The sequence below is a fragment of the Oncorhynchus masou genome, chromosome 32 (genome assembly GCF_036934945.1).
Source record: "Oncorhynchus masou masou isolate Uvic2021 chromosome 32, UVic_Omas_1.1, whole genome shotgun sequence".
NCBI lineage: Eukaryota > Metazoa > Chordata > Actinopteri > Salmoniformes > Salmonidae > Oncorhynchus > Oncorhynchus masou.
In genome coordinates, this window is record NC_088243.1 from 93705206 (window position 1) to 93993563 (window position 288358).

A 288358-nucleotide genomic window follows, 5' to 3' on the forward strand; every position below is an offset into this window, starting at 1 on the left:
AGAGAGAGAAAGAGTCAAAGACAGAGAGAGACAGAGAGAGAAAGAGTCAGAGACAGAAAGAGACAGAGAGAGAAAGAGTCAGAGACAGAGAGAGACAGAGAGAGAAAGAGTCAGAGACAGAGAGAGACAGAGTGAGAAAGAGACAGAGAGAAAGAGACAGAGAGAGAGAGAGAAAGAGACAGAGAGAGAAAGAGACCGAGAGAAAGAGTCAGAGACAGAGAGAAAGAGTCAGAGACAGAGAGAGAAAATAGACAGAAAGAGAAAAAGAGAAGGGAGAGAGAGAGATCATAAGCTCATGGGCTCCTGAGTTCTTCTGAAAAAATAGATTTATAGTTTGATAAATGGACTTATACGGGATACTACCCTCTACCCTCAACATCAAAACCTTCAAACCAAATCAACATTCCATACTTCAAAGTTCAGTCTGAAGCCAAAACGGAAAAGATAATCATCTCCAGGTAATTTTGTTAAATCTTTATTTATTTCACCTTTATTTAACCAGGTAAGCTAGTTGAGAACAAGTTCTCATTTACATCTGCGACCTGGCCAAGATAAAGCAAAACAGAGCGACACAAACAACAACACAGAGTTACACATGGAATAAACAAGCGTACAGTCAATAGCACAATAGAAAAAAAGAAAGTCTATATATAGTGTGTGCAAATGGCATGGGAGGTAAGGTAAAATAAGGGAGGTAAGGAAATGAATAGGCCATAGTAGCAAAGTAATTACAATTTAGCAAATTAACACTGGAGTGACAGATGAGCAGATGATGGATGATGTGCAAGTAGAAACACTGGTGTGCAAAAGAGCAGCAAAGTAAATAAAAACAATATGGGGATGAGGTAGGTAGATAGGGTGGGCTATTTACAGATGGACTATGTACAGCTGCAGGGATCGGTTAGCTGCTCAGATAGCTGATGTTTAAAGTTAGTGAGGGAAACTTAGGTCTCCATCTTCAGCAATTTTTAAATCAAATCAAATCAAATTTATTTATATAGCCCTTCGTACATCAGCTGATATCTCAAAGTGCTGTACAGAAACCCAGCCTAAAACCCCAAACAGCAATCAATGCAGGTGTAGATGCACGGTGGTTAGGAAAAACTCCCTAGAAAGGCCAAACCCTAGGAAGAAACCTAGAGAGGAACCAGGCTATGTGGGGTGGCCAGTCCTCTTCTGGCTGTGCCGGGTAGAGATTATAACAGAACATGGCCAAGATGTTCAAATGTTCATAAATGACCAGCATGGTCGAATAATAATAAGGCAGAACAGTTGAAACTGAAGCAGCAGCACGGCCAGGTGGACTGGGGCAGCAAGGAGTCATCATGTCAGGTAGTCCTGGGGCATGGTCCTAGGGCTCAGGTCCTCCGAGAGAGAGAAAGAAAGAGAATTAGAGAGAGCATATGTGGGGTGGCCAGTCCTCTTCTGGCTGTGCCGGGTGGAGATTATAACAGAACATGGCCAAGATGTTCAAATGTTCATAAATGACCAGCATGGTCGAATAATAATAAGGTAGAACAGTTGAAACTGGAGCAGCAGCCCGGCCAGGTGGACTGGGGACAGCAAGGAGTCATCATGTCAGGTAGTCCTGGGGCATGGTCCTAGGGCTCAGGTCCTCCGAGAGAGAGAAGGAGAGAATTAGAGAACGCACACTTAGATTCACACAGGACACCGAATTGGACAGGAGAAGTACTCCAGATATAACAAACTGACCCCAGCCCCCCGACACATAAACTACTGCAGCATAAATACTGGAGGCTGAGACAGGAGGGGTCAGGAGACACTGTGGCCCTACCCGAGGACACCCCCGGACAGGGCCAAACAGGAAGGATATAACCCCACCCACTTTGCCAAAGCACAGCCCCCACACCACTAGAGGGATATCTTCAACCACCAACTTACCATCCTGAGACAAAGCTGAGTATAGCCCGCAAAGATCTCCGCCATGGCACAACCCAAGGGGGGGGGGGGTGCCAACCCAGACAGGAATGAATCAACCCACTCAGGTGATGCACCCCCTCCAGGGACGGCATGAGAGAGCCCCAGTAAGCCAGTAATAGGGTTAGAGGCAGAGAATCCCAGTGGAAAGAGGGGAACCGGCCAGGCAGAGACAGCAAGGGTGGTTCGTTGCTCCAGAGCCTTTCCGTTCACCTTCCCACTCCTGGGCCAGACTACACTCAATCATATGACCCACTGAAGAGATGAGTCTTCAGTAAAGACTTAAAGGTTGAGACCGAGTTTGTGTCTCTGACATGGATAGGCAGACCGTTCCATAAAAATGGAGCTCTATAGGAGAAAGCCCTGCCTCCAGCTGTTTGCTTAGAAATTCTAGGGAATTTGTGACCGTAGCGTACGTGTAGGTATGTACGGCAGGACCAAATCAGAGAGATAGGTAGGAGCAAGCCCATGTAATGCTTTGTAGGTTAGCAGTAAAACCTTGAAATCAGCCCTTGCTTTGACAGGAAGCCAGTGTAGGGAGGCTAGCACTGGAGTAATATGATCAAATTTTTTGGTTCTAGTCAGAATTCTAGCAGCCGTATTTAGCACTAACTGAAGTTTATTTAGTGCTTTATCCGGGTAGCCGGAAAGTAGAGCATTGCAGTAGTCTAAGCTAGAAGTGACAAAAGCATGGATTCATTTTTCTGCATCATTTTTGGACAGACAGTTTCTGATTTTTGCAATGTTACGTAGATGGAAAAAAGCTGTCCTTGAAATGGTCTTGATATGTTCTTCAAAAGAGAGATCAGGGTCCAGAGTAACGCCGAGGTCCTTCACAGTTTTATTTGAGATGACTGTACAACCATTAAGATTAATTGTCAGATTCAACAGAAGATCTCTTTGTTTCTTGGGACCTAGAACAAGCATCTCTGTTTTGTCCGAGTTTAAAAGTAGAAAGTTTGCAGCCATCCACTTCCTTATGTCTGAAACACATGCTTCTAGCGAGGGCAATTTTGGGGCTTCACCATGTTTCATTGAAATGTACAGCTGTGTGTCATCCGCATAGCAGTGAAAGTTAACATTATGTTTTCGAATAACATCCCCAAGAGGTAAAATATATAGTGAAAACAACAGTGGTCCTAAAACGGAACCTTGAAGAACACCGAAATTTACAGTTGATTTGTCAGAGGACAAACCATTCACAGAGACAAACTGATATCTTTCCGACAGATAAGATCTAAACCAGGCCAGAACTTGTCCGTGTAGACCAATTTGGGTTTCCAATCTCTCCAAAAGAATGTGGTGATCGATGGTATCAAAAGCAGCACTAATGTCTAGGAGCACGAGGACAGATGCAGAGCCTCGGTCCGATGCCATTAAAATGTCATTTTCCACCTTCACAAGTGCCGTCTCAGTGCTATGATGGGGTCTAAAACCAGACTGAAGCATTTCGTATACATTGTTTGTCTTCAGGAAGGCAGTGAGTTGCTGAGCAACAGCCTTTTCTAAGATTTTTGAGAGGAATGGAAGATTCGATATAGGCCGATAGTTTTTTATATTTTCTGGGTCAAGGTTTGGCTTTTTCAAGAGAGGCTTTATTACTGCCACTTTTAGTGAGTTTGGTACACATCCGGTGGATAGAGAGATGTTTATTATGTTCAACATAGGAGGGCCAAGCACAGGAAGCAGCTCTTTCAGTAGTTTAGTTGGAATAGGGTCCAGTAAGCAGCTTGAAGGTTTAGAGGCCATGATTATTTTCATCATTGTGTAAAGAGATATAGTACTAAAACACTTGAGCGTCTCTCTTGATCCTAGGTCCACGCAGAGTTGTGCAGACTCAGGACAACTGAGCTTTGAAGGAATACGCAGATTTAAAGAGGAGTCTGTAATTTGCTTTCTAATAATCATAATTTTTTCCTCAAAGAAGTTCATGAATTTATCACTGCTAAAGTGAAAGTCATCCTCTCTTGGGGAATGCTGCTTTTTAGTTAGCTTTGCGACAGTATCAAAAAGGAATTTTGGATTGTTCTTATTTTCCTCAATTAAGTTAGAAAAATAGGATGATCGAGCAGCAGTAAGGGCTCTTCGGTACTGCATGGTACTGTCTTTCCAAGCTAGACGGAAGACTTCCAGTTTGGTGTGGCGCCATTTCCGTTCCAATTTTCTGGAAGCTTGCTTCAGAGCTCGGGTATTTTCTGTGTACCAGGGAGCTAGTTTCTTATGAGAAATGTTTTTAGTTTTTAGGGGTGCAACTGCATCTAGGGTATTGCGCAAGGTTAAATTGAGTTCCTCAGTTAGGTGGTTAACTGATTTTTGTCCTCTGGTGTCATTGGGTAGACAGAGGGAATCTGGAAGGACATCAAGGAATCTTTGTGTTGTCTGTGAATTTATAGCACGACTTTTGATGTTCCTTGGTTGGGGTCTGAGCAGATTATTTGTTGCAATTGCAAACGTAATAAAATGGTGGTCCGATAGTCCTGGATTATGAGGAAAAACATTAAGATCCACAACATTTATTCCATGGGACAAAACTAGGTCCAGCGTATGACTGTGACAGTGAGTGGGTCCAGAGACATGTTGGACAAAACCCACTGAGTCGATGATGGCTCCGAAAGCCTTTTGGAGTGGGTCTGTGGACTTTTCCATGTGAATATTAAAGTCACCAAAGATTATAATATTATCTGCTATGACTACAAGGTCCGATAGGAATTCAGGGAACTCAGTGAGGAACGCTGTATATGGCCCAGGAGGCCTGTAAACAGTAGCTATAAAAAGTGATTGAGTAGGCTGCATAGATTTCATGACTAGAAGCTCAAAAGACGAAAACGTCATTTTTTTTTTTGTAAATTGAAATTTGCTATCATAAATGTTAGCAACACCTCCGCCTTTGCGGGATGCACGGGGGATATGGTCACTAGTGTAGCCAGGAGGTGAGGCCTCATTTAACACAGTAAATTCATCAGGCTTAAGCCATGTTTCAGTCAGGCCAATCACATCAAGATTATGATCAGTGATTAGTTCATTGACTATAATTGCCTTTGAAGTAAGGGATCTAACATTAAGTAGTCCTATTTTGAGATGTGAGGTATCATGATCTCTTTCAATAATGACAGGAATGGAGGTGGTCTTTATCCTAGTGAGATTGCTAAGGCGAACACCGCCATGTTTAGTTTTGCGCAACCTAGGTCGAGGCACAGACACGGTCTCAATGGTGATAGCTGAGCTGACTACACTGACTGTGCTAGTGGCAGACTCCACTATGCTGGCAGGCTGGCTAACAGCCTATAGGAGCCTATAGAGCTATAGGAGTTAGAGCCCTGTCTATGTTGGTAGATAAGATGAGAGCACCCCTTTTACAATTCATTCCAGTTATTGGCAGCAGAAAACGGGAAGGAAAGGCGGCCTAATGAGGTGTTGGCTTTGGGGATGACCAGTGAGATATACCTGCTGGAGCACGTGCTACGAGTGGGTGTTGTTATCGTGACCAGTGAGCTGAGGTAATGCGGAGCTTTACCTAGCATAGACTTATAGATTACCTGGAGCCAGTGGGTTTGGCTAAAAATATGTAGCGAGGGCCAGCCGACGAGAGCATACAGGTCTCAGTGGTGGGTGGTATAAGGTGACAAAACGGATGGCACTGTAATAGACTGCATCCAGTTTGCTGAGTAGAGTATTGAAAGCTATTTTGTAGATGACATCGCCGAAGTCGAGGATCGGTAAGGATAGTCAGTTTTACTAGGGTAAGTTTGGCGGCATGAGTGAAGGATCCTTTGTTGCGAAATAGGAAACTAGATTTAATTTTGGATTGGAGATGTTTGATATGAGTCTGGAAGGAGAGTTAACAGTCTAGCCAGACACCTAGGTATTTGTAGTTGTCCACATATTCTAAGTCAGAACTGTCCAGAGTAGTGATGTTGAAAAGCATGCATTTGGTTTTACTAGAGTTTTAGGGTAGTTGGAGGCCACGGAAGGAGTATGGCAATGAAGCTCATTTGGAGGTTTGTTAACCTGTCCAGGACTGGCGGAACCCCGTTCCGCTAGCCAATGAAATTGCAGGGTGCCAAATACAAATCAACAGAAATCTCATAAACCAAATTTCTCAAACATACAAGTATTTTACACAATTTTAAAGATAAAATTCTCATTAATCCAGCCACATTGTCTGATTTAAAAAATGCTTTACAGCGAAAGCTCCACAAACGATTATGTTAGGTCACCACCAAGCCAAAGAAAAACCCAGCCATTTTTCCAGCCAAAGTGAGGATTCACAAAAAGCATAAATATAGATAAAATGAATCACTAACCTTTGATGATCTTCATCAGATGACACTCATAGGACTTTATGTTACACAATACATGTATGTTTTGTTCGATAAAGTACATGTTTATATACAAAAATCTCACTTTACATTGGCGTGTTAGGTTCAGTAGTTCCAAAACATGCGGTGATTTTGCAGAGAGCCACATCAATTTACAGAAATACTCATAATAAACATTGACATGAAACTGTAGATACACCTCTCCTTAATGCAACCGCTGTGTCAGATTTAAAAAAAACTTTACGGAAAAAGCACACCATGCAATATTCTGAGTACTGTGCTCAGAGACCATAACAGCGAAAGAGATATCCGCCATGTTGTGGAGTCAACAGAAGTCAGAAATAGCATTATAAATATTCACTTACCTTTGATGATCTTCATCAGAATGCACCCCCCAGGAATTCCAGTTCCACAATAAATGTTTTATTTGTTCCATAAAGTACATAATTTATATCAAAATACCTCCTTTTGTTAGGGAGTTTGGTAAACAAATCCAAATGCGCATGCAAGTCCAGCCGAAAGGTGTGGAGTGTGACGAAGGGGAGTGTGCTTACCGGAGAGAGAGAGGGACCGGGCAGGCACCGTGTTATGCGGTGTCCCCGGTGCGTGTGCATAGCCCGGTACGCTACTTCCCAGCTCCTCGTATCGGCCGGGCTAGAGTGGGCATCGAGCCAGGTCCCATGAAGCCGTCTCTGCGCATCTGGTCTCCAGTGCATCTTCTTGGGCCGGCGTACATGGCACCAGCCTTATGCATGGTGTCCCCGGTTCGCCAGCTCAGCCCAGTGCGGGCTATTCCACCTCGCCACACTGGCCTGGCTACGGGGAGCATTCAACCAGGTAAGGTTGGGCAGGCTCGGTGCTCAAGAGCTCCAGTGCGCCTTCATGGTCCGGGCTATCCAGTGCCACCTCCACGCACCAGCGCACCAGGTTGTCTCTCCGTCTTCTCGCACCAGGTTGTCTCTCCGTCTTCTTATATTATTATATTTATTATATTCTCCCTACAGGTGCTCCCTTCTCCCTTCTCCTCCTCAGAAGAGGAGGACGAGATCCTTTAAAGACACCTGGCTCAATCCCCTCTCATTCGGCCCCCCTTCACAGTAGAAGCATCAAACAAGGTTCTAAAGACTGTTGACATCTAGTGGAAGCATTAGGAAGTGATGACCCCACAGACACTGTATATTGGATGACCTCACAGACACTGTATATTGGAATGGCAATGAGTTGAAAAACTACAAACCTCAGATTTCCCACTTCCTGGTTGGATTTTTCTCAGGTTTTTGCGTGCCATATGAGTTCTGTTATACTCACAGACATCATTCAAACAGTTTTAGAAACTTAAGAGTTTTCTATCCAAATCTACTAATTATGCATATTCTAGCTTTTATGGCTGAGTAGCAGGCAGTTTACTCTGGGCACCTTATTCATCCAAGCTACTCAATACTGCCCCCCAGTCACCAAGAAGTTAAGCATATCCCAGTTTTGGTCACCTAACAGTACAATCTCTGAAGATAGATCGGGGGCGATCAATTCACATATGGTGTCCAGGGCACAGCTCGGGGCTGAGGGGGGTCTATAACAAGCGGCAACAGTGAGAGACTTGTTTCTGGAAAGGTAGATTTTTAAAAGTAGAAGCTCGAACTGTTTGCACACAGACCTGGATAGTAAGACAGAACTCTGCAGCCTATCTCTGCAGTACATTGCAACTCCGCCCCCTTTGTCAGTTCTATCTTGTCGGAAAATTTTATAGTTAGGGATGGAAATTTCAGAATTTTTGGTGGCCTTACTAAGCCAGGATTCAGACACGACTAGGACATCAGGGTTGGCAGAGTGTGCTAAAGCAGTGAATAAAACAAACTTAGGGAGGAGGCTTCTGATGTTAACATGCATGAAACCAAGGCTTTTACGGTTACATAAGTCAACAAATAAGAGCGCCTGAGGAATGGGAGTGGAGCTGGGGAATGGGAGTGGAGCTGGGGATTGGGAGTGGAGCTGGGGAATGGGAGTGGAGCTGAGGAATGGGAGTGGAGCTGGGGAATGGGAGTGGAGCTGGGGAATGGGAGTGGAGCTGGGGATTGGGAGTGGAGCTGAGGAATGGGAGTGGAGCTGAGGAATGGGAGTGGAGCTGGGGAATAGGAGTGGAGCTAGGGAATGGGAGTGGAGCTAGGGAATGGGAGTGGAGCTAGGGAATGGGAGTGGAGCTAGGGGATGGGAGTGGAGCTAGGGGATGGGAGTGGAGCTAGGGGATGGGAGTGGAGCTGGGGAATGGGAGTGGAGCTGGGGATTGGGAGTGGAGCTGAGGAATGGGAGTGGAGCTGAGGAATGGGAGTGGAGCTGGGGAATAGGAGTGGAGCTAGGGAATGGGAGTGGAGCTGGGGAATGGGAGTGGAGCTGGGGAATGGGAGTGGAGCTGGGGATTGGGAGTGGAGCTGAGGAATGGGAGTGGAGCTGAGGAATGGGAGTGGAGCTGAGGAATGGGAGTGGAGCTGGGGAATAGGAGTGGAGCTAGGGAATGGGAGTGGAGCTGGGGATTGGGAGTGGAGCTGGGGAATAGGAGTGGAGCTGGGGAATGGGAGTGGAGCTGGGGAATGGGAGTGGAGCTGGGGAATAGGAGTGGAGCTAGGGAATGGGAGTGGAGCTGGGGAATGGGAGTGGAGCTGAGGAATGGGAGTGGAGCTGGGGAATAGGAGTGGAGCTAGGGAATGGGAGTGGAGCTGGGGAATGGGAGTGGAGCTGGGGAATGGGAGTGGAGCTGGGGATTGGGAGTGGAGCTGAGGAATGGGAGTGGAGCTGAGGAATGGGAGTGGAGCTGGGGAATAGGAGTGGAGCTAGGGAATGGGAGTGGAGCTGGGGATTGGGAGTGGAGCTGGGGAATGGGAGTGGAGCTGAGGAATGGGAGTGGAGCTGGGGAATGGGAGTGGAGCTGGGGAATAGGAGTGGAGCTAGGGATGGGAGTGGAGCTGGGGATTGGGAGTGGAGCTGGGGAATGGGAGTGGAGCTGGGGAATGGGAGTGGAGCTAGGGAATAGGAGTGGAGCTGGAGAATGGGAGTGGAGCTGGGGAATGGGAGTGGAGCTGGGGAATGGGAGTGGAGCTAGGGAATGGGAGTGGAGATGTGGAATAGGAGTGGAGCTGGGGAATGGGAGTGGAGCTGGGGAATGGGAGTGGAGCTAGGGAATGGGAGTGGAGATGTGGAATAGGAGTGGAGCTGGGGAATGGGAGTGGAGCTGGGGAATGGGAGTGGAGCTGGGGAATGGGAGTGGAGCTAGGGAATGGGAGTGGAGATGTGGAATAGGAGTGGAGCTGGGGAATGGGAGTGGAGCTAGGGGATGGGAGTGGAGCTAGGGGATGGGAGTGGAGCTAGGGATTGGGAGTGGAGCTGGGGAATGGGAGTGGAGCTCGGGATTGGGAGTGGAGCTAGGGGATGGGAGTGGAGCTAGGGGATGGGAGTGAAGCTAGGGATTGGGAGTGGAGCTAGGGCATGGGAGTGGAGCTAGGGGATGGGAGTGAAGCTAGGGATTGGGAGTGGAGCTAGGGCATGGGAGTGGAGCTAGGGATTGGGAGTGGAGCTAGGGCATGGGAGTGGAGCTAGGGAATGGGAGTGGAGCTCGGGATTGGGAGTGGAGCTGGGGAATGGGAGTGGAGCTAGGGAATGGGAGTGGAGCTGGGGAATGGGAGTGGAGCTAGGGAATGCAGGGTCTGGATTAACCTCTACATCGAGAGGCTTCTGATGTTAACATGCATAAATCCAAGTGAACCAGTGAAATAAAACAATAGTAACTAACCAAAACAGCAGTAGACAAGGCATATTGACATTAGGGAGAGGCATAACCATAGGGTCCAATGAGCAGCAATAGGTGAGTCAGGGAGCCATTCGGTTGTCGCTACTACGCTAGGCTAGCTGGAGACACGGCGATTCAGAAAGCTAGCGGGCCGTGGCCAGCAGATTGATCTTCGGCGATGTCGCCTGTTGAAATCACCTCGGACGATTACATCGGCAGACCAGTCGTGTTTGATCGGCGGGGCTCTTTGTCGGCAATTAAGGGTCCTGTCCAATTGGCAAAATAGTTAGAAAGGCCTGGTGATGAAGTGCAACATCAGTTACAGCTATGAAGACATTAATATGGGACATGATATTCAGAAGGAGACAGCTATGAAGACATTAATATGGGACATGATATTCAGTAGGGGACATTAATATGGGACATGATATTCAGTAGGAGACAGCTATGAAGACATTAATAAGGGACATGATATTCAGTAGGGGACAGCTATGAAGACATTAATATGGGACATGATATTCAGGAGGAGACAGCTATGAAGACATTAATATGGGACATGATATTCAGTAGGGGACAGCTATGAAGACATTAATAAGGGACATGATATTCAGTAGGGGACAGCTATGAAGACATTAATATGGGACATGATATTCAGGAGGGGACATTAATATGGGACATGATATTCAGTAGGAGACATTAATATGGGACATGATATTCAGTAGGAGACATTAATATGGGACATGATATTCAGGAGGAGACATTAATAAGGGACATGATATTCAGTAGGAGACATTAATATGGGACATGATATTCAGTAGGGGACAGCTATGAAGACATTAATAAGGGACATGATATTCAGTAGGAGACATTAATATGGGACATGATATTCAGTAGGAGACAGCTATGAAGACATTAATAAGGGACATGATATTCAGTAGGAGACATTAATATGGGACATGATATTCAGTAGGAGACATTAATAAGGGACATGATATTCAGTAGGAGACATTAATATGGGACATGATATTCAGTAGGGGACATTAATAAGGGACATGATATTCAGTAGGAGACATTAATATGGGACATGATATTCAGTAGGAGACATTAATAAGGGACATGATATTCAGTAGGAGACATTAATAAGGGACATGATATTCAGTAGGAGACATTAATATGGGACATGATATTCAGTAGGAGACATTAATATGGGACATGATATTCAGTAGGGGACATTAATAAGGGACATGATATTCAGTAGGAGACATTAATATGGGACATGATATTCAGTAGGAGACATTAATATGGGACATGATATTCAGGAGGAGACATTAATATGGGACATGATATTCAGTAGGGGACATTAATATGGGACATGATATTCAGGAGGAGACATTAATATGGGACATGATATTCAGTAGGAGACAGCTATGAAGACATTAATAAGGGACATGATATTCAGTAGGGGACATTAATATGGGACATGATATTCAGTAGGAGACATTAATATGGGACATGATATTCAGTAGGAGACATTAATAAGGGACATGATATTCAGTAGGGGACATTAATATGGGACATGATATTCAGTAGGAGACATTAATATGGGACATGATATTCAGTAGGGGACATTAATATGGGACATGATATTCAGTAGGAGACATTAATATGGGACATGATATTCAGTAGGAGACATTAATATGGGACATGATATTCAGTAGGAGAACAAGATGACGTCCTGCTCTTAATGGGTTTATTCACCAGCTCAACTGTGTGTGTGTGTGTGTGTGTGTGTGTGTGTGTGTGTGTGTGTGTGTGTGTGTGTGTGTGTGTGTGTGTGTGTGTGTGTGTGTGTGTGTGTGTGTGTGTGTGTCATGGAAACAGTGTGTTAACACAGGTAAGGAGCCTGGGATCAAGAGAGCAGTACAAAGCAAAGCGCCGGTAAACCTGCAGGGATGATAATGATACACCAGCCAGCTGCTTTCTCTCTCTCTACCCAGCTCAACACACCCTGTACTCTACCTGACTCCCTTTCTCTCTCTCTAGCCAGCTCAACACACCCTGTACTCTACCTGACTCCCTTTCTCTCTCTCTAGCCAGCTCAACACACCCTGTACTCTACCTGACTCCCTTTCTCTCTCTCTACCCAGCTCAACACACCCTGTACTCTACCTGTCTCCATTTCTCTCTCTCTACCCAGCTCAACACACCCTGTACTCTACCTGACTCCCTTTCTCTCTCTCTAGCCAGCTCAACACACCCTGTACTCTACCTGACTCCCTTTCTCTCTCTCTACCCAGCTCAACACACCCCGTACTCTACCTGACTCCCTTTCTCTCTCTCTACCCAGCTCAACACACCCTGTACTCTACCTGACTCCCTTTCTCTCTCTCTACCCAGCTCAACACACCCTGTACTCTACCTGTCTCCATTTCTCTCTCTCTAGCCAGCTCAACACACCCCGTACTCTACCTGACTCCCTTTCTCTCTCTCTACCCAGCTCAACACACCCTGTACTCTACCTGACTCCCTTTCTCTCTCTCTAGCCAGCTCAACACACCCTGTACTCTACCTGTCTCCATTTCTCTCTCTCTACCCAGCTCAACACACCCCGTACTCTACCTGACTCCCTTTCTCTCTCTCTAGCCAGCTCAACACACCCTGTACTCTACCTGACTTCCTTTCTCTCTCTCTAGCCAGCTCAACACACCCCGTACTCTACCTGACTCCCTTTCTCTCTCTCTAGCCAGCTCAACACACCCTGTACTCTACCTGACTTCCTTTCTCTCTCTCTAGCCAGCTCAACACACCCTGTACTCTACCTGACTCCCACCTCCCTCCCTCTCCTCACCCCTCTCCACCACCCACCTGCCTCCCACCACCCTCCCACTCCTCACCCCTCTCCACCACCACCCCCTCCCTCCCTCTTCTCACCCCTCTCCACCACCCACCTGCCTCCCACCTCCCTCCCTCTCCTCACCCCTCTCCACCACCCACCTGCCTCCCACCACCCTCCCACTCCTCACCCCTCTCCACCACCACCCCCTCCCTCCCCCTCCTCACCCCTCTCCACCACCCCCTCCCTGCAACTCCTCACCCCTCTCCACCACCACCCCCTCCCTCCCTCTCCTCCCCTCTCCACCACCACCACCTCCCTCCCTCTCCTCACCCCTCTCCACCACCCCTCCTTCCCACTCCTCACCCCTCTCCACCACCCCCTCCCTCCCACTCCTCACCCCTCTTCACCACCACCCCCTCCCTCCCTCTCCTCACCCCTCTTCCACCACCCCCTCCCTCCCACTCCTCACTCCTCTCCACCACCACCCCTCCCTCCCTCTCCTCCCCTTTCCACCACCACCCCCTCCCTCCCTCTCCTCCCCTCTCTCCACCACCCCACTGCCTCTGGTATTTATTCATGGCTCATCGTTTCCAGTTGTTATATACGGTTGTATTGACATGGTTAAGCTTAGACAATTAATTAAAGTTTCCATTTTGTAACGAGAGAAAGAGGAGGGCCTGGAAACTGAACAATGCTGCTAACAAGAGAGAGCTTTAGATGTCTCTCTCAGTTATAACCTGTTGATTACAGACATGATTATGTCTCTCTGTTATAACCTGTTGATTACAGACATGATGATGTCTCTCTCTGTTATAACCTGTTGATTACAGACATGATGATGTCTCTCTCTGTTATAACCTGTTGATTACAGACATGATTATGTCTCTCTGTTATAACCTGTTGATTACAGACATGATGATGTCTCTCTCAGTTATAACCTGTTGATTACAGACATGATGATGTCTCTCTCAGTTATAACCTGTTGATTACAGACATGATGATGTCTCTCTGTTATAACCTGTTGATTACAGACATGATGATGTCTCTCTCTCTGTTATAACCTGTTGATTACAGACATGATGATGTCTCTCTCTGTTATAACCTGTTGATTACAGACATGATGATGTCTCTCTCTGTTATAACCTGTTGATTACAGACATGATGATGTCTCTCTCTGTTATAACCTGTTGATTACAGACATGATGATGTCTCTCTCTGTTATAACCTGTTGATTACAGACATGATGATGTCTCTCTCTGTTATAACCTGTTGATTACAGACATGATGATGTCCCTCTCTCTGTTATAACCTGTTGATTACAGACATGATGATGTCTCTCTCTGTTATAACCTGTTGATTACAGACATGATGATGTCTCTCTCTGTTATAACCTGTTGATTACAGACATGATGATGTCTCTCTCTGTTATAACCTGTTGATTACAGACATGATGATGTCCCTCTCTGTTATAACCTGTTGATTACAGACATGATGATGTCCCTCTCTGTTATAACCTGTTGATCACAGACATGATGATGTCTCTCTCTGTTATAACTTGTTGATTACAGATATGATGATCTCTCTCTCTGTGTTATAACCTGTTGATTACAGACATGATGATGTCTCTCTGTTATAACCTGTTGATTACAGACATGATGATGTCTCTCTCTCTGTTATAACCTGTTGATTACATAGGGAGGATGGTCTCGGGGTTCAACGGTGTAGCAGAGGGTCTATAGAGTCCTGAGAGTGCATCAGGCTTCACGTTCTTGGACCCCGGGCGATAGGAGATGGTAAAGTTGAACCGAGTGAATAGCAGGGGCTGTCGAGCTTGTCTAAAGTTCAGGTGCAGAGATATTCCAGGTTCTTGTGGTTCAGTCCACGCTATGAATGGATGTGCCGCCCCCTCTAACCAGTGCATCCACTCCTCCAACGCCATCTTCACCGCAAGCGGTTCTCGATTTCCCACGTCCTAGTTCCTGACAGTGGTGTTAAGACGATGGAAAAGGAATGTTCATGGATGCAGCTTCTGGTACGGGGCAGAATGCTGGGACAGGACGGCCCCCAGTCCGACGTCCATGGCATCGACCTCCACCACGAACTAATGGGATGGATCCGGATGGATTAAGGAGCTGTAGTGAACCGATGCTTGAGGTCGGAGAACGCCTGGTCTCAGCACGTGAACAGGACCTTCGGAGAGGTGAGTGTTGAAAGGGTGTAAGCCAGGGTGCTGTAACCACAGATGAAATGTTAGTAGAAACTAGCAAACCCCAGGAAGCGTTGCAGCTGCACTCTGGATGTGGGTAGAGGCCAATCCACCACCGCTCTCACCTCACCAGGATCCATCTGTATATTTCCTGCAGCGATGAAGTATCCTAGGAAGGAGATGGTGGTTGCGATGAAATTCGCATTTCTCCACTTGAACAAAAGGCTGGTTCTCCAGGAGACGCTGAAGGACTGTGGAGGAAGTGGAGGACGTAGAGCCAGGAGCCACCAGAGTCACCAGTCAGCCAGGAGCCACCAGAGTCACCAGTCAGCCAGGAGCCACCAGAGCCACCAGTCAGCCAGGAGCCACCAGAGTCACCAGTCGGCCAGGAGCCACCAGAGTCACCAGTCAGCCAGGAGCCACCAGAGTCACCAGTCAGCCAGGAGCCACCAGAGTCACCAGTCAGCCAGGAGCTGCCCCTCAGTCCTGAGCTTCCCCTCAGTCCGGAGCTTCCCCTCAGTCCGGAGCTGCCCCTCAGTCCGGAGCTGCCATTCAGTCCTGAGCTTCCCCTCAGTCCTGAGCTGCCCCTCAGTCCTGAGCTTCCCCTCAGTCCTGAGCTTCCCCTCAGTCCGGAGCTGCCCCTCAGTCCGGAGCTGCCATTCAGTCCTGAGCTGCCCCTCAGTCCTGAGCTGCCCCTCAGTCCTGAGCTGCCCCTCAGTCCCGAGCTTCCCCTCAGTCCTGAGCTGCCCCTCAGTCCTGAGCTTCCCCTCAGTCCGGAGCTGCCTCTCAGTCCTGAGCTACCATTCAGTCCTGAGCTGCCCCTCAGTCCTGAGCTGCCCCTCAGTCCTGAGCTTCCCCTCAGTCCTGAGCTGCCCCTCAGTCCTGAGCTTCCCCTCAGTCCGGCGCTGCCATTCAGTCCGGAGCTGCCATTCAGTCCAGAGCTGCCATTCAGTCCGGAGCTGCCATTCAGTCCGGAGCTGCCCCTCAGTCCTGAGCTTCCCCTCAGTCCTGAGCTGCCCCTCAGTCCTGAGCTTCCCCTCAGTCCTGAGCTGCCCCTCATTCCTGAGCTTCCCCTCAGTCCTGAGCTGCCTCTCAGTCCTGAGCTTCCCCTCAGTCCGGAGCTGCCCCTCAGTCCGGAGCTGCTATTCAGTCTTGAGCTTCCCCTCATTCCTGAGCTGCCCCTCAGTCCTGAGCTTCCCCTCAGTCCTGAGCTTCCCCTCAGTCCTGAGCTTCCCCTCAGTCCTGAGCTGCCCCTCAGTCCTGAGCTTCCCCCATGTCCTGAGCTTCCCCTCAGTCCTGAGCTTCCCCTCAGTCCTGAGCTTCCCCTCAGTCCGGAGCTGCCCCTCAGTCCGGAGATGCCATTCAGTCCTGAGCTGCCCCTCAGTCCTGAGCTGCCCCTCAGTCCTGAGCTTCCCCTCAGTCCTGAGCTGCCCCTCAGTCCTGAGCTTCCCCTCAGTCCTGAGCTGCCCCTCAGTCCTGAGCTGCCATTCAGTCCGGAGCTTCCCCTTAGTCCTGAGCTGTCCCTCAGTCCTGAGCTGCCATTCAGTCCGGAGCTTCCCCTCAGTCCTGAGCTTCCCCTCAGTCCTGAGCTGCCCCTCAGTCCTGAGCTTCACCTCAGTCCTGAGCTGCCACTCAGTCCTGAGCTGCCCCTCAGTCCGGAGCTTCCCCTCAGTCCTGAGCTGCCCCTCAGTCCTGAGCTTCCCCTCAGTCCTGAGCTTCCCCTCAGTCCGGAGCTGCCCCTCAGTCCGGAGCTGCCATTCAGTCCTGAGCTGCCCCTCAGTCCTGAGCTGCCCCTCAGACCTGAGCTTCCCCTCAGTCCTGAGCTGCCCCTCAGTCCGGAGCTTCCCCTCAGTCCATAGCTTCCCCTCAGTCCGGAGCTGCCCCTCAGTCCGGAGCTGCCATTCAGTCCTGAGCTTCCCCTCAGTCCTGAGCTGCCCCTCAGTCCTGAGCTTCCCCTCAGTCCTGAGCTTCCCCACAGTCCTGAGCTGCCCCTCAGTCCTGAGCTTCCCCTCAGTCCTGAGCTTCCCCTCAGTCCTGAGCTGCCCCTCAGTCCTGAGCTTCCCCTCAGTCCTGAGCTGCCACTCAGTCCTGAGCTGCCCCTCAGTCCGGAGCTTCCCCTCAGTCCTGAGCTGCCCCTCAGTCCTGAGCTTCCCCTCAGTCCGGAGCTGCCATTCAGTCCGGAGCTGCCATTCAGTCCGGAGCTGCCATTCAGTCCAAAGCTGCCCCTCAGTCCTGAGCTTCCCCTCAGTCCTGAGCTGCCCCTCAGTCCCGAGCTTCCCCTCAGTCCTGAGCTGCCCCTCAGTCCTGAGCTTCCCCTCAGTCCGGAGCTGCCCCTCAGTCCTGAGCTACCATTCAGTCCTGAGCTTCCCCTCAGTCCTGAGCTGCCCTTCAGTCCTGAGCTTCCCCTCAGTCCTGAGCTTCCCTTCAGTAGGGTCGCCGTTCCTAGGAGGCCACAGAAGCGGACTAAGACTATGGTGAAGTGGGGTCCACGTCCAGCGCCAGAGCCCACCCAGACCCCTATAGGTTCAGGTTTTGCCTTGAGGGGGGGGGGGGGGACTGTCACGCCCTGACCATAGTTTGCTTTGTATGTTTATATGGTTTGTTTGGTCAGGGTGTGATCTGAGTGGACATTCTATGTTGTGTGTTATGTTAGCACAGTTTTTATACACGTTCATCTTATTCGTTTTGTTGTTTATTGTTTAAGTGTTCTTCATGTTCTTCATTAATAAAGAAGAATGTATTCTAACCACGCTGCGCTTTGGTCCGCTTCTTACCACCATTGTGACAGTAGAAGCACGGTGCCTAGGAAAAACTCCCTAGAAAGGCCAGAACCTAGGAAGAAACCTAGAGAGGAACCAGGCTATGAGGGGTGGCCAGTCCTCTTCTGGCTGTGCCGGGTGGAGATTATAACAGAACATGGCCAAGATGTTCAAATGTTCATAGATGACCAGCAGGGTCAGATAATAATAATCACAGTAGTTGTAGAGGGTGCAACAAGTCAGCACCTCAGGAGTAAATGTCAGTTGGCTTTTCATAGCCGATCATTCAGAGTATCTCTATTCTAACCTACAGGTAGTAGAGTTATGGAAAGTGGTTCAGTTGGCAGAGTGCTATAAGCCTATTCATAGATGACTGATGTCACTGCGGTGTTGATCCTACAGACACAGGAAACAGGAAGTGTTTTCCAGGCATGTAGAACCAGGCGGTCACAGTGATGTGACTACAACACAACCTCTGACACCCAGCCTGCCACGGGATAATTGACTGTTTTTATAACAGCACGGTGTGTGTGTGTGTGGCCTTTCTAATGGCCATTGAAATTTCCATGATTGTTGAAGACACACACACTTTGCCCTAGAGAGCATTTATTTTCATACATGCTTGAGGAGGAAAGGCCCTGTGTGTGTTTACTAGCCCTGTCAAGGTTCGCTCTGCTTTCAGAGAGAGACTGGAGTGAGAGAAAGGGGGGAGAGAGAAAGCGAGAGATGGAAAGAAAGAATGAATGAAAGAAAGAGGGAGAGAGAGCACCTGGGCTGGAGGCTGGAACACGACCCTGGTTTTGGGACCTCACCCTGCTCCCCAATTCCCTCTCTCCCTCTACCGCTCTCTCTCTTCCTCTCTCCCTCCCCTTGCCCCCTCCCTTCCTCTTTCTTCTTCCCTCTCTCTCTCCCACCCTCCCCCGCTCCCTCTCTCTTCCTCTCTCCCTCCCCTTGCCCCCTCCCTTCCTCTTTCTTCTTCCCTCTCTCTCTCCCACCCTCCCCCGTTCCCTCTCTCCCTCCCCCGCTCCCTCTCTCTTCCTTCCTCTGTCTGTTGCCCCCCCGCCATTCTCTATCGCTCCATAGAGTCTGTCTGTCATGTTATCAGCTCCACAGCTTTCCAAACTCTAGATCAGCACATCTCCCCCAGAGGACAACGCTGGTTGAACAGACGTCAGACCCATGTCCGCTGCAACGTCATAGTCAGGTTGTGTTGGAAAAGGACACTTTCAAACTTACATTTGATATTTTAGTCATTTAGCGGATCTCTTATCCAACTTACAGTTAGTCATTCAGCAGATCTCTTATCCAGAATGACTTACAGTTAGTGCATTCATCTCTAGATAGCTAGGTGGGACAAGCACATATCACAGTCATAGTCAATACATTCATCTTCAGATAGCTAGGTGGGACAAGCACATATCACAGTCATAGTCAGTACATTCATCTCCAGATAGCTAGGTGGACCAGTCATAGTCAGTACATTCATCTCCAGATAGCTAGGTGGACCAGTCATAGTCAGTACATTCATCTCCAGATAGCTAGGTGGACCAGTCATAGTCAGTACATTCATCTCCAGATAGCTAGGTGGACCAGTCATAGTCAGTACATTCATCTCCAGATAGCTAGGTGGACCAGTCATAGTCAGTACATTCATCTCCAGATAGCTAGGTGGACCAGTCATAGTCAGTACATTCATCTCCAGATAGCTAGGTGGGACAATCACATATCACAGTCATAGTCAGTACATTCATCTCCAGATAGCTAGGTGGACCGGTCATAGTCAGTACATTCATCTCCAGATAGCTAGGTGGGACAATCACATATCACAGTCATAGAAAGTACATTTTTCCTCAATAACGTAGCTGTCAGTCGAGTTAGAGCTAGAAGGGGGGTGGGGGGGTCAAGTGCTGGTTAACTTCCCAGGGATATGTGGGACGGTAGCGACCCACCTCACCAACAGCCAGTGAAAGTGCATGGCGCCAAATTCAAAACAACAGAAATTTCATAATTAAAATTCCTCGAACATACAAGTATTTTAAACCATTTTAAAGATAGACTTGTTGAAATCCAGCCGCAGTGTCCGATTTCAAGAAGGCTTTACTGCAAAAGCACACCAAACAATTATGTTAGGTCAGCACCGAGTCACAGTACCTAGTCTCTCCAAAGAGAGTCACAAAAAGAGAGTCACAAAAAGCAGAAATAGAGATAAAATGAATTACTAACCTTTGATGATCTTCATCAGATGACACTCATAGGACTTTATGTTACACAATACATGTATGTTTTGTTCGATAAAGTTCATATTTATACCCAAAAATCTCAGTTTACATTGGTGCGTTATGTTTAGTAGTTCCAAAACATCCGGTGATTTTGCAGAGAGCCACATCAATGTACAGAAATACTCATACTAAACATTGATAAAAGATACAACTATTATGCATGGAATTATACATACACTTCTCCTTAATGCAACCGCTGGGCCAAAAAAATTTTTAAACGTTACGCAAAAAGTCCATAGAAACATCTCAAACAATGTACAGTGCCTTGCGAAAGTATTCGGCCCCCTTGAACTTTGCGACCTTTTGCCACATTTCAGGCTTCAAACATAAAGATATAAAACTGTATTTTTTGTGAAGAATCAACAACAAGTGGGACACAATCATGAAGTGGAACGACATTTATTGGATATTTCAAACTTTTTTAACAAATCAAAAACTGAAAAATTGGGCGTGCAAAATTATTCAGCCCCTTTACTTTCAGTGCAGCAAACTCTCTCCAGAAGTTCAGTGGGGATCTCTGAATGATCCAATATTGACCTAAATGACTAATGATGATAAATACAATCCACCTGTGTGTAATCAAGTCTCCGTATAAATGCACCTGCACTGTGATAGTCTCAGAGGTCCGTTAAAAGCGCAGAGAGCATCATGAAGAACAAGGAACACACCAGGCAGGTCCGAGATAATGTTGTGAAGAAGTTTAAAGCCGGATTTGGATACAAAAAGATTTCCCAAGCTTTAAAGATCCCAAGGAGCACTGTGCAAGCGATAATATTGAAATGGAAGGAGTATCAGACCACTGCAAATCTACCAAGACCTGGCCGTCCCTCTAAATTTTCAGCTCATACAAGGAGAAGACTGATCAGAGATGCAGCCAAGAGGCCCATGATCACTCTGGATGAACTGCAGAGATCTACAGCTGAGATGGGAGACTCTGTCCATAGGACAACAATCAGTCGTATTTTGCACAAATTTGGCCTTTATGGAAGAGTGGCAAGAAGAAAGCTGTTTCTTAAAGATATCCATAAAAAGTGTCGTTTAAAGTTTGCCACAAGCCACCTGTGAGACACACCAAACATGTGGAAGAAGGTGCTCTGGTCAGATGAAACCAAAATTGAACTTTTTGGCAACAATGCAAAACGTCATGTTTGGCGTAAAAGCAACACAGCTCATCAGGCTGAACACACCATCCCCACTGTCAAACATGGTGGTGGCAGCATCATGGTTTGGACCTGCTTTTCTTCAGCAGGGACAGGGCAGATGGTTAAAATTGATGGGAAGATGGATGGAGCCAAATACAGGACCATTCGGGAAGAAAACCTGATGGAGTCTGCAAAAGACCTGAGACTGGGACGGAGATTTGTCTTCCAACAAGACAATGATCCAAAACATAAATCAAAATCTACAATGGAATGGTTCAAAAATAAACATATCCAGGTGTTAGAATGGCCAAGTCAAAGTCCAGACCTGAATCCAATCGAGAATCTGTGGAAAGAACTGAAAACTGCTGTTCACAAATGCTCTCCATCCAACCTCACTGAGCTCGAGCTGTTTTGCAAGGAGGAATGGGGAAAAATGTCAGTCTCTCGATGTGCAAAACTGATAGAGACATACCCCAAGCAACTTACAGCTGTAATCGCAGCAAAAGGTGGCGCTACAAAGTATTAACTTAAGGGGGCTGAATAATTTTGCACGCCCAATTTTTCAGTTTTTGATATGTTAAAAAAGTTTGAAATATCCAATAAATGTTGTTCCACTTCATGATTGTGTCCCACTTGTTGTTGATTCTTCACAAAAAAATACAGTTTTATATCTTTATGTTTGAAGCCTGAAATGTGGCAAAAGGTCGCAAAGTTCAAGGGGGCCGAATACTTTCGCAAGGCACTGTATAGAATCAATCTTTAGGATGTTTTTAACATAAATCTTCAATAATGCTCCAACCGGAGAATTCCTTTGTCTTCAGAAATGCAATGGAACTGAAGCTAACTCTCACGTGAGCGCGCGTGATCAGCTCATGCCACTCTGGCAGAGCCCTTACTCAATCAGCTTTCATTCCCCCCTCCCTCACAGTAGAAGCCTCAATCAAGGTTCTAAAGACTGTTGACATCTAGTGGAAGCCTTAGGAAGTGCAATATGACCAAATAGACACTGTATATTCGATAGGCAATGATTTGAAAAACTACAAACCTTAGATTTCCCACTTCCTGGTTGGATTTTTTCTCAGGTTTTTGACTGCTATATGAGTTCTGTTTTACCCACAGATATCTATCCAAATCTACTAATTATAGAGCAACTCTACAGAACACCTCCACAGAACACCTTCACAGAATAACTCTGTAGAACAACTCTGTAGAACAACTTCACAGAACAACTCTATAGAACAACTTCACAGAACAACTCTGTAGAACAACTTCACAGAATAACTCTGTAGAACAACTTCACAGAATAACTCCACAGAACAACTCTGCAGAACAACTTCACAGGTCAACTTCACAGAACAATTCCACAGAACAACTCTGCAGAACACCTTCACAGAATAACTCTGTAGAACAACTCTGTAGAACAACTTCACAGGTCAACTTCACAGAACAATTCCACAGAACAACTCTGCAGAACACCTTCACAGGTCAACTTCACAGAACAATTCCACAGAACAACTCTGCAGAACACCTTCACAGAACAACTCTGTAGAACAACTCTGCAGAACAACTATGTAGAACAACTCTGTAGAACAGCTTCACAGAACAACTCTACAGAACAACTTGACAGAACAACTCTGTAGAACAACTCTGCAGAACAGCTCTGTAGAACACCTTTGTAGAACAGCTCTGTAGAACAACTTTGTAGAACAACTCTGTAGAACAACTTCACAGAACAACTCTACAGACAACTTCACAGAACAACTCTGTAGAACAACTTCACAGAACAACTCTACAGAACAACTCTACAGAACAACTCTACAGAACAACTCTGCAGAACACCTTCACAGATCAACTCTGTAGAACAACTCCATAGAACAACTTCACAGAACAACTCTGTAGAACAGCTCTGTAGAACAACATCACAGAACAACTCTGTAGAACAACTTCACAGAACAACATTGCAGAACAACTCTGTAGAACAACTCTGCAGAACAACTCTGTAGAACAACTCTGTAGAACAACATCACAGAACAACTCTGTAGAACAACTCTGTAGAACAACTCTGTAGAACACCTTCACAGAACAACTCTGTAGAACAACTCTGTAGAACAACTCTGTAGAACAACTTCACAGAACAACTCCGTAGAACAACTCTGTAGAACAACTTCACAGAACAACTTTGCAGAACAAGTCTGTAGAACAACTCTGTAGAACAACTTCACAGAACAACTCCGTAGAACAACTCTGTAGAACAACTTCACAGAACAACTCTATAGAACAACTTCACAGAACAACTCTGTAGAACAACTCTGCAGAACAACTCTGTAGAACAACTCTGTAGAATGTCTCCGCAGAACGGTCTTCATTTTGGCGACGGTCTTAGTTCAGCGATTAAACCACCACTGACATGACCGCCACTTACAACTGGCTCTTAGAAACCAGGGGATACTGAAGAACTAACAATCTAATTGACTAGCAGAGGTGGAGAGCACACATCCCTGTACCAATTGCTGATCCCCACCAATACAGCCACTGATTACCAAAACAAGTCCCAAATTGCTTTGCCCGATGTGTCAACAGTCATCTGCACGTTATGAGCATTCAGCAGTTCACACACCAAGTAGCCCACTGGGAAGACAGGCAGCACTAGATGGCCCTAGCTAGCAAAAAGACAGTACTAGAACACAGCAGATAAAGACAAGTCTCACTCCTGGAGATTCCAGGACCCTTTAGCTATGGAGTGAAGCATGTGTACGGAAAGATGATGTTTTTCATTATTATTATGATGAGATTCTGAATAGTGGACAAAACGACCCAGATACAATTCAATTCAAGGGGCTTTATTGGCATGGGAAACATGTGTTAACATTGCCAAAGCAAGTGAGGTAGATAATATATAAAGTGAATATATAAAGTGAAAAACAATCAAAATTAACAGTAAACATTACACATACAGAAGTTTCAAAACAATAAAGACATTACAAATGTCATATTATATATATACAGCGTTTTAACAATGTACAAATGGTTAAAGGACACAAGATAAAATAAATAAGCATAAATATGCATCTAATAGACACAGTAGTTGTTCTCTTAAACAGAATGGTCATGGCTTTAACCATTCTGTTGAACAATAGATTGTTGTTAGTAGGTTCAAACTTCTTCAGGCTAGAGTCCCTTTTTCTCCACTTCCTGTCTGACTGACGTACCCAAAGTAAACTGTCTGTTACTCAGGCCCTAAAGCCAGGATATGCATATAATTGGTACTATTGGAAAGAAGACACTGACATTTGTAGAAATCTTGGGAGAATATAACAAAATATATATGGTAGGAGAAAATCCAAAGAAGAACCAACCTGGAAATAAAAACATTTGAGAGACCGTGTTCTCAAAAAAATCTAGCTCCCAATATGCAATTCATATGGCTTCCACTGGGTGTCAGCACTCAATGTTCAAGGTTTCAGGCTTGTTTCTTCCAAAACGAGGAAGAATAATGAGTTTTACTACAGGGACACAGTCTTGAAAATGTATGTGTGAAGACAACACGCACCTGCTAATATGGGTTTCCTATTGAACATATTTCTTCCCATGTGAAATATTATAGTTTGATTACATTTTAGGGTATCTGAGGATTAAATAGAAACGTATTTTGACTTGTTGAAACAAAGTTTAGGGGTAGATTTTCGGATTCCTATTTTCTATTTTGGCAAGTTGAACGAGTAGATTACTCAAATCGATGGTGCCAGCTAAACAGACTTTTTGGGATATAAAGAAGGATTTTATCTAACAAAACGACACCACATGTTATAGCTGGGACCCTTTGGATGACAAGTCAGAGGAAGATTTTCAAAAAGTAAATGAATATTTAATCGCTATTTGTGAATTTATGAAACCTGTGCTGGTGGAAAAATAGCTGGACCCCTGTAGCCATGTAAAGGAACATTGATGGTGACTCCGCCAGCAAGCACCTTGCCTAAGAAATCGGTGTGTGCGTTTCCTTTGCCTCTAGATGTTTGGAACATGTCTTTCTCCAAGGGTTTGTACAGTGATTACAATGAGATGAGAGATCATACTGTTGTTTTCTATTGGGATCCTAATTTTGATTCTAACATCTAGGTGAAGTGATGCAGTGTCTGGAATCAAACCAGGCTTGTATCACCTGCAAGCACCAATGGCCATGTGTTAATTGATGAATACAGACAATATGTGTTCCATCTCCTCCACTTCAAATGTGACAAATTCCTTGTCCAGACACTGAATCAGGTAATGAAATGGGGGAAACAATGAGAATTAAATGGGAATGCAATGGGAATGCTATGGGAATGCTATGGGAATGCTATGGGAATGCAATGGGAATGCTATGGGAATGCAATGGGAATGCAATGGGAATGCTATGGGAATGCAATGGGAATGCAATGGGAATGCAATGAGAATGCTATGAGAATGCAATGGGAATGCAATGAGAATGCAATGGGAATGCTATGGGAATGCAATGGGAATCCTATGGGAATCCTATGGGAATGCTATGGGAATGCTATGGGAATGCAATGGGAATCCTATGGGAATCCTATGGGAATGCTATGGGAATGCAATGGGAATCCTATGGGAATGCTATGGGAATGCAATGGGAATCACGCTTTAGCCTATGTCACAAATGGCACCCTGTTCCCTAAATAGTGCACAACTGTTGACCTGGGTTCATAGGGCTCTGGGTCCTTAGGGCTCTGGGTCCATAGGGCTCTGGGTCCATAGGGCTCTGGGTTCATAGGGCTCTGGGTCCATAGGGCTCTGGGTCCATAGGGCTCTGGGTCCATAGGGCTCTGGGTCCATAGGGCTCTGGGTTCATAGGGCTCTGGGTTCATAGGGCTCTGGGTTCATAGGGCTCTGGGTCCATAGGGCTCTGGGTCCATAGGGCTCTGGGTCCATAGGGCTCTGGGTTTATAGGGCTCTGGGTTCATAGGGCTCTGGGTCCATAGGGCTCTGGGTCCATGGGGCTCTGGGTTCATGGGGCTCTGGGTTCATAGGGCTCTGGGTTCATAGGGCTCTGGGTTCATAGGGCTCTGGGTCCATAGGGCTCTGGGTTCATAGGGCTCTGGGTCCATAGGGCTCTGGGTCCATAGGGCTCTGGGTTCATAGGGCTCTGGGTCCATAGGGCTCTGGGTCCATAGGGCTCTGGGTTCATAGGGCTCTGGGTCCATAGGGCTCTGGGTCCATAGGGCTCTGGGTTCATAGGGCTCTGGGTCCATAGGGCTCTGGGTCCATAGGGCTCTGGGTCCATGGGGCTCTGGGTTCATGGGGCTCTGGGTTCATAGGGCTCTGGGTTCATAGGGCTCTGGGTTCATAGGGCTCTGGGTCCATAGGGCTCTGGGTCCATAGGGCTCTGGGTCCATAGGGCTCTGGGTCCATAGGGCTCTATTTAGGGAATAGGATGCCATTTGTGACACTGCCTTATTCTCCAGCTACCAGCCTGTATTCTCCATCTCAGGGTAATGCAGAAAACACCGGGCCCGTATCCTGCTCCAAGGAGAGAGGAGAGGAGAGAGGAGAGAGCCTGTTTATCGTTTATCTAGCAGATTGAACGGAGAGAGAGGAGAGAGTAGAGAAAGAGGAGAGAGAGAGAGGAGAGAGAAGAGAGAGAAGAGAGAGAGGACAGAGTAGAGACAGAAGAGAGAGAGGAGAGAGTAGAGAAAGAGGAGAGAGAGAGGAAAGAGGAGAGAGTAGAGAAAGAGGAGAGAGGAGAGAGGAGAGAGAGGAGAGAGTAGAGAGAGAGGAGAGAGAGGAGAGGAGAGAGGAGAGAGAGGAGAGAGGAGAGAGGAGAGAGAGAGGAGAGAGAGGAGAGAGAGAGGAGAGAGAGGAGAGAGCCTGTTTATCGTTTATCTAGCAGATTGAACGGAGAGAGAGGAGAGAGTAGAGAAAGAGGAGAGAGAGCGAGGAGAGAGAAGAGAGAGAAGAGAGAGAGGACAGAGTAGAGACAGAAGAGAGAGAGGAGAGAGTAGAGAAAGAGGAGAGAGGAGAGAGGAGAGAGAGGAGAGAGTAGAGAGAGAGGAGAGAGAGGAGAGGAGAGAGGAGAGAGAGGAGAGAGGAGAGAGGAGAGAGAGAGGAGAGAGAGGAGAGTGCAGAGAAAGAGGAGAGAGAGAGGAGAGAGCCTGTTAATCTACCAGACAACCCACAGTAGTCCAACCCACAGCTCTAAGAGCATGTTAATCTACCAGACAACCCACAGTAGTCCAACCCACAGCTCTAAGAGCATGTTAATCTACCAGACAACCCACAGTAGTCCAACCCACAGCTCTAAGAGCATGTTAATCTACCAGACAACCCACAGTAGTCCAACCCACAGCTCTAAGAGCATGTTAATCTACCAGACAACCCACAGTAGTCCAACCCACAGCTCTAAGAGCATGTTAATCTACCAGACAACCCACAGTAGTCCAACCCACAGCTCTAAGAGCATGTTAATCTACCAGACAACCCACAGTAGTCCAACCCACAGCTCTAAGAGCATGTTAATCTACCAGACAACCCACAGTAGTCCAACCCACAGCTCTAAGAGCATGTTAATCTACCAGACAACCCACAGTAGTCCAACCCACAGCTCTAAGAGCATGTTAATCTACCAGACAACCCACAGTAGTCCAACCCACAGCTCTAAGAGCCTGTTAATCTACCAGACCGAACGGAGAGAGACCAGGCTGAAAGGTCTGTGTGCCTCTCAGCAGACTGTTAGTCTTGTCTCTGCTGTGGTGGAGTAATTTGTTATCATGTCTATCTCCCTCTTCCTCTTCACATGACCCTGCTGTCTGCTTACCCACACTGCACTGCTGCTGCCATCAGGACTGACTGGAATGCGACACGCAACACACACACACACACACACACACACACACAGACACACAGTCACACGCACGCACAACACACACGCAACACACACACACTCAAGGGAGGGAGCAGCCTCAACCTGCACTCTCTCCAGATGAGGGGTTTGTCTGTCTAAATGTTTTGATTAAAAGGCTGTTACTATTTTGCTAGTCACAATGTCTTTGTAATGGTGTGGGTTGGCTGCTGTGCTGACGGATGGCAAGGTGGCCGCTCCCTGTTTGTAGTGAACAGAGGAGAGAGAGAAGCTGTCATCACCCCGCTACAGTCGGCACCACCGCCTCAGAGGGAGAGAAGGAGGGAGAGAAGGGGGAGAGAAGGGGGAGGGAAGGGGGAGAGAAGGGGTGAGGGAAGGGGGAGGGAAGGGGTGAGGGAAGGGGGAGGGAAGGGGGAGAGAATGGGCGAGGGAAGGGGGAGGAGGAAAAACAACATGTGAGAGAATAAAGAAAGTGAATAACAAGGAACATGAGCATCAGAGGTCAGTGTAGCAACTCACCTCACCCTTCATATCTCCCGCTGTATCCCCCTTCCGTATCCCCCCTCTGTATACCCCTCCATATCTCACCTCACCCCTCCATCTCACCTCACCCCTCCATCTCACCTCACCCCTCCATCTCACCTCACCCCTCCATATCCCCCCTCCATATCATACCTCCATATCCCCCCTCCATATCCCCCCTCACCCCTCCATATCCCCCCTCACCACTCCATATCCCCCCTCACCCCTCCACATCCCACCTCACTCCACCTCACCCCTCCATATCCCCCCTCACCCCTCCATCTCACCTCACCCCTCCATTTCCTCCCTCCATATCCCCCTCCATATCATACCTCCATATCCCCCCCCCTCCATATCCCCCTCACCCCTCCACATCCCACCTCACCCCACCTCACCCCTTCATATCCCCCCTCACCCCACCTCACCCCTTCATATCCCCCCTCCCCCCCCTCACCCCTCCATATCCCCCCTCACCCCTCCACATCCCCCTCACCCCACCTCACCCCTTCATATCCCCCCTCACCCCCCTCACCCCTCCATATCCCCCCTCACCCTTCCACATCCCACCTCACCCCTCCATGTCCCCCTCACCCCTCCATATCCCCCTCACCCCTCCATATCCCCCCTCACCCCTCCATATCCCCCCTCACCCTTCCACATCCCACCTCACCCCACCTCACCCCTTCATATCCCCCTCACCCCCCTCATCCCCCCCCTCCATATCCCCCTCACCCCTCCACATCCCACCTCACCCCACCTCACCCCTTCATATCCCCCTCACCCCCCTCACCCCTCCATATCCCCCCTCACCCTTCCACATCCCACCTCACCCCTCCATATCCCCCTCACCCCTCCATATCCCCCCTCACCCCTCCATATCCCCCTCACCCCTCCATATCCCCCTCACCCCTCCATATCCCCCTCACCCCTCCATATCCCCCTCACCCCTCCATATCCCCCTCCATATCCCCCCTCACCCCTCCATATCCCCCCTCCATATCCCCCTCCATATCCCCCTCACCCCTCCATATCCCCCTCACCCCTCCATATCATACCTCATCCCTCCATATCCCCCTCACCCCTCCATATCCCCCCTCATCCCCTTCATATCCCCCTCACCCCTCCATATCCCCCCTCACCCCTCCATATCATACCTCATCCCTCCATATCCCCCCTCACCCCTCCATATCCCCCCTCATCCCCTTCATATCCCCCTCACCCCTCCATATCCCCCCTCACCCCTCCATATCATACCTCATCCCTCCATATCCCCCTCACCCCTCCATATCCCCCTCACCCCTCCATATCCCCCTCACCCCTCCATATCCCCCTCACCCCTCCATATCCCCCTCACCCCTCCATATCCCCCTCACCCCTCCATATCCCCCCTCATCCCCTTCATATCCCCCTCACCCCTCCATATCCCCTCTCACCCCTCCACACCCCCAGTCTTCACCAACTCCAACGGCCCGTGGCTCCTCCCCTCTGATCACCAGGCCTGGGATAGGGCCGTCATGCTGGGATAGGGCCATCATCCTGGGATAGGGCCATCATGCTGGGATAGGGCCATCACGCTGGGATAGGGCCATCATCCTGGGATAGGGCCGTCATCCTGGGATAGGGCCGTCATGCTGGGATAGGGCCGTCATGCTGGGATCGGGCCATCATGCTGGGATAGGGCCATCATGCTGGGATAGGGCCGTCATGCTGGGATAGGGCCATCATGCTGGGATAGGGCCATCATGCTGGGATAGGGCCATCATGCTGGGATAGGGCCGTCATGCTGGGATAGGGCCGTCATGCTGGGATAGGGTCATCATGCTGGGATAGGGCCGTCATGCTGGGATAAGGCCATCATGCTGTGATAGGGCCATCATGCTGGGATAGGGCCATCATGCTGGGATAGGGCCATCATGCTGGGATAGGGCCTTCATGCTGGGATCGGGCCGTCATGCTGGGATAGGGCCATCATGCTGGGATAGGGCCATCATGCTGGGATAGGGCCGTCATGCTGGGATAGGGCCATCATGCTGGGATAGGGCCATCATGCTGGGATAGGGCCATCATGCTGGGATAGGGCCATCATGCTGGGATGGGGCCATCATGCTGGGATAGTGCCTTCATGCTGGGATAGGGCCATCATGCTGGGATAGGGCCATCATGCTGGGATAGGGCCATCATGCTGTGATAGGGCCATCATGCTGTGATAGGGCCGTCATGCTGGGATAGGGCCATCATGCTGGGATAGGGCCATCATGCTGGGATAGGGCCGTCATGCTGGGATAGGGCCGTCATGCTGGGATAGGGCCGTCATGCTGGGATAGGGCCGTCATGCTGGGATAGGGCCATCATGCTGGGATAGGGCCATCATGCTGGGATAGGGCCGTCATGCTGGGATAGGGCCGTCATGCTGGGATAGGGCCATCATGCTGGGATAGGGCCATCATGCTGGGATAGGGCCATCATGCTGGGATAGGGCCATCATGCTGGGATAGGGCCATCATGCTGGGATAGGGCCGTCACGCTGGGATAGGGCCGTCATGCTGGGATAGGGCCGTCATGCTGGGATAGGGCCATCATGCTGGGATAGGGCCATCATCCTGGGATAGGGCCATCACATCCCCTTTGTTTAACCCTCACAGTTTGTAGATCCATAGTTAAATGCTCCAGGACCGTCAAGCTTGGGGTGGGGTAGAGCCTGGATTGGGTCTGGGGTAGAGACTGGATTGGGTCTAGGTTAGGGGTTGGGGCTGGGGTAGAGGCTGGGTTAGGATTGGGTCTGGGGTAGAGACTGGGTTAGGATTGGGTCTGGGGTAGAGGCTGGGTTAGGATTGGGTTGGGGTAGAGTCTGGGTTGGTGTAGAGGCTGGGTTGTGGTTGGGGCTGGGGTAGAGTCTGGGTTGGGGTAGGGTCTGGTTTGGTGTAGAGGCTGGGTTGTGGTTGGGGCTGGGGTAGAGTCTGGGTTGGGGTAGAGTCTGGTTTGGTGTAGAGGCTGGGTTGTGGTTGGGGCTGGGGTAGAGTCTGGGTCGGGGTAGAGTCTGGTTTGGTGTAGAGGCTGGGTTGTGGTTGGGGCTGGGGTAGAGTCTGGGTTGAGGCTGGGGTATAAGATTGGATTGGGATTGGGTCTGGGGTAGAGACTGGTGTATAGGGCTGGGGTAGAGACTGGTGAATAGGGCTGGGGTAGAGTCTAGATTGGGGTAGAGAGTGGGTTGGGATTGGGTCTAGGGTAGAGGCTGGGTTGGGTCTGGGGTAGACGCTTGGTTGGGTCTGGGGTAGAGGGCTGGGTTGGGATTGGGTCTGGGGTAGAGGCTGGGTTGGGTCTGGGGTAGAGGGCTGGGTTGGGTCTGGGGTAGAGGGCTGGGTTGGGATTGGTTCTGGCTAGTAGCTAGGGTTGTGGCTAGGGTTGTGGTTGGGGTAGAGGCTAGGTTAGGGTTGGGATAGAGGCTGGGCTGGGTTGTGGTAGAGGCTGGGTTGGGGTAGATGCTAGGGTTGTGGCTGGGTTAGAGACTGGGTTGGGGTAGAGACTGGGTTGGGGTAGAGGCTGGGTTGGGTTGGGTTGGGGTTGGGGTTGAGGCTGGGTTGGGTTGGGGTTGGGATTGAGGCTGGGTTGGGTTGGGGTAGAGGCTGGGTTGGGGTAGATGCTAGGGTTGTGGCTGGGTTAGAGACTGGGTTGGGGTTGGGGTAGAGGCTTGTTTGGGGTTGGGGTAGAGGCTGGGTTGGGTTGGGGTTGGGACTGGGTAGGGGTTGGGGTAGAGGCTGGGTTGGGGTAGATGCTGGGTTGGGGTTGGGGTAGAGGCTGGGTTGGGGTAGAGACTGGGTTGGGGTTGGGGTAGAGACTGGGTTGGGGTTGGGGTAGAGGCTGGGTTGGGTTGGGGTTGGGGTTGAGGCTGGGTTGGGGTTGGGGCTGGGTTGGGCTAGATGCTAGGGTTGTGGCTGGGTTAGAGGCTGGGTTGTGGCTGGGGTAGAGGCTAGGGTTGTGGTTGGGGTAGAGGCTGGGTTGGTTAGGGTAGTGGCTAGGGTTGTGGTTGGGGTAGAGGCTAGGTTAGGGTTGGGATAGAGGCTGGGCTGGGTTGTGGTAGAGGCTGGGTTGGGGTAGATGCTAGGGTTGTGGCTGGGTTAGAGACAGAGTTGGGGTTGGGGTAGAGGCTGGGTTGGGGTAGATGCTGGGTTGGGGTTGAGGTAGAGGCTGGGTTGGGGTAGAGACTGGGTTGGCGTTGGGGTAGAGGGTTGTGGTTGGGGTAGAGTCTGGGTTGTCGTTGGGGTAGAGGGTTATGGATGGGGTAGAGGCTGGGTTGGGTTGGGGTTGGGGTTGGGGTAGAGGATGGGCTGGGTTGTGGTAGAGTCTGGGTTGAGATAGAGGTTGGGGTACAGGACTGGCTCTCAGCTATAGCTCCATGGTTAAATGCTCCAGACCGTCAGGCTGGGATAGAGGGCTGGGCCTCAGCTATAGCTCCATGGTTAAATGCTCCAGACCATCAGGCTGTGATAGAGGGCTGGGCCTCAGCTTTAGCTCCATGGTTAAATGCTCCAGACCGTCAGGCTGGGATAGAGGGCTGGGCCTCAGATTTAGCTCCATGGTTAAATGCTCCAGACCGTCAGGCTGGGATAGAGGGCTGGGCCTCAGCTATAGCTCCATGGTTAAATGCTCCAGTGACTCTGGCGTCCCTAGACATGATGAACACTTTCACAGCCCTCTGTAATAGGATGGTTGTTACTGCGGTTGCTATGCATCGTGTTGGACGGCAACGACGGAAGATGACGGAAGATCATAAATCTACAACAACAAAAGGAATAAAAGAAACATCACTCTGGAGAGAGGGAGAGATGGAGGGAGAAAGAGTGAGAGAGAGAGGGAGAGATGGAGGTATAGAGAGAGAGAAAGAGAGCGAGAGAGAGATATTGATGGATGGAGAGAGAGAGAATGAGGGATAAAGGAGGAAGAGAGAGAGAGGGGGGGCTAGAGAGAGGGAGAAAGGAGGAAGAGAGAGAGAGAGAGGGGGGTTGGGTGTGGGGGAGGGAGGGAGAGGGAGTTGGATAGAGGGATGAGAGATTAACACAGTAAAGATGAGAATGGCAGGCCTGAACAGAACACTCAGCCTTTCCACTGATTTTCCAATGACTGGAACAGCAGAGGTCATTTATTAGGGATTCCTTTGTTGGGCTTGTTTTGTTCCAGGTTCCCAAAGTCACATCAGAACCTTTTAGCTGGTCTGATCTGGTCTCCATAATGGCCAGTGATACCTACCAACATCTATTTCACATAGCACAATCATTTTAGGCTGAGGTTACACAAAGCAACAGTCATTTGAGGCTGAGGTTACACAAAGCAACAATCATTTGAGGGTGAGAGTAACACAAAGTAACAATCATTTTAGGGTGAGGTTACACAAAGTAACAATCATTTTAGGGTGAGGTTACACAAAGCAACAATCATTTTAGGGTGAGGTTACACAAAGTAACAATCATTTTAGGGTGAGTTACACAAAGTAACAATCATTTTAGGGTGAGGTTACACAAAGTAACAATCATTTTAGGGTGAGTAACACAAAGCAACAATCATTTTAGGGTGAGGTTACACAAAGTAACAATCATTTTAGGGTGAGTTACACAAAGTAACAATCATTTTAGGGTGAGGTTACACAAAGTAACAATCGTGTTAGGGTGAGGTTACACAAAGCAACAATCATTTTAGGGTGAGGTTACACAAAGTAACAATCATTTTAGTGTCAGGTTACACAAAGCAACAATCATTTTAGGGTGAGGTTACACAAGGTAACAATCATTTTAGGGTGAGGTTACACAAAGCAACAATCATTTTAGGATGAGAGTAACACAAAGCAACAATCATTTTAGGGTGAGGTAACACAAAGCAACAATCATTTTAGGATGAGAGTAACACAAAGCAACAATCATTTTAGGGTGAGGTTACACAAGGTAACAATCATTTTAGGATGAGAGTAACACAAAGCAACAATCATTTTAGGGTGAGAGTAACACAAAGCAACAATCATTTTAGGGTGAGGTTACACAAAGCAACAATCATTTTAGGATGAGTTACACAAAGTAACAATCATTTTAGGGTGAGGTTACACAAAGCAACAATCATTTTAGGGTGAGGTTACACAAAGTAACAATCATTTTAGTGTCAGGTTACACAAAGCAACAATCATTTTAGGGTGAGGTTACACAAGGTAACAATCATTTTAGGGTGAGGTTACACAAAGCAACAATCATTTTAGGGTGAGGTTACACAAAGCAACAATCATTTTAGTGTCAGGTTACACAAAGCAACAATCATTTTAGGGTGAGGTTACAAAAAGCAACAATCATTTTAGGCTGAGGTTACAAAAAGCAACAATCATTTTAGGGTGAGGTTACACAAAGCAACAATCATTTTATGGTGAGGTTACACAAAGCAACAATCATTTTAGGGTGAGGTTACAAAAAGCAACAATCATTTTAGGGTGAGGTTACAAAAAGCAACAATCATTTTAGGCTGAGGTTACAAAAAGCAACAATCATTTTAGGCTGAGGTTACACAAAGCAACAATCATTTTATGGTGAGGTTACACAAAGCAACAATCATTTTAGGGTGAGGTTACAAAAAGCAACAATCATTTTAGGGTGAGGTTACAAAAAGCAACAATCATTTGAGGCTGAGGTTACAAAAAGCAACAATCATTTTATGGTGAGGTTACACAAAGCAACAATCATTTTAGGGTGAGGTTACAAAAAGCAACAATCATTTTAGGGTGAGGTTACACAAAGCAACAATCATTTTAGGGTGAGGTTACACAAAGCAACAATCATTTTATGGTGAGGTTACACAAAGCAACAATCATTTTAGGGTGAGGTTACAAAAAGCAACAATCATTTTAGGGTGAGGTTACACAAAGCAACAATCATTTGAGGCTGAGGTTACAAAAAGCAACAATCATTTTAGGCTGAGGTTGCACAAAGCAACAATCATTTTAGGCTGAGGTTACACAAAGCAACAATCATTTTATTTTGAGAGTAACACAAAGTAACAATTTGAGTTGCAGTTGTAGGTGTGACATCACTTCAAGCAACTTTGCTGATACCTGAAGTAACTTAATGAAATTGCATACAAAAGCTAGACATGAGGGATAGAATGATTGTTCTTTCACAACGGTATAGGATCAGAAACACACCTGAATACATGAATGACCAGAACCCAGTCCATCTTTGATGGAGGACGAGACAGGAGATGGTTGGGAAGCAGTTTCTCTCAAAGGTCCCAAAGGTCGTGGACTTTATAGGGAACAGTGAACCTTTTGGGAGTCAGCTTGAATGAGTAGCAGTGACCAGGTTTACATGCCCACAGTACTCCACATAAAAACTCATACGCCCCTTAAGGTCTTAATTCAGAATAAGCTGTTTACATTTACCTTTCATATCCTGCTCATGAGTATCCATGTATCCATGTATAAACTAAATAGTCGTAATTTGATCAGGGACGCCCAAAATAATTTTGTGACATGGGGGTGCAGGACAAAAAGTTTTCAACCTCATTTCGATATATTTTGTGACATTTTGAAGGCTATTTGAAGGTCAACTTATCTGTTATTAGCTACACTTCTCTTCTGTGAGTACTTCATGCTCTAGAATACTAAATTAAGACTTGCTCACCAGAATATTTTCATGAATTGATAGAATAAATCAACAATCTACTTTTGTTGTTTCTGCTTCTCTCGCAGAGGCAGACGTTTAGGGATCAGGGAGATTCTCAGAGCAAAACATCCAAATGACAACAGTTTGCTTATCAGTTGTCAGGAAATGGAAACCTGCGAAAACAGTCCAACATGTTTCTAAAAGTATTACAGTTCGTCATGGAAACATATTGTATGTGGTTGAAAGTGAAATACTGTCAGCTTTTACATCGCTGACGTTTAGGCGACACAACACGGTCCTTCAGCGCACATTCACATTTTCTCATGCTTAAATAAATCATATTTCCCCACTCCTGTTTAATGCAAGAAACAATTAATTATACGGCTGTTAATAGTACAACAATTGACATGAGGCCTACAGTCAGTGTCCAGACTGGAGTTAATACTTCAACTATAACTTCTCCCATCTGAACAACAAAGGTCACACTTTGGTAATACTATATAATATGGTGATACTATGAGGAAATTATATACTATGGTGATACTATATACTATGGTGATACTATATACTATGGTGATACTATACACTAAGGTGAAACTATACACTAAGGTGTTACTAATTACCATGGTGATACTATGGTGATACTATATACCATGGAGATACTATGGTGATACTATATAATATGGTGATACTATGGTGATACTATATAATATGGTGATACTATATAATATGGTGATACTATATACTTTGGTGATACTATATAATATGGTGATACTATGGTGATACTATATAATATGGTGATACTATATAATATGGTGATACTATATAATATGGTGATACTATATACTATGGTGATACTATATAATATGGTGATACTATATAATATGGTGATACTATGGTGATACTATATAATATGGTAATACTATATAATATGGTGATACTATATAATATGGTGATACTATATACTATGGTGATACTATATAATATGGTGATACTATGGTGATACTATATAATATGGTGATACTATATAATATGGTGATACTATGGTGATACTATATAATATGGTGATACTATGGTGATACTATATAATATGGTGATACTATATACTATGGTGATACTATATAATATGGTGATACTATATAATATGGTGATACTATATAATATGGTGATACTATATACTATGGTGATACTATATAATATGGTGATACTATATACTATGGTGATACTATATAATATGGTGATACTATATAATATGGTGATACTATAGAATATGGTGATACTATATACTATGGTGATACTATAGAATATGGTGATACTATATAATATGGTGATACTATGGTGATACTATATAATATGGTGATACTATGGTGATACTATATAATATGGTGATACTATATAATATGGTGATACTATATACTATGGTGATACTATATAATATGGTGATACTATATAATATGGTGATACTATATACTATGGTGATACTATATAATATGGTGATACTATGGTGATACTATATAATATGGTGATACTATGGTGATACTATGGTGATACTATATAATATGGTGATACTATATAATATGGTGATACTATATACTATGGTGATACTATATAATATGGTGATACTATATAATATGGTGATACTATATAATATGGTGATACTATATACTATGGTGATACTATATAATATGGTGATACTATATAATATGGTGATACTATAGAATATGGTGATACTATATACTATGGTGATACTATATAATATGGTGATACTATATAATATGGTGATACTATAGAATATGGTGATACTATATACTATGGTGATACTATATAATATGGTGATACTATGGTGATAATATATAATATGGTGATACTATGGTGATACTATATAATATGGTGATACTATATACTATGGTGATACTATATAATATAGTGATACTATATAATATGGTGATACTATAGAATATGGTGATACTATATACTATGGTGATACTATATAATATGGTGATACTATGGTGATAATATATAATATGGTGATACTATGGTGATACTATATAATATGGTGATACTATATACTATGGTGATACTATATAATATGGTGATACTATATAATATGGTGATACTATATACTATGGTGATACTATGTAATATGGTGATACTATATAATATGGTGATACTATGGTGATACTATATAATATGGTGATACTATATAATATGGTGATACTATATACTATGGTGATACTATATAATATGGTGATACTCTGTTGAAACTATATAATATGGTGATACTATATACTATGGTGATACTATATACTATGGTGAAACTATATACTATGGTGATGCTATGATGATACTATATAATATGGTGATACTATATACTATGGTGATACTATATACTATGGTGATACTATATACTATGGTGATACTATATACTATGGTGATACTATGGTGGTACTATGGTGATACTCTATACTATGGTGATACTATGGTGATACTATGGTGATACTCTATACTATGGTGATACTATGGTGATACTCTATACTATGGTGATACTATGGTGATACTCTATACTATGGAGATACTATGGTGATACTCTATAATATTGTAATACTATGGTGGTACTATGGTGATACTATATAATATTGTAATACTATGGTGATACTCTATACTATGGTGGTACTATGGTGATACTATATAATATTGTAATACTATGGTGATATTATGGTGATACTATATAATATTGTAATACTATGGTGGTACTATGGTTATACTATATAATATTGTAATACTATGGTGGTACTATGGTGATACTATATAATATTGTAATACTATGGTGGTACTATGGTGATACTATATAATATTGTAATACTATGGTAGTACTATGGTGATACTATATAATATTGTAATACTATGGTGGCACTATGGTGATACTATATAATATGGTGATACTCTGTTGAAACTATATAATATGGTGATACTATATACTATGGTGATACTATATACTATGGTGATACTATATACTATGCTGATACTATGGTGATACTATGGTGGTACTATGGTGATACTATATAATATTGTAATACTATGGTGGTACTATGGTGATACTATATAATATTGTAATACTGTGGTGGTACTATGGTGATACTATATAATATGGTGATACTCTGTTGAAACTATATAATATGGTGATACTATATACTATGGTGATACTATATACTATGGTGGTACTATGGTGATACTCTATACTATGGTGATACTAAGGTGATACTCTATACTATGGTGATACTAAGGTGATACTCTATACTATGGTGATACTATGGTGATACTATGTAATATTGTAATACTATGGTGATACTATGTACTATCGTTATTTTATCCTTAACAAAAAACTAAAAGCAAAATGTAACAATTTCAATGATTTTACTGATTTACTTTTTATATAATTAAATCAGTCAATTTAAATACATTTATTAGGCCCTAATCTATGGATTTCACAATGCTGGACATGGGCACAGCCATGGGTGGGCCTGGAGGGTATAGTCCCACTCACTGCGGAGCCAGGCCCACCCACTGGGGAGACAGGCCCAGCCACTGGGGAGCCAGGCCCAGCCACTGGGGAGCCAGACCCACCCACTGGGGAGCCAGGCCCACCCACTGGGGAGCCAGGCCCACCCACTGGGGAGCCAGGCCCAGCCACTGGGGAGCCAGGCCCACCCACTGGGGAGCCAGGCCCAGCCACTGGGGAGCCAGGCCCACCCACTGGGGAGCCAGGCCCAGCCACTGGGGAGCCAGGCCCACCCACTGGGGAGCCAGGCCCAGCCACTGGGGAGCCAGGCCCACCCACTGGGGAGCCAGGCCCAGCCAATCAGAATGAGTTTTCCCCACAAAAGGACTTTGTTACAGACAGAAATACTCCTCAGTTTCATCAGCTGTCTGGTGTCTGGTGACCGACGACCCCGCAGGTGAAGAAGCCGGATGTGGAGGTTCTGGGCTGGTGTGGTTACACGTGGTCTGCGGTTTTGAGACTGGTTGGACGTACTGCCAAATCTCTAAAACAACTTTGGAGGCAGCTTATGGTAGAGAAATTAACATTAAATTCTCCAGCAACAGCTCTGGTGGACATTCCTGTAGTCAGCATGCCAATTGCACGCTCCTTCAAAACTTGAGACATCTGTGGCATTGTGTTGTGTGATACAACTGCACATTTTAGAGTGGATTATTGTCCCCAGCATAAGGTGCACCTGTGTAATGATCGTGCTGTTTTATCAGCTTCTTGATATGCCACACCTGTCAGGTGGATGGATTATCTTGGAAAATAAGAAATGCTCACTAACAGGGATGTAAACACATTTGTGCACAAAATTTGAGAGAAATAAGCTTTATGTGCGTATAGAACATTTCTGTGATCTTTTGTTTCAGCTCACGAAACATGGGACCAACACTTTACATGTTGCGTTTATATTTTTGTTCAGTGTACACAGTACCAGTCAAAAGTTTGGACACAACCACTCATTCAAGAGCTTTTTCTTTATTTTTCTATTTTCTACATTGTAGAATAATAGTGACGACATCAACACTATTAAATAACACACATGGAATTATGTAGTAACCCAAAACAGTGTTAAACAAATCAAAATACAGTATATGTTATATTTAACATTCTTCAAACACCTATGTGTTATTTAATAGTTTTTATGTCTTCACTATTACTCTACAATGTAGAAAAACAGTCAAATAAAGAAAAACCCTTGAAAAAAGTAGGTGTGTCCAAACTTTTGACTGGTACTGTATATTATGGTGATACTGTCGTGATACTATGGTGATAATATGCTAAACTGAACCCGGCAGAACACGGTAAACGACTGTAAAGACATTTACATGCCACAGTATCCAGTCTAATATCAGCATATCCTAAACATCTTATTCGGGTTTCTTAAAACTCTGAAAGGAGCTTATTTGGGTTATTGTAAACGGGATATGATGTTTTATAAGCGTCAACTCAAAAACAGAACACTTGAGCATCGCAAGTAATAACGGGATATATTGGTGTGCATGTGAACGTGGTCAGTGATAAGGGGAGTTCAGCTGCTCGGGTATTTGGGTTTAGTTTGGTCCTGCAGCGCCCACTGCTGGTGACCAGGTGCAAAATCTACACATGGTGGATACGATAGGCTCGTGTTGTTGTTTTTTTTTTACTGTGGTTCAACAAATGTGGGCTCAGCTCAGCTTGGTTAAGTGATCACAGAGCTATGGTGACATAACCATGCCCCAGCCCAGGCCAGTAAAGCATGGGCACCTCCTAAATAGCATCCTATTCCCTTTACAGTGCACTACTTTTGACCACTATGGGCCCTATGAGCTCTGGTCAAACGTTGTGCACTACATAGGGAGTAGGGTGCCATTCTGGTCAAAGGTTGTGCACTACATAGGGAATAGTGCCATTATGGTCAAAGGTTGTGCACTACATAGGGAATAGGGTGCCATTTGGGACTGGCCCATGAATTCTGGAGGAGAGCCATCACTGTTTCCATGAGTAATCACGTAACATATGAACAGAACAGAACAGAGCCCTAGCTGTCCAACAGTAACATATGAACAGAACAGAGCCCTAGCTGTCGAACAGTAACACGTAACATATGAACAGAACAGAGCAGAGCCCTAGCTGTCCAACAGTAACATAAGAACAGAGCAGAACAGAGCAGAACAGAGCCCTAGCTGTCCAACAGTAACATATGAACAGAACAGAACAGAGCCCTAGCTGTCCAACAGTAACATATGAACAGAACAGAACAGAGCCCTAGCTGTCCAACAGTAACATATGAACAGAACAGAGCCCTAGCTGTCCAACAGTAACATATGAACAGAACAGAGCCCTAGCTGTCCAACAGTAACATATGAACAGAACAGAACAGAGCCCTAGCTGTCCAACAGTAACACGTAACATATGAACAGAACAGAGCAGAGCAGAGTGCAAGCTGTCAAACATAGTAACACTTAACATATGAACAGATCAGAGAGCTTGATGTCAAACACATTTTTTAAAAGTTTTTAAATATTGAACCTTTATTAACTACTTAAGTCATTTAAGAACAAATTCTTATTTACAATGACGCCCTAACAAAAGGTAAAAGGGCCCCTGACAAACCACACATCACGATATGAAAGACAACGCAACAATACATGAAGAGGGACCTAAGACAACAACATAACATGACAGCAACACACGACAACACAGTATGGTAGCAACACAACATGACAACTACATAGTAGCAACACAACATGACAGAAACACAACTTGCTAGCAGCACAAAACAGGGTACAAAAATTACTGGGCACAGACGACAGCACAAAGGACAAGAAGGTAGAGACAACAATACATCACACAAAGCAGCCACAACTGTCAGTAAGAGTGTCCGTGATTGAGTCTCTGAATGAAGGGATTGAGATAAAACTGTCCAGTTTGAGTGTTGGTTGCAGCTCGTTCCAGTCGCTAGCTGCAGCGAGCTGAAAAGACAAGCGACACAGGGAGGTGTGTGCTTTAGGGACCTTTAAAACCTCTCTGGGATAGGGGGCAGTATTTTCACATCCAGATGAAAAGCATGCCCAAAGTAAACTGCCTGCTACTCAGGCCCAAAGGATATGCATATAATTAGTAGTAATTAGTAATTTGGATAGAAAACACTCTGAAGATTCTAAAACTGTTAGAATAATGTCTGTGATTATAACAGAACTGATTTGGTAGGTGAAACCCCGAGCACAAACCATCCAGGGAAAATCAATTTTGAGGTCACTGTGTTTTCCAATGGTGTTCTTTGGGAGACCTGATTTATTAGGGCCCAGATTGCAGTTCCTATGGCTTCCACTAGATGTCAACAGTCTTTAGGAATTGTTCGATGTTTTTCTTTTGAGAAATTAAGAAGTAGGGCTGTTCTTTATAGGTGTCACTCCAGCTGGACTCTACTGTTTTGATGCGCATGAACTGGAGCGCGCTTCATGTTGTTTTTATCCGGTATTAGAAACAGTTTATTCCATCATAAATGTTATCGATTTATTTACGTTTCAGGGTACCTGAGGTTGGATTAGGAACGTTGTTTGATATGTTTGGACCCAGTTTACAGGTAACTTATTAGATACTTTGTAGGCATGTTGGAACCGGTGTATATCTGAATCAAACACGCCAAATAAATGGACATTTTGGGGATATAAAGAAGGAATTTTTCGAACAAAACGACCATTCATTGTGTCACTGAGACATTTGAGATTGCAAAAAGAAGATCTTCAAAGGTAAGGCATTTATTTTATGGCTATTTTTAACTTTTGTGTCACACCTGCCTGGTTGAAAAATCATTTTCATGTGTTTGTATGTGGGGCGGCTGTCCTCAGATAATCGAATGGTCTGCTTTCGCCGTAAAGCCTTTTTGAAATCTGACACAGCGGCTGGATTAACAGGAAGATGTATTACACTTATATTGTCGTGAAGGTTGAATATTGATATTCCTGTAGTTGGAATTTAGCACGCTACAATTTCATTGGATGTTGTCAAATCAATCCCGCTAACGAGATTCAAGCGGGATTCACGCTTAAGGGATCCATAAGAGGTTTTAACAGAATGTGACTGGCAGAATGGGCGATCTATGTGGAGGATGAGGGCTGCAGTAGATATCGCAGATAGGGGGAGTGAGGCCTAAGAGGGTTTTATAAATAAGCATCAACCAGTGGGTCTTGTGACAGGTGTACAGAGACATTACATTTACATTTATATTTAAGTCTAAATGACTTAAATGTAAATGTAAATGTAAATGTAATGTCTCTGTACACCTGTCACAAGACCCACTGGTTGATGCTTATTTATAAAACCGACCAGTTTACAGAGGAATATAGAGTGCAGTGATGTATCCTATAAGTTGCATTGGTGGCAAAACTGATGGCTGAATGGTGAAGCGATATCTAGCCACTCGAGAGCACCCTTACGTACCGATCTATAAATTATGTCTCCGTAATCTAGCATAGGTAGGATGGTCATCAGAATCAGGGTTAATTTGGTAGCTGGGGTGAAAGAGAAGCAATTACGATAGAGGAAACCAAGTCTAGATTTAACCTTAGCCTGCAGCTTTGATATGTGCTGAGAGTAGGACAGTGTATCATCTAGTCATACTCCCAAGTACTGGTATGAGGTAACTACCTCAAGCTCTAAACCCTCAGAGGTAGTAATCAGACCTGTGGGGAGAGGGCCATTCTTCTTACCAAACCACATGTTTTGGAGGTGTTCTGAACAACGTTAAGGCAGAGAAAGCTTGTTGGACACTAAGAAAGCTTTGTTGTAGAGCGTTTAACACAAAATCCAGGGAGTGGCCAGCTGAGTATAAGACTGTATTATCTGCATATAAATGGATGAGAGAGCTTGCCTGAGCTATGTTGTTGATGTAAATTGAGAAGAGCGTGTGGCCTAGGATTGAGCCTTGGGGTACACCCTTGGTGACAGGCAGTTGATAAGACAGCAGATGTTCTGACTTTATACACTGCACTCTTTGAGGGAAGTAGTTAGCAAACCAGGCCAAAGACCCCTCAGAGACACCAATGCTCCTCAGCCAGTCCACAATAATGGAATGGTCTACCGTATCAAAAGATTTGGCCATATCAATAAAAATAGAAGCACAACATTGCTTAGAATCAAGGGCAATGGTGACATCATTCAGGACCTGTAAGGTTGCAGTGACACATGCATAACCTGAGCGGAAACCAGATTGCATACCAGAGAGAATACTATAGACATCAAGAAAGCCAGTCAGTTGATTATTGACAAGTTTTTCCAACACTTTTGGTAAACAAGGCAAAATAGAAATAGGCCTATAACGGTTAGGATCAGCTTGATCTCTCCCTTCAAATAAAGGACGAACCGTGGCTGCCTTCCAAGCAATGGGAACCTCCGCAGAGAGGAGAGACAGGTTAAAAAGGTCAGAGACAGGCTTGGTGATGATAGGGGCAGGAACCTTAAAGTAACTAACTTTGGCCTTCCGGATAGCCTGAGTGCACTTATTTCTTATTTGCCTGAACAAGAGCCAGTCGGGCCTGAGTATGTGTGTGCCGAGCCTTTCGCCAAATGCAATTCTTGAGGTGGAGTAACTCTGCAAGATCACGGTCAAACCAGTGGCTGAACATGTTTTTAATTCTCATTTTCTTTATGGGGCGTGTTTGTTAACAATACCATTGAAAATATCAAAAAAGAAGGTCCAAGCGTCTTCAACAGAGAGGATCAAGCTGATTCTACACCATTTTACAGAGGCCAGTTCATGAAGGAAGGCTTGCTCATTAAAGTTGTTTAGCAAGCATCTATGACAAATCAGGACAGGTCATTACTAACACAGGCTGTAAACCAGTGATCATTAAGGTCATTACAGAAAACACCAGATTGACACCTATCAGGATTATTTGTGAAGATAACATCAAGGAGAGTAGCCTTTTCTGGGTGTTTGGAGTCATACCTTGTGGGATTGGTTATAATCTGCTATGCGGATGACACACAGCTGTACATTTCAATGAAACTTGGTGACGCCCCAAAATTGCCCTCGCTAGAAGCATGTGTTTCAGACATAAGGAAGTGGATGGCTGCAAACTTTCTACTTTTAAACTCGGACAAAACAGAGATGCTTGTTCTAGGTCCCAAGAAACAAAGAGATCTTCTGTTGAATCTGACAATTAATCGTAATGGTTGTACAGTCGTCTCAAATAAAACTGTGAAGGACCTCGGCGTTACTCTGGACCCTGATCTCTCTTTTGAAGAACATATCAAGAATGTTTCAAGGACAGCTTTTTTCAGTCTACGTAACATTGCAAAAATCAGAAACGTTCTCTCCAAAAATGATGCAGAAAAATGAATCCTTGCTTTTGTCACTTCTAGGTTAGACTACTGCAATGCTCTACTTTCCTGCTACCCGGATAAAGCACTACATAAACTTCAGTTAGTGCTAAATACGGCTGCTAGAATCCTGACTAGAACCAAAAAAATTGATAATATTACTCCAGTGCTAGCCTCACTACACTGGCTTCCTGTCAAGGCAAGGGCTGATTTCAAGGTTTTACTGCTAACCTACAAAGCATTACATGGGCTTGTTCCTACCTATCTCTCTGATCTGGTCCTGCCGTACGTACCTACATGTCACAAGACGCAGGCCTCCTAATTTTCCCTCGAATTTCTAAGCAAACAGCTGGAGGAAGGGCTTTCTCCTATAGAGCTCCATTTTTATGGAACGGTCTGCCTACCCATGTAAGAGACGCAAACTCGGTCTCAACCTTTAAGTCTTTAATGAAGACTCATCTCTTCAGTGGGTCATATGATTGAGTGTAGTCTGGCCCAGGAGTGGGAAGGTGAACGGAAAGGCTCTGGAGCAACGAACCACCCTTGCTGTCTCTGCCTGGCCGGTTCCCCTCTTTCCACTGGGATTCTCTGCCTCTAACCCTATTACAGGGGCTGAGTCACTGGCTTACTGGTGCTCTCTCATGGGAGGGATGCCTCACCTGAGTGGGTTGAGTCACTGATGTGATCTTCCTGTCTGGGTTGGCGCTCCTCCCCCTTGGGTTAACCCGTGGCGGAGATCTTTGTGGGCTATACTCGGCCTTGTCTCAGGATGGTAAGTTGGTGGTTGAAGATATCCCTCTAGTGGTGTGGGGGCTGTGCTTTGGCAAGTGGGTGGGGTTATATCCTTCCTGTTTGGCCCTGTCCGGGGGTGTCCTCAGATGGGGCCACAGTGTCTCCTGACCCCTCCTGTCTCAGCCTCCAGTATTTATGCTGCAGTAGTTTATGTGTCGGGGGCTTGGGTCAGTTTGTTATATCTGGAGTACTTTTCCTGTCCTATTCGGTGTCCTGTGTGAATTTAAGTGTGCTCTCTCTAATTCTCTCTTTCTCTCTTTCTTTCTCTCTCTCGGAGGACCTGAGCCCTAGGACCATGCCTCAGGCCTACCTGACATGATGACTCCTTGCTGTCCCCAGTCCACCTGGCCGTGCTGCTGCTCCAGTTTCAACTGTTCTGCCTTATTATTAGTGGACCATGCTGGTCATTTATGAACATTTGAACATCTTGGCCATGTTCTGTTATAATCTCCACCCGACACAGCCAGAAGAGGACAGAAGAGGACTGGCCACCCCTCATAGCCTGGTTTCTCTCTGGACTTTCTAGGGAGTTTTTCCTAGCCACCGTGCTTCTACACCTGCATTGCTTGCTGTTTGGGGTTTTAGGCTGGGTTTCTGTACAGCACTTTGAGATATCAGCTGATGTACGAAGGGCTATATAAATACATTTGATTTGATTTGAATCTGAAAAAGATTTTGGGAGTCCCATTGCTTTAGGACTTGGTCCGGTGGTTTAAGCATGTCCCAGTTTCGGTCACCTAGCAGAATAAATTCAGAATCAGTGTAAGGGGCCAGGAGATAGCTTAGGGCAGGGAGGGTACAGGAGAGTGTTAGGGCAGGGAGGGTACAGGAGAGAGTTAGGGCAGGGAGGGTACAGGGGAGAGTTAGGGCAGGGAGGGGCCATGAGAGAGTTTAGGGCAGGGAGGGTACAGGAGAGAGTTAGGGCAGGTAGGGGCCAGGAGAGAGTTAGGGCAAGGAGGGGCCAGGAGATAGTTTAGGGCAGGGAGGGGCCAGGAGAGAGTTAGGGCAGGGAGGGGCCAGGAGAGAGCTTAGGGCAGGTAGGGGCCAGGAGAGAGTTTAGGGCAGGTAGGGTACAGGAGAGAGCTTAGGGCAGGTAGGGTCCAGGAGAAAGCATAGGGCAGGTAGGGTACAGGCCAGTTCTGATGGAGGACGATAGCACCCAGCAACAGTCAACAAAGAGCTATTTGAAAGTTTAATGCTTAAAACAAGGAAATCAAATTGTTTGGGGACAGACTTAGTGGAGACCACCGAGCACTGAAGGGGATCCTTGGTAAGGATTGCCACTCCACCACCTTTGGAAGATCTGTCTTTTTGAAAAAGGTTATAACCAGAAAGGTTAACATCAGTATTCAAAACACTCTTCCTTAATAACCAGTCTCAGTAATGACCAACACATCTGGATTGGAGCTGTGAACCCACACTTTCAATTTATCCATTTTAGGTAATACGCTTCTAATGTTAACGTGCAGAAAACCCAGGCTTTTACGAGAGCAGAAATCAGTGAAGTCAGAATTGGGGCCAGGGTGTACATGAACATTTCCAGATATCATCAACAGTAACACAATCAAGGCACAGAAGAGGACAGGGAGAGCTCTGCGGTGTTGATTTATGACATTTGAATGTGCATTAAATAGCAACAAGATCAGTAATTTTATCAGGTAACATGAATACAAAGAGGTGGTTAGAATAGGATGGGAGGCCAAAAGTCTGTGTAACCAATAGAGAGTCAGAGTCCCGAGTGTGGGAACAAACATAGCCTGTCCCATGGTTGGGAAAACAAGGACATTCATAGTCAACAAAGCAGGAGTCATGAGGCAAATACCAAAATAAGAAAATAAAAACAGAAAAAATCATATTTAACAACTTGGGGCTAGCCATTATAAGTTCAGAGTCACTTGCCCCAGGGGGAGAACAGTGTAGTGTACCAGACAGGGGGAGACAGGCCAGGTGTTAGTGGAGGCAAGCAAAAGCTTGTGAGACCTGTACCAGACAGGGGGAGTGCCAGGTGTAGTGTTGGGTACCTGTACCAGACAGGGGGACCAGACAGAGGGGGAGACAGGCCAGGTGTAGTGTAGGTGTAGGAGGTACCTGTACCAGACAGGGGGAGACAGGCCAGTACCTGTACCAGACAGGGGGAGACAGGCCAGGTGTAGTGTAGTGGAGGTACCTGTACCAGACAGGGGGAGACAGGCCAGGTGTAGTGTAGTGGGGGTACCTGTACCAGACAGGGGGAGACAGGCCAGGTGTAGTGTAGTGGAGGTACCTGTACCAGACAGGGGGAGACCTAGTACCAGACAGGGGGAGACAGGCCAGGTGTAGGTGTAGTGGAGGTACCTGTACCAGACAGACACCTGTACCAGGGGAGACAGGCCAGGTGTAGTGTAGTGGAGGTACCTGTACCAGACAGGGGGAGACAGGCCAGTACCTGTACCAGACAGGGAGACAGGCCAGGTGTAGTGTAGTGGAGGTACCTGTACCAGACAGGGGAGACAGGCCAGGTGTAGTGTAGTGGAGGTACCTGTACCAGACAGGGGGAGACAGGCCAGGTGTAGTGTAGTGGAGGTACCTGTACCAGACAGGGGGAGACAGGCCAGGTGTAGTGTAGTGGAGGTACCTGTACCAGACAGGGGGAGACAGGCCAGGTGTAGTGTAGTGTAGTGTACCTGTACCAGACAGGGGGAGACAGGCCAGGTGTAGTGTAGTGGAGGTACCTGTACCAGACAGGGGGAGACAGGCCAGGTGTAGTGTAGTGGAGGTACCTGTACCAGACAGGGGGAGACAGGCCAGGTGTAGTGTAGTGGAGGTACCTGTACCAGACAGGGGGAGACAGGCCAGGTGCCAGTGTAGTGTAGTGTAGTGAGGTACCTGTACCAGACAGGGGGAGACAGGCCAGGTGTAGTGGTGTAGGTACCTGTAGTAGTGTAGGTACCTGTACCAGACAGGGGAGACAGGCCAGGTGTAGTGTAGTGTAGGTACCTGTACCAGACAGGGGGAGACAGGCCAGGTGTAGTGTAGTGTGTAGGTGTAGTGGAGGTACCTGTACCAGACAGGGGGAGACAGGCCAGGTGAGTGTAGTGGAGGTACCTGTACCAGACAGGGGGAGACAGGCCAGGTGTAGTGTAGTACCTGTACCAGACAGGGGGAGACAGGCCAGGTGTAGTGTAGTGTAGGTACCTGTACCAGACAGGGGGAGACAGGCCAGGTACCTGTACCAGACAGGCCAGGTGTAGTGTAGTGTAGGTACCTGTACCAGACAGGGGGAGACATGCCAGGTGTAGTGTAGTGGAGGTACCTGTACCAGACAGGGAGACAGACCAGGAAGAGAGGGGTGAGTGTAGTGGGGGTACCTGTACCAGACAGGGGGAGACAGACCAGGGGTGAGTGTAGTGGGGGTACCTGTACCAGACAGGGGAGACAGACCAGGGAGAGGGTGAGTGTAGTGTAGTGTAGTGTAGTGGAGGTACCTGTACCAGACAGGGGGAGACAGGCCAGGTGTAGTGTAGTGTAGGTACCTGTACCAGACAGGGGGAGACAGGCCAGGTGTAGTGTAGTGTACCTGTACCAGACAGGGGAGACAGGCCAGGTGTGTGTAGTAGGTACCTGTACCAGACAGGGGGAGACAGGCCAGGTGTAGTGTAGTGGAGGTACCTGTACCAGACAGGAGGAGACAGGCCAGGTGTAGTGTAGTGTAGGTACCTTACCAGACAGGGGGAGACAGGCCAGGTGTAGTGTAGTGGAGGTACCTGTGTAGTGTACCTGTGTAGTGTGTAGTACCTGTACCAGACAGGGGGAGACAGGCCAGGTGTAGTGTGTAGGTACCTGTACCAGACAGGGGGAGACAGGCCAGGTGTAGTTAGTAGGTACCTGTACCAGACAGGGGGAGACAGGCCAGGTGTAGTGTAGTGTAGGTACCTGTAGGTGTGGAGGTACCTGTGTAGTGTAGTGTAGTGGGGGTACCTGTACCAGACAGGGGGAGACAGGCCAGGTGTAGTGTAGTGGAGGTACCTGTACCAGACAGGGGGAGACAGGCCAGGTGTAGTGTAGTGTAGGTACCTGTACCAGACAGGGGGAGACAGGCCAGGTGTAGTGTAGTGGAGGTACCTGTACCAGACAGGGGGAGACAGGCCAGGTATTGTAGTGTAGGTACCTGCATTGCCAGGTAGACAGTGCCAGGTGTAGTGTAGTGTATTGTAGTGTAGTGTATTGTAGACAGGGGGAGTGTATTGTAGTGTAGTGTAGTGTGTTGTAGTCGTGTGTAGTGTATTGTAGTGTAGACAGTGTATTGTTGTGTATTGTAGTGTAGTGTATTGTATTGTAGTGTATTTTAGTGTAGTGTAGTGTAGTTTGTAGTGTAGTGTGTAGTGTAGTGTAGTGTAGTGTAGTGTATTGTAGTGTAGTGTAGTGTACTGTAGTGTGTAGTGTATTGTAGTGTGTAGTGTAGTAGTGTATTGTATTGTTGTGACAGTGTAGTGTATTGTAGTGTAGTGTATTGTTGTGTAGTGTAGTTGTATTGTAGTGTAGTTGTGTATTGTAGTGTGTGTAGTGTAGTGTATTGTTGTGTATTGTGAGTATTGTAGTGTAGGGTATTGTTGTGTATTGTAGTGTAGTGTATTGTACTGTAGTGTGGTGTAGTGTATTGTAGTGTAGTGTATTGCAGTGTAGTGTATTGTAGTGTAGTGTATTGCAGTGTAGTGTAGTGTAGTGTACTGTAGTGTATTTTAGTGTAGTGTATTGTATTGTTGTGTATTGTGATGTAGTGATTTGAAGTGTAGTGTATTGTTGTCTAGTGTAGTGTAGTGTAGTGTGTAGTGTATTGTAGTGTATTGTTATGTAGTGTAGTGTAGTGTACTGTAGTATAGTGTAGTGTATTAGGTGTAGTGGAGTGTAGTGTAATGTAGTCTATTGTAGTGTATTGTAGTGTAGTGTATTGTAGTGTAGTGTATTGTAGTGTAGTTTATTGTGTAGTGTAGTGTATTGTTGTGTATTGTAGTGTAGTGTATTGTAGTGTAGTGTATTGTTGTGTATTGTAGTGTAGTGTATTGTAGTGTAGTGTAGTGTAGTGTATTGTTGTGTATTGTAGTGTAGTGTATTGTAGTGTAGTGTGTATTGTAGTGTAGTGTATTGTAGTGTAGTGTATTGTAGTGTAGTGTATTGTAGTGTGTGTGTAGTGTATTGTAGTGTAGTGTAGTGTAGTGTCTTGTTGTGTATTGTAGTGTAGTGTTTATTGTAGTGTGTGTATTGTAGTGTAGTGTAGTGTCGTATAGTGTAGTGTATTGTTGTGTATTGTAGTGTAGTCTATTGCAGTGTAGTGTAGTGTATTGTTGTCTATTGTAGTGTAGTGTATTGTAGTGTATTGCAGTGTAGTGTAGTGTATTGTTGTCTATTGTAGTGTAGTGTATTGTAGTGTGGTGTATTGTAGTGTGGTGTATTGTAGTGTATTGTTGTGTATTAGGCTGGGTTTCTGTACAGCACTTTGAGATATCAGCTGATGTACGAAGGGCTATATAAATAAATTTGATTTGATTTGAAATTTGATTTGATATTAAAGTGTACTGCAGTGTACTGTAGTGTAGTGTATTGTTGTGTATTGTAGTGTAGTGTATTGTGGTGTAGTGTATTGTTGTGTAGTGTATTGTGGTGTAGTGTATTGTTGTCTATTGTAGTGTATTGTATTGTAGTGTTGGTTATTGTAGTGTAGTGTCAGGTAGTGTAGTGTAGGGGAGTGTATTGTAGTGTATTGTTGTGTATTGTCGTGTAGTGCATTGCTGTGTAGTGTAGTGTATTGCTGTCTATTGTAGTGTGGTGTATTGTAGTGTATTGTAGTGTGGTGTATTGTAGTGTATTAAAGTGTATTAAATTGTACTGTAGTGTACTGTAGTGTAGTGTATTGTTGTCTAGTGTAGCGTAGTGTATTGTAGTGTATTGTAGTGTGGTGTATTGTAGTGTATTAAAGTGTATTAAAGTGTACTGTAGTGTACTGTAGTGTACTGTATTCTAGTGTGGTGTATTGTAGTGTATTAAAGTGTATTAAAGTGTACTGTAGTTTAGTGTACTGTAGTGTAGTGTATTGTTGTGTATTGTAGTGTAGTGTATTGTATTGTAGTGCAGTGTAGGTTATTGTAGTGTATTGTAGTGTAGTGTATTATAGTGTATTGTTGTGTACTGTAGTGTACTGTAGTGTAGTGTACTGTGGTGTAGTGTAGTGTAGTGTACTGTAGTCGTGTGTAGTGTAGTGTCGTATAGTGTAGTGTACTGTAGTCGTGTGTAGTGTAGTGTCGTATAGTGTAGTGTACTGTAGTCATGTGTTGTGACGTGAAGAAAACAAGTCATGTCACAGGAGCTTCGGCTAAGCTGAGGGGGGTCATTTCTTGGGTTCCACTATCTATGTCCATAGGTGATATACAATTAAATGTGGAGGGGGGCATAATGGTTGAAGCCAAGAGGCCAGAGAGGCCCAAATAAAATCACTCATATTGTCTCTTATGCAGAGGCTGCAAGGCAGATTGGTGGAACTACGAGGCAGAATGGAGGAATTATTAGGCAGAACGGTGGAACTATTAGGCAGAATGGAGGAATTATTAGGCAGAATGGAGGAACAATTGGGCAGAATGGAAGAACTATTAGGAATGGTCCAAAACCTCTCATCGTCACTCAATGCCTAGGTTTACCTCCACTGTACCCACATCCTACCATAACCTTGTCTGTACATTATGCCTTGAATCTAATCTTCCCGCGGCCAGAAACCTGCTCCATTTACACTCTTTCTCCAACGCACTAGACAACCAGTTCTTTTAGCCTTTAGCCGTACTCTTATCCTACTCCTCCTCTGTTCCTCTGGTGATGTAGAGGTTAACCCCTTCAGCCCCAAGCATCACTCCCATTCCCCAGGCGCTCTCATTTGTTGACTTCTGTAACTGTAAAAGCCTTGGATTCGTGCATGTTAACATTAGAAGCCTCCTCCCTAAGTTTGTTTTATTCGCTGCTTTACCACACTCTGCCAAAAGGTCTGTCCTAGTCGTGTCTGAATTCTGGCTTTGGAAGGACACCAAAAATCCTGACATTTCACTCCCTAACTATAACATGTTCCAACAAGATAGAACTGCCAAAGGGGGTGGAGTTGAAATATACTGCAGAGATAGCCTGCAGAGTTCTGTCATGATATCCAGGTCTGTGCCCAAACAATTTGAGCTTCTTCTTTTAAAAATCCACCCTTCCAGAAACAAGTTTCTCACCGTTGCCGCTTGTTATAGACCCCCCTCAGCCCCGAGCTGTGCCCTGGACACCATATGTGAATTGATTGCTCCCCATCTCTCTTCAGAGTTCATACTGTTAAGTGACCTAAACCGGGATATGCTTAACACCCTGGCCGTCCAACAATCTAAGATAGGTACCCTCAATCTCACACAAATTATCAAGGAACCTACCAGGTACAACCCTAAATCTGTAACCGTGGGCACCCTCTTAGATATCATCCTGACCAACTTGCCCTCTAAATACACCTCTGCTGTCTTCAACCAGGATCTCAGCAATCACTGCCTCATTGCCTGCGTGCGTACTGGGTCCGCGGTCAAATGACCACCCCTCATCGCTGTGAAACGCTCCCTAAAACACTTCAGCGAGCAGGCCTTTCAAATCGACCTGGCCCGGGTATCCTGGATGGATATTGACCTCATTACATCAGTAGAGGATGCCTGGTTGCTCTTTAAAAGTGGTTTCCTCACCATCTTAAATAAGCATGCCCCATTCAAAACATTTAGAACGAGGAACAGATATAGCCCTTGGTTCACTCCAGACTTGACTGCCCTTGACCAGCATAAAAACATCCTGTGGCATTCTAGATTAGCATCGAATTGCAACTTTTCAGGGAAGTCAGGAACCAATATACTCAGTCAGTTAGGAAAGCTAAGGCTAGCTATTTCAAACAGAAATTTCTGAGATCCCCAAAGATTGGAAAGCTGCCGCGGTCATGCCCCTCTTCAAAGGGGGTGACACTCTAGACCCAAACTGTTATAGATCTATATCTATCCTAACCTGCATTTCTAAAATCTTTGAAAGTCAAGTTAACAAACAGTTCACCAGCCATTTCGAATCCCACTGTACCTTCTCCACTACGCAATCTGGTTTCCGAGCTGGTCATGGGTGCACCTCAGCCACGCTCAAGATCCTAAACAATAAAACAACCGCCATCGATAAAAGACAGTACTGTGCAGCCATCTTCATTGACCTGGCCAAGGCTTTCAACTCTGTCAATCACCACATTCTTATCCGCAGACGCAATAGCCTTGGCTTCTCAATTGATTGCCTCGCCTGGTTCACCAACTACTTCTCAGACAGAGTTCAGTGTGTCAAATCGGAGGGCCTGTTGTCCAGACCTCAGGCAGTCTCTATGGGGGTTCCACACGGTTCAATTCTCGGGACGACTCTTTTCTCTGTATATATCAATGATGTCGCTCTTGCTGCTGGTGATTCTCTGATCCACCTCTACGCAGACAAGACCATTCTGTATACATCTGGCCCTTCATTGGACACTGCTAACAAACCTCCAAACGAGCTTCAATGCCATACAACACTCCTTCCGTGGCCTCCAACTGCTTTTAAATACAAGTAAAACTAAATGCATGCTCTTCAACCGATCGCTACCCGCATCTACCCGCCTGTCCAACATCACTACTCTGGACGGCTCTGACTTAGAATACGTGGACAACTACAAATACCTAGGTGTCTGGTTAAACTGTAAACTCTCCTTCCAGACTCACATTAAGCATCTCCAATCCAAAATTAAATCTGGAATCGGCTTCCTTTTTCGCAACAAAGCCTCCTTCACTCATGCTGCCAAACATACCCTCATAAAACTGACGATCCTACTGATCCTTGACTTCGGCAATTTTATTTACAAAATAGCCTCCAACACTACTCAGCAAATTGGATGTAATCTATCACATTGCCATCCGTTTTGTCACCAAAGCCCCATATACTACCCACCACTGGGACCTGTATGCTCTCGTTGGCTGGCCCTCGCTTGATATTTGTCACCAAATCCACTGGCTCCAGGTCATCTATAAGTCTTTGCTAGGTAAAGCCCCGCCTTATCTCAGCTCACTGGTCACCATAGCAACACCCACCCGTAGCACGCGCTCCAGCAGGTATATTTCACTGGTCACCCCCAAAGCCAATTCCTCCTTCGGCCGCCTTTCCGTCCAGTTCTCTGCTGCCAATGACTGGAACGAATTGCAAAAATCTCTGAAGCTGGAGTCTTATATCTCCCTCTCTATCTTTAAGCATCAGCTGTCAGAGCAGCTTACCGATCACTGTACCTGTACACAGCCCATTTGTAAATAGCCCACCCAACTACCTCATCCCCATATTATTACTTACCCTCTTGCTCTTTTGCACCCCAGTGTCTCTACTTGCACATCATCATCTGCACATCTATCACTCCAGTGTTAATGCTAAATTGTAATAATTTCACCTCTATGGCTTATTTATTGCCTTACCTCCCTACTCTTCTACATTTGCACTGTACATAGATTTTTCTATTGTGTTATTGACTGTACGTTTGTAAATGTGTAAATCTGTGTTTTTGTCGCACTGCTTTGCTTTATCTTGGCTTTATCTTGGCCAGGTCGCTTTATCCTGGCCTACCTGGTTAAATATATATATGTATATATTATACAGTTGTTTCTGTATGGACAGCCTATGGGGAGGGTTTCTAAGTATAAATATTTGGGTCTATGGTTCAATGAGTGATATACATGGAAAGATAATGTCATAAATGTTGAAACAAAATGTAAGAAGGTGGTGAATCTTATGCGCTCGGTCTCTGGTTATGAATGGGGTGCTGACAAACAATCGTTGATGGATATTTATAGAGTTCTGATCAGTGTACTTCAGAAGCAGAATCCAGCATATAGATTTTTTTGTATTGGTGCATTTCAATTAACATCTCTATGTGGAGACAGGTGAGATGCCTTTGTAAAAACGTCATTAGCTTATTGGGTTGAAAAGCTGTGTCCGGTTGAGCAACCCACTGCTACTGTTCTAGATGACTGATGACTAGTAGACAAGGTAATGGTTTTGGTTGGACAGTTGTAAAGCTTGCTGATGAGAGTGGTTTGAGGGATTTGGAGGCTGGCTCTTCTGTGGTGATAGGGGATGCTCCTCCATGGTTACTCCCAGATCCTGTTGTTGATCTAACCTTGGTAGAGAAAAGGAAAGATTGGTTAGAAGTCAGTGAGAAAGGGAAACTGGTTGACAATTACATTGGTAGAAGTTTATATGTTTTTTTTACCGCTTTTCACAGATGAATCCAATGACCCAAATAGTGGGCTCACAGGAGCAGGCATTTACGTTCCTGAATTTGATGTGCAGATATGTAAACTCAGCGAAAAAAGAAACGTCCTTTCACTGTCAACTGCATTTATTTTCAGAAAACTTAACATGTGTAAATATTTGTATGAACACAGCAAGATTCAACAACTGAGACATAAACTGAACAAGTTCCACAGACATGTGACTAACAAAAATGTAATAATGTGTCCCTGAACAAAGGGGGGGTAGGAATCAAAAGAACAGTCAGTATCTGGTGTGGCCACCAGCTGCATTAAGTACTGCAGTGCATCTCCTCCACATGGACTGCACCAGATTTGCCCGTTCTTGCTGTGAGATGTTACCCCACTCTTCCACCAAGTCAACTGGAAGTTCACAGACATTTCTGGGGGGAATGGCTCTAGACCTCACCCTCCGATCCAACAGGTCCCAGATGTGCTCAATGGGATTGAGATCCGGGCTCTTTGCTGGCCATGGCAGAACACTGACATTCCTGTCTTGCAGGAAATCACAGAACGAGCAGTATGGCTGGTGGCATTGTCATGCTGGAGGGTCATGTCAGGATGAGCCTGCAGGAAGGGTACCACATGAGGGAGGAGGATGTCTTCCCTGTAACGCACAGTGTTGAGATTGCCTGCAATGACAACAAACTCATTCTGATAATGCTGTGACACACCGCCTCAGACCACGACGGACCCTTCACCCCCAAATCGATCCCGCTCCAGAGTACAGGCCTCGGTGTAACGCTCATTCCTTCGACGATAACACGAATCCGACCATCACCCCTGGTGAGACATTACCGCGACTCGTCAGTGAAGAGCACTTTTTGCCAGTCCAGTCAGGTCCAGCGATGGTGGGTTTGTAGCGACGTTGTTGCCGGTGATGTCTGGTGAGGGGGATGGGGGAGGGTCTATTAGAAGTTAGCAGGGCTCTTTTTAATTTTGTCAAAACTAGTGAGTTAGGTAAGTATAGAATAACTATCTTCAAAGTAACGACTCGGGACGTCGGGTTTGAAATGATAGGTTATTTTAGTAATACTACTTGTTCCCGTTACATTTAACAGCTTTAGATTCTACAAAACATGAAAAGAAAGTTGCACATAGAAATGTGTCTTCCGCATTTAACCCCTCTAAGAAGAAGAGGCTGTGGCTGCTGGGCAGATGGAAGGGCAAGACTTGTCCCGTGGGAGGTCGAGTTGTGGATGTTGTTTTCATGAGGTTCCTTGATTGGTGTAGCGTGTAGAGTTGACCCATAGTTCGGGGAATGGGAAATGAAGGCGAGTAGTGTGGACGATATGAACGAAATGGAGAAAAGGTTGGTGAAGAAACAGCTGTACTGGAATGTGAACAATATGGGTGTCAGTCCTGATGGTATGGAGTGGGAGGAGTCAAGGGGTCAAGGGGTCAAGGGCCGGGATGGTGGGTAGTGGAAAGACGTAGGAAGAAGAGAGATCATGATATAGAAAACAGTGGAGCGTCTAGTAAAGAAAGCATAAAGAGGACCAAGGTAGGAAGCAGGAGTAGTGATGTGTTGGAGTGGAAAGTGGTGAGAGTGTGTTTGATGAGACCACAGGGCCTCATTTACACTCTACCCAACAAACTAACGCAGTAGATAAAGAAGTAGGTGACGTGAAATTAGCTTGGTTAATTGGAAATGGTAGATTGTTAATATTGTGTCGTAGCCAGGCTCAGCAAGAGAAGATTCTGAAAATGGAAAAGCTTAATGGGAAGAAGATGAAAAGTCATGTCCCTAGGGATTATGCTAGGTGAAGAGGAGTCATCACTGGTGTCCCAATATCTATGTCCACAGATGACATTAAAGACAATGTGAAGGCAGGCAGAGGGATTGAGGCCAAAAGGTTGATCAGTTGAAAAGAGGGTCGAAGAAGTGAAAGCTTTTCAGTGATGATGAGGTTGGAGAAAGTCTTGCTGGGAAAGTACACATAAGAATCCTTAGATTCACTGTTTGAGAATTTGTCCCATGTACACTGCTGTGTTTTAAATACAAAAGAATGAGATATGTAGCTGCTCAGCGTAAAGGAAAGAAAAGATGAGCCAAGTGTGGAGGGGAACATGATTATGGTGAACGATGACTCCTCTCCTCTCTTGAGTGTTGTAATTGTAGGGAACACAGAGCAGCATTTGGTGGATGCCAGGTTCAGAGAGAGGCAAAAGAGGCTCAGAGATACAGGATCCGTCATGATGTATCATACGCAGAGCCTGTAAAACAGATTGGTAGAACTACTGTCACACTGATGGATCTTAGATGGCTGCTCCTGTAGTAAGTGGACCTACTGTCAGGGCTGGTGTTTCTGCTGGTCCTGGCATGGTTTCAAGGCCTGTTCAGAAATCTGGTGCTCATGAATGTGTGGCGTCAAAGGACCCTTTGATAATGAATAAAGTTGACTTCATAGCTGTTATTGGTAAGGTTATCAATACGACTCGGGTCGTGGAAACCAGAAATGCCTGGTTGAAGGTTATTGTGGAGACGGCAGAAGAGATATTGGGGGTAACAGATGTTACTGTTGACATGCTGAACAATCCTAAGGGACTGTTTAGGAATGGTATAGATACAGTTGAATGGGTTTTGGGGGAGGTAGAAGTTAGGGATTTATTTGGTTAAGAATGTTATTTTCATGGTAGTACAGAATTGGGCAGCTAATGATTGATCATACATTCAAGCATAGTGGGTGGGGAATGCATTTAAACGATTTTTTGCGGACCACCACGTTTCCATAGAAGAAGAAGAAGGAGGAGGAGGAGGAGGAGGAGGAAGGAAGGAAGAAAGAAGCAGTGGAGTGGAGTAGAGCAGAGTGGAATGGAGTGCAGTTCATTGGGGTGGAGCGGACTTGAATGGAGCGGAGTGCTGAGAATATGATTGTGGAGCCAGTTTGGTCGGAGATGGACAATGGCTCTTTCCCGAGGTCTGAGATGCTGTGCCCGGGTGTTTTCCTGGATACCTGTCCTCATAATCACCTCCGTGGTGCTGTGGTCCTACTACGCCTATGTGTTTGAACTATGTATATGTAAGTATAGGGATTATGACTGTTGTCTGTTTTGTTTTTGTCGGCGATGCTAGCTAGCTAACACGAACAGCTCTTTAAACCTGCTAGCCAAACCTAGCATCATGCTAACCAGGAAGCGTTTTTTTTCGTGATAATTGTCTTTATTAATCTAACTAGTGACCATATTGTACTGTTTTTTTTGTTGTTGTTTCTAATTCCATTTGTGAACGAATTATACTGTTCTTACATTGACCTACCATATCTAGGAAATAAATAGCTAGCTATATATTTAAAGGCCATTAACGTTACGGAATGTAGCTAACTAAGTTGTGATAAGACACAGTAGGTCAGTGAGCTACTGTAAGTACAGGTGTGAAGTAATCACCGTCAGACTGTAACATGTTGTTTTGCTGTCTTCACAACCCGAGTGTTAGCAGCTTCAGCTACCAAATATCTGTTGGAGTACTGCTGTACAGCTGTTTGCATGTCAATAATTCAGAATTGTCCAATGTGTGCTCTTCACAGTCACTATCAGCAACACATTGGAGAAGGGTGAGTTTTTTTTTAACACATAGGCCTAATCAATGGTCAGAATAGTCATCTGACACCTTGTAGACACTTGGATATCAGCTTGATGGTTTCCTAAGTGTTGTATCTGTCTGTGTTTCCAGTGGCCTACCTACTGGTGTTCCATGTGTGTTTTGTGATGTTCTCCTGGACCTATTGGAAGGCCATCTTCACTCCTCCTGCCACACCCTGCAAGAAGGTAGGAGTTCATTGTTGGTGGTTTGTCCCGTCTGGAGTCGGTCTACATGGCCAAGCAAGACATCATCAAGACTTGTCTTGTTCACACTGCAGGCCTTAATGCTTCAATTAGTTTTTTTTTCTCCCATATCTGTTTTGGAATACTGACTGTTCAGACAGAAAGTTACAAAGTGACCAAATCAGATTTATGTGTTCAGAAAACAGTCATTTGCTGACTGGGCTATGCTAAGTAACGACTGGCGTGTGTGCAGTGGTGCTCGTGGGCCTGCATCCTATCACTCAGAAGTTATGTAACGAGCTAAGGTTACAACAATTTATTTTTTTTACCTTTATTTTACTAGGCAAGTCAGTTAAGAACATGCATGATCCCTATTTTCAATGACGACCTAGGAACAGTGTGTTAACTGCCTGTTCAGGGGCAGAACGACAGATTTTGTACCTTGTCAGCTCGGGGATTTGAACTTGCAACCTTTCGGTCACTAGTCCAATGCTCTAACCCACTAGGCTACACTGCCGCCCCATGGAAATTTCCCAGTTGCTTTGAATGTTCAAAATCATAGTGTGGGATCACTTTTAATGCCTCAAAGGATAAGATGATCCAACTTTCAAAACAAGTCCTTTTTTGGCTCGACACAATAGTCAACTCGCTAGCTAGCTAATTTCCCCCCAACATTGGACACCCCCTAATTTAGGACACTAGCGGTTGGAGGATTAAATCACCTCGAGCTCAACATTTTAAATGGACTGGAAAATAACGGTACATTTTGCCACTAAAGGACAGCCTTCTAGCTAGCTGACCACCGATTTTCATTGCAGTTTATGTAAGTTAGGTTTTGAGAGTTTTCAAAAATGTTATATATATTTACGCATTTTGTGGGACACGCTGTAAATTGTCAAATTCAAATGCGCGACAGACCACACATTTAATATGCAATTTACCTAAATTATTCATACTCATTTATATGTTAGTATTAAACTGATCTACTTTCTCAAAACATAAGATTAAATCTGTAAAATAAATAATGAGACATTATTTGGTTACAACTCTGAAGAAGATGTTGGTGAAGAACCATTTTTAACAGTCAACAGGAGGGGGCACATTCAATGGAAAACAAGTCCTTCTTTATTCTTTACTGGAAGGCTAGTCAACTAACTAGTAAACACTTCAGATATGAGGTTGGTGTCTCTTTGTTGAACAAAATTAAACAAATATATCTTGTAATTAAACAAAATGGTAAGGTGGCCAAAAATACGGGAGCTAAACCTCTTATCAAAAAGCAGAGTAGCAAGCAATAAGATATGCCCAAAAAGTCTAAAAACCACCTTGAGGGCAACATCAGATTTGACGCATGGCCAGGAATCAGATTTGTATCTGATTTCAAACCACCTACAAAGGTGGTTTGAAATTAGGCTTTAAATCTTCGATTCCATGTGCTTTTTGGCTGTTCAGACTGCAGGAAAAGGTATAGATTTTAATCGGATATGCAAAACAAAGTGGATCTGGGTTACCTCAAACTGCCTGTGTGCAGAAGGCTGTATACATGTGTAGCCTATGACAAGTAGCCTCATACAGCATGATCCCTGTTGACTCGTCACTTTTTATGTTGCCGGAAGCTTCTGAATATAATGTTGTCTATAACAGCCATAGAATGTTGCTGTTATAATCAGAAGATGATTCAAAGCCTGTGTATTTATTTGGGTTTATTATGGATCCCCATTAGTTCCTGCCAAGGCAGCAGCTACTCTTCCTGGGGTTTATTATGGATCCCCAGTAGTTCCTATCAAGTCAGCAGCTACTCTTCCTGGGGTTTATTATGGATCCCCATTAGTTCCTGCCAAGGCAGCAGCTACTCTTCCTGGGGTCCCCATTATTATGGGTCCCCATTAGTTCCTGCCAAGGCAGCAGCTACTCTTCCTGGGGTTTATTATGGATCCCCATTAGTGTTGGATCCCCAAGGCAGAAGCTACTCTTCCTGGGGTTTATTAGGGATCCCCATTAGTTTCTGTTCCTGCCAAGGCAGCAGCTACTCTTCCTGGGGTTTATTATGGATCCCCATTAGTTCCTGCCAAGTCAGCAGCTACTCTTCCTGGGGTTTATTATGGATCCCCATTAGTTCCTGCCAAGGCAGCAGCTACTCTTCCTGGGGATTTATTATGGATCCCCATTAGTGTTGCCAAGGCAGCAGCTACTCTTCCTGGGGTTTATTATGGATCCCCATTAGTTCCTGCCAAGGCAGCAGCTACTCTTCCTGGGGTTTATTATGGATCCCCATTAGTTTGCCAAGGCAGAAGCTACTCTTCCTGGGGTTTATTGTGGATCCCCATTAGTTCCTGCCAAGGCAGCAGCTACTGTTCCTGGGATCCATCAAAATTAACGCAGTTTTATAAAATGTTTAAAACATTACAATACATTCACAGATTTGACAACACATGCTTCATCAAGGCTCATATTAGTAGAGCATTATAACGTGGTTGTTGGTTCCAGTTCCAGCTGTCGTACTCCGATAAGGACCGTTATGAGAGGGAGGAGAGGCCTGATGCTCAGAAACAGATTCTGGTGGACATCGCTAAGAGTCTCCCCATCTTCACTAGAGCTACGTCTGGAGGTGACCCACTCATATCTAAAGCAGCAACCCAAATGGCTCCCTCTTCCCTTTGTAGTTCACTATACAGAGAACATGGTTCCATTTGGGACGCAGACAAGCCTGTTAGTAAACCTCCTATCAAACATTTACAACATGCAGCTGACTGTACCGATCAGTTAGTGTCTGGAGGATAAGGAAGGATCATATGACCTCTGTCTCTCTCTGTCTGTGTGTGTCTCTCTCTGTATCTCTCTCTCTGTATCTCATTCTCTCTGTATCTCATTCTCTCTCTCTCAATTCAATTCAATTCAAGGGGCTTTATTGGCATGGGTAACATGTGTTAACATTGCCAAAGCAAGTAAGGTAGATAATAATAATCTCTCTCTCTGTATCTCTGTATTCATTCTCTCTCTCTCTCTCTCTCTGTATCTCATCTCATTCTCTCTCTGTATTTCATCTCATTCTCTCTGTATCTCATTCTCTCTGTATTTCATTCTCTCTGTATTTCATTCTCTCTCTCTCTCTCTCTTTATTTCTGTCTCTCTCTCTGTATTTCATTCTCTCTGTATCTCATTCTCTCTCTCTCTCTCTGTATTTAATCTCTCTCTCTCTCTGTATTTCATTCTCTCTGTATCTCATTCTCTCTGTATCTCATTCTCTCTCTCTCTCTCTCTGTATCTCTCTCTCATTCTCTCTGTATTTCTCTCTGTATCTCATTCTCTCTGTATCTCTCTCTGTATCTCTCTCTCTCATTTCTCTCATTCTCTCTCTCTCTCTCTCTCTCTCTGTCTCTCATTCTCTCTCTGTCTCTGACTCCCCTCAGCTATCAGGTTCTGTGACCGGTGCCAGGTGCTGAAGCCTGACCGTAGTCACCATTGCTCTGTATGTGAAACGTAAGTCTCCCTGCTGTCATTATACACACAGACCCATACCCGTCTCCCTGCTGTCATTATACACACAGACCCATACCCGTCTCCCTGCTGTCATTATACACACAGACCCATACCCGTCTCCCTGCTGTCATTATACACACAGACCCATACCCGTCTCCCTGCTGTCATTATACACACAGACCCATACCCGTCTCCCTGCTGTCATTATACACACAGACCCATACCCGTCTCCCTGCTGTCATTATACACACAGACCCATACCCGTCTCCCTGTCTGTGTACAGATAACAATGATCTGATTGGACAGCATTAGTGTCTCTTGTACACCTGGAGAACAATACCTGTCCTGTTAATGATGATGACTAAACACTTTGTCCAGCTACTAGAATCCTCTTTCCCCTGGGGCCTGATTGATAAATGGGCTGTGTATACACTGAAATCTGACCTGTTAATGATGATGACTAAACACTTTGGCCAGCTACTAGAATCTTCTTTCCCCTGGGGCCTGATTGATAAATGGGCTGTGTATACACTGAAATCTGACCTGTTAATGATGATGACTTGACCTGCTTTTGTTGTCCAGCTACAAAATAGAATTTTCTTTCCCCTGGGGCCTGATTGATAAATGGGCTGTGTATACACTGAAATCTGACCTGTTAATGATGATGACTAAACACTTTGGCCAGCTACTGGGTGGAATCTTCTTTCCTTGTTTAATATGGGCCTGATTGATAAATGGGCTGTGTATACACGTGGTGGGTGAAATCTGACCTGTTTTACTGCTGTTGTTTATATGGTCTGTCAGACATGTGAATGGTCTGTCCCAAAATTAATCTCTTGACAGTTTCGTGGTGGGTGGTAAAGAAAAAAATGGTCTGTTGTTTAATACACCGTGGTGGGTGGTTTTATGTTGCTTGAATGTCCTGTTTAATATTTCGTGGTGGGTGGTTTACATTTTCTAATGGTAGTTGTTTGGTTTAATGGTCTGTCCAGTAACATGTGTTGTCTGTTGCAGGTTTAATATGGTTCTGAAGATGGATATGGTCTGTCCGTGGTGGGTGGTTTAATATGGTCTGTCCGTGGTGGGTGGTTTAATATGGTCTGTCCGTGGTGGGTGGTTTAATATGGTCTGTCCGTGGTGGGTGGTTTAATATGGTCTGTCCGTGGTGGGTGGTTTAATATGGTCTGTCCGTGGTGGGTGGTTTAATATGGTCTGTCCGTGGTGGGTGGTTTAATATGGTCTGTCCGTGGTGGGTGGTTTAATATGGTCTGTCCGTGGTGGGTGGTTTAATATGGTCTGTCCGTGGTTTAATATGGGGTGGTTTAATATGGTCTGTCCGTGGTGGGTGGTTTAATATGGTCTGTCCGTGGTGGGTGGTTTAATATGGTCTGTCCGTGGTGGGTGGTTTAATATGGTCTGTCCGTGGTGGGTGGTTTAATATGGTCTGTCCGTGGTGGGTGGTTTAATATGGTCTGTCCGTGGTGGGTGGTTTAATATGGTCTGTCCGTGGTGGGTGGTTTAATATGGTCTGTCCGTGGTGGGTGGTTTAATATGGTCTGTCCGTGGTGGGTGGTTTAATATGGTCTGTCCGTGGTGGGTGGTTTAATATGGTCTGTCCGTGGTGGGTGGTTTAATATGGTCTGTCCGTGGTGGGTGGTTTAATATGGTCTGTCCGTGGTGGGTGGTTTAATATGGTCTGTCCGTATGGTGGTTTAATATGGTCTGTCCGTGGTGGGTGGTTTAATATGGTCTGTCCGTGGTGGGTGGTTTAATATGGTCTCGTGGTGGGTGGTTTAATATGGTCTGTCCAGGGTGAATAATGGTCTGTCCTCTTCTGTCGTGGTGGGTGGTTTAATATCTCTGTCTCTCTCTCTCTCCAGGGTGAATAACTGTCTCTCTCTCTCTCTCCAGGGTGAATAACTGTCTCTCTCTCTCTCCAGGGTGAATAACTGTCTCTCTCTCTCCAGGGTGAATAGCTGTCTCTCTCTCTCCAGGGTGAATAGCTGTCTCTCTTTCTCTCTCTCCAGGGTGAATAACTGTCTCTCTCCAGGGTTCTCTCTCTCCAGGGTGAATAACTGTCTCTCTCTCTCTCTCCAGGGTGTATAACTGTCTCTCTCTCTCTCCAGGGTGTATAACTGTCTCTCTCTCTCTCCAGGGTGAATAACTGTCTCTCTCTCTCTCTCCAGGGTGAATAACTGTCTCTCTCTCTCTCTCCAGGGTGAATAACTGTCTCTCTCTCTCTCCAGGGTGAATAACTGTCTCTCTCTCTCTCTCCAGGGTGAATAACTGTCTCTCTCTCTCTCTCAGGGTGAATAACTGTCTCTCTCTCTCTCCAGGGTGAATAACTGTCTCTCTCTCTCTCCAGGGTGAATAGCTGTCTCTCTCTCTCTCCAGGGTGAATAGCTGTCTCTCTCTCTCTCTCCAGGGTGAATAGCTGTCTCTCTCTCTCTCTCCAGGGTGAATAGCTGTCTCTCTCTCTCTCTCTCTCCAGGGTGAATAGCTGTCTCTCTCTCTCTCTCCAGGGTGAATAACTGTCTCTCTCTCTCTCTCTCTCCAGGGTGAATAACTGTCTCTCTCTCTCTCCAGGGTGAATCTCTCTCTCTCCAGGGTGAATAACTGTCTCTCTCTCTCTCCAGGGTGAATAACTGTCTCTCTCTCTCTCCAGGGTGAATAACTGTCTCTCTCTCTCTCTCCAGGGTGAATAACTGTCTCTCTCTCTCTCTCTCCAGGGTGAATAACTGTGTGGGGTTCTCCAACTACAAGTTCTTCCTCCTCTTCCTGTCCTACTCCATGGTCTACTGTGTGTTCATCTCTGCCTCAGTCTTCAGATTCTTCATCAACTTCTGGGTGGTGAGTGGTGATGGATGTTTTACAATCCCAGCTTAGTCTGCATCTCAAATGCTCCCCTATTCCCTATAGAGTACCTGCCTCTGTCCAGGGCCCACAGTGAAGCACAGAGAACAGGGCGCCATTTCCCACCGCCTTAGTCATTTATCATACACTCCTGTCCACTGCATTCCAGAGCTTGTCAGATCACATGACCTACTGCTGGTGTAACCATAGTAACATATTGACGTAAGCTGTGGCAACAGTCAGATCACATGACCTACTGCTGGTGTAACCATAGTAACATTGACGTAAGCTGTGGCAACAGTCAGATCACATGACCTACTGCTGGTGTAACCATGGTAACATATTGATGTAAGCTGTGGCAACAGTCAGATCACATGACCTACTGCTGGTGTAACCATGGTAACATATTGATGTAAGCTGTGGCAACAGTCAGATCACATGACCTACTGCTGGTGTAACCATGGTAACATATTGATGTAAGCTGTGTCAACAGTCAGATCACATGACCTACTGCTGGTGTAACCATGGTAACATATTGACGTAAGCTGTGTCAACAGTCAGATCACATGACCTACTGCTGGTGTAACCATGGTAACATATTCATGTAAGCTGACTCAGCACAAGGCACATTGTTTGTTGTGGAACGGCAGAGGTTCTCCTACACAGTTGTCGTTCTCCGTGTTGTGTGTGTTCTCCTACAGGGGGACCTGCCAAATGGACCTGCTAAGTTCCACGTTCTCTTCCTGATGTTTGTGGCTTTGATGTTCTTGGTCAGTCTCATGTTCCTGTTGGGTTACCACTGCTGGCTGGTCGTCCAGAACCGGTCCACACTAGGTAATACACACAGCTGCCATTTTGAGGCAATAAGAGCTGCTCCGCTGCATTAGCAATGTAGGTCTTCAATTTCATGGAGAAACACAGCCACTAAAATCTATTCCTCTTTCCTTCTCTGACTCCCCCCCCTCCTCCGACTCCCTCTCCTCCCCCTCCCTCTCCTCCCCTCCCTCTCCTCCCCCTCCCTCTACCCCCCCTCCCTCCCCCCCCCCCCCCCTCCCCTCCCTCCCCCCCTCCCTCTCCTCCCTCCCTCCTCCCCCCCCCTCCCCCTCCCCTCCCCTCCCCTCCCTCCCCCTCCCCTCCCCCTCCCTCCCTCCCCCCCCCTCCTCCCCTCCCTCTCCTCCCCCTCCCTCTCCCTCCCCTCCCCCCCTCCCCTCCCCCTCCCTCCCCTCCCCCTCCCTCTCCCCCCCCCCCTCCCTCCCCCCCTCCTCCTCTCCCTCCCCCCCTCCCCTCTCCCCCCCCTCCCCCTCCCCCTCTCTCCCTCCCCCTCCCTCCCTCCCCCCCTCTCCTCCCCCCCCTCTCCTCCCTCCCCCTCCCTCCCCCTCTCCCTCCTCCCCCCCTCCCCCCCTCCCCTCCCCCCTCCCCTCCCCTCCCTCCCCCTCCCCCTCCCCTCCCCCTCCCTCCCCCCTCCCTCCCTCCCCTCCTCCCCTCCCCCTCCCTCCCTCCCTCCCTCCCCTCCTCCCCTCCCCCTCCTCCCCTCCCTCCCTCCCCCTCCCTCCCCCTCCCCCCCTCCCCCTCCCCCCCTCCTCCCTCCCCTCCCTCCCCTCCCCCCCCCCCCCTCCCCTCCCCCCTCCCTCCCTCCCCTCCCCCTCCCTCCCCCCTCTCTCCTCTCCTCCAGAGGCGTTCTCTGCTCCAGTCTTCACCACAGGACCAGACCGTAACGGTTTCAATGTGGGGGTCAGGAGGAACCTGCAGCAGGTGTTTGGAGACAATAAGAGACTCTGGTTCCTGCCTCTCTGCACCAGGTGAGACCCTAACCTCTACCTCATCTAACCCCTTTCCCTAGGCCTTAACCCCTAGACCCTCAACCCTACATCCTATCCTCTAGACAAGGGTAATTCAACACTGACCCCGAGGTCCAGAGTACTGCTTGTTTTCTGTTCTACCTGATCATTAATGTCCCAGGTCTAAATCAGTCCCTGATTAGAGGGGGAGTCGCCCACCTGGTGTCCCAGGTCTAAATCAGTCCCTCGCCCACCTCCCCCAGTCCCTGATTAGAGGGGAGTCCCCACCTGGTGTCCCAGGTCTAAATCAGTCCCCCCCTGGTGTCCCAGGTCTAAATCAGTCCCTGATTGGGGGAGTCACCCACCTGGTGTCCCAGGTCTAAATCAGTCCCTGATTAGAGGGGAGTCACCCACCTGGTGTCCCAGGTCTAATTCAGTCCCTGATTAGAGGGGAACAATTAAAACACGCTGTGGAACTGGTTTCAAAGTCCAGAGATGAGTTTGAGGGCTCCTACCCCAGGGCTCTCCAACCCTGTTCCTGGAGAGATACCATCCTTTAGGTTTACACTCCAACCCTGTTCCTGGAGAGATACCCTCCCTCCAACCCTGTTCCTGGAGAGAGAGACCCTCCTTTAGGTTTACCTCCAACCCTGTTCCTGGAGAGATACCCTCCTGTAGGTTTTATACTCTCCCCCTGTTCCTGGAGAGAGAGACCCTCCTTTAGGTTTATACTCCAACCCTGTTCCTCCCCCTCCTCCTGTTAGGTTTATACTCCAACCCTGTTCCCCTCCTTTAGGTTTATACTCCCCCTGTTCCTCCTCCCCTCTCCTCCAGAGGCGTTCTCTGCTCCAGTCTTCACCACAGGACCAGACCGTAACGGTTTTTCAATGTGGGGGTCAGAAGGAACCCTGCAGCAGGTGTTTGGAGACAACCCTGTTCCTAAGAGACTCTGGTTCCTGCCTCCTTTAGGTTTATCTGCACCCTGTTCCTGGAGGTGAGACCCTCCCTAACCCTGTTCCTGGAGAGAGAGACCTTTCATCTAACTCTGACCTGTTAACCTCCTAGGCCTTAACCCCTAGACCCTCAACCCTTACATCCTATCCTGTTCCTAGACAAGACCCTCCTTTAGGTTTAATTCAACACTGTTCCTACGAGGTCCAGAGTACTGCTTGTTTTCTGTTGTACTCCCTGTTCACCCATGACTGCGTGTCACCTCCAACTCAATGATCAGTTTTAGATGTCCCAGGTCTAAATCAGTCCCTGATTAGAGGAGGAGTCACCCACCTGGTGTCCCAGGTCTAAATCAGTGAGGGCCCCTGATTCCCAGGAGGAGGAGTGAGGGCCCCCTGGTGTCCCAGGTCTAAATCAGTGAGGGCCCCTGAGGTTAAATCAGGGGAGTCACCCCCTGGTGTCCCAGGTCTAAATCAGTCCCTGATTCAGGAGGGGGAGTCACCTAAATCACCTGGTGTCCCAGGTCTAAATCAGTCCCTGATTCAGGAGGGGGAACAATTAAAACACGCTGTGGAACTGGTTTCAAAGTGAGGGCCCCAGAGATGAGGTTTCAGGAGGGCCCTGTGTGAGGTGAGGGCTAAATCCTCGGAGTGTCCCCAGGAGGAGGTGAGGGCCCTCGGGGTCCCAGGTCTAAATCCAACCCTGTTCCTGGAGAGGGTGAGGATACCATCCAGGTTAAATAGGTGAGGGCCCTTACACTAAATCCAACCCTGTTCCTGGAGAGGTAGGGCCCTCCTGTAGGTTTTATATCCAACCCTGTTCCTGGAGAGGTGAGAGACCCTCGAGTGTTAGGTTTAGGACTCCAACCCTGTTCCTGGAGAGATGAGGGCCCTCCTGTCCCAGGTTTTATACAGGTCCAACCCTGTTCCTCAGGAGAGAGAGACCCTCGGAGTTTAGGTTTATAATCCAACCCTGTTCAGGTCTGGAGAGAGAGTCCCAGGTCCTAAATTAGGTTTATATCTCCAACCCTGTTCAGGTCTGGAGAGAGAGGGCCCTCGGAGTGTTAGGTTTATACTCCCCTAAACCCTGTTCCTGGAGAGAGAGACCCTCGGAGTGTTTAGGTTTATAATCCAACCCTGTTCCTGGGAGAGAGACCCTCCCAGGTCTAAATCAGGGAGGTGAGGGCCCTTTAGGTCTCCAACCCTGTTCCTGGAGGAGAGAGGGCCCTCGGAGTGTTAGGTTTATACTCCAACCCTGTTCCAGGAGAGAGAGGCCCTCGGAGTGTTAGGTTAAATATACCCCAAGTGTCCCTGTTAAATCTGGAGAGAGAGACCCTCCTTTAGGTTTATAAATCCAACCCTGTTCCTGGAGAGAGAGACCCGGAGTGTCAGGTCTAAATTAGGTTTATAGGTCTAAATCAGGAACCCGGAGTGTCCCAGGTCTAAATCAGGAGGAGAGAGACCCTCGGAGTGTTAGGTTTAAATCCAACCCTGTTCCTAAATCAGGAGGAGGTGAGGGCCCCGGAGTGTCCCAGGTCTAAATTAGGCCCTTTAGGTCTAAATCCAACCCTGTTCCTAAATCAGGAGGAGAGGGCCCTCGGAGTGTCCCAGGTCTGTGGAGAGTGATGGGCCCTCGGAGTGTCCCCCCCTGTAGGTCTAAATCCCTGTTCCCAGGTCTAAATCAGGAGGAGGTGAGGGCCTCGGAGTGTCCCAGGTCCAAATCAATCATCAAGTTTGTAGATGACAGGTCTAAATCAGTAGGTAGACTTGATTAGGTCTAAATCAACGACGAAACGGCCCCTCCAGGGGAGGAGGTGAGGGCCCTCGGAGTGTCCCAGGTCTAAATCAGGAGGAGGTGAGGGCCCTCGGAGTGTCCCAGGTCTAAATCAGGAGGAGGTGAGGGCCCTCGGAGTGTCCCAGGTCTAAATCAGGAGGAGGTGAGGGCCCTCGGAGTGTCCCAGGAGGAGGTGAGGGCCCTGTCCCAGGTCTAAATCAGGAGGAGGTGAGGGTCTAAATCAGGAGGAGTGTCCCAGGTCTAAATCAGGAGGAGGTGAGGGCCCTCGGAGTGTCCCAGGTCTAAATCAGGAGGAGGTGAGGGCCCTCGGAGTGTCCCAGGTCTAAATCAGGAGGAGGTGAGGTGAGGGCCCTCGGAGTGTCCCAGGTCTAAATCAGGAGGAGGTGAGGGCCCTCGGAGTGTCCCAGGTCTAAATCAGGAGGAGGTGAGGGCCCTCGGAGGTCTAAATGTCCCAGGTCTAAATCAGGAGGAGGTGAGGGCCCTCGGAGTGTCCCAGGTCTAAATCAGGAGGAGGTGAGGGCCCTCGGGGGTGTCCCAGGTCTAAATCAGGAGGAGGTGAGGGCCCTCGGAGTGTCCCAGGTCTAAATCAGGAGGAGGTGAGGGCCCTCGGAGTGTCCCAGGTCTAAATCAGGAGGAGGTGAGGGCCCTCGGAGTGTCCCAGGTCTAAATCAGGAGGAGGTGAGGGCCCTCGGAGTGTCCCAGGTCTGAATCAGGAGGAGGTGAGGGCCCTCGGAGTGTCCCAGGTCTAAATCAGGAGGAGGTGAGGGCCCTCGGAGTGAGTGTCCCAGGTCTGAATCAGGAGGAGGTGAGGGCCCTGGTGGAGTGTCCCAGGTCTAAATCAGGAGGAGGTGAGGGCCCTGGTGGAGTGTCCCAGGTCTGAATCAGGAGGAGGTGAGGGCCCTGGTGGAGTGCTGCCAGGGAAATATCCTCAACAACAGGAAGGAGCTGAGGGAGCCTCTATCCACATCGACAGAACCGCAGTGGAGAAGGTGGAAAGCTTGAAGTTCCTCGACATACACATCACTAACAACCTGTAATGGTCCACCCACACAGAAAGTGTGGTGATGAAGGCTCGACAGCGCCTCTTCAACCTCAAGAGGCTGAAGAAATTTGGCTTGTCTCCTAAGATCCTCACAAACTTTTACAGATGCACAATTACATCCTGGTACGGCAACTGCACTGCCAGCAACCGCAGGGCTCTCCAGAGGTACGGTCTGGTGATGGGAAAACTGCCTGTCCTCCTTCAGCACCGATGACACAGGAAGGCCTGTATTCTGTGTTTTAGTCAATGCCACTCCAACATTGCTCGTCCTCAAATTCATGTTTTTCTTCATTCTATTCTTTTACTTTTAGATTTGTGTGTATTGTTGTGAATTGTTAGATATTACTGCACTGTTAGAGCTAGAAACACAATAATTTCACTACACCTCAATAACATCTGCTAAATATGAGTATAGACCAATAACATATGTTAAATATGTGACCAATAACATCTTGTTAAATATGTGTATGGACCAATAACATCTGTTAAATATGGACCAATAACATCTGTTAAATATGTGTATGGACCAATAACATGTGTTAAATATGGACCAATAACATCTGTTAAATATGGACCAGTAACATCTGTTATATATGGACCAATAACATCTGTTAAATATGGACCAATAACATCTGTTAAATATGGACCAATAACATCTGTTAAATATGGACCAGTAACATCTGTTATATATGGACCAATAACATCTGTTAAATATGGACCAATAACATCTGTTAAATATGGAACAATAACATCTGTTAAATATGTGTATGGACCAATAACATCTGTTAAATATGGACCAATAACATCTGTTAAATATGGACCAATAACATCTGTTAAATATGTGTATGGACCAATAACATCTGTTAAATATAGACCAATAACATCTGTTAAATATGGACTAATAACATCTGCTAAATATGGACCAATAGCATCTGTTAAATATGTGTATGGACCAATAACATCTGTTAAATATGGACCAATAACATCTGTTAAATATGTGTATGGACCAATAACATCTGTTAAATATAGACCAATAACATCTGTTAAATATGGACCAATAACATCTGTTATGGATATTTAACCCCATCCTGTCTGTTTCTGTGTTTCTCAGCCAAGGAGATGGCCACTACTTCCCCGACTATGGATATTTAACCCCATCCTGTCTGTTTCTGTGTTTCCCAGCCAAGGAGATGGCCACTACTTCCCCGACTATGGATATTTAACCCCATCCTGTCTGTTTCTGTGTTGCCCAGCCAAGGAGATGGCCTCTCCTTCCCCGACTATGGATATTTAACCCCATCCTGTCTGTTTCTGTGTTTCCCAGCCAAGGAGATGGCCTCTACTTCCCCGACTATGGATATTTAACCCCATCCTGTCTGTTTCTGTGTTTCCCAGCCAAGGAGATGGCCACTACTTCCCAGACTATGGATATTTAACCCCATCCTGTCTGTTTCTGTGTTTCTCAGCCAAGGAGATGGCCACTACTTCCCCGACTATGGATATTTAACCCCATCCTGTCTGTTTCTGTGTTTCCCAGCCAAGGAGATGGCCTCTACTTCCCAGACTATGGATATTTAACCCCATCCTGTCTGTTTCTGTGTTTCCCAGCCAAGGAGATGGCCACTACTTCCCCGACTATGGATATTTAACCCCATCCTGTCTGTTTCTGTGTTTCCCAGCCAAGGAGATGGCCACTACTTCCCAGACTATGGATATTTAACCCCATCCTGTCTGTTTCTGTGTTTCCCAGCCAAGGAGATGGCCACTACTTCCCTGACTATGGATATTTAACCCCATCCTGTCTGTTTCTGTGTTTCCCAGCCAAGGAGATGGCCACTACTTCCCTGACTATGGATATTTAACCCCATCCTGTCTGTTTCTGTGTTTCTCAGCCAAGGAGATGGCCACTACTTCCCTGACTATGGATATTTAACCCCATCCTGTCTGTTTCTGTGTTTCTCAGCCAAGGAGATGGCCTCTACTTCCCAGACTATGGATATTTAACCCCATCCTGTCTGTTTCTGTGTTTCCCAGCCAAGGAGATGGCCACTACTTCCCCGACTATGGATATTTAACCCCATCCTGTCTGTTTCTGTGTTTCCCAGCCAAGGAGATGGCCTCTACTTCCCGACTATGGATATTTAACCCCATCCTGTCTGTTTCTGTGTTTCCCAGCCAAGGAGATGGCCACTACTTCCCCGACTATGGATATTTAACCCCATCCTGTCTGTTTCTGTGTTTCCCAGCCAAGGAGATGGCCTCTACTTCCCAGACTATGGATATTTAACCCCATCCTGTCTGTTTCTGTGTTTCCCAGCCAAGGAGATGGCCACTACTTCCCCGACTATGGATATTTAACCCCATCCTGTCTGTTTCTGTGTTTCCCAGCCAAGGAGATGGCCTCTACTTCCCGACTATGGATATTTAACCCCATCCTGTCTGTTTCTGTGTTTCCCAGCCAAGGAGATGGCCTCTACTTCCCCAACTATGGATATTTAACCCCATCCTGTCTGTTTCTGTGTTTCCCAGCCAAGGAGATGGCCTCTACTTCCCCGACTATGGATATTTAACCCCATCCTGTCTGTTTCTGTGTTTCCCAGCCAAGGAGATGGCCTCTACTTCCCCGACTATGGATATTTAACCCCATCCTGTCTGTTTCTGTGTTTCCCAGCCAAGGAGATGGCCTCTACTTCCCCGACTATGGATATTTAACCTCATCCTGTCTGTTTCTGTGTTTCCCAGCCAAGGAGATGGCCTCTCCTTCCCCGACTATGGATATTTAACCCCATCCTGTCTGTTTCTGTGTTTCCCAGCCAAGGAGATGGCCACTACTTCCCTGACTATGGATATTTAACCCCATCCTGTCTGTTTCTGTGTTTCCCAGCCAAGGAGATGGCCTCTACTTCCCCGACTATGGATATTTAACCCCATCCTGTCTGTTTCTGTGTTTCCCAGCCAAGGAGATGGCCACTACTTCCCCGACTATGGATATTTAACCCCATCCTGTCTGTTTCTGTGTTTCCCAGCCAAGGAGATGGCCACTACTTCCCCGACTATGGATATTTAACCCCATCCTGTCTGTTTCTGTGTTTCCCAGCCAAGGAGATGGCCACTACTTCCCCGACTATGGATATTTAACCCCATCCTGTCTGTTTCTGTGTTTCCCAGCCAAGGAGATGGCCACTACTTCCCCGACTATGGATATTTAACCCCATCCTGTCTGTTTCTGTGTTTCCCAGCCAAGGAGATGGCCACTACTTCCCCGACTATGGATATTTAACCCCATCCTGTCTGTTTCTGTGTTTCCCAGCCAAGGAGATGGCCACTACTTCCCAGACTATGGATATTTAACCCCATCCTGTCTGTTTCTGTGTTTCCCAGCCAAGGAGATGGCCTCTCCTTCCCCGACTATGGATATTTAACCCCATCCTGTCTGTTTCTGTGTTTCCCAGCCAAGGAGATGGCCTCTACTTCCCCGACTATGGATATTTAACCCCATCCTGTCTGTTTCTGTGTTTCCCAGCCAAGGAGATGGCCTCTACTTCCCCAACTATGGATATTTAACCCCATCCTGTCTGTTTCTGTGTTTCCCAGCCAAGGAGATGGCCTCTCCTTCCCCGACTATGGATATTTAACCCCATCCTGTCTGTTTCTGTGTTGCCCAGCCAAGGAGATGGCCTCTCCTTCCCCGACTATGGATATTTAACCCCATCCTGTCTGTTTCTGTGTTTCCCAGCCAAGGAGATGGCCTCTACTTCCCCGACTATGGATATTTAACCCCATCCTGTCTGTTTCTGTGTTTCCCAGCCAAGGAGATGGCCACTACTTCCCCGACTATGGATATTTAACCCCATCCTGTCTGTTTCTGTGTTTCCCAGCCAAGGAGATGGCCACTACTTCCCCGACTATGGATATTTAACCCCATCCTGTCTGTTTCTGTGTTTCCCAGCCAAGGAGATGGCCACTACTTCCCCGACTATGGATATTTAACCCCATCCTGTCTGTTTCTGTGTTTCCCAGCCAAGGAGATGGCCACTACTTCCCCGACTATGGATATTTAACCCCATCCTGTCTGTTTCTGTGTTTCCCAGCCAAGGAGATGGCCACTACTTCCCAGACTATGGATATTTAACCCCATCCTGTCTGTTTCTGTGTTTCCCAGCCAAGGAGATGGCCACTACTTCCCTGACTATGGATATTTAACCCCATCCTGTCTGTTTCTGTGTTTCCCAGCCAAGGAGATGGCCTCTACTTCCCCGACTATGGATATTTAACCCCATCCTGTCTGTTTCTGTGTTTCCCAGCCAAGGAGATGGCCACTACTTCCCAGACTATGGATATTTAACCCCATCCTGTCTGTTTCTGTGTTTCCCAGCCAAGGAGATGGCCTCTACTTCCCCGACTATGGATATTTAACCCCATCCTGTCTGTTTCTGTGTTTCCCAGCCAAGGAGATGGCCTCTACTTCCCCGACTATGGATATTTAACCCCATCCTGTCTGTTTCTGTGTTTCCCAGCCAAGGAGATGGCCTCTCCTTCCCCGACTATGGATATTTAACCCCATCCTGTCTGTTTCTGTGTTTCCCAGCCAAGGAGATGGCCTCTACTTCCCCGACTATGGATATTTAACCCCATCCTGTCTGTTTCTGTGTTTCCCAGCCAAGGAGATGGCCACTACTTCTGACTATGGATATTTAACCCCATCCTGTCTGTTTCTGTGTTTCCCAGCCAAGGAGATGGCCTCTCCTTCCCCGACTATGGATATTTAACCCCATCCTGTCTGTTTCTGTGTTGCCCAGCCAAGGAGATGGCCTCTCCTTCCCCGACTATGGATATTTAACCCCATCCTGTCTGTTTCTGTGTTTCCCAGCCAAGGAGATGGCCTCTACTTCCCCGACTATGGATATTTAACCCCATCCTGTCTGTTTCTGTGTTTCCCAGCCAAGGAGATGGCCACTACTTCCCCGACTATGGATATTTAACCCCATCCTGTCTGTTTCTGTGTTTCCCAGCCAAGGAGATGGCCACTACTTCCCCGACTATGGATATTTAACCCCATCCTGCCTGTTTCTGTGTTTCCCAGCCAAGGAGATGGCCACTACTTCCCCGACTATGGATATTTAACCCCATCCTGCCTGTTTCTGTGTTTCCCAGCCAAGGAGATGGCCACTACTTCCCCGACTATGGATATTTAACCCCATCCTGTCTGTTTCTGTGTTTCCCAGCCAAGGAGATGGCCACTACTTCCCCGACTATGGATATTTAACCCTATCCTGTCTGTTTCTGTGTTTCCCAGCCAAGGAGATGGCCTCTCCTTCCCCGACTATGGATATTTAACCCCATCCTGTCTGTGTCTGTGTTTCCCAGCCAAGGAGATGGCCTCTCCTTCCCCGACTATGGATATTTAACCCCATCCTGTCTGTGTCTGTGTTTCCCAGCCAAGGAGATGGCCACTACTTCCCCGACTATGGATATTTAACCCCATCCTGTCTGTTTCTGTGTTTCCCAGCCAAGGAGATGGCCACTACTTCCCCGACTATGGATATTTAACCCCATCCTGTCTGTTTCTGTGTTTCCCAGCCAAGGAGATGGCCACTACTTCCCTCTGAAGAGCCTTAGTGAATCCTCAACCTCTCTATTAGCCAATGAGGAGAAATGGGAAGAGGAAGAGGAGTCAGAGGACGACAACATAAGTAAGGAGACCAATAGGACCGATGCTTAGATGAACATCTATCAGGGAAGAATATATGATGTGGTGGTGGTGTCCCTAATTTACTGCTGTTGTTGCATGGTGGTTCAACCTTGTGCTGTGGACAATAAAAGGTCACTCAAATGTGCAATTTTGTCAGAACACAATGACACAGATGTCTCAAGTTTTGAAAGAGCGTGTTCAATTGGCATGCTGACTGCAGGAATGTCCACCAGAGCTGTTGCCGGAGAATTTAATGTTAATTTCTCTACCATAAGCTGCCTCCAAAGTTGTTTTAGAGATTTGGCAGTACGTCCAACCGGCCTCACAACAGCAGACCACGTGTAACCACACCAGCCCAGAACCTCCACATCCGGCTTCTTCACCTGCGGTGAAACTGATGAAACTCCCCAGTGGCTGGGCCTGGCTCCCCAGTGGCTGGGCCTGGCTCCCCAGTGGGCGGGCCTGGCTCCCCAGTGGGCGGGCCTGGCTCCCCAGTGGCTGGGCCTGGCTCCCCAGTGGGTGGGCCTGGCTCCCCAGTGGCTGGGCCTGGCTCCCCAGTGGCTGGGCCTGGCTCCCCAGTGGCTGGGCCTGGCTCCCCAGTGGGCGGGCCTGGCTCCCCAGTGGCTGGGCCTGGCTCCCCAGTGGCTGGGCCTGGCTCCCCAGTGGCTGGGCCTGGCTCCCCAGTGGCTGGGCCTGGCTCCCCAGTGGCTGGGCCTGGCTCCCCAGTAGGTCTGGCTCCCCAATGGCTGGGTCTGGCTCCCCAGTAGGTCTGGCTCCCCAATGGCTGGGCCTGGCTCCCCAGTAGGTCTGGCTCCCCAATGGCTGGGCCTGGCTCCCCAGTAGGTCTGGCTCCCCAATGGCTGGGCCTGGCTCCCCAGTAGGTCTGGCTCCCCAATGGCTGGGCCTGGCTCCCCAGTAGGTCTGGCTCCCCAATGGCTGGGTCTGGCTCCCCAGTAGGTCTGGCTCCCCAATGGCTGGGTCTGGCTCCCCAGTGGCTGGGCCTGGCTCCCCATTGGGTGTGCCTGGCTCCCCAGTGGCTGGGCCTGGCTCTCCAGTGGCTGGGTCTGGCTCCCCAGTAGGTCTGGCTCCCCAGTGGGTGGGCCTGGCTCCCCAGTGGCTGGGCCTGGCTCCCCAGTAGGTCTGGCTCCCCAGTGGCTGGGCCTGGCTCCCCATTGGGTGGGCCTGGCTCCCCAGTGGCTGGGCCTGGCTCCCCAGTGGCTGGGCCTGGCTCCCCAGTAGGTCTGGCTCCCCAATGGCTGGGTCTGGCTCCCCAGTAGGTCTGGCTCCCCAATGGCTGGGCCTGGCTCCCCAGTGGCTGGGCCTGGCTCCCCATTGGGTGTGCCTGGCTCCCCAGTGGCTGGGCCTGGCTCTCCAGTGGCTGGGTCTGGCTCCCCAGTGGCTGGGCCTGGCTCCCCAGTAGGTCTGGCTCCCCAGTGGGTGGGCCTGGCTCCCCAGTGGCTGGGCCTGGCTCCCCAGTAGGTCTGGCTCCCCAGTGGCTGGGCCTGGCTCCCCATTGGGTGGGCCTGGCTCCCCAGTGGCTGGGCCTGGCTCCCCAGTGGCTGGGCCTGGCTCCCCAGTGGGCGGGCCTGGCTCTCCAGTGGGCGGGCCTGGCTCTCCAGTGGGCGGGCCTATGTCCTCCCAGGCCATGGCTGCACCCCTGCCCAGTCATGTAAAATCCATAGATTAGGGCCTAATGAGTTTTTCAATTGACTGATTTCCTAGTATGAACTGTACCTCAGTAAAGTTGTTGAGATTGTTGCATGTGGGCATTTTATATTGATGTTCTGTGTACTAAATGAAATTGTCAACCCTCAATCTGTGATAGACAGTATTATATCGTTCAGAAATCTGTCAGTCAGGGGAAGCCACACTGAACAGGAATATAAAGGCAACATGTGAAGTGTTAGTCCCATGTTTCGGGAGCTGAAATCAAATAGATGTTCCATACACACCAAGCTTATTTCTCAAAAATTCTGCGCATAAATTTGTTTACAACCCTGTTAGTGAGCATTTCTCCATGTCGCAAGGATCCGTACACAATTTCTGGAAGCTGAAATTCATGGCCTACGTACTTACCAGCCCCGTCACCCGTTGAGCATGTTTGGGATGCTCGTGTTCCAGTTCCTTCTCACAGCCATTAGAGTGGGATCCTGATCAACACTGTGAAGGAGATGTGGCACTGCATGAGGTGGTCACCAGATGGTTTTCTGAGCCACGCCCATACCTGCATTCTCTTTTTAAAGGTTTCTGTGACCAACAGATCCATACCTGTATTCTCTTTTTAAAGGTTTCTGTGACCAACAGATGCATACCCGTATTCTCTTTTTAAAGGTTTCTGTGACCAACAGATCCATACCCGTATTCTCTTTTTAAAGGTATCTGTGACCAACAGATCCATACCTGTATTCTCTTTTTAAAGGTATCTGTGACCAACAGATCCATACCTGTATTCTCTTTTTAAAGGTCTCTGTGACCAACAGATGCATACCTGTATTCTCTTTTTAAAGGTTTCTGTGACCAACAGATCCATACCTGTATTCTCTTTTTAAAGGTTTCTGTGACCAACAGATGCATACCTGTATTCTCTTTTTAAAGGTTTCTGTGACCAACAGATGCATACCTGTATTCTCTTTTTAAAGGTATCTGTGACCAACAGATCCATACCTGTATTCTCTTTTTAAAGGTATCTGTGACCAACAGATGCATACCTGTATTCTCTTTTTAAAGGTATCTGTGACCAACAGATCCATACCTGTATTCTCTTTTTAAAGGTATCTGTGACCAACAGATCCATACCTGTATTCTCTTTTTAAAGGTATCTGTGACCAACAGATCCATACCTGTATTCTCTTTTTAAAGGTTTCTGTGACCAACAGATCCATACCTGTATTCTCTTTTTAAAGGTTTCTGTGACCAACAGATCCATACCTGTATTCTCTTTTTAAAGGTTTCTGTGACCAACAGATCCATACCTGTATTCTCTTTTTAAAGGTTTCTGTGACCAACAGATCCATACCTGTATTCTCTTTTTAAAGGTTTCTGTGACCAACAGATGCATACCTGTATTCCCAGCCATGTGAAATCCATAGATTAGGGCCTGATACATTTATTTCAATTGACTGATTTCCTCATATGGACTGTAACTCAGTCAAATCTTAGAAATTGTTGCATGTGTGTGTGTGTGTGTGTGTGTGTGGGGGGGGGGGGGGGTTGAACTTTGTTTATTTCAATGTTCCTGTGTGAATCTGTATTTTCCAGGTGGTGACAGGGATCCCTCTGTTACCGTAGAGATGGACGAAGAGGAGTAGGATCACTTCATGGACTTTATAAACTGTGCAGTGGGTGTTGTACCCTGTGGAGGCAGACAGACCCTGTGGAGGCAGACAGACCCTGTGGAGGCAGACAGACCCTGTGGAGGCAGACAGACCCTGTGGAGGCAGACAGACCCTGTGGAGGCAGACAGACCCTGTGGAGGCAGACAGACCCTGTGGAGGCAGACAGACCCTGTGGGACCATCGGACACAGGAAGACCTCAACGTGCAGCCAAAGCTGTCACCTTCTCAATATCAGGAAGAGTTTTCAGTTCACCATGGAGACAATGTTAGGGGAACAGTTCACCATGGAGACAATGTTAGGGGAACAGTTCACCATGGAGACAATGTTAGGGGAACAGTTCACCATGGAGACAATGTTAGGGGAACAGTAGTCCATTAATATTATGTCACAGTACACAATTGTTTTAAGAGAAAGACCATGTCTAGCACTGTCTCCCTACTTCTGTTGTCTCCCTACTTCTGTCTCCCTACTTCTGTTGTCTCCCTACTTCTGTTGTCTCTGTCTCTCTACTTCTGTTGTCTCTCTGTCTCTCTACTTCTGTTGTCTCTCTACTTCTGTTGTCTCTCTGTCTCCTTCTGTTGTCTCCCTACCTGTCCTGTATTATTGTGTATCTTATATAGTACTAGGCTGCTAGCTAGCTTTTCATTTCTTGCCTGTATTTTGTTAATGTAAATAGCTTTGTGATTTACATCTTTAAATGAAAAGAGTTCTATAAATGTAATGTATTATCATTATTCCATATGCAGGGCCCTTAAGGCCCAGAATGGAGAAAGCCCATTAAAACCACATGTATTTGTTGTCATCTTAGGGCCATGCACCTGTCGTTCCTTTGTATTGTAAAGATGCTGCACTGCCCAAATCAAATGTTATCTGTAACGTGCGCCGAATACAACAGGTGTAGACCTGACAGTGAAATGATTCCTTAACCAACAGTGCAGTTAATGAAAATAAGTGTTAAAGTATTTACTAAAATAAACAAAATATTTAAAATAAATAAATGAGCAGCAATAACAAAGCTATATACAGGGGGTACCAGTACAGAGTCAATGTGGAGGCTATATACAGGGGGATACCGGTACAGAGTCAATGTGGAGGCTATATACAGGGGGTACAGAGTCAATGTGGAGACTATATACAGGGGGTACAGAGTCAATGTGGAGGCTATATACAGGAGGTACCGGTACAGAGTCAATGTGGAGGATATATACATGGGGTACCGGTACAGAGTCAATGTGGAGGCTATATACAGGGGGTACCAGTACAGAGTCAATGTGGAGGCTATATACAGGGTGTTACGGTACAGAGTCAATGTGGAGGCTATATACAGGGGGTACCAGTACAGAGTCAATGTGGAGGCTATATACAGGGGGTACCAGTACAGAGTCAATGTGGAGGCTATATACAGGGGGTACCGGTACAGAGTCAATATGCGGGGCACTTGTTAATCAAGGTAATATATACATGGAGGTAGAATTATTAAAGTGACTATGCATAGACTGGGTAGCCATTTGATTAGCTGTTCAGGAGTCTTATGGCTTGGTGGTAGAAGCTGTTTAGAAGCCTCTTGGACCTGGACTTGGCACTCCGGTACCGCTTGCCATGCGGTAGCAGAGAGAACAGTCTATGACTAGGGTGGCGGAGTCTTTGGACATATTTCGGCCTCCCTCTGACACCGCCTGGTATAGAGGTCCTGGATGGCAGGAAGCTTGGCCCCAATGATGTACTGGGCCGTAGGCACAACCCTCTGAAGTGCCTTGTGGTCAGAGGCCGAGCAGTTTCCATACCAGGCAGTGATGCAACCGGTCAGGATGCTCCGGATGGTGCAGCTGTAGAACCTTTTGAGGATCTGAGGATCCATGCCAAATCTTTTCAGTCTCCTGAGGGAGATTAGGTTTTGTTGTGCCCTCATCACAACTGTCTTGGTGTGCTTGGACCATGTTAGTTTGTTGGTGATGTGGACACCAAGGACCATGATCGTTTGTTGGTGATGTGGACACCAAGGACCATGATCGTTTGTTGGTGATGTGGACACCAAGGACCATGATCGTTTGTTGGTGATGTGGACACCAAGGACCATGATCGTTTGTTGGTGATGTGGACACCAAGGACCATGATCGTTTGTTGGTGATGTGGACACCAAGGACCATGATCGTTTGGTGATGTGGACACCAAGGACCATGATCGTTTGTTGGTGATGTGGACACCAAGGACCATGATCGTTTGTTGGTGATGTGGACACCAAGGACCATGATCGTTTGTTGGTGATGTGGACACCAAGGACCATGATCGTTTGTTGGTGATGTGGACACCAAGGACCATGATCGTTTGTTGGTGATGTGGACACCAAGGACCATGATCGTTTGTTGGTGATGTGGACACCAAGGAACCTGAAGCTCTCAACCTGCTCCACTACAGAAGCAGACCCTAGTTCCTACTCTTAGCTTAGGTAGTCAGTCCTTGGTTTGCATCCTATTACCCATAAGGCTCTGGTCAAAACTAGTGCACTGTATAGGGTGCCATTTGGGATGCAGCCTTGGGGAGGGGCCAAGGGCCTTGTCTGGACCGGGCCAAAGCTGTTATCAAGGTAGGTCTAGTGCTGTCTGTCTCAAGCGGTTCAGAGTGCTGATCTCAGATCAGGCTCATGTGCATGTAATGTGTTGTGGAAGGTAGAACTGACTGATCTAGGATCAGGCTCATGTGCATGTAATGTGTTGTGGAAGGTAGAACTGACTGATCTAGGATCAGGCTCATGTGCATGTAATGTGTTGTGGAAGGTAGAACTGACTGATCTAGGATCAGGCTCATGTAATGTGTTGTAGAAGGTGACTGATCTAGGATCATGTAATGTGTTGTAGAAGGTAGAACTGACTGATCTAGGATCAGGCTCATGTGCATGTAATGTGTTGTAGAAGGTAGAACTGACTGATCTAGGATCAGGCTCATGTGCATGTAATGTGTTGTAGAAGGCAGAACTGACCCTAGGTCAGCACTCCTACTCAGATATATTATTTACATTGGTTTAACATGTATTTCAATACGGCTGTTGTTACAACTGAGACATAAGTTATTATTTCCTCTCTTCTATTCAGCAAAATGTTCCTTATGCTGTCAATGTTAATTTACAATCATATCTGCGTATGTGACTGTGGGAGAGAGTGAAGAGAGGATGGACCTTCATGGATGTTGAGTATGTCTTCCCATCACTGAGAGGTGGTGGTGTTTGGGTCAGCAGTTTACTGGTCTTCCCATCACTGAGAGGAGGTCAGCAGTTTACTGGTCTTCCCATCACTGAGAGGGTGTTTGGGTCACTGGTCTCCCCATCACTGAGAGGAGGTGGTGTTTGGGTCAGCAGTTTACTGGTCTTCCCATCACTGAGAGGAGGTGGTGTTTGGGTCAGCAGTTTACTGGTCTTCCCATCACTGAGAGGAGGTGGTGTTTGGGTCAGCAGTTTACTGGTCTTCCCATCACTGGAGGAGGTGGTGTTTGGGTCAGCAGTTTACTGGTCTTCCCATCACTGAGAGGAGGTGGTGTTTGGGTCAGCAGTTTACTGGTCTTCCCATCACTGAGAGGAGGTGGTGTTTGGGTCAGCAGTTTACTGGTCTTCCCATCACTGAGAGGAGGTGGTGTTTGGGTCAGCAGTTTACTGGTCTTCCCATCACTGAGAGGAGGTGGTGTTTGGTTTACTGGTCTTCCCATTGGGTTTGGGTCAGCAGTTTACTGGTCTTCCCATCACTGAGAGGAGGTGGTGTTTGGGTCAGCAGTTTACTGGTCTTCCCATCACTGAGAGGAGGTGGTGTTTGGGTCAGCAGTTTACTGGTCTTCCCATCACTCAGCAGAGAGGAGGTGGTGTTTGGGTCAGCAGTTTACTGGTCTTCCCATCACTGAGAGGAGGTCCCAGTTTCTGGTCTTCCCATCACTGAGAGGAGGTCCCATGTTTGGGTCAGCAGTTTACTGGTCTTCCCATCACTGAGAGGAGGTGGTGTTTGGGTCAGCAGTTTACTGGTCTTCCCATCACTGAGAGGAGGTGGTGTTTGGGTCAGTCTTCCCAGTTTACTGGTCTTCCCATCACTGAGAGGAGGTGGTGTTTGGGTCAGCAGTTTACTGGTGCTCTAACTCCATGTACTATGTTGCTGATCATCATACTGACTGACACTGAAATTAACTTTTACTCCTGATCACTTCTGGTTCCTGTTTTATTCATCATTCCAACAGGAGATCAACACAATCACTCCGTTTACCTGAGTCTTACACACATGACTGGATAAATCTGTTCAATACGTATCGCAGAAGGTCAGCACTGATGCCCAATCGAAATTTAAAAACGATGTTCCCACGTTGGCGGAGACTGCACCCGTCGGCCCAATGGGAAATGACCTTTACATTTCTATTGTTCAGGACCCAGGCTGAATAGAGCCCCGAATCCTTCCCTGTAAGTAGTGGGTCAATACATTCAGTTTGAGGTCAAGTTTGTTCTGCAGAAACATTAAGGCGATATGGTGGGCAGTATTTGGACATTCTGTCAGAATAGTTCTTGACCACGTGAAGGACATTTTGTAGAGTGGGGCATTAGGGACAGTGGCAGAGAGAGGGAGGGTAGGAACCATGGTAGGAGGAGGGGAGGAACAGTGGTAGGAGGGGGAATAGGAACCACGGTAGGAGGGGGAGGAGGGTAGGAACCACGGTAGGAGGGGGAGGAGGGTAGGAACCACGGTAGGAGGGGGGGAGGAGGGTAGGAACCACGGTAGGAGGGCGGAGGAGGGTAGAAACCACGGTGGGGCGGAGGAGGGTAGGAACCACGGTAGGGGGGAGGAGGGTAGGAACCACGGTAGGAGGGGGAGGAGGGTAGGAACCACGGTAGGAGGGGGGGAGGAGGGAGGAACCACAGTAGGAGGGGGAGGAGGGTAGGAACCAGGAGGGGGGGAGGAGGGTAGGAACCACGGTAGGAGGGGGGAGGGAGGGTAGGAACCACGGTAGGAGGAGGAGGGTAGGAACCACGGTAGGAGGGGGAGGAGGGTAGGAACCACGGAGGAGGGAACCACGGTAGGAGGGGGAGGAGGGTAGGAACCACGGTAGGAGGGCGGAGGAGGGTAGGAACCACGGTAGGGGAGGGGAGGAGGGTAGGAACCACGGTAGGAGGGGCGGAGGAGGGTAGGAACCACGGTAGGAGGGGGAGGAGGAGGGTAGGAACCACGGTAGGAGGGGGAGGAGGGTAGGAACCACGGTAGGAGGGGGGAGGAGGGTAGGAACCACGGTAGGAGGGGGAGGAGGGTAGGAACCACGGTAGGAGGAGGGGGGGAGGGTAGGAACCACGGTAGGAGGGGGAGGAGGGTAGGAACCACGGTAGGAGGGTAGGAACCACGGTAGGAGGGGGAGGAGGGTAGAAACCACGGTAGGAGGGGGGGGAGGGTAGGAACCACGGTAGGAGGGGGGAGGAACAGAGGTCGATGTACACTGGCATCGCATCAGATAAGAACACATACCGTAGATAATGAAGTTATGACTCTCATTAACATCACATCAGATAAGAACACATACTGTAGATAATGAAGTTAGGACTCAGTAACATCACATCTAAAGTTTTTATTTTATTTTTTATTCACACTGATCTTAGGGATGAGTGGTCTAGTGTGGTTCGGTCTGGTCTAGTGTGGTTCGGTCTGGTCTGGTGTGGTTCGGTTTGGTCTGGTTCGGTCTGGTGTGGTCTGGTCTGGTTCGGTCTGGTGTGGTGTGGTTCGGTCTGGTGTGGTGTGGTTCGGTCTGGTGTGGTTCGGTCTAGAGGTCGACCGATTATGATTTTTCAACGCCGATACCGATTATTGGAGGACCAAAACAGCCGATACCGATTAATCGGCCATTTAAAAAAAACAACACTTATTTAAACTTAATATAATACATCCAAACAATAATGAAACAATATGATTAAATAATGCAAAAACAAAGTGTTGGAGAAGAAAGTAAAAGTGCAATATGTGCCATGTAAGAAAGCTAACGTTTAAGTTCCTTGCTCAGAACATGAGAACATATGGAAGCTGGTGGTTCCTTTTAACATGAATCTTCAATATTCCCAGTTAATAACTACAACCTAAAACTTCTTATAGGAATTATAGGACTATTTCCCTCTATACCATTTGTATTTCATATACCTTTGACTATTGGATGTTCTTATAGGCACTTGAGTATTGCCAGTGTAACAGTATAGCTTCGATCCCTCTCCTCGCTCCTCCCTGGGCTCGAACCAGGAACACATCGACAACAGCCACCCTCGAAGCAGCGTTACCCATGCAGAGCAAGGGGAACAACCACTCCAAGGCTCAGAGCGAGTGACGTTTGAAACGCTATTAGCGTGCACCCTGCTAACTAGCTAGCCGTTACACCAGCCTCATCTCGGGAGTTGATAGGCTTGAAGTCATAAACAGCGCAATGCTTGACACACAACGAAGAGCTACTGGCAAAACGCACGAAAGTGCTGTTTGAATGAATGCTTACGAGCCTGCGGCTGCCTACCACCGCTCAGTCAGATACTTGTATGCTCAGTCAGATTATATGCAACGCAGGACACGCTAGATAAACGAGTAATATCATCAACCATGTGTAGTTAACTAGTGATTTATGATTGATTGTTTTTTATAAGATAAGTTTAATGCCAGCTAGCAACTTTCCTTGGCTTACTGCATTCGCGTAACAGGCAGGCTCCTCGTGGAGTGCAATGTAATCAGGTGGTGAGAGCGTTGGACTAGTTAACTGTAAGGTTGCAAGAGTGGATCCCACGAGATGACAAGGTACAAATCTGTCGTTCTGCCCCTGAACTGGAAGTTAACCCACTGTTCCTGGGCCGTCATTGAAAATAGGAATTTGTTCTTAACTGACTTGCCTCGTGAAATAAAAGGTTAAGTAAAAAGGTGTTAAAATAAATCGTCCAAATCGGTGTCCAAAAATACCAATTTCCGATTGTTATGAAAACTTGAAATCGGCCGACCTCTAGTTCGGTGTGGTCTGGTCTAGCGTGGTGTGGTCTGGTCTAGGGTGGTGTGGTCTGGTCTAGGGTGGTGTGGTCTGGTCTAGGGTGGTGTGGTTGGTCTAGGGTGGTGTGGTCTGGAAAAGGGTGGTGTGGTCTGGAAATAGGGTGGTGTGGGTCTAGGGTGGTGTGGTCTGGGTCTAGGGTGGTGTGGTCTGGTCTAGGGTGGTGTGGTCCTAGGGTGGTGTGGTCTGGTCTAGGGTGGTGTGGTCTGGTCTAGCGTGGTGTGGTTGTGGTCTGGTGTGGTCTGGTCTAGCGTGGTCTGGTCTAGGGTGGTGTGGTCTGGTCTAGGGTGGTGTGGTCTGGTCTAGCGTGGTGTGGTCTAGGGTGGTGTGGTCTGGTAGGGTGGTGTGGTCTGGGTGGTGGTCTGGTCTAGCGTGGTGTGGTGTGGTCTAGGTGTGGTCTGGTCTAGCGTGGTGTGGTGTGGTGGTGTGGTCTGGTCTAGCGTGGTGTGGTCTGGTCTAGCGTGGTGTGGTCTGGTCTAGCGTGGTGTGGTCTAGGGTGGTGTGGTCTGGTCTAGGGTGGTGGTCTGGTCTAGCGTGGTGTGGTGTGGTCTGGTCTAGCGTGGCGTGGTGTGGTCTGGTCTAGCGTGGTGGTGTGGTCTGGTCTAGCGTGGTGTGGTCTAGCGTGGTGTGGTGGTAGCGTGGGTGGTGGTCTAGCGTGGTGTGGTCTGGTCTAGCGTGGTGTGGTGTGGTCTAGCGTGGTCTAGGCGTGGTGGTCGTGGTGTGGTCTAGCGTGGTGTGGTCTGGTCTAGCGTGGTGTGGTCTGGTCTAGCGTGGTGTGGTCTGGTCTAGCGTGGTGTGGCGTGGTGTGGTCTAGCGTGGTGTGGTGGTGTGGTCTAGCGTGGTGGTCTGGTCGTGGTGTGGCGTAGCGTGGTGTGGTCTGGTCTAGCGTGGTGGTCTGGTCTAGGGTGGTGTGGTCTGGTCTAGGGTGGTGTGGTCTGGTCTAGCGTGGTGTGGGTGGTCTAGGTGGTGTGGTCTGGTCTAGCGTGGTGTGGTCTAGCGTGGGTGGTGGTCTAGCGTGGTGTGGTCTGGTCTAGCGTGGTGTGGTCTGGTCTAGCGTGGTGTGGTAGCGTGGTGTGGTCTCTAGCGTGGTGTGGTCTGGTCTAGCGTGGTGTGGTAGCGTGGTGTGGTCTAGCGTGGTGTGGTCTGGTCTAGCGTGGTGTGGTCTGGTCTAGCGTGGTGGTCTAGCGTGGTGTGGTCGTGGTGTGGTCTAGCGTGGTGTGGTCTGGCTAGGGTGGTGGTCTGGTCTAGCGTGGTGTGGTCTGGTCTAGCGTGGTGTGGTCTAGGGTGGTGTGGTCTGGTCTAGCGTGGTGTGGTCTAGCGTGGTGTGGTCTAGCGTGGTGTGGTCGTGGTCTAGCGTGGTGTGGTCTAGCGTGGTGTGGTCCTAGGTGGTGTGGTCTGTGTGGGCTAGGGTGGTGTGGTCTGGTCTAGCGTGGTGTGGTCTAGCGTGGTGTGGTCTAGCGTGGTGTGGTGTGGTCTAGCGTGGTGTGGTGTGGCTAGTCTAGCGTGGTGTGGTCTAGCGTGGTGGTGGTCTAGGTGGTGTGGTCTGGTCTAGGGTGGTGTGGTTGGTCATTCTGGTCTAGGGTGTGTGGTGTGGTCAAAGCGTGGTGTGGTACTTCTGGTCCAAAGGGTGGTGTGGTCTGGGCAACGTGGTCTGGTCTAGCGTGGTGTGGTGTGGCAGCTCTGTGGTGAGGGTGGTGTGGTCAGCGTGGGTGATCTCGTGGTGGGAGCGTGGTGTGGTCTCTTGGAGGATGGTCCTTGGCTGGTCCTGGAGTCTAGATGAAAGAGCGTGGTGTGGTCTGGTCTAGGGTGTGGTGTGGAGGTGTGGAGAGCGTGGTGTGGTGTGGAGATGGTAGAGGTGGTGTGGTCTGGAGCGGGTGTGGTCTGGTCTGGCGTGGTCTGGAGATGGTAGCGTGGTGTGGAGCGTGGTGTGGAGAGATGGTCTAGAGAGCGTGGTGTGGTCTAGAGATGTAGAGAGCGTGGTGTGGTCTAGCGTGGTGTGGTCTAGATGTCTGGTCTAGAGAGAGAGATGTAGAGAGGAGCGTGGTGTGGAGAGAGAGAGAAATAATGTGTTACCTACCGTCTAGCGTGAGGTGGAGAAGAGAGAGCGTGGTGTGGTCTAGCGTGGGGGATAATGTGTTACCTAGCGTGGTGTGGTCGCGTGGTGTGGGTGGAGAAGAGAGAGTCCAAAGGGGATGATGTGTTACCTACCGGGTGAGGTGAGAGAGAGAGAGAGAGGAGGATGATGTGTCACCTACCGTGTGGGGTGGAGAAGAGAGAGAGGAGGATGATGTGTTTGGGTTGGAGTCCATGCTCAATCAACAGTGGTACCTGCACCGCCTCGATCACTGTGTTACCTGTACCTGGGACACACACACCAACACACACTGTGTTACCTAGACACACACACACACCAACACACACTGTGTTACCTAGACACACACACACACTGTGTTACCTAGACACACACACACACACCAACATACACTGTGTTACCTGTACCTGGGACACACACACCGGGTCATTATGTTTACCGGGTCATTACTCAGCGGTACCGGGTCATTACGTTTACGGGTCAGCGCGGTACCGGGTCACACGTTACTCAGCGGTACCGGGTCATTACGTTACTCAGCGGTACCGGGTCATTACGGGTTACTCAGCGGTACCGGGTCACTACGTTACTCAGCGGTACCGGGTCATTATGTTACTCAGCGGTACCGGGTCATTACGTTACTCAGCGGTACCGGGTCACTACGTTACTCAGCGGTACCGGGTCATTACGTTACTCAGCGGTACGGGTCAGCGCGGTACCGGGTCATTACGTTACTCAGCGGTACCGGGTCATTAGCGTTACTCAGCGGTACCGGGTCATTACGTTACTCAGCGGTACCGGGTCATTACGGTTCCGTATTTCACTGAAAGACTTAAAGGTTACTTTTCTAAATGATAGTTTCCAGATTTCACCATATTAGTGAACAAAGGCTAATAAAGTATTTGTGTGTGTTTATTATATTATAACTCAGTCTATGATTTGATGAAGCAGTCTGAGTGGTGGCAGGCAGCAGCAGGCTCATAAGCATTCATTCAAACACCACTTTCCTGCATTTGCCAGCAGCTCTTCGCAATGCTTGAAGCACAGATCTGTTTATGACTTCAAGCCTATCAACTCCAGAGATTAGGCTGGCAATACGACATTCCCTGTAAGAACATCCAATAGTCAAAGATGAGAGAAATAGTCCTATAATTCCTATATTAACGTCAACCTAAAAATTCTCAACTGGGAATATTGAAGACTCATGTTAAAAGGAACCACCAGCTTACATAACAGTTGAAGTCAGAAGTTTACATACACCTTCGCCAAATACGTTTAAACTCAGTTTCACAATTCCTGACATTTAATCCCAGTAAAAATGTCCTGTTTTAGGTCAGTTAGGATCACCACTTTACTTTAAGAATGTGAAATGTCTGAAAAATAGTAGACAATTTCAGCTTTTTATGTCTTTCATCACGTTCTCAGTGGGTCAGAAGTTTACATTCACTCAATTAGTATTTGGTAGCATTGCCTTTAAATAGTTTAACTTGGGTCAAACGTTTCAGGTAGCCTTCCACAAGCTTCCCACAATAAGATGGGTAAATATTGGCCCATTCCTCCTGACAGAGCCGGTGTAACTGAGTCAGGTTTGTAGGCCTCCTTGCTCTCACACGCTTTTTTAGTTCTGCCCACAAATTTTCTATAGGCTTGAGGTAAGGGCTTTGTGATGGCCACTCCAATATATTGACTTTGTTCTCCTTAAGCCATTTTGCCACAACTTTGGAAGTATGCTTGGGGTCATTGTCCAAGCTTAAACTTCCTGACTGATGTCTGAGATGATGCTTCAATATATCCACGTAATGTTCCTCCCTCATGATGCCATGTATTTTGTGAAGTGCACCAGTCCCTCCTGCAGCAAAGCATCCCCACAACTTGATGCTGCCACCCCCGTGCTTCACGGTTGGGATGGTGTTTTTTGGCTTGCAAGCCTCCCTCAGTTTCCTCCAAACATAACGATGGTCATTATGGCCAAACAGTTCAATTTTTGTTTCATCAGACCAGAGAGCATGTCTCCAAAAAGTATGATCTTTGTCCCCATGTGCAGTTGCAAACCGTAGTCTGGCTTTTTATGGCGGTTTTGGAGCAGTGGCTTCTTCCTTGCTGAGCGGCCTTTCAGGTTATGTCGATGTAGGACTCGTTTTACTGTGGATGTAGATACTATTGTAACTGTTTCCTCCAGCATTTTCACAAGGTCCTTTGCTGTTGTTCTGGGAGTGATTTGCATTTTTCGCACCAAAGTACGTTCATCTTGAGGAGACAGAATGCTTCTCGTTCCTGAGCAGTTTGACGGCTGCGTGGTCCCATGGTGTTTATACTTGCGTACTATTGTTTGTACAGATGAACATGGTACCTTCAGGCGTTTGGAAATTGGTCCCAAGGATGACCAGACTTGTGGAGGTCTACAAGATGTTTCCCCATGATGTCAAGCAAAGAGGCACTGAGTTTGAAGGTAGGACTTGAAATATATCCACAGGTTCACCTCCAATTGACTCAAATTATGTCAATTAGCCTATCAGAAGCTTCTAACGCCGTGACATCATTTTCTGCAATTTCCAAGCTGTTTTAAAGGCACAGTCAACTTAGTGTATGGAAACTTCTGACCCACTGGAATTGTGATATTGAATTATAAGTGAAATAATCTGTCTTAACAATTGTTGGAAAAATGACTTGTGTCATGCACAAAGTAGATGTCCTAACTGACTTGCCAAAACTATAGATTGTTAACAAGAAATTTGTGGAGTGGTTGAAAAACGAGTTTTAATGACTCCAACCTCAGTGGATGTAAACTTCTGACTTCACTGTATGTGACCGGACCAATAATCACAGGTATTCATAAAGTCCTATATGTTCATGTTCTGAGGAACTTAAATGTTTTTACACATAATACACTTTTACTTTCTTCTCCAACACTGTCTTTGCTTAAACCAAATTGAACATGTTTCATTATTTATTTAAGACTAAATTGGATTTTATTGATGTATTATATTAAGTTAAAATAAAAATGTTCATTCAGTATTGTTGTAATTGTCATTATTACAAATATATATAAAAATTGTATCTGCTGGTATCTGCTTTTTTGGGTCCTCCAATAATCGGTATCTGCGTTGAAAAATCTTAATCGGTCTCTAGACCTTAAATAGACAGGTGTGCACCTTTCCAAGATTGAACCGTTTGGCCGAGCGTCAAGTCTGGAGGGAACATGGCACCATCCCTACGGTGAAGCATGGTGGTGGCAGAATCATGCTGTGGAGATGATCATCTTTCCCTCGATCCTGACTAGTCTCCCAGTCCCTGCCACTGAAAAACTAGTCAGGATCGAGGGAAAGATGAACAGAGCAAAGTACAGAGAGTTCCTTGATGAAAACCTGCGCCAGAACTGAGGACCTTAGAGTGGGGCGAAGATTCACCTTCCAACAAGACAACAACACTAAGCACACAGCCAAGACAACGCAGGAGTGGCTTCAGGACAAGTCTTTGAAAGTCCATGAGCCCAGACTTAAACTTGACCTGACAGAGCTTGAAAGGATCTGCAGAGAAGAATGGGAGAAACTCTCAAAATACAGGTGCCAAGCTTTTAGCGTCATACCCAAGAAGACTTGATGCTGTAATTGCTGCCAAAGGTGGTTCAACAAAGTACTGAGTAAAGGGTCTGAGTGACATGCAAGTCATTTAGGCACCGCCTAAATGTTATTTTTATTTTTTTGCAACAATTGCTAAAAACCTGTTTTTGCTTTTTCATTATGGGGTATTGTGATGTCATTATGGGGAATTGTGATGTCATTATGGGGAATTGTATGTAGTTTGATGAGGGGAAAAAACGATTTAATCCATTTTAGAATAAGTCTGTAATGTAACCGAAAGGTTGCAAGATCGAATCCCCGAGCTGACAAGGTACAAATCTGTCGTTCTGCCCCTGAACAAGGCAGTTAAACTCATTGTTCCTAGGCCGTCATTGAAAATAAGAATTTGTTCTTTACCGACTTGCCTAGTTAATTAAAGGTAAACATTTTTATTTTTTTTAATGGGTCTGAATACTTTCTAAATGTACTGTCAGTCCAGGTCTATAACTATAACTAGACTGGTGCACATTAAGAATATAATTTGAAGTGATGAGCTGAGAGTTTGCCAGTCGTTCTAATAAGTTTGCAAGGCAGGAGAGTTTATAAATTGGTTGGTAGTTATCTCGGTCAGAAGGATCTCCACCTTTGTAAAGGGAGAGGACGGCCCTCCAGATCTTACGCACCAGAAGCGTTAAATCTACAGGAAAAAGGGATCAAGCCAATCAGATCAGATGTTTTTACATCTATTTTTTGAAAGCACTTTGCAACATCATTGACATAAAATGTTTCAAATGCTGTTCAGGAAGTGAATAAGACCCCCTCTAGTGGAACTTTAGGTATTTTCAGAAACCATTCTTTCCAATTGGTGGCCAGCTGAGGGAAAATGGTTATTAAAAACACCACAAATGTCATTTTTGTCTATTTTTTTTGTGTTGTGGGACCAGAAGCTGTCATAACCTACGGGAGTTTGACTGACTGAATTTGATGCTGGTTCTAATGTATTATTATTATTATTCTATAGTTAATGACGAATGTTGTTAATTAACAGGAACTTTTTCAACAATTTCATTATTTGCCTGGCTGAAAAAAACTCCAGGATTAGGAAAAATGACCTTCAAATAGGGGTCCTGTGTGGCTCAGTCGGTAGAGCATGGCGCTTGCAACGCCAAGCGTCGTGGGTTCGATTCCCGCTGGGGCCACCCATATGTAAAAGTAGTGGCCCCAGCCGACTTGTAAGTCGCTTTGGACAAAAGCGTCTGCTAAATGGGATATATAAGACATCTAATATCTTCCCCTTTTGACAGAGATCTTTTTGACTTACTCAGTATTGGGTACATGAGCAGCACCTTCCTCCTGTTTATGTCTGGGGGGAACTTAGCATAGTAGACCTTAGCCTCCTGGGTCTCTTCATCACTCTGGATCAGGATCTTCCCTATGCGAATGGACCTACAACAGTCCCTCAGACCCTGCTCCATGGCCTCGCCTGGGGGATGGACAGACACAGGTCAGGTATGTGAAATAACATGAAAAAAAAAAGCAGAAAAAGGGACATTTTTTTTCAGTAGAGGTGGGGGGGGGGATACCAGACTCACCACTTCTCATGATGCTGACTCCACAGTTACCTCTCTCAAACTTTACACCTTCATACATGTGTCCTGTTGAGAGATGAAGCAGAATCTTATCAGCAGCATGTGGATAGTGTGTAAGGGGTCGGCGTGTAAAGGTTAGGGGTCAGCGTGTAGAGGTTAGGGGTCAGCGTGTAATTAGGGCGTCCACCCACAGTGCTCAGAATGACAAATCGCATTTAGAATATGGTAATTCACAATTAAACAGAACATGCAAGTCGAGGATGCAACGATGTGAGGTAAGCAGGAATCAGGAGGATAGAATTACGGTCAGATTTGCCAAGTGGAGGACGAGGGAGTAAAGGTGGTCTAGAGTTATTTTCCCTCTGGTTGCACATTTAACATGCCGGTAGAAATTAGGTAAAACGGATTTCAGTTTCCCTGCATTAAAGTCCCCGGCCACTAGGAGCGCCGCCTCAATGAGCGTTTTCCTGTTTGCTCATTGTTACTGTAATTTCATAATTCCAATATGTTTTCTTTAATTGAATTCAATTAGTCTATTTTATGAGAATTTGTAAGATTCTTATTTGCATAAAATAGACAGAGACCAGTCTTATCAAAATTAGATAATAGTATTTATTCTCGGAGCGCGCTGCCATGTAACCACAACAGTTTATATATAAAATATGACATCACAGGTCAAAAAATATTATTTCTCCCAACAGTTCAAAAGTTCATTCGAGATAAACCTTCTGAAGTCTTCATCCATCACCATTCAGCAGACAGTTCCAGGAAAACCTAAGAAAACACACACTGCCTTATCTCAACATCCCAGAGCTAAGTGGAGTCGGTTCAACCATAGGGTTTTTAAGTAAAGCAGAAGGGGTCGTTAACCCTTCTGCTTTACTTAAAAACCCCTTCTGCTTTACTTAAAAACCCCTTCTGCTTTACTTAAAAACCCCTTCTGCTTTACTTAAAAACCCCTTCTGCTTTACTTAAAAACCCCTTCTGCTTTACTTAAAAACCCCTTCTGCTTTACTTAAAAACCCCTTCTGCTTTACTTAAAAACCCCTTCTGCTTTACTTAAAAACCCCTTCTGCTTTACTTAAAAAAATCCACTTCCAGTCTTCTCCAACCTGGCTATTTATTTAATGTAATTACCCCCTGTTTGAGGCTCCACAATCCCTCACTTATGAATTAATATTGTTAATCAGATATAATAAAAAAAGAGTATAAGTTAGTTATAGTTCTATTTAAAATGGGGATATTGTTTAGTCATTATTCATAAAATTCCTAACAACTTGAGTGCAGTCTTAGTGCCAGCATCGGTCTGTGGTGGTAGACAGCTACGAAGAATATAGATGAAAACTCTCTAGGTAGATAGTGTGGTCTACAGCTTATCATGAGATACTCTACCTCAGGCGAGCAAAACTTCGAGACTTCCTTAGATTTCGTGCACCAGCTGTTGTTTACAAATATACATAGAGCGCCACCCCTAGTCTTACCAGAGGCTGCTGTTCTATCCTGCCGATACAGTGTATAAACCACCAGCTGTATGTTATTCATGTCGTCGTTCAGCCACGACTCAGTGAAACATAAGATATTACAGTTATTATTGTCCCGTTGGTAGGATATACGCGCCCGTAGTTAGTCTATTTTATTATCCAATGATTGTACGTTGGCTAATAGGACCGATGGAAAAGGTCTACTACCCACTCGCCATCGGATCCATGTCTTTCTCCGGTGAATGACGGGGATGATGGCCTTGTCGGGTGTCTGGAGTAAATCCTTTGCGTCCGACGCGTTAAAAAGTGTATTCCAGTACAGGGTGGGTGAGTAATCCCTGTCCTGATGTCCAGAAGCTCTTTGTCCAGTACAGGGTGGGTGAGTAATCCCTGTCCTGATGTCCAGAAGCTCTTTGTCCAGTACAGGGTGGGTGAGTAATCCCTGTCCTGATGTCCAGAAGCTCTTTGTCCAGTACAGGGTGGGTGAGTAATCCCTGTCCTGATGTCCAGAAGCTCTTTGTCCAGTACAGGGTGGGTGAGTAATCCCTGTCCTGATGTCCAGAAGCTCTTTGTCCAGTATGAGGTGAGTCCCTGTCCTGATGTCTAGAAGTTCATTTCGGTCACAAGAGACGGTGGCAGAAACATTATGGACAAAATAAGTTTCGCTAAAAAAAACCACACAATTAAGGGACCGTAAAACAGCAGCCATTATTATTCCATGTGACAGAGATGGAAAAAAACAGCCTTCAGATATTTAGAAAATAGATCTAATAGGCTACTTTGAAGAAAGGTAAGACATGCCTCACGTATCAATACGTTCACATTTCAAACAATTATTGGGGCGGCAGGGTAACCACTCTGCAGGCTGATCTACTGTAATACTGTGGACTAGGACAGGGTTAAACCCGAACACTCTGATTGGATCTGAAGCTGCCTGCTCTGTTTTAGAGGGGGCGGCAGGGTAGCCGAGTGGTTAGAGTGTAGGCGGCAGGCAGGGTAAGTGGTTAGAGGCGGCAGGGTAGCCTAGTGGTTAGAGTGTAGAGGCGGCAGGGTAGCCGAGTGGTTAGTGTAGAGGTGGCAGGGTAGCCTAGTGGTTAGAGTGTAGAGGCGGCAGGGTAGCCTCGTGGTTCGAGTGTAGAGGCGGCAGGGTAGCCTAGTGGTTAGAGTGTAGAGGCGGCAGGGTAGCCTAGTGGTTAGAGTGTAGAGGCGGCAGGGTAGCCTAGTGGTTAGAGTGTAGAGGCGGCAGGGTAGCCGAGTGGTTAGAGTGTAGAGGCGGCAGGGTAGCCTAGTGGTTAGAGTGTAGAGGCGGCAGGGTAGCCGAGTGGTTAGAGTGTAGAGGCGGCAGGGTAGCCTCGTGGTTCGAGCGTTGGACTAGTAACTGAAAGGTTGCAAGTTCAAATCCCGAGCTGACAAGGTACAAATCTGTCGTTATGCCCCTGAACAGGAAGTTAACCCACTGTTCCTGGGCCGTCATTGAAAATAAGAATTTGTTCTTAACTGACTTGCCTAGTTAAATAAAGTAAAACAAAAACAAAAAGGTTTTCAAAGTGCCTACTGCCTCCAGCTCATTGCAAAGTAGTGTGTGAAGTGCTGATAAAGAATGCCGTCTGTTGACATTTCATGTTCAAAACAACCGGGGACAAAATTATTTTTGAATGGACTGCTAGGAATTCCAACGCGGGAACGCCGCCCTCTTTCCAGAGCTCTGATGTTCCGACCTGCAGATCACTGACGTCATGATTTGACCTCGTGTGCGAGTTCATTAGAACGTGCGTTGAAGATGTCGTTCCCATAGCAACGATTAAAACATTCCCTAACCAGAAACCTTGGATTGATGGCAGCATTCGCGTGAAACTGAAAGCGCGAACCACTGCTTTCAAATCAGGGCAAGGTGTCTGGTAACATGACTGAATACAAACAATCCAGCTATTCCCTCCGTAAGGCTATCAAACAAGCTAAGCGTCAGTACAGAGACAAAGTAGAATCCCAATTCAACGGCTCAGACACAAGAGGCATGTGGCAGGGTCTACAGTCAATCACGGACTACAGGAAGAAATCCAGCCCAGTCACGGACCAGGATGTCTTGCTCCCAGGCAGACTAAATAACTTTTTTGCCCGCTTCGAGGACAATACAGTGCCACTGACACGGCCTGCAACGAAAACATGCGGACTCTCCTTCACTGCAGCCGAGGTGAGTAAAACATTTAAACGTGTTAACCCTCGCAAGGCTGCAGGCCCAGACGGCATCCCCAGCCGCGCCCTCAGAGCATGCGCAGACCAGCTGGCTGGTGTGTTTACGGACATATTCAATCAATCCCTATATCAGTCTGCTGTTCCCACATGCTTCAAGAGGGCCACCACTGTTCCTGTTCCCAAGAAAGCTAAGGTAACTGAGCTAAACGACTACCGCCCCGTAGCACTCACTTCCGTCATCATGAAGTGCTTTGAGAGACTAGTCAAGGACCATATCACCCCCACCCTACCTGACACCCTAGACCCACTCCAATTTGCTTACCGCTCAAATAGGTCCACAGACGATGCAATCTCAACCACACTGCACACTGCCCTAACCCATCTGGACAAGAGGAATACCTATGTGAGAATGCTGTTCATCGACTACAGCTCTGCATTCAACACCATAGTACCCTCCAAGCTCGTCATCAAGCTCGAGACCCTGGGTCTCGACCCCGCCCTGTGCAACTGGGTACTGGACTTCCTGACGGGCCGCCCCCAGGTGGTGAGGGTAGGTAACATCATCTCCTCCCCGCTGATCCTCAACACTGGGACCCCACAAGGGTGCGTTCTGAGCCCTCTCCTGTACTCCCTGTTCACCCACGACTGCGTGGCCACGCACGCCTCCAACTCAATCATCAAGTTTGCGGACGACACAACAATGGTAGGCTTGATTACCAACAACGACGAGACGGCCTACAGGGAGGAGGTGAGGGCCCTCGGAGTGTGGTGTCAGGAAAATAACCTCACACTCAACGTCAACAAAACTAAGGAGATGATTGTGGACTTCAGGAAACAGCAGAGGAACACCCCCTATCCACATCGATGGAACAGTAGTGGAGAGAGTACCAAGTTTTAAGTTCCTCGGCATACACATCACAGACAAACTGAATTGGTCCACTCACACAGACAGCATCGTGAAGAAGGCGCAGCAGCGCCTCTTCAACCTCAGGAGGCTGAAGAAATTCGGCTTGTCACCAAAAGCACTCACAAACTTCTACAGATGCACAATCGAGAGCATCCTGGCGGGCTGTATCACCGCCTGGTACGGCAACTGCTCCGCCCTCAACCGTAAGGCTCTCCAGAGGGTAGTGAGGTCTGCACAACGCATCACCGGGGGCAAACTACCTGCCCTCCAGGACACCTACACCACCCGATGTTACAGGAAGGCCATAAAGATCATCAAGGACATCAACCACCCGAGCCACTGCCTGTTCACCCCGCTATCATCCAGAAGGCGAGGTCAGTACAGGTGCATCAAAGCTGGGACCGAGAGACTGAAAAACAGCTTCTATCTCAAGGCCATCAGACTGTTAAACAGCCACCACTAACATTGAGTGGCTGCTGCCAACACACTGACACTGACTCAACTCCAGCCACTTTAATAATGGGAATTGATGGGAAATGATGTAAATATATCACTAGCCACTTTAAACAATGCTACCTTATATAATGTTACTTACCCTACATTATTCATCTCTTATGCATACGTATATACTGTACTCTATATCATCGACTGCATCCTTATGTAATGCATGTATCACTAGCCACTTTAACTATGCCACTTTGTTTACATACTCATCTCATATGTATATACTGTACTCGATACCATCTACTGTATCTTGCCTATGCTGCTCTGTACCATCACTCATTCATATATCCTTATGTACATATTCTTTATCCCCTTACACTGTGTATAAGACAGTAGTTTAGGAATTGTTAGTTAGATTACTTGTTGATTATTACTGCATTGTCGGAACTAGAAGCACAAGCATTTCGCTACACTCGCATTAACATCTGCCAACCATGTGACAAATAAATTTGATTTGATTTGATTTTCGTATTTGTCCAAGTTCCCACCAGGTGTTGCAGCAGCTCTCTGTCTGACAGATTTTCCACTCTGTTTCTGTATGCTGTTCGGTGTGATAAACAAGATGCACACATAATGAAAACATGTCACAAATATACTGTACACGTGCCAATTTAATTCCACTAAATTATGCAAATGCCCCTGTTGAGCGATAAGCATGTCATCTGGTATTTCCATCAATGAAGAAGCTATAAAACATTATTTCACAATGGGATTTTTTTCTTCTTCTCACAGACAATTGGACTGCGCCAATTTCATTCATATAAAAACAGCTGACGGAAACTCTGCTATAGGAGTGGTCACAGTGCACTCTGGGTAGGGGTTAGGGAGTAAGAGTCAGTACCTGTAGGAGTGGTCACAGTGCACTCTGAGTAGGGGTTGGGGAGTAAGAGTCAGTACCTGTAGGAGTGGTCACAGTGCACTCTGGGTAGGGGTTAGGGAGTAAGAGTCAGTACCTGTAGGAGTGGTCACAGTGCACTCTGGGTAGGGGTTGGGGAGTAAGAGTCAGTACCTGTAGGAGTGGACACAGTGCACTCTGGGTAGGGGTTGGGGAGTAAGAGTCAGTACCTGTAGGAGTGGTCACAGTGCACTCTGGGTAGGGGTTAGGGAGTAAGAGTCAGTACCTGTAGGAGTGGTCACAGGGCACTCTGGGTAGGGGTTAGGGAGTAAGAGTCAGTACCTGTAGGAGTGGTCACAGTGCACTCTGGGTAGGGGTTGGGGAGTAAGAGTCAGTACCTGTAGGAGTGGTCACAGTGCACTCTGGGTAGGGAGTAAGAGTCACTACCTGTAGGAGTGGTCACAGTGCACTCTGAGTAGGGGTTGGGGAGTAAGAGTCAGTACCTGTAGGAGTGGTCACAGTGCACTCTGGGTAGGGGTTAGGGAGTAAGAGTCAGTACCTGTAGGAGTGGTCACAGTGCACTCTGGGTAAGGGTTAGGGAGTAAGAGTCAGTACCTGTAGGAGTGGTCACAGTGCACTCTGGGTAGGGGTTAGGGAGTAAGAGTCAGTACCTGTAGGAGTGGTCACAGTGCACTCTGGGTAGGGGTTGGGGAGTAAGAGTCAGTACCTGTAGGAGTGGTCACAGTGCACTCTGGGTAGGGGTTAGGGAGTAAGAGTCAGTACCTGTAGGAGTGGTCACAGTGCACTCTGGGTAGGGGTTAGGGAGTAAGAGTCAGTACCTGTAGGAGTGGTCACAGTGCACTCTGGGTAGGGGTTAGGGAGTAAGAGTCAGTACCTGTAGGAGTGGTCACAGTGCACTCTGAGTAGGGGTTGGGGAGTAAGAGTCAGTACCTGTAGGAGTGGTCACAGTGTACTCTGGGTAGGGGTTAGGGAGTAAGAGTCAGTACCTGTAGGAGTGGTCACAGTGCACTCTGGGTAGGGGTTGGGGAGTAAGAGTCAGTACCTGTAGGAGTGGTCACAGTGCACTCTGGGTAGGGGTTGGGGAGTAAGAGTCAGTACCTGTAGGAGTGGTCACAGTGCACTCTGGGTAGGGGTTGGGGAGTAAGAGTCAGTACCTGTAGGAGTGGTCACAGTGCACTCTGGGTAGGGGTTGGGGAGTAAGAGTCAGTACCTGTAGGAGTGGTCACAGTGCACTCTGGGTAGGGGTTGGGGAGTAAGAGTCAGTACCTGTAGGAGTGGTCACAGTGCACTCTGGGTAGGGGTTAGGGAGTAAGAGTCAGTACCTGTAGGAGTGGTCACAGTGCACTCTGGGTAGGGGTTAGGGAGTAAGAGTCAGTACCTGTAGGAGTGGTCACAGGGCACTCTGGGTAGGGGTTAGGGAGTAAGAGTCAGTACCTGTAGGAGTGGTCACAGTGCACTCTGGGTAGGGGTTAGGGAGTAAGAGTCAGTACCTGTAGGAGTGGTCACAGTGCACTCTGGGTAGGGGTTAGGGAGTAAGAGTCAGTACCTGTAGGAGTGGTCACAGAGCACTCTGGGTAGGGGTTAGGGAGTAAGAGTCAGTACCTGTAGGAGTGGTCACAGTGCACTCTGGGTAGGGGTTGGGGAGTAAGAGTCAGTACCTGTAGGAGTGGTCACAGTGCACTCTGGGTAGGGGTTAGGGAGTAAGAGTCAGTACCTGTAGGAGTGGTCACAGTGCACTCTGGGTAGGGGTTAGGGAGTAAGAGTCAGTACCTGTAGGAGTGGTCACAGTGCACTCTGGGTAGGGGTTAGGGAGTAAGAGTCAGTACCTGTAGGAGTGGTCACAGTGCACTCTGGGTAGGGGTTGGGGAGTAAGAGTCACTACCTGTAGGAGTGGTCACAGTGCACTCTGGGTAGGGGTTGGGGAGTAAGAGTCAGTACCTGTAGGAGTGGTCACAGTGCACTCTGAGTAGGGGTTGGGGAGTAAGAGTCACTACCTGTAGGAGTGGTCACAGTGCACTCTGGGTAGGGGTTGGGGAGTAAGAGTCAGTACCTGTAGGAGTGGTCACAGTGCACTCTGGGTAGGGAGTAAGAGTCACTACCTGTAGGAGTGGTCACAGTGCACTCTGAGTAGGGGTTGGGGAGTAAGAGTCAGTACCTGTAGGAGTGGTCACAGTGCACTCTGGGTAGGGGTTAGGGAGTAAGAGTCAGTACCTGTAGGAGTGGTCACAGTGCACTCTGGGTAAGGGTTAGGGAGTAAGAGTCAGTACCTGTAGGAGTGGTCACAGTGCACTCTGGGTAGGGGTTAGGGAGTAAGAGTCAGTACCTGTAGGAGTGGTCACAGTGCACTCTGGGTAGGGGTTGGGGAGTAAGAGTCAGTACCTGTAGGAGTGGTCACAGTGCACTCTGAGTAGGGGTTAGGGAGTAAGAGTCAGTACCTGTAGGAGTGGTCACAGTGCACTCTGGGTAGGGGTTAGGGAGTAAGAGTCAGTACCTGTAGGAGTGGTCACAGTGCACTCTGGGTAGGGGTTGGGGAGTAAGAGTCAGTACCTGTAGGAGTGGTCACAGTGCACTCTGAGTAGGGGTTAGGGAGTAAGAGTCAGTACCTGTAGGAGTGGTCACAGTGCACTCTGGGTAGGGGTTAGGGAGTAAGAGTCACTACCTGTAGGAGTGGTCACAGTGCACTCTGGGTAGGGGTTGGGGAGTAAGAGTCAGTACCTGTAGGAGTGGTCACAGTGCACTCTGAGTAGGGGTTAGGGAGTAAGAGTCAGTACCTGTAGGAGTGGTCACAGTGCACTCTGGGTAGGGGTTAAGAGTCAGTACCTGTAGGAGTGGTCACAGTGCACTCTGAGTAGGGGTTAGGGAGTAAGAGTCAGTACCTGTAGGAGTGGTCACAGTGCACTCTGGGTAGGGGTTGGGGAGTAAGAGTCACTACCTGTAGGAGTGGTCACAGTGCACTCTGGGTAGGGGTTGGGGAGTAAGAGTCAGTACCTGTAGGAGTGGTCACAGTGCACTCTGGGTAGGGGTTGGGGAGTAAGAGTCACTACCTGTAGGAGTGGTCACAGTGCACTCTGGGTAGGGGTTAGGGAGTAAGAGTCAGTACCTGTAGGAGTGGTCACAGTGCACTCTGGGTAGGGGTTGGGGAGTAAGAGTCAGTACCTGTAGGAGTGGTCACAGTGCACTCTGAGTAGGGGTTAGGGAGTAAGAGTCAGTACCTGTAGGAGTGGTCACAGTGCACTCTGGGTAGGGGTTAGGGAGTAAGAGTCACTACCTGTAGGAGTGGTCACAGTGCACTCTGGGTAGGGGTTGGGGAGTAAGAGTCAGTACCTGTAGGAGTGGTCACAGTGCACTCTGAGTAGGGGTTAGGGAGTAAGAGTCAGTACCTGTAGGAGTGGTCACAGTGCACTCTGGGTAGGGGTTAGGGAGTAAGAGTCAGTACCTGTAGGAGTGGTCACAGTGCACTCTGAGTAGGGGTTAGGGAGTAAGAGTCAGTACCTGTAGGAGTGGTCACAGTGCACTCTGGGTAGGGGTTGGGGAGTAAGAGTCACTACCTGTAGGAGTGGTCACAGTGCACTCTGGGTAGGGGTTGGGGAGTAAGAGTCAGTACCTGTAGGAGTGGTCACAGTGCACTCTGGGTAGGGGTTAGGGAGTAAGAGTCAGTACCTGTAGGAGTGGTCACAGTGCACTCTGGGTAGGGGTTAGGGAGTAAGAGTCAGTACCTGTAGGAGTGGTCACAGTGCACTCTGGGTAGGGGTTGGGGAGTAAGAGTCAGTACCTGTAGGAGTGGTCACAGTGCACTCTGAGTAGGGGTTAGGGAGTAAGAGTCAGTACCTGTAGGAGTGGTCACAGTGCACTCTGGGTAGGGGTTAGGGAGTAAGAGTCAGTACCTGTAGGAGTGGTCACAGTGCACTCTGGGTAGGGGTTGGGGAGTAAGAGTCAGTACCTGTAGGAGTGGTCACAGTGCACTCTGAGTAGGGGTTAGGGAGTAAGAGTCAGTACCTGTAGGAGTGGTCACAGTGCACTCTGGGTAGGGGTTGGGGAGTAAGAGTCAGTACCTGTAGGAGTGGTCACAGTGCACTCTGGGTAGGGGTTGGGGAGTAAGAGTCAGTACCTGTAGGAGTGGTCACAGTGCACTCTGAGTAGGGGTTGGGGAGTAAGAGTCAGTACCTGTAGGAGTGGTCACAGTGCACTCTGGGTAGGGGTTGGGGAGTAAGAGTCAGTACCTGTAGGAGTGGTCACAGTGCACTCTGGGTAGGGGTGGGGAGGGAGTAAGAGTGGTCAGTGCACCTGTGGGGAGTGGTCACCAGTGCACTCTGAGTAGGGGTTGGGGAGTAAGAGTCAGTACCTGTAGGAGTGGTCACAGTGCACTCTGGGTAGGGGTTAGGGAGTAAGAGTCAGTACCTGTAGGAGTGGTCACAGTGCACTCTGGGTAGGGGTTAGGGAGTAAGAGTCAGTACCTGTAGGAGTGGTCACAGTGCACTCTGGGTAGGGGTTGGGGAGTAAGAGTCAGTACCTGTAGGAGTGGTCACAGTGCACTCTGAGTAGGGGTTGGGGAGTAAGAGACTACCTGTAGGAGTGGTCACAGTGCACTCTGGTAGGGGTTGGGGAGTAAGAGACAGTACCTGTAGGAGTGGTCACAGTGCACTCTGGTAGGGGTTGGGGAGTAAGAGTCAGTACCTGTAGGAGTGGTCACAGTGCACTCTGGGTAGGGGTTGGGGAGTAAGAGTCAGTACCTGTAGGAGTGGTCACAGTGCACTCTGGGTAGGGGTTGGGGAGTAAGAGTCAGTACCTGTAGGAGTGGTCACAGTGCACTCTGAGGGGTGGGAGGGGTTAGGGGAGTAAGAGTCAGTAGGGAGTAAGAGTCAGTACCTGTAGGAGTGGTCACAGTGCACTCTGGGTAGGGGTTAGGGAGTAAGAGTCAGTACCTGTAGGAGTGGTCACAGTGCACTCTGAGTAGGGGTTAGGGAGTAAGAGTCAGTACCTGTAGGAGTGGTCACAGTGCACTCTGAGTAGGGGTTGGGGAGTAAGAGTCAGTACCTGTAGGAGTGGTCACAGTGCACTCTGAGTAGGGGTTGGGGAGTAAGAGTCAGTACCTGTAGGAGTGGTCACAGTGCACTCTGGGTAGGGGTTGGGGAGTAAGAGTCAGTACCTGTAGGAGTGGTCACAGTGCACTCTGAGTAGGGAGTAAGAGTCAGTACCTGTAGGAGTGGTCACAGTGCACTCTGGGTAGGGGTTAGGGAGTAAGAGTCAGTACCTGTAGGAGTGGTCACAGTGCACTCTGAGTAGGGGTTAGGGAGTAAGAGTCAGTACCTGTAGGAGTGGTCACAGTGCACTCTGGGTAGGGAGTAAGAGTCAGTACCTGTAGGAGTGGTCACAGTGCACTCTGGGTAGGGGTTAGGGAGTAAGAGTCAGTACCTGTAGGAGTGGTCACAGTGCACTCTGAGTAGGGGTTAGGGAGTAAGAGTCAGTACCTGTAGGAGTGGTCACAGTGCACTCTGGGTAGGGAGTAAGAGTCAGTACCTGTAGGAGTGGTCACAGTGCACTCTGAGTAGGGGTTAGGGAGTAAGAGTCAGTACCTGTAGGAGTGGTCACAGTGCACTCTGAGTAGGGGTTAGGGAGTAAGAGTCAGTACCTGTAGGAGTGGTCACAGTGCACTCTGGGTAGGGAGTAAGAGTCAGTACCTGTAGGAGTGGTCACAGTGCACTCTGGGTAGGGGTTGGGGAGTAAGAGTCAGTACCTGTAGGAGTGGTCACAGTGCACTCTGAGTAGGGGTTAGGGAGTAAGAGTCAGTACCTGTAGGAGTGGTCACAGTGCACTCTGGGTAGGGGTTGGGGAGTAAGAGTCAGTACCTGTAGGAGTGGTCACAGTGCACTCTGAGTAGGGGTTGGGGAGTAAGAGTCAGTACCTGTAGGAGTGGTCACAGTGCACTCTGAGTAGGGGTTGGGGAGTAAGAGTCAGTACCTGTAGGAGTGGTCACAGTGCACTCTGAGTAGGGGTTAGGGAGTAAGAGTCAGTACCTGTAGGAGTGGTCACAGTGCACTCTGAGTAGGGGTTGGGGAGTAAGAGTCAGTACCTGTAGGAGTGGTCACAGTGCACTCTGAGTAGGGGTTGGGGAGTAAGAGTCAGTACCTGTAGGAGTGGTCACAGTGCACTCTGAGTAGGGGTTGGGGAGTAAGAGTCAGTACCTGTAGGAGTGGTCACAGTGCACTCTGAGTAGGGGTTGGGGAGTAAGAGTCAGTACCTGTAGGAGTGGTCACAGTGCACTCTGAGTAGGGGTTGGGGAGTAAGAGTCAGTACCTGTAGGAGTGGTCACAGTGCACTCTGGGTAGGGGTTGGGGAGTAAGAGTCAGTACCTGTAGGAGTGGTCACAGTGCACTCTGAGTAGGGAGTAAGAGTCAGTACCTGTAGGAGTGGTCACAGTGCACTCTGGGTAGGGGTTAGGGAGTAAGAGTCAGTACCTGTAGGAGTGGTCACAGTGCACTCTGGGTAGGGAGTAAGAGTCAGTACCTGTAGGAGTGGTCACAGTGCACTCTGGGTAGGGGTTAGGGAGTAAGAGTCAGTACCTGTAGGAGTGGTCACAGTGCACTCTGAGTAGGGGTTAGGGAGTAAGAGTCAGTACCTGTAGGAGTGGTCACAGTGCACTCTGGGTAGGGAGTAAGAGTCAGTACCTGTAGGAGTGGTCACAGTGCACTCTGAGTAGGGGTTAGGGAGTAAGAGTCAGTACCTGTAGGAGTGGTCACAGTGCACTCTGAGTAGGGGTTAGGGAGTAAGAGTCAGTACCTGTAGGAGTGGTCACAGTGCACTCTGGGTAGGGAGTAAGAGTCAGTACCTGTAGGAGTGGTCACAGTGCACTCTGGGTAGGGGTTGGGGAGTAAGAGTCAGTACCTGTAGGAGTGGTCACAGTGCACTCTGAGTAGGGGTTAGGGAGTAAGAGTCAGTACCTGTAGGAGTGGTCACAGTGCACTCTGGGTAGGGGTTGGGGAGTAAGAGTCAGTACCTGTAGGAGTGGTCACAGTGCACTCTGAGTAGGGGTTGGGGAGTAAGAGTCAGTACCTGTAGGAGTGGTCACAGTGCACTCTGAGTAGGGGTTGGGGAGTAAGAGTCAGTACCTGTAGGAGTGGTCACAGTGCACTCTGAGTAGGGGTTAGGGAGTAAGAGTCAGTACCTGTAGGAGTGGTCACAGTGCACTCTGGGTAGGGAGTAAGAGTCAGTACCTGTAGGAGTGGTCACAGTGCACTCTGAGTAGGGGTTTGGGGAGTAAGAGTCAGTACCTGTAGGAGTGGTCACAGTGCACTCTGAGTAGGGGTTGGGGAGTAAGAGTCAGTACCTGTAGGAGTGGTCACAGTGCACTCTGAGTAGGGGTTGGGGAGTAAGAGTCAGTACCTGTAGGAGTGGTCACAGTGCACTCTGAGTAGGGGTTGGGGAGTAAGAGTCAGTACCTGTAGGAGTGGTCACAGTGCACTCTGAGTAGGGGTTAGGGAGTAAGAGTCAGTACCTGTAGGAGTGGTCACAGTGCACTCTGAGTAGGGGTTGGGGAGTAAGAGTCAGTACCTGTAGGAGTGGTCACAGTGCACTCTGAGTAGGGGTTGGGGAGTAAGAGTCAGTACCTGTAGGAGTGGTCACAGTGCACTCTGAGTAGGGGTTGGGGAGTAAGAGTCAGTACCTGTAGGAGTGGTCACAGTGCACTCTGGGTAGGGGTTGGGGAGTAAGAGTCAGTACCTGTAGGAGTGGTCACAGTGCACTCTGAGTAGGGGTTGGGGAGTAAGAGTCAGTACCTGTAGGAGTGGTCACAGTGCACTCTGAGTAGGGGTTTGGGAGTAAGAGTCAGTACCTGTAGGAGTGGTCACAGTGCACTCTGAGTAGGGGTTGGGGAGTAAGAGTCAGTACCTGTAGGAGTGGTCACAGTGCACTCTGAGTAGGGGTTAGGGAGTAAGAGTCAGTACCTGTAGGAGTGGTCACAGTGCACTCTGAGTAGGGGTTAGGGAGTAAGAGTCAGTACCTGTAGGAGTGGTCACAGTGCACTCTGGGTAGGGGTTAGGGAGTAAGAGTCAGTACCTGTAGGAGTGGTCACAGTGCACTCTGCGTAGGGGTTGGGGAGTAAGAGTCAGTACCTGTAGGAGTGGTCACAGTGCACTCTGGGTAGGGGTTGGGGAGTAAGAGTCAGTACCTGTAGGAGTGGTCACAGTGCACTCTGAGTAGGGGTTAGGGAGTAAGAGTCAGTACCTGTAGGAGTGGTCACAGTGCACTCTGAGTAGGGGTTGGGGAGTAAGAGTCAGTACCTGTAGGAGTGGTCACAGTGCACTCTGAGTAGGGGTTAGGGAGTAAGAGTCAGTACCTGTAGGAGTGGTCACAGTGCACTCTGAGTAGGGGTTGGGGAGTAAGAGTCAGTACCTGTAGGAGTGGTCACAGTGCACTCTGAGTAGGGGTTAGGGAGTAAGAGTCAGTACCTGTAGGAGTGGTCACAGTGCACTCTGAGTAGGGGTTAGGGAGTAAGAGTCAGTACCTGTAGGAGTGGTCACAGTGCACTCTGAGTAGGGGTTAGGGAGTAAGAGTCAGTACCTGTAGGAGTGGTCACAGTGCACTCTGGGTAGGGAGTAAGAGTCAGTACCTGTAGGAGTGGTCACAGTGCACTCTGGGTAGGGGTTGGGGAGTAAGAGTCAGTACCTGTAGGAGTGGTCACAGTGCACTCTGAGTAGGGGTTAGGGAGTAAGAGTCAGTACCTGTAGGAGTGGTCACAGTGCACTCTGAGTGGTCACAGTAGGGGTTGGGGAGTAAGAGTCAGTACCTGTAGGAGTGGTCACAGTGCACTCTGAGTAGGGGTTGGGGAGTAAGAGTCAGTACCTGTAGGAGTGGTCACAGTGCACTCTGAGTAGGGGTTAGGGAGTAAGAGTCAGTACCTGTAGGAGTGGTCACAGTGCACTCTGGGTAGGGAGTAAGAGTCAGTACCTGTAGGAGTGGTCACAGTGCACTCTGAGTAGGGGTTTGGGGAGTAAGAGTCAGTACCTGTAGGAGTGGTCACAGTGCACTCTGAGTAGGGGTTGGGGAGTAAGAGTCAGTACCTGTAGGAGTGGTCACAGTGCACTCTGAGTAGGGGTTGGGGAGTAAGAGTCAGTACCTGTAGGAGTGGTCACAGTGCACTCTGAGTAGGGGTTGGGGAGTAAGAGTCAGTACCTGTAGGAGTGGTCACAGTGCACTCTGAGTAGGGGTTAGGGAGTAAGAGTCAGTACCTGTAGGAGTGGTCACAGTGCACTCTGAGTAGGGGTTGGGGAGTAAGAGTCAGTACCTGTAGGAGTGGTCACAGTGCACTCTGAGTAGGGGTTGGGGAGTAAGAGTCAGTACCTGTAGGAGTGGTCACAGTGCACTCTGAGTAGGGGTTGGGGAGTAAGAGTCAGTACCTGTAGGAGTGGTCACAGTGCACTCTGGGTAGGGGTTGGGGAGTAAGAGTCAGTACCTGTAGGAGTGGTCACAGTGCACTCTGAGTAGGGGTTGGGGAGTAAGAGTCAGTACCTGTAGGAGTGGTCACAGTGCACTCTGAGTAGGGGTTTGGGAGTAAGAGTCAGTACCTGTAGGAGTGGTCACAGTGCACTCTGAGTAGGGGTTGGGGAGTAAGAGTCAGTACCTGTAGGAGTGGTCACAGTGCACTCTGAGTAGGGGTTAGGGAGTAAGAGTCAGTACCTGTAGGAGTGGTCACAGTGCACTCTGAGTAGGGGTTAGGGAGTAAGAGTCAGTACCTGTAGGAGTGGTCACAGTGCACTCTGGGTAGGGGTTAGGGAGTAAGAGTCAGTACCTGTAGGAGTGGTCACAGTGCACTCTGCGTAGGGGTTGGGGAGTAAGAGTCAGTACCTGTAGGAGTGGTCACAGTGCACTCTGGGTAGGGGTTGGGGAGTAAGAGTCAGTACCTGTAGGAGTGGTCACAGTGCACTCTGAGTAGGGGTTAGGGAGTAAGAGTCAGTACCTGTAGGAGTGGTCACAGTGCACTCTGAGTAGGGGTTGGGGAGTAAGAGTCAGTACCTGTAGGAGTGGTCACAGTGCACTCTGAGTAGGGGTTAGGGAGTAAGAGTCAGTACCTGTAGGAGTGGTCACAGTGCACTCTGAGTAGGGGTTGGGGAGTAAGAGTCAGTACCTGTAGGAGTGGTCACAGTGCACTCTGAGTAGGGGTTAGGGAGTAAGAGTCAGTACCTGTAGGAGTGGTCACAGTGCACTCTGAGTAGGGGTTAGGGAGTAAGAGTCAGTACCTGTAGGAGTGGTCACAGTGCACTCTGAGTAGGGGTTGGGGAGTAAGAGTCAGTACCTGTAGGAGTGGTCACAGTGCACTCTGAGTAGGGGTTGGGGAGTAAGAGTCAGTACCTGTAGGAGTGGTCACAGTGCACTCTGAGTAGGGCAGCTGGTTCAGTCCTTCTTCCACCACCAGTCTGATCTGAGGAGGAAGATCAACAGTTTCAACTCTTCATGCTCTTTTTTTCCATGAAATGAACGACTGTAGTTACTAGCTAGCTGATGACTTCTTAAAAGGAATCTTACCAGTCGGTCTGCACAGAACACAAAATCCCCTCTGCTGGTTGTCCTGCAAAACACAAACTAAAATCATTTGTCCTGCTGAGGCCACAGCATCTTGTTACCTTGCTCCCACGTCCGAGTTGAGTACACACACACGACGCCGGAGAAGATGGCTGATGTTTTTACATGTTCCTAACCGATTGTCATTTTATGTTCGTTTTTTTTGCGTTTTTTTTTAACTTATTGTGTACATAATGTTGCTGCTGCCGTCTCTTATGACCAAAAATAACTTCGGGACTTCAGAAAAACGATTACTCACCACGAACTGGCAGAAGCTTTTGTTTTTCCTTTAACGAGTCAGACGAGCCTGACATACTGCTTTCCCGGGAACAAAACCCAAATCCCCGTCATTTGCGTGAAGAAAAGAGGATGGAGGTCGGGGTGCCTTCTGAGAATTCGTAGGCGATTGAATAAAACCCCCCTTGCCTTCTGTCCTACTAGCTAATCATTGGAAAATAAAATCAATGACCTACGAGGAAAATTAAACTACCAACTGTGATATCTTATGCTTCACAGAGTTGTGGCTGAACGACGACATTATCAACATACAGCTGGCTGGTTATACGCTGTACCAGCAGGATAGAACAGCGGCGTCTGGTAAGACAAGGTAAGACAGGATAGAACAGCGGTGTCTGGTAAGACGAGGTAAGACAGGATAGAACAGCGGTGTCTGGTAAGACGAGGTAAGACAGGATAGAACAGCGGCGTCTGGTAAGACGAGGTAAGACAGGATAGAACAGCGGCGTCTGGTAAGACGAGGTAAGACAGGATAGAACAGCGGCGTCTGGTAAGACAAGGTAAGACAGGATAGAACAGCGGTGTCTGGTAAGACAGGATAGAACAGCGGCGTCTGGTAAGACGAGGTAAGACAGGATAGAACAGCGGTGTCTGGTAAGACGAGGTAAGACAGGATAGAACAGCGGTGTCTGGTAAGACGAGGTAAGACAGGATAGAACAGGGGCATCTGGTAAGACGAGGTAAGACAGGATAGAACAGCGGCGTCTGGTAAGACGAGGTAAGACAGGATAGAACAGCGGCGTCTGGTAAGACGAGGTAAGACAGGATAGAACAGCGGCGTCTGGTAAGACGAGGTAAGACAGGATAGAACAGCGGCGTCTGGTAAGACGAGGTAAGACAGGATAGAACAGCGGCGTCTGGTAAGACGAGGTAAGACAGGATAGAACAGCGGCGTCTGGTAAGACGAGGTAAGACAGGATAGAACAGCGGCGTCTGGTAAGACGAGGTAAGACAGGATAGAACAGCGGTGTCTGGTAAGACAAGGTAAGACAGGATAGAACAGCGGTGTCTGGTAAGACGAGGTAAGACAGGATAGAACAGGGGCGTCTGGTAAGACGAGGTAAGACAGGATAGAACAGCGGTGTCTGGTAAGACGAGGTAAGACAGGATAGAACAGCGGCGTCTGGTAAGACGAGGTAAGACAGGATAGAACAGGGGCATCTGGTAAGACAAGGTAAGACAAGGTAAGACAGGATAGAACAGCTGTGTCTGGTAAGACGAGGTAAGACAGGATAGAACAGGGGCATCTGGTAAGACAAGGTAAGACAGGATAGAACAGCTGTGTCTGGTAAGACGAGGTAAGACAGGATAGAACAGCTGTGTCTGGTAAGACGAGGTAAGACAGGATAGAACAGCGGCGTCTGGTAAGACAAGGGGCAGCGGACTAATGCTTATATGTAAACAACAGCTGGTGCACGATATCAAAGGAAGTGTCAAGGTTTTGCTCGCCTGAGGTAGAGTATCTCATGATAAGCTGTAGACCACAATATCTACCTAGAGAGTTTCTGTGTATTTCATAGCTGTCTACATACCACCAGACTGATGCTGACACTAAGACAGCACTCAATGTGCTGTATACCACCATAAGCAAACAGGAAACCGCTCACTCAGAGACGGCACTCCTAGTGGCCGGAGACTTTAATGCAAATTTCTATCTTCATGTTAAATGTGCAACCAGAGGGGGGAAAAGCTAACTCAAGACCACCGTTAACCCCCACACAGAGATGCGTACAAAGCTCTCCCTCCATTTGGAACATCTGACCATAACTCTATCCTCCTGATTCCTGCTTACAAGCAAAAAATGCTCTCCGCAGCCAATGTGAGTAACATTCACAAGACCAGACGGATTACCAGGGTGTGTACTGCGAGCATGCGCTGACCAACTGGCAAGTGTCTTCACTGACATTTTCAACCCCTCTCTGTCTGAGTCTCTGATACCAACATGTTTCAAGCAGACCACCATAGTCCCTGTGCCCAAGAACACGAAGGTAACCTGCCTAAATGACTACCAACCTGTAGCACTCACATCTGTAGCCATGAAGTGCTTTGAAAGGCTGGTCACGGCTCACATCAACATTATCCCAGAAACCCTACACCCACTCCAATTTGCACACTGCCCTAACAGATCTACACATTATGCGATCTATATTGCACTCCACACTGCCCTTTCCCACCTGGACAAAAGGAACACCTATGTGAGAATGCTATTCACTGACTACAGCTGAGCATTCAGCACCATAGTGCCCTCAAAGCTCATCAATAAGCTCAGGATCCTGGGACTAAACACCTCCCTCTGCAACTAGGTCCTGGACTTGATGGGCCACCCCCAAGCGGGAAGGGTAGTTAACAACACATCTGCCACGCTGATCCTCAACATAGGGGCCCCTCAGGGGTGCGTTCTCAGGCCCCTCCTGTACTCCCTGTTCATTCATGACTGCACGGCCAGGCACAAATCCAACACCATCATTAAGTTTGCCGATGACACAACAGTGGTAGATCACTGACAATGACGAGAGCCTATAGGGAGGTCAGCGACCTGGCCATGCGGTGCCAGGACCTCTCCCTAACACTGATCAAGACAAAGGAGATGATTGTAGACTACAGGAAAAGGAGGACCAAGCACACCCCCATTCCCATCGACAGGGGAGTAGTGGAGCAGGTTGAGAGTTTCAATTTCCTTGGTGTCCACATCACCAACAAACTAACATGGTTCAAGCACACCAAGACAGTCATGAAGAGGGCACGACAAAACCTATTCCCCTCGGAAGACTGAAAAGATTTGGCATGGGTCCTCAGATCCTCAAAAGGTTCAACAGCTGCACCATCGAGAGCCTCCTGACTGGTTGCATCACTGCCTGTTATGGAAACTGCTTGGCATCCGAACACAAGGCACTTCAGAGTACATCACTGGGGCCAAGCTTCCTGCCATCCAGGACCTCTATACCAGGCAGTGTCAGAGGAAGGCCCTAAAAATGGTCAGGCTCCAGCCACCCTAGTCATACACTGTTCTCTCTGCTACCGCACGGCAAGCGGTACCACCAAGTCTAGGTCCAAGAGGCTTCTAAACAGCTTCTACCCACCAAGCCATAAGACTCCTGAACATCTAATCAAATGTCTACCCAGACTATTTGCATTGACCCCCCCCCTCTTTTTACTCCGCTGCTACTGTTATTATCTATGCATAGTCACTTTAATAACTCTACCTACGTGTACACACTACCTCAATTACCTTGACTAAATTGGTGCCCCGCACATTCACTCGTTATCCCCCTGTATATAGTCTCGCTAATGTTATTTTACTGCTGCTCTTTAATTACTTGTTACTTTTATTTCTTATTTTACTGCACTGTTGGTTAGGGGCTGGAAAGTCAGCATTTCACTGTGAGGTCTACACCTGTTGTATTCAGTATTTCACTGTAAGGTCTACACCTGTTGTATTCAGCATTTCACTGTAAGGTCTACACCTGTTGTATTCAGTATTTCACTGTGAGGTCTACACCTGTTGTATTCAGTATTTCACTGTAAGGTCTACACCTGCTGTATTCAGCATTTCACTGTGAGGTCTACACCTGTTGTATTCAGCGCATGTGACAAAAAACATTTGATTTCAAACACTATGTAGCCAAATAAAAACATGATCACCAAGTCCAACACTCACTTGTCTCTGATGATGGTCTGTAATTCTAGTATCTGACTGTTAAGAGGAAGCAGTTTCAGTTGAGGTCCAAGGTTTAACACATCTGGGCCGAGCCCACCACCATTCGGACAGTTCCCGTTCAAACGCTGTTTATTGACGTCATCCACCGCTTCAGAGCTTGGCGCCACCGGAACGCTGCTGCTGTTACTGCTCGCGGCGAACCGAACATGCTTCGTTAAGTTATGTTCTTGGCCGGTAGTAACGTTATTTAACGACTGGTTGTGGCAGGGCATGTTGCTGTACTCACTGTATATTGTTAAACCCGAATAAAGTTCGCTATTTGCTGACAACGACCGTACGTGTCGCAACGTTGGGGACGTCAACACATCCGCCTGGCTTCAGGAAATGACGACATTTCCCACAACACTTAGTAAGGTCACAAGTACGTGATTGTTTACAAATCGTATCAATCAGAGGAGTAAAAACCTACATTACAAGAAAAACGTCGAAATATTATTTAATTGGGTATATAATGACCACATGTTTCGAAATAGCCACATAGATAGCTATTGTGATTTTATTCCTTAAAAAAATAAATGAATGACGACAGGGTGCAAAGGTCGTTCTAATTGGAAATGACGTAAGTTTGTTCGTTATCGACCCCACTTTCCTTTGGTAAGATGGCTCCGTTGTTGGTCCCACTGGAATGCGTTTTACACCTACAGAGAAGAAAATTAGCTATTTTACTTCAACAGACAAGTTTTTATCATGTTTGGCGAGGAGGTAACAAACCGAATGGGAAGCAACGGAATCAACAGACTACTTATTTGGTGAGGGGGCGAAGGACACTGTTCTGAGTCACACTTTTGACACAAGTTGACAAGGGCACATCAACATGTTATAACGTTATCCGGTTTTGGGATGACCGTATAATATTATAGTAATATGTGTCAGCTAGCAGAAAGTTAAGCTAACCAAGCTTGTGGTGCCTGTTTTCACAAGATTGCCATGGCTGTCGGTGTTTTGCTAGGTTGGTAGCCTTGCCTGCTACTCGACGTATCCGGCAAGTTGAGGTGAAAGTGATTTCGACACATGACTAACTAGCTAAATATACTTTGAAAACTAACTAAAGTTACACCTCATACGTTGCTTGCTGGGTGATTTTTATTTTTTTTGTCAGCGAGGTATAGTTGGTGGGCTTTTGTCAGTGGGTCACGTGTTGACCATTTACAGTTGTCATTTGGTAGAAGCTCTTATCCTTCCACGATTTACAGGAGTAATTAGGGTTAAGTGTCTTGCTGAAGGGCACATCGACAGATTTTTCACCAAGTCGGTTCAGGGATTCGACCCAACGCTCTTAACCGCTAGGCTGTCTGCCTACTTTGGAACTGACAGAGTAAAAGAGTGTCAGTGCACAGTATGTCCCGTGAGATAAGACTGGGCATCCCAACCTTGAACCGACTGATATTGGCTGAACTTGGCAGACACCGTTGGCGTATTCATTAGGCCAAATGTGTTGCAAAAACGTTTCTTAAACGGAAGCGAACGAAACTGGGAGGGACCTACCTGAATTTGTCCAATTGAAACTCTAGAAATCTTCCGTTTTGCAACTGTTTGGACTAATTATTACACCCCAGGTTGTATAAGCCAGCAAGTACAACCGTTATGACAGACTTTACTCATAGTAGTTGGACAACACTGTCAAGGTGGTTTTACAAAACGGATATAGAAGAGGATCCTGTATGTTCTGGCACATAGCTAGCTCTTGATGCCTAAAATCATCTCTGTAGGTTGTTAATTTAAACGAGTTTTCCACCAGGAGCACTGTCTCAATTTGTTCCTGACACACGGGTTGTTGTAGCCCTTGATCATGACTCCGTTCCATAAGTCATTGGACGAAGGTGTCTTCTGTAGGGGGGAGTTTTAAGATCCCTGACGTTCGGTCTCAACATTAACATGTATTGCTTGTTAAATAAAAATAGCTTGCTGTACGGTTTTGGAAGCATAAGGACCCTATCTTTACTATTAGCGAGAAATAGTTATACAAAAAAATAAAGATTAAACGGCCTTGTTAGGGTTATGCTTTCCAGACGACTGTATCTCCATGTTACAACACTTGTTTACGGATAACAGATGGAATATGAGGCGACCAGCTGTGTTGCTTAGCCATCTAGCGTGGCTCTGAACATGTGTCAGATGGAGGCGCCCATGGCTGTATGTATCTGTGCTAAACTTCTACAGTAAGCTATTTGTGCGTTTAACTTTCTCACTCATCATGATTTACAATTCCTTCAGGATTACCGTAATCTTATTAGCATCCACATTTATTGTAGAAGTTTTTAGAAACATATTCTATTCTTATTTACAATATAAGTGACTCCAAAATGACACAATACATTATTTACCATTCAGTTCAATTGGGCACAAAATAATCTAAACACAACCAATTAAACAAAAAAAGTATCAACAAATTTGTAGTCATTGCATGCTATGAATATGGGACCAAATACTTAACTTCTCACTACTTTAATACACAAGTGGATTGGTCCCATTGTTTTTGGACCCCTAAAATGGGGGGACTGTTTACTATGTACAAAACTGTCTAATTTGAAAACTGTTCACCAGTAGACCTTATCAGTTCTGCCTGATAAATAGTATAGAGCTGTAATGTACTCAGTGAATTGGATGTTTGTTTCCCCTGTTCAGAGACCATTACTAATTGAAGTTGTTGGGTGTATGTTCCAGCCAACATCATCTTATTACCATGTTCTGACCTCCTAGATAGTGCATTTCCTGCTATAAGCTGGAAAAAAAGTTTGAAGACCCTTCCTCCCTCAATGCTACAGGGATAGTTCACCCAAATTACAAAATTACATTGGTTTCCTCACTGTGTTTGCAGTCTATGGAAAAGGGACCTTTATTAGCATTTTTGCATATCAACAAATTGATTGTGTAACTCATTGTGTAACTCAACTTGTACACCTTTCAAACACGGTTTTCTGCCTACTTTTTGCTTTTCTTTATATGTATATATGGAAGGTATTGCCGACGACTGAGTATGGAATAGTGTTGACCTAAATCTACTTGAAAATGTAATGCAAGACTTGAAGATGGCTGTCTTGTTAATGATCAACAACCAATTAGAGAGGGTGCTAATATAGTCCTCTTCCGTGTGTGTGTATTAAGACCCCTAGACTTTTTCCACAGTTTGTTGTGTTACAGCCTTGTTCTACACACCACACGGCCTTGTTCTACACACCACACGGCCTTGTTCTACACACCACACGGCCTTGTTCTACACACCACACGGCCTTGTTCTACACACCACACGGCCTTGTTCTACACACCACACGGCCTTGTTCTACACACCACACGGCCTTGTTCTACACACCACACGGCCTTGTTCTACACACACGGAGACGGACCCCCCCACCATCCCACGACCGGTACACAGTATCAGTTCTGACAGACACATACCCCCCCAACACCATCCCACGACCAGTACATAGTATCAGTTCTGAGACCAGTAGTATGGAGCTACAGCTCTGAGTATTGTTTCTTCATATAATAATGTATTCAGTGAATTTGGCGATGTTTGTGTTCCAGCCCTGTTCAGATAAATTAGACATTTAAATTGTCAGGATGTGGAATGAGACATAAACCTGACAGACTCTGACCAGTAGATGGTGCTGTTCTTGCTATAAGGTGTGATTTGTTTCTAGGATGATGACTTATGTCCCCATGGGGAAATGTTGGTTGCAGATCTGTGCATACATGACCCATAATAGAAGTTAGACCTAACACATAATGGTCCTCCTGGTAGTTTAACTACAATGTTAGCTGTAGTCCAGAACACTGGTCTGTATATCTTGGGTTTAACACTACCTTGTGGGCTTTTGTGAAGGCTCTTGTATCATAAATGACCTCCAGACCTGACTGCATGACCCCTAGCACCTTCATAAATGACCTCCAGACCAAACCTGAATCATTTGTATTAGGATATTCCTCTGAGAGACATTAGCCTCTCCATACCAGCAAATTATAAAATGTGTTAAGATACGTTTAATGAATTAGTGACAATAGAACACAGTCAACATTAAAAGATTGAAGGCTGTACTTTTTAAGCAAACTACATTGTCCTTTCTTAAAAATCTGCACTGTCGTTTGTGGTCACTTACAACACCCAGGTATCAATACACCTAGACTAGATCTATGTCTTGGAAAGTATTCAGACCCCTCGACCTTTTCCACATTGTTAGGTTACAGCCTTCTAAAATGGATTAAATTGATCCCACCCCCCTCAATCTACACACAATACCCCATGATGACAAAGCAAAACAGGTTTAGATATTTCTGCAGATGTATAAAAAATAAAACAGAAATATCACATTTACATAAGTATTCAGACCCGTTACGCAGCACTTTGTTGAAGCACCTTTGGCAGCGATTACAGCCTGGAGTCTTCTTGGGTACGATGGTGCCAGGCTTCCTCCAGACTTAACGCTTGGCATTCAGGCCAAAGAGTTCAATATTGGTTTCATCAGAACAAACAGGATGCACCTGAGCTCAATTTCTAATCTCACAGCAATGGGTCTGAATACTTAAGTAAATAAAGTATCCGTTCTAAAAAAAAATATAATTTTGCAATAATATTTAAACACCTGTTTACCCTTTGTCTTTATAGGGTATAGTGTGTAAATTGATGAGCAAGGCCGCGTAGCGCAAGGCCGCGTAGCGCAAGGCCGCGTACTGTATACCGGTCGTGGGATGGTGGGGGGGTCCGTCTCTGTTAGATCTGATACTGTGTACCGGTCGTGGGATGGTGGGGGGTCAGCCTGTTAGATCTGATACTGTATACCGGTCGTGGGATGGTGGGGGGGGTCAGTCTGTTAGATCTGATACTGTATACCGGTCGTGGGATGGTGGGGGGTCAGCCTGTTAGATCTGATACTGTGTACCGGTCGTGGGATGGTGGGGGTCAGCCTGTTAGATCTGATACTGTATACCGGTCGTGGGATGGTGGGGGGGTCAGCCTGTTAGATCTGATACTGTGTACCGGTCGTGGGGGGGGGGGGTCCGTCTCTGTTAGATCTGATACTGGTCATGGGATGGTGGGGGGTCAGCCTGTTAGATCTGATACTGGTCATGGGATGGTGGGGGGTCCGTCTCTGTTAGATCTGATACTGTATACCGGTCGTGGGATGGTGGGGGGGGTCAGCCTGTTAGATCTGATACTGTATACCGGTCGTGGGATGGTGGGGGGGGGGTCCGTCTCTGTTAGATCTGATACTGTATACCGGTCGTGGGATGGTGGGGGGGTCCGTCTCTGTTAGATCTGATACTGTATACCGGTCGTGGGATGGTGGGGGGGGTCCGCCAGGGCCATTTGAGCATATCTTTGGATTCCTCATGTCTTACTCATTGTTTGAAAAAAGTTTGGTCCAAATCGATGTTGGGTACTACATTTATAGAATATGATTTGGATCCTATAAATTAACATGGCCACTATGGGTGCAATCAATTAGTGTAATTTCTCAAATCAAATTATATCTCAACAAAATAATTCTGTAGAAATAAATCAGCATTCCTCAATACAGAACATATTTCATACCTCTGAAACGGTGGGAGTCATGGCTGAGACGGATCTACCCACAGGTCATCATTAAGGTTTACCTCCACTCTATAGTCTTAGTTATGTTCACAACCTCTTGTCTCCTAAATACAGTCTGTTAAATATGATCTGTACACCGTGACCTCAACTGACACCGGCTGTGTTTGAACTTCCATGCTTTTTGGCCACTGTTATATCTCACAGCCCTGAGGGGGTATTTGTCAACAAGAAGGAATGTTTCTCTTCTGTCTGGATCTGTACATTTTTACTGAAACAGGTTCCTCCCCTCTGGCGTGTCTCTCTCCTCCCCTCTGGCGTGTCTCTCTCCTCCCCTCTGGCGTGTCTCTCTCCTCCCCTCTGGCGTGTCTCTCTCCTCCCCTCTGGCGTGTCTCTCTCCTCCCCTCTGGCGTGTCTCTCTCCTCCCCTCTGGCGTGTCTCTCTCCTCCCCTCTGGTGTGTCTCTCTCCTCACCTCTGGCGTGTCTCCCGTTCTGTAGCTGAGCCCCAACCTGAGGACAGCCACGTGGACAGTCAACAGGAGTGACAACAGCAGACGTTTACTGGAAGCTGCAAAGGTACGTTAGATTGTTATTGGAGCTTATGTCATTTACGGTATCATAAAAAATTACGTTTAAATATGAACTCTGAAGAATCCAGTTGTAATATTGTCTGCGTGTGTCTGCGTGTGTCTGCGTGTGTCTGCGTGTGTCTGCGTGTGTCTGCGTGTGTCTGCGTGTGTCTGTCTGTCTGTCTGTCTGTCTGTCTGTCTGTGTGTGTGTGTGTGTGTGTGTGTCTGTGTGTGTGTGTGTGTGAATGCTTGTTCACAGCATTTGCAGGTGACAGATCGGACATGTTGGCATGGGAATGCTGGTGGAAGATTAAACGCAGACCCCAAAAATGTGGTAAGAAAAATAATACTTCCAAATGTAACAGAAGCATGTTGTTTTTATTAGCTCCATGATCAGCATGTAAACAGGGAAAAGAGGTGATGATTCATTTGTTCCCAACTCAATTCTGCAGGGAAAAAGTCACCTCTACTTTTATGGCCAACTTTTTTTGTTAATTAGTTCCACCAGTAGACCATCAAAGACAGTTAAAAGTAAAAATACTTTGAAGTACTACTTAAGTAAAAAATACTTTGATGTACTACATAGGTAAAAAATACTTTGATGTACTACATAAGTTTTTTACACCCCTGGTGTAAATAGTCAGATTTTGAATTACACTAGTGTTTCGATTCCAGGTTTAGTGTCACATGGCTTAAAACCATTAACTACTCAATAACACAACACATGTATTAGCCAAAGTCCCAGAATGACCCTTGATGCTGACAGGTAAAGCTCTGTTCAATCATTGGACATCTTTTGAGTTCAATATCATTACATATTAACATTGTAATGTTTTTTTGTTTTTTTTCACGCCATGTATTCATTAATGAATCAATTATTCAATCTTGCAATCAATTTGACTTTTCCAATAAAACTACATAACATAATGGTATTCATTTATTTGAAAGGTAAATCTCTATTGATAAACTGAGTAAATCAAGATGTAGTCTACGTGTCACAATACAGGTAATATATATTATTCAATAGGTGTCGTTACAATACAGGTAATATATATTATTCAATAGGTGTCGTTACAATACAGGTAATATATATTATTCAATAGGTGTCGTTACAATACAAGTAATATATATTATTCAATAGGTGTCGTTACAATACAGGTAATATATATTATTCAATAGGTGTCGTTACAATACAGGTAATATATATTATTCAATAGGTGTCGTTACAATACAGGTAATATATATTATTCAATAGGTGTCGTTACAATACAGGTAATATATATTATTCAATAGGTGTCGTTACAATACAGGTAATATATATTATTCAATAGGTGTCGTTACAATACAGGTGTGTGTGTATGGTATGTATTGTATATATTCAATAGGACTGTCATGCATTAAGTTGAGCTGGTTTTGGCTGATTTCATGGGGCTGCAGATGAGTCTATTTCCCTTCCATTTAGGACTTATTTTATTGGCAACTGCTAGATCATATTGTTTTTATTGTACTGATCAACAGTTGCATGGAAAGCCTTTTCCTTTTGACAGTCTGCGCTGTCTCTTTAAGAAAATAATGATGTCATTTGGAGGTAGAATGTGGCTGTGGAATCTTTGTTACTATGCAAGGTAGTGGAAACCCGACAGGAGGCGAGGGAGACGGAGTACATTTGTTTATGGTTGCAAGGGAGATTAAGTGAATGGAATGAACATTTTTTTATTTTGACTTAATATATATATTAAGCTATATATATATTGCTACATATATATTTTTTAAATTTTACATTTATTTAACCAGGCAAGTCAGTTAAGAACACATTCTTATTTTCAATGACGGCCTGGGAACAGTGGGTTAACTGCCTGTTCAGGGGCAGAACGACAGATTTGTACCTTGTCAGCTCGGGGGTTTGAACTTGCAACCTTCCGGTTACTAGTCCAACGCTCTAACCACTAGGCTACCCTGCCGCCCCAATATAATGCATAAATAAAATCTATTTAGTCTCAAATGAATAATGATACCTCTAGTTTGCGTATTATCATAAACAAAGTACCAGGGTAGTGAATTGATGTTAGCTTCAGCTGTCAGCAAGCTGGGTCATTTATCCTATAAAGATGGAAGATTTCGGTGTCTTCTTGCATTGTAAAGGGTTCTTGCCTGTAGGACATTGTTTTGCGAACAATAATGAACAGTTTCAACATTTCTACATGCCCTGTCACATTATACTTGTGTGCAGCATGAGTGGGGAGCTAACAATGAAGCCCAGAGAGCTCTAGAAATGAATGAGGAAGTAGAGCACTGCTCTTCGTGCTATAAAGGGGCTGATCTGATACGTGATTGAGAAGGTCATGTAAGATGCATTTGACAGAAGTACTGAACCTAACCAAAATTCTACTATCAAACCATTTTTTTTGTATACAGGTAGTTAAAAAGACCAAAGTTTCAGTATACTGTGCACCACACACATGACTATAATCAGCTTGGTGTTGCTGCTCTTCAGCAGCTCCTTCGCTTTAGCCAGGCCTCAGTGGCAGCCGGCTGACAAAGACTTGGCTCTCGGATGGGATGACAGCCATGTTGTGCTGCCCCCTCAGCTTGGCTGGCAGCCCCTTGGCCCCCTGGTAGATGTGTCAGACAGGCTCTCTGGGTCTTCCCGGGGACTGTGGCATTGAGATACAGGGCTCATCTTTGTATTTGTGCCGTTATGGCGTCTGCGACAACATGGGCAGCACCATCGAGGCCATCTCTATTTGAAAGCGGTCTATTTTGTTTTTGAATAAAAGTGCAAATGTAATGTTGATTATTTACAGGCACCTGCAGAGCTGGACTGCTGAACCAGATGTTGTCATTAATTTATTGTGGCCACTAGATGGCAGAGATATTGCTTAAAGCTATTTACAAATTATAGGCAATGCAACATGAAGACAATGCTCTGATCATTCATTGGCTGATTGCACCAAACCCATTCGAATCCCCACTCAGATGACTACTTTAAAATGATGGAAGCCCTTGATGACGATGTCCATCTCGAGACCTCTATCTCTAAGCTGCTGCCCAGCCCTATTGCCCTCTGGGAGATGTAGTGTCAGGCAGGCTATCCGTGTTCACCTGGAGACAGATGGCCAGTCTGCTCCCCGTTTCCCTGGGCGTACACAACCCCACACCAAGCATCAGGCGTCAGAGGGTTGCCTGGGGCCTGGTGAGCAGCGTCAGGCGTCAGTGGGTTGCCTGGGGCCTGGTGAGCAGCATCAGGCGTCAGTGGGTTGCCTGGGGCCTGGTGAGCAGCATCAGGCGTCAGTGGGTTGCCTGGGGCCTGGTGAGCAGCGTCAGGCGTCAGTGGGTTGCCTGGGGCCTGGTGAGCAGCATCAGGCGTCAGTGGGTTGCCTGGGGCCTGGTGAGCAGCATCAGGCGTCAGTGGGTTGCCTGGGGCCTGGTGAGCAGCATCAGGCGTCAGTGGGTTGCCTGGGGCCTGGTGAGCAGCGTCAGGCGTCAGTGGGTTGCCTGGGGCCTGGTGAGCAGCGTCAGGCGTCAGTGGGTTGCCTGGGGCCTGGTGAGCAGCGTCAGGCGTCAGTGGGTTGCCTGGGGCCTGGTGAGCAGCGTCAGGCGTCAGTGGGTTGCCTGGGGCCTGGTGAGCAGCATCAGGCGTCAGTGGGTTGCCTGGGGCCTGGTGAGCAGCTACAGACCAGGGGCCTCTAGTTTTTCCTTCCCTGTCTGTCAAACCCATTGGGAAAGAGAACTACAGGATCCTATTGGACAACCAGTACACATTGTCTTGCCATATTTTTTATCAAAGAAACCTTGGTCATGAATGGTTGTTAAAATGATCTACATCTTTCCTTTTGAGTGTTGTTGTTATTATTTGTCAGTGTTTTGGACAAATGAAGCTTTTTCCTTGAGGCGTTTGATGTTACCTTCCTGTTCTGTGATCACAGTGAGGAGGAACATTTAAATGATAACGGATGACATTCAGCAGACGCTTTCATCCCAAGGGACTTTCTTTGTGTATGGGAGGCCCCAGCGGGAATCAAACCCACAATCCTTGTCTTTGCAACCTCCATGCTCTACCAACTGAGCCATGTGAATAAGCAATGTTATGTCATCTAACAGTGTTTTTCTTGTGTCCTGGTGGCAGTTGAAGGAGGTGAATTCCCGGACCATCCTGTCTAACATGCTGTCCTACGTGTGGCCCAAGGACCGGCCTGATCTACGGGCTAGAGTTGCCATCGCCCTGGGGCTGCTGGCTGGAGCTAAGGTAGTCTGATGGGACACACACACACACGTCTGCTGGCTGGAGGTGAGGTAGCCGTGCGGGTGAGGTAGCCGTGCGGGTGAGGTAGCCGTGCGGGTGAGGTAGCCGTGCGGGTGAGGTAGCCGTGCGGGTGAGGTAGCCGTGCGGGTGAGGTAGCCGTGCGGGTGAGGTAGCCGTGCTTATAGAAAGTATACATCTTAACCTTTTCACATTTTGAAATATTTGTCATTTTTTTGTAAATGATTTACATAATACTCCATAATGTCAAAGTGAAAATAATATACATTTTTACAAGTTAATAACTAAAATGTGGCTTAACAAGTTACATGGACTCACTCTGTTAAATAATAGTGATTGACATGATTTTTGAATGACTAATGACTTCCTTTGTCCCCCATATATACGACATCTGTAAGGTCCCTCAGTCTAGTAGTGAATGACTACCCCCTTGCTCTGTCCCCTCAGTCTAGTAGTGAATGACTAACCCCTTGCTCTGTCCCCTCAGTCTAGTAGTGAATGACTACCCCCTTCCTCTGTCCCCTCAGTCTAGTAGTGAATGACTAACCCCTTCCTCTGTCCCCTCAGTCTAGTAGTGAATGACTACCCCCTTCCTCTGTCCCCTCAGTCTAGTAGTGAATGACTAACCCCTTCCTCTGTCCCCTCAGTCTAGTAGTGAATGACTAACCCCTTCCTCTGTCCCCTCAGTCTAGTAGTGAATGACTACCCCTTCCTCTGTCCCCTCAGTCTAGTAGTGAATGACTACCCCCTTCCTCTGTCCCCTCAGTCTAGTAGTGAATGACTACCCCCTTCCTCTGTCCCCTCAGTCTAGTAGTGAATGACTAACCCCTTCCTCTGTCCCCTCAGTCTAGTAGTGAATGACTACCCCCTTCCTCAGTCTAGTAGTGAATGACTACCCCCTTCCTCAGTCTAGTAGTGAATGACTACCCCCTTCCTCTGTCCCCTCAGTCTAGTAGTGAATGACTAACCCCTTCCTCTGTCCCCTCAGTCTAGTAGTGAATGACTACCCCCTTCCTCTGTCCCCTCAGTCTAGTAGTGAATGACTACCCCCTTCCTCTGTCCCCTCAGTTTAGTAGTGAATGACTACCCCCTTCCTCAGTCTAGTAGTGAATTTCGACCACAGATTCAACTACAAAGACCAGGGTGCTTTTCAAAAGCCTCATAAAGAAGGGCAGTGATTGGTCAATGGGTAACAATAACAGATCAGACATTTATTTCTCTCTTTAAGCATCATGGTAAAGTTAATAATGACGCTGTGGGGGATGTATTAAACAGGGTTTTCCACATGGAGTACCCTGCCAAATAGAAAAAGTAGTCAGCCAGGTTCCCCCGAGGAAACAAGCTCTATTTTGGTGGCCTCTGTACTTGGAACCAGCAACTATCAGAAAGTTCACTTTTTACAGTGTTAATTTAAAACAGCTGATGAAACTACGATAGAAAACAAATTAAATACTTAGTTTTGACTGCACTGTGCTCAAATACAAATAGCTTGATGTTTACGCGTGTGGTTTTCAGTGGTAGACTGCGACAGAGCAGGTAAATGTTGAACCATGAAAGGAAAAAGCGTTGTCGGACCCTGGGCGAGAAGGAAAATAAATGACTCTGCCAGAAAACAATAGGCTAAGTGGGATTTCAACTCATCGTTAACACATTATAGGCTATGGGACATGCAAATTACATACAACACTCCTTCAGTGGCCTCCAACTGCTCTTAAACGCTAGTAAAACCAAATGCATGCTTTTCAACCGTTCGCTGCCTGCACCCGCACGCCTGACGAGCATCACCACCCTGGATGGTTCCGACCTTGAATATGTGGACATCTATAAGTACCTAGGTGTCTGGCTAGACTGTAAACTCTCCTTCCAGACTCATATCAAACATCTCCAATTGAAAATCAAATCAAGAGTCGGCTTTCTATTCCGCAACAAAGCCTCCTTCACTCACGCCGCCTAACTTACCCTAGTAAAACTGACTATCCTACCGATCCTCGACTTCGGCGATGTCATCTACAAAATAGCTTCCAACACTACTCAGCAAACTGGATGCAGTTTATCACAGTGCCATCCGTTTTGTCACTAAAGCACCTTATACCACCCACCACTGCGACTTGTATGCTCTAGTCGGCTGGCCCTCGCTACATATTCGTCGCCTGACCCACTGGCTCCAGGTCATCTACAAGTCCATGCTAGGTAAAGCTCCGCCTTATCTGAGTTCACTGGTCACGATGGCAACACCCATCCGTAGCACGCGCTCCAGCAGGTGTATCTCACTGATCATCCCTAAAGCCAACACCTCACTTGGCCGCCTTTCGTTCCAGTTCTCTGCTACCTGTGACTGGAACGAATTGCAAAAATCACTGAAGTTGGAGACTTATCTCCCTCACCAACTTCAAACATCTGCTATCTGAGCAGCTAACCGATCGCTGCAGCTGTACATAGTCTATCGGTAAATAGCCCACCCAATTTTACCTACCTCATCCCCATACTGTTTATTTATTTACTTTTCTGCTCTTTTGCACACCAATATCTCTACCTGTACATGACCATCTGATCATTTATCACTCTAGTGTTAATCTGCAAAATTGTAATTATTTGCCTACCTCATGCCTTTTGCACACAATGTATATAGACTCCCCTTTTTTTTCTACTGTGTTATTGACTTGTTTATTGTGTTATTGACTTGTTTATTGTTTGCTCCATGTGTAACTCTGTGTTGTCTGTTCACACTGCTATTATTTATCTTGGCCAGGTCGCAGTTGTAAATGAGAACTTGTTCTCAACTAGCCTACCTGGTTAAATAAAGGTAAAATAAAAATTCAACCACCGCGCACAACAGACAGCAGACTGTCAAACTAGCAGTGTTTCTGTGTCACCTTAGTGACTGACAGGCTCCTGTCCTATCAATGCTTATCATTCATTCTAGCTCACCCTTATCGGAGTTTCCCACAACCGAATGCTTCCAGTTTTCTGGGGAGATACAGCTCTCATCATAGCTTCCTTTCCGCTGACACCCGGATCTCTGCTCAGGTGTTTCTTTTACGCCTGCTATGTTACGTTAATTCAAGTAGGAGAGGGCTTGGCAGATTATTTTTTGACTTAAATCTGATTGAAAATCGATATTGTATATCGTTGACAAAAAAATAACAATTCCACTTGAATCCCACTTTGAAACACTATAAAATGTGAAGGAATCCCAGGGGGGGGCGTTGCCTTTCTATAGCAGGTTTCCCCAACCCTTATTACTACACTATAAAATGTGAAGGAATCCCAGGGGGGCCTTTCTATAGCAGGTTTCCCCAGCCCTTATTACTACACTATAAAATGTGAAGGAATCCCAGGGGGGGCCTTTCTATAGCAGGTTTCCCCAGCCCTTATTACTACACTATAAAATGTGAAGGAATCCCAGGGGGGGGCCTTTCTATAGCAGGTTTCCCCAGCCCTTATTACTACACTATAAAATGTGAAGGAATCCCAGGGGGGGCCTTTCTATAGCAGGTTTCCCCAGCCCTTATTACTACACTATAAAATGTGAAGGAATCCCAGGGGGGCCTTTCTATAGCAGGTTTCCCCAGACCTTATTACTACACTATAAAATGTGAAGGAATCCCAGGGGGGGCATTTCTATAGCAGGTTTCCCCAGCCCTTATTACTACACTATAAAATGTGAAGGAATCCCAGGGGGGGCCTTTCTATAACAGGTTTCCCCAGCCCTTATTACTACACTATAAAATGTGAAGGAATCCCAGGGGGGCCTTTCTATAGCAGGTTTCCCCAGCCCTTATTACTACACTATAAAATGTGAAGGAATCCCAGGGGGGGCCTTTCTATAGCAGGTTTCCCCAACCCTTATTACTACACTATAAAATGTGAAGGAATCCCAGGGGGGGCCTTTCTATAGCAGGTTTCCCCAACCCTTATTACTACACTATAAAATGTGAAGGAATCCCAGGGGGGGGCCTTTCTATAGCAGGTTTCCCCAGCCCTTATTACTACACTATAAAATGTGAAGGAATCCCAGGGGGGGGCCTTTCTATAGCAGGTTTCCCCAGCCCTTATTGGTGAATGTTCATTGTTGGAAAGGAGACTGTAAATACACCAGGAAATCCGAGTGATTATTTTTTTTTAATTTTTGAAATCTCATCCTAAGTATTCCCACTCATAGTAGAGAGACACTGAGAAGGTGCCAGAGGGAATAGCTGCCGTTTTACTGGCTCCAACTTTGCTATTTATTTATTTCAAAAAAATGTGTAACTAATTTTGTACATAATGTTGCTGCTACCGTCTAATACACATATGTCAGAGTCAAGGCCCGCGGGCCACATCCGGCCCGCGAGAAGGTTTTTTACGGCCCCTGGGATGATCTTGATTTATTATTAGAACCGGCCCGCAGACCGCAGCAAGCCGGCAGCCCGCAGATCTTTTACACGCACCAATACTACATTTCCCACAATGCAACGGTGACGCACCGAGCAGTAGGCTGCTTCATTTCAATATTTATTGGCACAGCAGTCGTCAGCATCACAGTAAAATTAACTTTCAGATACCCATCAAAAATGGCAAAACGGAAGGTGGACACTGAGAACCGGTTTCAAACAAGGTGGGAGTCGGAGTATATGTTCACGGAGGTAGCTGGAAAACCTGTGTGTCTTCTGTGTGGAGAAAGTGTGGCGGTACTGAAAGAGTATAATCTGAGACGACATTATGAAACGAAACACGCGGACAAAAACAAGAATATGGACATGGAACAAAGGCTACAAAAGGCAGAGGAATTAAAACGAGGCCTCAAATCTCGACAGGCTCTGTTCAAAAAAGCCAAATCACAAGGCCAGGCTGCTGTCAAGGCCAGTTTTATTTTGGCAGAAGAGATCGCTAAATCAGCCCGGCCATTTACGGAGGGGATTTCATCAAAAACTGCATGATTAAAGTTTGTGACGAAGTTTGCCCAGAAAAAAGGCAACTCTTTTTAAATGTGAGTCTGAGCAGAAACACCATTGCCGAGAGAGTAGACCAGTTGTCCATCAATCTAAAAGAGCAGCTTGTGAAAAAGGGAAAAGATTTCATTGCATATTCCTTGGCTGTGGATGAGAGCACCGACATTTCTGACATTGCCCAGTTGTCAATTTTCATCCGCGGAGTGGACTCCAGCCTAAGCGTGACAGAGGAGTTTTTGGCTTTACGTCCTATGCATGGCACAACTACGGGGCATGATTTGTATGAAGAGGTGTCAAGATGTGTAAATGAGATGGAGCTGCCTTGGGAAAACTCGTGGGTTTGACAACCGACGGAGCACCTGCGATGTGTGGACACAGGAGCGGACTGGTGGCGAAGATACGGGAAAAGATGCAAGAGGAAAACGCGACAGGTGAGCTGACAGCTTATCATTGTATCATACACCAGGAAGCGTTGTGCGGTAAAGCCTTGAAAATGGAGCATGTAATGAGCATCATCACGCGCACAGTTAACTTTATCAGAGCCAAAGGTTTGAATCACCGCCAGTTCAAGGCATTTCTGACGGAGTTAGAAACGGAGCATGGTGATTTGCCTTATCACACAGAGGTGCGATGGCTAAGCCAGGGAAAGGTGCTTCAAAGATGTTTCGAGCTTTGTGAGGAGATTTGTCTGTTCTTGGACAGCAAAGGGAAAGACACAACACAACTCCGAGACGAAATGTTTCTGTGTGAAATGGCTTTTCTGTGTGACATTACGAGTCATCTGAATGCAATGAACTTGCAGCTGCAGGGTCGGGATCATGTCATCTCTGATATGTACAGTACAGTGAAGGCATTTAAAACCAAACTGACTCTGTGGGAGACGCAGATGCGGAAAGAAAATTTGAGCCACTTTCCCAGCTGCCAGACCATGAAAGAGAAGCTCTCTACCAGTGCGTTCCCGAGCGCACAGTTGGCTGATAAAATAGGTATGCTTGCCGCTGACTTTCGACGCCGATTTGCTGACTTTGAAGCACAAAAAAGCAGGTTGGAACTGCTCGGTAACCCATTTGCTGTTGACGTGGAAAGCTCACCACCAAACCTCCAAATGGAGTTGATTGACCTCCAATGCAATGATGCACTGAGGGCAAAATATGCGGCAGTGGGTGCTGCGGAGTTCGCCCGTTTCCTCCCCGACACAATGCCCCAGCTGCGCATCCAGGCTGCTCAAACGTTGTCTATGTTTGGCAGCACATACCTGTGTGAACAACTTTTTCTTTGATGAACCTGAACAAAACATCACACAGAAGTCGACTTACTGCTGAACACCTCCACTCAATTCTGAGGATTTCCTCAGCTCAGAGCCTTACCCCGAACATTGATGAACTTGTGGAAAAGATGGGACACCACCAAGTATCACCCTCAACCTCAAACAAGTGAACATTACTGTGCAATCACATATTTAGAGTTTTTACTCAGTTCAAGTTTAAAAGTTAAAGTTTAATATTTGTTTTCACTGCATGTTACTTCTCCTTAAACAAAGTGTTGTTTTTGATTAATAGATTTTTGCACTTTATTTTATTGTATTTCAATCCAATTATATTTTAAAAATATTTCAGTTGAGTGGATGATAGAAAATTGCTATTATTGTTTTTTTCTTTGAAGTAAATTTAGCCCACTTTTGCTAAAATAGAAAATATAGGCTACTGATGGCGCCTTGAATACCGGTTTCTTTCATTTAATGTTCATGTTATGGGGATTTTTATATAAAGGAAATTTGTCTTTTGTGTCTGTTGAAAATTAAAGATTACTGACAGAGCCATAAGAAAATATTGCTTTATTTATCTGATCATATTGGAATATATTTGTTAGGTTTTCAGTAGGTTCAATTAGGTTCACTAGACTATATGCGTCATTTAAAAAATTTTCAATGAACATTCGAACAGTCCGGCCCTCGGCTTGTAGCTAAATTTTTTATTTGGCCCTCCGTCCATTTGACTTTGACACCCCTGGTCTAATATGACCGAAAACAGGACATCAGAGCAGTGATTACTGGCACCCCTGACTGGCAATGCACAAACAATACTTAAAAATATAAACAATGTGATTATAGAGAAACTCAATATCAACATGTGAGGAATAGTGTACTTTATTAATCTTTCAACGGAACCCACCAAAATCATACAATTATTTAATCAAAAATACATTTCACCAAAATCAAGGTTTCATAATTATTGCCTCATTTAGTACTTAATGCAACCACCTCTTGGACAACAGCATGATGCCTTTACCTGTAATGTTTGACAGGGTTAAGGAACAAATTTGGAGGGATTTTGGACCATTCCTCTGTGCAGATCCTTTCAAGATCCTTCACATTCTTGGGTTTGCTCTGATCAACTGTCTACTTCAATTCAGCCCACAGGTTTTCCATTGGATTGAGGTCCGGCGACAGATGGCAGAACATTGATTTTGTCACAGAACAATTTCTGTGTGTATCTTGAGGTTTTGGGTCATGGCCGTAGGTTGACTTTCCAACAGGACAAAGTCCCAGCCTTCTGGCAGAGGAAACCAGATTGTCAGCCAAAATTGCCCGATACTTGGTGGAATTCATTATGCCATCAGTCTGAACCAGCACCACTGGATCTCTGGAATTAAAACGGCCCCAAAACATCACTGACCCACCACCATGTTTCACCGTGGGTATGAGGTGCCTCTCTGTTTCACCGTGGGCATGAGGTGCCTCTCTGTTTCACCGTGGGCATGAGGTGCCTCTCTGTTTCACCGTGGGCATGAGGTGCCTCTCTGTTTCACCGTGGGCATGAGGTGCCTCTCTGTTTCACCGTGGGTATGAGGTGCCTCTCTGTTTCACCGTGGGTATGAGGTGCCTCTCTGTTTCACCGTGGGCATGAGGTGCCTGTTTCACCGTGGGCATTCACCTGGGCATGAGGTGCCTCTCTGTTTCACCGTGGGTATGAGGTGCCTCTCTGTTTCACCGTGGGCATGAGGTGCCTCTCTGTTTCACCGTGGGTATGAGGTGCCTCTCTGTTTCACCGTGGGTATGAGGTGCCTCTCTGTTTCACCGTGGGCATGAGGTGCCTCTCTGTTTCACCGTGGGCATGAGGTGCCTCTCTGTTTCACCGTGGGCATGAGGTGCCTCTCTGTTTCACCGTGGGTATGAGGTGCCTCTCTGTTTCACCGTGGGTATGAGGTGCCCTCTGTTTCACCGTGGGCATGAGGTGCCTCTCTGTTTCACCGTGGGCATGAGGTGCCTCTCTGTTTCACCGTGGGCATGAGGTGCCTCTCTGTTTCACCGTGGGCATGAGGTGCCTCTCTGTTTCACCGTGGGCATGAGGTGCCTCTCTGTTTCACCGTGGGCATGAGGTGCCTCTCTGTTTCACCGTGGGCATGAGGTGCCTCTCTGTTTCACCGTGGGCATGAGGTGCCTCTCTGTTTCACCGTGGGGCATGGGGTGCCTCTCTGTTTCACCGTGGGGCATGAGGTGCCTCTCTGTTTCACCGTGGGGCATGAGGTGCCTCTCTGTTTCACCGTGGGGCATGAGGTGCCTCTCTGTTTCACCGTGGGGCATGAGGTGCTCTGTTTCACCGTGGGGCATGAGGTGCCTCTCTGTTTCACCGTGGGGCATGAGGTGCCTCTCTGTTTCACCGTGGGGCATGAGGTGCCTCTCTGTTTCACCGTGGGGCATGAGGTGCCCTCTGTTTCACCGTGGGGCATGAGGTGCCTCTCTGTTTCACCGTGGGGCATGAGGTGCCTCTCTGTTTCACCGTGGGGCATGAGGTGCCTCTCTGTTTCACCGTGGGGCATGAGGTGCCTCTCTGTTTCACCGTGGGGCATGAGGTGCCTCTCTGTTTCACCGTGGGCATGAGGTGCCTCTCTGTTTCACCGTGGGCATGAGGTGCCTCTCTGTTTCACCGTGGGCATGAGGTGCCTCTCTGTTTCACCGTGGGCATGAGGTGCCTCTCTGTTTCACCGTGGGCATGAGGTGCCTCTCTGTTTCACCGTGGGCATGAGGTGCCTCTCTGTTTCACCGTGGGCATGAGGTGCCTCTCTGTTTCACCGTGGGCATGAGGTGCCTCTCTGTTTCACCGTGGGCATGAGGTGCCTCTCTGTTTCACCGTGGGCATGAGGTGCCTCTCTGTTTCACCGTGGGCATGAGGTGCCTCTCTGTTTCACCGTGGGCATGAGGTGCCTCTCTGTTTCACCGTGGGCATGAGGTGCCTCTCTGTTTCACCGTGGGCATGAGGTGCCTCTGTTTCACCGTGGGCATGAGGTGTTTCACCCATGAGGTCTCTGTTTCACCGTGGGCATGAGGTGCCCTCTGTTTCACCGTGGGCATGAGGTGCCTCTCTGTTTCACCGTGGGCATGAGGTGCCTCTCTGTTTCACCGTGGGCATGAGGTGCCTCTCTGTTTCACCGTGGGCATGAGGTGCCTCTCTGTTTCACCGTGGGCATGAGGTGCCTCTCTGTTTCACCGTGGGCATGAGGTGCCTCTCTGTTTCACCGTGGGCATGAGGTGCCTCTCTGTTTCACCGTGGGCATGAGGTGCCTCTCTGTTTCACCGTGGGCATGAGGTGCCTCTCTGTTTCACCGTGGGCATGAGGTGCCTCTCTGTTTCACCGTGGGCATGAGGTGCCTCTCTGTTTCACCGTGGGCATGAGGTGCCTCTCTGTTTCACCGTGGGCATGAGGTGCCTCTCTGTTTCACCGTGGGCATGAGGTGCCTCTCTGTTTCACCGTGGGCATGAGGTGCCTCTCTGTTTCACCGTGGGCATGAGGTGCCTCTCTGTTTCACCGTGGGCATGAGGTGCCTCTCTGTTTCACCGTGGGCATGAGGTGCCTCTCTGTTTCACCGTGGGCATGAGGTGCCTCTCTGTTTCACCGTGGGCATGAGGTGCCTCTCTGTTTCACCGTGGGCATGAGGTGCCTCTCTGTTTCACCGTGGGCATGAGGTGCCTCTCTGTTTCACCGTGGGCATGAGGTGCCTCTCTGTTTCACCGTGGGCATGAGGTGCCTCTCTGTTTCACCGTGGGCATGAGGTGCCTCTCTGTTTCACCGTGGGCATGAGGTGCCTCTCTGTTTCACCGTGGGCATGAGGTGCCTCTCTGTTTCACCGTGGGCATGAGGTGCCTCTCTGTTTCACCGTGGGCATGAGGTGCCCTCTGTTTCACCGTGGGCATGAGGTGCCTCTCTGTTTCACCGTGGGCATGAGGTGCCTCTCTGTTTCACCGTGGGCATGAGGTGCCTCTCTGTTTCACCGTGGGCATGAGGTGCCTCTCTGTTTCACCGTGGGCATGAGGTGCCTCTCTGTTTCACCGTGGGCATGAGGTGCCTCTCTGTTTCACCGTGGGCATGAGGTGCTCTCTGTTTCACCGTGGGCATGAGGTGCCTCTCTGTTTCACCGTGGGCATGAGGTGCCTCTCTGTTTGGGCATGAGGTGCCTCTCTGTTTCACCGTGGGCATGAGGTGCCTCTCTGTTTCACCGTGGGCATGAGGTGCCTCTCTGTTTCACCGTGGGCATGAGGTGCCTCTCTGTTTCACCGTGGGCATGAGGTGCCTCTCTGTTTCACCGTGGGCATGAGGTGCCTCTCTGTTTCACCGTGGGCATGAGGTGCCTCTCTGTTTCACCGTGGGCATGAGGTGCCTCTCTGTTTCACCGTGGGCATGAGGTGCCTCTCCTTGTATGAATCTAAGTTTTGACGTCAAACATGCTGATGCTGTTTCTGACCAAAACGTTGAATTTTGGTCCCTTCGGACCAGAGCACCTTCTTCCAGTCATAATTTAAATGCCGTTTGACTCCAAGCGTCTGTCTCGAGGTCAGAAAGGGCTCTTTCTTCTGGCAGCCCTTCCAAAGAGCCTTGAGAAGGTGGTGTCCGAAGGTGCTTGTTGAAACCTGGTGACCCCAAGGCCTTGCACTTGCGTCCTCTACCCATGATGTTTTCAACTGTTCCATATCTTTATATTTTTTAAATAATTCCCCTGACAGGGCTCAGTGGTATATTCAATCGTTTGTGGATCTTCTTGTAGCCATTACCAGATTTATGATGGTCTACGACCATCTGTCTCTTTCGAACTGCCAGTTCCTCGGTTTTCTTCATGGTGTTGGCTGGCAAAGGGATATTCCATGCCTGTTAACTCATTTTGATAGCCGAGTGAAACAGGAAGTGATGTAAGGGCCCATTATAGTTCCTTAAGACTTAGCTCAAATTAAATAAGTGGAATTTAATTCCTGGTTTAATTTTGGTAGATGTTATTGACAATCATCTATAAGGGTGCCATTAATTGTGAAACCTTTATTTGGAGCGCATTGATTTAAAAAAAAATGTAATCAATAACTTATTTTAGTGTGTTCCATTGAAACATTAAGTACAGTATTTGTCACATGTTGGTATTTTGACTTTCTCTATAATTATATATTTTTAACTATTTGTGCAGTCAGGGGTGCCAGTAATTTTGGAGCCCACTATACATATTTCAAACAGACCACCATAGTCCCTGTGCCCAAGATAGCAAAGGTAACCTGGCTAAATGATTACCGCCCCTCAGGGGTGCGTGCTCAGTCCCCTCCTGTACTCCCTGTTCACCTACGACTGCATGGCTAGGCACGACTCCGACACCAGGTTTGCTGATGATACAACAACGGTATGTCTCATCACCAACGACGATGAGACAGCCTGTAGGGAGGAAGTCAGAGACCTGGTGGTGCCAGGACAATAACCTCTCCCTCAACGATGAGACAGCCTATAGAGAGGAGGTCAGAGACCTGGCAGTGTGGTGCCAGGACAATAACCTCTCCCTCAACGATGAGACAGCCTATAGGGAGGAGGTCAGAGACCTGGCAGTGTGGTGCCGGGACAATAACCTCTCCCTCAACGATGAGACAGCCTATAGGGAGGAGGTCAGAGACCTGGCAGTGTGGTGCCAGGACAATAACCTCTCCCTCAACGATGAGACAGCCTATAGGGAGGAGGTCAGAGACCTGGCAGTGTGGTGCCGGGACAACAACCTCTCCCTCAACGATGAGACAGCCTATAGGGAGGAGGTCAGAGACCTGGCAGTGTGGTGCCGGGACAACAACCTCTCCCTCAACGATGAGACAGCCTATAGGGAGGAGGTCAGAGACCTGGCAGTGTGGCACCAGGACAACAACCTCTCCCTCAACGATGAGACAGTCTATAGGGAGGAGGTCAGAGACCTGGTGGTACCAGGACAACAACCTCTCCCTCAACGATGAGACAGCCTATAGGGAGGAGGTCAGAGACCTGGCAGTGTGGTGCCGGGACAACAACCTCTCCCTCAACGATGAGACAGCCTATAGGGAGGAGGTCAGAGACCTGGCAGTGTGGTACCAGGACAACAACCTCTCCCTCAACGATGAGCCAGCCTATAGGGAGGACGTCAGAGACCTGGCAGTGTGGTGCCGGGACAACAACCTCTCCCTCAACGATGAGACAGCCTATAGGGAGGAGGTCAGAGACCTGGCAGTGTGGTGCCGGGACAACAACCTCTCCCTCAACGATGAGACAGCCTATAGAGAGGAGGTCAGAGACCTGGCAGTGTGGTGCCGGGACAACAACCTCTCCCACAACGTGAACAAAGGAGATGGACTACAGGAAAAGTAGGAGCGAGCACGCCCCCATTCTCATTGACGCGGCTTTAGTGCTTCAAGTTCCTTGGTTTCCACATCACCAACAAACTATCATGGTCCAAACACACCAAGACAGCCATGAAGAGGGCACGACAAAGATTTGGCATGGTTCCTCAGATCCTCAAAACGTTCTGCAGCTGTACCATCGACAGCATCCTGACTGGTTGCACCACTGCCTGGTATGGCAACTTATCGGCCTCTGACTGCAAGGCACGACAGTACCACCCAGTACATCACTGGGGCCAAGCTTCCTGCCATCCAGGACCTCTATACCAGGCGCTGTCAGAGGAGGGCCCAAAAAATTGTCAGACTCCAGCCACCCTAGTCATAGACGGTTCTCTCTGCCACCGCATGGCAAGCGGTACCGGAGCACCATCTCTAGGTTTAAAATACTTCTTAATAGCTTCAAGACGTAAAATTCCTGAACAGCTCCTCCTCATGGACTGCATCAGATTTGCCAGTTCTTGCTGCGAGATGTTACTCTAATCTTCCACAAACTTTTACATAAAGATGTATGAATGAGTGATGGTGCAGAACGGCATAGGCAAGATGCAGTAGACGGTATAGAGTACAGTATATACATATGAGATGAGTAATGTAGGGTATTAAACATTAAGTGGCATTGTGATACATTTTTTACATCAATTTTCATTATTAAAGTGGCTGGAGTTGAGACAGTATGTTGGCAGCAGCCACTCAATGTTAGTGGTGGCTGTTTAACAGTCTGGTGGCCTTGAGACTGAAAAACAGCTTCTGTCTCTCGGTCCCATCTTTGATGCACCTGTACTGACCTCGCCTTCTGGATGATAGCGTGGTGAACAGGCAGTGGCTCACGTGGTTGTTGGCCTTGATGATCTTTTTGGCCTTCCTGTAACATCGGGTGTTGTAGATGTCCTGGAGGGCAGGTAGTTTGCCCCCGATGATGCGTTGTGCAGACCTCACTACCCTCTGGAGAGCCTTACGGTTGTGGGCGGAGCAGTTGCCGTACCAGGCGGTGATACAACCCGACGGGATGCTCTTGATTTTGCATCTGTAAAGGTTTGTGTGCTTTTGGTGACAAGCCACATTTCTTCAGCCTCCAGAGGTTGAAGAGGCGCTGCTGCGCCTTCTTCACGACGCTGTCTGTGTGAGTGGACCAATTCAGTTTGTCCATGATGTGTACGCCGAGGAACTTAGTTCCTCCCGACTGTATGTAATGAAACCTACGATTACCTGGGGTAAGAAATAACACGTAAAAAAAAAACGAAATACTGCATAGATTCCTTGGAACGCGAAGCGAGTCGGCCATCTCTGTTGGCGCCGACATGGGTCATTGAACAAGCATGGGAAACTGTTTAAACCCTTTACGATGAAGATCTGTGAAGTTATTTGAGGTTTTACGAATTCTTTGAGAGACTGTCCTGAAAAATGTATATTTTTTTTGTTGCTGAATTTATATTTACAAAACATAGACTGTAGCATTTCCAATACCCCATATATCTGCAATATTAAAGCTAATCTATGCCCTTTTAAATTATTATTATTTTCTAAACAATTGTAGAAACATTTTGAGGATAATGAATGGAAACAGGATGCACCTTTAGCTAATTTGAGTCTCATCGCAAAAGGTCTGAATACTTTTGTAAGTAAATTCGCAAAAATGTTTAAACCTTTTTTCACTGTCATTATGTGGTATTGTGTAGATTGAGTAAAAAAAATATAACTAAAGTCTAGTGGTCTGATTACTTTCTGAATGCCACGTAGATATAGAGGTCGATAGATCCTATCTGCAGTCTGGAACCGTTCGCTTACCTATGTAGTGTTGACCTTTCCTTGTTTCACTATCTGGAATTTCAGGGTATCTATCCCCATCAGGATAGTAATACAAGCCCACACACAGCCAGCCTTACTGCACCGAGCTTCTACCATCAGAGTGGACATTCCTGTTTTCACCACTCCTGTTTCTCACTCTCTCTAGATGACCAACGTGATGGTTCCCTTCATGTTTAAGTATGCTGTGGATGAGCTGAACGGACTGTCAGGACACATGTTGAACCTGAGCGACGCCCCCAACACCGTGGCTACCATGGCAACCGCTGTTCTTATTGGTTGTAAGTCCCAACTACTTTTCTTCACAAACCAGAAAGGCACAAAAAAAAGTGTTTGAATATCTTGGAACAGAATATTGTTATCACAGTCCAGGAGTCAGATTCTAGATTATCTGGGATAGGGAACCATTCAACTATAAGTATATCAAACCTAGTGTCTCCTCTGGCTCTGTCTCCTCTGGCTCTGTCTCCTCTGGCTCTGTCTCCTCTGGCTCTGTCTCCTCTGGCTCTGCCGCCTCTGGCTCTGCCTCCTCTGGCTCTGCCTCCTCTGGCTCTGTCTCCTCTGGCTCTGTCTCCTCTGGCTCTGCCGCCTCTGGCTCTGCCTCCTCTGGCTCTGTCTCCTCTGGCTCTGCCTCCTCTGGCTCTGCCTCCTCTGGCTCTGCCTCCTCTGGCTCTGCCTCCTCTGGCTCTGCCTCCTCTGGCTCTGCCTCCTCTGGCTCTGCCTCCTCTGGCTCTGACTGCTGATGAAAACCGCTCTAATGAACTCAGATGTGCATGTCGATTAAGGCAGCCCACCCGCACCCCTCTGATTCAGAGGGGTTGGGTTAAATGCGGAAGACACATTTCAGTTGAATGCGTTGTTGTACAACTGACTAGATACCCGTTCCCTAACTGGTGCTGACTGCTGATCAAATTGTGTTGGTCACATACACGTGTTTAGCAGATGTTATTGCGGGTGTTGTGAAATGCTTGGGTTTCTAGCTTGGACAGTGCAGTAATATCTAACTTTCACAACATATACACACCTGTGTAAAGTTTCCGTACCAGGCGGTGATGCAGCCCGACAGGTTGCTCTCAATTGTGCATCCGTAAAAGTTTGTCAGGGTTTTGGGTGCCAAGCTAAATTTCTTCAGCCTAATGAGGTGCTGTGCGCTTTCAACACGCTGTCTGTGTGGATGGACCATTTCAGTTTGTCAGTGATGTGTACACCGAGGAACTTAACTTTCTAACTTTAGTTAACAGCATTGGTATTGTAGGTCGACCGATTATCATTTTTTAACACCGATACCGATTATTGGAGGACCAAAAAAAGCAGATTAATCTGCAGTTTTATGTATGTGTAAAAAATGACAAATATAACAATACTGAATAAACAACAGTTTTATTTTGACTTAATATAATACATAATCTATTTAGTCTCAAATTAATGAAACATGTTCAATTTGGTTTAAATAATGCAAAAACAAAGTGTTGGAGAAGAAAGCAAAAGTGCAATATGTGTCATGTAAGAAAGCTAACGTTTAAGTTCCTTGCTCAGAACATGAGAACATATGAAAGTTGGTGGTTCCTTTTAACATGAGTCTTCAATATTCCCAGGTAAGAAGTTTTAGGTTGTAGTTAATATAGAAATTATAGCACTATTTCTCTCTATACCATTTGTATTTCATACATCTTTGACTAATGGATGTTCTTATAGGCACTATAGTAATGCTAGCCCCTAATCTCTGGAGTTGATAGACTTGAAGTCATAAACAGCGCATAGACTTAATTATAATATAATAAACACACAGAAATACGAACCTTAGTTCACTAATATGGTGAAATCTGTAAACTGTCATTTCGAATACAAAACGTTTATTCTTTCAGTGGTATATGGAACCGGTCTGTATTTTATCTAACGGGTGCCATCCATAAGTCTAAATATTGCTGTTACATTGCAAAACCTTCAATGTTACGTCATATTTATGTAAAATTCTGGCAAATGATTTGCGGTGTATGTTAGTGAGTCACACAATTCGCAACCAGCCAGGCTGTCCAAACTGCATAGATTCTGCTTGCACTGAACGCAAGAGAAGTGACACAATTTCCCTAGTTAATATTGCCTGCTAACATGCATTTATTTTTAACTAAATATGCAGGTTTAAAAAAATATACTTCGGTGTATTGATTTTAAGAAAGGCATTGGTGTTATGGTTAGTTACATTTGTGCAATGAATGCGCTTTTGTTAAATCATCACCCGTTTAGCAAAGTTGAAGTAGGCTGTGATTCGATGATAAATGAACAGGCACCGACCGCATCGATTATATGCAATGCAGGACAAGCTAGTTAACTACACATGGTTGATGATGTCACTAGGTTAACTCGTGATTATGTTAAGATTGATTTGTTTTTTACAAGATAAGTTTAATGCAACTTACCTTGCCTCCTTGCAGAAACGATGTCCTTTTGACGCTGCTCTCGAGTAACAGGTGGTCAGCCTGCCACGTACTTTCCTCGTGGATTGCAATGTCATCGTTTACGATTTTACATTACCGATTTGTTATGAAAACTTGAAATCGTCCCAAATTCTTCAGTCGACCTCTAATTGGTATTCCTCTTGTCCAGATGGGGTAGGGCAGTGGGCAGTGTGACGGCATTGTCTGTGGATCTATTGGGACGGTATGCACATTGAAGTGGGTCTAGGGTGACCGGGAAGGTAGAGATGGCCTTGATGAAATCCGCTCTAATGAACTGAGCCAACCCAAACCATCACTCGGACTGCTGCTGTCAGCTCTAATGAACTGAGCCAACCCAAACTAATGAACCATGTTAGTTTGCTGGCAGCCAGCTAGTCTCACACACACACACACACACACACACATACAGCTAGCATGACACAAGCCTCTGCTGTCTCTGGCCTTGAGATGAAAGCCCCCTGTTGTTCACCAATGTTGCTGCTGGTTTCATTGGCCTGTAGAATACTGCAGATCGCTGAATGACTGATTCAACAACAGTTGAGCTAACATTCTGACATTGTATTTAGGAGCAGTAGTTGTGATGTTTTGTGGAATACAGCAGTGTCCATCCCTGTGTGTGTCGTGTTGGAATAAAATGTTTACTACACAGCCTGGCCTGGCCTGGGTACGGTCTCTGTTACTACACAGCCTGGCCTGGCCTGGGTACGGTCTCTGTTACTACACAGCCTGGCATGGCCTGGGACGGTCTCTGTTACTACACAGCCTGGCCTGGCCTGGGACGGTCTCTGTTACTACACAGCCTGGTCTGGCCTGGGACGGTCTCTGTTACTACACAGCCTGGCTGGCCTGGGACGGTCTCTGTTACTACACAGCCTGGCCTGGCCTGGGACGGTCTCTGTTACTACACAGCCTGGCCTGGCCTGGGACGGTCTCTGTTACTACACAGCCTGGTCTGGCCTGGGGCGGTCTCTGTTACTACACAGCCTGGTCTGGCCTGGGGCGGTCTCTGTTACTACACAGCCTGGCCTGGGACGGTCTCTGTTACTACACAGCCTGGCCTGGCCTGGGACGGTCTCTGTTACTACACAGCCTGGCCTGGCCTGGGACGGTCTCTGTTACTACACAGCCTGGCCTGGCCTGGGACGGTCTCTGTTACTACACAGCCTGGCCTGGCCTGGGACGGTCTCTGTTACTACACAGCCTGGCTGGCCTGGGACGGTCTCTGTTACTACACAGCCTGGCCTGGCCTGGGACGGTCTCTGTTACTACACAGCCTGGCCTGGCCTGGGACGGTCTCTGTTACTACACAGCCTGGTCTGGCCTGGGGCGGTCTCTGTTACTACACAGCCTGGTCTGGCCTGGGGCGGTCTCTGTTACTACACAGCCTGGCCTGGCCTGGGGCGGTCTCTGTTACTACACAGCCTGGCCTGGCCTGGGGCGGTCTCTGTTACTACACAGCCTGGCCTGGGACGGTCTCTGTTACTACACAGCCTGGTCTGGCCTGGGACGGTCTCTGTTACTACACAGCCTGGTCTGGACTGGGACGGTCTCTGTTACTACACAGCCTGGCTGGCCTGGGACGGTCTCTGTTACTACACAGCCTGGCCTGGCCTGGGACGGTCTCTGTTACTACACAGCCTGGTCTGGCCTGGGACGGTCTCTGTTACTACACAGCCTGGCCTGGCCTGGGACGGTCTCTGTTACTACACAGCCTGGCCTGGCCTGGGACGGTCTCTGTTACTACACAGCCTGGCCTGGCCTGGGACGGTCTCTGTTACTACACAGCCTGGCCTGGCCTGGGACGGTCTCTGTTACTACACAGCCTGGTCTGGCCTGGGACGGTCTCTGTTACTACACAGCCTGGCCTGGCCTGGGACGGTCTCTGTTACTACACAGCCTGGCCTGGCCTGGGACTGGCCTCACTCTGTTACTACACAGCCTGGCCTGGCCTGGGACGGTCTCTGTTACTACACAGCCTGGCCTGGCCTGGGACGGTCTCTGTTACTACACAGCCTGGTCTGGACTGGGACGGTCTCTGTTACTACACAGCCTGGCTGGACTGGGACGGTCTCTGTTACTACACAGCCTGGCCTGGCCTGGGACGGTCTCTGTTACTACACAGCCTGGCCTGGCCTGGGACGGTCTCTGTTACTACACAGCCTGGCCTGGCCTGGGACGGTCTCTGTTACTACACAGCCTGGTCTGGCCTGGGACGGTCTCTGTTACTACACAGCCTGGCTGGACTGGGACGGTCTCTGTTACTACACAGCCTGGCCTGGACTGGGACGGTCTCTGTTACTACACAGCCTGGCCTGGCCTGGGACGGTCTCTGTTACTACACAGCCTGGTCTGGCCTGGGACGGTCTCTGTTACTACACAGCCTGGTCTGGCCTGGGACGGTCTCTGTTACTACACAGCCTGGCCTGGCCTGGGACGGTCTCTGTTACTACACAGCCTGGCCTGGCCTGGGACGGTCTCTGTTACTACACAGCCTGGCCTGGCCTGGGACGGTCTCTGTTACTACACAGCCTGGCCTGGGACGGTCTCTGTTAGTACACAGCCTGGCCTGGCCTGGGACGGTCTCTGTTAGTACACAGCCTGGCCTGGCCTGGGACGGTCTCTGTACTACACAGCCTGGTCTGGACTGGGACGGTCTCTGTTACTACACAGCCTGGACTGGGACGGTCTCTGTTACTACACAGCCTGGCCTGGGACGGTCTCTGTTACTACACAGCCTGGCCTGGGACGGTCTCTGTTACTACACAGCCTGGCCTGGCCTGGGACGGTCTCTGTTACTACACAGCCTGGCCTGGCCTGGGACGGTCTCTGTTACTACACAGCCTGGCCTGGCCTGGGACGGTCTCTGTACTACACAGCCTGGTCTGGACTGGGACGGTCTCTGTTACTACACAGCCTGGCCTGGGACGGTCTCTGTTACTACACAGCCTGGTCTGGCCTGGGACGGTCTCTGTTACTACACAGCCTGGTCTGGCCTGGGACGGTCTCTGTTACTACACAGCCTGGCCTGGCCTGGGACGGTCTCTGTTACTACACAGCCTGGCCTGGGACGGTCTCTGTTACTACACAGCCTGGCCTGGCCTGGGACGGTCTCTGTTACTACACAGCCTGGCCTGGCCTGGGACGGTCTCTGTTACTACACAGCCTGGCCTGGCCTGGGACGGTCTGTTACTACACAGCCTGGCCTGGCCTGGGACGGTCTCTGTTACTACACAGCCTGGCCTGGCCTGGGACGGTCTCTGTTACTACACAGCCTGGCCTGGCCTGGGACGGTCTCTGTTACTACACAGCCTGGCCTGGCCTGGGACGGTCTCTGTTACTACACAGCCTGGCCTGGGACAGTCTGTTACTACACAGCCTGGCCTGGGACAGTCTGTTACTACACAGCCTGGCCTGGGACGGTCTCTTACTACACAGCCTGGTCTGGGACGGTCTCTGTTACTACACAGCCTGGCCTGGCCTGGGACGGTCTCTGTTACTACACAGCCTGGCCTGGCCTGGGGCGGTCTCTGTTACTACACAGCCTGGCCTGGCCTGGGACGGTCTCTGTTACTACACAGCCTGGCCTGGCCTGGGACGGTCTCTGTTACTACACAGCCTGGCCTGGCCTGGGACGGTCTCTGTTACTACACAGCCTGGCCTGGCCTGGGACGGTCTCTGTTACTACACAGCCTGGCCTGCCCTGGGACGGTCTCTGTTACGACACAGCCTGGCCTGGACTGGGACGGTCTCTGTTACGACACAGCCTGGCCTGGACTGGGACGGTCTCTGTTACGACACAGCCTGGCCTGGACTGGGACGGTCTCTGTTACGACACAGCCTGGCCTGGACTGGGACGGTCTCTGTTACTACACAGCCTGGCCTGGACTGGGACGGTCTCTGTTACTACACAGCCTGGCCTGGCCTGGGACGGTCTCTGTTACTACACAGACTGGTCTGGGACGGTCTCTGTTACTACACAGACTGGTCTGGGACGGTCTCTGTTACTACACAGCCTGGCCTGGCCTGGCCTGGGACGGTCTCTGTTACTACACAGCCTGGCCTGGACTGGTCTGGTCTGGGACGGTCTCTTACTATACAGCCTGGCTTGGACTGGTCTGGTCTGGGACGGTCTCTGTTACTACACATCCTGGTCTGGACTGGGAAGTGACTTGCCAAGTACAACCACATCAATTGATCTGTATATCCCCTTGTCTCTGATTGGTATAGAGGCTGGCGTGCTGTTTTCTCTGATGAAATCTTCTTTCTCTTCTCCCAGACGGTGTGTCCCGTGCCGGTTCGGCCCTCTTCAACGAGCTGCGGAACGCCGTGTTTGGGAAGGTGGCCCAGAGTTCCATCCGGCGTATCGCCAAGAACGTGTTCCTGCACCTCCACAGCCTGGACCTGGGCTTCCACCTGTCCCGCCAGACGGGGGCGTTGTCAAAGGCCATTGATAGGGGCACCAGGGGCATCTCCTTCGTCCTCTCTGCCATTGTCTTCAACCTGGGACCCACTGCGCTGGAGATGGGGCTGGTCTCTGCTATCCTGGTGGGTAACGCCTAACCCTAGAATAGGGGTGAGGCAGGGGAAGTAGAGGGTGAGGCAGGGGAAGTAGAGGGTGAGGCAGGGGAAGTAGAGGGTGAGGCAGGGGAAGTAGAGGGTGAGGCAGGGGAAGTAGAGGGTGAGGCAGGGGAAGTAGAGGGTGAGGCAGGGGAAGTAGAGGGTGAGGCAGGGGAAGTAGAGGGTGAGGCAGGGGGAGTAGAGGGTGAGGCAGGGGGGGGGGAGTAGAGGGTGAGGGGTCCTCTCTGCCATTCTACCTGGGACCCACTGCCCTGGAGATGGGGCTGTCCTGGTGGGTAGAGTCCCCCTGGAGATGGGGCTGTCCTGGTGGGTAGAGTCCCCCTGGAGATGGGGCTGTCCGGGTGGGTAGAGTCCCCCTGCCTCAGTATGGATATATGATCATGTATGGTGAATTTCAGTTTGACAGTAGAGTAGGATGATATGTCCCTGTACCAGCACTGCCCCTGTACCAGCACTGCCCCGGTACCAACCCTAACCCATGGCTTGGGGGAACAAGTGGTCTCGGAGCCTGTTGGTCTGGACGGTAGCAGAGAGAACAGTCTATGACTAGGGTGGCTGGAGTCTTTGGCAATTCTTCGGGCCTTCCTCTGACACCGCCTGGTACAGAGGTCCTAGATGGCATGGAGCTGAGCCACAGTGATGGACTGAGATGTCCACACCACCCTTTGTAGCGCTTTGCGGTTAAGGGTGGTGTAATTTCCGTAGCAAGTGGTGATGCAGCCTGTCAAGATGCTCTCGATGGTGCAGCTGTACTCCTTTTTAAATTCACTCAAACTACGCTAGTTCCGGTATACTGATCCTAGCCCAAGTTTATAGGATTTCACCCCGATCATGAACATTTGTCTGGGTCTGCAAAAACGTTGAGACAGTCATGTTGTGTATGCCCGGCATTAGTGTGTTGACTCGAGAGCCATGGAGACTGTTCTCCGTGTTAGCATTAGATGGTGGAGACTCGAGAGCCATGGAGACTGTTCTCCGTGTTAGCATTAGATGGTGGAGACTCCACAGCCATGGAGACTGTTCTCCATGTTAGCATTAGATAGTGGAGACTGTTCTCCGTGTTAGCATTAGATAGTGGAGACTGTTCTCCGTGTTGGCATTAGATAGTGGAGTCTGTTCTCCGTGTTAGCATTAGATAGTGGAGACTCCACAGCCATGGAGACTGTTCTCCGTGTTAGCATTAGATAGTGGAGACTGTTCTCCGTGTTAGCATTAGATAGTGGAGACTCCACAGCCATGGAGACTGTTCTCCGTGTTAGCATTAGATAGTGGAGACTCCACAGCCATGGAGACTGTTCTCCGTGTTGGCATTAGATAGTGGAGACTCCACAGCCATGGAGACTGTTCTCCGTGTTGGCATTAGATAGTGGAGATTCCACAGCCATGGAGACTGTTCTCCGTGTTGGCATTAGATAGTGGAGACTGTTCTCCGTGTTGGCATTAGATAGTGGAGACTCCACAGCCATGGAGACTGTTCTCCGTGTTGGCATTAGATAGTGGAGACTCCACAGCCATGGAGACTCTTCTCCGTGTTGGCATTAGATAGTGGAGACTGTTCTCCGTGTTGGCATTAGATAGTGGAGACTCCACAGCCATGGAGACTGTTCTCCGTGTTGGCATTAGATAGTGGAGACTCCACAGCCATGGAGACTGTTCTCCGTGTTAGCATTAGATAGTGGAGACTCCACAGCCATGGAGACTGTTCTCCGTGTTAGCATTAGATAGTGGAGACTCCACAGCCATGGAGACTGTTCTCCGTGTTAGCATTAGATAGTGGAGACTCCACAGCCATGGAGACTGTTCTCCGTGTTGGCATTAGATAGTGGAGACTCCACAGCCATGGAGACTGTTCTCCGTGTTAGCATTAGATAGTGGAGACTCCACAGCCATGGAGACTGTTCTCCGTGTTGGCATTAGATAGTGGAGACTCCACAGCCATGGAGACTGTTCTCCGTGTTGGCATTAGATAGTGGAGACTCCACAGCCATGGAGACTCTTCTCCGTGTTGGCATTAGATAGTGGAGACTCCACAGCCATGGAGACTGTTCTCCGTGTTAGCATTAGATGGTGGAGACTCCACAGCCATGGAGACTGTTCTCCGTGTTAGCATTAGATAGTGGAGACTCCACAGCCATGGAGACTGTTCTCCGTGTTAGCATTAGATAGTGGAGACTGTTCTCCGTGTTGGCATTAGATAGTGGAGACTGTTCTCCGTGTTAGCATTAGATAGTGGAGACTCCACAGCCATGGAGACTGTTCTCCGTGTTGGCATTAGATAGTGGAGACTCCACAGCCATGGAGACTGTTCTCCGTGTTAGCATTAGATAGTGGAGACTGTTCTCCGTGTTGGCATTAGATAGTGGAGACTCCACAGCCATGGAGACTGTTCTCCGTGTTAGCATTAGATAGTGGAGACTCCACAGCCATGGAGACTGTTCTCCGTGTTAGCATTAGATAGTGGAGACTGTTCTCCGTGTTAGCATTAGATAGTGGAGACTGTTCTCCGTGTTGGCATTAGATAGTGGAGACTGTTCTCCGTGTTGGCATTAGATAGTGGAGACTGTTCTCCGTGTTGGCATTAGATAGTGGAGACTGTTCTCCGTGTTGGCATTAGATAGTGGAGACTGTTCTCCGTGTTGGCATTAGATAGTGGAGACTGTTCTCCGTGTTGGCATTAGATAGTGGAGACTGTTCTCCGTGTTGGCATTAGATAGTGGAGACTGTTCTCCGTGTTGGCATTAGATAGTGGAGACTGTTCTCCGTGTTGGCATTAGATAGTGGAGACTGTTCTCCGTGTTGGCATTAGATAGTGGAGACTGTTCTCCGTGTTGGCATTAGATAGTGGAGACTGTTCTCCGTGTTGGCATTAGATAGTGGAGACTGTTCTCCGTGTTGGCATTAGATAGTGGAGACTGTTCTCCGTGTTGGCATTAGATAGTGGAGACTGTTCTCCGTGTTGGCATTAGATAGTGGAGACTGTTCTCCGTGTTGGCATTAGATAGTGGAGACTGTTCTCCGTGTTGGCATTAGATAGTGGAGACTCCACAGCCATGGAGACTGTTCTCCGTGTTAGCATTAGATAGTGGAGACTGTTCTCCGTGTTGGCATTAGATAGTGGAGACTCCACAGCCATGGAGACTGTTCTCCGTGTTAGCATTAGATAGTGGAGACTCCACAGCCATGGAGACTGTTCTCCGTGTTAGCATTAGATGGTGGAGACTCCACAGCCAATGAGACTGTTCTCCGTGTTGGCATTAGATAGTGGAGACTCCACAGCCATGGAGACTGTTCTCCGTGTTAGCATTAGATAGTGGAGACTGTTCTCCGTGTTGGCATTAGATAGTGGAGACTGTTCTCCGTGTTGGCATTAGATAGTGGAGACTGTTCTCCGTGTTGGCATTAGATAGTGGAGACTCCACAGCCAATGAGACTGTTCTCCGTGTTGGCATTAGATAGTGGAGACTCCACAGCCATGGAGACTGTTCTCCGTGTTAGCATTAGATAGTGGAGACTGTTCTCCGTGTTGGCATTAGATAGTGGAGACTCCACAGCCATGGAGACTGTTCTCCGTGTTAGCAAATGGAAAGGATGCTGGACCAGTACCGTTGAACCAGGCCGGACCGTCGCCGTTTCCCTTACAGCTAAGGGCAGCATTAGCAGGAGGAACCAGTCTTACAGTTATAGTTTCCTCTCCAGCCGTCCATTTGATGTTGAAATGAGCAGAAATGTAATATATATTATAATAGTGTTTACCTACCTAGTGAGTCTAACAATGAGTCTGGATATTCAGACGTGGTTGGTTGACTTCTGTTCTCGCTCCGCTAGTCCGTTGAAGTGATACCTTGATAATGTCTTTATCCACCTCCAGTTTGATGGCTTTCTCCCTCGTTTCATTATGTTTCCCTCCTTTCTACAATATTAAAATGTCTCTCTCTCTCCTCAGTATTATAAATGCGGGGTGGAATTTGCTGCGGTGACTCTGGGTACTCTGGGAGCGTATACAGCCTTCACCATTGCTGTCACACAGTGGAGGTACAGTCCACTAGGTTGTTAGTTGTTGACAGATGGCCTTCACCTTAGCTACCTGTAGGTTTACATTGTAGTAGGCATATATGTGGTTCGCTTGGCTATAGCTAGCAGTATAGAAAAACTGAAGCTGCCTTTTCCTGTGAATTCTTCCCAACTGTGTAACGTTGGCGTCCATCTTGTTCTCCAGGACTCGGTTCAGGATAGAGATGAACAATGCAGACAACGAGGCAGGAAACGCTGCCATTGACTCCTTACTGAACTATGAGACCGTTAAGGTGAGACCGTTCCTCTCCCTCTCCTCCTCCTTAATAGTCTGCTGCTCAATGACATGGATAGATATTCATCATCCATTGTTTTCCATTTAAATGTCTGTTCTATAACCCCCCCCCTGCCTTGTTTTCCATTTAAATGTCTGTCCTATAAACCCCCCCGCCTTGTTTTCCATTTAAATGTCTGTTCTATAAACCCCCCCGCCTTGTTTTCCATTTAAATGTCTGTTCTATAAACCCCCCCCCCCCCTGCCTTGTTTATCATTTAAATGTCTGTTCTATAAACCCCCCTGCCTTGTTTTCCATTTAAATGTCTGTTCTATAAACCCCCCTGCATTGTTTTCCATTTAAATGTCTGTTCTATAAACCCCCCTGCCTTGTTTTCCATTTAAATGTCTGTTCTATAAACCCCCCTGCCTTGTTTTCCATTTAAATGTCTGTTCTATAAACCCCCCCGCCTTGTTTTCCATTTAAATGTCTGTTCTATAAACCCCCCTGCCTTGTTTTCCATTTAAATGTCTGTTCTATAAACCCCCCCCTGCCTTGTTTTCCATTTAAATGTCTGTCCTATAACCCCCCCCTTGCCTTGTTTTCCATTTAAATGTCTGTCCTATAACCCCCCCCTTGCCTTGTTTATCAAGGTTCAGGCTCGGGCCCTTAGTTCCATGTGAAGGGAAATCTTAACGCTACAGCATATAATGACATTCTAGATGATTCTGTGCTTCTAACTTTGTAGCAACAGTTTCAGCATGACAATTATTATTTAAATGTAACCTTTATTTAACTAGGCACGTCAGTTAAGAACAAATTCTTATTTACAATGACGGCCAAACCCGGACAATGCTGGGCCAATGTGCGCCGCCCTATGGGACTCCAGATCACGACCGATGTGATACAGCCTGGATTCGAACCAGGGACTGTAGTGACGCTTCTTGCACTGAGATGTAGTGTCTTAGACCGCTGCGACACTCGGGAGCCCCCGTGCAGGTCCATAAAGAGAGTTTGTCGAGATTGGTATGGAAGAACTTGACTGGCCTGGACAGAGCCCTGACCTCAACCCCATCAAACACCTTTGGGATGAATTGGAACGCCGACTGCGAGCCAGGCCTAATCACCCCCAACATCAGTGACCGACCTCACTAATGTTTGTGGCTGAATGGAAGCAAGTCCCTGCAGCAATGTTCCTACATCTAGTGGAAAGCCTTCCCAGAAGAGTGGAGGCTGTTATAGCAGCAATGTTCCAACATCTAGTGGAAAGCCTTCCCAGAAGAGTGGAGGCTGTTATAGCAGCAATGTTCCAACATCTAGTGGAAAGCCTTCCCAGAAGAGTGGAGGCTGTTATAGCAGCAATGTTCCAACATCTAGTGGAAAGCCTTCCCAGAAGAGTGGAGGCTGTTATAGCAGCAATGTTCCAACATCTAGTGGAAAGTCTTCCCAGAAGAGTGGAGGCTGTTATAGCAGCAATGTTCCAACATCTAGTGGAAAGCCTTCCCAGAAGAGTGGAGGCTGTTATAGCAGCAATGTTCCAACATCTAGTGGAAAGTCTTCCCAGAAGAGTGGAGGCTGTTATAGCAGCAATGTTCCAACATCTAGTGGAAAGCCTTCCCAGAAGAGTGGAGGCTGTTATAGCAGCAATATTCCTACATCTAGTGGAAAGCCTTCCCAGAAGAGTGGAGGCTGTTGTAAGTCGCTCTGGATAAGAGCGTCTGCTAAATGACTTAAATGTAAAATGTAAATGTTATAGCAGCAATGTTCCTACATCTAGTGGAAAGTCTTCCCAGAAGAGTGGAGGCTGTTATAGCAGCAATGTTCCATCATCTAGTGGAAAGCCTTCCCAGAAGAGTGGAGGCTGTTATAGCAGCAATGTTCCAACATCTAGTGGAAAGCCTTCCCAGAAGAGTGGAGGCTGTTATAGCAGCAATGTTCCAACATCTAGTGGAAAGCCTTCCCAGAAGAGTGGAGGCTGTTATAGCAGCAATGTTCCAGCATCTAGTGGAAAGCCTTCCCAGAAGAGTGGAGACTGTTATAGCAGCAATGTTCCAGCATCTAGTGGAAAGCCTTCCCAGAAGAGTGGAGGCTGTTATAGCAGCAATGTTACAACATCTAGTGGAAAGCCTTCCCAGAAGAGTGGAGGCTGTTATAGCAGCAATGTTCCAACATCTAGTGGAAAGCCTTCCCAGAAGAGTGGAGGCTGTTATAGCAGCAAAGGGGGGGACCAACTCCATATTAATGCCCCTGATCTTGGAATGAGATGTTGGAAGAGCAGGTGTCCATGTGCAGTGGGCTTTTGACAAGGGTGTTTTCTTTATAATGTGAATAAATATTAGTTGCTCAACATTTTTAAATGTAACATTCTGATCTGTTGCTTTAAATTATAATGTATTTAAGTCTACTGGTTGTTTAAACTTGGTCTACTGTCCCAGAGTGTTGGGAACAGACTATATTTCTTTCTCCACAAGCTGACCATTACAATAGGTGGCCTAAACTACTATAGTAGATTGACAGGCTAGTGATTTAGCTGTTCGTTACTCATCTTGTTGGCTGAGGGAAAGTAAATGTGGACAATTATTCTGACCTGTTCAAAGTGAAGAATTTCCCCCCCCCTCTCTGTTCCAGTATTCTACTACACGATACTGTCTGACCTCACCTCCCTCTCTCTCTGTTCCAGTATTCTACTACACGATACTGTCTGACCTCACCTCCCTCTCTCTCTGTTCCAGTATTCTACTACACGATACTGTCTGACCTCACCTCCCTCTCTCTCTGTTCCAGTATTCTACTACACGATACTGTCTGACCTCACCTCACCTCCCTCTCTCTGTTCCAGTATTCTACTACACGATACTGTCTGACCTCACCTCCCTCTCTCTCTGTTCCAGTATTCTACTATACGATACTGTCTGACCTCACCTCCCTCTCTCTCTGTTCCGGTATTCTACTACACGATACTGTCTGACCTCACCTCCCTCTCTCTGTTCCAGTATTCTACTACACGATACTGTCTGACCTCACCTCCCTCTCTCTCTGTTCCAGTATTCTACTATACGATACTGTCTGACCTCACCTCCCTCTCTCTCTGTTCCGGTATTCTACTACACGATACTGTCTGACCTCACCTCCCTCTCTCTGTTCCAGTATTCTACTACACGATACTGTCTGACCTCACCTCCCTCTCTCTGTTCCAGTATTCTACTACACGATACTGTCTGACCTCACCTCCCTCTCTCTGTTCCAGTATTCTACTACACGATACTGTCTGACCTCACCTCACCTCCCTCTCTCTCTGTTCCGGTATTCTACTACACGATACTGTCTGACCTCACCTCACCTCCCTCTCTCTCTGTTCCAGTATTCTACTACACGATACTGTCTGACCTCACCTCCCTCTCTCTGTTCCAGTATTCTACTACACGATACTGTCTGACCTCACCTCCCTCTCTCTCTGTTCCAGTATTCTACTACACGATACTGTCTGACCTCACCTCCCTCTCTCTCTGTTCCAGTATTCTACTACACGATACTGTCTGACCTCACCTCACCCTCTCTCTCTGTTCCAGTATTCTACTACACGATACTGTCTGACCTCACCTCCCTCTCTCTCTGTTCCAGTATTCTACTACACGATACTGTCTGACCTCACCTCCCTCTCTCTCTGTTCCAGTATTCTACTACACGATACTGTCTGACCTCACCTCCCTCTCTCTCTGTTCCAGTATTCTACTACACGATACTGTCTGACCTCACCTCACCTCCCTCTCTCTCTGTTCCAGTATTCTACTACACGATACTGTCTGACCTCACCTCCCTCTCTCTCTGTTCCAGTATTCTACTACACGATACTGTCTGACCTCACCTCCCTCTCTGTTCCAGTATTCTACTACACGATACTGTCTGACCTCACCTCCCTCTCTCTCTGTTCCAGTATTCTACTACACGATACTGTCTGACCTCACCTCCCTCTCTCTCTGTTCCAGTATTCTACTACACGATACTGTCTGACCTCACCTCACCTCCCTCTCTCTCTGTTCCAGTATTCTACTACACGATACTGTCTGACCTCACCTCCCTCTCTCTCTGTTCCAGTATTCTACTACACGATACTGTCTGACCTCACCTCCCTCTCTCTCTCTCTGTTCCAGTATTCTACTACACGATACTGTCTGACCTCACCTCCCTCTCTCTCTGTTCCAGTATTCTACTACACGATACTGTCTGACCTCACCTCACCTCCCTCTCTCTCTGTTCCAGTATTCTACTACACGATACTGTCTGACCTCACCTCCCTCTCTCTCTGTTCCAGTATTCTACTACACGATACTGTCTGACCTCACCTTACCTCCCTCTCTCTCTGTTCCAGTATTTCAACAATGAGAAGTATGAAGCAGAGAAGTATGATGGTTATCTGAAGAGCTACGAGTCCTCCTCCCTGAAGACCACCTATACCCTGGCCATGCTCAACTTTGGACAGAGTGCCATCTTTAGTGTGGGCCTCACTGGTATCATGGTGCTAGCTAGCAAGGGGATCATGGCAGGTCAGTCTACCCCTACACCCTAACTAACCCGAACCCCTACACCCTAACTAACCCGAACCCCTACACCCTAACACAATGCAGATATCCCGGTTAGCCAATGTGCGGGTGCACTGGTTGGTTGGGCCAATTGAGGTAGTATGTACATGAATGTATAGTTAAAGTGACTATCCCTTTATGATAAATAAACAGAGAGTAGCAGCAGTGTTTGGGGGAGGCACACAATGCAAATAGTCCGGGTAGCCATTTGATTACCTGTTCAGGAGTCTTATGGCTTGGGGGTAAGAACTGTTGAGAAGCCTTTTTGTCCTAGACTTGGCACTCCGGTACCGCTTGCCATGCGGTAGTAGAGAGAACAGTCTATGACTGTCAGGGCCTTCCTCTGTCACCGCCAGGTATAGAGATCCTGGATGGCAGGAAGCTTGGCCCCAGTGATGTACTGGGCCGTACGCACTACCCTCTGAAGTGCCTTGCGGTCGGGGGGCAGAGCAGTTGCCAGACCAGGCAGTGATGCAACCAGTCAGGATGTTGCAGCTGTAGAACCTTATGGGGATCTCAGGACCCATGCCAAATCTTTTTAATTTCCTGAGGGGGGATAGGCTTTGACATGCCCTCTTCATGACTGTCTTGGTGTGTTTGGACCATTCTAGTTTGTTGGTGATGTGGACACCAAGGAACTTGAAGCTCTCAACCAGCTCCACAACAGCCCGTCGATGAGAATGGGGGAGTGCTCAGTCCTCCTTTTCCTGTAGTCCACAATCATCTCCTTAGTCTTGGTTACGTTGAGAGATAGGTTGATATTCTGGCACCACCCGGCCAGGTCTCTGACCTCCTCCCTATAGGCTGTCTCGTTGTTGTTGGTGATCAGGTCTACTGTTGTTGTCTGCAAACTTTTTTTAAATTTAAATGTTTTACTTTTATTTAACTAGGCAAGTCAGTTAAAGAACAAATTCATATTTTCAATGACGGCCTAGGAACAGTGCCTTGTTCAGGGGCAGAACGACAGATTTCTACCTTGTCAGGGGATTTCGATCTTTCGGTTACTTTCCCGACGCTCTTATCACAAGGCGACCTACCGCCACTAACAAACTTAATGATGGTGTTGCAGTCGTGTGTGAACAGGGAGTACAGGAGGGGACTGCGCACACACCCCTGGGGAGCTCCAGTGTTGAGGATCAGCGTGGCAGATGTGTTGCTACCTACCCTCACCCCCTAACTGCCCTCTAACTAACCCCTACACCCTAACTAACCCCTACACCCTAACTAACCCCTACACCCTACAGTTGAAGTCAGAAGTTTACATACACCTTAGCCAAAAACATTTAAACTCAGTTAGGGTGTTTTAAACTCTGTCTTTGTTCAGTTAGGATCACCACTTTATTTTAAAAATGTGAAATGTCAGAATAATAGTAGAGAAAATGTTTTATTTGAGCTTTTATGTCTTTCATCACATTCCCAGTGGGTCAGAAGTTTAAATACACTCAATTAGTATTTGGTAGCATTGCCTTTAAATTGTTTAACTTGGGTCAAACATTTCGGGTAGCCTTCCACAAGCTTCCCAAAATAAGATGGGTAAATATTGGCCCATTCCTCCTGACAGAGCTGGTGTAAGGTTTGTAGGCCTCCTTGCTCATACACGCTTTTTCAGTTCTGCCCAGACATTTTCTAGAGGATTGAGGTCAGGGCTTTGTGATGGACACTCCAATACCTTGACTTTGTTGTCCTTAAGCCATTTTGCCACAACTTTGGAAGTATGCTTGGGGTCATTGTCCATTTGGAAGACCCATTTGCAACCAAGCTTTAAATTCCTGACTGACGTCTTGAGATGTTGCTTCAATATATCCACGTAATGTTCCTCCCTCATGATGCCATGTATTTTGTGAAGTGCACCAGTCCCTCCTGCAGCAAAGCCCCCCACATATGATGCTGCCACCCCGTGCTCACGGTTGGGAAGGTGTTCTTCGGCTTGCAAGCCTCCCCCTTCTTCCTCCAAACATAACAATGTACATTATGGCCAAACAATTATATTTTTGTTTCATCAGACCAGAGGACATTTCTCCAAAACGTGTTTCAGGTTATGTCGATATAGGACTCATTTTACTGTGGGTGTAGATACTTTTGTACCTGTTTCCTCCAGCATCTTCACAAGGTCCTTTGCTGCTCTTCTGGGATTGATTTGCACTTTTTGCACTAAAGTACGTTAATCTCTAAGACAGAACGCCTCTCCTTCCTGAGTGGTATGACAGCTGCATGGTCCCATGGTGTTTATACTTGCTTACTATTGTGTGTACAGATGAACGTGGTACCTTCAGGCGTTTGGAAATTGCTCCCAAGGATGAACCAGACTTGTGGAGGTTTTAAATGTTTTGTTCTGTAGTCTTGGCTGATTTTGTTTTGATTGTCCTATGATGTCAAGCAAAGAGGCACTGAGTTTGAAGGTAGGCCTTGAAATACATCCTCAGGTACTCCTCCAATTGACTCAAATGATGCCATGGCTTTAGAAGCTTCTGATAGGCTAATTGACATAATTTTCTGAATTTTCCAAGCTGTTTTAAGGGAACAGTCAACTTAGTGTATGTAAACTTTTGACCCACTGGAATTGTGATACAGTGAAATAATCTCTGTAAACAATTGTTGGAAAAATTACTTGTCATGCACAAAGTAGATGCCCTAACCAACTTACCAAAACAATAGCATCATGACAGGTTAGTCTAAATCCTACTAACTAACCCTAATGGAAAGATAGAGAACCCTTTAATCGGTGTTGTGATTTGGTTTGAGTCCAAATCAACTAACATTACAAAATCAACATTCCATTCCTGCAGATTCCTCCTTTAAGTCGCTGTGGAGGTTTGACAGTGTGTTGATGTTGACAGGCTCTATGACAGTAGGAGACCTGGTGATGGTGAATAGTCAGCTGTTCCAGCTCTCTCTGTCTCTTAACTTCCTGTTGTTGTTGACAGGCTCTATGACAGTAGGAGACCTGGTGATGGTGAATGGTCTGCTGTTCCAGCTCTCTCTGTCTCTTAACTTCCTGTTGTTGTTGACAGGCTCTATGACAGTAGGAGACCTGGTGATGGTGAATGGTCTGCTGTTCCAGCTCTCTCGGTCTCTTAACTTCCTGTTGTTGTTGACAGGCTCTATGACAGTAGGAGACCTGGTGATGGTGAATGGTCTGCTGTTCCAGCTCTCTCGGTCTCTTAACTTCCTGTTGTTGTTGACAGGCTCTATGACAGTAGGAGACCTGGTGATGGTGAATGGTCTTCTGTTCCAGCTCTCTCTGCCTCTTAACTTCCTGGGCACCGTGTACAGAGAGACACGCCAGGCCCTGATCGACATGAATACACTCTTCACACTGCTCAGTATTGACACCAAGATCAAGGTAACACATACCAATTGCACCCTTATTCCCTATGTAGTGCACTTCTTTTGACTCAGAGCCCACCTTGTGCTTGAGCTAAGATCTATCTCGAACACTGGAATTACTGACCAGCTGCACACAGTATTCCTAATAGGTTCTATACTTATAGTCCAGTACTAGTTCCTCTCGTGTGTCTGTCTACAGGCGAAGGAGCTGGTCCCTGTCCTCCTTGTGACTCCCCCCTAGTCTATAATAAGTAGTCTATCCTAACTCGTCTCTCTTGTCTCTCTACTCTAGGAGAGAGATCTGGCCCCTTCTCTCTCCGTCACCCCTCAAGAAGCCACCATCAGGTTTGAGGATGTCTACTTTGAGTACCTGGAAGGACAGAAGGTTCTAGAGGGCGTCTCCTTCCAGGTGCCGGCTGGGAAGAAGGTGGCCATCGTAGGAGGGAGCGGATCAGGGTAGGTACTCGTTTAGAAAGGCCTTGACCTGTCTGAAAGGGTCGTATGAAGTGCACTGGTCAGAAATATTTCATAGTTGTCTCAGCTTTTCATTTTCTTAAAACAGGTCAACCCGATGACATTGGACATGTTTCTCAGGATCAATATTTCCACTGTTTTGGAGTTATTGCGTTTTCTCTCGGCATCGAAATGAAACAGACAACTTTACCGGTGTGACATTGATAGAAATAAGGTGTTGTTCTGGTGAGCACTACTTCACCTGGTGTCATAGGACCAGAGAGGCTGCAGGCTCTATGACAGTTGGAGACTCTCCTTCCAGACTCATATCAAACATCTCCAATATAAAATCAAATCTAGAATCGGCTTTCTATTCCACAACAAAGCTTCCTTCACTCACGCCGCATAACTTACCCTCGTAAAACTGACTATCCTACCGATCCTCGACTTCGGCGATGTCATCTACAAAATAGCTTTCAACACTCTACTCAGCAAACTGGATGCAGTTTATCACAGTGCCATCCGTTTTGTTACTAAAGCACCTTATACCACTGCGACCTGTATGCTCTAGTCGGCTGGCCCTCGCTACATATTCGTCGCCAGACCCACTGGCTCCAGGTCATCTACAAGTCCATGCTAGGTAAAGCTCCGCCTTATCTCAGTTCACTGCTCACGATGGCAACACCCACCCGTAGCACGCGCTCCAGCAGGTGTATCTCACTGATCATCCCTAAAGCCAACTCCTCATTTGGCCGCCTTTCGTTCCAGTTCTCTGCTACCTGTGACTGGAATGAATTGCAAAAATCCCTGAAGTTGGAGACTTTTATCTCCCTCACCAACTTCAAACATCTGCTATCTGAGCAGCTAACCGATCGCTGCAGCTGTACATAGTCTATTGGTAAATAACCCACCCAATTTTACCTACCTCATCCCCATACTGTTTATATTTATTTACTTTTCTGCTCTTTTGCACACCAATATCTCTACCTGTACATGATCATCTGATCATTTATCACTCCAGTGTTAATCTGCAAAATTGTAATTATTCGCCTACCTCCTCATGCCTTTTGCACACAATGTATATAGACTCTTTTTTTTCTGTGTTATTGACTTGTTAATTGTTTACTCCATGTGCAACTCTGTGTTGTCTGTTCACACTGCTATGCTTTATCTTGGCCAGGTCGCAGTTGTAAATGAGAACTTGTTCTCAACTAGCCTACCTGGTTAAATAAAGGTGACCTGGCCTACCTGGTTAAATAAAGGTGATCTGGCCTACCTGGTTAAATAAAGGTGATCTGGTCTACCTGGTTAAACAAAGGAGATCTGGTCTACCTGGTTAAATAAAGGTGATCTGGTCTACCTGGTTAAATAAAGGTGATCTGGTCTACCTGGTTAAATAAAGGTGATCTGGTCTACCTGGTTAAATAAAGGTGATCTGGTCTGCCTGGTTAAATAAAGGTGAAATATAATAATTAAAAAATAAATAACAATAGGGCCTACCAAATGGCAGTCATTATAATGGGGCCTACCAAATGGCAGTCATTATAATGGGGCCTACCAAATGGCAGTCATTATAATGGGGCCTACCAAATGGCAGTCATTATAATGGGGCCTACCAAATGGCAGTCATTATAATGGGGCCTACCAAATGGCAGTCATTATAATGGGGCCTACCAAATGGCAGTCATTATAATGGGGCCTACCAAATGGCAGTCATTATAATGGGGCCTACCAAATGGCAGTCATTATAATGGGGCCTACCAAATGGCAGTCATTATAATGGGGCCTACCAAATGGCAGTCATTATAATGGGGCCTACCAAATGGCAGTCATTATAATGGGGCCTACCAAATGGCAGTCATTATAATGGGGCCTACCAAATGGCAGTCATTATAATGGGGCCTACCAAATGGCAGTCATTATAATGGGGCCTACCAAATGGCAGTCATTATAATGGGGCCTACCAAATGGCAGTCATTATAATGGGGCCTACCAAATGGCAGTCATTATAATGAGGCCTACCAAATGGCAGTCATTATAATGGGGCCTACCAAATGGCAGTCATTATAATGGGGCCTACCAAATGGCAGTCATTATAATGGGGCCTACCAAATGGCAGTCATGGGGCCTACCAAATGGCAGTCATTATAATGGGGCCTACCAAATGGCAGTCATTATAATGGGATATTGGTGTGCGTGCAAATGTGGTCAATGGGTGTGAAATCTCTCTTTAAAACCCTTATTTAACCAGCTCTACTTGGTACATAATTAGACGGCTACTTCACTAATCTGTTCTAGTGGAAATGTGCCTCTTATTGTCCTAACCTATATTTAACTAATCCAGTCCAGATTGTGGTTTTAACCTTTAAACCCTTATTTAGCTTCTCTCTGCAAGTTTATTCTCTCTACTATATTTATAATGTCAGTCCTATTTCCCAAAAGTCATTGATTCTACATTCAGGTAGAATACCATAGTAACCATGGTTCTGTGTTGTTTCAGGAAGAGCACCATAGTAACCATGGTTCTGTGTTGTTTCAGGAAGAGCACCATAGTAACCATGGTTCTGTGTTGTTTCAGGAAGAGCACCATAGTAACTGTGGTTCTGTGTTTCAGGAAGAGCGCCATAGTAACCGTGGTTCTGTGTTGTTTCAGGAAGAGCACCATAGTAACCATGGTTCTGTGTTGTTTCAGGAACAGCACCATAGTAACCATGGTTCTGTGTTGTTTTAGGAAGAGCACCAAAGTAACCATGGTTCTGTGTTGTTTTAGGAAGAGCACCATAATGCGTATGTTGTTCCGGTTTTACGAGCCCCAGAAGGGAAACATCTACATCGCTGGACAGAACATCAGAGACGTTGGACTGGACAGCCTGCGACGGGCCGTAGGGGTGGTACCACAGGTAAAACTAACTTGATTTGATGAACTTACTGATCCTTTATTAAGTTGAAGTGGACAACAATAAACTCTCACAACAAGGGGTCAGATGGAGAAAGAACAGTTTCTTTGTTCAGTGTGTTACATTACTTTATTTTGTCCCCTCTCCCGGCGTGTGTCCCCCTCTCCCGGCGTGTGTCCCCCTCTCCCGGCGTGTGTCCCCCTCTCCCGGCGTGTGTCCCCCTCTCCCGGCGTGTGTCCCCCTCTCCCGGCGTGTGTCCCCCTCTCCCGGCGTGTGTCCCCCTCTCCCGGCGTGTGTCCCCCTCTCCCGGCGTGTGTCCCCCTCTCCCGGCGTGTGTGTGCCCTCCAAGTTGAGCTGACGGTATTGATTGACTGTACTGTTTCCTCTTCTCGCTCGCTCTGTCGCTCTCTCTACCCCTTCCTTCCTACCCAGGATGCAGTGCTCTTCCACAACACCATCTTCTACAACCTTCAGTACGGGAACATCAACGCCACGCCAGAGGAGGTGTACCAGGTGGCACGGCTGGCAGGGATCCACGACGCCATCCTCAGGATGCCCCACGGATACGAGACTCAGGTCGGCGAGAGGGGACTCAAACTGTCAGGTAGGTCAGACACACTCAGGTCGGCGAGAGGGGACTCAAACTGTCAGGTAGGTCAGACACCCTGGTCGGGAGAGGGGACTCAAACTGTCAGGTAGGTCAGACACCCTGGTCGGGAGAGGGGACTCAAACTGTCAGGTAGGGACCGGGGAGATGCTTGGCACGGCTGTCTTTGGACAGATCACATGGTAATAGACTGCTTGTAAAGCCATAATCATCTTTGTTTGAAATGATTCAACTTTAACCTTGATTATCTTCCAAACAAATCAAATCAAAAATCAAATCAAATGTATTTATATAGCCCTTCGTACATCAGCTGATATCTCAAAGTGCTGTACAGAAACCCAGCCTAAAACCCCAAACAGCAAGCAATGCAGGTGTAGAAACACCATTCAAAGACAACGAATTACAGCCAGTGCTTTAGAGAACTAACTAACTGACTGTTTGTCTAGTGTAGAGGGACCAGGAGAGGCCTCCAGTCTGGTATCTAGTGTTGATGAGGACGTGACTGAAGCTAGTTGTCTATTATAGAGGGACCAGGAGAGGCCTCTAGTCTTGTATCTAGTGTTGTGAAGCTAGTTGTCTAGTGTAGAGGGACCAGGAGAGGCCTCCAGTCTGGTATCTAGTGTTGTGAAGCTAGTTGTCTAGTGTAGAGGGACCAGGAGAGGCCTCCAGTCTGGTATCTAGTGTTGTGAAGCTAGTTGTCTAGTGTAGAGGGACCAGGAGAGGCCTCCAGTCTGGTATCTAGTGTTGTGAAGCTAGTTGTCTAGTGTAGAGGGACTAGGAGAGACCTCCAGTCTGGTATCTAGTGTTGTGAAGCTAGTTGTCTAGTGTAGAGGGACCAGGAGAGGCCTCCAGTCTGGTATCTAGTGTTGATGAGGACGTGACTGAAGCTTGTTGTCTAGTGTAGAGGGACCAGGAGAGGCCTCCAGTCTGGTTTCTAGTGTTGTGAAGCTAGTTGTCTAGTGTAGAGGGACCAGGAGAGGCCTGCATTCTGGTATCTAGTGTTGATGAGGACGTGACTGAAGCTGGTGTTAACATGAGTTCATCAGAGTCCAAGGCTCTGTGGCTCCTAACAACCAGGCTGTTCTACTGTGCTCTTCTCTTACTGCTGGGGCTTTCTATATCTACCTGTCTGACTGGTGTAGTTACTACTGGGGCTTTCTATATCTACCAGTCTGACTGGTGTAGTTACTACTGGGGCTTTCTATATCTACCAGTCTGACTGGTGTAGTTACTACTGGGGCTTTCTATATCTACCAGTCTGACTGGTGTAGTTACTACTGGGGCTTTCTATATCTACCAGTCTGACTGGTGTAGTTACTGCTGGGGCTTTCTATATCTACCTGTCTGACTGGTGTAGTTACTGCTGGGGCTTTCTATATCTACCAGTCTGACTGGTGTAGTTACTACTGGGGCTTTCTATATCTACCTGTCTGACTGGTGTAGTTACTACTGGGGCTCTCTATATCTACCAGTCTGACTGGTGTAGTTACTACTGGGGCTTTCTATATCTACCAGTCTGACTGGTGTAGTTACTACTGGGGCTTTCTATATCTACCAGTCTGACTGGTGTAGTTACTACTGGGGCTTTCTATATCTACCAGTCTGACTGGTGTAGTTACTACTGGGGCTTTCTATATCTACCAGTCTGACTGGTGTAGTTACTACTGGGGCTTTCTATATCTACCAGTCTCATCTGGTTCTAGATATGTGTTTGCTTTCTGTCCTGGCTGTTGCCGTTTGTGTCAAGACATCATTATTGACTTGCTGTGTGTGTTTCAGGTGGGGAGAAGCAGCGTGTGGCCATAGCCAGGGCCATACTGAAGAACCCTCCCATCCTGCTGTATGACGAAGCTACCTCCTCACTGGACTCTATCACTGAGGAGGTAACCCCCACACACACACAGAATCAGCTGTTCTATCTTCTGCAGCTCAAATCTGTTCACCAATCAGCTGCGTAGATGTGAGGGGATAGAGTTCACTGTGCCCTGAAGTTGGAGAGAACAGGCCACATGTCCTGTTATAGTTTCATACTGAATTACGTGTACTTTTCTTTACTTCCTGTTTCTCTACAACATTCTAGAACTATTTATAATAGATGCAGTAAAGAGGTCAATGGAACTCGACCAAAACAATGGAATTGCCATGGAAACGTGTGTGGGGGGAGGGGTCCTGAATCTCATCATTTCCCCCCAGCAAAATTAGGCAATTGTTTATGTTGAAGTCAAAATGGGAGTATAATGCTTGTATGGATGTCAACCCCAACACATGTTCAGCCGTCGTTACGAATCTGACGACCACCACCGATTTCTGTATGCTAGCTATGCTAACCAGCTTATACGAATGGGAGTTAGCATTTAGCAGTCACTTCTTCTAAACCTGGAAAGTGACAACTTCTACATGTTATGCAGCGGAAACAGCGAAATATATCACAGATTTCTTTATTTTTACTATTTTCGACACTGGAATTATAGTGAAGACATCAAAACTATGAAATAACACCTATGGAATCATGTAGTTACCAAAAAAGTGTTAAACAAATCAAAATATATTTGAGATTCTTCAAAAAGCCTCCCTTCACCTTTATGACTGCCAAAAGTGTGCAAAGATTTCTCTCAACCAGCTTCACATGGAATGCTTTCCCAAACGTCCCCCCCATGTCTCATTACGCCCCCCCCATGTATCATTATGCCCCCCCCGTGTCTCATTGCGCCCCCCCCCGTGTCTCATTGCGCCCCCCCGTGTCTCATTGCGCCCCCGTGTCTCATTGCCCCCCGTGTCTCATTGCGCCCCCCAGTGTCTCATTGCGCCCCCCGTGTCTCATTGCGCCCCCCCCCGTGTCTCATTGCGCCCCCCCCCCGTGTCTCATTGCCCCCCCGTGTCTCATTGCGCCCCCGTGTCCCCCCGTGTCTCATTGCGCCCCCCAGTGTCTCATTGCGCCCCCCCAGTGTCTCATTGCGCCCCCCCAGTGTCTCATTGCGCCCCCTGTGTCTCATTGCGCCCCCAGTGTCTCATTGCGCCCCCCCCAGTGTCTCATTGCGCCCCCCCCGTGTCTCATTGCGCCCCCCAGTGTCTCATTGCGCCCCCCAGTGTCTCATTGCGCCCCCCAGTGTCTCATTGCGCCCCCCAGTGTCTCATTGCGCCCCCCAGTGTCTCATTGCGCCCCCCCAGTGTCTCATTGCGCCCCCCCAGTGTCTCATTGCGCCCCCAGTGTCTCATTGCCCCCCCAGTGTCTCATTGCGCCCCCCAGTGTCTCATTAGGCCCCCCGTGTCTCATTAGGCCCCCCGTGTCTCATTAGGCCCCCAAAATGTGGAGCCTCCCCCTTGTGTCTCAATATGGAGCCCCCTCCCCCCTCGTATCTCAATATGGAGCCCCCCTCCCCTCGTGTCTCAATATGGAAGCACAAGCATTTCGTTACAGCCAAATAACATCTGTATGTGACCAATAAAATTAGATTTTTAAATGTGTTGTGGAGGCCAGGTCATCAGCAGTCCATCACTCTCCTTCTTGGTCAAATAGCCCTTCCACAGCCTGGAGGCGTGTTGGCTCATTGTCCTGTTGAAAAACAAATGATATTCCCACGAAGCGCAAACCAGATGGGATGGTGTATCACTGCAAAATGCTGTGGTAGTCATGCTGGTAAAGTGTATCTTGAATTCTAAATAAATCACTGACCAGCAAAGCACACCCACACCACCACCTCCATGCTTCATTGTGGGAACCACACATGCCCGGGGCTATCCGTTCACCTACTATGCGTCTCACAAAGACACAGTGGTTGGAACCAAAAATCAAAGGACAGAATGTCCATCGGTATGTCCTTTGCTTGTTTATCTTGGCCCGAATAGTCTCTTCTTCTTATTGGTGTCCTTTAGTAGTGGTTTCTTTGTAGCAAGTCTCTTCTTCTTATTGGTGTCCTTTAATAGTAGTTTCTTTGAAGCAATTTGACCATGAAGGCCTGATTCACACAGTCTCCTCTGAACAGTTGATGTTGAGATGTCTGTCACTTGAACTCTGAAGCATTTATTTGGGCTGCAATTTCTGAGGCTAGTAACTCTAGGTCTTCCTTTCCTGTGGCGGTCCTCATGAGAGCCAGTTGCATCATAGGTCTTGATGGTTTTTGCGACTGCACTTGAAGAAACTTGAAAAGTTCTTGATATTTTCCACATTGACTGACTCATGTCTTAAAGTAATGATGGACTGTCGTTTGTCTTTGCTTATTTGAGCTGTTCTTGCCATAATATGGACTTAGCCCTATTTGGTAAAAGACCATCTTCTGTATACCACTCCTACCTTGTCACAACACAACTGACAGCTAAAACGCATTAAGAAGGAAAGAAATCTTCAAATGTAACACAGCACACCTGTTAATTGTAATGCATTCCAGGTGACTACCTCATGAAGCTGGTTGAGATAATGCCAAGAGTGTGCAAAGCTGTCATCAAGGCAAAGGGTAGCTACTTTTGAAGAATCTCAAATATTAAAATATATTTTGAGTTGTTTAACACTTTTTTCGTTACTACATGATTCCATGTCATTTCATAGTTTGTCTTCACTATTATTCTACAATGTAGAAAATAGTACAAATAAAGAAAAACCCTTGAATGACTTACATTTCATGTTCCTCTGTTCTGGAACCTTTTAGAACCATTTGTAATATTTGATGTTCCTCTGTTCTGGAACCATTTCTAATATTTGATGTTCCTCTGTTCTGGAACCTTCTAGAAATATTTCTATAACATGGTGATTCTGTGTACTTCTTCTAGAACATTCTTAATTCCATGAAGGGTCTGGTCCAGAACCGGACGTCGGTGTTCATCGCTCACAGACTGTCCACCATCGTAGACGCAGATGAGATCATCGTACTCAACAAGGTAAGAAGACCTTCTCATAGTGATATGTCCAGAGAGGGAGCTTAAAGACGTCCTCCAGCGATCTTCCCCTTTAAATTTTTTTTTACAAAATTACTTTTCCTGTTGAAAAGCGATATCCCAAGTATAAATACAGTAAAGTACACACGCTGAAGGGTAAAAATATATATATATATATAAACTGAACTTTATGGAGTAGTACTTTCCTGTAATTCCATACTTGGGATATCATTTATCGACAGAAAAAGTAAAATCACTGGAGGATGTGTTTAAGGATTTCGGCTAGTAAACCACGATTTCTTCTACCTCGAATATCATTCAGGTCACAAATCTGGGTCTTTGCCAACATTTCCCTTTCTTGGTGCATTTGGTTAGCGAGCAAGCTACAGTTCCATCCACAAGAACAACCTGCAACACACACACACCAGAACAACCTGCGCACACACACACACACACACACACACACACACACACACCAGAACAACCTGCAACACACACACACACACACCAGAACAACCTGCAACACACACACACACACCAGAACAACCTGCAACACACACACACACACACACCAGAACAACCTGCAACACACACACACACACACCAGAACAACCTGCAACACACACACACACACCAGAACAACCTGCAACACACACACACACCAGAACAACCTGCAACACACACACACACCAGAACAACCTGCAACACACACACACACACACACACCAGAACAACCTGCAACACACACACACACACACACACCAGAACAACCTGCACACACACACACACACACACCAGAACAACCTGCAACACACACACACACACACACACCAGAACAACCTGCAACACACACACACACACACACACACCAGAACAACCTGCAACACACACACACACACACACACACCAGAACAACCTGCAACACACACACACACACACACACACACCAGAACAACCTGCAACACACACACACACACACACCAGAACAACCTGCAACACACACACACCAGAACAACCTGCAACACACACACACACACACACCAGAACAACCTGCAACACACACACACCAGAACAACCTGCAACACACACACACACACACACCAGAACAACCTGCAACACACACACACCAGAACAACCTGCAACACACACACACACACACACACACACCAGAACAACCTGCAACACACACACACACACCAGAACAACCTGCAACACACACACACACACACCAGAACAACCTGCAACACACACACACACACACCAGAACAACCTGCAACACACACACACACCAGAACAACCTGCACACACACACACACACCAGAACAACCTGCAACACACACACACACCAGAACAACCTGCAACACACACACACACACACACAAGAACAACCTGCAACACACACACACACACACACACCAGAACAACCTGCAACACACACACACACACACACACACCAGAACAACCTGCAACACACACACACACACACACACCAGAACAACCTGCAACACACACACACACACACCAGAACAACCTGCAACACACACACACACACACCAGAACAACCTGCAACACACACACACACACACACACACACCAGAACAACCTGCAACACACACACACACACACACCAGAACAACCTGCAACACACACACACACACACACCAGAACAACCTGCAACACACACACACACACACACCAGAACAACCTGCAACACAGAACAGAGCAGAGCCTGAGACCTCCACGGTACTGAGATGTTTAATGGCCAGACACTCAGGAAGGAGCACCATACTGTTTTCCCAGAAGCATCTGAAGGCTGTGTTCATCTTCTTCGTAGGTCCATGGTTAAAACCATCGTTAGTGAAGTTGCTCTTGAAAACACTCGTTATTTACCGATTTGCCTCAGACCACTAGAACAGCTAAGTGTGTCGTTAGATGATTTATTTTTGCCCTTTCGAGTCGCGATTTTGCTAATTGTAGACTAGTTTCTGTCATTTTTGCCTCAATATAGTTAATGTGTAACATGTGGACCAATGATTTAGTGCGTACTTATAGGATAGGCTAAGCATTACAATAGGCTGCCTCAATATTACTTATAGGAGAGGCTGTGGACTGGAAAGGGGGAGGCTGTGGACTGGAAAGATGGGAGGCTGTGGACTGGAAAGGGGGGAGGCTGTGGACTGGGAAGGGGGGAGGCTGTGGACTGGGAAGGGGGAGAGGCTGTGGACTGGGAAGGGGGAGAGGCTGTGGACTGGGAAGGGGGAGGCTGTGGACTGGAAAGGGGGAGGCTGTGGACTGGAAAGGGGGGAGGCTGTGGACTGGAAAGGGGAGAGGCTGTGGACTGGGAAGGGGGGAGGCTGTGGACTGGGAAGGGGGAGAGGCTGTGGACTGGGAAGGGGGAGGCTGTGGACTGGAAAGGGGGAGGCTGTGGACTGGAAAGGGGGAGGCTGTGGACTGGAAAGGGGGAGGCTGTGGACTGGAAAGGGGAGAGGCTGTGGACTGGGAAGGGGAGGCTGTGGACTGGGAAGGGGAGAGGCTGTGGACTGGGAAGGGGGAGAGGCTGTGGACTGGAAAGGGGGAGGCTGTGGACTGGGAAGGGGAGAGGCTGTGGACTGGAAAGGGGGGAGGCTGTGGACTGGAAAGGGGGGAGGCTGTGGACTGGAAAGGGGGGAGGCTGTGGACTGGAAAGGGGAGAGGCTGTGGACTGGAAAGGGGGAGGCTGTGGACTGGGAAGGGGGGAGGCTGTGGACTGGGAAGGGGGAGGCTGTGGACTGGGAAGGGGAGGCTGTGGACTGGGAAGGGGAGAGGCTGTGGACTGGAAAGGGGAGAGGCTGTGGACTGGAAAGGGGGAGGCTGTGGACTGGAAAGGGGGAGGCTGTGGACTGGGAAGGGGAGGCTGTGGACTGGGAAGGGGAGGCTGTGGACTGGGAAGGGGGAGGCTGTGGACTGGGAAGGGGGAGAGGCTGTGGACTGGAAAGGGGGAGAGGCTGTGGACTGGAAAGGGGGAGGCTGTGGACTGGAAAGGGGAGGCTGTGGACTGGGAAGGGGGAGGCTGTGGACTGGGAAGGGGGAGGCTGTGGACTGGGAAGGGGGAGAGGCTGTGGACTGGGAAGGGGGAGGCTGTGGACTGGAAAGGGGGGAGGCTGTGGACTGGAAAGGGGGGAGGCTGTGGACTGGAAAGGGGGGAGGCTGTGGACTGGAAAGGGGGGAGGCTGTGGACTGGAAAGGGGGGAGGCTGTGGACTGGGAAGGGGGGAGGCTGTGGACTGGAAAGGGGAGAGGACTGAGGCTTGGTTTGCTTGAGTCGTAGTGTGGTGAGTCGTAGTGCTCTGAAAGTTGTTGTTTCCTGTGTTCCTATGGGAGCAGCGGCAGTCAGATCAGAAGGTCGTTGTCGCGAGGAGGTCTGTTTTACCGCATCGCTGTGGTCTCTGCTCATTAAGTCACTGAGTTGGAAACAGTTTCTGTAGAAACAGTTACGAGGAGAGGGAGAGTTGACGCTGTTCTTCACTCTAGACTTGATATGAACATTCATTCTGTATGTCTCCCATCCAATACTTCATTCTGTGTCAAAGTCCTTTTTACATGGGACTTTAGTCTGACTAGATTTTATAACCGTTTAATCCCCTCTGTCTCCCCTCCTCCTCCAGGGTAAGATAGCAGAGCGAGGGGACCACCACTCTCTCCTGGCTACTCCAGGCTCTCTGTATGCTGACCTGTGGAACACTCAGAACAGTAAGATACTGAACATTAAGAACAGCCTGGTGGAACTGCAGCCAGAGAGACTCAGCCAGAAGGAGGAGGAGAGGAAGAAACTACAGGAGGAGATCATGAACAGTGTCAAGGGCTGTGGGAACTGCTCCTGTTGAGGAGAGACCAGGAGGTGCCACCTCCCTCCACCTGTCCGTCCACTGACAACCTGCGCTCAGTACTTTACATTACACCGCTCTCCATCTCACCCCTGCCAAGCCCCTCCCCCAGCTCCTCCCGGGAAGGCGATTGGTGCCCGAAGAGGAGACTTGAGGAGCAAGGCTGTCTGCCATTGGCTAATGTCTGCAGAGAGGCAATGTTCGTCTGCCAATCCTCTCCTCAAACCAAGCATAAGAGACCTTGTATAGGACGACGACGTCGTGCTGTATAGGACGACGACGTCGTGCTGTATAGGACGACGACGTCGTGCTGTATAGGACGACGACGTCGTGCTGTATAGGACGACGACGTCGTGCTGTATAGGACGACGACGTCGTGCTGTATAGGACGACGACGACGACGTCGTGCTGTATAGGACGACGACATCGTGTAAGAACATTACTGATCAACATGAGGAGTCTGTTTCATTCTGAAGATTTGTACCAAATGCCACCCTATTGGCCCTGGTCTGAAGTAGTGCACTATATAGGGAATAGGGCCCTGGTCTGAAGTAGTGCACTATATAGGGAAAAGGGTGCTGTTTGGGATGAAACCGGAGGTATTTGGATTAGGTATTTCTGACCGCTTTCTCCTGTAGGAAGATGGATGCCTTGATGTTGATTTGAATACATTTTTAACTAGTTCTTCCATATGGTTGAGAAGTGTAGGTAGGTGTTTTATATTACGGATTTGTATATATCTCTATATCAGGGTTAAAAGGCTTCTGACTTTTACTGGACACACATTGTCCAGGTATATCTATCGCTATAAAAATGACCTTTACTCAAAATAATCTTTACTTGGTGGGTGGTTCAATCTTTTAGAAGGTTTCACCAAGAACAGAAAACGCACACGCCTAGCTAAAGATAATTTATTACAAATAATGAATATTAGACGTCATCATTAATTGTCCTGTTTTATTGAGTAGAGATCTTTATCAGAGAACATGAATTGTCAGGAACATCACGTATGTTGAAGACTGGCTGGCTATAGTTTGTTTTTGACTGAAGAGTCGTATCTGTTTTAATGGAGGGTATATTGGTACGAGTGTTAGGCCAATAGCCAATACAATCTCTTAACGGGTTACCAACCTATTGAAATAATGATTCACATATTTTCATTCAAAACGTTATTTCGATGAATTCATTCATACTATTTCAAACTTCCATAAGATAAAGTCCCGACACATCTCTGGTTGCTACCCCAAGCGGACTGGTCGTTCGTTCTATTGGTTCTTATTCCTTGCTAGCTAGCCAACTATGGCTAACTTACTGTCACGTCAAAAAGAGCAGACAGAATAACAATTGTTGCTGCATTTGTTTAAGCTGTTTTCTAGTGAGATTTAGTTGGATACATCAATAACAATGAGCTAATGAGATGGGATTTCACCTGGCATAGAAAATGTGGTCTCTCAACAACACCGCTTACACAATCACTTGAAAATGTCGGACAGACAAAGTTTTATACAAATGTCCACTGTTGAAATCTACATTTTAGTCTAAAAGTTATAAGAATGTCTCGATGATTTTTATAGTGGAGATAAAGGTTATAAATTGCCTGGCTGGGCTGATGAGACAGTGGAATGTGCAGTCAGATGGAACAGAGTAAATAGGCATTTTAACGTCATAGATTTAGCCGGTGGTAACTTCGGGAATAAACACCAGCTGGAATCTGGTTTTAATTTAGGATTCGACCCACCCGTTGTACATTGATCACAGCCTTTTGAGAGTTTTGACTAAAGTTTTGACTAAAGCTAGTCTGAAGAAGCTTCTATTCACGATTAATTTCTACCTTTTACTTAAATGCACACTTATGGTCTCTTTTGGATTGTCTAACAACTATGTTCTAGATTAAAGATTGTCTGATATTCACATGGGTTAGGTATTGTATTGCCTTGTTATTTGAGGGGAGCTTTTTGGTCAGATCAGTGCCCGTGTTGCATGACGTCGTCACGTACAGTTTGTTAGAACAGAATACCAGTTGGGCTTGTTGTACAGCAGTAATGTGTATAATTATATAAAGGCACTGGAGAAAGACAAGGAGCAGTGACGTTCGTGTGCCTATAGTATATTGTTCCTATGATCTGTCAGTCAATAAAGGGGATGTCTTTCTTAATGTTGTGTGTGTGTGACCGATCATTCAAGACATTTTGGGTCCATGTAGGATTTCCCTTGAAAGAAACGGCTGTTATTTTAATCTGTTTGATCAGGTGACATCATGCCCCCAACATTCTGTCCCTGAATGAACTCTTAACTGTGAGGTTAAAGGTCAGGCTGAGGTTTGTAACTCACACAAACCCAAACCCTCCAGGTCCCCTGCTGAGTGATAATTGGGGGATCTAGCTAATCACCGTATAGAGCAGGGATATTCAACTCTGACAACGTGGTCCGGAGCTGGTTTTCTACCTGGTCATTATTTGCACCCACCTGGTGTTCCAGGTCTAAATCAGGCCCTGATCAGAGGGGAATCACCCACCTGGTGTCCCAGGTCTAAATCAGGCCCTGATCAGAGGGGAATCACCCACCTGGTGTTCCAGGTCTAAATCTGTCCCTGATTAGAGGGGAATCACCCACCTGGTGTCCCAGGTCTAAATCTGGCCCTGATCAGAGGGGAATCACCCACCTGGTGTTCCAGGTCTAAATCTGGCCCTGATTAGAGGGGAATCTGCCTTTCACCTAGGACAACGGAATGGATCCCAGCCGGCGACCCCAAAAAAAGCGACTTTGTAAAAGAGGGAAACGAGGCGGTCTTCTGGTCAGACTACGTAGACGGGGACATCGTGCCCCACTTCCTAGCATTCTTCTTGCCAATGTCCAGTCTCTTGACAACAAGGTTGATGAAATCCGAGCAAGGGTAGCATTCCAGAGGGACATCAGAGACTGTAACGTTCTTTGCTTCACGGAAACATGGCTCACTGGAGAGACTCTATCGGAGTCGGTGCAGCCAGCTGGTTTCTCCACGCATCGCGCCGACAAACAAACATCTTTCTGGTAAGATGAGGGGCAGGGGCGTATGGCTTATGGCTAACGAGACGTGGTGTGATCAAAGAAACATACAGGAACTCAAATCCTTCTGTTCACCTGATTTAGAATTCCTCACAATCAAATGTAGACCGCATTATCTACCAAGAGAATTCTCTTCGATTATAATCACAGCTGTATATATTCCCCCCCAAGCAGACACATCGATGGCTCTGAACGAACTTTATTTGACTCTTTGCAAACTGGAATCCATACATCCTGAGGCTGCATTCATTGTAGCTGGGGATTTTAACAAGGCTAATCTGAAAACAAGACTCCCTAAATTGTATCAGCATATCGATTGCGCAACCAGGGCTGGCAAAACCTTGGATCAATGTTATTCTAACTTCCCGACGCATATAAGGCCCTGCCCCACCCTCCTTTCGGAAAAGCTGACCACGACTCCATTTTGTTTATCCCTGCCTACAGACAAACTAAAACAAGAAGCTCCCACGCTGAGGTCTGTCCAACGCTGGTCCGACCAAGCTGATTCCACACTCCAAGACTGATTCCATCACGTGGACTGGGATATGTTTCGTATTGCGTCAGACAACAACATTGACGAATACGCTGATTCGGTGTGCGAGTTCATTAGAACGTGTGTTGAAGATGTCGTTCCCATAGCAACGATTAAAACATTCCCTAACCAGAAACCGTGGATTGATGGCAGCATTCGCGTGAAACTGAAAGCGCGAACCACTGCTTTTAATCAGGGCAAGGTGACTGGAAACATGACCGAATACAAACAGTGCAGCTATTCCCTCCGTAAGACTATCAAACAAGCTAAGCGTCAGTATAGAGACAAAGTAGAATCTCAATTCAACGGCTCAGACACGAGGTATGTGGCAGGGTCTACAGTCAATCACGGACTACAAGAAGAAATCCAGCCCAGTCATGGACCAGGATGTCTTGCTCCCAGGCAGACTAAATAACTTTTTTGCCCGCTTTGAGGACAATACATTGCCACTGACACGGCCTGCAACGAAAACATGCAGACTCTCCTTCACTGCAGCCGAGGTGAGTAAAACATTTAAACGTGTTAACCCTCGCAAGGCTGCAGGCCCAGACTGCATCCCCAGCCGCGCCCTCAGAGCATGCGCAGACCAGCTGGCTGGTGTGTTTACGGACATATTCAATCAATCCCTATCTCAGTCTGCTGTTTCCACATGCTTCAAGAGGGCCACCATTGTTCCTGTTCCCAAGAAAGCTAAGGTAACTGAGCTAAACGACTACCGCCCCGTAGCACTCACTTCCGTCATCATGAAGTGCTTTGAGAGACTAGTCAAGAACCATATCACCTCCACCCTACCTGACACCATAGACCCACTCCAATTTGCTTACCGCCCAAATAGGTCCACAGACGATGCAATCTCAACCACACTCCACACTGCCCTAACCCATCTGGACGAGGAATACCTATGTGAGAATGCTGTTCATCAACTACAGCTCGGCATTTAACACCATAGTACCCTCCAAGCTCGTCATCAAGCTCGAGACCCTGGGTCTCGACCCCGTCCTGTGCAACTGGGTACTGGACTTCCTGACGGGCCGCCCCCAGGTGGTGAGGGTAGGTAACAACATCTCCTCCCCGCTGATCCTCAACACTGGGGCCCCACAAGGGTGCGTTCTGAGCCCTCTCCTGTACTCCCTGTTCACCCACGACTGCGTGGCCACGCACGCCTCCAACTCAATCATCAAGTTTGCGGACGACACAACAGTGGTAGGCTTGATTACCAACAACAACTAGACGGCCTACAGGGAGGAGGTGAGGGCCCTCGGAGTGTCCCAGGTCTAAATCAGGCCCTGATTAGAGGGGAATCACCCACCTGGTGTCCCAGTTCTAAATCAGGCCCTGATTAGAAGGGTACAATTTTTAAAAAGCAGTGGATCTGGTTTGGAGGTCAAGAGTTTAAGTATGAGGGGTCTTTCTATTGATAACACCAGCCATCCTGCATTGTTCCTCCTCCCTGCAAGTCAAGTTTACTTGGTGATGTTCAACCCTTCCAATGTGCCTGATTTGATAGTCCTAGCTCTGTTTGTTAAATGTTCGTCCCCATAGTCTCCACGTTTTATAATTCGAAGTCTCCACGTTTTATAGTTCATAGTCTCCTCAGTTAATAGTCTCCACAGTGTATAGTTAATAAACAGTAGATCTCGCTGGTCTGTCATAATATAATTGAGAAAGTAGATCTAGCTGGTCTGTCATAATATAATTGAGACAGTAGATCTAGCTGGTCTGTCATAATATAATTTAGAAAGTAGATCGATCTGGTCTGTCATAATATAATTGAGACAGTAGATCTAGCTGGTCTGTCATGATATAAAATTCTGTAGATCTTGCTGGTCCGTCATAATATAAATGAGACAGTAGATCTAGCTGGTCTGTAATAATATAGAAGAAGCAGTTGTTCTAGCTGGTCTGTAATAATATAATAGAGACAGTAGATCTAGCTGGTCTGTCATAATATAGAAAAGGCAGGAGAAAGAGCTGGTCTGTCAAAATATAAAAGAGGCAGTAGATGAAGCTGGTCTGTCATAATATAATTGAGACATTAAATCGAGCTGGTCTGCCATAATATTAATGAGAAGGTAGACCTAAAAGGTCTATCATAATATATTGGAGAAAGTAAATCTAGCTGGTCTGCCATAATCTAATTGAGACAGTAGTTCGAGCTGCTCTGTCATAATATAAAATTAGGCAGTAGATCTAGCTGGTCTGCCATATTATAATATAGAGACAGTAGATCTCGCTGGTCTGTCATAATATAATTGAGACAGTAGATCTATCTACTCTGTCATAGTATAATTGATACATTAGTTCCAACTGGTCTGTCATAATATAAAATAGTCTGTAGATCTTGCTGGTCCGTCATAATATAATAGAGACAGTAGATAAAGCTGGTCTTTCGTAATATAATTGAGATAGAAGATCAAGCTGGTCTGCCATAATTTAATTGAGACAGTAGATCAAGCTGGTCTGCCATAATATAATTGATACAGTAGATCTAGCTGGTCTGTCATGATATAATAGAGCCTGTAGATCTAGCTGGTCTGCCATAATTTAATTGAGACAGTAGATCTAGCTGGTCTGCCATATTTTGAGACAGTGGATCTAGCTGGTCTGCCATAATATAATTGATACAGTAGATCTAGCTGGTCTGTCATGATATAAAAGAGGCAGTAGATCTTTTATTTACCTTTATTTTACTAGGCAAGTCAGTTAAGAACAAATTCTTATTTTCAATGACGGCCTAGGAACAGTGGGTTAACTGCCTTTTCAGGGGCAGAACGACAGATTTTGTACCTTGTCAGCTCAGGGATTTGAACTTGCAACCTTTCGGTTACTAGTCCAATGCTCTAACCACTAGGCTACACTGCCGCCCCAGATCAAGCTGGTCTGCCATAATATAATTGATACAGTAGATCTAGTAGGTCTGTCATAATACAATAGAGACAGTAAATCAAGCTGGTCTGTCAAAATATAAAAGAGTCAGTTGATCGAGCTGGTGTGTCATAATATAGTAGAGACAGTAGTTCTTGTTGGTCTGTCAGAATTTAATAGAGACAGTAGATCTAGATGGTCTGTCATGATATAATAGAGACGGTAGATATAGCTGGTCTGTCATGATATAATAGAGCCTGTAGATCTAGCTAGTCTGCCATAATTTGAGACAGTAGATCTAGCTGGTCTGCCATAATTTGATACAGTAGTTCTAGCTGGTCTGTCATAATTTAATTAATACAGTAGATCTAACTGGTGTGTCATAATATAATAGAGACAGTAGATCTAGCTGATCTGTCATAGTATAAAAGAGTCAGTAGATCTAGCTGGTGTGTCATAATATAAAATAGGCAGAAGATCTAGCTGGTCTGTCATAATTTGAGACAGTAGTTCTAGCTGGTCTGCCATAATTTAATAGAGACAGTAGTTCTAGCTGGTCTGCCATAATTTAATAGAGACAGTAGATCTAGCAGGTCTGTCATAATATAGTAGAGACAGTAAATCTCCCTGGTCTGTCAGAATTTAATAGAGACAGTAGTTCTTGATGGTCTGTCAGAATTGAATAATAGAGGCAGTAGATCTGTCTGGTCTGTCATAATATAATAGAGACAGTAGATCTAGCTAGTCTGTCATGATATAAAAGAGGCAGTAGATCTAGCTGGTCTGTCATAATATAATAGAGCCAGTAGTTCGAGCTGCTCTGCCATAATATAATAAAGACAGTAGATCTAGCTGCTCTGCCATAATATAATAAAGATAGTAGATCTAGCTGGTCTGTCATAATATAAAAGAGGCAGCAGATCTAGCTGGTCTGTCATAATATAATAGAGACAGTAGATCTAGCAGGTCTATCATAATATATTAGAGACATTAAATCTAGCTCGTCTATCATAATATAATAGAGAGAGTGGATGTAGCATGTCTGTCATAATATACTAGAGACAGTAGATCTTGCTTGTATGTCATAGTATAATAGAGACAGTGGTTCGAGCTGGTCTGCCATAATCTAATTGAGACATTTGATCAATATGGTCTGCAATAATATAATAGAGAAAGTAGATCGAGCTGGTCTGTCATAATATAATAGGGACAGTAGATTTAGCATGCCTGTCATAATATAATAGAGACAGTAGATATTGCTGGTCTGCCATAATATAATAGAGACAGAAGATCTGACAGACCAGCAAGATCTACTGTCTCAATTATATAATGACAGACCAGCTAGATCTACTTTCTCTTTTATATTATGACAGACCAGCTAGGTCTACTGTCTCAATTATATTATTACAGACCAGCTGGAACTACTGTCTCTATTAAATACTGACAGAACAACAAGATCTAATGTCTCTATTATCATGGCAGACCAGCTTGATCTACTGTCTCTAGTCTATTTTGACAGACCAGCTAGATTTAATGTTTCTACTATATAATGACAGACCAGCTACATCTTCTGCCTCAATTAAATTATGACTGACCAGCAAGATCTACTGCCTCTATTATATTATGACAGACCAGCTAGAACTACTGTCTCTATTATATTATGACAGACCAGCAAGATCTACTGTCTCAATTATATTATGACAGACCAGCTAGATCTACTGTCTCTATTATATTATGACAGACCAGCTATATCTACTGTCTCTATTGTATTATGACAGACCAGCTAGATCTACTGTCTCAATTATATTATGACAGGCCAGCTAGAACTACTGTCTCCATTAAATTCTGAGGGAACAACTAGATCTACTGTCTCTATTATATTATAGCAGCCAAGCTAGAACTACTGTCTCTATTATATTATTACAGACCAGCTGGAACTACTGTCTCTATTCAAATCTGACAGACAAACTAGAACTACTGTCTCTATTATATTATTACAGACCAGCTAGAAATACTGTCTCTGTTTTTACAGACCAGCTAAAACTATTGTCTCTATTAAATTTTCACATACCAGCCAGATCTACTCTCTCTATTATGACAGACCAGCAAGATCTACTGTCTCAATTTTGTTATGACAGACCAGCCAGATCTACTGTCTCAATTTTGTTATGACAGACCAGCAAGATCTACTGTCTCAATTTTGTTATGACAGACCAGCTAGATCTACTGTCTCTATTATATTATGACAGACCAGCAAGATCTACTGTCTCTATTATATTATGACAGACCAGCTAGATCTACTGTCTCTATTATATTATGACAGACCAGCAAGATCTACTGTCTCTATTATATTATGACAGACCAGCTAGATCTACTGTCTCTATTATATTATGACAGACCAGCCAGATCTACTTTCTCTATTAAATTCTGAGGGAACAACTTGATCTACTGTCTCTATTATTATTATTATTATAGCAGCCCAGCTAGAACTACTGTCTCTATTAAATTCTGAGGGAACAACTTGATCTACTGTCTCTATATTATTACAGACCAGCTGGAACTACTGTCTCTATTAAATTCTGACAGAACAACAAGATGTCTCAAAATATTATGACAGACCAGTTGTAACTACTGTATCAAGTATATTATGGCAGACCAGCGAGAACTACTGTCTCTATTAAATTCTGACAGACCAGCTAGATCTACTGTCTCTATTAAATTCTGACAGACCAACTAGATCTACTGTCTCTATTATATTATAGCAGCCCAGCAAGATCTACTGTCTCCATTAAATTCTGACAGACCAACTAGATCTACTGTCTCTATTATATTATGACAGACCAGCTACATCTACAGTCTCAATTATATTATGACAGACCAGCTAGATCTTCTGCCTATTTTATATTATGACAGACCAGCTAGAACTACTGTCTCAATTATATAATAGCAGACCAGCTAGATGTATGGTCTAAATTATATTATTGCAGACCAGCTAGATGTACTGTCACAATTATATTATTGCAGACCAGCAAGATGTACTGTCTCAATTATATTATGGCAGACCAGCTAGATCTGCTGTCGCAATTATATTATTGCAGACCAGCAAGATGTACTGTCTCAATTATATTATGGCAGACCAGCTAGATGTACTGTCTCAAATAAATTATGGCAGACCAGCTAGATCTGCTGTCTCTACTATATTATGACAGACCAGCTAGAACTACTGTCTCAATTATATAATGGCAGACCAGCTAGATGTACGGTCTAAATTATATTATGGCAGACCAGCTAGAACTTCTGCCTATTTTATATGATGACAGACCAGCTAGAACTACTGTCTCAATTATATAATGGCAGACCAGCTAGATGTACGGTCTAAATTATATAATGGCAGACCAGCTAGATGAACTGTCTCAATTATATTATGGCAGACCAGCTAGAACTTCTGCCTATTTTATATGATGACAGACCAGCTAGAACTACTGTCTCAATTATATAATGGCAGACCAGCTAGATGTACGGTCTAAATTATATTATTGCAGACCAGCTAGATGTACTGTCGCAATTATATTATTGCAGACCAGCAAGATGTACTGTCTCAATTATATTATGGCAGACCAGCTAGATCTGCTGTCGCAATTATATTATTGCAGACCAGCAAGATGTACTGTCTCAATTATATTATGGCAGACCAGCTAGATGTACTGTCTCAAATAAATTATGTCAGACCAGCTAGATCTGCTGTCTCAATTATATAATGGCAGACCAGCTAGATGTACTGTCTCAATTATATTATGGCAGACCAGCTAGATGTACTGTCTCAATTATATTATGGCAGACCAGCTAGAACTACTGTCTCAATTATATAATGGCAGACCAGCTAGATGTACTGTCTCAATTATATTATGGCAGACCAGCTAGATGTACTGTCTCAATTATATTATGGCAGACCAGCTAGATGTGCTGTCTCTACTATATTATGACAGTCCAGCTACATCTACAGTCTCTATTATATTATGAAAGACCAGCTAGATTTCCTGTCTCTAGTGTATTTTGACAGACCAGTGAGATCTACTCTCTCAATTACATTATGAAAGACCAGCTAGATTTCCTTTCTCGAGTGTATTTTGATAGACCAGCTAGATTTACTGTCTCTACTATATAATGACAGGCCAGCTACATCTTTTGCCTCAATTAAATTATGACTGACCAGCGAGATCTACTGCCTCTTTTATAATTTGACAGACCAGCTAGATCTACTGACTCTTTTATATTATGACAGACCAGCTAGATGTACTGTTTCAATTATATTATGGCAGACCAGCTCGAACTACTGTCTCTAGTATACTTTGACAGACCAGCTAGAACTTCTGTCTTAATGATATAATGGCAGACCAGCTAGATGTACGGTCTAAATTATATTATGGCAGACCAGCTAGAACTTCTGCCTATTTTATATGATGACAGACCAGCTAGAACTACTGTCTCAATTATATAATGGCAGACCAGCTAGATGTACGGTCTAAATTATATAATGGCAGACCAGCTAGATGAACTGTCTCAATTATATTATGGCAGACCAGCTAGAACTTCTGCCTATTTTATATGATGACAGACCAGCTAGAACTACTGTCTCAATTATATAATGGCAGACCAGCTAGATGTACGGTCTAAATTATATTATTGCAGACCAGCTAGATGTACTGTCGCAATTATATTATTGCAGACCAGCAAGATGTACTGTCTCAATTATATTATGGCAGACCAGCAAGATGTACTGTCTCAATTATATTATGGCAGACCAGCAAGATGTACTGTCTCAATTATATTATTGCAGACCAGCTAGATGTACTGTCGCAATTATATTATTGCAGACCAGCAAGATGTACTGTCTCAATTATATTATGGCAGACCAGCTAGATGTATTGTCTCAAATAAATTTTGGCAGACCAGCTAGATCTGCTGTCTCTACTATATTATGACAGACCAGCTAGAACTACTGTCTCAATTATATAATGGCAGACCAGCTAGATGTACTGTGTAAATTATATTATTGCAGACCATCTAGATGTACTGTCTCAATTATATTATTGCAGACCAGTGTACTGTCTCTAGATACTGTCTATTTATTATGGCAGACCAGCTAGATGTGCTGTCTCTACTATATTATGACAGTCCAGCTACATCTACAGTCTCTATTATATTATGAAAGACCAGCTAGATTTCCTTTCTCGAGTGTATTTTGATAGACCAGCTAGATTTACTGTCTCTACTATATAATGACAGGCCAGCTACATATTTTGCCTCAATTAAATTATGACTGACCAGCGAGATCTACTGCCTCTTTTATAATTTGACAGACCAGCTAGATCTGCTGACTCTTTTATATTATGACAGACCAGCTAGATGTACTGTTTCAATTATATTATGGCAGACCAGCTCGAACTACTGTCTCTATTTTATTATGACAGACCAGCTAGATGTACGGTCTAAATTTTATTATGGCAGACCAGCTAGATGTACTGTCTCAATTATATTATGGCAGACCAGCTAGATGTACTGTCTCAAATAAATTATGGCAGACCAGCTAGATGTACTGTTTCAATTATATTATGGCAGACCAGCTAGATGTACTGTTTCAATTATATTATGGCAGACCAGCTAGATGTACTGTCTCAATTATATTATTGCAGACCAGCTAGATGTACTGTCTCAATTATATTATTGCAGACCAGCTAGATGTACTGTCTCAAATAAATTATGGCAGACCAGCTAGATGTACGGTCTAAATTATATTATTGCAGACCAGCTAGATCTACTGTCTCAATTATATTATGGCAGACCAGCTAGATGTACTGTCTCAAATAAATTATGGCAGACCAGCTAGATCTGCTGTCTCTACTATATTATGACAGACCAGCTAGAACTACTGTCTCAATTATATAATGGCAGACCAGCTAGATGTACTGTGTAAATTATATTATTGCAGACCATCTAGATGTACTGTCTCAATTATATTATTGCAGACCAGCTAGATGTACTGTCTCAATTTTATTATGGCAGACCAGCTAGATGTGCTGTCTCTACTATATTATGACAGTCCAGCTACATCTACAGTCTCTATTATATTATGAAAGACCAGCTAGATTTCCTTTCTCGAGTGTATTTTGATAGACCAGCTAGATTTACTGTCTCTACTATATAATGACAGGCCAGCTACATATTTTGCCTCAATTAAATTATGACTGACCAGCGAGATCTACTGCCTCTTTTATAATTTGACAGACCAGCTAGATCTGCTGACTCTTTTATATTATGACAGACCAGCTAGATGTACTGTTTCAATTATATTATGGCAGACCAGCTCGAACTACTGTCTCTATTTTATTATGACAGACCAGCTAGATGTACGGTCTAAATTATATTATGGCAGACCAGCTAGATGTACTGTCTCAATTATATTATGGCAGACCAGCTAGATGTACTGTCTCAAATAAATTATGGCAGACCAGCTAGATGTACGGTCTAAATTATATTATTGCAGACCAGCTAGATTTACTGTCTCAATTATATTATTGCAGACCAGCTAGATGTACTGTCTCAATTATATTATTGCAGACCAGCTAGATGTGCTGTCTCAATTATATTATTGCAGACCAACTAGATGTGCTGTCTCAATTATATTATTGCAGACCAGCTAGATGTACTGTCTCAATTATATTATGGCAGACCAGCTAGATGTATTGTCTCAAATAAATTATGGCAGACCAGCTAGATCTGCTGTCTCTACTATATTATGACAGACCAGCTAGAACTACTGTCTCAATTATATAATGGCAGACCAGCTAGATGTACTGTGTAAATTATATTATGGCAGACCAGCAAGATCTACTGTTTCTATTATGCTATGACAGACTAGCTAGAACTACTGTCTCTTTAAATTCTGACAGACCAGCTTGATCTACTGTCTCTATTATATTTTGACAGACCAGCTAGAACTATTGTCTCAATTATATTATGGCAGACCAGCTACATCTACAGTCTCAATTATATTATGACAGACCAGCTAGATCTTCTGCCTATTTTATATTATGACAGACCAGCTAGAACTACTGTCTCAATTATATTATTGCAGACCAGCTAGAACTACTGTCTCTATTAAATTCTGAAAGACCAACGAGACCTACTGTCTCTTTTATATTATAACAGAACAGCTAGAACTACTGTCTCAATTATATTATTGCAGACCAGCTGTCTCTATTAAATTCTGAAAGACCAACGAGACCTACTGTCTCTTTTATATTATAACAGAGCAGCTAGAGCCACTGTCTCTATTATATTATGACAGACCAGCTAGGTGTACTGTCTCTATTATATTATGACAGACCAGCTAGATCTACTGTCTCAATTATATTATGGCAGACCAGCTAGAACTACTGTCTCTTTTATATTATAACAGAGCAGCTAGAGCTAATGTCTCTATTATATTATGACAGGCCAGCTAGGTGTACTGTCTCAATTATATTATGGCAGACCAGCTAGAACTTCTGCCTATTTTGTATTATGACAGACCAGCTAGAACTACTGTCTCAATTATATAATGGCAGACCAGCTAGATGTACGGTCTAAATTATATTATTGCAGACCAACTAGATGTACTGTCTCAATTATATTATTGCAGACCAGCTAGATGTACTGTCTCAATTATATTATTGCAGACCAGCTAGATATACTGTCTCAATTATATTATTGCAGACCAGCTAGATGTACTGTCTCAATTATATTATTGCAGACCAGCTAGATGTACTGTCTCAATTATATTATTGCAGACCAGCGAGATGTACTGTCTCAATTATATTATTCCAGACCAGCTAGATGTACTGTCTCAATTATATTATTGCAGACCAGCGAGATGTACTGTCTCAATTATATTATGGCAGACCAGCTAGATGCACTGTCTCAAATAAATTATGGCAGACCAGCTAGATCTGCTGTCTCTACTATATTATGACAGACCAGCTAGATGTTCTGTCTCAATTATATTATGACAGACCAGATAGAACTACTGTCTCAATTATATTATGGCAGACCAGCTAGAACTACTGTCTCTATTAAATTCTGACAGACCAGCTGGAAATACTGTCTCTATTAAATTATGACAGACCAGCTACATCGACTGCCTATTTTATATTGTGACAGACCAGCTTGAACTACCGTCTCAATTATAGTATGGCAGACCAGAATTATCTACTGTTTCTATTATATTATGACAAACCAGCTAGATCTACTGTCTCTATTAAATTATGACAGACCAGCTAGTTCTACTGTTCCTTTTATATAATGATAGACCAGCTAGATCTACATTCTTATTTATATTATTATAATTGACCTGCTAGGTCTACTTCTCATTAATATTATGGCAGACCAGCTAGAACTACTATCTCTATTATTTTATGACACACCAGCTAGAACTACTGTCTCTTTAAATTCTGACAGACCAGCTTGATCTACTGTCTCTATTATATTTTGACAGACCAGCTAGAACTATTGTCTCAATTATATTATGGCAGACCAGCTACATCTACAGTCTCAATCAACTACCGTCTCTATTACATTATGACAGACCAGCAAGAACTACTGTCTCTATTACATTATGACAGAACAGCTAGATCTACTGTCTCTTTTATATTATGACAGAACAGCTAGATCTACTGCCTCTATTATATTATGACAGACCAACTAGAACTACTGTCTCTTTTATATTATAACAGAGCAGCTAGAGCCACTGTCTCTATTATATTATGACAGACCAGCTAGGTGTACTGTCTCTATTATATTATGACAGACCAGCTAGGTGTACTGTCTCTATTATATTATGACAGACCAGCTAGATCTACTGTCTCAATTATATTATGGCAGACCAGCTAGGACTAATGTCTCTATTATATTATGACAGACCAGCTAGATCTAATGTCTCTCGAACTACTGTCTCAATTATATTATGACAGACCAGCTAGAACTACTGTCTCAATTAAATTCTGACAGACCAGCTAGATCTACTGTCTCTATTATATTATGACAGACCAGCTCGAACTACTCTCTCTATTAAATTCTGACAGACCAGCTCGATCTACTGTCTCAAATTATATTATGACAGACCAGCTAGATCTAATGTCTCTCGAACTACTGTCTCAATTATATTATGACAGACCAGCTCGAACTACTCTCTCTATTAAATTCTGACAGACCAGCTCGATCTACTGTCTCAAATTATATTATGGCAGACCAGCTAGAACTACTGTCTCTATTACATTATGACAGAACAGCTAGATCTACTGTCTCTATTATATTATGACAGACCAGCAAGAACTACTGTCTCTATTACATTATGACAGACCAGCAAGAACTACTGTCTCTATTACATTATGACAGAACAGCTAGATCTACTGTCTCTCTTATATTATGGCAGACCAGCTTGTTCTAATGTCTCTCGAACTACTGTCACAATTATACTATGACAGACCAGCTAGATCTACTGTCTCTATTATATTATGACAGACCAGCAAGAACTACTGTCTCTATTACATTATGACAGACCAGCTAGATCTACTGTCTATATTAAATTCTGACAGACCAACTAGAACTACTGTCTCTATTGTATTATGACAGACCAGCTAGAACTACTGTCTCTATAATTTTATGGCAGACCAGCTAGATCAACTGTCTCTATTATATTATAGCAGACCAGCTAGATCTAATGTCTCTCGATCTACTGTCTCAATTATATTATGACAGACCCGCTAGGACTACTGTCTCTATTAAATTCTGACAGACCAGCGAGAACTACTGTCTCTATTAAATTATGACAGACCAGCTAGATTTACTGTCTCTATTATACTATGACCGACCAGGTAGAACTACTGTCTCTATTATATTATGACAGACCAGCGAGAACTACTGTCTCTATTATATTATGACAGACCAGCAAGAACTACTGTCTCTATTATATTATGACAGACCAGCGAGAACTACTGTCTCTATTATATTATGACAGACCAGCAAGAACTACTGTCTCTATTATATTATGACAGACCAGCGAGAACTACTGTCTCTATTATATTATGACAGACCAGCTACATCTACAGTCTCAATTATATTATGACAGACCAGCTAGATCTTCTGCCTATTTTATATTATGACAGACCAGCTAGAACTACTGTCTCAATTATATTATGACAGACCAGCAAGAACTACTGCCTCTATTATACTATGACCGACCAGGTAGAACTACTGTCTCTATTATATTATGACAGACCAGCAAGAACTACTGTCTCTATTACATTATGACAGACCAGCAAGAACTAATGTCTCTATTATACTATGACAGACCAGGTAGAACTACTGTCTCTATTATATTATGACAGACCAGCTAGAAGTAATTTCCCTATTATATTATGACAGAACAGCTAGATATACTGTCTCTATTATATTATGACAGACCAGCTAGAACTACTGTCTCTATTATTTTATGGCAGACCAGCTAGATCTAATGTCTCTATTATATTATAGCAGACCAGCTAGATCTAATGTCTCTCGAACTACTGTCTCAATTATATTATGACAGACCCGCTAGAACTATTGTCTCTATTAAATTCTGACAGACCAGCTAGATCTACTGTCTCTATTATATTATGACAGACCAGCGAGAACTACTGTCTCTATTAAATTATGACAGACCAGCTAGATTTACTGTCTCTATTATACTATGACAGACCAGGTAGAACTACTGTCTCTTATATTATGGCACACCAGCTCGATCTACTGACTCTTTTATATTATGACAGACCAGCTAGAACTACTGTCTCTATTATATTATGACAGACCAGCTGGAAATACTGTCTTTATTGTATTATGACAGACCAGCTAGATCTACTGTCTCAATGATATTATGGCAGACCAGCTAGATCTACTGTCTCAATTATATTATGACAGACCAGCTAGAACGACTGTCTCAATTATATTATGACAGAACAGCTAGATCTACTGTCTCAATTATATTATGACAGACCAGCTTTATCCACTGAATCGATTATATTATGACAGACCAGCTCGATCTACTGTCTATTATATTGTGACGGACCAGCTAGATCTACTGTCTCTATTATATTATGACAGACCAGCTAGAACTACTGTCTCTATTCAATTCTGACAGACCACCTCGATCTACTGTCTCTATTATAGCAGAACAGCTAGATCTACTGTCTCTATTATATTATGGCACACCAGCTAGATCTACTGTCTCTATTATATTATGACAGACCAGCTAGATCTACTGACTCTTTTATATTATGACAGACCAGCTAGATCTACTGTCTCTATGTTATGGCACACCAGCTAGATCTACTGTCTCAATTATATTATGACAGACCAGCTAGATCTACTGTTTATATTAAATTATGACAGACCAGCGAGATCTACTGTCTCCATTATATTATGACAGTCCAGCTAGATCTTCTCTTTCTAATAAATTATGACAGAACAGATAGATCTACTGCCACTTTTATATTATGATAGACCAGCCAGAACTAATGGCTCAATTATATTATGGCAGACCAGCTAGATCTGCTGTCTCTATTATATTATGACAGACCAGCGAGATCTACTGTCTCTATTATATTATGGCAGACCAGCTAGATCTGCTGTCTCTATTATATTATGACAGACCAACTAGATCTACTGTCTCTATTATATTATGACATACCAGCTAGAACTACTGTCTCTATTAAATTCTGACAGACCAGCTAGATCTACTGTCTCCATGATATTATGACAGACCAACGAGATCTACTGTTTATATTAAATTATGACAAACCAGCAAGAACAACTGTCTCTATTATATTATGACACACCAGCTAGATCTACTGCCTCTTTTATATTATGACAGACCAGCTAGAACTACTCTTTCTTAGAAATTATGACAGACCAGCAAGATCTACTGTCTCTATTATAGCAGACCAGCCTGATCTACTGACTCTTTTATATTATGACAGACCAGCTAGAACTACTGTCTCTATTATATTATGACAGACCAGCTGGAAATACTGTCTCTATTGTATTATGACATACCAGCTAGATGTACTGTCTCTATTATATTATGGCACACCAGCTAGATCTACTGTCTCTATTATATTATGACAGGCCAGCTAGATCTACTGTCTCTATTGTATTATGACAGACCAGCTCGATCTACTGACTCTTTTATATTATGACAGTCCAGCTAGAACTACTGTCTCTATTATATTATGACAGACCAGCTTTATCCACTGAATCGATTATATTATGACAGACCAGCTTGATCTACTGTCTCTATATTATGACAGACCAGCTTGATCTACTGCCTCTTTTATTTTATGACAGACCAGCTAGAACTACTGTCTCTATTCAATTCTGACAGACCACCTCGATCTACTGACTCTATTATAGCAGACCAGCTAGATCTACTGTCTCAATTATATTATGACAGACCAGCTTTATCCACTGAATCGACTATATTATGACAGACCAGCTTGATCTACTGTCTCTATATTATGACAGACCAGCTTTATCCACTGAATCGACTATATTATGACAGACCAGCTTGATCTACTGAATCGACTATATTATGACAGACCAGCTTGATCTACTCTATATTATGACAGACCAGCTTGATCTACTGCCTCTTTTATTTTATGACAGACCAGCTAGAACTACTGTCTCTATTCAATTCTGACAGACCACCTCGATCTACTGACTCTATTATATTATGACAGACCAACGAGATCTACTGTTTCTATTAAATTATGACAAACCAGCTAGATCTACTGTCTCTATTATATTTTGCACGCCAGCTAGATCTACTGTCTCTATTATATTATGGCACACCAGCTGGAAATACTGTCTCTATTGTATTATGACAGACCAGCTAGATCTTATGTCTCAATTATATTATGACAGACCAGCTAGATCTACTGTCTCTATTATATTATGGCACACCAGCTAGATCTACTGACTCTTTTATATTATGACAGACCAGCTAGAACTACTGTCTCTATTATATTATGACAGACCAGCTGGAAATACTGTCTCTATTGTATTATGATAGACCAGCTAGATGTACTGTCTCAATTATATTATGACAGACCAGCTAGAACTACTGTCTCTATTATATTATGACAGACCAGCTAGATCTACTGTCTGCATTGTATTATGACAGACCATCTAGATCTACTGTCTGCATTATATTATGACAGACCATCTAGATCTACTGTCTGCATTATATTATGACAGACCAGCTAGAACTACTGTCTGCATTGTATTATGACAGACCATCTAGATCTATTCTTTCTAATAAATTCTGACAGACCAACGAGATCTACTGTCTCTATTATATTATGGCACACCAGCAAGATCTTCTGCCTATTTTATATTATGACACACCAGCTAGATCTACTGTCTCCATTATATTATGGAAGACCAGCAAGATCTACTGTCTCAATTATATTTTAACACACCAGCTAGATCTACTGTCTCAATTATATTATGGCAGAACAGCTTGATCTACTGTCTCAATTATATTATGACAGACCAGGCACATCTACAGTCTCTAATGTATAATGATAGACATGCCAGATCTACTGTCTCAATTATGGCAAACCAGCTTGATCTACTGACTTTTATATTATGACAGACCAGCTGGAAATACTGCCTCTTTTATATTATGACAGACCAGCTAGAACTACTGTCTCTATTCAATTCTGACAGACCAGCTCGATCTACTGACTCTATTATATTATGACAGACCAGCTAGATCTACTGTCTCTACTATGGCACACCAGCTAGATCGAACTCTTTTATATTATGACAGACCAGCTAGAACTACTGTCTCTATTAAATTATGGCACACCAGCTGGAACTACTGCCCCATTATATTATGACAGGCCAGCTTGATCTACTGTCTCTATTATATTATAACAGACCAGCTAGATTTACTGTCTCTACTAATTTATGACAGACCAGCTAGAACTACTGTCTCTATTATACTATGACAGACTAGCTAGAATTACTGTCTCTATTCAATTCTGACAGACCAGCTAGATCTACTGACTCTTTTATATTAAGACAGACCAGCTAGATCTACTGTCTCTATTATATTTTAACACACCAGCTAGATCTACTGTCTCTATTATATTTTAACACCCCAGCTAGATCTACTGTCTCTATTCAATTCTGACAGAACCGCTAGATCTACTGATTCTTTTATATTATGACAGACCAGCTAGATCTACTGTCTCTATTATATTATGGCAGACCAGATTGATCTACTGTCTATTATATTATGACAAACCAGCTAGATTTACTGTCTCTAGTATATTTTGAAAGACCAGCTAGATTTACTGTCTCTACTATATAATGACAGACCAGCTACATCTTCTGCCTCAATTAAATTATGACTGACCAGCTAGATCTACTTACTCTTTTGTATTATGACAGACCAGCTAGAACTACTCTCTCTCTTCAATTCTGACAGACCAGCAAGATCTACTGTCTCATTTATATTATGACAGACCAGCTAGATTTACTGTATCTATTATATTATGACACACCAGCTAGATCTACTGTCTCTATTCAATTCTGACAGACCAGCTAGATCTACTGTCTCTAAGATATTATGACAGAACAGCTAGATCTACTGACTCTTTTATATTATGACAGACCAGCTAGATCTACTGTCTCTATTATATTATGACAGACCAGCTTGATCTACTGTCTCATTTATATTATGACAGACCAGCTAGATTTACTGTCTCTATTATATTATGACAGACCAGCTCGATCTACTGTCTCATATTATGACAGACCAGCTAGAACTACTGCCTCTTTTATATTATGGCAGACCACCTAGATCTACTGTCTCTAAGATATTATGACAGACCAGCTATATCCACTGAATCGATTATATTATGACAGACCAGCTTGATCTACTTTCTCTATTAAATTATGAAAGACCAGCTAAATCTACTGCCTCTTTTATATCGTGGCATACCAGCTGGAACTACTGTCTCAATTATATTATGGCAGACCAGCTAGAACTACTTTCTCAATTATATTATGGCAGACCAGCTAGAACTACTGCCTCTTTTATATTATGGAAGACAGGCTAGAACTACTGTCTCTATTATATTATGACAGACCAGCTCGATTTACTGTCTCTATTATATTATGGCAGACCAGCTAGATCTACTGTCTCTATGATATTATGACAGACCAGCAACATCTTCTGCCTCAATTAAATTATGACAGACCAGCTAGATCTACTGTCTCTATTATATTATAGCAGACCAGCTAGATCTACTGTCTCTATTATATTATGACACACCAGCTAGATCTATTGACTCTTTTATATTATGACAGACCAGCTCGATCTACTGTCTCTATTCAATTCTGACATAACAGCTCGATCTACTGACTCTATTATATTATGACAGACCAGCTAGATCTACTGTCTCTATTATATTATGACAGACCAGCTGGAAATACTGTCTCTATTGTATTATGACAGACCAGCTAGATCTACAGTCTCAATTATATTATGACAGACCAGCTAGATCTACTGTCTCTATTATATTATGACAGACCAGCTCGATCTACTGACTCTTTTATATTATGACAGACCAGCTAGATCTACTGTCTCTATTATATTATGACAGACCAGCTTGATCTACTGTCTCAATTATATTATGACATACTAGCTAGATCTACTGTCTCTATTATATTATGGCACACCAGCTGGAACTACTGTCTCTACTATATAATGACAGACCAGCTAGATCTACTGCCTCTTTTATATTATGACAGACCAGCTAGAACTACTGTCTCTATTATATTATGACAGACCAGCTCGATCTACTGACTCTTTTATATTATGACAGACCAGCTAAAACTACTGTCTCTATTATATTATGACAGACCAGCTTGATCTACTGTCTCAATTATATTATGACATACCAGCTAGATCTACTGTCTCTATTATATTATGGCACACCAGGTGGAACTACTGTCTCTACTATATAATGACAGACCAGCTAGATCTACTGCCTCTTTTATATTATGACAGACCAGCTAGAACTACTGTCTCTATTCAATTCTGACAGGCCAGCTCAATCTACTGTCTCTATTATATTATGACAGAACAGCTCGATATACTGAATCTAGAACTACTGTGTCAATTAAATTATTACAGACCAGCTTGAACTACTGTCTCTATTAAATTCTGACAGACAAACTAGATCTACTGTCTCTAGTATATTCTGACAGACCAGCAAGAACTAATGTCCCTATTATATTATGATAGACCTGCCAGATCTACTGTCTCATTTATATTATGACAGAACAGCTATATCTACTTTCTCAATTATATTATGATAGACCAGCAAGATATACTGCCTCTTTTATATCATGACAGACCAGCTAGATCAGCTGTCTCATTTATATTATGGCAGACAATCTAGATCTACTGTCTCTATTATATTATGGCACACCAGCTAGAACTACTGTCTCTATTATATTATGACAGACCAGCTAGATTTACTGTCTCTATTATATTATGACAGACCAGCTCGATCTACTGTCTCATTGCAATTATGACAGACCAGCTAGATTTACTGTCTCTATTATATTATGACATACCAGCTCGATCTACTGTCTCTATTACATTATGACAGACCATCTAGATCTTCTGCCTATTTTATATCATGACAGACCATCTAGAACTACTGTGTCAATTATATTATGGCAGACCAGCAAGATCTGCTGTCTGTACTATATTATGACACACCAGCTACATCTACAGTCTCTATTATATTATGAGAGACTAGCAAGTTCGACTGTCTCAATTATATTATGGCAGACCAGCTAGAACTACTGTCTCTATTATATTATGAAAGACCAGCAAGAACTGCTGTCTATTAAATTCTGACAGACCAACTAGATCTGCTGTCTCTATTATATTATAGCAGACCAGCTTGATCCACTGTCTCAATTATATTATGACAGACCAGCTAGATTTACTGTCTCTATTATATTATGACAGAACAGCTCGATCTACTGACTCTTTTATATTATGACAGACCAGCTAAAACTAATGTCCCTATTATATTATGGCAGACCAGCTACATCTACTGTCACTATTATATTATAACAGACCAGCTCGTACTAATGTCCCTATTATATTATGACAGACCAGCAAGATCTACTGTCTCAATTATATAATGGCACACCAGCTGGATAAACTGAATCTTTTATATTATGACAGACCAGCTAGATCTACTGTCTCTATTATATTATGACAGACCAGCTAGATCTACTGACTCTTTTATATTATGACAGACCAGCAAGAACTACTGTCTCTATTATACTATGAAAGACCAGCTAGATCTACTGTCTCTATTATATTATGACAGACCAGCTAGATCTTCTGCCTATTTTATATAATGACACACCAGCTAGATCGACTGACTCTTTTATACTATGACAGAACAGCTAGATCTACTGCCTCTTTTATATTATAACAGAGCAGCTTGATCTACTGTCTCTATTCAATTCTGACAGACCAGCTAGATATACTGTCTCTATTATATTATGACAGAACAGTGAGATCTACTGTCTCTATTAAATTCTGGCAGACCAGCTAGATCTACTGTCTCAATTATACTATGGCAGACTAGCTAGATCTACTCTCTCAATTACATTATGAAAGACCAGCTAGATTTACTGTCTCTAGTGTATTATGACAGACCAGCTACATCTTCTGCCTCAATTAAATTATGACTGATCAGCTAGATATACTCTCTCTATTATTATATGACAGACCAGCTAGATTTACTGTCTCGAGTATATTTTGACAGACCAGCTAGATTTACCGTCTCTACTATATAATGACAGACCAGCTACATCTTCTTCCTCAATTAAATTATGACTGACCAGCTAGATATACTGTCTCTATTATATTATTACAGAACAGCTCAATCTACTGACTCTTTTATATTATGACAGACCAGCTTGATCTACTGTCTCTATTATATTATGACAGACCAGCTAGAACTAATGTCTCAATTATATTATGAGAGACCAGCTTGATGTACTGTCTCTTTTATTATTACAGACCAGCTAGATCTACTGTTTCAATTATATTATGTCAGACCAGCTAGAACTACTGTCTCTATTATATTATGACAGACCAGCTAGATCTATGGTCTCTATTATATTATGACAGACCAGCAAGATCTACTCTCTCAATTACATTATGAAAGACCAGCTAGATTTACTGTCTCTAGTGTATTATGACAGACAAGCCAGATTTACCGTCTCTACTATATAATGACAGACCAGCGAGATCTACTGTCTCTATTAAATTCTGGCAGACCAGCTAGATCTACTGTCTCAATTATACTATGGCAGACCAGCTAGACCTACTCTCTCAATTACATTTTGAAAGACCAGCTAGATTTACTGTCTCTAATGTATTATGACAGACCAGCGAGAACTACTGTCGCAATTACATCTTCTGCCTCAATTAAATTATGACTGACCAGCTAGATATACTGTCTCCATTATATTATTACAGAACAGCTCAATCTACTGACTCTTTTATATTCTGACAGACCAGCGAGATCTACTGTCTCTATGATATTATGACAGACCAGCGAGAAATACGGTCTCTATTAAGTTCTGACAGACCAGCTAGATCTAATGTCTCTATTATATTATGACAGACCAGCTAGAACTACTGTCTCTATTAAATTCTTACAGACCAACTAGATCTACTGTCTCTATTACATTATGACAGACCAGCTAGATTTACTGTCTCTAGTATATTTTGACAGACCAGCTAGATTTATCATCTCTACTATATAATGACAGACCAGCTCCATCTTCTGCCTCAATTAAATTATGACTGACCAGCTAGATACTACTGTCTCTATAATATTATTACAGAACAGCTAAATCTACGTTCTCTTTTATATTATGACAGACCAGCTTGATCTACTGTCTCAATTATATTATGACAGACCAGCGAGATGTACTGTCTCAATTATATTATGGCAGACCAGCTAGAACTACTGTCTCTATTAAATTCTGACAGACCAGCTAGATTTACTGTCTCTATTATATTATGACAGACCAGCTAGAACTACTGTCTCTATTAAATTCTGACAGACCAGCTAGATCTACTGTCTCTATTATATTATGACAGACCAGCTAGAACTACTGTCTCTATTAAATTCTGACAGACAAGCAAGACCTACTGTCTCTATTATGACACACCAGCTATATCTACTGTCTCTATTATATTATGACAGACCAGCGAGAACTACTGTATCAATTATATTATGACAGACCAGCTAGATCTACTCTCTCAATTATATTATGGCAGGCCAGCTAGAACTACTGTCTCTATTAAATTCTGACAGACCAGCTAGATTTTATTTATTTATTTTTTATTTTACCTTTATTTAACCAGGCAAGTCAGTTAAGAACAAATTCTTATTTTCAATGACGGCCTGGGAACAGTGGGTTAACTGCCTGTTCAGTGGCAGAACGACAGATTTGTACCTTGTCAGCTCGGGCGTTTGAACTCTCAACCTTGAATTTACTAGTCCAACGCTCTAACCACTAGGCTACACTGCCGCTGTCTCTATTATATTATAACAGACCAGCTAGATCTACTGTCTCAATTATATTATGGCATACCAGCTTGAACTACTGTCTCTATTATATTATGACACACCAGCAAGAACTACTGTCTCTATTATATTATGACAGACCAGCTAGAACTACTGTCTCTATTATATTATGACAGACCAGCTAGATCTACTGTCTCAATTATATTATGACAGACCAGCAAGATCTACTGTCTCTATTATATTATGACTGACCAGCTAGATATACTGCCTCTTTTATAATTTGACAGACCAGCTAGAACTACTGTCTCTATTATATTATGACAGACCCGCTAGACCTACTGTCTCTATTATATTATGACAGACCAGCTTGATCTACTGTCTCTATTAAATTATGACAGACCAGCTAGATCTACTGTCTCTATTATATTTTGACAGACCAGCTAGATCTACTGTCTCTATTATATTATGACAGACCAGCTAGATCTACTGTCTCTATTACATTATGACAGACCAGCTAGATGTACTGTCTCTATTATATTATGACAGACCAGCTAGATCTACTGTCTCTATTATATTATGACAGACCAGCTAGATCTACTGTCTCAATTAAATTATGACTGACCAGCAAGATATACTGTCTCTATTATATTATGACAGAACAGCGAGAACTACTGTCTCTATTAAATTCTGACAGACCAGCTAGAACTACTGTCTCTATTATATTATGACAGACCAGCTAGATCTACTGTCTCTATTATATTATGACAGACCAGCTAGATCTACTGTCTCTATTATATTATGACAGACCAGCTAGATCTACTGTCTCTATTAAATTATGACAGACCAGCTAGAACTACTGTCTCTATTATATTTTGACAGACCAGCTACATTTACCGTCTCCACTATATAATGACAGACCAGCTAGAACTACTGTCTCAATTAAATTATGACTCACCAGCAAGATATACTGTCTCTATTATATTATGACAGAACAGCTAGAACTACTGTCTCTATTATATTTTGACAGACCAGCTAGATTTACCGTCTCTACTATATAATGACAGACCAGCTAGATTTACCGTCTCTACTATATAATGACAGACCAGCTCCATCTTCTGCCTCAATTAAATTATGACTGACCAGCTAGATATACTTTCTCTATTATATTATGACAGAACAGCGAGAACTACTGTCTCTATGATATTATGACAGACCAGCTAGAACTACTGTCTCTATTAAATTCTGACAGACAAGCAAGACCTACTGTCTCTATGACACACCAGCTATATCTACTGTCTCTATTATATTATGACAGACCAGCGAGAACTACTGTCTCTATTAAGTTCTGACAGACAAGCAAGACCTACTGTCTCTATGACACACCAGCTATATCTACTGTCTCTATTATATTATGACAGACCAGCTAGATCTAATGTCTCTATTAATTCTGACAGACCAGCTAGATCTACTGTCTCTATTATATTATGACAGACCAGCTAGAACTACTGTCTATATTATATTATGACAGACCAGCTAGAACTACTGTCTCTTAAATTCTTACAGACCAGCTAGATCTACTGTCTCTATTATATTATGACAGACCAGCTAGATCTACTGTCTCTATTATATTATGACAGACCAGCTAGATCTACTGTCTCTATTATATTATGACAGACCAGCTAGATCTACTGTCTCTATTATATTATGACAGACCAGCTAGAACTACTGTCTCTATTATATTATGACAGACCAGCTAGATCTACTGTCTCTATTATATTATGACAGACCAGCTAGATATACTGGAACTACTCTATTATATTATGACAGACCAGCTAGAACTACTGTCTCTATTGTATTATGACAGACCAGCTAGATCTACTGTCTCTGTTAAAACGTGACAGACCAGCGAGATCTACTGTCTTTATTATGTTATGACAGACCAGCTAGATTTACTGTCTCTATTATATTATGACAGACCAGCTGGAACTACTGTCTCTATTATATTATGACAGACCAGCTCCATCTTCTGATCTCTTTTTATATTATGACAGACCAGCTAGATCTACTGTCTCTATTATATTATTCACAGACCAGCTAGATCTACTGTCTCTATTATATTATGACAGACCAGCTAGATCTACTGTCTCTATTATATTATAGAACAGACCAGCTAGAACTACTGTCTCTATTATATTATGACAGACCAGCTAGATCTACTGTCTCTATTATATTATGACAGACCAGCTAGATCTACTGTCTATTATATTATATAGCTAGAACTACTTATGACATATTTGACAGACCAGCTAGATCTACTGTCTCTACTATATATATTCTGACAGACCAGCTAGATCTACTGTCTCTATTATATTATGACAGACCAGCTAGATCTACTGTCTCTATTATATTATGACAGACCAGCTAGATCTACTGTCTCTATTATATTATGACAGACCAGCTAGATCTACTGTCTCTATTATATTTTGACAGACCAGCTAGATCTACTGTCTCTATTATATTATGACAGACCAGCTAGATCTACTGTCTCTATTATATTATGACAGACCAGCTAGATCTACTGTCTCTATTATATTATGACAGACCAGCTAGATCTACTGTCTCTATTATATTATGACAGACCAGCTAGATCTACTGTCTCTATTATATTATGACAGACCAGCTAGATCTACTGTCTCTATTATATTATGACAGACCAGCTAGATCTACTGTCTCTATTATATTATGACAGACCAGCTAGATCTACTGTCTCTATTATATTATGACAGACCAGCTAGAACTACTGTCTCTATTATATTATGACATATTACCAGCTAGATCTACTGTCTCTATTATATTATGACAGACCAGCTAGAACTACTGTCTCTATTATATTATGACAGACCAGCTAGATCTACTGTCTCTATTATATTATGACAGACCAGCTAGATCTACTGTCTCTATTATATTATGACAGACCAGCTAGATCTACTGTCTCCATTATATTATGACAGACCAGCTAGATCTACTGTCTCTATTATATTATGACAGACCAGCTAGATCTACTGTCTCTATTATATTATGACAGACCAGCTAGATCTACTGTCTCTATTATATTCTGACAGACCAGCTAGATCTACTGTCTCTATTATATTATGACAGACCAGCTAGATCTACTGTCTCTATTATATTATGACAGACCAGCTAGATCTACTGTCTCTATTATATTATGACAGACCAGCTAGATCTACTGTCTCTATATATTATGACAGACCAGCTAGATCTACTGTCTCTATTATATTATGAACTACTGTCTCTATTATATTATGACAGACCAGCTAGATCTACTGTCTCAATTAAATTATGACCAGCTAGAACTACTGTCTCTATTAAATTCTGACAGACCAGCTAGATCTACTGTCTCTATTATATTATGACAGACCAGCTAGATCTACTGTCTCTATTATATTATGACAGACCAGCTAGAACTACTGTCTCTATTATATTATGACAGACCTAGCTAGATCTACTGTCTCTATTATATTATTAAATTCTCTGACTGACAGACCAGCTAGATATCTACTGTCTCTATTATATTATGACAGACTAGAACTAGCAAGATCTACTGTCTCTATTATGACACACCAGCTATATCTACTGTCTCTTACATTATGACAGACCAGCCAGAACTACTGTCTCTATTATATTATGACAGACCAGCTAGATTTACCATCTCTATTATATTATGACAGACCAGCTAGATCTACTGTCTCTATATATCTACTGTCTCTATTATATTATGACAGACCAGCTAGATCTACTGTCTCAATTATATTTTGACAGACCAGCTAGATCTACTGTCTCTATGATATTATGACAGACCAGCTAGATCTACTGTCTCTATTATGACACACCAGCTATATCTACTGTCTCTATTAAATTCTGACAGACCGGCTATATCTACTGTCACAATTATATTATAGCAGACCAGCTAGATCTACTGTCTCTATGATATTATGACAGACCAGCTAGAACTACTGTCTCTATTAAATTCTGATAGACCAGCTAGATTTTATTTATATATTTTTTATTTTACCTTTATTTAACCAGGCAAGTCAGTTAAGAACAAATTCTTATTTTCAATGACGGCCTGGGAACAGTGGGTTAACTGCCTGTTCAGGGGCAGAACGACAGATTTGTACCTTGTCAGCTCGGGGGTTTGAACTCTCAACCTTGCGGTTACCAGTCCAACGCTCTAACCACTAGGCTACACTGCTACTGTCTCTCTAATATAATGACAGACCAGCTAGATCTACTGTCTCAATTATATTATGGCATACCAACTTGAACTACTGTCTCTATTATATTATGACAGACCAGCAAGAACTACTGTCTCTATGATATTATGACAGACCAGCTAGAACTACTGTCTCTATTATATTATGACTGACCAGCTACATCTTCTGCCTCAATTAAATTATGACTGACCAGCAAGATATACTTTCTCTATTATATTATGACAGACCAGCTAGATCTACTGTCTCTATTAAATTCTGAGAGACCAGCTAGATCTACTGTCTCTATGATATTATGACAGACCAGCTAGATCTACTGTCTCTATTATATTATTACATCAACAACATAGCTCAGGCAGTAGGAAACTCTCATCCATTTTTATGCAGATGATACAGTCTAATACTCAGCTGGCCGCTCCCTGGATTTTGTGTTAAATGCTCTTCAACAAAGCTTTCTTCGTGTCCAACAAGCTTTCTCTGCCTGTCTGGCACAGGTACCTCCACCACACTCCCCCCTCTCTCCCTGGCCTGTCTCCCCCTGTCTGGCACAGGTACCTCCACCACACTCCCCCCTCTCTCCCTGGCCTGTCTCCCCCTGTCTGGCACAGGTACCTCCACCACACTCCCCCCTCTCTCCCTGGCCTGTCTCCCCCTGTCTGGCACAGGTACCCCCACCACACTCACCTCTCTCTCCCTGGCCTGTCTCCCCCTGTCTGGCACAGGTACCCCCACCACACTCACCTCTCTCTCCCTGGTCTGTCTCCCCCTGTCTGGTACAGGTACCTCCTCTCTCCCTGGTCTGTCTCCCCCTGTCTGGTACAGGTACCTCCACTACACTCCCCCCTCTCTCCCTGGCCTGCCTCCCCCTGTCTGGTACAGGTACCTCCACTACACTCCCCCCTCTCTCCCTGGCCTGCCTCCCCCTGTCTGGTACAGGTACCTCCACCACACTGCCGCCTCTTTCCCGAGCTTTCGCTCACCTCCTGCACCCAGGCACTGTTGGGACGAGTGACTCTGAACTTAAAATGGCTAGGCCCAAGTACTTATATATTTGATTAATCTCTTGTGCATTTTGCTATTTTGCCTCATGACTCCTGCATACTTTGTTGACTACAAACTTTCTATCCCAACCATGGGACAGACTATGTTTGTTCCCACACTCGGGACTCTGACTCTCTATTGGTTACACAGACCTTTGGCATCCCATCCTATTCTATCCACCTCTCACCGGCTTTGTATTAATGTCACCTGATGAAATTGCTGTACAATATGATCTTGTTGCCATCTGATGCACATTCAGATGTCATAAATCAGCACTGCAGAGCTCTCGCTGTCCTCTGCCGTGCCTTGATTGTGTTACTGTTGATGATATATGAAAATGTGGTTTCCACTCAGGTTATGAATGTCACTACAATCTTAAAGGTCCTCAATGATGTCACCATTGCCCTTGATTCTAAGCAATATTGTGCTGCTATTTTTATTGACTTGACCAAAGCTCTTGATACGGTGGACCATTCCATTCTTGTGGGACGGCTAAGGAGTATTGGTGTCTCTGAGGTGTCTTTGGCCTGGTTTTATCTACTTCTCTCAAGGAGTGCAGTGTATAAAGTCAGAAAATCTGCTGTCTCAGCCACTGCCTGTCACCAAGGGAGTACCCCAAAGCTCGATCCTAGGCCCCAAGCTCTTCTCAATTTACATCAACAACATAGCTCAGGCAGTAGGAAACTCTCTCATCCATTTATATGCAGATGATAGTCTTATGCTCAGCTGGCCCCTCCCTGGATTTTGTGTTAAACGCTCTACAACAAAGCTTTCTTAGTGTCCAACAAGCTTTCTCTGCCTTTAACCATGTTCTAAACACCTCCAAAACGAAGGTCCTGTGGTTTGGTTAGAAGAATGGCCCTCTCCCCACAGGTCTGATTGCTACCTCTGAGGGTTTAGAGCTTGAGGTTGTCACCTCATACAAGTACTTGGGAGTATGACTAGATGGTACACTGTCCTTCTCTCAGCACATATCAAAGCTGCAGGCTAAAGTTAAATCTAGACTTGGTTTCCTCTATCGTAATCGCTCCTCTTTCACCCCAGCTGCCAAACTAACCCTGATTCAGATGACCATCCTACCCATGCTAGATTACGGAGACGTAATTTATAGATCGGCAGATAAGGGTGCACCCAAGCGGCTAGATGTTCTTTACCAGATTTTCCACCAATGTTCCTCATACATCACTGCATTCTATACTCCTCTGTAAACTGGTCATCTCTGTATACCCGTCACTGGTTGATGCTTATTTATAAAACCCTCTTAGGCCTCACTCCCCCCTATCTGAGATATCTACTGCAGCCCTCATCCTCCACATACAACACCCGTTCTGCCAGTCACATTCTGTTAAAGGTCCACAAAGCACACATTCCTGGGTCTCTCGTCTTTTCAGTTCACTGCAGCTAGCGACTGGAACGAGCTGCAACCAACACTCAAACTGGACAGTTTTATCTCAATCTCTTCGTTCAAAGACTCAATCAAAGACTTTGTTCAAAGACTCTCTTACTGATAGTTGTGGCTGCTTTGTGTGATGTATTGTTCTCTCTACCTTATTGCCCTTTGTGCTGTTATCTGTGCTCAATAATGTTCGTACCATGTTTTGTGATGCTGCCATATTATTGTCATGTGTTGCTACCATGCTGTGTTGTCATGTGTTGCTGCCTTGCTATGTTTTTGTCTTAGGTCTCTCTTTTTGTAGTGTTGTGTTGTCTCTCTTGTTGTGATGTGTGTTTTGTCCTCTATATATATTGTTGTTGTTTTTTTATCCCAGCCCCCGTCCCCGCAGGAGGCATTTTTGCCTTTTGGTAGGCCGCCATTGTAAATAAGAATTTGTTCTCAACTGGCTTGCCTAGTTAAATAAAGGTTAAATAAAATGAAATGTAAAAATAATGTTGCATTAATCTGTTTTTGTGAATTCCATCTCCCACCACTACGTGGCGCTGCAGTCAAAGTACAGACCAAAAACAAAAAACCTTCTTCCGTCTCATTCTCCCCCAGTTTCCGGAAAATCCCTGAGAAAATGGAATCCTGAGGCCGTACCCAAATAGTTAAGCGAATTTGTTAGAATAAAACTACGAAAGTCCAAAAATAAGGAATAACGACACAAATACAAGACAGGTACTGTAAAAAGGATGACATATTTAGGTGTTGTTACTCGTCTTGAAATATAAAGTGGCTCGTTAAATTGTGCTAACCTGTTATTAGTTCGCTATTGGTCGCAGCGGCGTTGGAAGATGTTCGCTAGCGGACTAGATTGCTTAATCAACTAACTGACCCAAGTAATCCGTGTGGATTATAACGTTAGTTAGATAACAACGTCAGAAACATATATTTTGAAAGGGACCATGTTCACTAGCGAGGCAGCCAACTTTATTTCTAACCTTTACTGGCTTAGTTTCGTGTTGGTGAAAATATATCGGTCTTCCTTATTCCTGATGTCATGTAGCTAACGGTAGTTAGCATTGTTTCGAGGTTTTCATTTATTTACTTACTAACTAAACTACCCCGTTTGCGCCAGCTACAAACAACACAAACGTCAAGTTTTTTTTCTATAGCGGATGGCATAATCATCATTTTTGGTGTAAGTGGATGTCTGTATTTACACAACACACCACAAGAGCTAACTAATGTTAGCTTGCTAATTCCACAAATGACTGCAAATGTAAAAGTTTGACGTTAGCCTGCTAGCCAACGGTAGCAGGTCTGCTAGCTAGCCAAATGTTTATCTTGCGTTAACTAGTTATTTAGTCTTGCCAATTTGAAATGTTTGCTATGGTCACAACTTAAAATCATAACAATATACTAACGATACAATTATTTTGTCTAGCTTTGGCTTTTAAATGGTAAATGTTGGGATGTAACTAGCTAACGGAGTTGTTTGTCCATCTTTTTAGATGCCATTTTCTGCTTAGCTAGTTAGCATGCTAATTGTTAGCTCGCCAGATGATTCCATTTTGTTTTTCTCGACTTTAGTCTGACTGGCAAGCTGCTGATTTGTAATCAAAACAAGGGACTCTGTTTTAAATTAGACTTTTAAAGGATGTGACATGTTGTTGCATCGGAGTAAAGGATTATCACCGAGCCATCAATCTTTTTCCTTGATGTCTGAAATGTCCTCATTGCGTTAACAGCAGTTTACTGAACGCTAGCTAACTTGGTAGCTAATAAGGTAATCAGTCTAATTCTATTTGTTGATGAATGTAATTTAGGGGTGACTAGCTCTGTTTGCCTTGTATAACAATAACATCAAAAATATTCAATGTTATTAGAATCTGCTGACAGTCTCCTGTCTGTGGCCTTCCCCACCACTACCCAGCCAGTGTGTTAGCTCTGCTGACAGTCTCCTGTCTGTGGCCTTCCCCACCACTACCCAGCCAGTGTGTTAGCTCTGCTGACAGTCTCCTGTCTGTGGCCTTCCCCACCACTACCCAGTCAGTGTGTTAGCTCTGCTGACAGTCTCCTGTCTGTGGCCTTCCCCACCACTACCCAGTCAGTGTGTTAGCTCTGCTGACAGTCTCCTGTCTGTGGCCTTCCCCACCACTACCCAGTCAGTGTGTTAGCTCTGCTGACAGTCTCCTGTCTGTGGCCTTCCCCACCACTACCCAGTCAGTGTGTTAGCTCTGCTGACAGTCTCCCTGTCTGTGGCCTTCCCCACCACTACCCAGTCAGTGTGTTAGCTCTGCTGACAGTCTCCTGTCTGTGGCCTTCCCCACCACTACCCAGCCAGTGTGTTAGGTCTGCTGACAGTCTCCTGTCTGTGGCCTTCCCCACCACTACCCAGTCAGTGTGTTAGCTCTGCTGACAGTCTCCTGTCTGTGGCCTTCCCCACCACTACCCAGTCAGTGTGTTAGCTCTGCTGACAGTCTCATGTCTGTGGCCTTCCCCACCACTACCCAGTCAGTGTGTTAGCTCTGCTGACAGTCTCCTGTCTGTGGCCTTCCCCACCACTACCCAGTCAGTGTGTTAGCTCTGCTGACAGTCTCCTGTCTGTGGCCTTCCCCACCACTACCCAGTCAGTGTGTTAGCTCTGCTGACAGTCTCCTGTCTGTGGCCTTCCCCACCACTACCCAGTCAGTGTGTTAGCTCTGCTGACAGTCTCCTGTCTGTGGCCTTCCCCACCACTACCCAGTCAGTGTGTTAGCTCTGCTGACAGTCTCCTGTCTGTGGCCTTCCCCACCACTACCCAGCCAGTGTGTTAGGTCTGCTGACAGTCTCCTGTCTGTGGCCTTCCCCACCACTACCCAGTCAGTGTGTTAGCTCTGCTGACAGTCTCCTGTCTGTGGCCTTCCCCACCACTACCCAGCCAGTGTGTTAGCTCTGCTGACAGTCTCCTGTCTGTGGCCTTCCCCACCACTACCCAGTCAGTGTGTTAGCTCTGCTGACAGTCTCCTGTCTGTGGCCTTCCCCACCACTACCCAGTCAGTGTGTTAGGTCTGCTGACAGTCTCCTGTCTGTGGCCTTCCCCACCACTACCCAGCCAGTGTGTTAGGTCTGCTGACAGTCTCCTGTCTGTGGCCTTCCCCACCACTACCCAGTCAGTGTGTTAGCTCTGCTGACAGTCTCCTGTCTGTGGCCTTCCCCACCACTACCCAGTCAGTGTGTTAGGTCTGCTGACAGTCTCCTGTCTGTGGCCTTCCCCACCACTACCCAGTCAGTGTGTTAGCTCTGCTGACAGTCTCCTGTCTGTGGCCTTCCCCACCACTACCCAGTCAGTGTGTTAGGTCTGCTGACAGTCTCCTGTCTGTGGCCTTCCCCACCACTACCCAGTCAGTGTGTTAGCTCTGCTGACAGTCTCCTGTCTGTGGCCTTCCCCACCACTACCCAGTCAGTGTGTTAGCTCTGCTGACAGTCTCCTGTCTGTGGCCTTCCCCACCACTACCCAGTCAGTGTGTTAGCTCTGCTGACAGTCTCCTGTCTGTGGCCTTCCCCACCACTACCCAGTCAGTGTGTTAGGTCTGCTGACAGTCTCCTGTCTGTGGCCTTCCCCACCACTACCCAGTCAGTGTGTTAGGTCTGCTGACAGTCTCCTGTCTGTGGCCTTCCCCACCACTACCCAGTCAGTGTGTTAGGTCTGCTGACAGTCTCCTGTCTGTGGCCTTCCCCACCACTACCCAGTCAGTGTGTTAGCTCTGCTGACAGTCTCCTGTCTGTGGCCTTCCCCACCACTACCCAGTCAGTGTGTTAGCTCTGCTGACAGTCTCCTGTCTGTGGCCTTCCCCACCACTACCCAGTCAGTGTGTTAGGTCTGCTGACAGTCTCCTGTCTGTGGCCTTCCCCACCACTACCCAGTCAGTGTGTTAGGTCTGCTGACAGTCTCCTGTCTGTGGCCTTCCCCACCACTACCCAGTCAGTGTGTTAGGTCTGCTGACAGTCTCCTGTCTGTGGCCTTCCCCACCACTACCCAGTCAGTGTGTTAGGTCTGCTGACAGTCTCCTGTCTGTGGCCTTCCCCACCACTACCCAGTCAGTGTGTTAGGTCTGCTGACAGTCTCCTGTCTGTGGCCTTCCCCACCACTACCCAGTCAGTGTGTTAGGTCTGCTGACAGTCTCTCCTGTCTGTGGCCTTCCCCACCACTACCCAGCCAGTGTGTTAGGTCTGCTGACAGTCTCCTGTCTGTGGCCTTCCCCACCACTACCCAGCCAGTGTGTTAGCTCTGCTGACAGTCTCCTGTCTGTGGCCTTCCCCACCACTACCCAGTCAGTGTGTTAGCTCTGCTGACAGTCTCCTGTCTGTGGCCTTCCCCACCACTACCCAGTCAGTGTGTTAGGTCTGCTGACAGTCTCCTGTCTGTGGCCTTCCCCACCACTACCCAGCCAGTGTGTTAGCTCTGCTGACAGTCTCCTGTCTGTGGCCTTCCCCACCACTACCCAGTCAGTGTGTTAGGTCTGCTGACAGTCTCCTGTCTGTGGCCTTCCCCACCACTACCCAGTCAGTGTGTTAGCTCTGCTGACAGTCTCCTGTCTGTGGCCTTCCCCACCACTACCCAGTCAGTGTGTTAGGTCTGCTGACAGTCTCCTGTCTGTGGCCTTCCCCACCACTACCCAGTCAGTGTGTTAGGTCTGCTGACAGTCTCCTGTCTGTGGCCTTCCCCACCACTACCCAGTCAGTGTGTTAGCTCTGCTGACAGTCTCCTGTCTGTGGCCTTCCCCACCACTACCCAGTCAGTGTGTTAGGTCTGCTGACAGTCTCCTGTCTGTGGCCTTCCCCACCACTACCCAGTCAGTGTGTTAGCTCTGCTGACAGTCTCCTGTCTGTGGCCTTCCCCACCACTACCCAGTCAGTGTGTTAGCTCTGCTGACAGTCTCCTGTCTGTGGCCTTCCCCACCACTACCCAGTCAGTGTGTTAGCTCTGCTGACAGTCTCCTGTCTGTGGCCTTCCCCACCACTACCCAGTCAGTGTGTTAGGCTCTGCTGACAGTCTCCTGTCTGTGGCCTTCCCCACCACTACCCAGTCAGTGTGTTAGGTCTGCTGACAGTCTCCTGTCTGTGGCCTTCCCCACCACTACCCAGTCAGTGTGTTAGGTCTGCTGACAGTCTCCTGTCTGTGGCCTTCCCCACCACTACCCAGTCAGTGTGTTAGGTCTGCTGACAGTCTCCTGTCTGTGGCCTTCCCCACCACTACCCAGTCAGTGTGTTAGGTCTGCTGACAGTCTCCTGTCTGTGGCCTTCCCCACCACTACCCAGCCAGTGTGTTAGGTCTGCTGACAGTCTCCTGTCTGTGGCCTTCCCCACCACTACCCAGTCAGTGTGTTAGCTCTGCTGACAGTCTCCTGTCTGTGGCCTTCCCCACCACTACCCAGTCAGTGTGTTAGGTCTGCTGACAGTCTCCTGTCTGTGGCCTTCCCCACCACTACCCAGTCAGTGTGTTAGGTCTGCTGACAGTCTCCTGTCTGTGGCCTTCCCCACCACTACCCAGTCAGTGTGTTAGGTCTGCTGACAGTCTCCTGTCTGTGGCCTTCCCCACCACTACCCAGTCAGTGTGTTAGGTCTGCTGACAGTCTCCTGTCTGTGGCCTTCCCCACCACTACCCAGTCAGTGTGTTAGCTCTGCTGACAGTCTCCTGTCTGTGGCCTTCCCCACCACTACCCAGTCAGTGTGTTAGGTCTGCTGACAGTCTCCTGTCTGTGGCCTTCCCCACCACTACCCAGTCAGTGTGTTAGGTCTGCTGACAGTCTCCTGTCTGTGGCCTTCCCCACCACTACCCAGCCAGTGTGTTAGCTCTGCTGACAGTCTCCTGTCTGTGGCCTTCCCCACCACTACCCAGTCAGTGTGTTAGCTCTGCTGACAGTCTCCTGTCTGTGGCCTTCCCCACCACTACCCAGTCAGTGTGTTAGGTCTGCTGACAGTCTCCTGTCTGTGGCCTTCCCCACCACTACCCAGTCAGTGTGTTAGGTCTGCTGACAGTCTCCTGTCTGTGGCCTTCCCCACCACTACCCAGTCAGTGTGTTAGCTCTGCTGACAGTCTCCTGTCTGTGGCCTTCCCCACCACTACCCAGTCAGTGTGTTAGGTCTGCTGACAGTCTCCTGTCTGTGGCCTTCCCCACCACTACCCAGTCAGTGTGTTAGCTCTGCTGACAGTCTCCTGTCTGTGGCCTTCCCCACCACTACCCAGTCAGTGTGTTAGGTCTGCTGACAGTCTCCTGTCTGTGGCCTTCCCCACCACTACCCAGTCAGTGTGTTAGGTCTGCTGACAGTCTCCTGTCTGTGGCCTTCCCCACCACTACCCAGTCAGTGTGTTAGGTCTGCTGACAGTCTCCTGTCTGTGGCCTTCCCCACCACTACCCAGTCAGTGTGTTAGGTCTGCTGACAGTCTCCTGTCTGTGGCCTTCCCCACCACTACCCAGTCAGTGTGTTAGGTCTGCTGACAGTCTCCTGTCTGTGGCCTTCCCCACCACTACCCAGTCAGTGTGTTAGCTCTGCTGACAGTCTCCTGTCTGTGGCCTTCCCCACCACTACCCAGTCAGTGTGTTAGGTCTGCTGACAGTCTCCTGTCTGTGGCCTTCCCCACCACTACCCAGTCAGTGTGTTAGGTCTGCTGACAGTCTCCTGTCTGTGGCCTTCCCCACCACTACCCAGTCAGTGTGTTAGCTCTGCTGACAGTCTCCTGTCTGTGGCCTTCCCCACCACTACCCAGTCAGTGTGTTAGGTCTGCTGACAGTCTCCTGTCTGTGGCCTTCCCCACCACTACCCAGTCAGTGTGTTAGCTCTGCTGACAGTCTCCTGTCTGTGGCCTTCCCCACCACTACCCAGTCAGTGTGTTAGGTCTGCTGACAGTCTCCTGTCTGTGGCCTTCCCCACCACTACCCAGTCAGTGTGTTAGGTCTGCTGACAGTCTCCTGTCTGTGGCCTTCCCCACCACTACCCAGTCAGTGTGTTAGCTCTGCTGACAGTCTCCTGTCTGTGGCCTTCCCCACCACTACCCAGTCAGTGTGTTAGGTCTGCTGACAGTCTCCTGTCTGTGGCCTTCCCCACCACTACCCAGTCAGTGTGTTAGGTCTGCTGACAGTCTCCTGTCTGTGGCCTTCCCCACCACTACCCAGTCAGTTAGGTCTGCTGACAGTCTCCTGTCTGTGGCCTTCCCCACCACTACCCAGTCAGCTGTTAGGTCTGCTGACAGTCTCCTGTCTGTGGCCTTCCCCACCACTACCCAGTCAGTGTGTTAGCTCTCTGCATTTCTGACAGATCTGGCACCTGTCTGTGGCCTTCCCCACCACTACCCAGTCAGTGTGTTTGCTTCTGCCTGACAGTCTAGGCCTGTCTGTGGCCTTCCCCACCACTACCCAGTCAGTGTGTTCCAGCTTCTCTCCCTCTGGAGGGCTCAGACGAGTCTCCAGTGACCAACCTGTGGCCTTCCCCACCACTACCCAGTCAGTGTGTTAGGTCTGCTGACAGTCTCCTGTCTGTGGCCTTCCCCACCACTACCCAGTCAGTGTGTTAGGTCTGCTGACAGTCTCCTGTCTGTGGCCTTCCCCACCACTACCCAGTCAGTGTGTTAGGTCTGCTGACAGTCTCCTGTCTGTGGCCTTCCCCACCACTACCCAGTCAGTGTGTTAGGTAGACAACAACCTGCTGACAGTCTCTCCTGTCTGTTATAAACCTGGCCTTCCCCACCACTACCCAGTCAGTGTGTTAGGTCTGCTGACAGTCTCCTGTCTGTGGCCTTCCCCACCACTACCCAGTCAGTGTGTTAGGTCTGCTGACAGTCTCCTGTCTGTGGCCTTCCCCACCACTACCCAGTCAGTGTGTTAGGTCTGCTGACAGTCTCCTGTCTGTGGCCTTCCCCACCCCACTACCCAGTCAGTGTGTTAGCTCTGCTGACAGTTCCTGTCTGTGGCCTTCCCCACCACTACCCAGTCAGTGTGTTAGGTCTGCTGACAGTCTCCTGTCTGTGGCCTTCCCCACCACTACCCAGTCAGTGTGTTAGCTCTGCTGACAGTCTCCTGTCTGTGGCCTTAGACAACCCCACCACTACCCAGTCAGTGTGTTAGGTCTGCTGACAGTCTCCTGTCTGTGGCCTTCCCCACCACTACCCAGTCAGTGTGTTAGGTCTGCTGACAGTCTCCTGTCTGTGTAACACCTGCCTTCCCCACCACTACCCCCACCTGTAGTAACACCTGTTATAAACCTGTAACACGCCTCATTAGACAACAACCTGCTGTACCCCAGGTAACTGACTCTCCTTTAATACACCTGTAGTAACACCTGTTACAAACCTGTTACACGCCTCATTAGACAACAACCTGCTGGGTACCCCAGGTAACTGACTCTCCTGACAGTCTAACACCTGTCTGTGGCCTTCCCCACCACTACCCAGTCAGTGTGTTAGGTCTGCTGACAGTCTCCTGTCTGTGTAACACCTGCCTTAGACAACAACCCACCACTACCCAGTTACAGTGTCATTAGTCTGCTGACCCCAGGTAAGTCTCCTGTCTGTGGCCTTCCCCACCACTACCCAGTCAGTGTGTTACAAAGGTCTGCTGACAGTCTCCTGTCTGTGGCCTTCCCCACCACTACCCAGTCAGTGTGTTAGGTCTGCTGACAGTCTCCTGTCTGTGGCCTTCCCCACCACTACCCAGTCAGTGTGTTAGGTCTGCTGACAGTCTCCTGTCTGTGGCCATTTCCCCACCACTACCCAGTCAGTGTGTTACCTGGTCTGACAACAACCTGACAGTCTCCTGTCTGTGGCCTGTTATAAACCTTAACACTTCCCCACCACTACCCAGTCAGTGTGTTAGGTCTGCTGACAGTCTCCTGTCTGTGGCCTTCCCCACCACTACCCAGTCAGTGTGTTAGCTCTGCTGACAGTCTCCTGTCTGTGGCCTTCCCCACCACTACCCAGTCAGTGTGTTAGGTCTGCTGACAGTCTCCTGTCTGTGGCCTTCCCCACCTGTTATAAACCTACCCAGTCAGTGTGTTAGCTCTGCTGACAGTCTCATTAGACAACAACCTGTCTGTGGCCTTCCCCACCACTACCCAGTCAGTGTGTTAGGTCTGCTGACAGTCTCCTGTCTGTGGCCTTCCCCACCCCACTACCCAATACAGTGTGTTAGCTCTGCTGACAGTCTCCTGTCTGTGGCCTTCCCCACCACTACCCAGTCAGTGTGTTAGGTCTGCTGACAGTCTCCTGTCTGTGGCCTTCCCCACCACTAACCCAGTCAGTGTGTTAGCTCTGCTGACAGTCTCCTTTGTCTGTGGCCTTCCCCACCACTACCCAGTCAGTGTGTTAAAGGTCTGCTGACAGTCTCCTGTCTGTGGCCTTCCCCACACACCCTCATTACCCACCTGTGTGTTAGGTCTGCTGACAGTCTCCTGTCTGTGGCCTTCCCCACCACTACCCAGTCAGTGTGTTAGCCTCATTAGTCTGCTGACAGTCTCCTGTCTGTGGCCTTCCCCACCACTACCCAGTCAGTGTGTTAGGTCTGCTGACAGTCTCCTGTCTGTGGCCTTCCCCACCTGTAGCCTCATTAGACAACAACACCCAGTCAGTGTGTTAGGTCTGCTGACAGTCTCCTGTCTGTGGCCTTCCCCACCACTACCCAGTCAGTGTGTTAGGTCTGCTGACAGTCTCCTGTCTGTGGCCTTCCCCACCACTACCCAGTCAGTGTGTTAGGTCTGCTGACAGTCATTCCTGTCTGTGGCCTTCCCCACCACTACCCAGTCAGTGTGTTAGGTCTGCTGACAGTCTCCTGTCTGTGGCCTTCCCCACCACTACCCAGTCAGTGTGTTAGGTCTGCTGACAGTCTCCTGTCTGTGGCCTTCCCCACCACTACCCAGTCAGTGTGTTAGGTCTGCTGACAGTCTCCTGTCTGTGGCCTTCCCCACCACTACCCAGTCAGTGTGTTAGGTCTGCTGACAGTCTCCTGTCTGTGGCCTTCCCCACCACTACCCAGTCAGTGTGTTAGTCTGCTGACAGTCTCCTGTCTGTGGCCTTCCCCACCACTACCCAGCCAGTGTGTTAGGTCTGCTGACAGTCTCCTGTGTAACACCTGTGGCCTTCCCCACCACTACCCAATACAGTGTGTTAGTAACACGCCTCATTCTGCTGACAGTCTCCTGTCTGTGGCCTTCCCCACCACTACCCAGTCAGTGTGTTAGGTCTGCTGACAGTCTCCTGTCTGTGGCCTTCCCCACCACTACCCAGTCAGTGTGTTAGGTCTGCTGACAGTCTCCTGTAAACCTGTGGCCATTAGACAACCCTGCTGGGTACCCCACTACCCAGCCAGTGTGTTAGACAACAACCTCTGTGACAGTCTCTCCTGTCTGTGGCCATTAGACAACAACCCACCACTACCCAGTCAGTGTGTTAGACAACTCTGCTGACAGGTAAGTCTCCTGTCTGTGGTAACACCTTAAACCTGTTACACCCCACCACTACCCAGTCAGTGTGTTAGGTCTGTTATAAACCTGACAGTCTCCTGTCTGTGGCCTTTTCCCCACCTGTTATAAACTACCCAGTCAGTGTGTTAGGTCTGCTGACAGTCTCCTTTAATACCTGTAACACCTGTGGCCTTAGACAACAACCTGCTGGGTACCCCAGGTAACTGACTCTCCTTTAATACACCAGTCAGTTATAAACCTGTAACACGCCTCATTAGACAACAACCTGCTGGGTACCCCAGGTAACTGACTCCTTTAATACACCTGTAGTAACAGTGTGTTGAAGATGCAAGCTAGGCATTTCTATACACCGACCCGGTCATTAGCGAGAAGAGGATGGCGATGGCACACTTCTCTGAGCCTGCTTCCTCTCGAGGTTTCTTCCTTCTAGGGATGTTTTCCCGGCTCTTGTGCTCTTGCTTCTGCCTGAGTTGTGCTTTGGTGTCTAGGCCGGGCTACTGTAAAAGCACTTTTTGACAATTGCTCATGTTAAAATATATTTGATTATCCCTAGCAGCTGGATTGTGGGGACTCAAAGACAGACAGCGTTTATCTCCAGCTTTAGACAACAACCTGCTCGACCCCAGGTAACTGGAGGGCTCAGACCTGTTATAAAGTAACACGCCTCATTAGACAACAACCTGCTGGGTACCCCAGTAACTGAGTCTCCAACCTGAGGCCCAGCGCAAGGCGGACTCTCCTTTAATACACCTGGACCGGCATTAGACAACCCTGGGACCCCAGGTAACCTCTCCTACACCAGTTTGTCATTAGACAACCTGAGTGAGGCAGACTTTAATACACCTGTAGTAACACCTGTTATAAATGTCACACGCCTCATTAGACAACAACCTGCTGGGTACCCCAGGTAACTGACTCTCCTTTAATACACCTGTAGTAACACCTGTTATAAACCTGTCACACGCCTCATTAGACAACAACCTGCTGGGTACCCCAGGTAACTGACTCTCCTTTAATACACCTGTAGTAACACCTGTTATAAACCTGTAACACGCCTCATTAGACAACAACCTGCTGGGTACCCCAGGTAACTGAGTCTCCTTTAATACACCTGTAGTAACACCTGTTATAAACCTGTAACACGCCTCATTAGACAACAACCTGCTGGGTACCCCAGGTAACTGACTCTCCTTTAATACACCTGTAGTAACACCTGTTATAAACCTGTAACACGCCTCATTAGACAACAACCTGCTGGGTACCCCAGGTAACTGACTCTCCTTTAATACACCTGTAGTAACACCTGTTATAAACCTGTCACACGCCTCATTAGACAACAACCTGCTGGGTACCCCAGGTAACTGACTCTCCTTTAATACACCTGTAGTAACACCTGTTATAAACCTGTCACACGCCATTCATTAGACAACAACCTGCTGGGTACCCCAGGTAACTGACTCTCCTTTAATACACCTGTAGTAACACCTGTTATAAACCTGTCACACGCCTCATTAGACAACAACCTGCTGGGTACCCCAGGTAACTGACTCTCCTTTAATACACCTGTAGTAACACCTGTTATAAACCTGTCACACGCCTCATTAGACAACAACCTGCTGGGTACCCCAGGTAACTGACTCTCCTTTAATACACCTGTAGTAACACCTGTTATAAACCTGTAACACGCCTCATTAGACAACAACCTGCTGGGTACCCCAGGTAACTGACTCTCCTTTAATACACCTGTAGTAACACCTGTTATAAACCTGTAACACGCCTCATTAGACAACAACCTGCTGGGTACCCCAGGTAACTGACTCTCTCCTTTAATACACCTGTAGTAACACCTGTTATAAACCTGTGTAACACACGCCTCATTAGACAACAACCTGCTGGGTACCCCAGGTAACTGAGTCTCCTTTAATACACCTGTAGTAACACCTGTTATAAACCTGTAACACGCCTCATTAGACAACAACCTGCTGGGTACCCCAGGTAACTGACTCTCCTTTAATACACCTGTAGTAACACCTGTTATAAACCTGTAACACGCCTCATTAGACAACAACCTGCTGGGTACCCCAGGTAACTGACTCTCCTTTAATACACCTGTAGTAACACCTGTTATAAACCTGTAACACGCCTCATTAGACAACAACCTGCTGGGTACCCCAGGTAACTGACTCTCCTTTAATACACCTGTAGTAACACCTGTTATAAACCTGTAGACAACAACCTGCTGGGTACCCCAGGTAACTGACACGCCTCATTAGACAACAACCTGCTGGGTACCCCAGGTAACTGACTCTCCTTTAATACACCTGTAGTAACACCTGTTATAAACCTGTAACACGCCTCATTAGACAACAACCTGCTGGGTACCCCAGGTAACTGACTCTCCTTTAATACACCTGTAGTAACACCTGTTATAAACCTGTAACACGCCTCATTAGACAACAACCTGCTGGGTACCCCAGGTAACTGACTCTCCTTTAATACACCTGTACCCCAGGTAACTGAGTCTCCTTTAATACACCTGTAGTAACACCTGTTATAAACCTGTAGACAACAACCTGCTGGGTACCCCAGGTAACTGACTCTCCTTTAATACACCTCATTAAAGACAACAACCTGCTGGGTACCCCAGGTAACTGACTCTCCTTTAATACACCTGTAGTAACACCTGTTATAAACCTGTAACACGCCTCATTAGACAACAACCTGCTGGGTACCCCAGGTAACTGACTCCTCCTTTAATACACCTGTAGTAACACCTGTTATAAACCTGTAACACCACGCCTCATTAGACAACAACCTGCTGGGTACCCCAGGTAACTGACTCTCCTTTAATACACCTGTAGTAACACCTGTTATAAACCTGTAACACGCCTCATTAGACAACAACCTGCTGGGTACCCCAGGTAACTGACTCTCCTTTAATACACCTGTAGTAACACCTGTTATAAACCTGTAACACGCCTCATTAGACAACAACCTGCTGGGTACCCCAGGTAACTGACTCTCCTTTAATACACCTGTAGTAACACCTGTTATAAACCTGTAACACGCCTCATTAGACAACAACCTGCTGGGTACCCCAGGTAACTGACTCTCCTTTAATACACCTGTAGTAACACCTGTTATAAACCTGTCACACGCCTCATTAGACAACAACCTGCTGGGTACCCCAGGTAACTGACTCTCCTTTAATACACCTGTAGTAACACCTGTTATAAACCTGTAACACGCCTCATTAGACAACAACCTGCTGGGTACCCCAGGTAACTGAGTCTCCTTTAATACACCTGTAGTAACACCTGTTATAAACCTGTAGACAACACGTACCCCTCATTAGACAACAACCTGCTGGGTACCCCAGGTAACTGACTCTCCTTTAATACACCTGTAGTAACACCTGTTATAAACCTGTAACACGCCTCATTAGACAACAACCTGCTGGGTACCCCAGGTAACTGAGTCTCCTTTAATACAAGTAACACCTGTTATAAACCTGTAACAGCCTCATTAGACAACAACCTGCACCCCAGGTAACTGACTCTCCTTTTATAAACCTGTAAAACACGCCTCATTAGACAACAACCTGCTGGGTACCCCAGGTAACTGACTCTCCTTTAATACACCTGTAGTAACACCAGGTAACTGACTCTCCTTTAATACACCTGTAGTAACACCTGTTATAAACCTGTAACACGCCTCATTAGACAACAACCTGCTGGGTACCCCAGGTAACTGACTCTCCTTTAATACACCTGTAGTAACACCTGTTATAAACCTGTAACACGCCTCATTAGACAACAACCTGCTGGGTACCCCAGGTAACTGACTCTCCTTTAATACACCTGTAGTAACACCTGTTATAAACCTGTAACACGCCTCATTAGACAACAACCTGCTGGGTACCCCAGGTAACTGACTCTCCTTTAATACACCTGTAGTAACACCTGTTATAAACCTGCCTCATTAGACAACAACGGTAACTGACTCTCCTTTAATACACCTCTGTTATAAATTAGACAACAACCTGCTGGGTACCCCAGGTAACTGACTCTCCTTTAATACACCTGTAGTAACACCTGTTATAAACCTGTAACACGCCTCATTAGACAACAACCTGCTGGGTACCCCAGGTAACTGACTCTCCTTTAATACACCTGTAGTAACACCTGTTATAAACCTGTAACACGCCTCATTAGACAACAACCTGCTGGGTACCCCAGGTAACTGACTCTCCTTTAATACACCTGTAGTAACACCTGTAACACGCCTCATTAGACAACAACCTGCTGGGTACCCCAGGTAACTGAGTCTCCTTTAATACACCTGTAGTAACACCTGTTATAAACCTGTAACACGCCTCATTAGACAACAACCTGCTGGGTACCCCAGGTAACTGAGTCTCCTTTAATACACCTGTAGTAACACCTGTTATAAACCTGTCACACGCCTCATTAGACAACAACCTGCTGGGTACCCCAGGTAACTGACTCTCCTTTAATACACCTGTAGTAACACCTGTTATAAACCTGTAACACGCCTCATTAGACAACAACCTGCTGGGTACCCCAGGTAACTGAGTCTCCTTTAATACACCTGTAGTAACACCTGTTATAAACCTGTCACACGCCTCATTAGACAACAACCTGCTGGGTACCCCAGGTAACTGACTCTCCTTTAATACACCTGTAGTAACACCTGTTACAAACCTGTCACACGCCTCATTAGACAACAACCTTAACAGAGCAGTGTAGAGATGGATTTTCAATCTCATAGAAAAGTTAGACGTCTTCACTTTCTGTTTCATGTAGTCCTTATTTTTCTATTGCAGACTGTGGGTTGAATGACTTTTTCAGTCAGGTTTTTAGATTGGCTATCTAAGGTCGTTGTCTCAGGTTGAGTTTTTCTTATGATGTGCTGGAAAACCAAAGCCTGCGGACAACTGAAGATCACATCAGGCCAGTGGAGTGGGAGGTGGGCTGTATTTCCCCTGGAGAGCAGTGAGAGGACAGGGCCTGTCCTGGTAAGTCTGGTGGTTCTCAGTACTGTCCTGTTGCTGTGTAACCAGGAGACAAACTACAGCTTTATGGGCAAATACTAGTGTATTTCCAGTTGTAAATGAAGGCAGTTAGAGCCAGTGTCGGTGTACTGAGTTGTAGTTTCATCCCTCCTAGGTGAGATCACAGCAGAGGAGTTGTTGAGTCGGCTGCAGCAGATTAAGGATGGACCAGAGCAGCAGCAGCCGAGCATCAACACCAGTGAGACTGGAGAAGCTACAGGAGGTAAGGCTCCTCTGTACTTTTCATTGTCTTTCATGCAGAAATTCAAAGTTGGCTGCTTTTAAAAATGTTTTCTTTAATGGTGAAATTGCCAGAACAGTCACTGCAAACAACAGTTTTTTTTCTCCATTAGAATGTTGGCGCGTTCTCTCTGTTCCGTTTAGAATGTTGGCGCGTTCTCTCTGTTCCGTTTAGAATGTTGGCGCGTTCTCTCTGTTCCGTTTAGAATGTTGGCGCGTTCTCTCTGTTCCGTTTAGAATGTTGGCGCGTTCTCTCTGTTCCGTTTAGAATGTTGGCGCGTTCTCTCTGTTCCGTTTAGAATGTTGGCGCGTTCTCTCTGTTCCGTTTAGAATGTTGGCGCGTTCTCTCTGTTCCGTTTAGAATGTTGGCGCGTTCTCTCTGTTCCGTTTAGAATGTTGACGAGTTCTCTCGGTTCCATTTAGAATGTTGACGCGTTCTCTCGGTTCTATTAGAACCGTCTCTAGAATGTTGATATGTTCTGTCTTCTATTAGAACCAACAGAACCGGCGGAAGGTCCAGAGGACCCGTCTAACGGCGACACCCTCTTGGATTGGCTGAACACCGTCAGGCGGACAGGCAACACCACCCGCAGTGGTCACCGAGGCAACCAGTCATGGCGGGCAGTGAGCCGGACCAACCCAAACAGCGGAGACTTCCGGTTCAGTCTGGAGATCAACGTTAACCGTAACCTGGCTGAGCAGCAGGCCCGCGCCGATGTGGAGACGGGCGAGGGGGAGGCTCAGGAGGAAGGCCCAGCAGAAGCACCTGGCGATGGGGTGGAGGCAGTGGTCGGAGTGGAGGTCCAGGCAGGGACTGGGGCAGGGACTGGGGCAGGGACTGGGGCTGAGGCTGTGGCAGGGGCTGTGGCAGGGGCTGTGGCAGGGGCAGGGGCAGAGACTGAGACTGGGGCAGGGACTGGAACAGGGACTGAGGTGCCCATGGAGACAGGAGAGGTGCTGGAGGAACCAGTTGTGGAGGAGATGGCTGTCATAGTGGAACCAGAAGCGGAGATGGAGCCAGAGGCTGAAGTAGAAGCAGAGATGGTCCCAGAGTTAGTAGTAGAGGTAGTCCCACAGCCGCCCAGCCCTGTCACCGCCACCCCTCCTGTCTCCAGACCAGCCAGTCCCCTGGTGCAGGCCACCCCGGCCCCCGCCCCCCCCAGCCCGCCCCCTGAGGAGCCTCCCCGACGGGGCCAGAGACGAGCCCGCAGCCGTAGCCCTGAGCAGCGCCGGACCAGGGCTCGCACCACACGAAGCCGTTCCCCTCTCACCCTGGACCGACTGGACGGCCTCCCCCGCCACGTGCCCAACGCCGCCCCTTCACACAGCCCCCCCACCCTGCCCCCCCAGGCCCCCGCAGAGGGAAGCTCACGGACTCGACAGCATGTTCTGTCCCGGCAAAGCACTGCAGAGTACGATGTCCAGTCAGCCGGAACAGGGTCTGGGAACGCCCCAGAGCCTGTTACCACCCCACCCCAGGAGGGAGAGGCCGCGGGCGGGGAGGGAGCAGCAGGACGACGTCCCCCCACCATCATGCTGGACCTGCAGGTGCGTCGTGTTCGTCCAGGTGAGTACCGCCAGAGGGACAGCATTGCTAACAGAACCCGCTCACGCTCCCAGAACTCCAACAACACCTTCCTGTACGAGAGTGAGAGGGGGGGGTTCCGCAGGACCTTCTCCCGGTCCGAGCGTGCGGGTGTGAGGACGTACGTCAGCACCATCAGGATCCCTATCAGGAGGATCAGTGATGCGGGGTTGGGAGAGGCCACCTCCATGGCTCTGCAGACCATGATACGACAGATCATGACCGGCTTCGGAGAGCTCAGCTACTTCATGGACTCAGACTCTGACTCCTCGGACTCAAACCGTGGCGGTGGTAACCCCACTGGCGCTGCCGACCTGGCCGAGGCGCTCAACACTCCCGACGGGGGAGTAGCCGGCATGGCGGAGGGGGCGGAGCCTCCTGTCTCCGTGGGTGGGCCTAGTGTGGGAGGAGCTGGGGAGGCAAGGACAGAGGAGAGGGAGGGGGAGGACGGGATGGGTGTAGGTCTGGCCCCAGGGATAGGTTTAGGGGTGGGGGGCACCCCCAGGGAGGGGCGAGGTCGCCCCCGTGCCCCCATCAGTCTGGAGGAACCGGGGTCACTACCCTTCCTCCGCCTTGCTCACTTCTTCCTCCTGAATGATGAGGATGAGGAACAGCCCAGAGGACTCACCAAGGAGCAGATCGACAACCTCTCCACCAGGAACTTTGGGGAGAGTGATGCTCTGAAGACCTGCAGTGTGTGTATCACAGAGTATGCCGAGGGGAACAAGTTGAGGAAGTTGCCCTGTTCTCATGAGTACCATGTTCACTGTATCGACCGCTGGCTGTCTGAGAACTCCACCTGTCCTATCTGCCGCAGGGCCGTGTTGGTGTCTGCGAACCGGGAGAGTGTGGTCTAACCTGGAGGTCAGGGGTCAGCGGTGCTCCAGGCAGACAGTATATAACACCGTGTCAGTTCTGCAGGCCTTTCTCCTAGTCAGACCATTTACATTGTTCATGTTTTCATTCTTAAGACATCACTGACTTTTATCCAACTGACATGCTGGTGTTTGGAGAGACGGAGACAGACAGGAAGGTGGTGTCCTCATAGTGTAGTAAGAGACATGAGAGATGCCACTGTCCCATTGGCCAACAGACCCCACTCTCCCTTACCTACTCTGAGAGGACCAACAGACCCCACTCTCCCTTACCTACTCTGAGAGGGCCAACAGACCCCACTCTCCCTTACCTACTCTGAGAGGGCCAACAGACCCCACTCTCCCTTACCTACTCTGAGAGGACCAACAGACCCCACTCTCCCTTACCTACTCTGAGAGGACCAACAGACCCCACTCTCCCTTACCTACTTTGAGAGGGCCAACAGACCCCACTCTCCCTTACCTACTTTGAGAGGGCCAACAGACCCCACTCTCCCTTACCTACTCTGAGAGGGCCAACAGACCCCACTCTCCCTTACCTACTCTGAGAGGGCCAACAGAACCCACTCTCCCTTACCTACTCTGAGAGGGCCAACAGACCCCACTCTCCCTTACCTACTCTGAGAGGGCCAACAGACCCCACTCTCCCTTACCTACTCTGAGAGGGCCAACAGACCCCACTCTCCCTTACCTACTCTGAGAGGGCCAACAGAACCCACTCTCCCTTACCTACTCTGAGAGGACCAACAGACCCCACTCTCCCCTACCTGTCTTACCCCAAAAGGGACTCCACCTCCCCAACAGACCCCACTCTCCCCTACCTGTCTTACCCCAAAAGGGACTGTCCCCACTCTCCCCTACCTGTCTCACCCCAAAAGGGACTGGCCCCACCTGACCCCACTCTCCCCTACCTGTCTCACCCTAAAAGGGACTGTCCCCACCTGACCCTGCTCTCCACCTGAAAGACTTAACTGCCTTTATCAATACTCTGGAACGGCTCACAGACTGTCAGTGTGTCAAAGCTTTGCTGAATTAGTTTTTAAGTTAAAACTGTAGAATGTTGTACAGGCTTTAATGGGCAGAATGAGATGTGACGGACTTGGATTCCGTTGGGAATTCTATCAGTTTATTTTGGACTCGTATTGCATCATATTCATGACATCGGAATCAATAGTACAGATTATTGATTATGAACTGTGTTGAACCGTCGTTGAGAAGGGATGTAGGTATCTGTTAACTGATGCTAGTATGTAGTCTAACTCTAGCCCATCACATGAAGCATTTTCTATTTCTGCCCTCTGACAGTGTTTCATCATGACATCTCGGAGTAGTGATCTAGCATCAGTCCATCACTGTTAATCTAGGATCAGTAGCGGTCTAGGATCAGTCCATATAATCTTATTCATTAAACCTAAGTAGCCCAACTGATCGTAGATCATCACTCCTATTCTGGGACACTTTGTGGATATGGGTCCTGAAGGATAACGACAACCTCCTAGTGATCCTGACCTTGTAATGTCACCATGACAACCTGTTGATTCTGCTACAGTATGACCAGGAAGTGAACAGAGGGCTGCATTATGGCTCTGTCTCAAATACCACCCTATCTCTATACAGTGCACTACCCATAGGACTCTGGTCAGAAGTACTGCTCTATATGGGAATAGTGACATCTGGGAATCACATTTATTATGAGTTCCAAGTGTTGGTTAGACCCAGGCCAGGTTAGGCCCCGGCCAGGCCAGGTTAGGCCCCGGCCAGGCCAGGTTAGAGCCCGGCCAGGCCAGGTTAGGCCCCGGCCAGGCCAGGCCAGGTTAGAGCCAGGCCAGGTTAGAGCCAGGCCAGCTTAGAGCCAGGCCAGGTTAGAGCCCGGCCAGGCCAGGTTAGAGCCCGGCCAGGCCAGGTTAGAGCCCGGCCAGGCCAGGTTAGAGCCCGGCCAGGCCAGGTTAGAGCCCGGCCAGGCCAGGTTAGAGCCCGGAGGTTGGAGCCAGGCCCAGGCCAGGTTAGAGCCCGGCCAGGCCAGGTTAGAGCCCGGCCAGGTTAGAGCCCGGCCAGGCCAGGTTAGAGCCCGGCCAGGCCAGGTTAGAGCCCGGCCAGGCCAGGTTAGAGCCCGGCCAGGCCAGGTTAGAGCCCGGCCAGGCCAGGTTAGAGCCCGGCCAGGCCAGGTTAGAGCCAGGCCAGGTTAGAGCCCGGCCAGGCCAGGTTAGAGCCAGGCCAGGTTAGAGCCCGGCCAGGCCAGGCCAGGTTAGAGCCCGGCCAGGCTGCAGCCTCTGTCCTGTGTTTTGGCCTAGAACTTCAACTACCAGGAGACATCTTCATATCTGGAACACCAGTGCAATAACTACAGAGTGGGAAAACTGAGACAGAAAATAGGGAAAACAAAACATAATATTCTCAACTTGTATATTATTATTTCTAAAATATTGTAGACTGAATATTCCCAGTTAAAATGAAGACTTTGTTCCCTTTTAAAAATGTGTTAATCTTTTTATTTTCTAGAGCTGGGTTCTTTGTGTACATTCTGATAGCGCTCTCTCTTGTCGAGCGGTGGGCCTGTAGGATGCTGTACGTTGGCTGTTCACCCAGAGGGAGGGAGTGTTCCATGCCACGATGACATCACATTCTATAGGTTCCATGTGTTCTCACGGTTGCCGTCATTACCTCCTCCCTGTACAAATAAAGTTTTGGGTGGTTGAAGCTCTGTTATTGTTGATAATGACCAGTTGTAAATGAAGTGTATTGTGTCTTTCTGCCAGTGCTTCCCCTACTAACCTGGCTGTCTTCATCAAGGCCTCCTACTGCACTGTGTTGCATTGCTCCCTATATGCACTATAAAGGGGATATGGAGCCAGACCGGTCCTGTAGTGTAATATCCCCATGTTCATCAAAGGCAGCCCTCTTTATCATGAAATATATTCTGCCATCTCTACTTGTTGTTTGGCCTTAGAGGATATATTTTATAATTGATGATCCATGCAGAAGTGGTTGTTTCAGTTCACAGGGGGTGATGTTGAGAGGGCCACGTTGTTGCAACTAACCTCGTCGCGAACCAGGCTTCTCCAAGGGAGGTGTGAGCACTTGATTTCGGAGGTATAGCAAATCAGTAAGCTGTTTCCAGGTGGAGCACCTCTACAGACATGATCAATAGGGTTGATCAGAGTTCATCAATCGAGTGGGAAGGTGGTAATGACCAGTTGGATACTGTCGCGTGATATGATCTCGTTGAGAAACGGCGATTGGCTAATGGCCAGCAAGCTGCATCGTCCGTCCAGGGAAACTGCATCAAGAGTTCCACACCTGGGGCGACAGGGTAGCCTAGTGGTTAGAGCATTGGACTAGTGTTGCAAGTTTAAATCTGTCGTTCTGCCCCTGAACAGGCAGTTAACCCACTGTTCCTGGGCCGTCATTGAAAATAAGAATTTGTTCTTGCCAGACTTGCCTAGTTAAATAAAGGTCAAATAAAACCTGAGCAGTGACAGTGTTTGAGAGCATCAAAACTGATGTAGCCTGTAATGGGTCAATTCTGACTGACTGACAAATCTGCAAATAATATTGAGTAGTTATTTATGATAAAGGTGATTTGTACATCAGTCTCGGCTCCAATGTGGAACTGTGTGTCTGGCCACCTCGCCTCACAGAGCCTGAATGTTTTATATATATATATACATACACTGAAGACAAATATAAACACAACATGTAAAGTGCTGGTTTCATGAGCTGAAATAAATGATCCCAGAAATGTTCCATATGCACAAAAAGTTGATTTCTCTCATTTTGTTTCCATCCCTGTTAGTGAAGATTTGTCCTTTGCCAAGATAATCCATCCACCTGACAGGTGTGGCATATCAAGAAGCTGCTTAAACAGCAAGATCCTTACAAAGGTGCACCTTGTGCCATGGGCAAAAGGCCACTGCTAGAGGGTGCTGAGGAGTGTTTATTTCTGTAATAAATCCATTTTGTGGGGAAAAACGTATTCTGATTGACTGGGCCTGTCTGCTAAGTGTGTGGGCCTATGTATTACAATAAAGATATGTGCATCAAAACCTCCATGGATCACTATCAATTTAGAGTGGCAAACATGGACAATAAGATCTATATCAGGGTAAGTATTACGTTCAGATGAAACGGATATGATTTCACCTCGTGTATTTACACGAATATTGTGTTGATACATCAAGCTGCCCATAATGTGGTAGGCGAAATACTCCAGCAATTACGGTATTATGGTCAAGTTAAGTATGTGGGAATACGGAAGTGAAGGCGGAAACTACAAAGGAACGATGTGGCTCCGTGCATTAGGTTGTCACATGGTGCGTTGTGAAGTGATTTACCGACATGAAAGACCTGTAGAATAAAACAAAAGTCAGCTGTTCTTAAACGGAACTACGGAATAGTTCCTTGTCTTCAGAAAACAATTTTATGACAGAGAGGCATGTGTAGTCGCCCACAGTACAATTTATGTATTAAGATTATAAGCTATTAACCTGTATCTAGACTGTAATGAATATCGTATTTTATATAAATGGAGAAAATGACACCGCTACATTGGTTTCTGTTTACCGATATACCGTAATTACCCGAATACAGTTTACCGCAGATGTTGATCATCGTACTACTTAATTTGACCACGTTGGGACGCTGTCTACACGTTCATGTGAGTAGTTTATTTTACATGCATGATTTTTTGCACACTTACATTGTCTCTGGCCATGTCGTTCCAGCTACAGCCCAGGCCCTGTGGGCTGGCTGTGGTGTTGGTGGGGGTGAGATATAAGAGGTCCATCCCTGTACAGGTGAGTCACCTGGACCACCTGGTGTTGACTGTGAAGAGTGTTCCAGCCACCTGCAACTTCTGCTCCTCTGTCCTGGGCATGAAGGGCATCACCTTTAAGGTACATTCTGAGTACTGAACACAGACTGCATAATCAATGATTAGTCTATTGATAACTTTTACAGAGACATTCATTATTCTACTTTGGATAAAACATGGGTTGTCTGAACATTTTCTGCTGTTCTGACCATGGTAGTTTCCACAGCTAAGTGTCCATCCATCAGGCCTAGATCCTAACTTCCTGTTCTTAGTCCTAACTTCCTGTTCATCTTGCCCATCCATCAGGCCTCGGTCTTAATGTCCTGTTCTTCCTGCCCATCCATCAGGCCTCGGTCTTAATGTCCTGTTCTTCCCGCCCATCCATCAGGCCTCGGTCTTAATGTCCTGTTCTTCCCGCCCATCCATCCATCAGGCCTCGGTCTTAATGTCCTGTTCTTCCCGCCCATCCATCCATCAGGCCTCGGTCTTAATGTCCTGTTCTTCCCGCCCATCCATCCATCAGGCCTCGGTCTTAATGTCCTGTTCTTCCCGCCCCCATCCATCAGGCCTCGGTCTTAATGTCCTGTTCTTCCCGCCCATCCATCCATCAGGCCTCGGTCTTAATGTCCTGTTCTTCCCGCCCATCCATCCATCAGGCCTCGGTCTTAATGTCCTGTTCTTCCCGCCCATCCATCCATCAGGCCTCGGTCTTAATGTCCTGTTCTTCCCGCCCATCCATCCATCAGGCCTCGGTCTTAATGTCCTGTTCTTCCCGCCCATCCATCCATCAGGCCTCGGTCTTAATGTCCTGTTCTTCCTGCCCATCCATCAGGCCTCGGTCTTAATGTCCTGTTCTTCCCGCCCATCCATCCATCAGGCCTCGGTCTTAATGTCCTGTTCATCTTGCCCATCCATCAGGCCTCGGTCTTAATGTCCTGTTCTTCCCGCCCATCCATCCATCAGGCCTCGGTCTTAATGTCCTGTTCTTCCCGCCCATCCATCCATCAGGCCTCGGTCTTAATGTCCTGTTCTTCCCGCCCATCCATCCATCAGGCCTCGGTCTTAATGTCCTGTTCATCTTGCCCATCCATCAGGCCTCGGGTCTTAATGTCCTGTTCTTCCCGCCCATCCATCCATCAGGCCTCGGTCTTAATGTCCTGTTCTTCCCGCCCATCCATCCATCAGGCCTCGGTCTTAATGTCCTGTTCTTCCCGCCCATCCATCCATCAGGCCTCGGTCTTAATGTCCTGTTCTTCCCGCCCATCCATCAGGCCTCGGTCTTAATGTCCTGTTCTTCCCACCCATCCATCAGGCCTCGGTCTTAATGTCCTGTTCTTCCCGCCCATCCATCCATCAGGCCTCGGTCTTAATGTCCTGTTCTTCCCGCCCATCCATCCATCAGGCCTCGGTCTTAATGTCCTGTTCTTCCGCCCATCCATCCATCAGGCCTCGGTCTTAATGTCCTGTTCTTGCCCATCCATCAGGCTTCGGTCTTAATGTACTGTTCTTCCCGCCCATCCATCCATCAGGCCTCGGTCTTAATGTCCTGTTCTTCCCGCCCATCCATCCATCAGGCCTCGGTCTTAATGTCCTGTTCTTCCCGCCCATCCATCCATCAGGCCTCGGTCTTAATGTCCTGTTCTTCCCGCCCATCCATCAGGCCTCGGTCTTAATGTCCTGTTCTTCCCGCCCATCCATCCATCAGGCCTCGGTCTTAATGTCCTGTTCATCTTGCCCATCCATCAGGCCTCGGTCTTAATGTTCTGTTCTTCCCGCCCATCCATCAGGCCTCGGTCTTAATGTCCTGTTCTTCCCGCCCATCCATCCATCAGGCCTCGGTCTTAATGTCCTGTTCTTCCCGCCCATCCATCCATCAGGCCTCGGTCTTAATGTCCTGTTCTTCCCGCCCATCCATCCATCAGGCCTCGGTCTTAATGTCCTGTTCTTCCCGCCCGCCCATCCATCAGGCCTCGGTCTTAATGTCCTGTTCTTCCCGCCCATCCATCCATCAGGCCTCGGTCTTAATGTCCTGTTCTTCCCGCCCATCCATCCATCAGGCCTCGGTCTTAATGTCCTGTTCTTCCCGCCCATCCATCCATCAGGCCTCGGTCTTAATGTCCTGTTCTTCCCGCCCATCCATCCATCAGGCCTCGGTCTTAATGTCCTGTTCTTCCCGCCCATCCATCCATCAGGCCTCGGTCTTAATGTCCTGTTCTTCCCGCCCATCCATCAGGCCTCGGTCTTAATGTCCTGTTCTTCCCGCCCATCCATCCATCAGGCCTCGGTCTTAATGTCCTGTTCTTCCCGCCCATCCATCAGGCCTCGGTCTTAATGTCCTGTTCTTCCCGCCCATCCATCCATCAGGCCTCGGTCTTAATGTCCTGTTCTTCCCGCCCATCCATCCATCAGGCCTCGGTCTTAATGTCCTGTTCTTCCCGCCCATCCATACATCAGGCCTAGATGCTAACTTCCTGTTCTTAGTCCTAACTTCCTGTTCGTCTTGCCCATCCATCAGGCCTAGGTCCTAACTTCCTGTTCTTAGTACCCAACCATCCATCAGGCTAAGGTAGAACAACTGCCCCCTCTCTTTGAAGCCACGGAAGTTCAAGGCCGACCACGGTACTGCAGGCATTGTTATCAGAAAACAGGATCCCCCATTATAGTGAACGGAAAAATGGAAATCTTTGCCGTCAATCTTTGTGTAAAAAATGGCAGCCATTTAAAATAGTTTGTAGATGATGTAGATGATGTCATCAGTTTCCTCAACAGGAGGAGGTGGTGGAGGTCATGATGGAGGGTGAAGGAGGGATGAGAGAAGGAGCAGCGTTATATAATTCTGTCTGGACTATTGTATCACCAAGCACTTTGTTGTTTATTTAATGGAACACACAGCGCCAAATTGGGATTAAAATGGATTGAATTGTCTTTTTTTTCAACAATCTACACAAAATACTCTGTCGTGTCAAAGCGGAAGAAAAATTCTAACATTTTTAAAAGATGAATGACAAATGTAACACTAATACCTTGATTAGATCAATATTCAACCCTGAGTCAATACCTGTTGATTCGATCATTATTCAACCCTGAGTCAATACGTGTTGATTAGATCATTATTCAACTCTGAGTCAATACATGTTACAATCACCTTTGGCAGTGATTACAGCTGTGAGTATTTCTGGCTAAGTCTCTAAGAGTGATTACAGCTGTGATTATTTCTGGCTAAGTCTCTAAGACTGATTACAGCTGTGAGTCTTTCTGGGTAAGTCTCTGAGAGTGATTACAGCTGTAAGTCTTTCTGGGTAAGTCTCTAAGAGCGACGACAGCTCTGAGTCTTTCTGGGTACGTCTCTGAGAGTGATTACAGCTGTAAGTCTTTCTGGGTAAGTCTTTAAGAGCGACTACAGCTGTGAGTCTTTCTGGTAAGTCTTTAAGAGCGACTACAGCTGTGAGTCTTTCTGGATAAGTCTTTAAGAGCGACTACAGCTGTGAGTCTTTCTGGGTAAGTCTTTAAGAGCGACTACAGCTGTGAGTCTTTCTGGGTAAGTCTCTAAGAGCGACTACAGCTGTGAGTCTTTCTAGGTAAGTCTTTAAGAGTTTTGCACATCTGGATTGTACAACATTTGCATATTAATATTTTCTAAATTCTTCAAGCTCTGTCAAGTTGGTTGTTGATCATTGCTCGTCAGCCATTTTCAAGTCTTGCCCTGCAAGGTGATTTATGTCAAAATTCTAACTTGGCCACCCAGGAACATTCAATGTTGTCTTGGTGATCAGCTCCAGTATATATTTGGCCTTGAGTATAGGAGACAAATGTTATCTAGTATATTGCCCTAAAAAAACTCCTGTCCTTGCTGATGATGAACACATGAAAAGCCAACTGACATTTACTCCTGAGGTGCTGACTTGTTGCACCCTCGACAACTACTGTGATTATTATTATTTGACCCTGCTGGTCATTTATGTACATTTGAACATCTTGGCCATGTTCTGTTATAATCTCCACCCGGCACAGCCAGAAGAGGACTGGCCACCCCTCATAGCCTGGTTCCTCTCTAGGTTTCTTCCTAGGTTTTGGCCTTTCTATGGAGTTTTTCCTACCAACCGTGCTTCTACACCTGCATTGCTTGCTGTTTGGGGTTTTAGGCTGGGTTTCTGTACAGGACAAAAAGTTAATTTATTTGCCAGATTTTAGCTGCAACCACGGCAAGAAATAATGGGGATCCATAATAAACCCCCAGGAAGCATAGCTGCTACCTTGGCAGGAACTACTGGGGATTCATAATAAACCCCAGGAAGAGTAGCTGCTGTCTTGGCAGGAACTAATGGGGATCCATAATAAACCCCAGGAAGAGTAGCTGCTGTCTTGGCAGGAACTAATGGTGATCCATAATAAACCCCAGGAAGAGCAGCTGCTGCCTTGGCAGGAACTAATGGGGATCCATAATAAACCCCAGGAAGAGTAGCTGCTGCCTTGGCAGGAACTAATGGAGATCCATAATAAACCCCATGAAGAGTAGCTGCTGCCTTGACAGGAACTAATGGGGGTCCATAATAAACCCCAGGAAGAGTAGCTGCTGCCTTGGCAGGAACTAATGGGGATCCATAATAAACCCCAGGAAGAGTAGCTGCTGCCTTGGCAGGAACCAATGGGGATCCATAATAAACCCCAGGAAGAGTAGCTGCTGCCTTGGCAGGAACTAATGGGGAACCATAATAAATACCAGGAAGACTAGCTGCTGCCTTGGCAGAAAGTAATGGGGATCCATAATAAACCCCAGGAAGAGTAGCTGCTGCCATGGAAGGAACTACTGGGGATCCATAATAAACCCCATGAAGAGTAGCTGCTGCCTTGACAGGAACTAATGTGGATCCATAATAAACCCCAGGAAGAGTAGCTGCTCCCTTGGCAGGGCCTACTGGGGATCAATAATAAACCCCAGAAAGAGTAGCTGCTGCCTTGGCAGGAACTAATGGGGATCCATAATAAACCCCAGGAAGAGTAGCTGCTGCCTTGGCAGGAACTAAAGGAGAACCATAATAAATCCCAGGAAGAGAAGCTGCTCCCTTGGCAGGAACTAATGGGGATCCATAATAAACGCCAGGAAGAGAAGCTGCTGCCTTGTTAGGAACTAATGGGGAACCATAATAAATCCCAGGAAGAGTAGCTGCTGCCTTGGCAGGAACTACTGGGGATCCATAATAAACCTCCAGGAAGAGTAGCTGCTGCCTTGGCAGGAACTAATGGGGATCCATAATAAAGCCTATGAAGAGTAGCTGCCGCCTTGGCAGGAACTAATGGGGATCCATAATAAACCTCCAGGAAGCATAGCTGCTGCCTTGACAGGAACTAATGGGGACCCATAAAAAAACAGGAAGAGTAGCTGCTGCCTTGGCAGGAACTCATGGGGGTCCATAATAAACCCCCAGGAAGAGGAGCTGCTGCCTTGGCAGGAACTAATGGGGATCCATAATAAACCCCAGGTAGAGTAGCTGCTGCCTTGACAGGAACTAATGGGGATCCATAATAAACCCCAGGTAGAGTAGCTGCTGCCTTTGCAGGAACTAATGGGGATCCATAATAAACCCCAGGAAGAGTAGCTGCTGCCTTGGCAAGAACTAATGGGGAACCATAATAAACCCCAGGAAGAGTAGCTGCTGCCTTGACAGGAACTAATGGGGATCCATAATAAACCCCAAGTAGAGTAGCTGCTGCCTTTGCAGGAACTAATGGGGATCCATAATAAACCCCAGGAAGAGTAGCTGCTGCCTTGGCAGGAACTAATGGGGATCCATAATAAACCCCAGGAAGAGTAGCTGCTGCCTTGACAGGAACTAATGGGGATCCATAATAAACCCCAGGTAGAGTAGCTGCTGCCTTGACAGGAACAAATGGGGATCCATAATAAACCCCAGGAAGAGTAGCTGCTGTCTTGGCAGGAACTACTGGGGATCCATAATAAACCCCAGCAAGAATAGCTGCTGCCTTGGCAGGAACTACTGGGGATCCCTAATAAACCCCAGGTAGAGTAGCTGCTGCCTTGGCAGGAACTAATGGGGATCCATAATAAACCCTCCATTACATTGTCTTCTCTTCTTATGTATCTGTGCTCTCTGGGAGGGTGTCACTCTCTCTGAAGTTTTACTGTTTAACTTGAGTGGAAAAGTTTAGATGGTCTATTCTGGATCTATCCTTACTGGAAAATGAGGTATTTCCTCCTTAGGGTTGTGTTTCTGTTCTGTCTTCCTTTACCAGGTCTCATTTTATAACAACGTCACCATGAACCCTGTGTATATCTGGAAGTGTGTGTGTGCGTGTGTGCGTTTGTGTGTGTGTGCGTTTGTGTGTGTGTGCGTGTGTGTGCGTGCGTGTGTGCATGTGCGCGTGTGCGTGCGTGTGTGTGTGTGTGTGCGTGTGTGCGTTTGTGTGTGTGTGCGTGTGCGCGTTTGTGTGTGTGCATGTGTGTGTGTGTGTGCGTGTGTGCGTTTGTGCGTGTGTGTGTGCATGTGTGTGTGTGTGTGCGTGTGTGCGTGTGTGCGTTTGTGTGTGTGCGTGTGTGTGTGTGTGCGTGTGTGCGCGCGTGTGTGTGTGCGTGCGTGTGTGTGTGCGTGTGTGTGTGCGTGCGTGTGTGCATGTGTGCGTTTGTGTGTGTGTGCGTGTGTGTGCGCGTGTGTGCGTGCGTGTGTGTGTCTCAGTGGAGGAGAAGTTTGGGTATTCCCCTGACGTTCCTTGTTATTTGAAGTGGGAGTTAATATGTGGCTGTGAGGAAACAGGCTGAACAGGTTAGCTGTTGACAGTAAGGAAGTGGATGGCTGCAAACTTTCTACTTTTAAACTCGGACCAAACAGAGATGCTTGTTCTAGGTCCCAAGAAACAAAGAGATCTTCTGTTGGATCTGACAATTAATCTTGATGGTTGTACAGTCGTCTCAACTAAAACTGAAGGACTCTGGATCCTGATCTCTCTTTTGAAGAACATATCAAGACCATTTCAAGGACAGCTTTTTTCCATCTACGTAACATTGCAAAAATCAGAAACTTTCTGTCCAAAAATGATGCAGAAAAATGTATCCATGCTTTTGTCACTTCTAGGTTAGACTACTGCAATGCTCTACTTTTCGGCTACCCGGATAAAACACTAAATAAACTTCAGTTAGTGCTAAATACGGCTGCTAGAATCCTGACTAGAACCAAAAAAATGTATCATATTACTCCAGTGCTAGCCTCCCTACACTGGCTTCCTGTCAAAGCAAGGGCTGATTTCAAGGTTTTACTGCTAACCTACAAAGCATTACATGGGCTTGCTCCTACCTATCTCTCTGATTTGGTCCTGCCGTACATACCTACACGTACGCTACGGTCACAAGACGCAGGCCTCCTAATTGTCCCTAGAATTTCTAAGCAAACAGCTGGAGGCAGGGATTTCTCCTATAGAGCTCCATTTTTATGGAACGGTCTGCCTACCCATGTCAGAGACGCAAACTCGGTCTCAACCTTTAAGTCTTTACTGAAGACTCATCTCTTCAGTGGGTCATATGATTGAGTGTAGTCTGGCCCAGGAGTGGGAAGGTGAACGGAAAGGCTCTGGAGCAACGAACCGCCCTTGCTGTCTCTGCCTGGCCGGTTCCCCTCTTTCCACTGGGATTCTCTGCCTCTAACCCTATTACAGGGGCTGAGTCACTGGCTTATTGGGGCTCTCTCATGCCGTCCCTGGAAGGGGTGCGTCACCTGAGTGGGTTGATTCACTGATGTGGTCATCCTGTCTGTGTTGGCGCCCCCCCCTTGGGTTGTGCCATGGCGGAGATCTTTGTGGGCTATACTCAGCCTTGTCTCAGGATGGTAAGTTGGTGGTTGAAGATATCCCTTTAGTGGTGTGGGGGCTGTGCTTTTGCAAAGTGGGTGGGGATATATCCTTCCTGTTTGGCCCTGTCCGGGGGTGTCCTCGGGGGTGTCCTCGGATGGGGCCACAGTGTCTCCTGACCCCTCCTATCTCAGCCTCCAGTATTTATGCTGCAGTAGTTTATGTGTCGGGGGGCTGGGGTCCGTTTGTTATATCTGGAGTACTTCTCCTGTCCTATTCGGTGTCCTGTGTGAATCTAAGTGTGCATTCTCTAATTCTCTCCTTCTCTCTTTCTTTCTCTCTCTCGGAGGACCTGAGCCCTAGGACCATGCCCCAGGACTACCTGACATGATGACTCCTTGCTGTCCCCAGTCCACCTGACCTTGCTGCTGCTCCAGTTCCAACTGTTTTGCCTTATTATTATTCGACCATGCTGGTCATTTATGAACATTTAAACATCTTGTTATAATCTCCACCCGACACAGCCAGAAGAGGACTGGCCACCCCACATAGCCTGGTTCCTCTCTAGGTTTCTTCCTAGGTTTTGGCCTTTCTTGGGAGTTTTTCCTAGCCACCGTGCTTCTACACCTGCATTGCTTGCTGTTTGTGGTTTTAGGCTGGGTTTCTGTACAGCACTTTGAGATATCAGCTGATGTACGAAGGGCTATATCAATACATTTGATTTGATTTGAGTAAGGAGGCCCAGGGGGGGGGGCTCAGCCCTGTGTGTTTGCCCAGCTCAGCCCTACCTTGGCTGGAGAAAAACTAACACGTTTACAGGCCCCAGCCCTCCCCTCCCCCTGCTCATGCCCCTGGTCCAGTCTAGCAGTGTTGAACAGTTGAGGAGTGAGGCCATGTCTCTGTAGTCAGTCATCTCCACGTCATATTCATTCAACTGGAAAGAGGTAGAGAGGCCTTCTCGCTCTCTCTCCTTCCCTCTCTCTCTCCACCCCTCGGTCATCAAGACGTGATGGACTAGCCAGTCTTGTTCAGTCTCTGCCATGATGACAGCCCCCTCTCTCTCAGGAGAAAGGAATGAGGGGATGGGAAGCTGAGAGACTAACGGCTGTTGGAAAGACAGGACCAAGGTGCAGCGTGGTATGTGTCCATATTTATTTAATGAACACAAAAATAACAAAGAGAACGACCAAAACAGTTCGGTCAGGTGATACACACAAAACAGAAAACAACTACCCACAACTCAAGGGCAAAACCAGGCTGCCTAAGTATGGTTCTCAATCAGAGACAATGATCGACAGCTGCCTTTGATTGGGAACCATTCCAGGCCAAACACTCACACCCTGACCAAACTATAGAAACATACAAAGCAATCTACTGTCAGGGCGTGACAGTACCCCCCCCCCCCCAAAGGTGCGGACTCCGGCCGCAAAATCTAAACCCATTGGGGAGGGTCTGGGTGGGCATCTGCCCGCAGTGGCGGCTCTGGTGCGGGACGTGGACCCCACTCCACCATAGTCTTGGCCCACTTAAGTTGCGCCTTTGGAGCGGCGACCCTCGCCGCCGACCTCGGACTGGTGACCCTTGCAGCGGGCCCCGAATACACGGGAGACTCCGGCAGCGCCGGTGTGAAGGGCGACTCCGGCAGCGCCGGTATGATGGGCGACTCCGGCAACGCCGGTATGATGGGCGACTCCGGCAGCGCCGGTATGATGGGCGACTCCGGCAGCGCCGGTGTGAAGGGCGACTCCAGCAGCGCCGGTGTGAAGGGCGACTCCGGCAGCGCCGGTGTGAAGGGCGACTCCGGCAGCGCCGGTGTGAAGGGCGACTCCGGCAGCGCCGGTATGATGGGCGACTCCGGCAACGCCGGTATGATGGGCGACTCCGGCAGCGCCGGTATGATGGGCGACTCCGGCAGCGCCGGTATGATGGGCGACTCCGGCAGCGCCGGACAGGCAGGAGACTCCAGCAGCGCCGGTATGAAGGGCGACTCCGGCAGCGCCGGACAGGCAGGAGACTCCAGCAGCGCCGGTATGATGGGCGACTCCGGCAGCGCCGATATGATGGGCGACTCCGGCAGCGCCGGTGTGAAGGGCGACTCCGGCAGCGCCGGTGTGAAGGGCGACTCCGGCAGCGCCGGTGTGAAGGGCGACTCCGGCAGCGCCGGTGTGAAGGGCGACTCCGGCAGCGCCGGTGTGAAGGGCCACTCCGGCAGCGCCGGTGTGAAGGGCGACTCCGGCAGCGCCGGTGTGAAGGGCCACTCCGGCAGCGCCGGTGTGAAGGGCGACTCCGGCAGCGCCGGTATGATAGGCGACTCCGGCAGCGCCGGTGTGAAGGGCGACTCCGGCAGCTCCTGACTGACGGGCGGCTCTGGCAGCTCCGGACAGGAGGGAGGCTCTGGAAGCACTGGACAGGCGGGAGTACCTGGAGGTAGGAGACGGAGAGACAGCCTGGTGCGTGGGGCTGCCATAGGAGGCCTGTTGCGTGGAGGAGGCACCGGATGGACCGGACCGTGGAGGTGCACTGTAGGTCTCGAGCACCGAGCCTGCACAACCTGTCCTGTCTGGATCCTCCCTGTCGCCCGGCAAGTGCTGGCGAACCGGGGACACCATGCGTAGGGCTGGTGCCTAACTCCTCATATCGCCGTCGCTCGGCTTTAGCTGTCTTTAGCTCTTCCCTAAGGCTGCGATATTCCCCAGCCTGTGCCCTTACTGTCCAAAATCTCCTCCCATGTCCAGGAGTCCAGAACCCTCTGCTCCTGGTTACCACGCTGCTTGGTCCGGTTGTGGTGGGTAGTTCTGTAACGGCTGTTGGAAGGAGAGGACCAAGGTGCAGCGTGGAATGTGTCCATATTTATTTAATCCAGAGACTAAGAGCTCGATTCAATCAGATTTGCGTTTGCCGACACATAACTGGTCATTTGACGGTGTTGGAGGTGGAACCGTGACAGAGCTGTCAAATCCACAACAGTTCAAAGTAACAAAAGTTTATTACAAAAACGGGGCAGTAAAACAACAAGTCAAGGGCAGGCAGAGGTCAGTAATCCAGAGCAGAGTCCAAAAGGTATAGAAAGGCAGGCAGGCTCAGGGTCAGGGCAGGCAGAGGTCAGTAATCCAGAACAGAGTCACAAGGTACAGAACGGCAGGAGACAAAGGTCTGTGAGACAAAGGCTTAATGGTTTAATCCACATGAAAGGCGGGATGTAAACGGAGGGTACGGGGCAACAGAAGACAAACAGCAGGAGGGCTTGGAGAATCCTGGGAATGGGCCGATAAAACGGCGGGGAAGTGGGGAAGGATGGGAGAGATCTTGACCCTCTGCCCAAGATGCTACCGGGGAGCCGAGGTCCTGTATACTTTACTCTGAGATGTGTTACCTTTGCTTCACTCTGAGATGTGTTACCTGTATACTTTACTGTGAGACGTGTTAGGCCTGACATAGTGGGCCTGGAGTACAGACATAGTGAGCCTGGAGTACAGACACAGTGGGCCTGGAGTACAGACATAGTGGGCCTGGAGTACAGACATAGTGGGCCTGGAGTACAGACATAGTGGGCCTGGAGTACAGACACAGTGGGCCTGGAGTACAGACACAGTGGGCCTGGAGTACAGACATAGTTGGCCTGGAGTACAGACACAGTGGGCCTGGAGTACAGACACAGTGGGCCTGGAGTACAGATATAGTGGGCCTGGAGTACAGACATAGTGGGCCTGGAGTACAGACACAGTGGGCCTGGAGTACAGACATAGTTGGCCTGGAGTACAGACACAGTGGGCCTGGAGTACAGACACAGTGGGCCTGGAGTACAGATATAGTGGGCCTGGAGTACAGACATAGTGGGCCTGGAGTACAGACATAGTGGGCCTGGAGTACAGACATAGTGGGCCTGGAGTACAGACACAGTGGGCCTGGACATCAAAAAATCTATTGTAATAACGGTCAGAGGGACTCTAATGACTGTAGAGACCCAGGAATATAATAACGGTAGCAGGTCTGTCAGAGTGACTGTGTAGTGACTGTAGAGACCCAGGAATATAATAACAGTAGCAGGTCTGTCAGAGTGACTGTGTAGTGACTGTAGAGACCCAGGAATATAATAACAGTAGCAGGTCTGTCAGAGTGACTGTGTAGTGACTGTAGAGACCCAGGAATATAATAACTGTAGCAGGTCTGTCAGAGTGACTGTGTGGTGACTGTAGAGACCCAGGAATATAATAACAGTAGCATGTCTGTCAGAGTGACTGTGTAGTGACTGTAGAGACCCAGGAATATAATAACAGTAGCAGGTCTGTCAGAGTGACTGTGTGGTGACTGTAGAGACCCAGGAATATAATAACAGTAGCAGGTCTGTCAGAGTGACTGTGTAGTGACTGTAGAGACCCAGGAATATAATAACAGTAGCAGGTCTGTCAGAGTGACTGTGTAGTGACTGTAGAGACCCAGGAATATAATAACAGTAGCAGGTCTGTCAGAGTGACTGTGTGGTGACTGTAGAGACCCAGGAATATAATAACAGTAGCAAGTCTGTCAGAGTGACTGTGTAGTGACTGTAGAGACCCAGGAATATAATAACAGTAGCAGGTCTGTCAGAGTAACTGTGTAGTGACTGTAGAGACCCAGGAATATAATAACAGTAGCAGGTCTGTCAGAGTGACTGTGTGGTGACTGTAGAGACCCAGGAATATAATAACAGTAGCAGGTCTGTCAGAGTGACTGTGTAGTGACTGTAGAGACCCAGGAATATAATAACAGTAGCAGGTCTGTCAGAGTGACTGTGTGGTGACTGTAGAGACCCAGGAATATAATAACAGTAGCAGGTCTGTCAGAGTGACTGTGTGGTGACTGTAGAGACCCAGGAATATAATAACTGTAGCAGGTCTGTCAGAGTGACTGTGTGGTGACTGTAGAGACCCAGGAATATAATAACAGTAGCAGGTCTGTCAGAGTGACTGTGTGGTGACTGTAGAGACCCAGGAATATAATAACAGTAGCAGGTCTGTCAGAGTGACTGTGTGGTGACTGTAGAGACCCAGGAATATAATAACAGTAGCAGGTCTGTCAGAGTGACTGTGTAGTGACTGTAGAGACCCAGGAATATAATAACAGTAGCAGGTCTGTCAGAGTGACTGTGTAGTGACTGTAGAGTCATGAATATCTCCTTATGTATCCCACAGCGAGAGGCTCTAAGTTAAGCATGTTATTGGGCACAGAGGGCAGACTGTTTTAACAACAAGGACTTCCCCTCAGTAGGCACTTCAGCCAGTCCACTCTGCTGGACTCCACCCTATTGACATCTCCAGCTTGTTTTGGACGTCAGGACTCTAAACTCTGTTCTAGTTCTGTTTTAGTTCTGAGCTCTGCCAAGGGTGGAGCTAAATGATCTTAGCATGACAAGATGACGATCTGCCTGTCAGCTCTCTGATATTTTTACCTCTCTGCCATCTGTGTCTGTCTCTAACGCTCAGACAGAGCAGGGAAACCCTGGAGAGGTGAGGTGAGGCCAGGGTTTTCATGGCTGGCTGCTGTGTGCATTATCACCATCCTCACCGTCTGGCTGAAGTACTGCCAAGCCTTTAGAGCGCTGCACCCTTATGGTTAATGTTCTACCTGACCTATATCTATAGTTGAAGAAGGAAGTTTACATACACTTAGGTTGGATTCATTAAAAATCATTTTTTCAACCACTCCACAAATTTCTTGTTAACAATCTATAGTTTTGGCAAGTCGGTTAGGACATCTACTTTGTGCATGACACAAGTCATTTTTCCAACAATTGTTTACAGACAGATTATTTCACTTATAATTCACTTTATCACAATTCCAGTGGGTCAGATGTTTACATACATTTGACTGTGCCTTTAAACAGCTTGGAAAATTCCAGAAAATGATGTCATAGCTTTAGAAGCGTCTGTTCGGCTAATTGACATCATTTGAGTCAATTGGAGGAGTACCTGTGGATGTATTTTAAGAACTACCTTCAAACTCAGTGCCTCTTTGCTTGACATCATGGGAAAATCAAAACAAATCAGCCAAGACCTCAGAAAAAAAATTGCAGACCTCCACAAGTCTGGTTCATCCTTGGTAGCAATTTCCAAACGCCTGAAGGTACCATGTTCATCTGTACAAACAATAGTATGCAAGTATAAACACCATGGGACCACGCAGCCGTCATACCGCTCAGGAAGGAGACGCGTTCTGTCTCCTAGAGATGAACGTACTTTAGTGCAGATCAATCCCAGAACAACAGCAAAGGACCATGTGAAGATGCTATATATTGAAGCAACATCTCAAGACATCAGTCAGGAAGTCGCAAATGGGTCTTCCAAATGGACAATGACCCCAAGCATACTTCCAAAGTTGTGGAAAAATGGCTTAAGGACAACAACGTCAAGGTATTGGAGTGGCCATCACAAAGCCCTGACCTCAATCCCATAGAAAATGTGTGGGCAGAACTGAAAAAGTGTGTGTGAGCAAGGAGGCCTACAAACCTGACTCAGTTCCACCAGCTCTGTCAGGAGGAATGGGCCAAAATTCACCCAACTTATTATGGGAAGCTTGTGGAAGGCTACCCGAAACATTTGACCCAAGTTAAACAATTTAAAGGCAATGCTACCAAATACTAATTGAGTGAATGTAAACTTCTGACCCACTGAGAACGTGATGAAAGAAATAAAAAGCTGAAATTGTCTACTATTTTTCAGACATTTCACATTCTTAAAGTAAAGTGGTGATCCTAACTGACCTAAAACAGGACATTTTTACTAGGATTAAATGTCAGGAATTGTGAAACTGAGTTTAAACGTATTTGGCGAAGGTGTATGTAAACTTCTGACTTCAACTGTATGTATGCTGGTGGTTCCTTTTAACATGAGTCTTCAATATTCCCAGTTGAGAATTTTTAGTTTGATGTTAATATAGGAATTATAGGACTATTTCTCTCTATACCATTTGTATTTCATATATCTTTGACTATTGGATGTTCTTACAGGGAATGTCGTATTGCCAGCCTAATCTCTGGAGTTGATAGGCTTGAAGTCATAAACAGATCTGTGCTTCAAGCATTGCGAAGAGCTGCTGGCAAACACAGGAAAGTGGTGTTTGAATGAATGCTTATGAGCCTGCTGCTGCCTGCCACCACTCAGACTGCTTCATCAAATCATAGACTGAGTTATAATTTAATAAACACACACAAATACTTTATTAGCCTTTGTTCACTAATATGGTGAAATCTGGAAACTATCATTTAGAAAAGTAACCTTTAAGTCTTTCAGTGAAATACGGAACCGTAATGACCCGGTACCGCTGAGTAACGTAATGACCCGGTACCGCTGAGTAACGTAATGACCCGGTACCGCTGAGTAACGTAATGACCCGGTACCGCTGAGTAACGTAATGACCCGGTACCGCTGAGTAACGTAATGACCCGGTACCGCTGAGTAACGTAATGACCGGTACTGCTGAGTAACGTAATGACCCGGTACTGCTGAGTAACGTAATGACCCGGTACCGCTGAGTAACGTAATGACCCGGTACCGCTGAGTAACGTAATGACCCGGTACTGCTGAGTAACGTAATGACCCGGTACTGCTGAGTAACGTAATGACCCGGTACCGCTGAGTAACGTAATGACCCGGTACCGCTGAGTAACGTAATGACCCGGTACCGCTGAGTAACATAATGACCCGGTACCGCTGAGTAACATAATGACCCGGTACCGCTGAGTAACATAATGACCCGGTAGCGCTGAGTAACGTAATGACCCGGTACCGCTGAGTAACGTAATGAACCGGTACCGCTGAGTAACATAATGACCCGGTACCGCTGAGTAACATAATGCTGTGTAACATAATGACCCGGTACCGCTGAGTAACATAATGACCCGGTACCGCTGAGTAACATAATGACCGGTACCGCTGAGTAACATAATGACCCGGTACCGCTGAGTAACATAATGACCCGGTACCGCTGAGTAACATAATGACCCGGTACCGCTGAGTAACATAATGACCCGGTACCGCTGAGTAACATAATGACCCGGTACCGCTGAGTAACGTAATGACCCGGTACCGCTGAGTAACGTAATGACCCGGTACCGCTGAGTAACGTAATGACCCGGTACTGCTGAGTAACATAATGACCCGGTACCGCTGAGTAACGTAATGACCCGGTACCGCTGAGTAACGTAATGACCCGGTACCGCTGAGTAACGTAATGACCCGGTACTGCTGAGTAACATAATGACCCGGTACCGCTGAGTAACATAATGACCCGGTACCGCTGAGTAACATAATGACCCGGTACTGCTGAGTAACATAATGCTGAGTAACGTAATGACCCGGTACTGCTGAGTAACGTAATGACCCGGTACCGCTGAGTAACGTAATGACCCAGTACCGCTGAGTAACGTAATGACCCGGTACTGCTGAGTAACATAATGACCCGGTACTGCTGAGTAACGTAATGACCCGGTACCGCTGAGTAACATAATGACCCAGTACCGCTGATTAACGTAATGACCCGGTACTGCTGAGTAACATAATGACCCGGTACTGCTGAGTAACATAATGACCCGGTACTGCTGAGAAACATAATGCTGAGTAACGTAATGACCCGGTACCGCTGAGTAACATAATGACCCGGTACCGCTGAGTAACGTAATGACCCGGTACCGCTGAGTAACGTAATGACCCAGTACCGCTGAGTAACATAATGACCCGGTACTGCTGAGTAACATAATGACCCGGTACTGCTGAGTAACATAATGCTGAGTAACGTAATGACCCGGTACCGCTGAGTAACATAATGACCCGGTACCGCTGAGTAACATAATGCTGAGTAACGTAATGACCCGGTACCGCTGAGTAACATAATGACCCGGTACTGCTGAGTAACATAATGCTGAGTAACGTAATGACCCGGTACCGCTGAGTAACATAATGACCCGGTACCGCTGAGTAACATAATGACCCGGTGTGTGTGTGTGTCCAGGTACAGGTAACACAGTGTATGTGTGTGTGTGTGTGTGTGTCTAGGTAACACAGTGTGTGTTGGTGTGTGTGTGTGTCTAGGTAACACAGTGTGTGTTGGTGTGTGTGCCCCAGGTACAGGTAACACAGTGATCGAGGCGGTGCAGGTGTTGATTGAGCATGGACTCCAACCCAAACACATCATCCTCCTCTCTCTCTTCTCCACCCCACACGGTAGGTAACACATTATCCTCCTCTCTCTCTTCTCCACCCCACCCGGTAGGTAACACATCATCCTCCTCTCTCTCTTCTCCACCCCACCCGGTAGGTAACACATTATCCCCCTCTCTCTCTTCTCCACCCCACCCGGTAGGTAACACATCATCCTCCTCTCTCTCTTCTCCACCCCACCCGGTAGGTAACACATTATCCCCCTCTCTCTCTTCTCCACCCCACCCGGTAGGTAACACATCATCCTCCTCTCTCTCTTCTCCACCCCACCCGGTAGGTAACACATTATCCTCCTCTCTCTTCTCCACCCCACACGGTAGGTAACACATCATCCTCCTCTCTCTCTTCTCCACCTCACCCGGTAGGTAACACATTATCCCCCTCTCTCTCTTCTCCACCCCACCCGGTAGGTAACACATCATCCTCCTCTCTCTCTTCTCCACCCCACCCGGTAGGTAACACATTATCCTCCTCTCTCTTCTCCACCCCACACGGTAGGTAACACATCATCCTCTCTCTACTATTATTCTGACATTTCATATTCTTAAAATAAAGTGGTGATCCTAACTGACCTATGACAGGGAATTTTTAAAAGGATTAAATGTTAGGAATTGTGAAAAACTGAGTTTAAATGTATTTGGCTAAGGTGTATGTAAACCTCAGACTTCAGACTGTATACTCTACTGTTCTAAAGTGTAGGGTCACTAAGAAATGTCCTTGTTTTTAAAATCAAAGCAAATCTTTTTGTCCATTAAAATAACATCAAATTGATCCAGACAGACAGGCCCCTTCAGTGTGAACAACAATATAGTTACTGACAGACAGACCCCTTCAGTTATAACAACAATATAGTTACTGACAGACAGGCCCCTTCAGTCTGAACAACAATATAGTTACTGACAGACAGGCCCCTTCAGTTATAACAACAATATAGTTACTGACAGACAGACCCCGTCAGTTATAACAACAATATAGTTACTGACAGACAGACCCCTTCAGTTATAACAACAATATAGTTACTGACAGACAGGCCCCTTCAGTCTGAACAACAATATAGTTACTGACAGACAGACCCCTTCAGTTATAACAACAATATAGTTACTGACAGACAGGCCCCTTCAGTCTGAACAACAATATAGTTACTGACAGACAGGCCCCTTCAGTTATAACAACAATATAGTTACTGACAGACAGGCCCCTTCAGTTATAACAACAATATAGTTACTGACAGACAGACCCCTTCAGTCTGAACAACAATATAGTTACTGACAGACAGGCCCCTTCAGTCTGAACAACAATATAGTTACTGACAGACAGGCCCCTTCAGTTATAACAACAATATAGTTACTGACAGACAGGCCCCTTCAGTCTGAACAACAATATAGTTACTGACAGACAGGCCCCTTCAGTTATAACAACAATATAGTTACTGACAGACAGGCCCCTTCAGTTATAACAACAATATAGTTACTGACAGACAGGCCCCTTCAGTTATAACAACAATATAGTTACTGACAGACAGGCCCCTTCAGTCTGAACAACAATATAGTTACTGACAGACAGACCCCTTCAGTTATAACAACAATATAGTTACTGACAGACAGGCCCCTTCAGTCTGAACAACAATATAGTTACTGACAGACAGACCCCTTCAGTTATAACTACAATATAGTTACTGACAGACAGGCCCCTTCAGTCTGAACAACAATATAGTTACTGACAGACAGACCCCTTCAGTTATAACAACAATATAGTTACTGACAGACAGGCCCCTTCAGTCTGAACAACAATATAGTTACTGACAGACAGGCCCCTTCAGTTATAACAACAATATAGTTACTGACAGACAGGCCCCTTCAGTTATAACAACAATATAGTTACTGACAGACAGGCCCCTTCAGTTATAACAACAATATAGTTACTGACAGACAGGCCCCTTCAGTTATAACAACAATATAGTTACTGACAGACAGGCCCCTTCAGTCTGAACAACAATATAGTTACTGACAGACAGGCCCCTTCAGTTATAACAACAATATAGTTACTGACAGACAGGCCCCTTCAGTTATAACAACAATATAGTTACTGACAGACAGGCCCCTTCAGTTATAACAACAATATAGTTACTGACAGACAGACCCCTTCAGTCTGAACAACAATATAGTTACTGACAGACAGGCCCCTTCAGTTATAACAACAATATAGTTACTGACAGACAGGCCCCTTCAGTTATAACAACAATATAGTTACTGACAGACAGGCCCCTTCAGTTATAACAACAATATAGTTACTGACAGACAGGCCCCTTCAGTTATAACAACAATATAGTTACTGACAGACAGACCCCTTCAGTCTGAACAACAATATAGTTACTGACAGACAGGCCCCTTCAGTCTGAACAACAATATAGTTACTGACAGACAGGCCCCTTCAGTTATAACAACAATATAGTTACTGACAGACAGACCCCTTCAGTTATAACAACAATATAGTTACTGACAGACAGGCCCCTTCAGTTATAACAACAATATAGTTACTGACAGACAGGCCCCTTCAGTTATAACAACAATATAGTTACTGACAGACAGACCCCTTCAGTTATAACAACAATATAGTTACTGACAGACAGGCCCCTTCAGTTATAACAACAATATAGTTACTGACAGACAGGCCCCTTCAGTTATAACAACAATATAGTTACTGACAGACAGGCCCCTTCAGTTATAACAACAATATAGTTACTGACAGAGAGGCCCCTTCAGTTATAACAACAATATAGTTACTGACAGACAGGCCCCTTCAGTCTGAACAACAATATAGTTACTGACAGACAGGCCCCTTCAGTTATAACAACAATATAGTTACTGACAGACAGGCCCCTTCAGTTATAACAACAATATAGTTACTGACAGACAGGCCCCTTCAGTCTGAACAACAATATAGTTACTGACAGACAGACCCCTTCAGTTATAACAACAATATAGTTACTGACAGACAGGCCCCTTCAGTTATAACAACAATATAGTTACTGACAGACAGGCCCCTTCAGTTATAACAACAATATAGTTACTGACAGACAGACCCCTTCAGTCTGAACAACAATATAGTTACTGACAGACAGGCCCCTTCAGTTATAACAACAATATAGTTACTGACAGACAGGCCCCTTCAGTCTGAACAACAATATAGTTACTGACAGACAGACTCCTTCAGTTATAACAACAATATAGTTACTGACAGACAGGCCCCTTCAGTCTGAACAACAATATAGTTACTGACAGACAGACCCCTTCAGTTATAACAACAATATAGTTACTGACAGACAGGCCCCTTCAGTTATAACAACAATATAGTTACTGACAGACAGACCCCTTCAGTTATAACAACAATATAGTTACTGACAGACAGGCCCCTTCAGTCTGAACAACAATATAGTTACTGACAGACAGGCCCCTTCAGTTATAACAACAATATAGTTACTGACAGACAGGCCCCTTCAGTTATAACAACAATATAGTTACTGACAGACAGGCCCCTTCAGTCTGAACAACAATATAGTTACTGACAGACAGGCCCCTTCAGTCTGAACAACAATATAGTTACTGACAGACAGGCCCCTTCAGTTATAACAACAATATAGTTACTGACAGACAGGCCCCTTCAGTTATAACAACAATATAGTTACTGACAGACAGACCCCTTCAGTTATAACAACAATATAGTTACTGACAGACAGACCCCTTCAGTTATAACAACAATATAGTTACTGACAGACAGACCCCTTCAGTTATAACAACAATATAGTTACTGACAGACAGACCCCTTCAGTTATAACAACAATATAGTTACTGACAGACAGGCCCCTTCAGTTATAACAACAATATAGTTACTGACAGACAGACCCCTTCAGTTATAACAACAATATAGTTACTGACAGACAGGCCCCTTCAGTTATAACAACAATATAGTTACTGACAGACAGACCCCGTCAGTTATAACAACAATATAGTTACTGACAGACAGACCCCTTCAGTTATAACAACAATATAGTTACTGACAGACAGACCCCTTCAGTCTGAACAACAATATAGTTACTGACAGACAGGCCCCTTCAGTTATAACAACAATATAGTTACTGACAGACAGGCCCCTTCAGTTATAACAACAATATAGTTACTGACAGACAGACCCCTTCAGTCTGAACAACAATATAGTTACTGACAGACAGACCCCTTCAGTTATAACTACAATATAGTTACTGACAGACAGGCCCCTTCAGTTATAACAACAATATAGTTACTGACAGACAGACCCCTTCAGTCTGAACAACAATATAGTTACTGACAGACAGGCCCCTTCAGTTATAACAACAATATAGTTACTGACAGACAGACCCCTTCAGTTATAACAACAATATAGTTACTGACAGACAGGCCCCTTCAGTTATAACAACAATATAGTTACTGACAGACAGACCCCTTCAGTTATAACAACAATATAGTTACTGACAGACAGACCCCGTCAGTTATAACAACAATATAGTTACTGACAGACAGGCCCCTTCAGTCTGAACAACAATATAGTTACTGACAGACAGACCCCTTCAGTCTGAACAACAATATAGTTACTGACAGACAGACCCCTTCAGTTATAACTACAATATAGTTACTGACAGACAGGCCCCTTCAGTTATAACAACAATATAGTTACTGACAGACAGGCCCCTTCAGTCTGAACAACAATATAGTTACTGACAGACAGGCCCCTTCAGTTATAACAACAATATAGTTACTGACAGACAGACCCCTTCAGTCTGAACAACAATATAGTTACTGACAGACAGACCCCTTCAGTTATAACTACAATATAGTTACTGACAGACAGGCCCCTTCAGTTATAACAACAATATAGTTACTGACAGACAGGCCCCTTCAGTTATAACAACAATATAGTTACTGACAGACAGACCCCTTCAGTCTGAACAACAATATAGTTACTGACAGACAGGCCCCTTCAGTTATAACAACAATATAGTTACTGACAGACAGGCCCCTTCAGTTATAACAACAATATAGTTACTGACAGACAGGCCCCTTCAGTCTGAACAACAATATAGTTACTGACAGACAGGCCCCTTCAGTTATAACAACAATATAGTTACTGACAGACAGGCCCCTTCAGTTATAACAACAATATAGTTACTGACAGACAGGCCCCGTCAGTTATAACAACAATATAGTTACTGACAGACAGACCCCTTCAGTCTGAACAACAATATAGTTACTGACAGACAGGCCCCTTCAGTCTGAACAACAATATAGTTACTGCCAGACAGGCCCCTTCAGTTATAACAACAATATAGTTACTGACAGACAGGCCCCTTCAGTCTGAACAACAATATAGTTACTGACAGACAGACCCCTTCAGTTATAACAACAATATAGTTACTGACAGACAGGCCCCTTCAGTTATAACAACAATATAGTTACTGACAGACAGACCCCTTCAGTTATAACAACAATATAGTTACTGACAGACAGGCCCCTTCAGTTTTAACAACAATATAGTTACTGACAGACAGGCCCCTTCAGTTATAACAACAATATAGTTACTGACAGACAGGCCCCTTCAGTCTGAACAACAATATAGTTACTGACAGACAGGCCCCTTCAGTTATAACAACAATATAGTTACTGACAGACAGGCCCCTTCAGTCTGAACAACAATATAGTTACTGACAGACAGACCCCTTCAGTCTGAACAACAATATAGTTACTGACAGACAGGCCCCTTCAGTTATAACAACAATATAGTTACTGACAGACAGGCCCCTTCAGTCTGAACAACAATATAGTTACTGACAGACAGGCCCCTTCAGTTATAACAACAATATAGTTACTGACAGACAGGCCCCTTCAGTCTGAACAACAATATAGTTACTGACAGACAGGCCCCTTCAGTTATAACAACAATATAGTTACTGACAGACAGACCCGTCAGTTATAACAACAATATAGTTACTGACAGACAGACCCCTTCAGTTATAACAACAATATAGTTACTGACAGACAGGCCCCTTCAGTTATAACAACAATATAGTTACTGACAGACAGGCCCCTTCAGTTATAACAACAATATAGTTACTGACAGACAGGCCCCTTCAGTTATAACAACAATATAGTTACTGACAGACAGGCCCCTTCAGTTATAACAACAATATAGTTACTGACAGACAGACCCCTTCAGTTATAACAACAATATAGTTACTGACAGACAGGCCCCTTCAGTTATAACAACAATATAGTTACTGACAGACAGACCCCTTCAGTCTGAACAACAATATAGTTACTGACAGACAGGCCCCTTCAGTTATAACAACAATATAGTTACTGACAGACAGACCCCTTCAGTTATAACAACAATATAGTTACTGACAGACAGGCCCCTTCAGTTATAACAACAATATAGTTACTGACAGACAGACCCCTTCAGTCTGAACAACAATATAGTTACTGACAGACAGGCCCCTTCAGTTATAACAACAATATAGTTACTGACAGACAGGCCCCTTCAGTTATAACAACAATATAGTTACTGACAGACAGGCCCCTTCAGTTATAACAACAATATAGTTACTGACAGAGAGGCCCCTTCAGTTATAACAACAATATAGTTACTGACAGACAGGCCCCTTCAGTCTGAACAACAATATAGTTACTGACAGACAGGCCCCTTCAGTTATAACAACAATATAGTTACTGACAGACAGGCCCCTTCAGTTATAACAACAATATAGTTACTGACAGACAGGCCCCTTCAGTCTGAACAACAATATAGTTACTGACAGACAGACCCCTTCAGTTATAACAACAATATAGTTACTGACAGACAGGCCCCTTCAGTTATAACAACAATATAGTTACTGACAGACAGGCCCCTTCAGTTATAACAACAATATAGTTACTGACAGACAGACCCCTTCAGTCTGAACAACAATATAGTTACTGACAGACAGGCCCCTTCAGTTATAACAACAATATAGTTACTGACAGACAGGCCCCTTCAGTCTGAACAACAATATAGTTACTGACAGACAGGCCCCTTCAGTCTGAACAACAATATAGTTACTGACAGACAGGCCCCTTCAGTTATAACAACAATATAGTTACTGACAGACAGGCCCCTTCAGTTATAACAACAATATAGTTACTGACAGACAGACCCCTTCAGTTATAACAACAATATAGTTACTGACAGACAGGCCCCTTCAGTCTGAACAACAATATAGTTACTGACAGACAGGCCCCTTCAGTTATAACAACAATATAGTTACTGACAGACAGGCCCCTTCAGTTATAACAACAATATAGTTACTGACAGACAGACCCCTTCAGTTATAACAACAATATAGTTACTGACAGACAGGCCCCTTCAGTCTGAACAACAATATAGTTACTGACAGACAGGCCCCTTCAGTTATAACAACAATATAGTTACTGACAGACAGGCCCCTTCAGTTATAACAACAATATAGTTACTGACAGACAGACCCCTTCAGTCTGAACAACAATATAGTTACTGACAGACAGGCCCCTTCAGTCTGAACAACAATATAGTTACTGACAGACAGGCCCCTTCAGTCTGAACAACAATATAGTTACTGACAGACAGGCCCCTTCAGTCTGAACAACAATATAGTTACTGACAGACAGGCCCCTTCAGTTATAACAACAATATAGTTACTGACAGACAGGCCCCTTCAGTTATAACAACAATATAGTTACTGACAGACAGACCCCTTCAGTTATAACAACAATATAGTTACTGACAGACAGACCCCTTCAGTTATAACAACAATATAGTTACTGACAGACAGACCCCTTCAGTTATAACAACAATATAGTTACTGACAGACAGACCCCTTCAGTTATAACAACAATATAGTTACTGACAGACAGGCCCCTTCAGTTATAACAACAATATAGTTACTGACAGACAGACCCCTTCAGTTATAACAACAATATAGTTACTGACAGACAGGCCCCTTCAGTTATAACAACAATATAGTTACTGACAGACAGACCCCGTCAGTTATAACAACAATATAGTTACTGACAGACAGACCCCTTCAGTTATAACAACAATATAGTTACTGACAGACAGACCCCTTCAGTCTGAACAACAATATAGTTACTGACAGACAGGCCCCTTCAGTTATAACAACAATATAGTTACTGACAGACAGGCCCCTTCAGTTATAACAACAATATAGTTACTGACAGACAGACCCCTTCAGTCTGAACAACAATATAGTTACTGACAGACAGACCCCTTCAGTTATAACTACAATATAGTTACTGACAGACAGGCCCCTTCAGTTATAACAACAATATAGTTACTGACAGACAGACCCCTTCAGTCTGAACAACAATATAGTTACTGACAGACAGGCCCCTTCAGTTATAACAACAATATAGTTACTGACAGACAGACCCCTTCAGTTATAACAACAATATAGTTACTGACAGACAGGCCCCTTCAGTTATAACAACAATATAGTTACTGACAGACAGACCCCTTCAGTTATAACAACAATATAGTTACTGACAGACAGACCCCGTCAGTTATAACAACAATATAGTTACTGACAGACAGGCCCCTTCAGTCTGAACAACAATATAGTTACTGACAGACAGACCCCTTCAGTCTGAACAACAATATAGTTACTGACAGACAGACCCCTTCAGTTATAACTACAATATAGTTACTGACAGACAGGCCCCTTCAGTTATAACAACAATATAGTTACTGACAGACAGGCCCCTTCAGTTATAACAACAATATAGTTACTGACAGACAGGCCCCTTCAGTTATAACAACAATATAGTTACTGACAGACAGGCCCCTTCAGTCTGAACAACAATATAGTTACTGACAGACAGGCCCCTTCAGTTATAACAACAATATAGTTACTGACAGACAGGCCCCTTCAGTCTGAACAACAATATAGTTACTGACAGACAGGCCCCTTCAGTCTGAACAACAATATAGTTACTGACAGACAGGCCCCTTCAGTCTGAACAACAATATAGTTACTGACAGACAGGCCCCTTCAGTCTGAACAACAATATAGTTACTGACAGACAGACCCCTTCAGTTATAACTACAATATAGTTACTGACAGACAGGCCCCTTCAGTCTGAACAACAATATAGTTACTGACAGACAGGCCCCTTCAGTCTGAACAACAATATAGTTACTGACAGACAGGCCCCTTCAGTCTGAACAACAATATAGTTACTGACAGACAGGCCCCTTCAGTCTGAACAACAATATAGTTACTGACAGACAGGCCCCTTCAGTTATAACAACAATATAGTTACTGACAGACAGACCCCTTCAGTCTGAACAACAATATAGTTACTGACAGACAGACCCCTTCAGTTATAACTACAATATAGTTACTGACAGACAGGCCCCTTCAGTTATAACAACAATATAGTTACTGACAGACAGGCCCCTTCAGTTATAACAACAATATAGTTACTGACAGACAGGCCCCTTCAGTTATAACAACAATATAGTTACTGACAGACAGGCCCCGTCAGTTATAACAACAATATAGTTACTGACAGACAGACCCCTTCAGTCTGAACAACAATATAGTTACTGACAGACAGGCCCCTTCAGTCTGAACAACAATATAGTTACTGCCAGACAGGCCCCTTCAGTTATAACAACAATATAGTTACTGACAGACAGGCCCCTTCAGTCTGAACAACAATATAGTTACTGACAGACAGGCCCCTTCAGTTATAACAACAATATAGTTACTGACAGACAGGCCCCTTCAGTCTGAACAACAATATAGTTACTGACAGACAGGCCCCTTCAGTTATAACAACAATATAGTTACTGACAGACAGACCCCGTCAGTTATAACAACAATATAGTTACTGACAGACAGACCCCTTCAGTTATAACAACAATATAGTTACTGACAGACAGGCCCCTTCAGTTATAACAACAATATAGTTACTGACAGACAGGCCCCTTCAGTTATAACAACAATATAGTTACTGACAGACAGGCCCCTTCAGTTATAACAACAATATAGTTACTGACAGACAGGCCCCTTCAGTTATAACAACAATATAGTTACTGACAGACAGACCCCTTCAGTTATAACAACAATATAGTTACTGACAGACAGGCCCCTTCAGTTATAACAACAATATAGTTACTGACAGACAGACCCCTTCAGTCTGAACAACAATATAGTTACTGACAGACAGGCCCCTTCAGTTATAACAACAATATAGTTACTGACAGACAGACCCCTTCAGTTATAACAACAATATAGTTACTGACAGACAGGCCCCTTCAGTTATAACAACAATATAGTTACTGACAGACAGACCCCTTCAGTTATAACAACAATATAGTTACTGACAGACAGGCCCCTTCAGTTATAACAACAATATAGTTACTGACAGACAGGCCCCTTCAGTTATAACAACAATATAGTTACTGACAGACAGGCCCCTTCAGTTATAACAACAATATAGTTACTGACAGACAGACCCCTTCAGTCTGAACAACAATATAGTTACTGACAGACAGGCCCCTTCAGTTATAACAACAATATAGTTACTGACAGACAGACCCCTTCAGTCTGAACAACAATATAGTTACTGACAGACAGGCCCCTTCAGTTATAACAACAATATAGTTACTGACAGACAGACCCCTTCAGTTATAACAACAATATAGTTACTGACAGACAGGCCCCGTCAGTTATAACAACAATATAGTTACTGACAGACAGGCCCCTTCAGTTATAACAACAATATAGTTACTGACAGACAGGCCCCTTCAGTCTGAACAACAATATAGTTACTGACAGACAGACCCCTTCAGTTATAACAACAATATAGTTACTGACAGACAGGCCCCTTCAGTCTGAACAACAATATAGTTACTGACAGACAGGCCCCTTCAGTTATAACAACAATATAGTTACTGACAGACAGGCCCCGTCAGTTATAACAACAATATAGTTACTGACAGACAGGCCCCTTCAGTTATAACAACAATATAGTTACTGACAGACAGACCCCTTCAGTTATAACAACAATATAGTTACTGACAGACAGACCCCTTCAGTTATAACAACAATATAGTTACTGACAGACAGACCCCTTCAGTTATAACAACAATATAGTTACTGACAGACAGGCCCCTTCAGTTATAACAACAATATAGTTACTGACAGACAGGTCCCTTCAGTTATAACAACAATATAGTTACTGACAGACAGGCCCCTTCAGTTATAACAACAATATAGTTACTGACAGACAGACCCCTTCAGTCTGAACAACAATATAGTTACTGACAGACAGGCCCCTTCAGTCTGAACAACAATATAGTTACTGACAGACAGACCCCTTCAGTTATAACAACAATATAGTTACTGACAAACAGGCCCCTTCAGTTATAACAACAATATAGTTACTGACAGACAGACCCCTTCAGTCTGAACAACAATATAGTTACTGACAGACAGGCCCCTTCAGTTATAACAACAATATAGTTACTGACAGACAGGCCCCTTCAGTCTGAACAACAATATAGTTACTGACAGACAGACCCCTTCAGTTATAACAACAATATAGTTACTGACAGACAGACCCCTTCAGTTATAACAACAATATAGTTACTGACAGACAGACCCCTTCAGTTATAACTACAATATAGTTACTGACAGACAGGCCCCTTCAGTCTGAACAACAATATAGTTACTGACAGACAGGCCCCTTCAGTTATAACAACAATATAGTTACTGACAGACAGGCCCCTTCAGTTATAACAACAATATAGTTACTGACAGACAGGCCCCTTCAGTTATAACAACAATATAGTTACTGACAGACAGGCCCCTTCAGTCTGAACAACAATATAGTTACTGACAGACAGGCCCCTTCAGTTATAACAACAATATAGTTACTGACAGACAGGCCCCTTCAGTTATAACAACAATATAGTTACTGACAGACAGGCCCCTTCAGTCTGAACAACAATATAGTTACTGACAGACAGACCCCTTCAGTTATAACAACAATATAGTTACTGACAGACAGGCCCCTTCAGTCTGAACAACAATATAGTTACTGACAGACAGGCCCCTTCAGTTATAACAACAATATAGTTACTGACAGACAGGCCCCTTCAGTTATAACAACAATATAGTTACTGACAGACAGGCCCCTTCAGTTATAACAACAATATAGTTACTGACAGACAGGCCCCTTCAGTTATAACAACAATATAGTTACTGACAGACAGGCCCCTTCAGTTATAACAACAATATAGTTACTGACAGACAGGCCCCTTCAGTTATAACAACAATATAGTTACTGACAGACAGACCCCTTCAGTCTGAACAACAATATAGTTACTGACAGACAGGCCCCTTCAGTTATAACAACAATATAGTTACTGACAGACAGACCCCTTCAGTTATAACAACAATATAGTTACTGACAGACAGACCCCTTCAGTTATAACAACAATATAGTTACTGACAGACAGACCCCTTCAGTTATAACAACAATATAGTTACTGACAGACAGGCCCCTTCAGTTATAACAACAATATAGTTACTGACAGACAGACCCCTTCAGTTATAACAACAATATAGTTACTGACAGACAGGCCCCTTCAGTTATAACAACAATATAGTTACTGACAGACAGACCCCGTCAGTTATAACAACAATATAGTTACTGACAGACAGACCCCTTCAGTTATAACAACAATATAGTTACTGACAGACAGACCCCTTCAGTCTGAACAACAATATAGTTACTGACAGACAGGCCCCTTCAGTTATAACAACAATATAGTTACTGACAGACAGGCCCCGTCAGTTATAACAACAATATAGTTACTGACAGACAGGCCCCTTCAGTCTGAACAACAATATAGTTACTGACAGACAGGCCCCTTCAGTAATAACAACAATATAGTTACTGACAGACAGGCCCCTTCAGTCTGAACAACAATATAGTTACTGACAGACAGGCCCCTTCAGTTATAACAACAATATAGTTACTGACAGACAGGCCCCTTCAGTCTGAACAACAATATAGTTACTGACAGACAGACCCCTTCAGTTATAACAACAATATAGTTACTGACAGACAGACCCCTTCAGTTATAACAACAATATAGTTACTGACAGACAGGCCCCGTCAGTTATAACAACAATATAGTTACTGACAGACAGGCCCCTTCAGTTATAACAACAATATAGTTACTGACAGACAGGCCCCTTCAGTCTGAACAACAATATAGTTACTGACAGACAGACCCCTTCAGTTATAACAACAATATAGTTACTGACAGACAGGCCCCTTCAGTCTGAACAACAATATAGTTACTGACAGACAGACCCCTTCAGTTATAACAACAATATAGTTACTGACAGACAGGCCCCTTCAGTTATAACAACAATATAGTTACTGACAGACAGGTCCCTTCAGTTATAACAACAATATAGTTACTGACAGACAGGCCCCTTCAGTTATAACAACAATATAGTTACTGACAGACAGACCCCTTCAGTCTGAACAACAATATAGTTACTGACAGACAGGCCCCTTCAGTCTGAACAACAATATAGTTACTGACAGACAGACCCCTTCAGTTATAACAACAATATAGTTACTGACAAACAGGCCCCTTCAGTTATAACAACAATATAGTTACTGACAGACAGACCCCTTCAGTCTGAACAACAATATAGTTACTGACAGACAGGCCCCTTCAGTTATAACAACAATATAGTTACTGACAGACAGGCCCCTTCAGTCTGAACAACAATATAGTTACTGACAGACAGACCCCTTCAGTTATAACAACAATATAGTTACTGACAGACAGACCCCTTCAGTTATAACAACAATATAGTTACTGACAGACAGACCCCTTCAGTTATAACTACAATATAGTTACTGACAGACAGGCCCCTTCAGTCTGAACAACAATATAGTTACTGACAGACAGGCCCCTTCAGTTATAACAACAATATAGTTACTGACAGACAGGCCCCTTCAGTTATAACAACAATATAGTTACTGACAGACAGGCCCCTTCAGTTATAACAACAATATAGTTACTGACAGACAGGCCCCTTCAGTCTGAACAACAATATAGTTACTGACAGACAGACCCCTTCAGTTATAACAACAATATAGTTACTGACAGACAGGCCCCTTCAGTCTGAACAACAATATAGTTACTGACAGACAGACCCCTTCAGTTATAACAACAATATAGTTACTGACAGACAGACCCCTTCAGTTATAACAACAATATAGTTACTGACAGACAGACCCCTTCAGTCTGAACAACAATATAGTTACTGACAGACAGGCCCCTTCAGTTATAACAACAATATAGTTACTGACAGACAGACCCCTTCAGTCTGAACAACAATATAGTTACTGACAGACAGGCCCCTTCAGTTATAACAACAATATAGTTACTGACAGACAGGCCCCTTCAGTTATAACAACAATATAGTTACTGACAGACAGACCCCTTCAGTTATAACAACAATATAGTTACTGACAGACAGACCCCTTCAGTTATAACAACAATATAGTTACTGACAGACAGACCCCTTCAGTTATAACAACAATATAGTTACTGACAGACAGACCCCTTCAGTTACAACAACAATATAGTTACTGACAGACAGGCCCCTTCAGTTATAACAACAATATAGTTACTGACAGACAGACCCCTTCAGTTATAACAACAATATAGTTACTGACAGACAGGCCCCTTCAGTTATAACAACAATATAGTTACTGACAGACAGACCCCGTCAGTTATAACAACAATATAGTTACTGACAGACAGACCCCTTCAGTTATAACAACAATATAGTTACTGACAGACAGACCCCTTCAGTCTGAACAACAATATAGTTACTGACAGACAGGCCCCTTCAGTTATAACAACAATATAGTTACTGACAGACAGGCCCCGTCAGTTATAACAACAATATAGTTACTGACAGACAGGCCCCTTCAGTCTGAACAACAATATAGTTACTGACAGACAGGCCCCTTCAGTAATAACAACAATATAGTTACTGACAGACAGGCCCCTTCAGTCTGAACAACAATATAGTTACTGACAGACAGGCCCCTTCAGTTATAACAACAATATAGTTACTGACAGACAGGCCCCTTCAGTCTGAACAACAATATAGTTACTGACAGACAGACCCCTTCAGTTATAACAACAATATAGTTACTGACAGACAGGCCCCTTCAGTCTGAACAACAATATAGTTACTGACAGACAGACCCCTTCAGTTAGAACAACAATATAGTTACTGACAGACAGGCCCCTTCAGTTATAACAACAATATAGTTACTGACAGACAGGCCCCTTCAGTTATAACAACAATATAGTTACTGACAGACAGGTCCCTTCAGTTATAACAACAATATAGTTACTGACAGACAGGCCCCTTCAGTTATAACAACAATATAGTTACTGACAGACAGACCCCTTCAGTTATAACAACAATATAGTTACTGACAGACAGGCCCCTTCAGTTATAACAACAATATAGTTACTGACAGACAGACCCCTTCAGTCTGAACAACAATATAGTTACTGACAGACAGGCCCCTTCAGTCTGAACAACAATATAGTTACTGACAGACAGACCCCTTCAGTTATAACAACAATATAGTTACTGACAAACAGGCCCCTTCAGTTATAACAACAATATAGTTACTGACAGACAGACCCCTTCAGTCTGAACAACAATATAGTTACTGACAGACAGGCCCCTTCAGTTATAACAACAATATAGTTACTGACAGACAGGCCCCTTCAGTCTGAACAACAATATAGTTACTGACAGACAGACCCCTTCAGTTATAACAACAATATAGTTACTGACAGACAGGCCCCTTCAGTCTGAACAACAATATAGTTACTGACAGACAGACCCCTTCAGTCTGAACAACAATATAGTTACTGACAGACAGGCCCCTTCAGTTATAACAACAATATAGTTACTGACAGACAGGCCCCTTCAGTTATAACAACAATATAGTTACTGACAGACAGACCCCTTCAGTCTGAACAACAATATAGTTACTGACAGACAGACCCCTTCAGTTATAACAACAATATAGTTACTGACAGACAGGCCCCTTCAGTCTGAACAACAATATAGTTACTGACAGACAGACCCCTTCAGTTATAACAACAATATAGTTACTGACAGACAGGCCCCTTCAGTCTGAACAACAATATAGTTACTGACAGACAGGCCCCTTCAGTCTGAACAACAATATAGTTACTGACAGACAGACCCCTTCAGTTATAACAACAATATAGTTACTGACAGACAGGCCCCTTCAGTCTGAACAACAATATAGTTACTGACAGACAGGCCCCTTCAGTTATAACAACAATATAGTTACTGACAGACAGGCCCCTTCAGTCTGAACAACAATATAGTTACTGACAGACAGGCCCCTTCAGTTATAACAACAATATAGTTACTGACAGACAGACCCCTTCAGTCTGAACAACAATATAGTTACTGACAGACAGGCCCCTTCAGTCTGAACAACAATATAGTTACTGACAGACAGACCTCTTCAGTTATAACAACAATATAGTTACTGACAGACAGACCCCTTCAGTCTGAACAACAATATAGTTACTGCCAGACAGGCCCCTTCAGTTATAACAACAATATAGTTACTGACAGACAGGCCCCTTCAGTTATAACAACAATATAGTTACTGACAGACAGACCCCTTCAGTTATAACAACAATATAGTTACTGACAGACAGGCCCCTTCAGTTATAACAACAATATAGTTACTGACAGACAGGCCCCTTCAGTTATAACAACAATATAGTTACTGACAGACAGGCCCCTTCAGTTATAACAACAATATAGTTACTGACAGACAGACCCCTTCAGTTATAACAACAATATAGTTACTGACAGACAGGCCCCTTCAGTTATAACAACAATATAGTTACTGACAGACAGGCCCCTTCAGTTATAACAACAATATAGTTACTGACAGACAGACCCCTTCAGTTATAACAACAATATAGTTACTGACAGACAGACCCCTTCAGTTATAACAACAATATAGTTACTGACAGACAGACCCCTTCAGTTATAACAACAATATAGTTACTGACAGACAGACCCCTTCAGTTATAACAACAATATAGTTACTGACAGACAGGCCCCTTCAGTTATAACAACAATATAGTTACTGACAGACAGACCCCTTCAGTTATAACAACAATATAGTTACTGACAGACAGGCCCCTTCAGTTATAACAACAATATAGTTACTGACAGACAGACCCCGTCAGTTATAACAACAATATAGTTACTGACAGACAGACCCCTTCAGTTATAACAACAATATAGTTACTGACAGACAGGCCCCTTCAGTTATAACAACAATATAGTTACTGACAGACAGACCCCTTCAGTCTGAACAACAATATAGTTACTGACAGACAGGCCCCTTCAGTTATAACAACAATATAGTTACTGACAGACAGGCCCCTTCAGTTATAACAACAATATAGTTACTGACAGACAGACCCCTTCAGTCTGAACAACAATATAGTTACTGACAGACAGACCCCTTCAGTTATAACTACAATATAGTTACTGACAGACAGGCCCCTTCAGTTATAACAACAATATAGTTACTGACAGACAGACCCCTTCAGTCTGAACAACAATATAGTTACTGACAGACAGGCCCCTTCAGTTATAACAACAATATAGTTACTGACAGACAGTCCCCTTCAGTTATAACAACAATATAGTTACTGACAGACAGGCCCCTTCAGTTATAACAACAATATAGTTACTGACAGACAGGCCCCTTCAGTTATAACAACAATATAGTTACTGACAGACAGACCCCTTCAGTTATAACAACAATATAGTTACTGACAGACAGGCCCCTTCAGTTATAACAACAATATAGTTACTGACAGACAGACCCCTTCAGTTATAACAACAATATAGTTACTGACAGACAGACCCCGTCAGTTATAACAACAATATAGTTACTGACAGACAGGCCCCTTCAGTCTGAACAACAATATAGTTACTGACAGACAGACCCCTTCAGTTATAACTACAATATAGTTACTGACAGACAGGCCCCTTCAGTTATAACAACAATATAGTTACTGACAGACAGGCCCCTTCAGTTATAACAACAATATAGTTACTGACAGACAGGCCCCTTCAGTTATAACAACAATATAGTTACTGACAGACAGACCCCTTCAGTTATAACAACAATATAGTTACTGACAGACAGACCCCTTCAGTTATAACAACAATATAGTTACTGACAGACAGGCCCCTTCAGTTATAACAACAATATAGTTACTGACAGACAGGCCCCTTCAGTCTGAACAACAATATAGTTACTGACAGACAGGCCCCTTCAGTTATAACAACAATATAGTTACTGACAGACAGACCCTTCAGTCTGAACAACAATATAGTTACTGACAGACAGGCCCCTTCAGTTATAACAACAATATAGTTACTGACAGACAGGCCCCTTCAGTTATAACAACAATATAGTTACTGACAGACAGGCCCCTTCAGTTATAACAACAATATAGTTACTGACAGACAGGCCCCTTCAGTTATAACAACAATATAGTTACTGACAGACAGACCCCTTCAGTCTGAACAACAATATAGTTACTGACAGACAGGCCCCTTCAGTTATAACAACAATATAGTTACTGACAGACAGGCCCCTTCAGTTATAACAATATAGTTACTGACAGACATAGTTATAACAACAATATAGTTACTGACAGACAGACCCCTTCAGTTATAACAACAATATAGTTATATAGTTATAACAACAATATAGTTACTGACAGACAGGCCCCTTCAGTTATAACAACAATATAGTTACTGACAGACAGGCCCCTTCAGTTATAACAACAATATAGTTACTGACAGACAGGCCCCTTCAGTTATAACAACAATATAGTTACTGACAGACAGGCCCCTTCAGTTATAACAACAATATAGTTACTGACAGACAGGCCCCTTCAGTTATAACAACAATATAGTTACTGACAGACAGGCCCCTTCAGTTATAACAACAATATAGTTACTGACAGACAGACCCTTCAGTCTGAACAACAATATAGTTACTGACAGACAGGCCCCTTCAGTTATAACAACAATATAGTTACTGACAGACAGACCCCTTCAGTTATAACAACAATATAGTTACTGACAGACAGGCCCCTTCAGTTATAACAACAATATAGTTACTGACAGACAGGCCCCTTCAGTTATAACAACAATATAGTTACTGACAGACAGACCCCTTCAGTTATAACAACAATATAGTTACTGACAGACAGGCCCCTTCAGTCTGAACAACAATATAGTTACTGACAGACAGGTCCCTTCAGTTATAACAACAATATAGTTACTGACAGACAGGCCCCTTCAGTTATAACAACAATATAGTTACTGACAAACAGGCCCCTTCAGTTATAACAACAATATAGTTACTGACAGACAGACCCCTTCAGTCTGAACAACAATATAGTTACTGACAGACAGACCCCTTCAGTCTGAACAACAATATAGTTACTGACAGACAGGCCCCTTCAGTTATAACAACAATATAGTTACTGACAGACAGGCCCCTTCAGTTATAACAACAATATAGTTACTGACAGACAGACCCCTTCAGTTATAACAACAATATAGTTACTGACAGACAGGTCCCTTCAGTTATAACAACAATATAGTTACTGACAGACAGGCCCCTTCAGTTATAACAACAATATAGTTACTGACAGACAGACCCCTTCAGTCTGAACAACAATATAGTTACTGACAGACAGACCCCTTCAGTCTGAACAACAATATAGTTACTGACAGACAGACCCCTTCAGTTATAACAACAATATAGTTACTGACAAACAGGCCCCTTCAGTTATAACAACAATATAGTTACTGACAGACAGACCCCTTCAGTCTGAACAACAATATAGTTACTGACAGACAGGCCCCTTCAGTTATAACAACAATATAGTTACTGACAGACAGGCCCCTTCAGTCTGAACAACAATATAGTTACTGACAGACAGACCCCTTCAGTTATAACAACAATATAGTTACTGACAGACAGGCCCCTTCAGTCTGAACAACAATATAGTTACTGACAGACAGACCCCTTCAGTCTGAACAACAATATAGTTACTGACAGACAGGCCCCTTCAGTCTGAACAACAATATAGTTACTGACAGACAGACCCCTTCAGTTATAACAACAATATAGTTACTGACAGACAGGCCCCTTCAGTCTGAACAACAATATAGTTACTGACAGACAGGCCCCTTCAGTTATAACAACAATATAGTTACTGACAGACAGACCCCTTCAGTCTGAACAACAATATAGTTACTGACAGACAGACCCCTTCAGTCTGAACAACAATATAGTTACTGCCAGACAGGCCCCTTCAGTTATAACAACAATATAGTTACTGACAGACAGGCCCCTTCAGTTATAACAACAATATAGTTACTGACAGACAGACCCCTTCAGTTATAACAACAATATAGTTACTGACAGACAGGCCCCTTCAGTTATAACAACAATATAGTTACTGACAGACAGGCCCCTTCAGTTATAACAACAATATAGTTACTGACAGACAGACCCCTTCAGTTATAACAACAATATAGTTACTGACAGACAGACCCCTTCAGTTATAACAACAATATAGTTACTGACAGACAGACCCCTTCAGTTATAACAACAATATAGTTACTGACAGACAGACCCCTTCAGTTATAACAACAATATAGTTTCTGACAGACAGGCCCCTTCAGTTATAACAACAATATAGTTACTGACAGACAGACCCCTTCAGTTATAACAACAATATAGTTACTGCCAGACAGGCCCCTTCAGTTATAACAACAATATAGTTACTGACAGACAGGCCCCTTCAGTTATAACAACAATATAGTTACTGACAGACAGACCCCGTCAGTTATAACAACAATATAGTTACTGACAGACAGACCCCTTCAGTTATAACAACAATATAGTTACTGACAGACAGGCCCCTTATAACAACAATATAGTTACTGACAGACAGACCCCTTCAGTCTGAACAACAATATAGTTACTGACAGACAGGCCCCTTCAGTTATAACAACAATATAGTTACTGACAGACAGGCCCCTTCAGTTATAACAACAATATAGTTACTGACAGACAGACCCCTTCAGTCTGAACAACAATATAGTTACTGACAGACAGACCCCTTCAGTTATAACTACAATATAGTTACTGACAGACAGGCCCCTTCAGTTATAACAACAATATAGTTACTGACAGACAGACCCCTTCAGTCTGAACAACAATATAGTTACTGACAGACAGGCCCCTTCAGTTATAACAACAATATAGTTACTGACAGATAGGCCCCTTCAGTTATAACAACAATATAGTTACTGACAGACAGGCCCCTTCAGTTATAACAACAATATAGTTACTGACAGACAGGCCCCTTCAGTTATAACAACAATATAGTTACTGACAGACAGACCCCTTCAGTTATAACAACAATATAGTTACTGACAGACAGGCCCCTTCAGTTATAACAACAATATAGTTACTGACAGACAGACCCCTTCAGTTATAACAACAATATAGTTACTGACAGACAGACCCCGTCAGTTATAACAACAATATAGTTACTGACAGACAGGCCCCTTCAGTCTGAACAACAATATAGTTACTGACAGACAGACCCCTTCAGTCTGAACAACAATATAGTTACTGACAGACAGACCCCTTCAGTTATAACTACAATATAGTTACTGACAGACAGGCCCCTTCAGTTATAACAACAATATAGTTACTGACAGACAGGCCCCTTCAGTTATAACAACAATATAGTTACTGACAGACAGACCCCTTCAGTTATAACAACAATATAGTTACTGACAGACAGGCCCCTTCAGTCTGAACAACAATATAGTTACTGACAGACAGGCCCCTTCAGTTATAACAACAATATAGTTACTGACAGACAGGCCCCTTCAGTCTGAACAACAATATAGTTACTGACAGACAGGCCCCTTCAGTTATAACAACAATATAGTTACTGACAGACAGACCCCTTCAGTTATAACAACAATATAGTTACTGACAGACAGGCCCCTTCAGTTATAACAACAATATAGTTACTGACAGACAGGCCCCTTCAGTCTGAACAACAATATAGTTACTGACAGACAGGCCCCTTCAGTTATAACAACAATATAGTTACTGACAGACAGACCCCTTCAGTCTGAACAACAATATAGTTACTGACAGACAGACCCCTTCAGTTATAACTACAATATAGTTACTGACAGACAGGCCCCTTCAGTTATAACAACAATATAGTTACTGACAGACAGGCCCCTTCAGTCTGAACAACAATATAGTTACTGACAGACAGGCCCCTTCAGTTATAACAACAATATAGTTACTGACAGACAGACCCCTTCAGTCTGAACAACAATATAGTTACTGACAGACAGGCCCCTTCAGTTATAACAACAATATAGTTACTGACAGACAGGCCCCTTCAGTTATAACAACAATATAGTTACTGACAGACAGGCCCCTTCAGTTATAACAACAATATAGTTACTGACAGACAGGCCCCGTCAGTTATAACAACAATATAGTTACTGACAGACAGACCCCTTCAGTCTGAACAACAATATAGTTACTGACAGACAGGCCCCTTCAGTCTGAACAACAATATAGTTACTGACAGACAGACCCCTTCAGTCTGAACAACAATATAGTTACTGACAGACAGACCCCTTCAGTTATAACAACAATATAGTTACTGACAGACAGGCCCCTTCAGTTATAACAACAATATAGTTACTGACAGACAGGCCCCTTCAGTCTGAACAACAATATAGTTACTGACAGACAGACCCCTTCAGTTATAACAACAATATAGTTACTGACAGACAGGCCCCTTCAGTTATAACAACAATATAGTTACTGACAGACAGACCCCTTCAGTTATAACAACAATATAGTTACTGACAGACAGGCCCCTTCAGTTATAACAACAATATAGTTACTGACAGACAGGCGCCTTCAGTTATAACAACAATATAGTTACTGACAGACAGGCCCCTTCAGTCTGAACAACAATATAGTTACTGACAGACAGGCCCCTTCAGTTATAACAACAATATAGTTACTGACAGACAGACCCCGTCAGTTATAACAACAATATAGTTACTGACAGACAGACCCCTTCAGTTATAACAACAATATAGTTACTGACAGACAGGCCCCTTCAGTTATAACAACAATATAGTTACTGACAGACAGGCCCCTTCAGTTATAACAACAATATAGTTACTGACAGACAGGCCCCTTCAGTTATAACAACAATATAGTTACTGACAGACAGGCCCCTTCAGTTATAACAACAATATAGTTACTGACAGACAGACCCCTTCAGTCTGAACAACAATATAGTTACTGACAGACAGGCCCCTTCAGTTATAACAACAATATAGTTACTGACAGACAGGCCCCTTCAGTTATAACAACAATATAGTTACTGACAGACAGACCCCTTCAGTCTGAACAACAATATAGTTACTGACAGACAGGCCCCTTCAGTTATAACAACAATATAGTTACTGACAGACAGACCCCTTCAGTTATAACAACAATATAGTTACTGACAGACAGGCCCCTTCAGTTATAACAACAATATAGTTACTGACAGACAGGCCCCTTCAGTTATAACAACAATATAGTTACTGACAGACAGACCCCTTCAGTTATAACAACAATATAGTTACTGACAGACAGGCCCCTTCAGTCTGAACAACAATATAGTTACTGACAGACAGGTCCCTTCAGTTATAACAACAATATAGTTACTGACAGACAGGCCCCTTCAGTTATAACAACAATATAGTTACTGACAAACAGGCCCCTTCAGTTATAACAACAATATAGTTACTGACAGACAGACCCCTTCAGTCTGAACAACAATATAGTTACTGACAGACAGGCCCCTTCAGTTATAACAACAATATAGTTACTGACAGACAGACCCCTTCAGTCTGAACAACAATATAGTTACTGACAGACAGGCCCCTTCAGTTATAACAACAATATAGTTACTGACAGACAGGCCCCTTCAGTTATAACAACAATATAGTTACTGACAGACAGACCCCTTCAGTTATAACAACAATATAGTTACTGACAGACAGGCCCCTTCAGTTATAACAACAATATAGTTACTGACAGACAGACCCCTTCAGTTATAACAACAATATAGTTACTGACAGACAGGCCCCTTCAGTTATAACAACAATATAGTTACTGACAGACAGGCCCCTTCAGTTATAACAACAATATAGTTACTGACAGACAGGCCCCTTCAGTTATAACAACAATATAGTTACTGACAGACAGGCCCCTTCAGTCTGAACAACAATATAGTTACTGACAGACAGGCCCCTTCAGTCTGAACAACAATATAGTTACTGACAGACAGGCCCCTTCAGTTATAACAACAATATAGTTACTGACAGACAGGCCCCTTCAGTCTGAACAACAATATAGTTACTGACAGACAGGCCCCTTCAGTCTGAACAACAATATAGTTACTGACAGACATACCCCTTCAGTTATAACAACAATATAGTTACTGACAGACAGGCCCCTTCAGTTATAACAACAATATAGTTACTGACAGACAGGTCCCTTCAGTTATAACAACAATATAGTTACTGACAGACAGGCCCCTTCAGTTATAACAACAATATAGTTACTGACAGACAGGCCCCTTCAGTTATAACAACAATATAGTTACTGACAGACAGGCCCCTTCAGTTATAACAACAATATAGTTACTGACAGACAGGCCCCTTCAGTTATAACAACAATATAGTTACTGACAGACAGACCCCTTCAGTTATAACAACAATATAGTTACTGACAGACAGACCCCTTCAGTTATAACAACAATATAGTTACTGACAGACAGACCCCTTCAGTTATAACAACAATATAGTTACTGACAGACAGGCCCCTTCAGTTATAACAACAATATAGTTACTGACAGACAGGCCCCTTCAGTCTGAACAACAATATAGTTACTGACAGACAGGCCCCTTCAGTCTGAACAACAATATAGTTACTGACAGACAGGCCCCTTCAGTTATAACAACAATATAGTTACTGACAGACAGGCCCCTTCAGTCTGAACAACAATATAGTTACTGACAGACAGGCCCCTTCAGTCTGAACAACAATATAGTTACTGACAGACAGACCCCTTCAGTCTGAACAACAATATAGTTACTGACAGACAGGCCCCTTCAGTTATAACAACAATATAGTTACTGACAGACAGGCCCCTTCAGTCTGAACAACAATATAGTTACTGACAGACAGGCCCCTTCAGTTATAACAACAATATAGTTACTGACAGACAGACCCCTTCAGTTATAACAACAATATAGTTACTGACAGACAGGCCCCTTCAGTTATAACAACAATATAGTTACTGACAGACAGGCCCCTTCAGTTATAACAACAATATAGTTACTGACAGACAGGCCCCTTCAGTTATAACAACAATATAGTTACTGACAGACAGGCCCCTTCAGTTATAACAACAATATAGTTACTGACAGACAGGCCCCTTCAGTTATAACAACAATATAGTTACTGACAGACAGACCCCTTCAGTTATAACAACAATATAGTTACTGACAGACAGGCCCCTTCAGTTATAACAACAATATAGTTACTGACAGACAGACCCCTTCAGTTATAACAACAATATAGTTACTGACAGACAGGCCCCTTCAGTTATAACAACAATATAGTTACTGACAGACAGACCCCTTCAGTTATAACAACAATATAGTTACTGACAGACAGACCCCTTCAGTCTGAACAACAATATAGTTACTGACAGACAGGCCCCTTCAGTTATAACAACAATATAGTTACTGACAGACAGGCCCCGTCAGTTATAACAACAATATAGTTACTGACAGACAGGCCCCTTCAGTCTGAACAACAATATAGTTACTGACAGACAGGCCCCTTCAGTAATAACAACAATATAGTTACTGACAGACAGGCCCCTTCAGTTATAACAACAATATAGTTACTGACAGACAGGCCCCTTCAGTCTGAACAACAATATAGTTACTGACAGACAGGCCCCTTCAGTTATAACAACAATATAGTTACTGACAGACAGGCCCCTTCAGTCTGAACAACAATATAGTTACTGACAGACAGACCCCTTCAGTTATAACAACAATATAGTTACTGACAGACAGGCCCCTTCAGTCTGAACAACAATATAGTTACTGACAGACAGACCCCTTCAGTTATAACAACAATATAGTTACTGACAGACAGGCCCCTTCAGTTATAACAACAATATAGTTACTGACAGACAGGCCCCTTCAGTTATAACAACAATATAGTTACTGACAGACAGGCCCCTTCAGTCTGAACAACAATATAGTTACTGACAGACAGGCCCCTTCAGTTATAACAACAATATAGTTACTGACAGACAGGTCCCTTCAGTTATAACAACAATATAGTTACTGACAGACAGGCCCCTTCAGTTATAACAACAATATAGTTACTGACAGACAGACCCCTTCAGTCTGAACAACAATATAGTTACTGACAGACAGGCCCCTTCAGTCTGAACAACAATATAGTTACTGACAGACAGACCCCTTCAGTTATAACAACAATATAGTTACTGACAAACAGGCCCCTTCAGTTATAACAACAATATAGTTACTGACAGACAGACCCCTTCAGTCTGAACAACAATATAGTTACTGACAGACAGGCCCCTTCAGATATAACAACAATATAGTTACTGACAGACAGGCCCCTTCAGTCTGAACAACAATATAGTTACTGACAGACAGACCCCTTCAGTTATAACAACAATATAGTTACTGACAGACAGGCCCCTTCAGTCTGAACAACAATATAGTTACTGACAGACAGACCCCTTCAGTTATAACAACAATATAGTTACTGACAGACAGGCCCCTTCAGTCTGAACAACAATATAGTTACTGACAGACAGGCCCCTTCAGTTATAACAACAATATAGTTACTGACAGACAGGCCCCTTCAGTCTGAACAACAATATAGTTACTGACAGACAGGCCCCTTCAGTTATAACAACAATATAGTTACTGACAGACAGACCCCTTCAGTCTGAACAACAATATAGTTACTGACAGACAGACCCCTTCAGTCTGAACAACAATATAGTTACTGACAGACAGGCCCCTTCAGTTATAACAACAATATAGTTACTGACAGACAGGCCCCTTCAGTTATAACAACAATATAGTTACTGACAGACAGACCCCTTCAGTTATAACAACAATATAGTTACTGACAGACAGACCCCTTCAGTTATAACAACAATATAGTTACTGACAGACAGACCCCTTCAGTTATAACAACAATATAGTTACTGACAGACAGACCCCTTCAGTTATAACAACAATATAGTTACTGACAGACAGGCCCCTTCAGTTATAACAACAATATAGTTACTGACAGACAGACCCCTTCAGTTATAACAACAATATAGTTACTGACAGACAGGCCCCTTCAGTTATAACAACAATATAGTTACTGACAGACAGACCCCGTCAGTTATAACAACAATATAGTTACTGACAGACAGACCCCTTCAGTTATAACAACAATATAGTTACTGACAGACAGACCCCTTCAGTCTGAACAACAATATAGTTACTGACAGACAGGCCCCTTCAGTTATAACAACAATATAGTTACTGACAGACAGACCCCTTCAGTTATAACAACAATATAGTTACTGACAGACAGACCCCGTCAGTTATAACAACAATATAGTTACTGACAGACAGACCCCTTCAGTCTGAACAACAATATAGTTACTGACAGACAGGCCCCTTCAGTTATAACAACAATATAGTTACTGACAGACAGGCCCCTTCAGTTATAACAACAATATAGTTACTGACAGACAGACCCCTTCAGTCTGAACAACAATATAGTTACTGACAGACAGACCCCTTCAGTTATAACTACAATATAGTTACTGACAGACAGGCCCCTTCAGTTATAACAACAATATAGTTACTGACAGACAGACCCCTTCAGTCTGAACAACAATATAGTTACTGACAGACAGGCCCCTTCAGTTATAACAACAATATAGTTACTGACAGATAGGCCCCTTCAGTTATAACAACAATATAGTTACTGACAGACAGGCCCCTTCAGTTATAACAACAATATAGTTACTGACAGACAGGCCCCTTCAGTTATAACAACAATATAGTTACTGACAGACAGACCCCTTTAGTTATAACAACAATATAGTTACTGACAGACAGGCCCCTTCAGTTATAACAACAATATAGTTACTGACAGACAGACTCCTTCAGTTATAACAACAATATAGTTACTGACAGACAGACCCCGTCAGTTATAACAACAATATAGTTACTGACAGACAGGCCCCTTCAGTCTGAACAACAATATAGTTACTGACAGACAGACCCCTTCAGTCTGAACAACAATATAGTTACTGACAGACAGACCCCTTCAGTTATAACTACAATATAGTTACTGACAGACAGGCCCCTTCAGTTATAACAACAATATAGTTACTGACAGACAGGCCCCTTCAGTCTGAACAACAATATAGTTACTGACAGACAGGCCCCTTCAGTTATAACAACAATATAGTTACTGACAGACAGACCCCTTCAGTCTGAACAACAATATAGTTACTGACAGACAGACCCCTTCAGTTATAACTACAATATAGTTACTGACAGACAGGCCCCTTCAGTTATAACAACAATATAGTTACTGACAGACAGGCCCCTTCAGTTATAACTACAATATAGTTACTGACAGACAGGCCCCTTCAGTTATAACAACAATATAGTTACTGACAGACAGACCCCTTCAGTCTGAACAACAATATAGTTACTGACAGACAGGCCCCTTCAGTTATAACAACAATATAGTTACTGACAGACAGGCCCCTTCAGTCTGAACAACAATATAGTTACTGACAGACAGGCCCCTTCAGTTATAACAACAATATAGTTACTGACAGACAGACCCCTTCAGTCTGAACAACAATATAGTTACTGACAGACAGGCCCCTTCAGTTATAACAACAATATAGTTACTGACAGACAGGCCCCTTCAGTTATAACAACAATATAGTTACTGACAGACAGGCCCCTTCAGTTATAACAACAATATAGTTACTGACAGACAGGCCCCGTCAGTTATAACAACAATATAGTTACTGACAGACAGACCCCTTCAGTCTGAACAACAATATAGTTACTGACAGACAGGCCCCTTCAGTCTGAACAACAATATAGTTACTGCCAGACAGGCCCCTTCAGTTATAACAACAATATAGTTACTGACAGACAGGCCCCTTCAGTCTGAACAACAATATAGTTACTGACAGACAGACCCCTTCAGTTATAACAACAATATAGTTACTGACAGACAGGCCCCTTCAGTTATAACAACAATATAGTTACTGACAGACAGACCCCTTCAGTTATAACAACAATATAGTTACTGACAGACAGGCCCCTTCAGTTATAACAACAATATAGTTACTGACAGACAGGCCCCTTCAGTTATAACAACAATATAGTTACTGACAGACAGGCCCCTTCAGTCTGAACAACAATATAGTTACTGACAGACAGGCCCCTTCAGTCTGAACAACAATATAGTTACTGACAGACAGGCCCCTTCAGTTATAACAACAATATAGTTACTGACAGACAGACCCCGTCAGTTATAACAACAATATAGTTACTGACAGACAGACCCCTTCAGTTATAACAACAATATAGTTACTGACAGACAGGCCCCTTCAGTTATAACAACAATATAGTTACTGACAGACAGGCCCCTTCAGTTATAACAACAATATAGTTACTGACAGACAGGCCCCTTCAGTTATAACAACAATATAGTTACTGACAGACAGGCCCCTTCAGTTATAACAACAATATAGTTACTGACAGACAGACCCCTTCAGTCTGAACAACAATATAGTTACTGACAGACAGGCCCCTTCAGTTATAACAACAATATAGTTACTGACAGACAGGCCCCTTCAGTTATAACAACAATATAGTTACTGACAGACAGACCCCTTCAGTCTGAACAACAATATAGTTACTGACAGACAGGCCCCTTCAGTTATAACAACAATATAGTTACTGACAGACAGACCCCTTCAGTTATAACAACAATATAGTTACTGACAGACAGGCCCCGTCAGTTATAACAACAATATAGTTACTGACAGACAGGCCCCTTCAGTTATAACAACAATATAGTTACTGACAGACAGACCCCTTCAGTTATAACAACAATATAGTTACTGACAGACAGGCCCCTTCAGTCTGAACAACAATATAGTTACTGACAGACAGGTCCCTTCAGTTATAACAACAATATAGTTACTGACAGACAGGCCCCTTCAGTTATAACAACAATATAGTTACTGACAAACAGGCCCCTTCAGTTATAACAACAATATAGTTACTGACAGACAGGCCCCTTCAGTTATAACAACAATATAGTTACTGACAGACAGACCCCTTCAGTCTGAACAACAATATAGTTACTGACAGACAGGCCCCTTCAGTTATAACAACAATATAGTTACTGACAGACAGACCCCTTCAGTCTGAACAACAATATAGTTACTGACAGACAGGCCCCTTCAGTTATAACAACAATATAGTTACTGACAGACAGGCCCCTTCAGTTATAACAACAATATAGTTACTGACAGACAGACCCCTTCAGTTATAACAACAATATAGTTACTGACAGACAGGCCCCTTCAGTTATAACAACAATATAGTTACTGACAGACAGACCCCTTCAGTTATAACAACAATATAGTTACTGACAGACAGGCCCCTTCAGTTATAACAACAATATAGTTACTGACAGACAGGCCCCTTCAGTTATAACAACAATATAGTTACTGACAGACAGGCCCCTTCAGTTATAACAACAATATAGTTACTGACAGACAGGCCCCTTCAGTTATAACAACAATATAGTTACTGACAGACAGGCCCCTTCAGTTATAACAACAATATAGTTACTGACAGACAGACCCCTTCAGTTATAACAACAATATAGTTACTGACAGACAGGCCCCTTCAGTCTGAACAACAATATAGTTACTGACAGACAGGCCCCTTCAGTTATAACAACAATATAGTTACTGACAGACAGGCCCCTTCAGTTATAACAACAATATAGTTACTGACAGACAGGCCCCTTCAGTCTGAACAACAATATAGTTACTGACAGACAGGCCCCTTCAGTTATAACAACAATATAGTTACTGACAGACAGGCCCCTTCAGTCTGAACAACAATATAGTTACTGACAGACAGGCCCCTTCAGTCTGAACAACAATATAGTTACTGACAGACATACCCCTTCAGTTATAACAACAATATAGTTACTGACAGACAGGCCCCTTCAGTTATAACAACAATATAGTTACTGACAGACAGGTCCCTTCAGTTATAACAACAATATAGTTACTACTGACAGACAGGCCCCTTCAGTTATAACAACAATATAGTTACTGACAGACAGGCCCCTTCAGTTATAACAACAATATAGTTACTGACAGACAGGCCCCTTCAGTCTGAACAACAATATAGTTACTGACAGACAGGCCCCTTCAGTCTGAACAACAATATAGTTACTGACAGACAGGCCCCTTCAGTTATAACAACAATATAGTTACTGACAGACAGGCCCCTTCAGTTATAACAACAATATAGTTACTGACAGACAGGCCCCTTCAGTTATAACAACAATATAGTTACTGACAGACAGGCCCCTTCAGTTATAACAACAATATAGTTACTGACAGACAGGCCCCTTCAGTTATAACAACAATATAGTTACTGACAGACAGACCCCTTCAGTTATAACAACAATATAGTTACTGACAGACAGACCCCTTCAGTTATAACAACAATATAGTTACTGACAGACAGACCCCTTCAGTTATAACAACAATATAGTTACTGACAGACAGGCCCCTTCAGTTATAACAACAATATAGTTACTGACAGACAGGCCCCTTCAGTCTGAACAACAATATAGTTACTGACAGACAGGCCCCTTCAGTCTGAACAACAATATAGTTACTGACAGACAGGCCCCTTCAGTTATAACAACAATATAGTTACTGACAGACAGACCCCGTCAGTTATAACAACAATATAGTTACTGACAGACAGGCCCCTTCAGTCTGAACAACAATATAGTTACTGACAGACAGACCCCTTCAGTCTGAACAACAATATAGTTACTGACAGACAGGCCCCTTCAGTCTGAACAACAATATAGTTACTGACAGACAGGCCCCTTCAGTTATAACAACAATATAGTTACTGACAGACAGACCCCTTCAGTTATAACAACAATATAGTTACTGACAGACAGGCCCCGTCAGTTATAACAACAATATAGTTACTGACAGACAGGCCCCTTCAGTTATAACAACAATATAGTTACTGACAGACAGACCCCTTCAGTTATAACAACAATATAGTTACTGACAGACAGGCCCCTTCAGTCTGAACAACAATATAGTTACTGACAGACAGGTCCCTTCAGTTATAACAACAATATAGTTACTGACAGACAGGCCCCTTCAGTTATAACAACAATATAGTTACTGACAAACAGGCCCCTTCAGTTATAACAACAATATAGTTACTGACAGACAGACCCCTTCAGTCTGAACAACAATATAGTTACTGACAGACAGGCCCCTTCAGTTATAACAACAATATAGTTACTGACAGACAGACCCCTTCAGTCTGAACAACAATATAGTTACTGACAGACAGGCCCCTTCAGTTATAACAACAATATAGTTACTGACAGACAGGCCCCTTCAGTTATAACAACAATATAGTTACTGACAGACAGACCCCTTCAGTTATAACAACAATATAGTTACTGACAGACAGGCCCCTTCAGTTATAACAACAATATAGTTACTGACAGACAGACCCCTTCAGTTATAACAACAATATAGTTACTGACAGACAGGCCCCTTCAGTTATAACAACAATATAGTTACTGACAGACAGGCCCCTTCAGTTATAACAACAATATAGTTACTGACAGACAGACCCCTTCAGTTATAACAACAATATAGTTACTGACAGACAGACCCCTTCAGTTATAACAACAATATAGTTACTGACAGACAGGCCCCTTCAGTTATAACAACAATATAGTTACTGACAGACAGGCCCCTTCAGTTATAACAACAATATAGTTACTGACAGACAGGCCCCTTCAGTCTGAACAACAATATAGTTACTGACAGACAGACCCCTTCAGTTATAACAACAATATAGTTACTGACAGACAGGCCCCTTCAGTTATAACAACAATATAGTTACTGACAGACAGGCCCCTTCAGTTATAACAACAATATAGTTACTGACAGACAGGCCCCTTCAGTCTGAACAACAATATAGTTACTGACAGACAGGCCCCTTCAGTCTGAACAACAATATAGTTACTGACAGACAGGCCCCTTCAGTTATAACAACAATATAGTTACTGACAGACAGGCCCCTTCAGTCTGAACAACAATATAGTTACTGACAGACAGGTCCCTTCAGTCTGAACAACAATATAGTTACTGACAGACAGGCCCCTTCAGTTATAACAACAATATAGTTACTGACAGACAGGCCCCTTCAGTTATAACAACAATATAGTTACTGACAGACAGGCCCCTTCAGTCTGAACAACAATATAGTTACTGACAGACAGGCCCCTTCAGTTATAACAACAATATAGTTACTGACAGACAGGCCCCTTCAGTTATAACAACAATATAGTTACTGACAGACAGGCCCCTTCAGTTATAACAACAATATAGTTACTGACAGACAGGCCCCTTCAGTTATAACAACAATATAGTTACTGACAGACAGACCCCTTCAGTTATAACAACAATATAGTTACTGACAGACAGACCCCTTCAGTTATAACAACAATATAGTTACTGACAGACAGACCCCTTCAGTTATAACAACAATATAGTTACTGACAGACAGGCCCCTTCAGTTATAACAACAATATAGTTACTGACAGACAGGCCCCTTCAGTCTGAACAACAATATAGTTACTGACAGACAGGCCCCTTCAGTCTGAACAACAATATAGTTACTGACAGACAGGCCCCTTCAGTTATAACAACAATATAGTTACTGACAGACAGGCCCCTTCAGTTATAACAACAATATAGTTACTGACAGACAGGCCCCTTCAGTCTGAACAACAATATAGTTACTGACAGACAGGCCCCTTCAGTTATAACAACAATATAGTTACTGACAGACAGGCCCCTTCAGTCTGAACAACAATATAGTTACTGACAGACAGGCCCCTTCAGTCTGAACAACAATATAGTTACTGACAGACAGGCCCCTTCAGTTATAACAACAATATAGTTACTGACAGACAGACCCCTTCAGTTATAACAACAATATAGTTACTGACAGACAGGCCCCTTCAGTTATAACAACAATATAGTTACTGACAGACAGGCCCCTTCAGTTATAACAACAATATAGTTACTGACAGACAGGCCCCTTCAGTTATAACAACAATATAGTTACTGACAGACAGGCCCCTTCAGTTATAACAACAATATAGTTACTGACAGACAGGCCCCTTCAGTTATAACAACAATATAGTTACTGACAGACAGACCCCTTCAGTTATAACAACAATATAGTTACTGACAGACAGGCCCCTTCAGTTATAACAACAATATAGTTACTGACAGACAGGCCCCTTCAGTTATAACAACAATATAGTTACTGACAGACAGGCCCCTTCAGTTATAACAACAATATAGTTACTGACAGACAGGCCCCTTCAGTCTGAACAACAATATAGTTACTGACAGACAGGCCCCTTCAGTTATAACAACAATATAGTTACTGACAGACAGGCCCCTTCAGTCTGAACAACAATATAGTTACTGACAGACAGGCCCCTTCAGTCTGAACAACAATATAGTTACTGACAGACAGGCCCCTTCAGTTATAACAACAATATAGTTACTGACAGACAGGCCCCTTCAGTTATAACAACAATATAGTTACTGACAGACAGGCCCCTTCAGTTATAACAACAATATAGTTACTGACAGACAGGCCCCTTCAGTTATAACAACAATATAGTTACTGACAGACAGGCCCCTTCAGTTATAACAACAATATAGTTACTGACAGACAGGCCCCTTCAGTTATAACAACAATATAGTTACTGACAGACAGGCCCCTTCAGTTATAACAACAATATAGTTACTGACAGACAGGCCCCTTCAGTTATAACAACAATATAGTTACTGACAGACAGGCCCCTTCAGTCTGAACAACAATATAGTTACTGACAGACAGGCCCCTTCAGTTATAACAACAATATAGTTACTGACAGACAGGCCCCTTCAGTTATAACAACAATATAGTTACTGACAGACAGGCCCCTTCAGTTATAACAACAATATAGTTACTTACAGACAGGCCCCTTCAGTTATAACAACAATATAGTTACTGACAGACAGACCCCTTCAGTTATAACAACAATATAGTTACTGACAGACAGGCCCCTTCAGTTATAACAACAATATAGTTACTGACAGACAGGCCCCTTCAGTTATAACAACAATATAGTTACTGACAGACAGGCCCCTTCAGTTATAACAACAATATAGTTACTGACAGACAGGCCCCTTCAGTCTGAACAACAATATAGTTACTGACAGACAGGCCCCTTCAGTTATAACAACAATATAGTTACTGACAGACAGGCCCCTTCAGTTATAACAACAATATAGTTACTGACAGACAGGCCCCTTCAGTTATAACAACAATATAGTTACTGACAGACAGGCCCCTTCAGTTATAACAACAATATAGTTACTGACAGACAGGCCCCTTCAGTTATAACAGTTATATAGTTACTGACAGACAGGCCCCTTCAGTTATAACAACAATATAGTTACTGACAGACAGGCCCCTTCAGTTATAACAACAATATAGTTACTGACAGACAGACCCCTTCAGTTATAACAACAATATAGTTACTGACAGACAGGCCCCTTCAGTTATAACAACAATATAGTTACTGACAGACAGGCCCCTTCAGTTATAACAACAATATAGTTACTGACAGACAGGCCCCTTCAGTTATAACAACAATATAGTTACTGACAGACAGGCCCCTTCAGTCTGAACAACAATATAGTTACTGACAGACAGGCCCCTTCAGTTATAACAACAATATAGTTACTGACAGACAGACCCCTTCAGTTATAACAACAATATAGTTACTGACAGACAGGCCCCTTCAGTTATAACAACAATATAGTTACTGACAGACAGGCCCCTTCAGTTATAACAACAATATAGTTACTGACAGACAGACCCCTTCAGTCTGAACAACAATATAGTTACTGACAGACAGGCCCCTTCAGTTATAACAACAATATAGTTACTGACAGACAGGCCCCTTCAGTTATAACAACAATATAGTTACTGACAGACAGGCCCCTTCAGTCTGAACAACAATATAGTTACTGACAGACAGGCCCCTTCAGTCTGAACAACAATATAGTTACTGACAGACAGGCCCCTTCAGTTATAACAACAATATAGTTACTGACAGACAGGCCCCTTCAGTTATAACAACAATATAGTTACTGACAGACAGGCCCCTTCAGTTATAACAACAATATAGTTACTGACAGACAGGCCCCTTCAGTCTGAACAACAATATAGTTACTGACAGACAGGCCCCTTCAGTTATAACAACAATATAGTTACTGACAGACAGGCCCCTTCAGTCTGAACAACAATATAGTTACTGACAGACAGACCCCTTCAGTTATAACAACAATATAGTTACTGACAGACAGGCCCCTTCAGTTATAACAACAATATAGTTACTGACAGACAGACCCCTTCAGTCTGAACAACAATATAGTTACTGACAGACAGGCCCCTTCAGTTATAACAACAATATAGTTACTGACAGACAGGCCCCTTCAGTTATAACAACAATATAGTTACTGACAGACAGGCCCCTTCAGTTATAACAACAATATAGTTACTGACAGACAGGCCCCTTCAGTTATAACAACAATATAGTTACTGACAGACAGGCCCCTTCAGTTATAACAACAATATAGTTACTGACAGACAGGCCCCTTCAGTCTGAACAACAATATAGTTACTGACAGACAGGCCCCTTCAGTTATAACAACAATATAGTTACTGACAGACAGGCCCCTTCAGTTATAACAACAATATAGTTACTGACAGACAGACCCCTTCAGTTATAACAACAATATAGTTACTGACAGACAGGCCCCTTCAGTTATAACAACAATATAGTTACTGACAGACAGGCCCCTTCAGTCTGAACAACAATATGGAATGTGTTACGTTATCCTAAAGTTGATTAAATTGTTTTTCCCCCTCAGTAAACTATACACACTACCCCATAATGGCAAAGAAAAAACAGGCTATATGGATTTTTTCAAATGTTTACATAAGTATTCAGACCCTTTACTCAGTACTTTGTTGAAGCACCTTTGACAGCGATTACAGCCTAGAGTCTTGGTTATGATGTTACAAGCTTGGCACACCTGTATTTGGGGAGTTTCTCCCATTCTTCTCTACAGATCCTCTCAAGCTCTGTCAGGTTGGATGTGGAACGTCGCTGCACAGCAATTTTCAGGTCTCTCCAGAGATGTTCGGTTGAATTCAAGTCCGTGCTCTGGCTGGGCCACTCAAAGACATTCAAAGACTTGTCCTTAAGCCACTCCTGCATTGTCTTGACTGTGTGCTTAGGGTCAATGTCCTGTTTGAGGTCCTAAGTGCTCTGGAGCAGGTTTTCATCAAGGATCTCTCTGTACTTTGCTCTGTTCATCTTTCCCTCTATCCTGACTAGTCTCTCAGTCCCTGTCACTGAAAAACACCCCCACAACATGATGCTGCCACCACCATGCTTCACCGTAGGGATGGTGCCAGGTTTCCTTCAGACGGGACACTTGGCTTTCAGGCCACAGAGTTCAATCTTGGTTGTACCCAGAGCAAATAATCATGTTTCCCTTGGTCTGAGAGTCTTTTAGTTGCCTTTTGGCAGACTCCAAGCCGGCTGTCATGTGTCTTTTACTGAGGAGTGGCTTCCATCTGGCCACTCTACCATAAAGGCCTGATTGGTGGAGTTCTGCAGAGATGTTTTTCCTTCTGGAAGGTTCTGCCATCTCCAAAGAGGAACTCTGGAGCTCTGTCAGAGCGGCCATCGGTTCATGGTCATCTCCCTGACCAAGGCCTTTCTCCTCCGATTCCCCAGTTTGGCCGGGCGGGCCAGCTCTAGGAAGAGTCTTGGTGGTTCCAAACTTCTTCCATTTCAGAATGATGGAGGCCACTGTGTTCTTGGGGATCTTCAATGCTGCAGAAATATGTTGGTACCCTTCCACCGATTTTCTGCCTCGACACAATCCTGTCTCTGAGCTCTAAGGACAATTCCTTCGACCTCATGGATTGGTTTTTGCTCTGACATGCATTGTCAACTGTAGGACCTTATATAGACAGGTGTGTGCCTTTCCAAATCATGTCCAATCAATTGAATTTACCACAGGTGGACTACCACAGTTGTAGAAACATCTCATGGATGATCAATGATGCACCTGAGTTCAATTTCAAGTCTCATAGCCAAGAGTCTGAATACTCATGTAAAGAAGGTATTTCTGTTTTAATTTTTCATAAACAAATATAAAAATCTAAAATCCTGTTTTCGCTTTGTCATTATGGTGTATTGTGTGTAAATTGATGAGGAAAAACATTTTACCACCATTTTGGTGATAGAGGACAGATTCTCTAAATCCTGCCATTTCATCCCTCTCTCTGGTCTCCTTACTGCTCTCCAGGTCGCAGAGGCACTGTTCCAGCAGGCACTGTTCCAGCAGGTAATGTTCCAGCAGGTAATGTTCCAGCAGGTAATGTTCCAGCAGGCACTGTTCCAGCAGGTAATGTTCCAGCAGGCACTGTTCCAGCAGGTAATGTTCCAGCAGGTAATGTTCCAGCAGGTAATGTTCCAGCAGGCACTGTTCCAGCAGGTAATGTTCCAGCAGGTAATGTTCCAGCAGGCACTGTTCCAGCAGGTAATGTTCCAGCAGGCACTGTTCCAGCAGGTATTGTTCCAGCAGGTAATGTTCCAGCAGGTAATGTTACAGCAGGCACTGTTCCAGCAGGTAATGTTCCAGCAGGTAATGTTCCAGCAGGTAATGTTCCAGCAGGCACTGTTCCAGCAGGCACTGCTCCAGCAGGTAATGTTCCAGCAGGCACTGTTCCAGCAGGTAATGTTCCAGCAGGTAATGTTCCAGCAGGCACTGTTCCAGCAGGTAATGTTCCAGCAGGCACTGTTCCAGCAGGTAATGTTCCAGCAGGTAATGTTACAGCAGGTAATGTTCCAGTAGGCACTGTTCCAGCAGGCACTGTTCCAGCAGGTAATGTTCCAGCAGGCACTGTTCCAGCAGGTAATGTTCCAGCAGGTAATGTTCCAGCAGGCACTGTTCCAGCAGGTAATGTTCCAGCAGGCACTGTTCCAGCAGGTAATGTTCCAGCAGGTAATGTTACAGCAGGTAATGTTCCAGTAAGCACTGTTCCAGCAGGCACTGTTCCAGCAGGTAATGTTCCAGCAGGCACTGTTCCAGCAGGCACTGTTCCAGCAGGTAATGTTCCAGCATGCACTGTTCCAGCAGGTAATGTTCCAGCAGGTAATGTTCCAGCAGGTAATCCCGCACTACGGCCTTCCGGAGGATATCCTCTCCGATCTCCAATTCACATCACGTGTATGGAGAAGCTGGGGTGTCACAGTCAGTCTCATTTCCGGGTAGGTGGAAAGGATGAACCAGGAACTGGGGATGTTCCTGAGTAACCACTGCCAGGACCTGCAGGGGAGTGGGCCAGATTACTTCCTTGGGCTGAATACGCCCAGAATTAATTTCAACACTCCTCCACCAGGCTGACTCCCTTTCAGTGTGTTCTGGGTAATAAACCAGCCCTGGCTCTGTGGATTCCGAACCAGACCGAAGCTCCTGCGGTGGACGAGTGGTTCAGGCAGAAGGCGTTTGGAAAGATGCCAACGTGAGAGTCCAGTGCGTCGTCAGAAAGAGCAGCGAGGCTCCCGTGTTCCGTCCTGGTGAGCTTCTGGCCTGTAAGAAACGGTGTCCTCGGCCGTTCACGGTCCTCCAGAGTTCAACGAGGTAATTTACAGATTACAACTCCTCACTATCTACCGGATCTCACCATCTTTCCATGTTTCCCTCCTCAGGCCCGGTCGGTGTCGTCCTGAGTCTGGAGCCGCTCGTTGGGAGTGGGGTAATGTTACGTCTACTCCCATTCTCCCGCTCCAGCGCTCGATGTCACCGGTCTACTAACCACCGGTCCTGGCAGGCAATCTTTAAGCACACCTGGCAACCATGATTACCTACAGCTGGCAACCATCATTACCCACCCCTGGCAACCATGATTACTCACACCTGGCAACCATCATTACACACGCCTGGCAACCATGATTACTCACACCTGGCAACCATCATTACACACGCCTGGCAACCATGATTACTCACATCTGAGCCCTATCATCAGTCACACCTGGCAACCATGATTACTCACATCTGAGCCCTATCATCAGTCACACCTGGCAACCATGATTGCTCACACCTGGGCCCTATCATCAGTCACTCCTGGCAACCATGATTACTCACACCTGGGCTCTATCATCAGTCACACCTGAACTACATTACTACATTCATTACTTAGCATTTTTCTAGCACTCTGTCCATCAGGTAGTATTGTTTATGTTTCCATGTCAGACGTTTCTCTTGTTTTGTATCATTCCATGTCAGATATCATTAAACTGACTAACTACACCTGCTTCCTAATATAATATCATAGCACTGAGACTGCACTCGTCAAGGTGGTAAATTACCTTTAAATGGCGTCAGACCGAGGCTCTGCATCTGTCCTCGTGCTCCTAGACTTTAGTGATGCTTTTGATACCATCGATCACCACATTCTTTTGGAGAGATTCGGAAATCCAAATTGGTCTACACGGACATGTTCTGGACTGGTTTAGATCTTATCTGTAGGAAAGATATCATTTTGTCTCTGTGGATGGTTTGTCCTCTGAAAACTCAACGGTAAATTTCAGTGTTCCTCAAGGTTCCGTTTTAGGACCTCTATTGTTTTCACTATATATTTTACCTCTTGGTGATGTCATTCGGAAACATAATGTTAACTTTCACTGCTATGCGGATGACACACAGCTGTACATTTCGATGAAACATTGTGAAGCCCCAATATTGCCCTCCCGGGAAGCCTGTATTTCAGACATAATGAAGTGGATGGTGGCAAATGTTTTACTTTAAAACAGAGATGCTAGTTCCATGTCCCAAGAAACAAAGAGATCTTCTGTTGGATCAGACAATTAATCTTGATGGTTGTAGAGTCGTCTCAACTAAAACTGAAGGACTCTGGATCCTGATCTCTCTCTTTTTTTCTTTTTTACCCCCTTTTTCGTGGTATCCAATTGTTGTTAGTAGCTACTATCTTGTCTCATTGCTACAACTCCCGTACGGGCTCGGGAGAGACGAAGGTCGAAAGCCATGCATCCTCCGAAACACAACCCACCCAAGCCTCACTGCTTCTTAACACAGCGCACCTCCAACCCGGAAGCTAGCCACACCAAT

The 288358-nt window shown here is 45.8% G+C and overlaps 4 protein-coding genes and 1 long non-coding RNA gene across 5 annotated transcripts; 4 read left to right on the plus strand and 1 right to left on the minus strand.

Annotated features, from left to right (window-relative positions):
• Window positions 1–60045: 60045 nt before the first annotated feature.
• Window positions 60046–82733, plus strand: zdhhc15b (zinc finger DHHC-type palmitoyltransferase 15b). Its single transcript, XM_064955487.1, has 10 exons — window positions 60046–60256; window positions 60761–60787; window positions 60907–61001; window positions 63486–63606; window positions 64409–64478; window positions 67208–67328; window positions 68033–68165; window positions 69004–69130; window positions 78477–78589; window positions 81847–82733. The coding sequence occupies exons 1-10, from the start codon at window positions 60139–60141 to the stop codon at window positions 81894–81896; spliced, it is 975 nt and encodes a 324-aa protein (XP_064811559.1). The 5' UTR covers window positions 60046–60138; the 3' UTR covers window positions 81897–82733.
• A 7867-nt stretch (window positions 82734–90600) lies between these two features.
• Window positions 90601–117024, minus strand: LOC135527296 (uracil phosphoribosyltransferase homolog). Its single transcript, XM_064955885.1, has 7 exons — window positions 116633–117024; window positions 112642–112684; window positions 112468–112537; window positions 96186–96248; window positions 95915–96076; window positions 91200–91304; window positions 90601–90884 (listed from the first exon to the last, which is right to left on the minus strand). Exons 1-7 carry the CDS (start codon window positions 116902–116904, stop codon window positions 90601–90603), a joined length of 999 nt encoding a protein of 332 aa, XP_064811957.1. The 5' UTR covers window positions 116905–117024.
• A 226-nt stretch (window positions 117025–117250) lies between these two features.
• Window positions 117251–175519, plus strand: abcb7 (ATP-binding cassette, sub-family B (MDR/TAP), member 7). The gene is made up of 16 exons (XM_064955488.1): window positions 117251–117441; window positions 122718–122795; window positions 123048–123122; window positions 126915–127034; window positions 141598–141730; window positions 148182–148450; window positions 152427–152515; window positions 152700–152787; window positions 157139–157313; window positions 160535–160692; window positions 160969–161132; window positions 163900–164029; window positions 164459–164630; window positions 166413–166516; window positions 169398–169505; window positions 173146–175519. The coding sequence occupies exons 1-16, from the start codon at window positions 117292–117294 to the stop codon at window positions 173362–173364; spliced, it is 2232 nt and encodes a 743-aa protein (XP_064811560.1). The 5' UTR covers window positions 117251–117291; the 3' UTR covers window positions 173365–175519.
• Window positions 175520–217560: 42041 nt separating this feature from the next.
• On the plus strand, window positions 217561–226439 carry rlim (ring finger protein, LIM domain interacting). The gene is made up of 4 exons (XM_064955886.1): window positions 217561–217603; window positions 221350–221373; window positions 221886–221993; window positions 222504–226439. Exons 1-4 carry the CDS (start codon window positions 217561–217563, stop codon window positions 224450–224452), a joined length of 2124 nt encoding a protein of 707 aa, XP_064811958.1. The 3' UTR covers window positions 224453–226439.
• A 59758-nt stretch (window positions 226440–286197) lies between these two features.
• LOC135527147 (uncharacterized) lies at window positions 286198–287539 on the plus strand. The gene is made up of 2 exons (XR_010453412.1): window positions 286198–286806; window positions 286939–287539. It is a non-coding gene; the product is annotated as an uncharacterized LOC135527147 (long non-coding RNA).
• Window positions 287540–288358: the final 819 nt, after the last annotated feature.

Coding starts and splice junctions, on each gene's coding strand:
- abcb7 (XM_064955488.1), top strand. CDS start 117,292: ATGGCTCCGTTGTTGGTCCCACTGGAATGCGTTTTACACCTACAGAGA. Junction 122,796..123,047: donor GTTTACTGGAAGCTGCAAAG/GTACGTTAGATT, acceptor GCTTGTTCACAG/CATTTGCAGGTGACAGATCG. Junction 141,731..148,181: donor AACCGCTGTTCTTATTGGTT/GTAAGTCCCAAC, acceptor CTCTTCTCCCAG/ACGGTGTGTCCCGTGCCGGT.
- LOC135527296 (XM_064955885.1), bottom strand. CDS start 116,904: ATGCCCTGCCACAACCAGTCGTTAAATAACGTTACTACCGGCCAAGAA. Junction 96,249..112,467: donor CACTGTGACCACTCCTACAG/GTACTGACTCTT, acceptor ATCTCTCAACAG/GACACATGTATGAAGGTGTA. Junction 91,305..95,914: donor GCTCATGTACCCAATACTGA/GTAAGTCAAAAA, acceptor TGTGTGTCCCAG/GTACAGGTAACACAGTGATC.
- rlim (XM_064955886.1), top strand. CDS start 217,561: ATGTCACACGCCTCATTAGACAACAACCTGCTGGGTACCCCAG. Junction 217,604..221,349: donor CAACCTGCTGGGTACCCCAG/GTAACTGACTCT, acceptor ACGCCTCATTAG/ACAACAACCTGCTGGGTACC. Junction 221,994..222,503: donor GACTGGAGAAGCTACAGGAG/GTAAGGCTCCTC, acceptor GTCTTCTATTAG/AACCAACAGAACCGGCGGAA.
- zdhhc15b (XM_064955487.1), top strand. CDS start 60,139: ATGGCTCTTTCCCGAGGTCTGAGATGCTGTGCCCGGGTGTTTTCCTGG. Junction 69,131..78,476: donor TTCCTGCCTCTCTGCACCAG/GTGAGACCCTAA, acceptor TGTGTTTCCCAG/CCAAGGAGATGGCCACTACT. Junction 78,590..81,846: donor GTCAGAGGACGACAACATAA/GTAAGGAGACCA, acceptor TGTATTTTCCAG/GTGGTGACAGGGATCCCTCT.